The following is a 283583-nucleotide window of genomic DNA, read 5'->3' as shown; positions in this document are numbered from 1 at the left end:
CAACGTGACTCAACAGCAATTTTGACGTTTGAATTGTTCTTGTTGCTGATACTTGCTGCTTATTATTGACAATTGTTGTTGTTGTTGCGGCTTCTTCTTTCTTTCTTCGCTCGGGGAGAGCTTTAATTTATGCGCACGCTGCACGCTGCACGTTGCATGCCCCAAAACGGATGTGACATTGAATTTTGCAATGCTTCGCTGCATGTTTATTTGCTTGATTTTTTGTTAGATTTGTATCTGTTGTTGCTGCTGCTGTTGTTGTTGTTGTTCTTCTTGTTGTTGTTGTTCAGGCTGTCGTTGTCATTGTGGTTTTGCGGCACTGCTTTCTAGTCACCTCTTCATTCTGCACTTCCGCTCTTCCGTTTGTATGTATTTAGCGGCGTCCCTGTCACTGTCCCGGTTTCCTAACCACCCCCCTCCTCCCTCCCACAAGCGATCATTCTTTATTAAAGTTGCATAGGCAATTTTGGTCTAGCAGATACCCTCCAACATTGCTACATAGTTTCTTAGGCAACCAATATTGTATATATTTTTTCTATCTCAGATTAATTTGTTCAACAAGAAACAAGCCTTGATCTGAGAACCTTTCTCAAATCACCTACCAAAGTATGTCTTAATATTCCAGCTCTGCTCGTCGTTGTAGTATCCTACTACCCAACTACCTGTTTGCTTACCCATTTGAAATCGGAAGCACGTATTTGCAGCTTCTTTAGTTTCGTGGACGATTAATAATCAATGTTTTATGATGCATAATTAAATGCACTATAAAAAACCACTTGCACCATTCATAAGAAAATTGAATTTAACTTGAACACTTTGCGTCTGGTATTTTCTAATTGCTTTTTACGAAGCATTTACATATATTTATTCATCTATATATCTATGTAATATATATATATATATATATATATATATATTATTATTATTATTGGACTTCACACTCTCTTGTTTTGAGTGTGTGTGTTTGTGTTTTTTGCCGTCGTTACTTTTTGTACTTAATACTTATGCACTGGCTTCTCGCTAGCTTTGGCATTTCCGATCTGCGCGCATTTACAGTGTGTGCAAATTAAACAACAATCGAGAATTGGCATGCGTAAATAATGCACCGAACGACAGAGTGGGAGGGTGGCCATATGTTGTCGTATAAGAGTTGTATTCGCCACACGAGTCAAGTCGAGTTGAATCGAGTTAAATCGACTCTTCTACTAAATGCAGCCTGAAATCACTCATACGTCCAGCTGGAGAATATGTGGCCCACCAGAAGAGTTCCATGCAAAGTGAGGCAATTGAATGCAGCGGCTAACATGAGCAGCATAATAAATAGATAAACAAAAACAAATATATACGACACTTAATAAAATCTATATTCTCACTAAACTCACAAGTTATGAGTTCTATTATGCTGCTGAAATTTTGGCAAGAACCAACAACATCGGAGTACTATATCAGATATATATATATATCAGGGAAGAATTATAATTGAATTAAGAAGTGCTTGGTTTGGCAATATGATTATATTCATACATCACCTTTCAATTAGCCTAATCCCCACATATACATCAACAATTTGCTTATGAGATACAAATAATGTATGTCATAAACTTTCCCAAATGTAAATGATTTTACTAATTTTTTTTAGGTCCGCCTGCCTACCAAGAGCTGGCGCCCCTACATCCCACTCCGCTTCCATTCCACACAGTCTCTCCTCCTGTTGTGGCGATGACATCGCACTAAATTTATCTGCTAATTTTCGCACATGAGGTGCGAAGCGGCAACGATATCAACTTATCTGTGTCTCTGGTCTCTGTGTATCTGCAGATGTACATATGTTTCCATGGAACATACACGCACACACATACATATATAGCAATAGTTGTTGTTGGGATTGTTATTGTGCTCATTTATTGACAGAAAGAAGTTGGCAGCGTCATTTGAAGCTCGTTAAGGGTACTCTTTATAGAGTGTTACTTATTTAGAAATGACGAGCACATTGCATGGTGACGTCCTCGATATACGTATTTCACATCCGCTGCCGCCTCTGTTGCAGTCACAGTCACAGTCGCAATCACAGTCGCAATCACAGTCGCAGTTTCATTCGTTGTTGGGATGACCATAAGCAAAATATGAATGAATCGTTGGAATCGCAGCGTTCATTATTTATTGAGCAAATAGTATCAACAAGTACGAGGAATTCATTCATTAATTAAGCGCCTGAGGGCAATATCTATCAACTACCCGTTCCGGCTTCCATTCTTGATAATGAATTTTAGTTTGTTTTGATGCTTTATTTTTTTATTTTATTTTTTCCCATTATTTTTGTTTGTGCATTAGTCAGACGCGATGCGTGCGTAAGTCAGACTTGCCAAACTTGCTTAAAGTGCTCGCCACATTAATATTAATATGGCCACAACAATTTTAAGTGCATATATAATGTATGTCTTATTTTTAAAAAAGATTTTTAAGAAAGATACACATATACCCACATATATGATCTATATTTATCAGCTGACTTGCTTGCTCAGAAAGCAATTATTGTATCTGCCGGCAAATCTTCTTAATGGAATTAAACATATCAATATAAAATGCAACCTCATCAGAGTGTTTAATTGTATTTCCGTTGCATTTATTTGCATATAATTTGTTGCCCCTTTCTTTATGGAGAGGAAGGCAATAAATTATATTTCTTATCAGTAGCACTTGACGGTGTGTCAACGACAGAGTGTCACTGCGATAAGAACACGATAATGTCTATGTGTATGTGTATGTGTGTGTGTGTGTGTGTGTGTGTGTGTATGTATGTGTATGTATGTACAGTGTGTGTGTATTATAATAAGGTGAAGTTCAAGTGTGCTTGCGGCTCACAGGCGGATGCTGCGCTCGATGATCAATCAGGCATTTCAAATAGCTAACTCAGCAATAGTTAACCAGCCCCTGCGGTTTTCGCTAAACGCTCAGTTGGCTTTTAGCACAAGTAACGGCCCCAAAAAACTACAACGAGCAGACGAGTAGTCGGGCACGGAGTTTGCTACATCATCGTTTAAATTCATGGCACGAAAAAAAAGTCAATTCAATTGCGAGGGCAGCCAATTGCCAGCTTGGAAATCCCCCAAAAGCAAAGCACCTGCTTAGTCCGGTCTATTGATTTTCACTCGCTCTCGCTAGCTCTCTCTCTCTCTCTCTCTCGCTCTCTCGCCCTCTTTGTCGCTCTCTGCCTCTGTCTCCCACTCGTCTATGTATCGAGCAATCTGACGAGCTAACTGACCACAGACAAGCATAGCGACACAGCTCCTATCTGACAGCTGACAGCTGATAGATAGCTAGCGGTCGACAGCCGACAGCGGACAGCCGACAACCGACAGTCGACAGCCGACAGCTTCCAGCAGGTAAATCACCGAGCGAGAAACCCAACACTCAATATTTATTTTTATGTTTAGTTGCTGTACCCTGTATTGGACTAGGTCCGCAAGCGGTATATACAATTCTGCATATTTTTATATGCATTATTTATGTTGTAAAAGATATTTTCGATTTCTATGACAAATCGAGAGCAGCATAAAAAGCAACTTAATTGCAATATATGACTTCGAAATTGTACGAGTAATACTCTAGATTGATATTCTGCTAAGGCCAAGCCAATCTGATGAATCAGGCGGCGTGAATCATGGACTTTACAACTGAGCAATGTCTACAAACATATATTACTAATAAGACCATCTTGAAGTTGAAGTTGATTTACATTTCACATATATTTCTTACAATTTTTTCTTTTTTTTCGTAATGGGTATTGGATAGTGTAAGCTTACCTTGGACTTTGTTCAGAGAGGGCACGGGCGGCTGTTCGTCATCAAAATCATAAGTAGTGAGCACAATCATCATCACTAACTGGCACACTCAATTGTTTTGCTTTGGCATTAGGAATGGGGCTTGGGAAGTACTTTGCCAAGTGTGACGTTGCCAAAAGTAAGCAAGTCAAACGCAAACAATTGTCAAGTGGCAACTAAGAGACAATACGAAGAAAGACTACATTAACAATGAAAAGAGCACATCAACTTCAGAAGTCGAGCCCATATCTGGCTGTATGAAGACAGCTTTTATTTTTGGAGCTGGCGCTCTTCTCAATTACATTGAACAATGATCGGGTACATTCTTCGTCACACATCGATTTTCTGCCCAACCGTGGGGAATCCGAGTTGTTTGGTGAATTGATGGGTTGAGAGCAAATCTAACGCCATTTTATTTGTTTTGGTCGGTTTTTTTCCTATGTGACACATTATTCTAAATACATGTTTTTGTTCGCCATTGTAATACTAACTTATTATGTCACATTACGCATACGTCACGCTGTAAGCACGTTCAAGCTGTAAACTGGAAAATTACAGGTGTACTTTTACAAGGCGGCAAGGGTTCGGGGCTCAGGTTAGGCTTGAGATGTGCTGGAGAACTGGGCAAGTAAACAGGTACAGATAGGAAATTTAAATCGCTACTCAAGTAAGTTAACAATAGTTAATTAAAAACTAAAACGCTGACAGACTCGTTCATAAAAAATCGAACGCTTTGCTTTTTATGTATATTTTACATGTAGGAATTTGTAATTCGATTTTTCCATGCAACATTTTCATTAAGAACTAATTTTAAACAAAAACAAAAAAAAAAAAAGACCCTGGACGCAAGACAAAAAGTAATGAAAAAAGTATCAAACATATCATTTAATCATCAAAGATATCATTTAATAATATAATGTAATATTAATTAATCCCGAGCAATGTTTATATATTCACAATGAAGTTCAAACTACTTGACTTAACAGTGGATAACGGGTTTTTAATACGCCGATAGACTCTGATGTCGCAAAAAGTCTGTGCTGCATACTTTTGGGCAATAACACAATTCAAATAATTTAGTGAGCTTTGGTGCAAACCTTTGATAAACTAAAAAAATAAATATTTTACAGGTTTTCTGATTGTACCTTAAACTATTTAAGCAAACTATTTCGAACTATTGAAATAGGCGGCTGGTTGTCATTGCGTATGCTGATGGCATTGCCCTTGCCTTCTCGTGCTGATTTCCGCAGATCCTCTGCGATCGCCTAACCAACAGGATATTTGGATATTATGCGATTGTTCTGTTCAAACTCCGCGGGGACCTCTTCATTCATTAATGATGCAAAATATCTGGGTGCTATTTTAGACAGGAATGCACTCTAAACCTACAGGAGATCCATAGAATATAAATTCACCAAATTTATTTATTTTTTGTTGGTGGCCAAAAGTGTACAGCAAACACTTCTAACGACATTTTAATTCGAACTTAAGCTTCAAGTCGATTTTATATTATTAAAGAAAAAAATATAGGAATTTTCCTTACACGTCTAATATATTTGAATTCACATACACATTTAGTTGCCAGGAAATATTTTGAAAGACAACAAACTACATGGCAAGCTGATGTGTTCAATGGCATCGACCGTCCACGAATCAGACCCGTGCTTTGAAAATTGTGTTATGAAGTTGTGTTTAAAGTTTCCATTCTTTATAATTTGTTTTTATTTTCACACCCTCTGTTTGCAGGCGGTCTATATGGCATGCACAGGTGTTTGTCCATGTTCAAAGCTTTCAGCGGGTTGTGTCTCGACTAAACATTGTAGCAAAAAGTAACTTCTAGTGGAGAACTTTTTACGCACATTTCATGTACATACTTTATGTAGGTGTTATTACGTAAACACAAAGGAAATATATAAAACAACCCATTTTAAGTGGGCGGGAATATGATAATAATAAGAATTATAATAATAATAACAGTAATAATCACAATATTAGTAATAATAATTTGTAAGAATTTTTGATATGTGTATTATATATCCAAAAATCTTTACTTTTTGGAAAAGTTGACCCCATAAAGTATATGTATCTTGATTAGCATCCACAGCCGAGTCAATCTATCTCCGTCCGTCCGCCTGTATGGACGCCCTGACCTCAGAACATGTTATTCCAACATTGCTTAAAATACTTACTTAATTGCTTAGATATAATTTTATATTTTTGATCATCTTTATTATTTCTGATTTTTAACTTTGTCTAAAGTGGGCACAGCTTCGGTTTCTGTACCCAGATAGGGAATTGTTTACGCCAAACACTAAAATGTCTTTATTGCATATGCAGGATGTTTTCTCAAAATAGTGTTAATTTGTGAACAGAAACTTTAAGGGCCACAGACTTGAAGTTAAAGTTTAATATTTTCGTATACCATGCGCATATCTAGCGTATTATATTTTATCGATAATTACCTCAGTTGCGGAATTTATACGTAGAGCATTTCACAAACTCTTTGACACAATATTGGGCATTCGGGCAGCTATAAAAACTTCATCCAGACCAGAACCAGGAAGCAGCAGAGTTATTACCCAAAACGTATGCTCATATTGATTGTCACATCACTCAGCAAGCGCAAGCATTTTCTGTATTCGTCAACCTGCGCATCCATCTCCGAGAAGGGGGAACAGCACAATAATCGAAGCGAGTGTAAATATGTGTAAATGTGTGTGTGTTCTGCAAAGCTGCGATATTGACGAATACGTGTATACATACGCACATATGTATGTATGTATATATGTGTGAATTTACATGCGGTAATTTCAGTTCGGGCTGGTGAATAAAAAATATTTCATATAAATGAGAGCACCTCCACGTCCCTTTATATTTGAATGTGTGCAAAACTGTTTAAAGGGAAATTGGTAATAAAACTATAATATAATATTTAACAATTGGGTTCAGAGTAGACTCTTAGTCAAGCTCACTCGATTATAGCAGTCTTAGTTGGTAAATTGTAAATTGTTGTGAATTGGCTATTTATGAACAATAGAAATAAATAAAATCAAGTTGATACTATTATATTAGCCGACTCTGGACGGGATTAGAATCAATTCGGTAGTCTTCATTGTGGCTATAAAATGTTGAGGATTGACCTCTGACAGATTTGAAGTTAACATGAAAACAGAGAGAAAACAGGAATGTGTAAAAATGTGTATACTATGTACCCAGTGGCTTAATGGCTTACATTTGATTTTCACTTTTGGTTTGTGTGTTGCCAGTCGTATTTTGTCTGTTGCGGCGATTTGGGCCATACCAGGACTTAACCCACTAGCCACTAGCATTTGCGTGCCCCGCCCACAAGTATGGTGCAGCATGTGGCACAGCTGGGCAGCAGCACCGGACCATGCAACCAAACTTCGGCCAGTGTGTTGGCCATTTTCAATCACCTGACCAAATGCTCGCAGCTGGTTGCCTAATGCGACCACCGCTGCTAATGCTGCTGGAGGTGCTCTCCGATGCGAAATGCGTTTGCCAGTTTATCCAGTCGAGTGCCGCATGAAGCGTATTCCGATTTGATGCTGGGTACGGGTCACTGTCTCTCTTTCTCTCTCTCTCTCTCCCACTCTCTCCCTCTGTCTCTGTCTGTTAACTCCGGCTTTTTCCTGTTACTTTCTCTCCCACTCTCACTTAATGACTTCTGATTGCCCGGTACCACATTTACGTTGCATACAACGTGGCCTGCTTGATTTATGACCCACTGCCACTCACACACACACTCACACACACGCACACACGCACACACAAGCACATCTAAATCCAAGCAAGTGCAGCAAACGCTGCCAGTTCCATAAGCTGTGCCACCTGCTGTTGCTGCAATCTCGACCTTCGTTGCTCACTGTAGACTATCATTAATCATGCACACAAATGGCAACAAACCGCAACCGAAAGCTGGGGCACAACCAAAATAGCTCATCTGATTATTGGCTATTTTTCAACTATATATACAAACTTAAATCGTCATCCGAGATATAAATAATCTGTAATATGGCTGCACATTTTTTTGTCTGGGCATTCGAATCAATTTTATGGAAATATCATTTGTTGATTGTCCTTAAGCCTTATGTTAACTCCAAAATAATATTTGAGTCGACTAAATTTTGGATCGTAAGCTTACCTGCTGTTTCCCCTTCGCGCCTTCTGCACCCGCTTCAAAATAAAAAGACAGACACATACACAGAACTATTTATTTGGTAATATATATGTGTGAGTATATGTATGTATGTAAATACAGCATATGTAAGTGTGTGTATGTAAATGGGGCAGCTAAAGAACTGCTCCTCACAGGACACTAGTTCGTATGCAACAAATGTAGACCTCAAATCCACACAAACAGATGCATATGCTATCTGTATTTGGGTATACGTATGTACGTGGGGTCTTGGGGGAACTTCTCATATATATACATGTATATATATGTAAATATATAGTGCTTACATATATAATTATGTGTATACATTTCATTTATAGGTATGTATTTGTATATAGTATATATATATATATATACATATATATTAATATATAGTTGTAGCTTTTGTATTGTTTATTATGTGTCATCATATGATTGTTACATTCAGTTGCATTTTCATTTTGAATTTGTTTCTTATATTTTTTTCTGATTTTGTGTTTTCGAAACATGTTTATCGACTTATACATTTTGCATATCTCCTATGCTCTCCCTATCTCCCTAACTCCGACTCCATTTCTACGCATATTTTTACTGCTCTCTCTTTCTCTCTCTCTCTCTCTCTCTCTGACTTTTTCTCTTATTCGCGAGAAACTTTCAACATTATTTACATCGTTATATAAGTATTTGGAGAAACATATACATATATATATATATACATTTTATATACGCACTTGCTTAAATACGACAACTGTTGTCCTTGATTCCTCTTTGTCTACTCATTGTATTCTAAATTATGCGTAGTTTGCCCACTTTTCCCCCGGGTGCCAACACCTTAGCCAACGAAAGAAATCAATGGAACTACTCAACGAGTAGCATTTCCATTTGCTCTTACCTCTTAACAATTTACATACTTGACATGTTCTTGCTTGGTTTATTTTTAGAGTGTACATTTAACATATTTTTCATTTATTTTTGTTTTTATTTTTCGTTTGGCTGATTTTCGGCCATTTTTCCTTGGCTGCGCACCAAACAAATGCAAAAAAAAGAGGATTTAAATAATAAATAAAAATTATTAATTAAATAAATTGATAAAATGATATTTAATTATTTATTTATTGTAGACTAAATGCATTCCACAAACCTTAATATTTATTTTTAACAAAATAAAATTGTAAAGCTAAAAAAATTAGAAATATATTCTTTACAGCCAGAAGGAATAGTTAAGTTCAAGTTTAAAATATATGAATGTAGAAATGAAACTTATTTACTACAAATAAACAAGAACTCTTATGCCAAATCTCAACTTATAATCAATTAATTTCAGGGATAAACATTTAAAATCAATCTTAATACAATTTCCTACTCTAAATAATTTATACCTAATGACTAGTTCCATATAAAATTGGCTTTAGCTTGTAGCATTATGAAAAAAACAAACAAAAAAAACCAAAAAAAATCAAAAACCACCAATCGGAAATTAAATTTGATTGAGTTTCGTTAATTTTCCATTCCGATCACGTGCACCGCTTACAATTATTGCTTTCACAGTGTGTCAAAATATTTGCAAACCCAAATATATTCATTTTTGGCTTGACTCATTGTTTATATTGTAGCATGTGAATACATACATACATACACACGTACGTGAATGTATGTATGTATGCACTATTTATGCAATTTGTTAAGATGCATTTGTGTTTATTGAGCAGCTATGCAAAAACGACGAAAATTGTAAAGTAATTGTCATTAATTTGCATTTTGCTATTGCATTGCCACAAAGCGGAAAAAACACAGAGCAACACACAAATTTATAGTTCGGCTCCGCAATGCAGCTCAGGGATTATGTGGTATGTTTAGTTAACACTACTAAAGTATTTTTAGTCGGTGGTAACCGCTTGCTTTCTGTAGTCTTAGCATTAGTCACAGCTTACAACAACAACAGCAACAACAACAAAACAGGGAACAATTAGATTCGATAATAGCAACAGCATTAGCAACAATTCTATTTGACAAAGTGTCAGAAAGAGATATCTGATTCATTTTCATCTTTGACAAGTCTTTCATTTCTGTCTGTCTGATTGTGCAGGCAAAAACAAAAGCCATGGAAAAAAAAGAAAAGAAAATTGCTTTGCCTCATTTGCATTTTAAAATCACATGGACAACATTTGCATAGCATTAGGTTAACAACTGTTAACTCTTTAGAATCAGTAGTTTATTATCTGTACTTGTATACTCTGTAATCATCAAACGAGTTGAAAAGTGGTTGAATAAACTAAAGGCCTTTTATGTATCAGGTGGATGGCGGTATCATCACCAACCCTGCAAAGCACTCAAATTCTTCCTCAGCCAAGCCTGTCTATTCGTCAATATGATTCAGATATCACACAGAGTAGAACAGACAGAAACACCAAATTTAGTGTGAATATTGTATACACTCAGAGAAAAAATGACCAGAAGTGGAAATGCCAAACCCCAGTTAAATATATTATTTTCACTTAATCAAAAAAAAAAAAAAAAACACACACACACAAAAATAAATATAGAAATATAACGTTATTTTTTCAATGATAAAATAAGGTAAAGTAAGGCGATTTATTGAACTTAAGGCCAAGTTTTTTTTGAGTGTATCAACAGCATACAAAGTCATTTTACTTCTGGATACCTCCACCCACAACAGCATTCTAAAAAAAAGAATGAAAGTAAATAAATGCAAACCGAAGGCAAAAATTGGTGGTAATCGCTTTAAAAATTGTTAGTTGTTGTTTTCTTCTTTCTTTTTTTTGCTGCTGATCTTAAGTTTATTGTGGTTTACATGCACTTTTCTTAGAACAATGAGAATATCATATTAGTGTCTAGGTTAAGAATTATCCTGCAAATAGCATGTATATAAATATATAAATCAAACAATTGTTGGCATCGTAAAATTGTAATATAAATTAAATGATATTGTCGCATAGTAAGGTTTTATTTCAGACTTGAACTTAAAAAAAAATAGACGTTTATTTTTTAAGCATAGCTGTATTTTCAGGCCCTTTCTTTGGACACTTGTCAATTTGTAAATAATTGTAGCTATAGTTATTATTTTCATTGGATAGTTAGGAGTTGCACGTTTAGAGTCTAGAGTTAACATTTTATATATCGATGCACAGTGATTGCATATCATGGTGGGCATCGGAAAATACATTTATTGTTGGGCATTAGTATTTTTGAAGTACATATTTACGTTATGTTTCGAATATAGAATACTACTATCAAAAATAGAACAAAGGAAACTTCACGTTTAGATTTTGTTAGTTTATTTACTATTTTGTTTACTAATTTTTACAAATATCTTGTAAATGTTTTTTCTTTTTTTTAATTTATTTGTATTGTATATTTATTTTTATTAGGATTTTTTTTTTCTTGTACACATTCATTGTATATAAATAGTTCTGCATGTTGTTGCTGCGGTGGGAAGAGAGAAAAAAAATGGGGCACAACAACAACATGAGCAACAACTTGAACAACGACAACAATGACAACAACAGTTGTAACTAACACGAGCAAAAAATGGACATGTAAAAAACTAGAACAACATTTAATCACTAAATAAGTTTCTTTTATATATTAGGACCAATAACGGTCGCATTGACTTGTAAATAGTTAAAATACCATTCAAATGTATACATATATATAATGTTTTATATGTATTATTATTATACTAGAATATTTTGATATGGGAATAGTTATGTTTGAATGTATATATTTAGCATTGAAAGTGAAAGTTAACTTTGGGTTACCGCACAGATTTCAAGTATTGTTCAAAAACACACATGGAAATCTAGATACGTTAATTGGGCACATTGATATAGAAGTACATTCGGTACATGCATACATATATATTTATATTCATTCATATAAAACATATATACACTTGTGTATAAGTGCGTAGTTCTTGCAAAAATACATACACAAGTAAATAAGAACATTTGTAAGCGAGTAGATACAGATACAGATACAGATACAGACACAGGTATGTGGTATACAACTTTTCACCTGCATCTCTTCCGCAGAGTGTAGATTATTCGATTCGTACAAATTTGTCAATAGAACCAACCATATATATATGTATATATATATATACGTATTTATGTGTCTCAGTGTGTATATATATATATGTGTATGTATGCATATAGAAGTGCAAGAATATTGTATACCTATAAGAATGATTGAAGCATACTTGATTGATTGCAATATTGACTGATTGTTTGTTGTTTGTCTTTTCCATGCGTTTCTACCAAAAATTGCCAGTTCCTTAAAGCTCTCAAATTTTGTATTTTTCCTTTGCGTTTGCCTTTGCCTTTGCATAATTCAATAAACAAAGTTATCCATGCAATTTGCTATCATTATGAATGCCACACAGCCCACTTCGACTCAACACAGCCCTAAACTTGAGTTCGAATTTGAGTTGGATGACATGCATATTGATGTATTGATACATATGTACAAGTAGTAAATGCATGTATATTTCATATACATACAACATTTAACATCAATAAAAACTTACGATTGCATATTCATTTAATTTGATATTAATTAGCATTTTGGTTATTAATGTGTTTCTTTTAGTAAGCTCAAATTGCACATAGTTACAGTTAAATCATTCAATTCGTAAGTATTACATGCAAATTACAATTGCTGTACGACCTACAATTCTCTGGCCAAATGCCCAATGATACACTATTCTACACACATGTATGTATGTATGTCTCAATGTACATATGTGTATTAAATATACTTGAATATTATTCAAGTTAGTATTATTATTATTAATATTATAATGGAACCTTACGACCGTCTCTCAGTTTCTCTGTTTATGGATTCTGCATTTAAGATTTACACGCATCTCAAGTGCGAAAAACCAAGAAAAAAAAAATAATAAAACGTCTACAATATATCCCATTAGGAACCGCTACACAGGGTCATTGCACACTTATAACATTTATATTCATTATTCAATTGTACTCAATATATTTATTTAGCTTAAGCTGAACCCAACGTATTCGATTGTATTCTTGCTGTATATTTTCGTATTTGTATATTTATATATATGCATATAGATATTTTATTTTGTTACTTTGTATATGTATCGGTTTCTGTATATGCATAGCTGGATATGGGAAACTTTATATATTTTGTTTGTTTCGCATTATTCATTATCTAAAAAAAATTGATTTATAACCATATACATATGTTGTTATATATTTTATAGTTAGTTGACACATTTATATTGGCTGATATTCTCAAAAATTGCTCCACATCTAAAAAATAGTGATATTTATATAAATATATATACATATACATATACATATATATATATTTATATATATACATTTGCCATTTATCTATGCTGTCTTTTATTTACTCTACTTGACTGTTATATTCCTTTCTGCGGATTTTATTTAATTTATAATGTTTTCATTCTGTTATATTATGTATGAGAGATAAAAATGTAAATGTATGTAAATACATGTATATCTATCGAAATACATTTGTATGTATATGTTTTTGGTTGTATGTATATTGTTCACAATATGAAGGTAATATGTCAATCGGCTCTCATTCGCCACGTTTCCCTGCCCTGCGATAATCACAAAACTCACCTGCAATGTTGCAATACAAATTTGTATCGTTATCGTTTCTCTGCTATCGTTAAAAAACTTATCTAAAATGTTCGCCCCACAATTCACCGGTATTTGTATTTTCAAATGTACGCGTTTATCCAATTTGTGTTTGCCGTGACAATTGTGAAAAGTGTTGAAAATGTTGCTATCAGAAATGCAAGTAGCCCACTGCAAATATACAAAACGAAACGAAACGATAATTAATGGTAAAAATGGATAAGAATTATGGAAAATTTATAGCTACATCTATATACTTTAGATTCACAATAATGGAAAAATGGCAAACAAGGAATTACCTGTTGTTCCGTCAGTCGCAGCCCGATTCCATCATCCACCACTGTCCGTCTACTTGCTTTTCTTAATTGAAAACTCACTTAACAAAGAGATCCTTAAGTGTGGCACACAAAGAGGCGTCACACGTATCCTTGGAATCATCCTCGTCGCCCTTGCTGAACCAGTTGAGCGTGGAGCGCATCGCACGTCCGGCCTGCGACTGAGCAGAGCTGGCAGCTGAGCTGACAGCTGACTGGCGAGAGCGTCGCCCACCACCGGAGCTGCCACTGGCGCCCGACTCCTTGGGCACGGCGCCCTTGCTGCTATCCTTGCCACCACCCGAACGGATGCCAGTTGATGTGGTGGCGCCGGCGGTATTGCCGCTGCTGCCAGCCATGCTGGCATTGGAGCTCTTCCGCAAAAAACCCTCGATGGCGGTGCCCAAAATGTTGGCATCCACAATATTCGCTTTGGTGGCATCAGCCCAGCTCTTCTTCTTGCTGCGCGGCTTTAGCTTCGGCTTGCCGGAATCGCCACCAAGTGGATCCTTCTTCTGCAGACGCTCTAACATATCCTTAGACAATGCCATGGCGCTGCTCTTGCTGCGCACGCTCTTCTTGCGAGGAGTAACTGGAGTCGTTTTCATCCCAAACCAACCCGAAATTGCGGCCGAGCTGTTGTCCTGGGCCTCGGTGACCAGCTGCTTGGCATTGTTCAATATGGACACATCAAAACTGTTCGAGCGTGTGGAGCGGCCAGCGTTCGGATCAAGCAGCATGCTCGATCCACCCTGCCCAGCACAAGGAGTGGGTGCGGCGCTGGTGGTGCGCCCACGTGCCGCCTGCTGGAATGTCTGGCTCAAAAACGGACTTGTTGCACTGTTGCCAGTGGCTGCCGACGAATGGCTGCTAGATGACCCACCATCTGGATCTGGACGGTGGCCAGGATCTGTGCCACCGCTCGTACCTGTCAGCGAGCTAAAAATGCCAGCCAAATCCGTGCGACTGCCAAGCAAACCCAATCCACTGCCGGACTTCTTGCGTCGCGTCGATGCACGTGCCGATGCCGGCATCTGTGGCGAGACACTCGGCGGATGCGGATACTCCGAGGCGCGACGATATACGTTGGCGCCACCAGCACCGGCCGGTGGGCACTCGGAGTATCGGCGATTGGTGTAGCGTTTGCCCGGTGCACCAGCTCCTGCCTCATCCACCGTCTGCACCTCGCACACCTTCTCATTGCTCGATGTCCAGAGCTTCAAGCGCGCCTTGCGCGACTGCAAATATATGTCATCCATAATGTCCAGCTGCAGATTATGAATGCTGCCAATGGGGTCTGTCGATGGCGGTCCTGTGTTGCTCTCTCGTCGCGAATTCAGCACTCGGCTGCTGCTGCAATATTCAATTGAAAAGGTCAACACAAAATAATAATTACAACAAATTCTATGTTTTGGGCTGTGTAAATGTAAAATTAACAAAATATACAATTTACAATACAAGCTTAAGCTAATTAAAGTCTTGACTTACCCATTGTTTGACGGATATGCGGCGACAGATTCGCGGCGAGAGCGTCCAAAAAATGTAGTTGGCACCTTCGAAATGGTGACCACCGAGTGCCGACGGCCCGACGGAGCTGGCGACTGCGAAAGCGTGGCCAAGAATGCGGCCTCTTTGGGCGTCGGACCGGAGCCCTCGCCGCCGCGCTCGGATAGACGACGCACCTGGCTAGCGGTGATGCCATCGGTCACCTGCTGTGAGGGCAACGAGTGTTTGCGGGCCTCGCGCGGATCACGCCACGGCGACAACAAATACGGATTAACTGGCGAATCAATATCCAAACTGGCGCGATTCGAAAAAGTGTCCGAACTCTCCGGCTCTAGTTCTTCCGGCAAATTGGATTCCTCCACAACAATGAGCGGCTCCTGCTGCAATCCGTGCCCGACATATCCCGGTGCATGTGGCTGTTGCTGTTGCTGCTGCTGTGGATGGGGATGGGGATGGGGATGGGGATGTGGTTGTGGTTGGCCCGGGCCACCATTGAAACGTACAAAGGTCGGACCACGCAAGCGAAGCGCATCTGTGCCAGAAACACACAAAAAAGAAAAGAATCAACAAAAAAATGAAGCACTTATAATTGGCGAAACGGAGGTAAAACATTTTCCCCCATGGACGTTCATTAGTGTTGTTGTCAACGTGCGTTGGCATTTCGCACACTTACCCATTTCAACAATTGCTCAATTGCTAGCCAGTTGGGAATTCGCTCGTCCTCTGTGCGTGTCCTTGCTGCAAAAGCCGAAAGGAAACCACGCATCAAATAAACAGTCAGTCAATGCATGGATATGTGGGGTGTGTGTGCGTGTGTGTGTGTGTGTGTGTGTGAGGCAGGTTAAATAAAGCCAGCTCGTATTCATCTCAGTCTGCTCATTATACTCGTTACAAATTGCAAATGGCAGGAAAATCATGCATCAAAGTAATTAAAGCTTTTGCGATGCCATCGACTGTCTTGGGATTTGATGGTTCGGCAGATCTGCTCCTGCTTTCGTATTGAATTCAAACTTGCACCCCCTTAGCTAGGTCCATGTATATATTTATAAATATACCTATATATATATACATATATATATATGTGTGTGTGTGTGTGTACAGAACGCTGGAGCCGTGCACACGCAGTCGCCATAATAAGCATAAAATTATGCAAAAGTTGAAATTACATTTTACCATTACTCAAATACCGCAAGGGTCGGTACCTGTAGCCATGGAGAGCTGCTGTGGCCCGGCCATTTCCATACCTCATACCTGAATTCCTTTAGTCAACTAACTAACCAGCTAACCAACCAGTTGCCCAGGGAACGACACTTCTTGCAACACGCCCGCTCATCACCAGAAGCAAGTTGTGCTTTGACGTCAGTTTTGAACATTAAATTGAGGCATGTTAGTTGGCACCAGTAGATGGACTTTGTTAGCGGCACACGGAATAGGGAATGGTTGGGGCATGCTACGCAGCAGGTGTAAATATTACAGCGTGCTTTGATAATTATAAAGTTTTTTAGTATTATCGCGAGCACTCTTGCTTATGTGTTTATCGTTAACAGAATTCAACAAATTAGCGTCTCAGCTAACAGCAAATTTCTGGCTTATGGAATCAGTTCGAAAGGTAAAACATAACAATATATATACATATATATATATATATATACATATAATCACTAATTAAAATTTGGTTTTCAGAATAAAGAAGAAGAAGCGTCAGCATTATGTTTCCAGAGCGGGAAAAATGTTGAATTTCTGTTATATATACTAACAATCCCAAATGTACATTAAATACCCAGAAAGAATGCTATTTGGTACTCGAATCAATTATATGCGGGACTCTCGGAGGATTCTGACACCGCTTTATACATTAATGCTGCATTCATTGTTTGGGAAAAATATCAAGTAGGTCAGCTGACCAAATTGGTTGCCTTTGTCAAGTTGGGCTGTAGTCGCGGTCCCATTAGGCTTCATAATTGGCAATCAACGGCAAAGTTACCGCTTTGTGTTAAGGTTAATTATACCGTCAATGCCCCAACAAAATGTTGCGGCCGGATGCAAGCACGCCCACAACAATGCCGCCGGCCAGGGCGACCTTTTGACATCTGTCACTTCCCTGCCCTGCCATGCGTGCCACAAATAAATGCATGTCCTCATTGTTCTGTCATGGGAGAATCACTGGTTTATGCTCATTCAAAATTGTGCGTCAACCTTTTTTTTTGCTCGGTCTTGTTTTTGGTACTTTACAAGGCAAAAGGGCAGCCAATTGAATTGCCTTAACTTGAGCATGCCAGGACGGATGCCTGATACACTCTCTCTGTATCTTTCTATCTCTTTGGCTATATTAAAAGTCACCCAGTTTCCCCATTCCGATTCCCCAGTCGTTGCACGCTCCATTTGCATATGCCTTTATTCTGTTGCGTCGTTTTGCATTGTGATTGATTGATCCTCTGAATCACTGACCAGATGTCAGATAAAACTATTTAAAATTATTGAGCGATGGACAGTTCTGTTGGTATATTGACAGATTGAAGCCGCGTTGACAGTTACTAGTTACTTGCCGTGGCCTCATTTGTTCAGTCCTCTCCTCTCCTGTCCTTTCCTGTTTCGTTCTTTCGTTCTTAGCTTATCCTCCCGATTCTATTGACCTGCATCCTGTTTGCCTACTCAATATAGATTCAATTAATGGACTGGCACAAAATACTTTTACAAATCACATTGACAACTACTATAAGTGAATACAAGCTTTGCGGAGCTTTATTTATATGTAAATACAATATATACATATTTATAGGTAAGTGTTTGGTGGCAAGTACTGTTCCCAAGTCCGTAAAATGAATTTGAATTTCCATAACTTGGTCAACACTGAATCAACTTCTTACCTCGAGGCCTGAGCTTGTTAGATAATGTAATAATTAAATGCAGTAATTGTTGCCCTAATAATACTCATGCATCTCATGTCATATGTCCATCACCATCAGGAACACGCAACAACAGACATAAATGCGGACAGGCACGCACCGAGATTCAGTTACGGACTTCAATTCTGCAATTCCGCAAAGCCATGACAACTGAAATGCAGAAGGGAAAAACTGGGAAAATGGCATATGTTCGGCACGCCGAATATAAAATACCCTTGTCGACCGGAAACAAATTGAGTCAAATTAAAAAACGGATCGACTGTTATTTTGAAAGATATTTGATGTACGAAATACATTCAAAGTTGAAATATATTTTTTAAATTGAAGGTTTTGGCTCTTAAAAAAAAAGGGCTTGCATTTCCTAATTTGGGCTGCCTTTTCTAAAATATAGGAAATAAATTTAAATATATTCCTTAATAATAGAGAAAAAATTACGATTTTTCTCTGAGTACAATATTCACAATACTATATTCTATACGTATTCCGAGTGTGATGATTTGTTCTCCACATTTGGGAAATATCATAATACGCATATTAATAAGATCTTTACTATGACAGCTATATGATATTGAGGGATTACTGATAGTGAGGGATTAGTTTGCACAGAAACAGACATGATGCTGATCAAGAATATATATTGTTTAATGCATTACACACTGCACGGCAAAAGCATTAGACCCACCACAAGGGCATAAAAAATTGCACAAGCAGAATGCGTTAGTGGTTTGATTGTTGTTGCCATCGTCCAGAGAGCCTGGACCCATCGACATGGGTATTGGGCAAGTAAAGACGGAAGATAGAAAAATAAAATTTGAAGTACAACAGTTCTTAAATTGTCGCTAACTGATTTCTCTATTTTTGCTCTCAGGTAGCCCATTTGGCTGTGGCTTCAACTTGTGCCATTTTATGAACAATTTGCCAAGAGGCTTTTCCTGGTAAGTGTCTGTATGTAATGTATGTATGTATGTATGTATGTATGTGTGTATGTATGTATGTATGTATGTATGTATGTATGTATGTACTATGTCTAACTGATATCAGCCAGCTGCTCGACTAGATGATTGTGCACAGAAATTGTGTCTGCTTGGCTCGACAACATTTTGCATCTATGTGTGTACAAGTACATAACTTCCAAACACAACTTTGAAAATACTTTCAAAATTTAAATCCAGTTTGAGTGCATTTGTGAGTGTGTGTGTGTGTGCGTGTGTGTGTTTATGGCTGTGAGTAGAAGGGTGTGGCCACTAAGCTTACCTAATTGCGGCTTTCCACACTGACTTTGCCATGCAATTTGGATTTTGGAGTACTCCACATGGTTGCATGGAGCAACGGTGCTCTGACATTTTCTACAATCTTGCGTCAACAAGCATGCTCATACTGCATACCGCAAAGCCTTAAAGCCGCTGCCTCCGTGCACAATCATTTTGCAAAACACTCAGCAGCAACAAGAATGAGAGTTTTTATGAGCAAACGCACACGCAGACTGAGATTTGGGGCTTGTGGATTATAAATCTGTAGTTACCGCATTGTATAAATGTATATATATATTTATATATATATGTATAAAATAAACCTTAAGTCGATTGCGTAACTACACATCTTAGCATAATATCAAATTCTGATACATTTCTCACAATGAACTTAAATATTAAACAAATAGTTTGATTCAATTAATACTTACAAATTCTTCAAATGTATACGTTGCGTATACGTAATGTGTATTAAGTTATGCTTTACCCTAACTCTACTTTGTTTTATACATTTATCTTACCTAACAAACCAATGTCCAATTTTGTAAGAAGCTTTAAATGCAATAATCAAATTATGTATACGTATGTTGGGGGCGCAAGGACATGCTGAGTGCAGCTGATGTGTGCAAAAAGCAATGTCAATGGAACTATTTGTTAGCTACGCACAGCTGGATGCTGGCTGCTGACTGCTGGCTGCTGATTGCTGGATGGTAGATGGTGAATGGTGAATGGTGGTGACCTTGGCTTTGAGCTGCCTTAGAGGAAGCTGGCCAGCACGTTGCCTTTTCAGCCAGCTGGCGCCCCTGTTGCGTTTGACACACAAAGGGAACTCAATAAAGCCACATGTCAAAGCAAGATAAAGCAAAACCAAATACTTTCAGGCCATTCCAGAGCTTGGTCCAACCGTGGGCAGTCAGCCCCACGGAATGGGCCACTATGTTGCAGGCCGCCCTTCTTTCGTTTGAACAACAATGCTATCGTTGCATAAAGCACAAATCGACTGTGCAACAGTGTCTCACATCACATTTATATTTTATGCTTTCTGTCAGTTGCATTGTTTTCACACAAAATACAAAGCAGCGCCAATTTAAAAAAACAAAAACAAAAAAGTAGCTGTAAATAGTTGCCACTGCTTTGTCTGCATTTGTTTGTGTGATATTGCTGGAAGGCATCCACATGCGTATGCGTGTGTGTGTGTGTGTGTGCTGCCATAATACATTAACGCGGCAAGCGGAAACGGATATGTCACACATTTGCTGCTGTTGGCAACATTGTGCATTGTGCCGAGGCAGTGGCTGCGGCCACGTGGACTCGAATGGGGAATGGGACGGAGACAGCCGCTGGCAGGAAGCGAAGCGAAAATAGCAATCAAAACTTAACTGAATTGCAGCACATGGCACAGCAGCAAACAGCACACACACACAGACACACACACACACATACACACACACACACACACACACACACACACATACACACTTTAACTCTTAAACGAATTAGCACGTAAATGCATTTGGCACTGCCAACACCAACAAGTGCAACAGCAGCATCACACAGCAACAGCAACAGCACACAGCAACACACAGCTAGGCACAATAACGAAGCAGAAAAAGGGACAGAAAGGGAAATGAAAAAAATAGAAAGTTATAAAAGTCGTAAGAAAGCTAAAATGCCCTTGGCATTGAACCATTGACCATGCCCATCCAGGGACTTATCAACCATCTACCGATTTCTTTCATTTTTCACGTCTCATTTTTGTATCTAATTATCAAAAAATCCCATTAGCAGTATTGCATTTTAATAAGCGTGATAACACTTACTAGGAAATGTTCTAGAAAGCATTTGATTCAATTTAAAACTCAATTTCATTTTAGAGTGCTGTTCGAACTCTTTTACTGTGATATGTTTTTCATATATTGTTTTGGATTATAATAAAAAGTTCATGTCAAAATTTGAAGCGCACAGATATTAGAGAAATAAACTCCCCGAACTTTTTTCAAATATGCTTAGTACACACACACACACACACACGAAGACACATTGTTCACCATTATGCGAACTGCAGTCGCCGTAATTAATGAAATGGGCAGTGGCAATGGCCAAGGAAACACATTGTTCATAATCCATCTGCATAATAATCAAGTTGCGCTAATACCATGCACCATCGAGAGCCAAAGCCAAAGCATTTTGTAAAGTCATCAATCTGAGCCCGAGTATCTGGCCAGCTGCAATTTTGCCATCTAACTGCCCTAATTTGCACTCTTCTTTTCTACCACTCACTGGCACACTCAGCCTATGTCTTTCTTTTGCCCTGTAATGCGCCCACAGTGTCATTCAGAGACTTGCACTATGGCTCTGACTGCGAATCATTTATGGCTCAGATCCAAAACTCGACCGGTCCAGAGCAGAGCAAACCATATAAATTCGAATTGGCATTGAGTTGATGTTGGCATTGGTTTGGCATTTAGATTGGCATTGGTCCTTCTTCTTTGAATCTCTGGCTTTTCTCGGGGTCTGCTTCCAATTTAATCAAATTGAATTCAATTGAATTCGCAAGTTGTTCATTGAATTGTACGGATTATGGATAAAACAAATTTTAATTTCACAGAGACCCGTGTCTAGTACAGAGTCGGAAAAGAATAAAGAGAACAAGAGCCCATCAATTGTCGGACAATCTCATTTCTCATTTGTCCTAGTCCTATATATATATATATATATATAAATTTACTTTTTTCTGATGCTTCTTTTTTTTTGTGATTAAATCTGGCTGGTAATTAAAATTCAGCAGGCCACACGACCTGCCAACCTGTCCAGTGCCTTCTGTGTGTGTGTGTGTGTGTGTATGTGTGGGCGGAAGCAGAAAAAACATCAACTGAGCAAACGTCAGCAGAGCTAACGGCACAGTATGTAAGCGGCTTATGGGTTAAACAATGGCTGCCACAAAGGTGCAGAGTGTGCAGAGTGTGTGGAGTGTGCTGAGAAAACAGGTGGTCTGCCTTTGAGGCATATTTTGTGATCCATTGCCTAGGCAGAGACCAGGCATAGTTTTAAAGCCAAGCTGCCAATAAGCAATGGCATTTGGTATTTGCTGCCATCTACTGTTAACTGCATGCAGTACAATTTATCAGCACTTTTTATTACTATTTCAATATCCCCATCCACAATTGTGTATTTATGGTTTAATTAAACTTGCATTGCCTTCAGGCGAAGCCGAAAAAAATACATATTTGAGTATATATACATATTACATGAGCACGTGCCATCAGATTTCTATGTGGACGTGTTGCAATCGCAATGCTGCAAGCGTGCCAACCACATTATTATAACCACTGTTAGAGGGAAGATGCATGTTAAATAATAGCTGGATGGCTGCTTGATTGTGGGAGTAGAAGGGATGGCCTTGAAATTACAGTTATCGAGTGTCGCAAAACATATATCCGAGTAGTAATACATTTTTCTGTGCAGCAACCAGCTCTTATAGTCTCTGATTATAGAAAGTATGACGGACATTGCGCAAAACCAATATGCTCTTGTATCAGAGTACAAACACGATTGGATGTTATGAATAAGAATGAAGAGAAAAGTTGGACTAATTAATAGAAACTACGCGTAATTCGTTCGAATTTGTAATTGCAATTGTAGTTATTGATTTTTGTATTTGTTCTCTATTCTTTATTCTTTCGAGAGTTCAAGTAAATCAACAAAAAATGCATTTAATAATGTGGCATGTGTAAAGCAGAAAACACCAAATTAACCATAAGTAAACCGCAAAAATAACGCGTATAGCTAAATAAACATTTGATATATTAGATGTATTTGTTTATTTATTGAACGTCGACTAAGGTCAGTCGACAATTATCGAAAGTAAATGCATAATTTACCAATTAATTATCTGAAGTATTATATTATTAATTATTTATGATTATGCGCATGTTTTAGCGATCAAATTGTGAGCATTATTTAATCCATTGTTGAATGCTTATAATTGATTGCAATTCGGGCAGTAGTCGCATCTGTTCGCTCGCTTGTTGGTTGCTTTGCGACATTTTTGTGGTCGGCAAGCCTTATGGCAAATTACCAGTACAAATTCCAAACTAACTAACTTCCTTCGATATTCGCAATTCGCAATTCGCTCGACTGCGACACGCAAGCCGCAAACACATCCGCCGGTTGCTGCGGCGGCTGCTGCGGATGTGGTTGCCTTTTTGGTCTTGGAGCAGTGCTTTCGCATCGCATCGCATCGCATGGCATCGATTAGATTCCTGACTGCTTTCATTTAATTAAAAATTTATTATGTATCCATGAACTGCCAAGCAGCTTGTCTTCGCCCTCCCCGATCCCGAATCCCCCATTCCTCATTCCCATTCCCATTCCCATTCCCATTGACGTACAGACATTTTGAGTGAAAGCTGAAAAAGAGAAAAGTCAACATTACTTGGTGCTCCTTGCTCCGAAGCGATAGCGCAATAGCAAAACAAATACATAATAACAGAAATTTTCTAGCTCAACACCAAACATTCATCCACATTCCCGTCGCCATCCACACCCAAGTCCCTTTCGCTCCTGCAGGGACGATGGCATGTGTAAGTCAAAGTTTTTCAGTATTTCTCTTTTTTCTTTTTTCTTTTTACTTTTTTGTTTTTTGCTTTTTGTTTTTTGTGTGTTTTTCTGTAAAGCGTTCGCAGCACAAATTCGGTCGCTGAAGCAGTTGGCAATCATTTGAAATTGTTTTCAATAGTTACTCAGTTAAAAGCTGCAATCAATTTAATCCAAATTGCAGTTTTCAAAGAATTACAGAGAAACCATGGCACACTTTGTCGCGCATTATTCTTGTATTGTATATCATATATTGCAATATATTTTCGCTTAAGAACCGTCCACAAATGTTGTTGCATTTTCCAAAGTTTGGCGAAAAATCGCAGCAAAACGGCAATTAATAACACTTAATTATTTGATGCTTTCATCGAGAGAACACAAAACTCGCACAAGCCATGTGTAAATCAATAAGTTTCGATTTGTTTGAAATTCAATTCGAGTTGGGAAATTCATGGTGATGAGATTTCCAACTCGCATACAAGAATGTGTGAGCATAAAAGAAATAAATTGTTGAATATTTGAGCAGAGCTAGTCCCTGGAGTTGGCCCTCGGCCCTCGGCCCATTTCCTTTTCCCTTTGCACCCCCCACACCCACAAAATCCCCCCTTTTTTTTGGTGGCCATGACCAATATAGCCCCTCATACCGTTGCCCTATTCAACTTTCAACTTTGTATCCCATTCCGCATATGCTGTTTTACTTTTAAAGATTTATGGCAGAATGCAAACAAATAAAGCCAAGACCAAAATAAAAATTGAAAATGAGAAGGAAAATGAAAATGGAAATGGAAATGGTAATGGTAATGGAGTTGTGGGGGGACGGGGGACTGGGACTGGGCCGGCATGGCATGGCATGGCATCTACAATTTGCGGCATACGCTTTCGAATTGACCAAAAGTTTAAAGATGCGGCCACGACTCATTCAGTTTTATTTTATTTGCTGCAATCTCGCAATCATTTTTTATTAATTTTTGAAAGAATTCGGGTTTGGCGGCGCAATCAATATGAAATGGCTGCCAGAAGCCATAAACTTAGTTAGCAGTCTGCCTTGTCGATTTGGGGCCAATAACCAAAGTTTATTTTGCACATACCGCAAATATTTTGCAAATTAATCTTTCGTCGATGCAAAAATGAAAGACTGGCCAAAGGCCAAAGCCATAGCCGAGGCACATTTACAATTACTTAAGCAGCATCCCAACCACATCCACATCCACATCGAGCCAACTCTTGCCGAAATACTCCCCAAATAATATTTGTGGCTCTACATGGAATTAATAAATAAACAAACTCTCTTGCAGAACTCTGTCTGGGAAATAATTTGCTAATAACCGTTCTAAAGGAATGTTACAGCTAATAACTACGTACACATTAGTCTTCCAGTCCAACTTGCTGAGAATGTGTGTGAAAAACGGCCTTGAATCAATATATTCATGTGGCTGGCTGCCTTCAGTTTGGCAACTGAAATGTAAATGTCACGTTTTTGGCAAAATACAAATGCAATCTATAATTGGCCATTGTAAGCAATACACTATCAAATTAATTGATGACTTTCAAAGTGATTAACTTGTCATTTGCCCACTTAATGTCAGCCATACTTAGTCATATTGTCCCTTTGAAAAGACATCAATGCCGATTCCGATTCACTGCGAGGCAATCGATTAGTTGTGCTGGACTGAATATTTTAATATCAGGTTACGTTTACAAATGCTCGATTGAAGCTAATATCGAATGTGTGTGTGGTGAATGCATGTGCTACATGGGGGTAAGTGCAACATATTATATTTCAAGCCCTTCAGCTGTCTGAGCTATCTCAACCCAATGTCCACAATCAGTTTCATTTGCTTGATAGCCCCCAACCGCAACACAATCCCAATATAGAATCTATGTCCCTTAGGCTCTTTGGTCTCCGTCCTTCTCCATACCTTTCCTGCTGGTGCTTTATCTCGTTCGCACTTACTTGGCTGAGTGGCACTTGTCGCAAGGCAAACACTTGAATGGCAAAATGAAACATTATGACGACAGTCGAAAGCAAAGAGCAGAGCTACAATTGAAATTGAGAGTGTATATTGTGAATGATAAAATAATAAATACAAAACTGAAGCAGCAACTTCCTACGCCATTTAATATGCTCCTTAGATTATACCTAGATTCAAGAAGTTTTAGACCCAACTTCCATCCAATTAGGAATTTAACTTCTCTTATACAAGGCCATAACTAACCAAAGATATCAAGTAAACTGCTATGAACTTAAGATGCCTAACAAAGTTATCAGACTATCAGATCCGCAAATGAAATATTTTTATGTTTTGTACGTTTTAAATAAAGTGAATTTATTTGTTTTTATCTCACGATAGTATGAACTGAATGTTTAACTGTTGACCCGTATTATTTCTATATATATATACACACACATATGAATATTACTTTTAGATTGTGCTGCGCAAATAAAATCAAGAAAAGTCAGTCGTGCCTCGTGCATTTGCCACACATGCGGCTACTGCCATTGCTTGGTGCGCGGCGGGTGGCAACAAAAATTGAAAACTAAAATCAATTTCCGCTTGACAAATAACTTAAGTGGCAGTTCGTATACAAGCACACGAACTTTTGAACATACTCGCACTCGTATTCACAATCGCAATCGCACAACAGATTGACCCAACTTTATACACATAACTATGGGCAAATTTCATGCATGCATTCAGATGGAGAGCCACAGAGAGATAACGAGAGAAAGAGATAGAGAGAGAGTGAGAGAGAGGGAGAGAGGGAGAGAGAGGGTGGAATAATATTAAGGGATTTTTGATTTTTGCTTCCAAATATATTCCACACGATTAATTTTTGCGATCCATTAAAAAGATTTACTCAAATTGACAGAATCATCGAGTGCCGATGCCAGCCATCGCGACGCGTCACATCTCGCCTCGCCTCGCCTCATCTGGTCTGGTCTGGTCTGGTCTGGTCTTGTCGCGTCGTTGTCCTCGATGCGTTGTCCTCGAACCTGGCCATGGTCCCATGAAAAATGTAATCCCCCTAGGCGTGTGTCAGCAGACTCCACATCCACCAACATACACACACACACACACACACACAAACACACACACACACACTCGCCATGGCGCCCCTCTCCATCTTGTTTGGCTGGTTTGCTGCACACACAAGTGTCTCAATTTGCATGCGTTAAGCTAAGCTGCGAATCGAGGACTTGTGTGCCAGCAGCACAGTTAGGAGGCTGGTTGTTTGGTTGGGCGCATGCTTTGCTGGGTGTGCCCCATTAAATGCATGTACATAATCATAAATTTACACTCATTATCAGATTAGCGGGCAGCATTTTCCCCGAGGCTCCTCGCTGTCCAACTGATGCTGTCTCTTACTGCAACAACAAGAGCAACAACAGCAGTAGCACAAAAAAAAAGCTGTAAATTGAATTTTTGAAGTAGAATTGATGTGATTTATTCTGTGTGTGTGTGTGTGTGTGAGTATATTTCGGGTGTATAGGCTATATATAGATGCTGTCATGATTCAATAAGCGACGCAAATGTACCAAAATCGGAATTTATTTCCACAATTATGATGTCGAAGTGTAAATGGAGAGCAATTAGGTAATTTTATGCTACTTCATCTTAAAACATTATGTTCTATTTTGTAATATTGTTTCATACTACTCCTAATCGGAGTGTTGCAGTGGCAGAGACCAACGAATATGAAATGTAATCAAAGCTTGAACTCAAAGAATATGAAAATTGTTATTTATTTGTAGGGTATTTAGTAGCAGGCACTTGCCAAAGTGTATACTGGATTTTCATATATTTCTGCTGAATATGCTTTTGAAAATACACAAGCTCCAATGCACACACACGCTCACCGAAAGGACGGAAAAATTCATGACCATACACACACACGCGCAGCAGACAGAGCCACACACACACACACAGACACACACACACACACAGAGACACTTGCTGATACATGAATGAGACCCTTTACCCTTTTCACGTTTGTCACTTCACTCGCGCCTCATTTGTATAAAATGTAAATAAAGTTAATGGTAATAAAGTGTCTATTATGTAATCACACACACACAGATACACACATATATACACACACACAGGCAGACAGTCACACTCATTTACATATGTATTTTCGTAATAGGATGCATTAAGTGATTTCTAATTGGCAGTGGGCAGCTTGCCAATTCGCGGATTGCCATTGGAACGCCCTCTTTTGATGTCCTTTTTATTGTTGTTGCCTTGCTGTTATTGTCGCCAAAAATTGTATTTCAATCAATTTCGAATGGTAAATGCGAAAATGACAAGGCTGAAATGGAAATATAATCAGAATCAGAAAGCAAAGAACACACAACACGCAACACACGCGGACAAATGGAAATTGTGTGTGTCGCTGGGATTGAGTACGAGGATGAGGATGAGGATGAGGATGGACATGGTCTGGGTGATGAATGCTTGTAAAGGTATTAGTACTTATGGCATGGAAATGCCCATAATTAACGTTTCATTTAGCAATTTGAATATTTTGGGCATTTGATTGGCGTGGCAACTTCACCAGCTGGCAGCAAAGAATTGTGTGCGAGCGCGCAAACAGAAGCGGATAAGAGGACACGATATGTGGAACAGGTTGAGGGCAAATAAACACAAATACAAATATAATAGAATGGCAACCAAAGGGAACACCGTCATCAGAGAGAAGCAACTGCTAAGGACTTCCTGGAAATTCGAATAGGAACTCAAGTAACCGAGCGGTAAATTAAAAATAAAATTCAAGAAAATGAAGAAACGGTTCCAAGAAAATCAAATTTCTTGCATTCATCGGAGAAAATAAAATGTTAATGGGGATTTATTGAAAATGGGGTAGTTAATTGTAAGGTAAGTGAAGTGTGAGACAACAAAGAAATCATTAAATTAAGCAACTAGAGGAAATTCGAGAAATTTCAAGAATATTACACAGAAATCGCTTCATTGATTAACTACACTGAACAAAAACAAAAGAAGACAATGCAGTAAAGTTGAATAACAAAATAATAGTTAAAGAAGCACTTACATAACATGTTCCTATACCATGCCCATATCGGGCTTATTTCATCTTATCGATAACAGCAATTCAAGCCACAATGCTAAGGAATCAGCCTTTCCCAAGATATCTGCGTGTATACACACATATATACATGAACATATACATACATACATATGTATATGGTATATGGTCTCTCGACTAGAGCTTGCTGTCTTGTTGCAAATAAATTCATTGAAACCCAATTGCTATGCAAATTTAATACCACAACCCATTTATTTGGCTGTACGCCGATGATAGTATTTTACACAAGCAATCTGATAAATAAAATGACAACTGTATTTGAATTTTCTCTCTTAAATATAATCAGCTCAGTGGCATTATGAGTTTTGGTATAAATTTAATTTTTTTAATTGTACATTCATAAACATAATTGCAACCATAATTTGTCCCTGTGCGAAAACCTTTTAAACATCATCCCCTCCTAAATCACATAGAGCACAGAGCACCAAGTTATATGTCATGGCTGGAAGACCCATAGGGGCGCATTATAAATATGTCAGACGCTGCATGCCAGCTTCAATCCCCGCATTTACCCAATCCACTCCAGTCCACTACAATCCAGTGCCGTCCAGTGCCGCCCATTGTGGCTGCGGACAGTTCATCTTGGCCCCCCTTGACACTGTATGGATATAAATCAAGTTATGCGACGCGCCCTCGGCACAGAAGCTCTCGTGTAGGCACACCACAGTAAAAAAAAAAGTAAATAAATAAATAAATAAAATGACGTTAGCCAGTGGCCGTAATGGGCAGGCAGTGAAAGGACCAAGAAGCTGAAGCTGAAGCTGAAGCCAAAGCCGAAACTGAACCTGAAGCTGAAGCTGAGGCTAGATAGAGGCATAACTTTTAGAGCCGCACAAACACGGCCATTACATGTGAAAGCTTGAAGCTTAGCTGCCATAAAGCCATCAATAAAGCACAGAGCAATTGCGGGCTCTGGCTCTGGCTCTGGCTAAGCAACAACAACAAACAACAACAACAGTTGGGCCAACGAGTGTGGTGGCCCATTAAAAAGCACTGGGAAAATAACTGGGCCAAGAATCGCATAATTAACAGAACATGGATGGGCCATTAAATGAGCATTAGCGTGCCCAGCCAAGGGGAAGATGAATGCTGAATGATCATTAAGCGCCACTAGCAGTGGCAATGGGACTGAGTCTGTGCCACAGCTGATAAGCTCACAGTCACGCCCATTCAGGGACAACGACAACAGCAACAGCAACAGCAACAACAACAAGCAACAACAACAACAACAAACAGACAAACAAACAAACTGATGATGCTCTAAGCCGTTGAAACGAATTGAATGCGGCGGCGTGTACAAATTGCCATGGCCTGAACTTGAAATTGGACTTAGACCAGGGATTTGTTTGAGTTTGAGTGTGTCTCTGTGTACACCACGCCCATCGTCTTAGTGTGGGACGTCCTCTTAGACAAAGCAGAAGTAATTTAACTTGTTAATCCACACAGCTGTAAAGTATGCTATACTTTTTGCACTTCACCATGACAAGGAAATGCAATAAAAAGAATTGCTGTCCCCAGTTGGCCGTGATCTTGATGTCAATTTGATGCTGGCATTGGCCACTCTTTTGCATGTACTATCAAACTTTTCAGGCACAGCAGGCGAAGGGCGAAGCGGAGCAGGAGCAGGAGCAGCAGCCATAAAGAGCCGGCCAACAGCAACAGAAGCGAGAAGCAGCCTTGACCCAAATGCAATGCACGCAAGCCGTACAAAAACGGGGGCATAGCCCCCAAACAAGCAGCAGCTGAGAAATCATGCCAAGAGCAAGGAAACGGTAAGTAAGGGCAACAAGAAAATGTGTTGGGGAGTGCAGCTGTAATGACTTGGGGGAATTCGCAGCAGGCTCTGACTGGCTACTTGGCTACTTGGCTGCTTGGCTCATTTCCCATTTCCGCTTGCATTTCTCAATCGCATTCGCATTTTAGATTCGCATTTTCACATTTTACTCGCGCAACCTTATTCACATTGCCCTCCATCCGCTTTCATTAAAAGTAACTGCGAAAATCAGTTCGCCATTTCGATAAGGCAACAACAGCATGCTTTCTGCTTGTTCCCCATGACGATTTCGAAATAATATCAAGAAATTTTTGCCAATTTAGAGCGATCAATGACCTTGATGACCTTCAACCTGAAGTTCGGTTCAGTTTTGAAAGCTTACAGTGCCTGAAAAAGTATTGGAAGCCATTCGATTTCGAGTATTTATCATATCTTTAAATCATTAGCAATGTCAAAGAGAAACCCAGTTAATTGGCAACACTCAGCAGAGCTCAGGCACATTCTCCAACTGTCGGTAACATAAGAGTTAAACAAACTCCAGTCCGCACACATAATTACAACGAACGCCACAGGGATATCATATATTGGGCAACTGGATAACTGGACAACTGGCAACGAGTGGCACAGTCTGCACGCGAGGCGGGTATTTAATGAAGGTTAGATAGATGGCATCCAGACAGTTGGCATTGTTCTGTTCTTGGGACTGCAATTGCATGCTGAAGTGATTTTTTGCAGAATGCCAAAGAGGTGGCAAATCGCAATTACTTCGAGTGCAACAGCAACACAACCAACCTGATTAATTGAATTCCAACTATTGGACAATCAGTGAACCTTCCACATTGCCTATTCAACTAAAAATAGATAGTAGAACAAAATACACTCAAACTAAAAATGGTTGCCTTGGAAGATTTGAATTATAATCACAATGTGTGTGGTATAAGCCATAATTCGATAGCCGGATAAAATGTTCACAACTCCGGGGTAAAGCAGTAAGCTTAAACCTGTTCTTGTCTATATTGCACATACGCCGAGTAGTTTTCCTTTCGAGGTGCTGTGTGTGTGCGGCAAACATAAATGTTTGCTGTGCCAACAACTCTATTTTAATATGTTTACTTGAGTGCTTGCATTGGCTTGTGCTCATACATCAGCAAACAGGTGTTTGTTCTATCCGCTCAGTCATATTGTATGTATTATTTATGTATATCTATTTATCCATATTGTATATAAATATAAATATAAATATATATATGAAATACGACTGCTCTGCTCTGTTGCTGGCTCCATTTGAGTCGTAAAAGTTACTTTCTGTTTTCATTACTGGCATTTGGCGCATTAAAACTTGGTCTTATATCACTTAATGTTACTTTTTGCTTTCTTTCGCTACCTGCTTATTGATATTGCAATTTAGCCAGCATAAATTCAAGCTGACTCTCATCCAGTGCCCAGCGCCCCCCGCCCAGTGCCCAGCGCCCAGTGCCGAATGCTTAATGCCCAATGCTCAATGCCCAAAGCCAAGTGGCACTTATACGCGCTGTCGGGCAGACAGTCGACTAACCAGCCAACCAACAAACCAAATAACCAACAGGTCGGCTACGCATTGTGGCGCCTCACAATAAGAATTGGCGCTGCTTTGTGCTCTCAGCTCTGTGGCTGTGGCCATGTTTATCTTGCGTGTGTTTTGTTGATTTTACCGATTTCTCTGGCTCGTTCACCTACATCCCTGGCTCTGCTGCTCCTAATTCTCCAGCCGCTCCTGTCGCTCCCTTTGCAGTTGCCGTTGCCGTTGCCGTTGCCGTTGCTGTGGGCAACTTTTTGGCTTTGTTAACTTTTTACTTCATGGGCATGGAAAATTTTATTTTACATTATTGCAGAGGCAGCTCAACTGAAAATAAAAGTTAATTTTCGCTTGTCGCTCTAAGCCAATTAGTGTGGTAGTTGCCCCAACCGCTACCTTCCTGCTTGCCCCTTTCTTCGTCTGGCAGGTCATCAAGCTGCCTTAACGAAGCCAGCGAACCAGCAAATAATAAAAACAACTAATTGAGTAAACAAAGTTGCCTAAACTTGATTTTTCTTTAGCTGCCTGCTGATTTTTGTGACTGACAACGGCAACAACAATCTTTTCATCTCTCTCTCTCTCTCTCTCTCCCACTCTCTTTCTTTCTATATATATATATATATATATATATATATATATTTGTCTTTCTTTCTCTCTCTCCTTCTCACTCTTTCTTTCTCTCTGTTTGAATCACACACCCTGCCTTGCTGTGTTGCGTACAGTTAGCTATTTATAAACTTATTTTATTGATCCCTAAAAATAATTGCAACAACCAAAAAAGAGAAGAAAAAAAAATGAAAGAAAATCTCTTGAAAATTTTATCAAATATTTTGTAGTTCGACAGACGACGTCGCCAATAAAGTTGTCCACCATCATGCTCATGATTACCATTGTCATAGTCATCATCATCATCATCGTCATCATCAAGGTCAGACTTTGCTTTTAGGGTTTTAGCAATAATGAAGCAACCGCAACGCAGGCCGCAACCCAACCCAACCCAATCCAGCCCAACCCAACCTTATTCAACCCAAGCGAAGTGAACCCATCGACTGGTTTTAAGTTGATTTAGTTTGCAGTTTGCGAGACGCGAAATGAACGCGGGCAACTTTGAAAAATATTTGCCTTTGCACTGCTTAACTTTACTTATAAATTTTGATGATTGTATGCGTAAGAAGGAAACACAAAAGGCTGCATTTAAGTATAGTACAAACACACACAAATATATACACACAGTCTAATGGTACATTGAAGTGAAAGTAATATTAAATATTTAACAGCGCCACCCAATTCAATGGAAGCAGAAACTGACTAAATGCGAAAATATATACACAAAACAAAGAGTGCACATAATTAGATCGTATATCAGATTTGGATTTACAACAAAAATCGACGAAAGACAACGAAATTGTGTAATAATTCAATTGTTAATTCCATTTATTTTGTTTACTACCACTGAATTGAATTTAATGTGATGGATTGTGTGCATTTCAACTGCACACCACAGCTCTTCAGTTGTCCGACAACTGAAATACTAATGGAATACATCAATTTACATTTTTCGATTTGTCAAATAATTAACGACCGACCGGCTGACAGCTGACTGCTGATTCCTGACTACAGAGTGAAATGAGAAAAGTGAAAAGTGAAAAAGTGAAAACCAGACATTGAATTCAAAATTGTAAATAAATTACAGTAAAATGCGTATATACGAAAAGTGCAGCTCAAAATGATTGGAAACACTAATCACAGAAGCCCGTTCAAGTCCACTTAATTAATTAGCAACAAAACCTGAAAAGCGTTAAAGATATTTTCGAGTTAAAAATTATAATATGTTTTATTTGGTTTTATTTTCGACAAATGAATATTTAAAGGCTGCCTTTAAGAAGTAAACACAATAAAAAGATGAGGAGATTATTTTACAAATTCCAAGGAGAATTCATTGAAAACTGTAATTGATCAACATTATGATGATGATGATGATGATGCCCCCCCAATGATTATATATATATATATATATGGTATATATTAACTTAACTTATTGCATACACTCGTGAGCGTTATTCCCCCGATGCACACAATCACACAATTGTCCCCATTCAATTGGCCAGCACTGTGCGCCACTATGTAAGTGAGTATATCTAAATGTATGCAAACTTCTCAAACAACGACGCAGTCGACCTCGCAACGTGGAATGTTACTTAAGTCGAAACACAGCTGAGCGCTGGGCCAGTGATAATGGGCTACACACAAAAACCCCATCCACACGCACACACACACACAGAGACGCACACACACACACACACACACACACACCCCTTGGGAAGGCAGCGTGTTGTATTACACTGGCGTTTCTTACAATTTTCAGCTCGTCGCTCGTGTATTGCTTACACACTCAGTTAAGTTAAGTTTGTGTATCTGTTACGCCATGGCGCCCAATGCTATTGGAATTGCTCCCCATTGGTATTAGTGTGCAACACCATGTTTGTGTATGTGTGTGTGTGTATATATATATATATTTTTTTTTTTTCGGGCGAGGAGGTCGCAAAAGTTTCGCGCTGGCATTGCCGGAGTTATTTCTCAAATTGTTGCCACAGCAGCAAGGAGCACAAGGAGACAACGATGAGGCGATAGAAGAGACGTCAGTTGAACAACTAGGCAGACATTCAAGTAGAATTCCTTCTTTTATTCTCTGTCTCTCTCTTCCTCCCTCTATATATATATATATATATATATATATATATATATATATATCTGTCTTAATACTCTTGCCTTGGGTATTCGAAGTGTTGGTTGAGAAGTGTTGCCATAAGGTATAAACATACAAACACAGCCCTTAACAGCCGAGTCGAGTTTGCCGATGCAAAGTAGTCTCTTGGATTTCAAACAATCTGCTTGAAATTTGCCGCAGCTAATGCTTATTAGTTACTTAGGCAAATCATATAGCTGCCATAGTAACATTATGTCAAAGCTGACGTCATTAGGTGCTCTCCAACATATTAAAAACAAATCTAGTTCTCATTGTTATGCTCTTAAAACAAATTCGATTTGTTAGGGTATGCTATTATCGCCACATAGTTGGCATTTTTTGTGTGTTTTTTTTAATGGGGGAATGGGGGAATGGGGGAATGTATTGACAAAGTGTGCGCTCCTGAAGCTGGTAACGGGTCTTGTTATAAAAGGCAGAACGAGACATTTTGGCATGCCCCATTGTTATACTTGGCTGCCAAACTGGCAAACTGGCAGACTGGCAGACTGGCAAACTGACGGGCTGGCTAAAGTAACTGTAAGCAACTGAGCCGCACAAAGTGACACGCAAAAGGCGCAACAGGCAGCAACACAACTGAGACGCGACACATGCACACAAAAAAGACAGAAAGAGACAGACAGACAGGCCCGGAAAGAGACAGTAAGAGAGAGAGAGAGAGAGAGAGAGGGAAATAGAGAGACAGAGCACAAGCCAGGCAACTGTGACCATGTAAAACCATTGCCGCTACCCACAAATTTCTATCATTCTCATCATCGTCACCAACGCAGCTTGTTGCTTTGCCAACTTTTCGATTTTCCTTCATTTTTTTCTCTTCTGTTTCCCATTGCTTCTTGTGGGTGGGTGGGTTTGGTGTCTCGGCTTGTTGCCGTGTCACACCTAAAGCAAATCCGAGTCAGAGCAAACACACTCATACACTGCACGAAAGGCGGCTAAGAAATTGCCCTTTAAGAAACTGAGCGAATGTACAAGAAAATGCGAGTTGTTAAAGTACGCACTCAAAAAACAACTGCAATTGACAGCTGTAGATGTGTATATATATATATATATATATATATGTGTGTGTGTGTGTGTATCTATGTGTATGTATGGGCGCTGTTCGCTTTTGTCAGGCTTGAGAGTTACCAACTTTATTGTATTGTTATAATCCTCAATTTGACAACGAACAATCCATGTTAAATTGCGCGAGCAGCGGAATGAAATTAACAATATGACCACGCATAAATCGATAACGTTTTATGACGTTAGCTAGCTCCTCATACATATATAAATATATAGATATATATATATATCGTTTTTGTATTCCGCAGTTTAAAATGTGCCATTATTTTCACAATAAGCACTGCCCTTTCGGGCGCAAGCAGACAAAAACTAAACAAAAAACAAAAGTAATAAAAAAGTAAAAATAACCTCATTGAATCCGAAATTAATCTCGGTTTGGATTGTCCCAACACGACGCAAGCGATAAATTTGAAAGCATGTACTGAACTGAGGCAAACAGGCTTAGTCGGCATGAACGCGTTCAATTAATTGAATTCTCCGAAATTATTTCAAATGCAACTAATCTGTCAAATTTAACTCGGCTTAATCGTATTGAAAATTAATAACTATTTTCACATCGAAAATGAAATGAATAAATATCGAAATCAAGCAAGATGAATGAACAGTATTTAATTGTTGCAATCCCTTTTTAGAAATTCCTAAGCAGAATATATAAATATTATCTGATTGATTTATATGTATATATGATTTTTATGTGTTAGCTTAAGGCATTCTGCGATATATTTGTAATCGAAGGATATATGATTGTTTTTAGAAATTCGCATATTGCTTATCTTAATGAATCATACAAGTTTTGTCGTCGATTGGCCAGGTTGAGGCTTGTTTTACACCTGCTTTCGCCCCACTGTCGACTGGAGGCCGCTGTTGACAGCTTTTGGCAGGACTCTAAGTGCGCATCCTTGTCGCAGCCCGTCGCCGCCCGTCGCTGTCCGTCGACACCCATCGCTGCTCGCAAAGCCTCAAAACTGCAGCCACAAGCCCTGATGCCAGCTAGAATGTTCGGTGCCTCGTTCGCCTGTCCAATAGCTGTCAAATTTGAGCTCAAATTAAACGGTTTTGCGGTTTGGGAGTTACCCGTGGGCAATGGGGAATGGGGGATGGGGGATGGGAACTGTGGATATGGGCTTACGACAAAACTCAAGCAACGCAAAGCAGGTTCTCCATTTTACTGGCGCGCTTTATGCTGCGTATACGCAACGCACAAATAAAACCGCTCGGCCAGCAATTCGCCATTAATTGCTTTTAAACATCGTTTCGGGCCACAGCTGCAGCATTGCAGGCAACGCATGTGTGGCGGTGCTTCCTTAATTAATTGTGCCTCAAATCTGTGCCCCACAAAATGGTCGCCAACAGAAATGAAAATGCCAGATGGCCAACTAACTGGTGTTAACTTAACTTGTCACGCATCCCAATCCCAGCCTTGGTTTTATTACCATCCACAAACGTACATGCACATTTATAGACCGCTATATTTATATGCTGATATGTGTGTGTGTGCCAGCTGGGAAATCGCTTGAATATTTCTTTAAGTGCACGTCGGCGTCGCAACGTCTGCGAGCTAAAAGGAACGCGCAACAAGTCGACGACGACGACGACGATGACGACGACGGTGGCAATAATGGATTCGCCTGGCTACCAACTGTGTGTAACTGTGTGTGTGTGTCTAGGCACACCCCATATATATATATATATATATATATATACATGTGTATACACTTGTGCGCTTTAGTGGCTGCTGTCCAGCGTTTAAAGCGTTACTTGAACGCCCCAACACAGGATATGCTGCCTGAACTAAGTCAATAAGAGTCATGCGTGCGATTTCCGGTCAGATTGCGACTCAAGACACAAAAAGCATTTCATTAGTCAACGGTATGACGTACAGTCAGTCAGTGGAAATGAGAAAATCACATCATAGTAAAAGTTCACATTCGCAAACTAATTAAAACTAATTGAAAGCTGCTTTAATTGCCTTACAATCAGTCAATCTAAGCGTGGCATACTCTTCTACGCTGAACCCATTAAAAATGATTAAGACGGCGGATAAGGCCGATGGGCAAAAGTGTGTAAGAGGAGCAAACAGAAGAAAGCTTGTTCGACCTGCCGAATATATATATATATATATTTATACATATATATTCTTGATCACGACCAAGACAGCAGAGTCGACTTGAGCATGTTAGTTAGTTCGTCTGTGTTCTCTTTTATCAAACTCTTAACAAGTATATTTTATTTTATCGATAACAAATCGATTAAAATCGATTTTAAATATATCATTCGAATCGAGAATTTATATAACTTGACGCATCGTGGATTATCTTTAAAAAATGAAATGAAAATGTTTACATTTTCTGCAGTAGTCCAGCTGTAGCCATGAATAAAATATGAGGGCGACTGGTAAATACTTCCGCCTGTATCCACTCGTAGGTAAACATTGGTACCCAATCGCTAACCACTTATAGGTACCCGTTTAGGTACCCGATTAGGTACCCTCTGGGTAAAGCCAAAAACTGTTAGGATTTCAATGAATTGATAGTATCAATTTGTAGCCCTTTAACCACTCACACATCCCACTTTTTTTGTCTTTGTATATATATATATATATATTTTTTTTTTTGGCCAAACCCCGGAAAATAATCGACGATTCGCGACGCCCCGAAAGGCCACGACTCTTGCCCGGTCGCAGAGGATGTGGCAATGGGTGCCAAAACAAATAATTGCATCGTGTTTGTATTTGTCTATTAGTGTTTGTGGCCAGCCCCACTGCCTCGGCTGAGTTGTGTTTACTACTTGCGATTCAGGCGAGTTAATAGCCCATAAGAAGCAGAACAACAACAACAACAACAAGAAGAACGACGGCTTAATAAATCGCTAGTAATTTAGCAAATTCCCAGCGCAAGCCAAAGACAAAGCGAATGCCAAAGCCAATGAGAACAAAACCCGAACATCAGCAGCAACACCCTGCGAACCCCCAATCCGCTCCTGGCACGGCCCCTGCCCAGCCGAGTGAGCTGCTCGCTTAAGTTTAATATGAGCTTATTGGCTTATGGAAGGAACGCCAAAATGGCAAAGAAAATAACAACAACAACGGCAACAACAACAACAACAACTACATCAAAAACCAACGACTAATAATAATAAAATAAAAATAAAGAAATGGAAGGGAATACAGAATAGAAAATAGAGACTGGAGACTGGAGAATTGTGGGTGGGCGCTGGAGGTTAAAAAAGGAGTAGCAGAAAAGTGGCTTGGAACAATTTTGACGAGCTCAGCAATCTGAACACGCATGTGAGAGACGACGAGGACGTAGATGAGGACGAGGACGAGGACGAGGACGAGGATGACGACGGCATTGGTAGACACCGTCAACATTGTTGGCCAACACGTAGCACACACACCTGACTTGACGTGATGTGACATGACGTGACGTTGCGTAACGTAATGAGATTTTTGTGTCAGCTTTGTGCTGTGCTGGATTCCCATACCTCTAAGCACTGCTCGACATGCAACGGTCAGTTTGCGAATTGCAAAATTGCTTAGTGCATGCCGCATGCTGCATGCTGCATGCTGCGTGTTGCGTGTTGCAGTCTGAGATCTGAGAGATTAAGGGATTAAGAGTGCTTGATATTGTCACCGGTTGCCAACTTGATTAAAATTCCATCCATGTAGTATGGGAAAGGACGCCGCCTCAAGGCCAACACTGCATCGAACCGATAAGGTGCGAAACTCTCCCTCCCCACACCCCTCCTCGTGGACAGCACACACATATCAACTTAAGCCTTTTGCCAGTGACCTTAAAAACTCTACGGCAAATAATTGAGAATTGTTTTCAACACGGCACAGAAAGAAAATCCTCATATGCAATTACTTAGGTAATTGTGCGTTTATTGGGAATGCTGGCAAATGCATGTTTGATTAGTTGACATCCAGTTTTATTTAAATATATATGGGACACATTTCGATTCACTCACTCACACATTCACCCACTCACTCATCCAGTTGTCAACAAAGTGTGAAAATGATGTGCGACTCTGTCAACAAGTTGACAACAGCTTGTCAACGAACGGGTCGCAAAAATTCAACTTTTATCTAAGTGTCAATAACAAGCTGGCTTTTATTTTCAGCCACCTTTTGGTAGGCGAAAAGTCAAGAAAAATGTGCACGAGAAAAACGAATTTCAGTTTGAGAAAACTTTAAAGTTTGTCATTCTCGTTGACAAACCTGACAGAAACATTCGAAACTTATTAATTTATTAATCAATATAAGATATATAAAATTTATATAAATCTAAATATATTCAATAATTATTTATTGTTCAGTTTTTTACTGTATATAAATACATAATTAGAGTTCTCATTAAATCAAAATGCATAGCTCAATCAGTCATTTCGATTACTTTGCTAGTTGCAAAGTGAATACTTTGAATAATTCAATTGCAATTACCAGCAATCATATATCAAATATTTAAATGCTCTCAATTAATGGGCTAATAGTTTTGTCTTGCATTATTAATTGGAAAATTTGACGTGGACGCTAATGGTAAGGCCGCTGCTAAAGAGCCTGGCATATAAGTTGCCACATATCTTGCCACAGACCGCACAATTGTTGCTACCCCGTTGGCCCTGACTTGGCTTGGCCACAACTGACAGGTAGTCAGACAGACAGATAGACAGACAAAAGCAGAGCAAAGCATAACTGAATGGAAACGTAGAGCATAGAATAGAACAATAGAGAGAAGTGGCATGGAGAGGACACGATAAGAGAAGAGAGGAAGCGAGGCAGCAAGCAGCCCCAGCAGCAGTTGCCACACTTCATAAATGCCTTAACTTTTGCTGCATCGTTAGTAAAACTACAACAAAATTCAATGTTTCATTGTTTATCCCGCTGTTGTTGTTCTTCTTGTTGCTGTTGTTGGTGTACGTTGTTGATGTACCTTGTTATTCTTGCTGCTGCTGCTGTTGCTGTTGCTGTTGCTGCACTGCCATTGTTATTTACTTGTAGCAGTTGGTGCTGCTGCTGCTGCTGCTGCTGCTGCTGCTGCTGATGATGTTTGTGTTGCTGCTGCTTCTGTTTCTGTTTCTGTTTCTGCTATCGCCTTGGCTTTTATGCCATCGCCTTTAATTGTTTCACGTTTAAATTGTCTGCGCTTGTTCTGTAGCCAGTCGGGCCAATCGGCTCTCTGTTGTCGCTTGACTCTATTAGTTTTAATTAAACACCTGAGCGTCCATCGGACTAATTATTGTGAATGTTCCGTTCGTCGCATTTCGTTTCGTTTTTAATCATAGTAATTAATGCGCGCTTGTTAATAACAATTAAATGTTGGCTTTTGCTTCCATTTTGTTATTGTTCTTGGCCTTTTTTATTTTATTTCCCTTTTTGCTTTTTTTTTCTTTTTTTTTGTTGTCTATGTGTGTGTGTGTGTGTTTTTCTCATTTTTTGTTTCGTCCGCATCACAATTAAGCATTTAATCAATACAATTAAAGCCTTAGATCTAGACAGCGAACATCATTAAAAGTAATGCCAAAGACAAAGACAAAGACAAAGTCATAGACAAAGAGAATGACAACGACAACAACAACAACAGCAACAACGACGACAAAGACGATAACAAAAATAAACATAAAACAAAAAGGCAACAGCGATAAAAGGCAGCCAGGCAGGAGGCGAAACTTGTTGGGCGAGTCGCTACAGCTGTCCGTCGAACACACACACACAGAAAGAGAGAGCGAGAGCGAGAGAGAGATAGAGATAGAGAAAGAGATACAAAAGCGGGATTAAAACAATTTTTGTTTTGTTTTATTTTTGTTTCTTACAACCAAAAATTTAAGCCAGCACACACACATACACACACACAGTGAGATACAAAGAGCAAGCGAGATGGGCAGCAGATCAAGTGCCCCGTACCCCCTTCCCCTTCCCCTTCCCCTAACACAACAAATCGAGTACGAGTGGAGTGCGGAGCAGGTGGGCTGGGGAGGTATGGGGAGGCATGGCAAGTTTTTACGCAAATAAACGCACGTTTTTGCACAACTTTGCGCCACTTTTGCCATTTTGCCTCTTTCTTCTCGTTGCCCCTTTTTGTATGCTACACTTTTTGTCGCTCTGTTTGAGTGTGTCTCGCTGTGTGTGTGTGTGTGTGTTAAATGCTTTTGGTTGCGTTTCCTGTTCTTTGGCCAACAAACTCTCAAGTAATGGAAAACAGTAATTACAATAATTTGGCGTGTGCTGTTAACGGTATTAAAACACCTTTATTTTGGCCTTTTTACCAAAAGCAAAAGAAAAAATATACATAAAAATAATCAAATAAAAAAACACAAAAAAATTACGAAAAAAAAAACATAAAGCAAACAAAGAACAAAAAGCTAAGAGCGAACCAAACAAAATAAACATAAAGCTATTACGGTTTTAAACGCAGTCAGTGCCAAAGAGGGGTCTGAGTGGGTGAAGCGAGGGGTGTGGGGGGAGGGGCTGGTTGCTGCGCTGTGTTTGGGTTTGGGCTTGTCTATTTGTGTGCGTGCTGCGTGAAAATTAATAATAAATCAAAATTAAATGTTTGCTTACTTGACACTTTGGCTTCCCCACGCTATCGTTAGCTGTGTGCCACACACACACACACACACACACACACTCGGAATCCCCTCTTTGTTTCGCTTCTTTCTTTCTTATATTTTATTTTTATTACCTGACGCTGCTTTTATTTCACTTTATTATTATTTATATGCGGTACTGATGCTAATGCTGATGCTGCTCTTGCCGTTGTTGCTTCTGATGTTGGACTTCTGTTTGTTTGGTTCTCTTTTTTTTGTTTGTTCGTCTTGTTGCTTGTTTTTTTGCATGGCTTGTAAAATTTATTTGTCACGGCCCGGCACACAATCATTTGGCATGTGGTACTTGAAAAATGTTACAAAATGGTTAACAGGCAATTAATTTTGTGTGGAAAATCGCAGCAGTAAGAGCAACGGCAGCAGCAGCAGCAGCAGCAACAGCAGCAACAACAACAAATGCAACAGCTGTCAACAGAACAACAGCAACAATAATGGAAACGACAGCAGCAGAATCGGCAGCAGAAACGCATTAAATCGTATATAAATCACTTTCGACAACTTGCACAATACACACACAAACACGGTCAAACATACACTCACAGATACATTTATATATATATATACATTTATATATATATGTATATATATATACATATATGAGTTTCATACTTTTTGGCGGCGCAATAAAATGGATTTTATTGTGCATGCTGCAGACCTGAGGCAATAAGTTTCGATTCGTTTATGTTGATAATCGCGACGAAGACAGCAAACAATTAAGCTGCAATTCCATTACAACCAACAAATAAATGGTATGCAAAGAGAGGCATTTCCACCAAACCAATTGCACAATGCATTCCAATTGTGTTTCAATTTAAAAACCAATACAAAAAAAATAAATAAATAAATAAAATAATTTACTTTCTGTGCAGCAGAAAGCATAAATATCATTCCGAATTCATTAAGAGCATTTATATTTATAAATATTTGCCGAGTGTTAATCAACTTTACCCAAGTAATACAGAAAACCACAATAATGTATTTATGCCCTGATTACGACTGGCAAAGAAAACACTGAAACTCCAAAAACGCTGCCAGCTAAATAGTTGAATAAGTTATGTTTTGGCAACCTAAGCCGAATAACTTTTCGTATTTGCAGATTTCTGCTAAATTAAACATTCTTTTGCCAGCTCAAAACTTTAAAAAATCGATTTCCATGTAAATATTAAGCATCCAAATATATATATATGTATATATATTGTCAACCTATGGAATTCATGAAAATCCATTTGCAAATAACTTAGGTGAATATTTTGTATTTTATCGAATATTTGCTACAATTTAATGCAAATTGATTTCTTGTCAAAAGTTGTCAGTACTCATTCATTGAATACCGGACTGATTGTTAAGCTGGAAAATAAATTAATCAAAGCAATGCAATACAAATTCACATCCCTAATTGAAACAGAATTCCAATAAATTCATGTATGTGCATAGTACACAAATATCTGCATTACTCGGCGTATGCGTTATCTAAGGCATTTGGAAGAAAGAGTGTCCCCATTGGGATCACTGGTAGGAGGATGGATGTAGTCAAAGACGGCACTAGTACTGAATTTCTGTACTATAAAATTACTGGTAAAAGAAATCTTAGAAGCAGCACACAAAATTAAATACGTTCTTAAAAGGTCACACCTATACACACGAGAAAAACATATTCACATCAGATTGAGAGCATTAAGCTGCTTAAAATAAGTATTCACGTAATAATTCATTTTTAATATGAGCTTAAAAAGTGTGTGCTTTAATACTTCGCGAAGGGATGAAGGCTGATAAATCAAATGCTTACAAAATATATATATAGATATATTCGTATCATTAAAAAAAATATGCGTATATAAAATGTTGGTTATGAGTAAAATTCACAGCATTACAAATCGAATAAAAAATGTTTGTAATATAATTTTTGGGGATAAAAAGGGACAACGAACAATATCCCTAAATGCAATGCAAATACGTGTTTTATTTATAATTTCAACTTTATTTATATATTATCATAATTAATAATTTTTTTTTTTTTGTATTTTTGTATTTACGAATTAGTTTTTCTTGTCACTCGTCATTTTATTAAGCGTTTGCTGAATTTATGCCCTGAACAACATTAAAAAAAATGCAAAAAAATTGTAACTTTGATGTCATGTAAGTATTTAATGCCATGGGCAAACTCATATGAGAAATGACATTTGAAATTTTTGCGCTCACCGTTAGAACCAATTCACAGCGAGATTAACCGTTAAACTCAAATTACACACTTGAATAAATACTTGTTTTGTTTGATTCTCTTTGTTTTTTGTTTTTTTGTTTTTGGTTTTGTTTTGTTTAATTTCGAATTTGTGCGGCCAATTGGATTAGGTAAAATTGTTAAATTAACGTTCAATTAAAGTGAATTAATTTGGATTAGTATTCGAATTTGATTTAAACTTGAACTGGAAGATTTGGCGTCAAGGTAGCTGCTCAATAGAGAACTTCAACTGGTTGTCGCGAGGCTGCCCAGAGCGGAGTGAAGTTTAGGATGCGGCGCACGGCAGCGCCAACTCTGAGTTCTGTTGCCAGCGACGACGACGATGAGAACGAGAATGACGCGCCTAACGATGGCCACTGCGAGACGAACCGACGACACAGCCAACGATGGCAAGGACAATGCCAAACGACGACTACAACAACGACAATGAGTACGACGAGGACGACGAAGATGTGAACGAGGAAGGCATTTCGAACTCAAATCGCTTCAATTTCTATTTGATGATGGGGCCGGTTTTGGTGGGCCTTGACTCTCATTGTTGCTGTTTCGGCTGCTGCAGCCTCGTCAGCATGCTGGTGTTGGTGTTAAGGACATGGCCTTTTCCTATCCGTGTGTATCTACCAGCAGAGACGCAACAGTGTCGACAACAACGCCGAGCCCTCTGCAGCAGCGCCGCCAGCAACAACAAGTGGAACTTCATTTGCCATTCGGCTCTAGGCTTATGCATTCGGGAAAGCACGCACACACACACAGAGACACACACATGCAAGCGGAGCGACGTGTTCGTGTTTTGTGTATTCGCTCGATGCGATTCGTTTTCGGTTTCGGTTTCGGTTTCATTTTCGTTTTCGTTTTGATGCTTTGCCTTCCAATTTTTACAGCTCAACTGCAAACAAGCAGCAGAAACAAACCAACAATAACAAAAAAGCACAATTTAAAGAAACAAGCGAAAAGCTTCCGCTGGGTAGCGCCACCAAATGCTCGCCAAATTAGAACACGCATCCAAACAAAAGCACAACAAATTCAAGCAAAAAAAAAAGGGAAAACTAAAAAAACATAGTAAGTGTCCAGCACTCAGTAAAAAAGTTAGCTTCGGACAGGCAGATACACATGTATATATCAATACACACACACACACACACACACTTGAGATTTGATTTGGTCGAATTTTGGCCGCAATTAAATTATTGTTGTATCTTCTCTGTTTGCCGACTGTAAAGCTTTAAAAGTTCGCCATCCTATTTAATGCAATCGAGATGGATGTCAAGAGAGTGCGAGAGAGAGAGAGAGAGAGAGACAATCTTGATCTCTTTATTTCGCACAGAAATAGCCAAGTAATTTTCCGAATTTTCAGTCTTCTCTTGGTTACCGATTCGAAAAGATCGCCTTAATGGATTTGCTGTTCCTCAGCAGGCGCATTTATCTGGGCGATGGCAGCCACGAGGCGCCCCTCCACGGTGGCATTGTTGTGGACACCCAAGGAATCGTTCGACGCGGTAAGCGAAACTTATTATTTATTTATTACGTATGTGTTTGTATATATATATATATATATATAAATATATATATATATATATTGATGTGTGATGTATGCTATCTTCTGATGAGCATATGTTTGACACTTGTTTGGTTTTATTAGTTTTACGTTGCTCTTCGCTAGATATATAAATATAGAAAGAGAACGAGAGCAAAAGAGACAGAGAGAGAGAGAGAGACGGAGGTGTATTATTATCTAAACAGCTGTGCAATTAAAAATCTCTTAACCACAATTGAACTTAGTAGTTGTGCTCTTCTTTTGAGACATCTTCTGATAAAGTGCTATAATTCTTCGCATATATCCCAATAGTTCATAACTAACAATGTAGATTAAAAACAAATGCTGCTTGTTGAACTTGCAACGAATTCTAAAGAGTGTGAGACACGCCCACCAAAGGGGGGAATTTCAATTCTTTTATTATGCACGAACGTTGTCAACGTTGACTAAATTCTAGAAGCATCATTTAATGTGCAAAGCATTAGGCTCATATTGAGCATGGCTCTTATCAGAATCTCCTCCGAGGCATGTACCCATTAAACTTCTTCTAATAAATGTTAACATAGAGCTGCAGATAGATGTTAAGGGCTATAGAAAGAGTGACGGAGGCACAAAGATATGGGCATTTAAAGATATAGAAAAAGACAGAGTTGGGCTACAGAAAGCGTACGAGATAGACAGAGAGAGAGATAGATGGTCACATGTCTATTTGCTTATTATCATTTGATGTCTCTCTCTCTCTCTCTCTCACTCTCTCTCTCTCTGTCTCCCTCTCAGTCCTACGCACATCGCAGGAAGTGAACAGCTACCTGTACAACACGGAATCGGAGGCTGTTTATGATTTTGGGGATCTGGTGCTGATGCCGGGACTAATCGATGCGAATGTGCATATTAATGAGCCCGGCCGCAAGGACTGGGAGGGATTTGTGTCGGCTACTAAGGCGGCTGCTGCCGGCGGCTTCACCACAATCATCGATCGACCCACGTGAGTAACAGTCTATGCTGTTTGGCGTTCACACCCCACACACACACACACACCTTTCTACAGTGTAACGCCCGCAGCAATGCCACGCCAACCACTTGTAGCGTGCAGGCGCTAAAAGCAAAGACGTCAACTGCCCGTGGCAAGATTTACATAGATGTTGGCTTCTGGGGCGGCCTGGTGCCCGGCAATGGGGATCAGCTGGCGCCGCTGCTCGCCGCCGGCGTAATCGGACTCCAGTGTACACTCTGTGGCAGCGCCCCGCCCGTCAGCGATGAGTTTGCGGCCATCAGCGAGCCGCAGCTAACAGATGCGCTCAAGCAGCTCAATGATCAAGAAATCGAGGCAGTTATAGCGGTAACTATATAAAAATATATAGAAACTCGATCTTAAATTGTATTGTATTTAACTCAATCCATTGTCGCTGCAGTTTCACGCAGAGTTGCCAGAGTTGCGGCAGGTGACAGTGTTGCCGGATGAGTCCTCATCGAAATGTTATGCCAATTTTCTGGGCACCCGACCCGCCACCATGGAATTGGCAGCGGTGCAGTTAATCTGCCGACTGGCCACACAGAATCAACAGCGCCGCTTCCACATTATGAATCTGAGCTGCGCGGAGGCACTGCCTCTGCTGGCGGATTGCCGCCGACGGGGAGCGGGTGCTCAGCTGAGCGCCGAGACGTGTCCACATTATCTGGCACTCTGTGCCGAAGAAGTGCCCGATTGTGGCACCGAGTTCAAGACCTGGCCGCCCATACGAGAGCGCTCCAACCAGACAGGCCTGTGGCAGGCACTGCACCAGCCGGACGATGGACTGCTGATGATCGCCAGCGATCACTCCGCGGCCACGCCGGGCGCCCGCTGTCTAACCTATGGTCGTGGACGTGGCAACTTTATGAACGCCTGGCCGGGCATCAGTTCGCTGCAGCTGAGTCTGCCCATTGTGTGGACGCGCAGCAGACAGTACGAGGAGAACAAGGAGCAGAAGCCGCTGAGTCTGGCGGATGTGCACCGTCTGATGTGCTGGCAACCGGCGGAGCTATGTGGTTTGTCCAGATTTAAGGGACGCATTGCCGAAGGCTATGATGCCGACTTCTGCATCTGGAATCCGGATGAACAGTTTACCGTTACGGCCGAAGAGCTGTACACGGCCAGCAAAACGACAGCCACACCCTACGCGGGCCAAAGGCTGAACGGTGTGGTGCATGCAACGGTGGTGCGCGGGCTCCATGTCTATCAGCAATACGAAGGATTCGGCCAACCGCTGGGCAAGGTCCTCTTGCGCAAGAGCAGCCGCAAGGTGGTCAAGTTTGTTCGGCTCTGAGACACAAAACTTTCTTAATTAAACAAATTGTGACTTCAAGATATGTATATATATACATATATATATATCTATGCGTATATACCCTGTAACCATGCCAATTGGCTGGCAAGGTTGCTCAAAAGAATACCCCTTTCGAGCTAAACTATATAGAAGTACTTGAACAGAACGAAGAGCTCAATTCGGAATAAATGTTCTCATTTTGTTCATAAATTTTGGAAAATTTAATATATGTATATTTATATATATATATATGTATGTGTGTGTGTGTATTTGAGCTTTTCTTTGAGCTGAGTGCAGCTGGCAAGATAACTCTAGGTTACAGCACACCTCTCCCACTATCGTGATCTTGGAGATGAGTGTGGGCGTTCGAGTGCATCTGTGTGTGTGTTTGCACAAATCCTGTTCCTGTATGTGTACTTGTGAGGGGCTCACGTCTCATGCACGCCTCCTTCACGTTTGCCGCTCCAAGTGCAAATACTCCATTCCCAACTTAAGTCGAGCTTCGTTTCGACATTGTCGTTTATCGCCTTTATGAGACGTGCAACAAGTTGTCGCGTAGCAACACTAAGCAAACAAACAAACACACACACACACACACTCACACTTATTCAGAATATTTTCTATGTAAGTCCAATATATGAATATAACATAAAGTGACTAATAAAAAAATAAAATGAAAAATAAGAGAACAAAATTGATTAGTTTTCGATTGAAAAATGCAGTATAAAAAAGCAGATGAAAGAGTGAATGAAATATTTTCGATGTTCGCATTTGTGTTCTTTGTGCAATTGCCATAAAAGCTTATTGCATGTTTGCCTAGCAACAGCAAATATGGGATGCGCTCAAAGAGGTTATCAATGAATTCGTTTGCCAGCTATTCAGCTAAACAGCTGGATAGCGATGGCGATGGCGATGGGGATGGGGAGTGCTTGGTTTGAGGGTCGCTTTGACTTCTTACCAAGTCCGGGCTCTGATTGTTGGCTGTTGGCCTTTGGCAAATACACGTACACCTACCCTCTCTGACCTGACCTCACCATTCCCACCATTTTCTATTGACATACCACACTTCCTGCACGTGAACACACTCACAAACATTAACACACACCCACACACCCACACACACCCACACACACACAGTCAGTGCAGTTGATCCTTTTGTTGTTGCTTCTTTCAGCATCTCTGCATACTCTGCTCTGAATTGAAATTAGAGTAAATGGATTTTGTGCAGTATTTGCTTTAAATTTCATCTCAAGTCTGTTATTGCCTTGGGAACATTCTTTCAAGTACAACATCAAATTAGAAATTCAATTGTTTAGTTTAATCTTTAAAGTAAAGAGAGCTTTGTAAAATCTGCTTATATTTTTCGATTCTTAATAAATAGTTTTCAATTACAAATTATTGTATTTAAAGTAAAAATAAAATCATCAATTTCTGCATTTATCTATCAATTGCTAATTATTTTCCTTAAAGTAACGCATAAAATCATCAAAATCTGCCTATATCTTTCAAATGGTAATCATTACCTTAAAAGCAAAAAAATAAAGTCATGAAAATCTGCATACAGCTGCGGTCAAAATAATAGTAGTATTCTCATCCAAATTATCATAGAGATTTTGTTGCATGGTTTCAATCGAGATCCTTGGCCACAACTCAAATCAAAGGTTCGTAAACGAACTCAAGCTTCTGTATTTCTTCTAGAAAGCGTCCTTTTGCTCAACTTGAACATCTGATTGAATTTCCTTGACAACAATTTCAACAATCATCAGTAGAATGCAAGAATGTCTGCATTGGGTTTCGAGGCGCAAGTAATCGAAGAGACCATGAAAAGGAGTTATACAAAATTGAAGAAGCAGCAAAACTATTATTTATTTTTTATTATTTTATTTATAAATATATATTAAAGCTATGCCAATTTGCTCAACTGCAAACAGTAATACACTGGGAACAGAGTATTGCGCTGCGGGTAGATTTTGACAGCATTATTATAATTCGTACTTATTCCTGTCGCTCTCTGAGCTGTACTCATTTTTTTGTTTTTGCTATGGTTGGTGCCCGCGTTCGCATTCTGGTTGTGGCCGTGACTGTTGTCTAGTCTGGGTGGAAAGTTTGTTTGCCTACCTGTGGACGTCATGGCAGCGGGCATGGATTTCCTAGCGCCTCAGAATGATGGCTGATGGCTGACGGGCGCGTGTGGGCGAATGGAATCGCTTTGCTTAGGTGGCAGCTTTTGGCCTTAAATGTATTAGGTACGCCGCTTTACGCTTCCCTGCGTATTTTCTCTTAAATAAATGCCAGCAGCAGCTCACTTTCAAATCACATTACTGCCGCAGCTTGGCTATAACAACAAAAAAAAAAAACAGAAAAGGGTTGCTTCGCAGAAATCGACTTAGCTGCTGCCGGTGACATTAGTTTTTTTTTAGCAGAAGCTGTCGTTGTCAGTTGCACACGCAAAGCAAGCTGATACGCAATAGTACGCTGCGTATGCGTAATTTATGCAATGCCTATGAAGCATACGTCATGTATGCCGGGCCAACATACCAGCAAAAACACATACGAAAAATGCTCAATATATCTGCGTCAACTGTATCAACAACCAAGTTTATATTTGGGCAGGTGTGGGTGTGTGTGTGTGTGTGGGTGTGGGTGTGGGTGAGGGTGAGGGTGCCTGCGCTAGCATTGATTGTTACATTACGCATACGCCTAGCAGGCCAAATTGAAATGTTAGCTCTGTTTGCCGACTGGTCTTGACTGTTTTGCAAATTCGTTACAATTGCCTGAATTTTGCTCATGGCATTTCCACTACATTTTATGCGTTGCATTGTATTGTGTTCGTTTTTCCGTTTTTAGCTACATGCGAACAAGAAATTACAGTTAACTCACAGCTGCAATGTGCTGAAAAACAAAGCGTTGACCTGATTAACAGCAATTGATTAGCGGCAATTTGAATGCCGCACTAATTAAATGCTAAGGGCAATATGCAATATTAATATTATAGCATTTTCAATAATGAAAAACACAAATTGCTTGATTTATTTAATGTTGTCGTATGCCTGAAAGTATGCAACATTAATTTGTTCGCCAATCAGCTGGAATTGCTCACACGCATGTGCGAGCGAGTTAGTGTTCACACTGCGTGTGTGTGTGTGTGTGTGCAAGCGAGTCAGCAGGCTGCGTCACAGTCGCCGTCGCGCCTCTGCTACGTCGTACGCCATAACTGTGCGCTAAACAGCAACAAGAGACACAGGGAACACAACACAAGCAGCAGAAAGCGATAACGGGACACAACACACATGTCGTCGTCAGCTGTGCATGCGCCTCTCTTTCTTTGTGTGGTGAGCAATACACGTATGTATGTATGTTGTATCTTTCTCTCTGTGTATGTAGATATATATGCAAATAATATGCATATGTACATAAGTATGCACACATACGTACGTACATACATACATATGTTGAATTAGACTTTTGCGTTAGGTATTTAAAAATATTTCGACCGTGTGTGCTTATCGACGCTCTGCATGAGTAAGTGCCCACCACAGCAATAGTGAGCGCAAGCGAGATAGATGCACAGACAAGAGCAAAATAGCGAGAGATTCAGATTGGGAAAGGTGAGTGTGGAAACGCCGACATAGACATCGACGTCAGCGTGAAGCGTCGTGACTTTGACGTGGCCACGATAACGTTTAACGCTCATGCTTTGCCATTATTATTGTTTGTTGTCGTTGTTGTTGTTGTTCTTCTTCTTGATGTTGTTTCGCTTGATTTTTTTATTTATTGCTGCTGCTGCGGCTGCAGCTTATACATATGTATGTATGTATGTATGTATGTATGTACATATGTATATATGTGTGTAAATACTACATAACAAAGTACGCCAATTACGAAACAGCCAAAGAACCACACAATCGCATACTTATTTATGTGTACATATGTATGTAAACATGCTTATGCATATACAAATATATATATATATATATAGAGAGAGAGAAATATTTAAATATACATATGAATGTAGTCAAATACGCATCTGCAGCTGAAATGAACGCGTGACAAGTATTTTAATCACGACTCGGAGACATTATTGAAACACGCTCATTGCTTGCTAACCACAAATGAATTAAAGTTAGAAAGAAATAAACGTCAACTCCTTGTAGATTGTTTGTTGTTTTTCGTGCGTACCGCAACACAATAATCGAATGCACGAGCACGCGCTCAGCACTAATAGTGGCGCTGCTAGCTGCTAGTTGGCTAGCTGTTGCTGTTGGCTGCCTGGCTGGTGACGTGTGCGGCTGCGACGACTTCGACTTCGACGTCGACGTAGCGTGTATGTTTGTATGTTTGTCTACATGGTCGTCGTAGTCGTAGTCGTAGTCGTGGTCGTGTCGTTGCCGCTTAGTCAGTCGACGGCGTCAGTATTGCTTTTCAGTTTGACTACGTAAAGAGGCGTCAGAGGCAGCAGCGGTGACGAGCAGCAGCAGTAGCAGCAGCAGCAGCAGCAGCCCCCCAAACCAGCAACAACAATTATAATCGCAACAATACATAAGCTATATATGTATGTACACATAACAGGACCAGCAGCAACAACAACAATAACAATAACAACACTCAGTTGTCGGTCGCGCAGTCGTCGCGTCATCGAGCGCCGGTAGCAGCAACGTTTACAACTACAAATATCGAGAGAGAAACAACAACAACATAAGGTGACGAGTGCTGCCCATTAAAGAATAAGAAGAAGCAGTGCTCACAAATTTGAGCGCCAAAAAAATATAACAGTACCACAACAGCAACAGCAGCAGCAGCAGCAACAACAACAACAACAGCTCATTTGATAGTGTGCGAGTGCGTGAGTGCTTGTGTGTATGTGTCTGTGTCTGTGCATATGTGTGTCTATGTGTATGTGCATGTGCTTTTTTTCAATGTGTTGTTAAATATTTTCGCGTATAAAAAATTAAGCAAGTAATAATTATAGCTGCTTTCTCGCTCACGCTTTCGCGCTCAGCTAAAGTGCGAGAGCACCAAACGGTTAACGAGAACAATTGTTGTTGTCCGCATACATACATACACACATACAAACAAATATATATATAAATGTATATATATATTTATGCATATATATTTAAATATACACACTATATTATATAGCTGAACATATAATGTATTGTAATCAAATACAAATCGGCAATACAACAAAAATCTTGACGTAATCGCAACGCAATGCAAAGCAAAGAAAACGAAACACAACAAAAACAACAACAGAAACAAAAATAACAACAACAACAAGCAAAACGACAGCGCAAAACGCTTATGAAAGGCAACAGCAACAGCAGCAGCAGCAACAACAGCAAAAACAACAACAAAAGCAGTTTATTTTTTTTCACGCTCTTTATTTGTTTTTTTTTTTTTGTTTTTGTTGTCTTGGTGTGTATTTTTGATTTATGTACATATATATTGCTGTTAAAACATCTCATTAAGCGGCTTGCAAAAATTACAAATTTGTAGCCGTTACGCAAAATTTGTTTTTTCTTCGTGGAGAATTTCATTGTTATTAGTCAGCAATAGCAGCAACGGCAACACCAACAACACCAGCACCAACATCAACAACAACAACAGCAGCAGGAGCAGCAGCAGCAACACCGAATACAACAGGTAAAATATGATTTGGGGGCGGGTTGGGTTGGTGTTTGGTCTTTTAGTGTGGCACGACCACTACACAGAAGTGTGCCTTTATGACTCTCTTATCAAGGTGCTTACTCTCTTTTGCACCCCTCAACAACAACAACAACAGCAACAACACGACAATGAAAACCAATTTATTTACATATAAAATGCAGACTTGTCTCACCAATCGTTGCACATCTTTCTCTGACTACTCTAAAAAACTACGTTTTTTATAGATGAACTTTCTATTTCAATATATATATGTATATATATATTTATATACTTGACTTTACTACTCATCTATATATTGTCGATATTCTGTTCTTGGTTTTGCTGTTGTACAAGAACCATTTCTGGGGTGGTAAAGCAAATTATGAACATATTTTGATGTTGGCGCTTCATTTATTTTGTCAAGAAATACTGGAGGTATATGATATCATAAGATATCTGACGTACCAGTTTAAGACCAAAAGTCGAACTTTTGAATTGGATGAACCGGATCAAAAAGCTGACACACTTCACATTTCTTATCTTGTTTATTTGTTATGATCATTGCGTAAAACTATAATGATATCATATACACTAATATAAATATATATATATTTTATATATATATATATATATACATATATATATAGCATATTTTGTTTGTGTTTGTTAACCAATTGAATGCTATCAATGGTAATAAATTCAATGCGAGGAGTTCCCTCAAACGTGCCCTGTTTAAACAGAGATAATTGCCATTTCGGTATTTGTGATAAGTGTATAATGTAGACTGATATTTATTTATGAGCCACACACACAGCGCAAATTAGTCATGCCTAGGATTGGAGTCCAATCGACTCAAAACCCTAAAGCGTCTTTATCATCATAATTATTTCGTTAGGTGACGGCCAAAAACCTACAAAATATTCTAGCCATTCATCCACCTAATGAAGTAATTGTGATGACAAAGAGGTTTATTTTTTAATAATTGTCCGACTTTAAATAACAATTACAGTGCGTGCTATAATTGATGGCGTCTCTTTCTGGCGTGACTTAATGTCTGAATAATTAACGAACAGATTTAGCTAGATGGTATTGGATCAAATAGATAGAGGAATTCGACTTCTTAATTATTCCATTAAATCAGCTTTGCAAAATGATTAATAATACAACAACCAATAATTAAAAAATAAATTCACAAAATTAAAAATTATTGCAAATCTGTTTGCCATCAACATTAAATTACATTAAATAAATTATAATTGTATTCCTTGACAAATCAGCTATTTTTGACACACTTTTCCTAATATTGATTCGAAATTTGATAAATCATTGCAAAAAAAAGCTCTCGATTTAAATTTCGGAAAATCGCAACATAATTTGGGATTTTTGAAAGTACACAATGTTGTCCCAAACGGGAAAATCTACAGGCAACAACTTCACATTCTGTAGAAATTCGAGAATGTGCGAAATATTGCTCATTCGCATGAAACCAATGTAAAGTCTCTGAAAAAATAAACATAACTATAGAAAAATGTCAATAATATCAAAGTGTCAAGTTTGTAATACATAGCAAATTAGAATTCGAATTTCTGAACGTTATAATTGCATCACTCTGTACTGTAAAATTGACATATTTTATTTAGCTGCAACTGGCTAATCGTCCAATTTGGCCATCTAATCAATCAGTCAGCTCTTGATGTGGTCACTTCTTGACTCATAAGGTTTCTCATCCGCATCCTAGATCTTATCTAGCTGCTATCTATTTCTGTATATATATATGTTCACTTACATATAAATGCTTTGCATGTAAATATTTAACATGCCATTCGCAACCCACAACTGAGCTACAACGAAGCTGAACAGCACTGTTCATGCATACAAACATACATACAACAACACTGATAACCGGCCCCCCAAACTGATAACACATCTGTATGTATGTATGTTAGTATGTAAGTATGTATGTGTGTATATTCGTGTACAAACGTTTGTATTATCAAATTACTGGTAGCTGATAATCCACACAAAGCTGTTAAAAATGGAGCGGGAAGCGGGATGGGTGTAGGTGAATGGTATTGATGAGAATAGCTAAGTAAATTCATTTGATCATTTACAACACTGGCAAGGCTGTGCAACAGCAAGTGTATATGCATATGCATATATACATAATTATATATACACACACACTACACGCACACACACATACATATATACATACATACATAAGTTTGACAGCTTCACCTGTCGAGTCAGTCTCCCACTCCCTCATTCCGTCTCTCCCTCCCACTCACATACATATTTATTCACTCTCATTCGCATTCGCACTCACATTCTCAATTCCATCTCCAATCCCTTCCATTCTCATGGCATATATTAACTGTTTTCACTGCTGATGCTGATGCTGAAGCTGATGCTGATGCTATTGTTGCTGCTGTTTGCGCACTCATTTTGCTTTAATTCGTACAGACAAAAGCAGAAGAGGCACTCACGTAAAATGCAACGCATGAGATGGGTTAAAAATAAATAATGCTGACGTCACATTTTGCGTACGAGCGAAAACGAAACACACAACACACTCGAGCACACACACACATACCCACACTAAGAAGAAAACGGTGCCCACAGCCGCCAAAGCCAAAGCTCAAAAGCGAAATGCGACTGATTGGAATTGATTAAAATGCAGCAGGCAAATGTTACTGTTGCTGTTTGTTGCGACTTGCTGTTTATATCAAACAAACAAAAACAACAACACTACCAAGAACAACAATAACAACAATAATCAAACGACATTTATGTGGCGCGTGTTTTGGTTTTTGACTTCGCGTAACCAATAAGCCTCGATGATGTCAATGACGTTGATGACGTTGCCAGATTTGTATTTATGCTTTCAGCTTTTTCACTTTGCGCTTTCGATTCGCTCTCGTCATTCTCCCAAGCTCTCCATCTCTATCTCCCTCTCTCTCACTCTCACACGCAATCTGCGTTTCTCTCTGTCCAGCTGTAGCTTTGCTCGGCTTTATGGTGTCAATTACCTTTTTCATTGGACACCACAAATATTTTAAAGTTACGCTTACGCACTGATGATAAGCACAACACTAAATAATGGCTAGTAGAGTGATTGTTGTGTGGGTGGGTTGGTGTGCCGGGTGCGGGGGGCTGGTAAATTCACTTTGAAAATATGTAGTTAGTGATGAGTGCGTGACTATTGCAACAGTGCTCACGGCAACCACAGCATATCTTTAACAACTATTTACCGGCTGAATCAACAAGGACACATGCACACTATCTATATATATACATACCTATATATATGTAAGGCGAAGCAAAGAAGGAAAAGAGAAAGGCGCGATGATTCACGCTTTAGTTGTTGTGTAGCTGGAGATGAGCGCGTGATGTTAATGCTGATTTTAAATTAAGTTGAATATTTCCCCCGAAAAGACACAATAAAGTCACTTGTACAGATTGTCAAGAACATAGAAAGAAAGCCCTCCACAAAATATAATATATATATATATCGAAAAAAGTTAAGTGTAAATTAAAAAGGTATAATTATTAGCAATTGGGTCAGACAATTGGAAAAGTAAAAAACCAACTTAATTGAAAACTTTCAAATGTATATCACAAGCTTTGCACACTCTTCATCTCTCTCTCTCTCTCTCTCACACACATACTCACGCACACAGTCACGCACTCATCTCAACTCGAGCAGTGTCAACGAACACAATCATTTTGGCGAGAGCTTACGCACCCCTCTCCCTGCCACGCATCGCTCCTCGCTCTCATCTCGCAACTGAGCATCGTTAAATTCGCCATAATTTTTTAATGCAGCGTCACTATGCTTAATGTTTTATGCTGTCTATGTCACTCTCTCTCTCTCTATCCCTCCCTCTCTCTCTGCCACGATGCTGCGCAGTGCTTGACATTATCTGCAGCGCAACAAATACAATTTAAGAGCAACAACAATGCAATTTCAATCAGCTGCGGAAACGGGTAAAAGCTTTCTTTTCTTGAAACACGGCTTGACGCCAAGCGTAGAAAAACAGCAGCAAAATTATTAAGCATCGATTTGCATCGTCACATTGTAATTACCAATCAAAAAATAATTAATTTTGTTCTTAAATCAAATACAAACATTGTCAATTTTAGTAATCTCGATATTCCGAAACGTAAGATATTTTCGGAACAGATATGGCCAAATATTTCTTCATTTAATACCTTAAACGTTACATTACATTTCTTCAAGTCAAAGTCTGCAATTAATAAGGTTTATTCAAATAAAACTAATTCAGCTAGAAACATGAGCCTAATTTCTTAAATTCAACATGAGATGCACAATTAATTGATTGAAAAATATCGATTATATCTATAGACTCAGGAAGTTAAATCTCATTTATAATGTTTTTTATTTAATTTGGAAAATATTTGCTTTTTACTTTGAGTATATAATGCTTTCACGTGTACTTTAAACATATACTATAAAATCGTCATTGGTTTTGTTAATTTGAGTGTGAATAGTTTTTTATTTAATGGGATTGCGATTGATTCATCTAATTGGAAATGAGTGATATATTCACCTACAAATTAAAAGTCGAATCGCTAAATTTGATTGAGCCCAACTAATGAGATCATTTGGGCAACTGCAAAACGGAGAGAGAACAGCCAGTTAAATCGCGAGTATCATTTAAATGAATAGTGTGCAACTGCAACTGCATTAAATAATAATAATGCGAACTTTAGTTTGTTGTTGACCAGTTGCTGTTCGCCTTAAAATGATAACAACAACAAAAACAACAATCAAATTCACCGTTCACTGAGTGAGTCAGTCGGTCAGATGACTCTCTCTCTCTCCCTCTCTGATTCTGATTCGCACAGACAGCACGGCGTTTTGGGGGGCTGAGAGCGAGCGAGTGGGAGAGATACAGGTGGAGTTTGCGTGCTTTGCGCCAATTACGGATCGTAGCGTTCAGAGACAGAGTCCAGTTAGCCCATTGTTAGTGGTCGTAAGGATTTTTGCACGTCTGTGGCATTAATTTTGCAGTTTACTTCTAATTATATGCCAGGAAATGAGTCATTTTTCAAACAATGGCAAGCTGTGCTTAGCAATAATAACAATAAAACAACTTTCTAACATTAACTTTGGTAATTACAAAAATATATATTTATTAATTTACTAGCAGCTGTTACATTCGACCATTTGCTTCATTCATCCATTCAAAACAACAAATCGAGCGCGAGAACTGCATGATGTTTCAGCCCTCGCATCAGCAGTGTCGCACGACCAAACAGCTGATGCTGGTGCTGCCAGCTCTGGTGACAGCCCTCGCGCGCTTTTTTTTATTCTTATTTGACTGTTCATTCTTTGAAAATACCACATGAATTTGCCAAAATATATGTTTTATTATTTTTGTTGTTTGGCTTATGTTGATTCCCTTAAGCAAATCAAACGAATATCATTGCCGGATTTGTGTATAAACTATCTGGCAACGCTCGACTGTGAGACGGGTTGTCGTCGTCTCTGCGTGCGCATGCATATGTGTGTTTTAGAGTGCGTGTTCTCGCTCTGTGCTTGTGTGTGCGAGAGTGTATGAGTATGTGTGAGTGTTTTGAATGCCTGTATGTGTTTGCGCCAGTGCTAAGGCAGTGAAGCAGCGCGAGCGAGCGAGCGAGCAATACAAAATAAAATTTTGCGCAAAAAGGTCCAAAAATCTGATCAATAAATTGTAGTTAAAATTGACTGTGACCTGAAACGCGTGTGCGAGACTAGAAATAAACAATTGTGCCTTCATATTTTGCCATTAGCCAAGGCAACTGACAAACAAAATCGGTCTCGAAATCGCTGCTCCCAAAAAAAAAAGCAGAACGTAAGCAACGATAACAGCAGAAAATTTTTGTACGCTGCTCGCGCGTCGTGCTGCCAACTGCGTGAAAAGTGTTTTGGCTTTTTTTGTTTTTTTTTTTTAACCGCCTGCCAGGCAGCCACCGCCACCGCCACCCAATCGAAAGCACCAACAAAAACAACAAGTAGGACCAAAAATCGCGGGCATAAATATTGAGAAACAAATCAGAGCTCTCATCTCAGCTCCAACTCTGCTGTTCTCACTTGTCTCGTCTTGTCTTGTGTGTGTGTGGTGTGCGTACAGTTGAATTTTTCAACAAGTTGCCAGCACAGCGCGCAACGCGACACAAACACACTCAAACACACACACACACACACATGCATATATATATACAAATACAAGCGCGCGCATAGTGGAGAGAAACAGAAAACAGCAAAAACATCAGCAGCAACAACAACAAGAGGAGCAGCAACGTTTTTTAGTGATGTCATCAGAAAGTAAGTTTGCCTTTTTTTCTTTTTTTTTTTGTTTGCTTATAACACAACGTCGTCATGACGTCATTTCATAAAAATACACACAACAGTTGAGACAGTATGGTCGTTAATGTTGTTGTTGTTGTTTTGTCGTTGTCATCATTGTCGTCGTCATTTTTGTAGCAAGCAAACAAAACAAACCAAACAACAGTTGAAGGTAGAGGCAACAGCAGCAGCAGCATTGGTGACAGTGACAGTCAGCGGGTGTGTGTGTGTGTGTGTGTGTGTGCGCGCGCGTGTGTGTGTGTTGGTGTGTGCATTTGTTTTTGTTGTTGCTGGTGTTGTTGGTGTTGTTGTTGCTTTCACGAACAATTACCAATTGGCAATAAACAATCGAACAATATTGTTGCAACTTGAAACCAATTTAGTGCACATCTCTCTCTCTCCCCCCTCTCTCTCTCTTTGTCTCTCTCCCTCTCTCTATATATATATATATATATATATGTGAATTGCAACTACAACAAATATTACTACTATTTCTCTTTCTGTGCCTCTGTCTCGATTCTGTGGCGCCTCCTTCCATCTCTTTCATTGCTTGGCCAACCGTCAATTGTTAACCATCATCATTCGCCATCGCCACCGACTCGCCTCGCATCGCTTCGCGTCTTCGCATCTCCGTCGTTGTTGCAGTCGTCGTCCAGCATTCAAGTTCAACTTCAAACTGGCAAAATTGAAACGGAAAAGACGCCAAACTGAAGCACTTATCGGAGAGCGTAACGGTGCTGCTGAAAATCGCTAAAATGGATAGCATCGTCGAGGAGAACGGCAACTCGGCCTCCAGCGGTAATGTCAACGATGTTGATGTCACAGCAGCCGTAGCCGCCGCCGCCGCAGCAGCAGCAGCGGCAGCAACAGGCGGCCAACAGCAACAACAGCAGCAGCAGCAACAACAACAGCAGCAGCAGCAGCAACAACAGCAGCAGCAATCACAAAACAACCAGCAAAGTACAACGGGCGGCGTTCCGGCGACGGCCAACACAAACAATGCCAGCGGCGCGGCCTCCGTGCTGACAACAACCGCCAATTGCAATATACAATACCCAATACAGGGTCTAACGCACGGCCTACAGGTAAGCACCATCCCTTTTCCCCAATCCCCAATCCCAATCCCCATTCGCATTCCTCAAACACGTCCGAAGATCACTTTGAAACACTGCAGTTAATAGGCATTGAAGTTTGCTTTCGAATATCAATATACATATATATATATATATATTCAGTAGGTATTTCTCGATTCGAAAACTGTAATTTTCGCTGCAAAAATAATTGGCAAAGCAACTGCTTTTATATATGTATATAAAAATATTAAAAATGATTAAATTAAAAAACATTATAATTCTTGTGGTTATCGAACTGATTTTCTGTTTCCTTCAATTTTGATTTCCTATTTTCTGTTATTAAAAATGTTTTTCGCAATAATTTATAGATTTTCTTTGAATATTTATTCATTATATTTTGTCCTTAAAATTCCTTTTACAAATCACCTCTGAAACCGAAAAGTTTGAATCTTTTATTGATCACAATACCCAATTGTCAAAAATCTTTACCAAACTGGTCGATAAATAAAAGTTAAAGCAGCTTTTCAAGCAACCCATTCAAAAACAATATTGATTATTTGAAGAGTACTCCCAGCATTATTCAGTCTGTCCGATTTATATTGATCTATATGTGCTTTCGTAGGTACAATCCGTGATACAGGCGGCCAATCACTCAGGTGTCATACAAACCGCTGCGGGAACACAACAGCAACAACATCAGCAGCAACAGCAGCAGCAGCAGCAACAACAGCAGCAGCAGCAGCAGCAACAACAACAGCAGGCGCTGGTCGCCGCATCGACGATGCACAAGGGCGGAAGTGGAGTCGTCTATGTGACCAAGCCGGCGAACACGACGGTCATCCACACGGCCACGGGCAACGCAGTGCAAGTGCGTAACAAAGTGCGTAGCATTCGCCAACAGCAATCTAACTACAAGCACATCGAGCACATCGATTCCTATTGTTTTATATTATTATTGTTGTAGTTATTATTACTGTTGCTAATCGATTTCACATTCGCAGATCCCTCCAAATTTTCAATGTAAGATCAAACCCGAACCGAATACCCAGCATCCGGAGGATAGCGATGAGAGTTTATCGGACGAGGATTCACAGCATATGCGCAGTAATCTGACACGAAGGCCATCGTACAATAAAATCTTCACCGAGATCAGTGGACCCGACATTAGCGGTAATAATATATATACACTTATATATATCTATATATATATATCATTTTTGTTGTTTTTTTTTTTGTCGTAAACAAAGCTGAACGCCATAACTGCCCCACCCCACCCCACCCACCACCACACCCGCCCCAGTTTCTGTATATCTGTCTCTCTCTCTCTCTTTATCTCTATCCCTGTCTCTCGCTCTTAATCTCTTATCTGTTTCTGTGTCCTGTGCATCTAAGCTCTACCATCTGACAACAAGCATAGTTTCAATTTGACTCCTCCGTTGTGGGAGACCGGATGCACTTGCTCCTAGATGCCCAGATTGTGGGGGAAACGACGAGTGGGCGTGACCAGACCGGGACAGGTGCGTTAGGATAAATTGCAAGCATAATAGGAAATTAAGGCACCTACCGTATGGAGAAAGGATAAGGGCATATATGATAGCTAGGAATACGATTTTTGAGGAACGGAAGCTTGATGGGATGCGTTTAGTGACGCATAGGGTAAAGAAGGCGGGCGAACGATTCACGAAGCGACGCTTAGTGAAAAGACAAGTTGTGGAATCGGCCAAGAGAGGAGATAGTCGAGGTTCGAGGTGTTTGCCGAGGTCAGCATTGAAGGTAAACAAATTGCGGGACTTTTGGATACCGGTGCCTCAGTGAATATTTTGGGGCGTGGCTCTCGTGAGTTTCTGGTCGAGATCAAAGTTCACGTGGAGCGTTATGTGTCTAGCGTGAGAACCGCTTCTGGGGAGGACCGATCCATTATAGGCCGGGTACGCACAAGAGTCACATACGAAGAAAAGGAGGAGGACATGACGCTATTCCGGTGAAGGACCGACACTATCCGCTGGCCCCGGCGATGGAGAAAGTAGTTTGGGGCGAGGTGGACAAGATGTTGGCCCTGGGAAATCCAAATCGAACACCGAAAAGGGGCTGACAACGTCGTCGCTGACACTCTCTCTCGCAGCGTAGCTGAACTAGCGCTTGACTTGAACCAAATGCTAGGTTTCTAGACAGTCGAGTTCGAGTCTGCAGAATACAAAGAGATTGTGGCGGAGGTCATTAGAAATCAGGATCGATTGCCGTATTTGTGCGCTGAGGACGGACTGTTGTACAACCGAACCGGGCTTACAAGAATGGAAGACGAAGTCGAGGGTACTTTGTGGAAGTTATGGGTGCCTGAATCTCTTACTTCAACGCTCATAGAACAAGCTCACGTGGACGCGAAGGCTTCCCATGGAGGCGTAACGAAAACTCTCCACCGGTTACGGAGACAATTCTACTGGCCCAACATGGCGGTTCAAGTTCGTGAATACGTTAGGGAATGCGTGGTGTGCAAAGAAACGAAGGCCTCGAACCAAAGGATGCAAGTGTCCATAGGGCAGGAGGTTAAGACAGAACGACCGTTCCAGAAATTGTACATCGACGGGAAATTTAAGGGCGATGGGAAAATCAAATCCGTGCAGGCCCATTACAGGAAGGGCGGGTACGTCGTGGCCATAAACACCACGCCCGTCAGCTGTTTCGTTTGTTTTGTGTGTGCATGTAGGTCTTTAGGTAGTGTTGTGTAGGTCGAGTTGTTTTTGGAGTCTGTACCGTCCACGGGCAGGGTTGGAGTTACCCAGTTACCCACCTCTGGGAATACTGAGCTAGCCGAGGTTGCCCACTGTGAAACACTGGACGTGTTACAATATCCAATCTGACTATATTCATATTAGGCAGGACGAAATTGTTGTAGCGGGGGGCCACAGATCTAATATCATTCTAGAATAATATATTTCAAACATAGAAGAGAAGTTGTTCAAGTAAAAAAGAAAACAAATGAAAATCTATTTGTCAACCGAATAGCTTTAAAAATGAGAGACAAGCTTGGGCAGCAGAACACGGCTATAAACTAATTATAAAAAATACAAATATAAATAATAACTATACCTTTATAGATATAAATAATAATTTGTATAGATTCTTAAACAGTAAAGTACGGTTAGTCTTTTGGTAGAGCTTGGCAACAACTCCTGCAAAACTTGAACGGGGAGTTTCTTGCACTCAGTCATCATATCTTATAAGCCATTTTCGTATGTGTAACCGTTACATGTCCCCTCATGTTTCCCTCCGCTCCCCTCACGTTCCCATAAGTACATACATACATGCATACATACAAACATGCGTCACCCGAGAGACTTGCAAACATTTCAACATATTTCGCTATTCACCTTCACCATGCTAACAATGTTGTTGCTGTAGTTGTTGTTTCTTTTATAGTTGTCATTTTCAAACACACACACACACACACACACAAAAAGCCAAAGCATTACTGTTGTAGAGCTGTACAGTTATTTCTCTTGTTATGCGTGTCCTATCTCTCTCTCTCTTTCTTTCTCATGTGCACTTGCCATTTGTTATTATTTATTGATGTCCTCGTTGTTGTTGTTGTGTTGCGGTTGTAGTCTAAACTTCTTCAAATGTCGCCAAGAGTGACTAGGATAACGCGCAGCATTTATCTCAGCTCGTCATTTAATTCTTGTAAATACAACAGTATATAATATTCACTCACACACAGACAACACACACACACAACACTCATACACAACAAATGTTTATACATAATTCGTTTTCTTTTGTTTTTATCGCGCGTCTTTGTTTCTCTTGGCTTTCTTGTTGTTGCTGCTGCTGTTGCTGTTGCTGTTGTTGATGTTGTTGTTGTTGTTGCCGTTGTTGTTGCTGCCCGTGCTACTACTGCTGCTGTTGATGCCACACACATAAACACACACACACACACACACAGGCCACCACAGTTAAAACAAAAACAAAACAAACGCACCACCACCCAACCAACCAACCAACCAGCCAGCCACCCACATCGCTCATACATCAAATACATCATGCATAAGCATATATACATACACACATATATATATATATATATATACATATATATATAGTATACATAAATACATATGTACTTATAACAAACGTGGACCGTTGCCGTCGCCGTTGCTGTTGTTCTCAAACTAACCAACCAACATTTGCCTCTCGCTCTCGTTCTCGTTCGATCGTTTCGCTCACTCGCACTCACACCAGACACCACCTCACAAATGAAGAAAAAAAAGAAAAAACAAAAACATGTCGAACAATATGTTTTCTTATAATTTTTATTGTTGTTTTTTTTTTTTGATTTCTTTTTGACTGCTCGCGAAAAATCAAAAACAAAAATCCAATCAATATTGCATCAAATATCCAATGACAACAACAACAACTACTACTACGACAACAACAACAACAACAACCCTCCAACCATCTCCCAAAAATATCAATGTAACAAAAAACAAAAAAAATACCGAACCAAAAACCTCAATGGTGGTGCAGCGGGCGGAACACTCCAAATGCCCGACGGCATCGTTCTCAGCTCACAGCTGGGTAGCGGGACGGGGGGCGGCGGCAGCGGCGGCGGCAGCAACAACAACACACCAGGCAGTCCATTGCTGCACATGGCGCCAGACCCGGCCTTCTATTTGCCATCCAATCGGATAGCATACAATACCAGTAAATGCCAAAAACATCAGCTACAAATAGCAAAAAAAAAAAAAAAGAAAGAAAATAAAATAAAATCAAAATCAAAATAATAATAATAATACACAAAAATAAAATGAATAGAAATGAAAACTAATTCTTGTTCTTCTCTTGCAACGCATTCTATTTGTGCAACACAGATAACAGCGGCATTGCGGAGGATCAGACGCTCAAGCGGCAAATACGATTGCAAAAGAATCGGGAGGCGGCGCGCGAGTGCCGGCGCAAAAAGAAGGAGTACATCAAGTGCCTGGAGAATCGTGTGGCGGTGCTAGAGAACCAAAACAAAGCGCTCATCGAGGAGCTCAAGTCGCTGAAGGAGCTCTACTGTCAGACCAAGAACGATTGAACGTGGTGCCGATGCTGGGATGGGCAGCGGCGCTTCGTTCTGGCAGAAGCAGCAACAGCAACAGAAATATCAGCAGCAACAGCAACAACGGCGACAACAGCAGCAGCAACAGCAGATGCAGCAGCAGCAGCGGCAGCGTCGTCAAATGTGGCAACAACAGCGGCAGCAGCTGCAGCAGCAGCTTCAGCTTTAAGTCAACACACAAGCGGCCTGGCAACAACCAACAAGACGATAATTACGATGACGATGACGATGACGACGACGCTGACAATGACGAGAATGATGATGTTCATGTTGTTCAGGACGCTTACAAGGATGTGGACGAGTACAAGGACAATGACAATGATGACGCTGACGATGACGATGACTTTTACGGTAACGACTGCAGCCGGCCGCATATCATGGTTAACATACATATAAAGCGCTATATGTAGTTTAATTTATTTAATATGAGCATGTTGTTGTTGCCATACAAAAAAACACACACACAGAGACACACACACACACACACACACACAGAGAGAGACACACACACACACACTGGTTGTGTGTGCTGCTGGCTTGTTGGCCAAATGTTGCCATCAACATTTGCGTGACGAACATGCAGCAGCAGCAAACAGACAGACACACACACACACACACACATGCACACACACACACACACACACATGCACACACACACACACACACACATGCACACACACACACACACACACATGCACACACACACACACACATGCACACACTATACAGAGACACAACACACGGACACAGACGAAACACAATGTAATTATGTTTATAATTTAAATGTGTAATATTATTTTAAAGCTTATGTTTATGCGTTAGTTGTATTTGCTAATTAAATTATGCTACACAGTAAATTTTACTGTTGATTAATTATTATGATTATCATTAATTTTCCTCTCTTTATATTAATTTTATTTTTTTGTTTTTTTTTTGTGTGTGTTTTACCCATTATTCGCGACATTGTTATGCATTAAGCATTGTGCGAAAACAGCAAAAGTAAAACAAAAAAAGAAAAGTTTTTAGCTAAATTTATAAGCAGCGTCTAGCAAAATTCTCTCATCAGGCTCCAAACTTGTACGAAAAGCAAACAAAAACTAAAACTAAAACAAAACAAAAGAAACGAAAAAGAAAAAACATCTTTGAAACATTTGTTTATCCATTTTTAATGGGTGTACAAAATAAACAAACATAATTAAAATTAAGTTTTAAAATTTGTAATTTATAATTTGTAGAAAGCGGAACAATATGCATATATATCTATATATATATATATATATGTCTTGAATTGCATGTATTGAATTGCAAAGACATAGAAGACCTCAACCCAACAAAGATCCTTAAGTTCGTACGGGAGTTGGGGCTGATGGAGGAGCAATAAGCTCAGAAGAGGGCACAATAGATCAAATAGGTCGCGGTGCAGCTTCCCCAATAATAATATATATATGTATGTATGTATGTATGTATGTGTAATGCTATACGTATGTATGTATATACGATTGTGTATGTATTTAATGAAATTATTTAAATTTTTGTTACATAATTTTAGATATGGCAGTTTCTTTCAACAAAAAACAAAATACAAAAACAAACAGCAAACAGCAAAGCAAAACGTCTCCAAACCAAACCCCCTCTCCACCTTAGCATAGGTTACACAATTTGCGCACGCCACAAAAACAATAAATGTATAAATCTCTATGCATATTTATACATTTATATATATAAAATATATGTAGTTAGCGAATATTTGTACACTATTTGTATTTTTAGCTGATGCGATAAGAGCGATGAGGAACATTAAACAAATATGAAAATGCAATTCTAAAAACAAAAAACAATTGTTCAATAACTTTTTTTTTGACAGCTACGGATAGCCAGGAGCAGCAAAAGAAAAACACACAGAACAAACAAACAAACAATAACAACTGCAATAAAAAAATCAACGAAAGCTTCGTCATATTTTGTAAATGTTAACAGAAAAAGAAAGTGCAAAAGAAGCAACTATGAAACAAAACAAAACAAAACAAAACAAAAAACATACATATAAAGCAAAAACTCTCGTTATCTCTTGTGATCAACTCAGTTGTTGTTATAAATGAAAAACAAAAAACGATTTAAAAAAACCCAAGGCAAAGAAAGAATGTTTAAGAACAAATAAAGAAAAAGCAAACATAGTATATGTAAATGCAGGCAAACCCAATTGTTGCATGCAACTTTTTTTTATATGAATTAAAACTATGTAGAGATGCAAGCGAAATGGATAACGGATATGGAAACAATGTCAAGAACAGAAAGAATATATATATAAACATGTATATACAAATATATATATATATATATACATAAAAACAAAACACTTTATATAAATCGATATACAAAAATACATGCATACACACACAATATAAATGTGTATATATATGTATATATATATATATATGTATATGTATATATCTATCTATTTTTGATGTCGAAATCAAATGAGCAAAAAACACTTTCGGATTATAAAACAAAAAGGAAAACTTGAAAAGAAAACACAAAAAAAGAAGAAGAAAACGAAAAACGGAGCGAAACTTTTTTAGCTGTTCAGAAATGCGGCATAACAACCAGGCAAGAGTTGTATAAACAAATAAACAAATATTTTTATTGTCATTGCATAATTTTTAAGGTAGTAATTTTAATATTTAAAACATAAGCAACAAAACAAACAAAACTGACAACCGAAAACAAACGCAAAATGAGTATAGAAAAAATCAACAAAAAAAAAAAACAAAACAAAACAAAAACAAAAGTGAAAAAAACAAAGCAGTAGAACTTACAATATTGTTATAAATATTTGTCTCAATGAGAAAAACAACAAAAAGAAACAAAATATAAAAAAAAACAATAAAAAATTTTAAAAAAATATATTTTTTTATCTTTTTTTTTTAGTTACCATCACTTTAGATATTTGGGCTTTAAACTAATTTTCACATCCGAATTGACATCCTGAGTATAAATAATACCAGCAGTGATTGCTGTATGATCCTGGCGATTGCTTCCCTTCTTGAAAATTCAAATCCGAATTCAATTACATTTAAAAAGAGCAATATACATTTATTAAGTACAAAACTAGGACGCAGTAGTATAATAATTACAAATATATTCCAAGGGCGTATCCAGCTTGTTGCACCCTTGTTTATGCATGTGTATAAATAAAAGCCAAATTGGACACAGACAACTACGGATACATAGTACACATATAGTACGTAACACAAAAAATACAAATACAGTTAATATAGAGATTCACAGTTGTTAAATCAGTTCCGTTATTGGTCGCCGTCTCCAATGGATTTGCGGCTCGTTGCTTTCGAATGCTCCACGCATCATTATATATCATATCCATATATCACATATGTATGCAGGCGGAAGGACGACGAAAATGGAAAATGGGGATGGGGATGGAGATGGGGATGGGCAGGCGGGGAGGAGCACAGTCTCTCAGGCAGTCTTTTTGAGATGGCTTACGATATGATCAGATATAGGACAAACATGCCAATGCCGACGTAGTGACTGAGATAGCCGGCTGCTGACCAGTGGTACATGAAGGGCAGCTCATTCTCCGCGATGAGCGTCTCGTTCATCAGCACAACGCCCAAATAGGCCAGATGGCAAATGGCGAGCAGTGTAAAGATCAAATTGGTCAGCGTCACCAGCACAGAGCTGACAGTGAAGCGGCCACGTCGTTGCGGGCAGTTCGCATAGCGACATCGTTCGGCGCCCGGGCACGGAATTGGCGGCGACACAGGCATTGAAGAGCGTGGCCAGATGCCGGCGCAGCATTGACTCGCCCTCGGCAAAGGTGGCCAGCGACAACAGCACCAGATAGATGCGAAAGTCCATGCCGTGCAGCAGCGATGACACCAGATACGTGGACAAAACAGCCACAACGGTGTTGTGGCGAATACTTGACTGTTGCTGCTGCTGCTGGTGCTGCTTCGATGTGGAGTATACGTAGCGCTTGAGCCACTCATGCATGGGTATGTTCCAGCAGCGCACCAGAGCGCTCAGCGATCGCGGCCACTCAATGTGGAAGGGACGCACGACAAGCTCGCCAACATCCAGCTGCTGGCCGGCGGCAGCCAGTTGGGCCTGGCTGAGCAGGCTCACAAAATAGTGGCTGGTGCGCACGCTCATCGCTCCGGTGTACATGAGCAGCCAATGCGAGAGGCTGCCGTTGTGCGTCGAGGGGTGCTCTTCCATCGGCAGATACAGTTCACCCAGCGCTGGCGCAATGCAATTCGAGATGGCCAGCGCCACCAGGCTGAGCACCACATTGAGCAGCATCTGGCAGAGGCTGCCGCCAGTGCGGCTTCTGGTGCAGCGAGTCCAAGTAGCGGCCATAGCTTATCCACGGTCCCAGCGCACAGCTGGCCGGATTTAGCACATAGCCCAGATAAGCGAGAATGTTGGGCATGCGCAGAGCCGACGAACCCGGCGTCGCCATCAAATCGTAGCCCAGCGATATGATCTTCATGTTGGTCACCATTTGCAAGCCGCGCAACTGCGGCCAATCGTCCCGCTTCTGCCAGATGGCCAGCTCGTAGATGAATTGGCTGCCAATGCTGAGCACGGCAATTGCTGTTGCGCCACGTTGTCCACGGCCCATGCGCACCAGCTGCAGTAGCAGATAGCTTATGCCGCTGAGCAGTAGGAGGATCAGCATACGCTGGCCAAGCGTTGCGTAGAGGACTCCCAAGCCGCAGAGCGCATTGATCAAGTGGAGCGGTGCCAGCTTCAAACTGTTTGCTTCCGCCCAGCTGCAACTGGTGCCCCTGGTGCTGCTGGCCACCAGTCGCCTCCTGCTGGCATAGATCGAACTGAGCAGCCGGCAGAGCAGGCAGCCCAGCATCAGTGGCATTATGTAGCCCAACACTTGATGCAGCGATGGCAGAATGCAGTGCTCATAGCTGTCCCACAAGCGATCCGTGACGTCAGCATATGTCACGTAGTGACCCTCAGAGGTGCCCTGCTCCTCCTGATCGGTGTACGCATCCTCGCTGAGGCTGCTGTCAGCATCATCATCTCCGTAGTCAGGCTCTTCGTCGTAGTACTGATAATCCATCCTATCAGCCACATATATACATATATATATATATATATATATATATGTATATAGACTGAGCCACGTACTTGAGAAAGTGCACCTGCTGGCTGGCTTGCTTGCTTGCGTGCTTGCAGCAGCTGAAAGACCAACTACCAAGCAGCTCTCTTTCGATTCTTCTCAATTCAACGTTTAAAATGTAGTTTCATCTTTCGAGCTCTCAATTGCTATGGCAACCGCAGCGATATTCCTTAGTTCTTTAGGATATTGCGAGCCAGTCGTTCCGATAGCCGGCGATAGTTCAAGCGTTAGTGATGCCAACTGCTGAAAAACGATAGATTAACAAAAGATGGCCGAGATTCATTTGTAAAGGAATACGACTGGAATGATTCAAAGAAGAATATATATATATATATATATATATATATATATATATATATATATATATATGTAACTAGCAATTTAAAGTTGGCCAGACCTAATTTTAACGAGCAATTCCAAGCTCATATCTAAATCTCGTTAAATATGTAGATGAATGCAAATTCATTTTCTTGCCTTTTTTGCCATGTATTTTTGTGATTTCTGTAGGTAAGGGGTACAGAGAAAAAACGAGTCCAAATTCCAAATAAAGTTTAAAATAATTGAATTGATTAATTAAATGGCCGACATCTAATATAGCATAAGGAACTTTATTGAACTATAATTTTGCGGTTACAGTCTTTTCTATTATCTATTATTGTAAATATCTAATGAGATTGTTAAGTTAATTCTTATTATTATTGGGCCCGCTTCTGAAGTTCCTATAGCTCTTCCGAGGATTCCTCCTCGTTTTCTATTCGCCACCAAATGTGCGTAAATAAGTCTCATAGCGGCTGCCATCGATGGGCTTTAAGTCCTTCTCCAAATCCGTGCGGAACTCCTTTATATCGTTTGCATCGTCCTTTATCTTCTCAATCTCCGAGCTAAGGCATTTGAGCAGTGCTTCTTCTTTGGCAGTCCCTGTCTCCTTCGCCATCGAGTGGTCCAAACGCTGTGTCAGTTCATTGCGTATGTTTCTCGTTTCGTAGCTGACGATTTTGGCCAAGGCCTTGGCTGGCGTTCGTCTGGGATTGGGAGACATTTTTGGGAGCACAATGAGTGCTGGCTCCTTAAACCCATCCGGAACCGGACCCGGATTGGTTGGTGTGTTCGGCAGTACAATTGTTGCCGGTGCTGGTGCGATTGGCTGCAACTTTGGCTTCGGCTTTGGTGGCGACTTTGCTGGCGACTTTGGCTGCGTTTTTGATTGCTTTTGGGTCTTTACCAACTTGGTCAATGCACGTACCGGTGTCCCCTGCAGGTTAACAGATATCGGGGATGCGGTTGCGGAACCATTTGTGTATGCAGTCGATGGATGGCCATTCTCGATTGCTGTCTCCGATGTTGAAGGCTGATTAATGAAATGCTCTAGCGAGGCTTCCTCCGGGTGAACATCAATTGGCAATGGTTGTTGGAAATTCATCAAGTGAAATTCGCCATTCGGATCGTAAAACTTGTAGCCAAGCATTTCCAGTGCAATTTCGGTAAGTAAGTACGACATTTTAATAGAGCAACTCGGACTAACTCATTAAGTTTGAAGCTGGAAGCCGAATAGGCGAATTATAGAGATGAGCTACGTGGCTGAACCGATTAATGATACAATCGAACCAGAAGAAAACAATGAGCAGTTGAGTGTTGCCAGTATTGCCACTTTGAGTATTTATCGGACAGATCAGCTGTTTTTTATTTTGACTTTGTTATGCCTTGCATGTCGAAAGCACCAATATATCGCTCAGCCGGCTAGCTATCGGCTCAGGGGTAGTTCGACCGCGATATATTGGGAGCAAGTTAACAAAAAAAAATTGTATTCTTTTATAAATAAAAAATAACAAATATTTCCATCAAACCAGTCCGCTCGCTGCTGTGTTGGCTGTGTGGATGTTGTACAGCCTGCGTGTCCCTCCCTTCCTTGTGATTCCTTCTCTAAATTTCCTGGAGAAATTCCCTTTCATAATTATTTCTTGCTCGTTTGCTTCTTATGCCCTCATCTCACCCAATCACATTATTTACCACATCATGTTCCTTTTTTTAGACTATTTAATTTACAATTCATATGATACATGTAACATCGTGATCCCTAACCTTTTTGCTGGCCAACACTAAATTCTCTTATATACAGTGTCTCACAGTTCAAAAGACCCAGTGTCTAGCAAAAAATTTAAAGTGCTATAAAGTTTAAACAAAGAAACAAACGCAAAATGTTTAAATGCCAATTTGTTTTATGTTATATCACGTTTGAAAAATAAACTTTAGTTTTTATTAAAATATTAATTAATTAATTAAAATTAGTCAAAAACTGAAAACATATCCAAAATACATGTCAAAGCTCATTTGGCCCAGTCGAAGAAAAGTAACATATTTGGCGTATAAAAACTTAAATAAGGATCTTAATACTTAGTATGATACCCCTTAGCCTTAATAACCTCCCTTAACCTATTATTCATGGAAGATACCAGCTTCCGGGTGGTTTCTGGACTGACTTTGCTCCACTCATCCAGCAGAGCATTCTTAAGATCCTGTTTGCTGGATATGTTGTGATTCCGGATGTTATTTTCCAGCAGAGCCCACAAATTTTCAATGACATTTAAGTCTGGAGACTGGGCCGGTGGAATTATCATGTGGGGGCAGTTCCAGATAATCCAGGACTGTACTATTCCGGACTTATGCTTCGGGTCGTTGTCCTGGTAGAACCGGAAAGTACGTCGGATTCCTAGCTTCTCGGCACTTTGGAGTAAATTTTCCTTCAGTATATTGAGGTAAACATATTTGTCCATAGTTGGTTCAATAAACACCAAATTCCCGACGCCGGCTGCCGAGATACATGCCCATACCATGACACTTCCTCCGCCGTGCTTCACTGTTGCCCTTAGGTGTTTGGGATTCAGCTCAGTATTGGGCTGTCGCCACACATAATTCCGTCCGTCTAAGCCAAAAATGTTGAATTTGGGCTCATCTTCAAATATTAATGTGTTCCAGAACTCCAAATCCTTGTCCAAGTGGGTTTTGGCGAACGTCATCCTAGTCCCTTTATTTTTTGCGCTTATAAAGGGCTTCTTCCGTGGTACTCGGGCATTAAAGTCATGGTTGCGCAGAACCCGGCGCACAGTTTCCACACTGCACTTTTTCCCCATTTCATCCTGCACCTGTTGAGTCAGTTGAGAAAGTGCACCTGCTGGCTGGCTTGCTTGCTTGCGTGCTTGCAGCAGCTGAAAGACCAACTACCAAGCAGCTCTCTTTCGATTCTTCTCAATTCAACGTTTAAAATGTAGTTTCATCTTTCGAGCTCTCAATTGCTATGGCAACCGCAGCGATATTCCTTAGTTCTTTAGGATATTGCGAGCCAGTCGTTCCGATAGCCGGCGATAGTTCAAGCGTTAGTGATGCCAACTGCTGAAAAACGATAGATTAACAAAAGATGGCCGAGATTCATTTGTAAAGAAATACGACTGGAATGATTCAAATAAGAATATATATATATATATATATGTAACTAGCAATTTAAAGTTGGCCAAACCTAATTTTAACGAGCAATTCCAAGCTCATATCTAAGTCTCGTTAAATATGTAGATTAATGCAAATTCATTTTCTTGCCTTTTTTGCCATGTATTTTTGTGATTTCTGTAGGTAAGGGGTATAGAGAAAAAACAAGTCCAAATTCCAAATAAAGTTTAAAATAATTGAATTGATTAATTAAATGGCCGACATCTAATATAGCATAAGGAACTTTATTGAACTATAATTTTGCGGTTACAGTCTTTTCTATTATCTATTATTGTAAATATCTAATGAGATTGTTAAGTTAATTCTTATTATTATTGGGCCCGCTTCTGAAGTTCCTATAGCTCTTTCGAGGATTCCTCCTCGTTATCTATTCGCCACCAAATGTGCGTAAATAAGTCTCATAGCGGCTGCCATCGATGGGCTTTTAGTCCTTCTCCAAATCCGTGCGGAACTCCTTTATATCGTATTGGTTGGTGTGTTCGGCAGTACAATTGTTGCCGGTGCTGGTGCGATTGGCTGCAACTTTGGCTTCGGCTTTGGTGGCGACTTTGGCTGCGTTTTTGATTGCTTTTGGGTCTTTACCAACTTGGTCAATGCACGTACCGCTGTCCCCTGCAGGTTAACAGATATCGGGGATGCGGTTGCGGAACCATTTGTGTATGCAGTCGATGGATGGCCATTTTCGATTGCTGTCTCCGATGTTGAAGGCTGATTAATGAAATGCTCTAGCGAGGCTTCCTCCGGGTGAACATCAATTGGCAATGGTTGTTCGAAATTCATCAAGTGAAATTCGCCATTCGGATCGTAAAACTTGTAGCCAAGCAATTCCAGTGCAATTTCGGTAAGTAAGTACGACATTTTAATAGACTAACTCGTTAAGTTTGAATCTGGAAGCCGAATAGGCGAATTATAGAGATGAGCTACGTGGCTGAACCGATTAATGATACAATCGAACCAGAAGAAAACAATAAGCAGTTGAGTGTTGCCAGTATTGCCACTTTGAGTATTTATCGGACAGATCAGCTGTTTTTTATTTTGACTTAACCGGAAAAATCGGCAAAGCAAGCGATGACAACTGACTATTTATGGTATTAAACTATTAATGAATTAATCTTACAGAACTTCAATTTAAAATGTATCCTTTTTTTCCGTCGATTTTTCTATTTTCGTTCGATTTGTCCGAATTGTGTAGTCGAATATTAGCAACCCTGTATGTAAACGTTATATCGATATATCGATGTATATGGCTTAATGCTTCTTAGTGAATTCGCTTCCAAATGAATGCAAACGAAGCGTGTTAATTGGCATTTAATAATTTTCAGGAAACTAGAAAAAATGTCACCAACTATGTCGAAACTATCTTGATGTTCTTGGATCAGACAATATCCTTATAGATCTTTAATTTTGTTTTGACCAACAGCTGGCTAAACACTGTTCAAATCGTATAGATAATTTTCAAGAAAACAAGGATTTAATAAATTCGACTCATTACCTGTCGCTCTGCGAGTGCCATTTTTACAAATGGTTGGGTTCCTTGATGGAAATCAATAAAGTTCATTCTTGATGTCCCCTTTTGAACCATCCCAAAAGTATGCTTAATTTTTGTTGGTGTATCTGGAAGAGTGCACTTAATATTTTATTATGCACCAAAGAAATATGCTTCATTAAAAATGATTATCAGCCTAAGAATGTGCTAGTTATTTGGCTTATTTTCAATCAAATAACCGCACGGATTAAAAAAGTAATATGTTTGTGTCTTAACTTCACTGTTATTTATATACATATTTATTTATGTTATATACATGCATATATGTTTATTAATAATCAGTTTCGTGATTATCAGAATGTCTTGTGAAATATTTGTTAAAGGGCTTGGCACACATATCGCAGCAATTTAATTAGGGTAACAGTTATCAACTTCTAAAGCATATAAAATCAACTATTTATTAAGATAGGACGGTAAACATCTGCACGGCCGACACACCGATCACACTTTGTATTTTGTTCACCCACCTATAAGATAAGACTTAAATGAAGTACCTGTATTCGATGTCTTTCGGATGTCTCTCTTTGTATGATGCCGGAGAAATAGTTATGTACATAGTTCTCCGCTAGGAGTTTACAACTATGAGCATGTGGTAGTATCTAATTTTTGCGAGAGCGGAGAGTGCGTATTTATTTTTGCACTTGAGCAGTTTGTTGAACTTTGTCCTCCATCCGACAATTCGCTTGCAATGACTGCATTTGCAGCAAAGCAGCAAGTAGCAAGCAGCAAGCAGCAGGTTGGCACTTAACCGATGGCTGCCCCACCCGAAAGGGGGGAAGAAGCGAACAGCGAAAGAGAGACTCAATTGAAAATCGAAACTTCTGGATTAATTAGCAGCAGTTTTGGCTTCTTCTTTTTTCATGCTTATCGCGTCCGTATGTTCGAAATTTAATTATTCTCGATGTTGTTCTTGCTGTTCCGTTTGTGTGAGTGCTGGGTCTGTTTACTGACCTTGAAAACTGATAAAAAGCAACGCACGATCCAAAATAACAACAACAACAATCACAATTCAGCAGCAGCAACAGCAGGCAGCAGGCAGGCAAACAAGTCCCAAAATGTGTGCCGCTCAAGAAAAACAAATCACACACACACAACACACGCACACAACACGCGCACACACGCACACACACACACACACACACATGCACATAAATGTATTCATGTACGCATTCGGAGACAGAAAATGTATGTGTGTTTGTGAAACAAACTCGTTTTTTAAATGCGTTGTGTATTTTTTAGTGTTCTGTTTGTTTACCTATTTAACTTTCAATACCAAATATAGATTTGCAGTCTAGAAAATATGTATTTAGTTCAAAAAAAAAACTTAGCTTAAGCTTATAAAATATATATATATATATATATATATATATATATATATATATAGAGACACATAATATGTGTATATGTATATAGCTTCACTTCGATTGACAATTGAATCACTTGAAACAAAATGGGAAAACAAATGAAGTGCAGATGGCGAAAACATATAAAACATGAAAAAGACTTTCATTAAACTTATATTTATTTCCAAATCGCACTCAGTGCGGACCCCATTTCCGATGGGGAGCGAACCCAGCGCGTTCCATTGTCATTTTCGATTTGGGTTTGGTGTGCTCTGATGAGGTGGGGGTTGGCATGGGTGGTAAGTGGTGAGTGATGGCGATATGCGGAAATGTCACAGCTTCAATTTCCATATTACTCTTTCTCAGCGCTGTTCACATCCTTGCCAGCTGTCTTGCATTGGACACAGTAGCGATAGGAGACCGGCTCCGGTGGCTTATTCACAGCGACGCTGGCATCATTGTTGTTGCTAGTGCCAAATGGTGACGGTTTGCTATCCACCGGACTAATGGGAAAGTGCTGCCAGTGCGGGCAGGGCATCTGCTTGGGCGGATGTATGGGGAACGGCATCCTGGCGCTTTGTTCAGCTCACTTGCAAAATAGCTTGTACTGGATTCACCGCTGCTGTCGCTGCTGCTGCACCAGACGCCTCCGACTCGCTTGAGAACTCACTGGCAACTGTGTGGCTTGCTAGAATCGACGACGCAAACGCGCCGTCAACGACCAAAACAAAAACACAAAAGAGCTGCTTGAGCGGAAGTCAACGACTGAATACCCTAAATGCTTGACCACTTTTGGCAGAAGGCATAAGGCAGCGTTATCCAACTGAATGGCGTATTTATGTGCGCATAATGTAATTATATTATTCTCTCGTATTCTCGAATGTATATCATAAATATAACTTTTTTATTTCTTTTCAACTTGAACTTTATCATTATCATTTTTTATTTATTTATTATTCTTGCTTCATACAGAACATATCAATTACATACGGAAGTCGAAGCTGGTCGAAGCAAGTCGTTCAAACGACATGCCCAAATCATAGGAGTTGCATGGGGTTAGGGTATGACATCAACAAAAAGCAATAATCGCACTCGCTGCGACCGGCAACAAGCAACTCTCAGCCGGTCTGGCGGGCTTGTCTAGTCAACAAATAGGTAGAAGAAGAAGAAGCAGCAACAGCAGGAGCAGCAGAACAAAGAGCACGAACACAAAAGAGCGAAAAAGCCACCCGGTGAGCGAATGGCAAATGCTGAGCAGAGAGTTGTCTTTGTTTGCTGCACCCTGTGGGTGGAATGACTTTTAAATCTGCATTCGTTTTTACAGTTTTTCACTTCTTGTGAGTGGGTTGCGGGTGACGACAGAGTCTACTCGTTTTGTTCGTTTCATTGCCTATGCTTTATGTATGCTCTGTCTGTCGTTCCGTTCCAGTTTTATGTTGTGCTTTGGACTTGAACAGTTCGCACAGCAAACTGAAATTGGCGCTCTCGTTCCGGGTTGCTCGGCCAGTCCGAGTCTACGTCTGGGTGGGAAATGTTGATAACCTCAGAGCGCTTTGTTCGCCTTGATCAAATTGCTTACGCTTCTTTTTTTTCTTCACTCTTTTTTACATATTGCTGTTTAATTGTAAATCATGTCTGAGCAATTCATACATACATACATAAGTACTTTGCCGAGCAGTAGTACATTTAAATTGATAAGTGTACACACATATGCATCACAATCATATTGGTTTTCGTATTATATATATGCTATCTTGATTTCGGCACTTGCTAGCAGATTTCAGATAAGAAATTTAAAAATAACTCATACACATAAGACATTTAAGTATTTGACATACAAGCAAATGAGATAAAACAAACAAAGTCTCTTATAATTTATTACTAATGTTGATACAAACCAGAAAGCACATCAAAATTCACCTAAAAAACATAAGGATCGAGCTGGAAACGACAAAGAAAATGTTCATTACCAAATTTAGAACACATTGAACAGCATTATCATTAGCATTAGCATTAGCATTAGCTAGCATTTGTATACCAATATTTGTTGTTTTTAATTATTCATTAAATTTTTATTAAACTTATGGGTTAGTTCAATACAATTATGTTATAGCATTTCTTTCGCTTTCCGTCCGGAGAGCTTCGTCGTCTTTCATCTATAATGCATTTACAATTTGTTAAGATTCGCAATTATACAATATTCACGTTCTTAAATATGATTCAATATAACAAAAAAAAAAAAAAAAAAAAAATCACACATAACGATAAAACTACTTTATCAGCTTAGAAAATTGTTATTTTTTATTGTAAGTTTTCGTATTCTTTTTTTTTTTTTTTTTTTTTTTTTGTATGTATGTACGTATATTTCTAAAATTACTTCTTACAGCTTCCCATAGCTGATGCAAAGGGCTGAAAATTACAAAAATTAAACGTTCTTGATTTAATCTTATTATTTTTTTCCGGTTTATATAATTAATATTATTATCATTATTATCATCATATCCTACGCTTAGGGTTACACAAAAAAAAAACCTTTACATTGTTAAAAATTAAATTATTTCGCCTTGTGTATAATTGTATAAATATTTTGTTTAAACAATTGCCTACATATTTTTTGTTTTTGTTTTTGTTTTGTTTTGTTTTCATTTGTAATATATATTTAATATATTTAATTTCGTTTCGTTTCGCTTGATGCTGATGTAAAGTAATATGCGTTACATTTGTTTAAAGTAAGCTAGGTGCTATTACAATAATTACTTTAAAATATTTAGGCTACAACGTAAACAATAACTTGACAATTATTTGATTTGTAAACCTTCTCATATAGATATCTTCATTTTGTCGCTAGGGAAATATTTACAAAACAAAGCTCTTAAATATTTCGAACCCAGAATGTGCAACTGAATGTTGACAGTTGTGTGTCATATTCATATTCAAAATGCTAGTCAATTGGTTATAGAGGGTGCTGCTCTACACAAATACAATATGTAGGTAGCTATATTTAGTGCTAGAAAGATTCATAGATAGATAGATAGGCAGATAAATATGTATATGTTCAGATTGCAAGTTGAAGTAAATATCTGCAAGCCGAGTCTTTACACGGAAACACAACAAGATACATACCATAATACGAACACATGAGATAACTTATATAAACCAGCTATGCGTGCTGTATATATATATATATATATATATACCTGTATATATATATATATATATATATAATTGAATTGGGATTTATTCTGTGTGTGTGTGTGTTTTTAACTCTTCAAAATGGAAGTGAGCCAGAAGTGGGCGGCTCATATTAATTATTATTTAATGTTTGGAAAACTTGTGCCGAGCTTGTGTATTATGTGAGTAAATACGAGCTAGAGGATGGTTGGTAGACAAACATATAAGTATTAGTATAGTACCTAGGGCTCGCTAACGTTAAGTTTATTAAGTTTTATAAATATGTTACATAGAAAGTGGTCGTCGCACGATCATCATTGGCTCGGCGAACTAAAGATCAGATTACATATATTGCCTTATGTAGTTGTTGTATACAATTAAAAAAAAAGAAAAAGAATCATAATTATAGTAAAAGTATCAAATTATACACCTATATATATATATATATATATATATATAGTATATGTATAGTTAATTAGAATGACACGGGCATCCAAATGCGCTCAGTTGCTTATGACGCATTCGATGCTGGCAGCGGCGAAGCCGCCTTGCGATAATAAATGTTGGCGCCCTTGATGGGCAACGGATGCGCCTCGGTGTTGAACACCCATTCATCCAGTGGCAGAAGGGAGTCATCTGAGAATAGTAAGTACAGGTACTATATGGGAACAGAGACGGACAGAATATCAATTTAGTTATGCATGTTTCTCAGTCAGTTTGTCAAGTTTAGAGTGTACTCACCTTGAGCGTCTCAGCTAGGAAGAAGCTCTGCTGCACATCGTCCTTTTGCGGCTCCTGCTGATAAACGTTGCGCAGGCCGCAGTAGCCGTGCGCGGTACGGCAGTGCTTCTCCAGTGCCTGGACTGCCTCCCAGCCCCAGTCGCGATACTTCTGGTCGTGCGTGAGGCGCCACAGCACGAAATAGCTCTCGAATGTTTCCGGCCTAAGAATGTAGTATTTCTCCTGCGAACGCAGCGCACGCGCCTCTGCCGCATCGCTGAAACTAAACCAGCAATTCAAGTGTGGAAACGATTAATAAATCTCAAGTGCAACTGCAAGTGGAATTGGAATTGCAATTGAAATTGCCGTTTGCTGTTTGCTGTTTGCCGTTTGCAATTGCAATTGTATATTGTGTATTGTGTATTGAGACGAGACTAACCGGAATGCCTCGGGTCCCAGCTGGGTGGGTGTGCGTATGTAGCTCTCGTGGCAAGTGTTGGTTAGCCCCTTGCCCACCTCCATGTACTTGTCAGTGAGCTCGTTTTGGCGCGTTGTGGCGCCGAGCGCAAAAAGTCCGCCTGAAAAGTTTCAAAATCGAAAATACGTTTTTTTATGCGCTTCAACAGAAAGCAATTAATCTATTGACTTGGTATAAAAATGAATGCTCTTCAAAATTACGTTAGTTTTGTACATACTCAATGAGCTTAGATTATAAGTGAAATGCTTTTTGATTCAATTGAATCATGCACATATCAATGGAACATGGATGGCTGTCCAAATTGTGCTCCCAACTTGAATCTATATCCATGAGAAATATTGATTAGAATCGAGTTGGGCAAAACGTACCCGAGAAACAGGCAAGATGATCCATTTTGTGCTCCAATCGATCAAACTTTAGATCAGACACATAGGTCAGTCCATTGGGGCTGGTGCGAACCATTCTGTCGATGATCGCCAGCATTGCGTCATCGTACATTTCGCGGGCCTCCTCGTCCGTTTGGCCGGACTGGAGCCAGGCCTTCAGCAGATACTCGTAGAAGCTGTCGCCCAAGGCGCCCAGAGACATGTGCACTGCCCAAAACAAGACAAAAAGACAAAGGCAAGATAAGTTTAATGTGGATTGAAGTTGGGCAAAGGCATAGTTTGTCGTTACTTACGCTGACCCCATTTGCCCGTCTTGGGATTGAGGAAGTTGGGATAGAGACCCTTGGGCTTCTCAATTTCCTTGAGCACCTGGCGTATAGTTTGGACCCGCTCCCGATACAACGGATTGCCCGTTATGTCACTCAAATAGGCAAACTCCAGATGCAGTGTGCCAAACTCGGAGAGAATTGAGCTGCTGCCGGATGCCCAGCCATAGTTCTTGGCATTGCCCGTTTTGGTGTTGACCAGCGCATAGGGTATGCCCGTCGGTGTCTGGAAGGCGGGCAGCAGCTTATCGGCAATGTTCTGTGCCTTCTCCTTGTACATTGGATCCCCGGTAAAGGCGTACAGTGTCAGCATGCCGCCCACAAACCGAATGTTCGTCTCAAAAACAGACAGCTCGGCACTGATATTATCCAGCGAGAACTTGCGCTCAATCCAGTCGCGTCCCTCCTTGTATTCCTTCTCCATGCCCATAATGTACAGCGTGTCCAGTCCGTCCACAATTGTGGCGCCCAAATCGTATGATCCGAATATGCTGCCCGAGTGCGGGCGCTGCGACAAGGGACGCAGCTCGTTCTTGCCCCAAGCGTACAATTTATAGTTGTGCCAAGCGTGCTCCATCATCTGCAAAAGTCAATGATTCCAATCAATAACGTATCAAAATATAAATGTATCTATAAAAATGTTTATATATAATACAATTCTAGAACGAGGGTATTCAAATTTCACCAAGATATATAAACATATTCCTATTCTCAAATTATATTCCACTTTTGCATATTTCTTTTAGATATTTGTATTCGATTCTTAGTAGATTCTGGATGATTTCGAGGATGCAGCTATGCATATTCAAGCCATGAATTATCTTTGAATTGAATTGGATTATTCAGATGCTCAACACTTGTAGTGGACTCAGCGCAGAATATTGGTGACTATTGTTGCACTCTGTACAACTGGTGCAAAGAATTAATAAAAATGTAAAAAGCCTAAATTAAGCATGCAATTATCTTTCGTATGGTGGTCTGTCTGTATCCTGTTTGCACACCTGCCCAAGGTCCTACTCGCCTCCCAAACACACCGACGCAATTCAAGGACATTGCTTGTGGTTACAGCACGGATTCAAAACGGCTGCATGAAGGTTTCATAATTTGAATCGAAATTGGACACACAAACACACACACAAACACAAACACAAACACAGAGAGAAGGCAGAAGCAGCGTTGGAAAATGTTAATAGAATGGACAATGCGAAATGTTTTTGGCCATCGCATTTAGCTTAAGCCCCAAACAGGGTTTGCTACCTTTGGCATGGTTGGTATTGCATTACATATTGGCTTTTCTACAACCGGACCCAGACACAATCCACGAGCTTACCCATGCGGCACCACTAAGCACAGAGAGAGAGAGAGAGAGAGAGTGTGTGAGAGAGAGGGAGATGTGCACTTGCAGCAGTGTGCGGTGCGGCACCAGCATAATATAATTTGGCATTGCATACTTTCGAGCGCCTTTTTTGAGAAATTAAATTACGAGCAAAACACACAAAATATAAGGTGAAACAAAAACAAAAAGCAGAGAATACAAACAGCATAATTATGCTGCGAATGCTCAGCTAATAGATATCCTAACATTTTTGTAAAGACACCTTATAGAAACCACATAAAAGTAGAAAGATAATTCCCTAAAATACTTTCTATACGCTTAAACCTGATTTGACATGCACTTGGTACATATAATTTAGAGAGATTAATATATATACCTTCTATGAATATTGGATCTTGGAATTACTTTTAAGTTAGTCTCTTATCTAAAGGAATGTAACATTCGTTATAAAGTTCACCAAACAGATAGACAACATATTCAAATATTTATCTGCAACGATTTTTCCATAATTTAGTTGTTTCGGAGTTTGCTCAATTTAGACAAGCAAAAAGATTTGGAAATATTTGGGTCACAGTTTCTTTCAGCTGAATAGGACATTAATTTGTGCAACTTTATGATGTCCTTGACGAGATGTTTTCTCTTCCTTTTTTTTTTTTGTTTATATGGCTACAGGGTATAACGAAAAAAAAAAGATAAAAATCTATACACGCCTGCCGGCCTATGGCCCCCGCGGGTGTTTGTGCTGATAGAGGGGTTGGTAGGGGAGGGGTTGGGGGCATGCTTGTGGGTTGTTGGAACTATGCGTCGCTTTGAGCCTCGTTGCGCTCTTTGTGTTTGCCCAGCAGCTCTCTTTTGCCCGTCGGTTAAGGGCTGTGGGCCTTGAAGGCAATGCAAATATTAACAGTTTTCCGGTAATTAATTAAAGTCGGACACGTTCGCATACCTCGCGTTCCGGTTTGTTGGCTGCTCCCAAAAAGGAGACCGCGTCCCAACATCCATTGTCCTCCCCTCACAATGACTGTGACTGTGACACTTTCTTGCCTGTTAATATTATTATTGTTTTTATTGCTTTTGTCGTCGTTATCCTTGTTTCCACAATTCTTAAGATTTAGATACACAGCTACAGCGACAGCGTCGGAGTCGTAGATTAGATGCTGTAAGATATGCTGCAATCCTTTTGCTACTCAGCCAAAATTAAATTCACGGACAGGACAATTTAAATAGTACACAGCGCGGGGATTTGCTCTATATCCATGCATATACAATTAACGACAGACATTAAAGGACCTCAATGGAGGGGTCCCGTCCGCTGCGTGACTGTGCAAGTTTTAAGTCGTTACACTTACGCGACACAATCCCAATCCCAATCCCAATCACAATCACAATCAACACTGAGCGTATATTTGCTTTGTTGCTTGCCAGTTTCAAATCTGCCCTCGAATTATGCTGACTGATTCCAAAAAACGCATAAGTCTCAAGCCCAACATTTTATTGGTAGCCAGTTTTGATTGCTGTTTACATAATTTTGTGATATCAAGCAGAACTGAAACACACTTTGGCTCAGTGTATTTTGTTTTTTTTTTTTGTTGTGTCGCTTGGACGCTTAATGAGCCGCATCTGATTGCAAGTCAACAGGAACGAATTTAAGCCGCAGTGTTCATTGTTTATTGAACCAATTCGGCCATTTCACTAGCCACAATTGTTGGCTACAATTGAGGAGGGCTGGGGGGGATATGGGGGGGGGGCGGCGGCGGCGGTGGAGTAGGGTAGGATGTGTGTGCAACCTTAACGTGACGTGCCACATGTGGGCAGCAGTAAATCATCAGCTTGACTAATTTAACGGAAATTGCTTGATGGATTTGACTGATTGATTGAATATTTTTGTACAGTGGCAGGCACAAATGGGGTAAAAGCATACACAACACACACACACACACGCATACACAAAGAGAAATGTGTGTGTATGCAGCTGTACTTTCAGTTTGCACGTCTTCATTACGAATTAAGCTACATCCTTGAAATGTGCAAACGTCGCACGAAACGTGCCCCGCCAAATGTGTGTGTGTGTGTGTGTGTGTGTGTGTGTGTGTGTGTGTGTGTGTTGTGTTGTGCCTGAACATCATTTCCGCAACGGAACGTGGAAACGTGCAGACCAACGAGGCGCCCTTCGTCGTATGTCACACATTTCCCCAAATGCCAAAGCGCCGCATACACTGTAAACAATTTTGTGCTTAACTTGCAGAGCTCATTAATGTTGTTTGTTTATTTAAATTACTATTGTTTAATTATCTGCTTAAAGGTTTGCATTTTGTGCTTTGAAGTTTGCTTGAACTGATTGAAAATTGTTAAGATTTTCATTACAATTCAATGGCAATTTTTTGTATAGTTCAAACTGAAGATTTGTCACGGTGCAGCTGCATCCTTCCGCTTCCTGTAGCCGGAGCGGCTATTGAGGGCTTTGGGAATTGGTTTTGTCTTCTTTTGGGCTGATTTTGCACTTGAGCTGGCACACCACAGCTCCACACAGCACCACACAGCACCACGGAAGCACAGAGCAGGTCCCCAAAGCCTACGCGAATGTGTGCCGCATTTGTGGCACGTGACACGTGGTCGTGTTATTCATTTTGTCAGCCTTTTATTGCCACTTGGAAGAAATCGTTTGGCTGTTTCCAGTTAAACGCAAAGTTGGAATTGCTTCAAAAGTGCACTATGAATGGGCTCCCCGGCCAGGATGAGGCACAGGGAAGAGCTGGGGAGGTGCTCTTCTTCTTTATTGAATGCAAATTTCAAATGCAACTTTAGCAGCAATGCGCAAGTTGTTGTCCAAAAACTTTGACGCTTTGTGCCGCTGGGCCGCAAAACAATGCAAATGCCAGCGACGCAAATAAAAGGCAAGGCAAGGCAATGGCAAGGCAATGGCAAGGGGCAGGGAAGCAAGACGGAAGCAAGAAGGGGCTTCATTGCAAAGGAGTAACTTTAAAATAGTTGTAAAAATATGCATTACCCAACACTAACGTACACACACACACACACACGCACACAACCAAGCTCGAATTCGCCAAAAGTTTTCGGCAAACTCTTTGGTCGAAAGCCAAGGGAAAATAATTGGCTTGAGGCCATAAAATAATGCGAAAGCGTCGCTGCTTTTGAATATTCTGACAAAAAAAAATGGAAAAGGAAAAAAAATAATACACACACACACACACAAACACACACACACATTGAAGAGAAAGTATTTGTGGGTGTTTTGCGTGCACGCCACGAAATGAAGTCAAATTTAACTGGCAAAGAAAAATGAACAGCTTCAAAAATTACAATGGGAAATATTTGCCTTTGTGTCTGTGTGTGTGTGGCAGAAAGCTGAGAAAAACAAGCAAACTATTAAGAAAATATGCGGCAAAGTTATCTGCTAACGGAATGCCAGCTATGCAGGTAGAAGCAGAAGACGTGATTTGCAGTGTCCTAAACATAAATTGCACAGGAAGGCAGGAAATTCAACTGCCAAGATTCAACAATTGTTTAGCCAAGATTACTTTTACAGCTTGCCCCTGTCAAAAATGATTGTATTGCAATTTTACAGCATACTTTTACATGTTGAACTAAAGTAGAACGACTGCGAGGCGTTTTCTCATGCGACTTGAAATTGCAATTATTATTAAATTGTTTACAAATAAGAACTGTAAACTGCACTCAAAACAGCTGATGCATCTTTAAATTGTTGCACGTTGCGTGGAATGCTTTCAGCTGTCCGTTTCGTAGTCTTACGTAGTACGCATGCACTGCGTTATTATTGCGCATTGACGCACTGACGCATTCCCAATCCTGTAACAATGCCAATCCATCAATAGCCGCATCGATGGCCATTTTGAAATGGAATCGCCTCTGCGCACGGGCTTCCATTGACAATGAAACGGGTGCAAACGGTCAGAAAACGGTTAGCCCAACAACAACAACAACAACAACAGCAACAAGAACAAGAACAACAATGAAACCAAGCAAAGTGGGTTAGTGTCAGCAGCGACGTCAGCGTCATCGTCAACGTCATTGGCAGCCTCAGTCTCGGCGTCAACATCAACATCAGCGTCTGCTCTGCTCTGCTCTGCTCTGCTCTGTTCTGCTGCTGTAGTTCTTTGTTGTTGTTCGCTTTTGTTTTGCTTATTTTGTTTTTGCTTTTTTGCGTTTTTGCCTTTTTTGTTTTTCTTGCTTTTGTTTTTGTTTTTGTTTTGACGTTGTATGGGGGATTGCATTGATAGTCAACTTTGTGCAGCTAAAGTTCGAATTAAGCTGAGTCAACTGTTCCAATACACTTGGGCAAAAGCATTATTTAAGAAATACATTTCTGGCCTGAGTAGGTCATTTAAAAACGTTATTTATTTATGCTCTTTGGAAAATCATTTCAACAGTCAAACATAAAAAGCCCAGTTCAGAATTTTAGTTTTTTTTTTTTTTTACAGTGTATAAAGTGTATACCTCCTCCACCACATGTAAAAAATATGGCTAATTCTACGCAACCCTTCAATTTCTTTGGCTCTCTTCGCATTTTGTCCCACCTCTGTTCAAATTGCTGTTGTTGTTGATGATGGTGGTGGTGGTGGTGCTGCTGCTGTTGCTGCTGCTGCTGTTGCTGGTGCACTTTTTGGCGGCCAGTTGAAGTGGTTTACCTTGGATTTGGCTAGCGGCTGCAAACTATTGCACAGCATTGAGTAAAACATGATATCAGCTGTTGTAAGCGAGTATGCCAAGGGTGTAAACTGTCCATGGATATATATATATATATAGACAGATATATTTATCAACAAAGATTGAATAAATGAACTTCGAACGAAGCCTCAATTCAAACCCATTTCAACACTGAGCCCAACCCTCCACCCACTACTCGAATGCTCTGATTAACTGAATACCTTTCTCAGGTTCTAAAAGGGAATGGGGCAGTTCCTAAGTGTTTGGCAATGTGTAGCTTGCGTTTACCATTTGAGCTGGCCATTTGAGTGCCCATACAATATATATATATATTAAGTGCCTGCAGACTGAACACAAAACTGAACCGGAAGCAGCAAGAAAGTTAGACAGGTACTACATAAAATGAGCCAAAAACTGACAAACCTATATACATATATATATATATGTGTGTGTGGCACATCCCTTGCTGCTTCACTATGCAGCTGGTTAGCCAGGCAAGTGAAATCTGAGTTTGAGTTCATGTCATGAATTTCATACGCATTCGCAATTGAGTAAACAAATGAATATATTCACACGCTAAAGCTACACACATACATATCTCAATTTCTGTGTACATGTGCGTGTGTGTGTGGGTGTGTGTGGGTGTGTATGGGTATGTGTCTGTGTGGGTGTGTATGCATTTGATTTGAATTTATGTTTATTTTTGACTTTCATGCTTTAAATCACCACTGGATCAAAGTTCAACGAACCCTCTTTTAGGACTATTAACTTTCTCTTTATTCCAAGTTAATGAAACAAATTTCAATACAGAATAAATGAATTGTGAGGCACGCCAAGGACTACATATCCTTACTGTTTTTATGCAGGAGCTCATCGTGCGCCCGATCGTTCCTATGGCAAGTTGCATAAAGACACCTTCAATGCTGAGGGACGTGACTACATCGACTCGACTAGTGATGCTGATCAAGAATATATAAATATATACATATATATAATATATATAGATAGACAAACTTCTCGGCAAATGTGATGAGGCCCCACGGCAATGGTATAGGAATGATTTGGATGGGATGTGGGATTCCATTGCATGGCAAATTGAGTTGAGTGCATTTTTCTGACATTGAGTATGAAATTGCCTCAGCTCAAGCATTATTTCCGGAACGGAAATGAAAATCAATTGTAATTGTTGGCATGCATTTAATAATATAAATACACACATGCCTGATAATCAATTGCGGCCAGCCACTGACGAGTGTGCTGGAAAAGGGGGCGGGGCGGGGCGGAGGCGGTGTAGGGGAAAGGGAAAACTTTGAAATTGTTTGCTGCGAACTGCGAACTGCGAGCATAGACAGCAAATGAAATGCTTCGCATATTCTGGCAAATGCGGTTATTTAGTGTTGCAGTTGCAGTTGCAGTTGCACATTGTTGCTGCTTGTTGCAAGTGCAAAGTTGGAATTTGTTTAGTACCAAGTTAGTTTGCCAAGGTCTCGACATGGCCACTTGAGCCGTGAAAGCGTAAAGCAATTGACGCCCATCCACATCCCGGTGGCATCAACCTCCTTTTCCTCCTCCTGCTTCTCCTTCTCGACCACCTCCTCCTCGGCTATGTGAATTGCAATTGCATTGAGTGGAGCCAACCAAAGGCAGCAGATCTTTGCCGGTTAGCGTTCACCGGTTACCGGTTACCGGTTACAGCCAGCCAGCCAGCCAGCCAGCCAGCCAGCCAGCCAGTCAGCCAGCCAGCTAGCACCCGTTAGCCAAGTGAGCGTAATAAACGTCAAGACTTCGACCGCAAACTGAGAATGCAGGCACTTTGCCAGCTACAGCTAATGTTGCTGCTGCTGCTGCAGCTGTTGTCACGTGCGTGTTCTTCTTAGCCAACCCGCTATCCCCTACCCCCGGTCCCCATGCCCGTGCCCAACATGTACGGCCAAGGCTAATGTGAGTGTGGCCCCCAAACAGGAACTCTTTGCTGCGAGCCAAGCCCTCAGCAATGCCAAGGCAACACTTTTGCACTAAATAGAGCAATAACGATAACGATAACGATAACAGCAACTGCAAGCAATGACAATCACATTGAATGAATATAATATATATATATATATATATATAATCATATATACTATATATATGTACATGCAAGTGCGATACTGAAATACTGATAAAGATCTACAGTTTGTCATCTTATAAGTGACTAAGTCAGCGCGGCTACGGTGTACAGTGAAACCTGCCTAAGCTGATTGTTGCCGTTTTTGTGACCTGTATAATATTTGTACACATGGATTGCAGCATTCCTTTTTCTCTCTTCTTATCACATTTGGAGATATGCATATTGAAATGCCCTGTAAAATGCAGACAAAGACACCTTCTCTTGGCACCCTTCATTCTTATGCACAGCTCCAAGAGGTGTGCTTAGTTTCAATATACCAATTAAATCTAAATCAAAACAGTTGAGAGTTGAGAGTATTCTTTGGTACAGTATTGATTCTATATACATGATTCCGAACATTTTTCAATTGGATTCGTTTCTTCTGCTGTTATTTCGAGAGGCGGTTCTCATTTAAATCGATGCCGAGTTAATTATTGTTATTATTGTGTTTGTATTTGTAGTTGTGCTCTGATGGCGTGCCTTCGGAGAGGCATGCCACATGTTGTGCTGGCATGCCCGTCCGTGTGGCATCAACAGCTGCCACACTGTCTTGTGGGGCCGTGACAGGCCCCCCCAAAAGGTCAGACATTTGAAATTGATACGCAATTTTCGCACAGACTGCCCCGCCCCCTCACCACCCACTCACCTCTACAATTTGGGCGCGCTTTTCGTAATCAATCAAGCTGTCGCCTGCCCCGCTGGCAACCGAGTTGTGCGTAGCTGCACCGCCGCCGCCCAAGGGCATTGCTGCAACTGCTGCTGGTGGCAAGTTCAAGGGCTTGCTGCCGTTTGCTGGAGACGACCCGTGAGCGGCTCGCCCGATAACTGGCGAGACTTTCGGCTCCAGCACCATGGAGGACATCTCCTTGCGAATTTGCTCCAAACTGCGTGCGTCGCCCTCGCTAGTGGGCGTGGCATTCAATTGCTTGGCATTCAAGTTCTTTGGATGATTGTTGACATAGTTGAGCTCCTTGATCTGATTGTCGTTGGCACTGACGCTATCGCTGGCCACCTTCTCATTCAGCCGTATTATGTTGGACAGGTTAATGTTGTTGATCAACGTGACGCCAGTGATGGCCACCAGTATGATGACGAACACAATGCCGCCGATCAGCAGCACTGGCGTCGTCTTTGACGTCTTCGGGCACATCTCCCTGTCTCCCTGTCACTTTTCCAATTTATCCAATTTCTTTTTTGCGCGATTTATATATATTTATATATATATATATAAGTATATATATATTTTTGACAGTTTTTACAGCTTGCGCTCTGTGTTGATTTTGGTTTTTGGCACTGCGGTTAACACATGGTCACAACTTGTATTCATTTATTTTGATGTTCCCCTATTTCAGCACACACGCACACACACACACATATACAAACACACACACATGCAAACAATTAGTATCCGGCAACAGTTCAATGAGATTGATCTTAATGAATTTGGCTCTGTTTGTTTTGACAGCTGTCTCACCTTGACCCATTTGATCAGTTAGCTAGCAAAAGCTGTATGCAAATTCATATTCAAATTTCTGTTCTGTGCTCAATAACGGATTGCAGTTGGCTATAATTGAGTCAACTTGCAACCCTAACATTTGGGCTGATACCTATGACTATCTGAGCTAACTGCTTGCGATTGTATAACAATATATATATCTATATATATTTATTTGGGTGTATAACTCATGATAACTGCTTATCATGTTGTCGGCCCTCACATTAACCGTAAAATTTCATGTTCATGTTTTTAGCAACAATCAAATGTTTAATAGTTGTGTTTTTGGAAATTACATGGAGCAAAGCAAATAATTTGCCGCTGTGCTTGCCTGTGCCTGTGTTCTGGTTGGGCTGGCTCACAATGCATGCCATTTTATTGGAAGTCGAGTGTACAGCTAACAGTCATTAGGCAAATAATAAGCATTCCACACATGATCAATGATGAACACACAATCTGTGCTGGTAAACACGACGATTATAAATTAATAGAAGGTGTAAAATGCCTCCTATCAACTGCTCTGCGACTAGTTGAAAGTTCAACTTTGACTATATAATTGAAAAATTAGCATTTTAAGACTAGGATTTAGCTGTTTCTATCAATTTGAGCATATTGATAACTTCGCTTCCACCTGGTAGCAGGTGCCCTTTAGCTGAATATAAGGCTGGCATTCATTGTCTGCCGCTGGTGAAACGATTCCGTGTAAACGATGACACTTGAAGGCCGCAGATGCGCCACAACTGGCTGACGATAACGGCATCAAGTCTGACAGGTTAACACGCCCACGCCCATACCCACGCCCACGCCCAGACCCACCAGCCAGGCAAAGCGCCAGTCTTAACTTTCAACGACAGGGAGTGCAGAGGGGGAGTACGATTTGGGAGCTGTCTTGAATTTCAGCACATTGAATTTTCTTTTCTGTGTAAAATCAGCATCGATTTAAGAACTGGCTGTGAAATGAAGTAAGTAAGTAAATAATAATAAGGAGAAGAGTCTAATCAAGTTCTTTCTTCGATTTATGTATTTTCTTATTTGATTTAAGGCACATGAATTTCTCCTATATATATATATTTTTTTTTTTTTGCTTTTGTCACTCACTCCACGTACAAAATAGAAAGTCTTAAGTATGCATGTGGCGGCATCGGGCGGCTGCTTGAGTGCACTTTGAATACACACAATCAATAGCAAGCCAGACGCTGTTCAACACTGCGCCGTCTGTGCATTATTTGATGTTACAACATTCCAATGCCCCATCTTCGGCTGCATTTAATTGGTATTGGGCGAGCACAAATATTGGCAGACCTTGCGTATACGCAACATTTGAGCATTCGCTGCCAATTGAGAGTTGAAAGGCTCCATCTGGGAGCTTACTGCTGCCCAGTTTATTTGTTGTGTCAGAGACTTATTGCATTGCCTACTTATGGGGCAAGATCTTTGGCCATGTGACTCATCGACTCAGTAGATAACGGATAGAGAGAGGGAGGTCGAGAGAGAGAGAGAGAGAGAGAGAGAGAGAGAGAGAGAGAGAGCGCAACAACTGTCTGGGCCATGTAAGAAGTTCTCTTCTTGCTTAATACATAATACAACAAATGTAATAAGGACCCATTGTGTAGTGAAATGCATTTTCATTTGCTGGCGAATGGCAATCGGCAAGCGGCAATCGGCATGCGGCAATCGACAAACGCCAACCGTTTGCTTTAATTCAATTCACATCAATTCATATCAAATAGTGGCACGCAACTTGTGGACAAGCCAGACGGCTTCGAGGTGCTTTTGTGGTGTGTTGTCAGCGTCAGTTTTGCACAAGCAATGTGAAATTCAAAGTAAATATGTGAAATGTATTCTGCTACTCATGAGTATTTTCTCATGTTTGCTTCGTTTTTATTTTACTTATTTTTTTTAAATATTTTTTTGTACAACTCTCGAGAGATGCGTTTAAATATAAACATTGGGCGAGAGCACAAATGCTGGCGACATGAGATGAGATGCGACGCGACGAGGCGAGATGGGGCGAGACGGAGCGAGGCGTGAGGCTCAAGGACATGACTATGCGGCAATTAAAAGAAGCAACACAAACACAAAATGTACATATACAAAATAACGAAACGAAAATAAAATATAAACAGACATAACACACACAAACACACACATGGGTAGAAGCTACTTGCCCAGGAGGCTGTGCGTCAACAAGAAAATACTTTGGGAAGAAACGTGTCAAGCGGTGCCATGTACTTTTAAATACCAAAGTTATGGCAACACAACCTACCCTCCCCCCGCCCCCCATTCCAACCCCTTAAAAGGCCACAACGTAGCACTACCTGTGCCAACTAGCACCTTGGGGGCTGCTGGATGCAAGTTATGAGTTTACTGTTCTTGCTACGGTTGATTAGTTTGAGTTGAGCATAGTAGAAATTTGTGTGTGGAATTCACATGCCGCTTTGTTGAACTGTTGCGCAGAAACATATACATATTCATACACACACACACACACACACACACACATAAATACAACACCAACACGAACACACACATAGTTGATGATTGCTTTGGAGGCAAACTTTAATAACAAAAATTTGTTGCTAATATTGGATTTTTGTTTTTTTTCTTTTCACATATGTTTCGAGACAATGAAAAATTGCTAAGAAAATGACACTAGTCGCGTTTTTGTTTACTTTTATTTTTGATGTGTGTGTTGAATTAAATTGTTTTTATTATTTTCTATTTTTTTTATTATTGTTTCACTTTGCGAGTGGTTGTTGCTGCTGATGTTGTTGTTGTTGTTGCGAGAGCAACGCGTGGCCGCAGCTGAGCAGACAACAGGCGAGTGCGGCAAGTGGACCGAACTGCCCAAAACTGAGACTGAGACAACGGCAATGGCATCTAGCAAATGGGGGAGGCACCAGAACCATAAAGCCTCAGCGAAAACGAAACGAAATGAAAAGGAACGAGAGCGAATGAAATGAGTGTGCGAGCAAAAAGCGCGCGCGCTTGGAATGTAACGGCAACAGGCGGAACATGAAAACAAGAGCAGCAACAAATTGGTAAACGAAACGACAGCCACTGTAAAAAGCTTTCTGCAATGCATGCAGACCGCCATGGCGAGGAGAACGAAGAGAGAACGAAATGTGTAAAAGTTGCACTTTCAAATAGCCTTGGTGAAATTTGACTGTTTAATGGAACAACACAACAGGATCAGAACATTGCGATCGAGAGAGAGAGAGAGAGAGAGTCGGCATTGCAATGGCAAGCGCAATTTAAATGAAAACGAAATAGAAAGAAACAAATGAGATTCAATTAATTATAGCTCTACAAGCGAATAACACAGAAATGCAAGTCAAGCAGCCACTCTAAAATAACAACAACAATTGCAGTATATATATATATATATATGTGTGTATGTGTGTGTGTGTGTGTGTTCGTGTATTTCGGCTGCTCCATTTACATTTTAATTATGTTTAATTTATGGCAGCAAAGGGCGACTTAAAAGGTAACGGTAAATGCGGTATTAAGTATACGCCGTGTGCGGCAATGAAGAAACGAAGTTCGCCAGCATTTAAGGGTTGTGGCCCGCAAATTTTTAACTGCATCAAGTTACGCTTTGGAAAGCTGCTGCTCTCATTAATGTGCCCAACATTTCCGGTAATTAAATACTTTGAATTAGCGACAATTAAAATGCATAACAGTGAAAAGCAAACAAGTTCTTGTACATTGTAATTCTTACAAATGGGTCTTAATAAACAATGATTACAATTAATTAATTAATAATTTAATTGTAATTCCACTTTACTTTCAGCATTATTGACTTATTATTGATTGTGTAAAATACTTGAAGTACTTGCTTACAACAAAAATCGCTTTCTGAAAAACAGATTGCTTTTACACGTGCTTCCTTCATATCTGACATGGTTGAACCCCCCCGCTCCCAGGCAACTTTACTAATACAACTCGCTTTGCATTTCGTTAGGCCCCGAGACTCTAGCGAAAGCCTTCCGCAAAACAAACCTTTTGGCATTATTTTCATATTAATTTTTTTTCTTTTGTGCACGAGCAACTCGAGACAAGACGAAGGCACAAAAGATGCCAACAGTTATTATTGTTCTTGTTGTTATTATTGCTCTTGCTGTTATTATTGTTGTTGTTGTTGCTGTTGTTATGCTGAAAATAAGCCTGGGCCGTTAAGTAAGTAAGTAAGTAAGTTAGTAAGTAAGTACGAAGGATTCTTGCACTTGTCACTTGTCTTGCCGTTTCGGTGCCTTTGAGCTGACAGCGCACGAAGACATGACAAAGGCAAAAACGGCACAAAGTAAGACAATAAACAACCATAACAATGGTACCAACAGCGACGAAAAACAGACAAGAAAAAAAAGAATAAAGAAGAAAACACAAGTGAAGCTGCTTGCTTGCCCAGATAATATGCGAATCGTTATTGTTGTTCCTACATGTTGATATATACACACACACATACACACATACACACATACACTCATACCTACCTATTACTAACGGCAATATACAGGCTGTGGCAGCCCAGACAGAATTTATAACACCACACGGCTAACAACACAACACCAACAAAAGCAATATATTTCTTTTATTTTTCTCTTTCTTATAACCTGCAATCATTAAATTGCTAAAATGAACATTTTGTAACAGCAGAGATGTTCAACAAATAAAAAGTGCAACAGAATGAATTTGTTGATTTTAGACTGGCCTCTCCTTGTGCTGTTTAAGGCGTGAAGGCATCAGGCAGGCATCAGGAAGGCATCAGAATATTTAAATCATTTGGAAAAGAGTGCTCGTCTTCTATTTCTTTGAGTGCCATTTTTTTGTGGTCTTTAATGTTGTCGGAAAGTTGCTTGAGTTTGTGTTCAAACTCACTTTCATGTATTTCTAATTAGTATATCTATTTTATGCATATTTGCAAAATACTAATTAGTGTATATAGTTTAGGTGTATGTTGTATTTTTAATATATAATCAAAACAATAATAATATATGTATACCAATGCATATATACTTGTAGAACAGGGTAAAATACCGTTGAGCACGCACAACAAGAGCATTTTAACATGGTTTTTGTTTTGGGTTTTCCTCCTTTTTGTTGCTTTTAGCCACTCTTGAGTTGTTGTCTCAGCTTTTTTAATAAAAAGGTAACGATGACAAAAGCAACAACGACAGCGACAACAGCAACAACAGCAACAACAGCAGTGACAGCAACAACAACACGCACAACAACAAGTGTTTTATACAGTGAGAAGAAAAGAACACAACACAACACAACATAACACAACACACAACAACTGAACGGAGGAGGACACAGCCTGAGATATTTGAGGGCGTAACGTGGCTAACGACAATACAAGGCTCAACCAGACACGGGAGGCGTGGGTTGCTTTGCTACAGCATGTTCACATCCTTTTGCCAGTCATTGTTGCTGTTTGCTATCAGTGCCAACAATGGCGCCATAATAAAAAACAAAAAAAAACTGTTAATTAGCTGGCGAAGACAGAGGCGATTATGAAAAGGAAATGGCAATTTGTTGCTTTGTGTAAGCGGGCCACAAAATAAAATGAAATGCAGTCGCCCAACGTCCACTCAAAGGACTATTTTTATATGCCTTAGAGTCAAGCAAGAGAAGCAAGCGTGGCATTTACAAAAGCTGCAACAGCTTTCTTTTTTTTCTTTTTTTTTTTAGCATATACCAGAGGAATACAATTTATTTTTATATAAGTTTGCCGTGGACGGTATGAAAAGTTATATTCTGTGTTTTTACATAATGGAAAACACGTGAATTTTACAGGTCAGTGAGCTGACAGGACTTCAATTATCTAAGAACAACAAGCACGCCAAACATGAACAAACTTTCAAAACGAAAACTTTTAGCAAAGTGCATTTTGTAAGTAAGGCAAAAAACAATAAAATGCACACCGAAGAGCAAAGCATGTATATATAAATATAGTGCATTGAAAGATTCAACTGATTGTGATTTTAGCATCGAAAGAAAAGAAAACATAAACAATCTCACAGTGGACTTCTTGAAAATCTAATCAGCGTTAGTTTATGCAATAGAAACTAAAAACAAAAATGCTAAAACTGTCTAAGATATTATGTATCTAGTATTAGTGATAGATATTTATGAAAAGATACTCAACTTGGTTCAGATAACCACTGGCTATTTACTATAAGATAGTTAGGCAGATGTAAGGGACATGTTCGTGTAATTCAAGTAATTGCTGAGAAAATTGTATCCCGCCGTGTGCTATTGCCATGGGCAAACCATTTTCGAAACGCTTATGGGGAAAACTGCTGGAAAAATGTCGGCGACTGGCGACTGGCGACTGCAATTAAATGCTGGCCATTGTGGGCATGAATACGCCCTGAGAATAAACAGTTGGCCAACACTGGGCAACAGTGCAGTTCAATTAAGTGTGGCATCCACTAGGGACACGCCTATATGCGGTCACGCCCAATGCCAATTCCAAGGTTCGCTTACTTGAGCAAATGCTTATAGTTAGTTTCAGGATGAACACGTGTCGTATACGCAATATTGCAAAAGGGCAACCGGGCGGCCGGGCGGCCGGGAATAGAATTATGAAGGGCGGCATCCTTAAGTGATTCCCGGGCTAGCAAATAAATTTCCCGCTTTTTATTAGGTCACATTTTGCTGCAGCAACAACAACAGCAACAGCAACGGCAACGGCAACTTGCAGGAGGCACGCGTGTGTTGAAAGCATTTATGAATATTTAAAATTGTACATTATGGACTTCATTGATTTCTGCCACCCAGCAGCACTGGTTAAAAAAAAAAAGGCTGACGCAGGAAGGAGCAGTGACAGTGACAGTGCTGTGTGTGTGTGAAATAATAAGTAATAATGAATGCCTCGTATTAAATAGTATTAGGGCCGTGACTATTTAAATTTATTTCAATGGGCCAGTGTGTAAAGGACTTTTGAAATTGTGTGTGTGTGTGTGTGTGTGTGTGGCAGGCAGAGGAGGTTCTCTGGGAATTTCCTATGGCTCACAAGTTGTTCAATTTATGCGACTTAAAAGTATATCAGAAATTGTTCTAGTTGACGACAAAAAGCTCGTCATAAGTTTCAAAATAATATTTGGATTTTCATTATGCTGCTAAATGAATAAATAATGTGTGCTTGTGTGTTGCCAACAACTATTGTTATTATACGTAATTAATTACATGTATTATTAATGACGAAGGCATCTCGAAGCTGTGCTACGAGACCCAATTTCACAACTAGTTAATGGGCCAGTTGAGAGTCCGTTGAGAGCCACTGCAAAGGTCAATGCTGCATTACGGTACTCTCTCCCTCTCCGCATCATCTCCTCTTCCCCATCTCTGTGTGTGTGTGTGTGTGTGTGTGTCTGCTGCAGCACATTACACGCACATTAAAATTTATGTGGCACGAGCAAAAAACTCTTTACAACAAAAAGCACTAAACATTATGCCCACTTCAGGCGCCATTTCGACCAGCCCTTCAATGCCACGCCTCAGCCACATGGTTGTGTGTGCGTGTGTGTGTTGGTATGGGATAAATGGCAACTGCAGTTCCTGGTTACAACTGAAAGACGAGCGTCAAGTCCAAAATAAAAGGAAAAATCTGATTTTAACGGTTGAAGTTGAAAAACGAAGCTGACTGAAACTGCACACTGTGTCCCTCAATCGCATTATATTGTGCAAATAACACATAATATATAACAAGTGCGGCTAATGGGCTGCAGCATGTCCTGCACCCAGGATGTGATGTGATACGGGATCAGCCGGAGGTGGCCAATCGACAAAGTCAGCCAATAAAAATCAATTATTATGCAATAAGCTCATTAAAAACCAGCAATTGTAATAGCAATGCCAGAGAATACGCAGTTGTTGGCCAAGGAGGGGGGCAACCGAGGCAACATCCAGCATCCACTTTATCAGCCTCATTAAACGCACAGTCCTCGAAACTGGGGAAAAGTTGGAAAAGCAGGCAAGCAAGCAAAACTCTCGAATGAAATTGTGCTCATGATTGCGATTATGGTTATGACTGCTGAGAAATATTGCCAAGCGGATTTGGATTATGCCAGATGGCGAGTGCTGCTTAGTGTGTGTGTGTGTGTGTGGGGGGAGTGCGGTGTGGGTTGGTGGGGCTCGGTGTATTGGTTAAAGTTTTTCCTTTTGCAGCATCAAAGTTCGTTAGACGCGACCAAATCTAATTACCCAGCCAGGCCAAATATCGCATGCCATGAATGCATAGGGTGTCAACTCTGGGTAGCTACCAAGAGCCAGCCGCAATGCCGAAATGCCGCATACACTTACAGCAGCAGATGAAATCATAGCATCTACTGTACATTGTCCAAGGTCTACTAGGCACTCTTCTTTCCCCCACCAACCCCCGCTCCCCCCTCCACAAAACTGGTCAAATCATGGCACAGATAACCGCCGGCAAGCGCACAGAGCACATTCAGTGAACGCTGCTAATTGCGACGCTTATTGATGCAATCCGGTATAGAATCTACACCGTTCTGATTTCTCGCTATTCGCTAATTGCAACCGCCAACACAAACTTACTGTGCACAAATAAGTGTCTACTTTAAATACACACACAATTTATCAAATTTGAATAACACAATTCTCAAAATTAGAACAGCAAAACAAAATTCCCAATTAACTGGAAATATTTGAAGTTCTTAGTAAAGTTGAATTATTATTATTGGTTAGATCTGAACATAGAGCTCTATTTTAATTCCGGATTGAGGGTTTCTAAGTTGCCAGCGCTTAAAGCATGTTTGCCTGGCATACTACATATTTAGCCGGCTAAGCCGGTATAATCTGTTATGATGTGCTTTGAAGACTCCATCTCATTCGCACAGAGTTCGTTACTGGCAATTAGGTGACTACTTAGTCTGCCATGTCCTGTCAAGAGACAGGTAAATATTTTAAGTCTGGTCACCTCCATGGCTATTACTTGCTTAATCGTTTTTGATTATAGCCCCAGCACAAAAGGCATTTGGCTTGTCTGAGGCCGGGTGCCAAACCAAAAGCAGATTGTAAATAAAAATACTTTCGAGACGTTTTTCTCTATCAATATGCAGAGTATGGATATCTTGTAATCCTGCCTAATGGCATTTGCAGCACGGAATTGCCATTAGCATTAATTTAATAAGCACTCGTAACTATTCAATTGAAGCACTCACATACCACCATTGAGTGCGTGTCGTTCTATCGGCTATCGTCTATCGATTGGATGGCCATTTACATGTGTGCGACATTATCGCTGCGGCCAGGCGGCCAGCCGGCCATAATTCATGGCCGACTGGGCATTGTCGTGCAGCTTCCGGCTAAACTGCTCCCGCACATACATATACATTATATACAAATACATGCATACATGCATAGATGCTGGGCGGCATTATCATTTGAATCGTCATCATCATCATCATTATCTGGTTTATTATCATCTTCATCTTTATCATTATTGTTATTGCAGTGGTTCTTGTTATTGTTGTGGCGTGGCCGCGTGTAAAACCAATTTTTCATTTTGTGCCCGGCTAGCCATAAACTTTTGCGTATTATTTTTTATGCGCTGTCATAAATAAAAATATGTTTTATTCTATGTGTGCAGACTGTTGTCTCGCTCTTGGGTAAGTATGAGCGGTGGGCGGGTCAACGGGGGATCGGGTGCAGCCAGCCCATTAAAGCGTGCTAATATGCGATTTAAAATAAATTGCCAAAAGAAAACAGATTTCACGCCCAGCGATTTTACAGATTCCGGGCTGTCCGACCTGTCCACCGACCGACCGACCTCAAAATGCCCAATGCATACACATATATTCATGCATATGCTGCGTATACGTAATTTGCACTCTGGCCTTTGAGCAGCAGCCCCTAATGCTGTCTATCTACTGGTCGTATGCGTAATGTCTTTTATGCTGGCATCAAACTCAAAGTCAAAGTTAATTTATGAGTTTATGTGTGGTGGGAGGGAGAGGTGCGCTGTGCCTGTGGAAATTCAATAAACTTATGAAGTTAGCGCGCATTAAATGCGCTCATTTCACAGACGACAAGTCCTGTCAGCCAGTCACCCAGTCAGCAAGTCAGGGAGGCCGCTACCCGGGTGAGTCACATCATTGTCCTTGGCATGAGCAGGACGTGCACATGGCAGGCGGACAACTTGTTGCAGCCCCTACCCCACCTCCCCTTCCCGCTACTGTTTCACTTGATTGGGGCAAATGTGAAAGGTTGCCGCCGCAGGCGAACAGTTCTCAAACTAAACTAATTGTTGGAATTGTAAAATGCTTTGATCTCATCTTACCATAAACACAAATATATATAAATATATATATATATATATAATTAAATGCAAAATGCGGACAACAAAGGGTTAACTAATTAACTTTATAATAATTAGCAAGCACATTTCATACTTTTTTTGATAGTGCTGGTCGAGTTTCTGCTGCTGGTTGCCCGATTTCATATTAATGGCATCTGCATTTGTGCATAGTGTACATCGAACATAAAAACTGATTTATTGTGACATTTTATGCACATGCCATTCCTCACTCGCCGTCGACCTTTTGGTGTGTGTGTGTGTGTGTATGTGGCAAGTGTTTCCTATGGCTAAAAATAGCGCAGAAATGTTAACAATGCAGTTGGGTGCTGGCATCCACCAGAAAAGGGTGGCTCTTATAAATAAAAAATATATGTATCTATCCAAAATGTCAGTCATTCATATTTACGATTGAGCCGTTGGCTCCATCTGCTATTCATTGCTGCGCTCACTTTATATGTTGCATTCAAATATAAACACAAAATTTTAATGCTTTAGTCGGGAATATAGAACAAATTTGGTTTTTCGAAGAAATTTAAGAAATTTTTATGTCCTATATGTAGTAATTATTTTATTAAATCCTGGCCAGTTTTAAACTTTCTCTTTGAAATTATAAAGTATTTTATGACTTGTTTTTACTCGCATTTATTCAAAATAAAAAAATTCAATTCAAGAGGCTGAGAGCAACATAAAAACAAAAATCGAATTGTCGAGTTCAGCACCGAAAGTGAGTCCATTGGAGGTTAAATGAAAAGTGCTCAACCGAGTTGAAAAGTTGACTGCCTCATTATTAAAATTTCATCTGGTGGCCTAGGAGGCGTCCAAAATTCAATAGAAGAGGAATTTGCGGAATCTGCTTTGGAATGTAGTCAAATGCAATTTCGCTTGGCATAGTCCATTTAAATTGAATGCTTGCTGAACTGAAAAGCTATGAATATGATTTATTACTGCAGCTTCCTTTGCACCGCACACAAAATTTACATTTTGACTCTCTAATTGCCGACGAGCAGAAGCTCTGGACACAACAGCAACTGCCCAAGGCAAAACATTAATGAATAAATATCATATGTTATTGTGCTCATTAAAGCACACAAGAGAACTGGAGACCTGAATCTGAGCAAGCCGAGTGTCTCATCTGTTTCAGGCAGCCATCCGGCACCACTATGCAGCTCCACAGCGCACTCCGCACCACTCCGGATTCCCCATTTACCATTTACCATTTACCATTCACCGGCATTCGCATTCAGTGTGCATATCCCCCTTCAACCAGGCGGCGGCATTATGAATGTTGCCCCCATACGTTTTATAGCAGCAACCGCAACGGCAACAGCAACAGCAACAGTAGCAACATGCAACACAAGTTGCAAGTTAATGCAGGAGACCATTGATTGCAATGTTTAAGACGTCAATTAGGGAATTACTTTATTTAAAAGTGAAGAATAGGAAACAAATTATGCACCAATTATTGTGTATTTACTTAATGACAATTTCAACCAGACTTGAACTGATTTTCAAATAGAGTAAAATAATGCGGAAATTGATTTAAAATAAAACGGTGTCAAATTACCTAGATGTTGATAATTTTACAAATAAAATGTATAAAACAGATCGATTCTTCCCTTAAAAGCTATTTTAATGACTGACGCTGATAGTTTGTTCCTCAAATGTTAAAAGGATTGCAATATGTATATAGGGCAAGTTCGGCTTAGGCAACTTGCTAAATAAAAGTTGTCCATCCCAAAAACTCAGCTTCCGTGCGATCGTTCCTATGGCAACTATATAATATAGTGATTCGATCCGGCCGGCTACGATATTATTACGAATCGCAGACAGATTTATGCAAAATTTAAACAATATAAACCCTTAAAAACCGAGGGACTCCTTTGCATAGAAACAGACATGGCTATATCAACTCGGCTTGTGATACTGATTAAGAATATATATGTATATACTTTATGGGGCCGCAGAAGTCTTCTGCAATGTGTTGTAACGTTTTTACCACGTTTATAAAAATACGAAAATCGCCGCTGCCTGTTTTATTTTTGTCAATATTACGACCTCAATCGCAGGGCCAAACTTAAATGGCGGAATTGGCAGCAATGCAGGCGAATGGCAGCAGAACACTGTGAGTTGCTGCGACAGGATATGTAATTGAATTCATTTCATTGCCATTGCTGTTGCCGCTGCTGTTGCTGCTGCTGTCGACTGTCAGCAATTACATTTGGTATTACATGGAAAACCGTCCACCCGACCCCATATTGCTGGCCGCCTAACGCAAATTAGGCCAAAATGGCGGTTGCCCAACCACCACGGACAACTACCTACACACACACACACACACACACACACACATATATATATATATAGAGATGGACATAATGGCAGATTGCAGGTGTAAGCGGTTTCTCCGAATAACATCAATGCATATTACTTATGGTCAGCAAATGAATTGCGGCTTGTGCCAGCGATTATGTCATCAATAATCTGTGTGATTTGATTTCGTGTACACTCAGAGAAATATATGCACAGCATTTATAGAAACTACTATTATTTGCAAGGAAAGAAGTAGAAAAAATGTATGAATAGAAGAAGTAATTAACATGTTCTTAGAATTGTGTAAATTATGTTTATATTTATGTCACAAATTCAAATTCGAAAACAGTTCTGTGAAAGGTTTTGAGTTCTAGAGCGATATATTTAGCAGAGTGTACGAGTCACTCATAATGCAATGTGTGTGTGTGTGTGTGTGTGGATGTGTGTGTGTGTGTGTGTGTGTGTGTGTGTGTGTGTGTGTGTGTGTGTGTGTGTGTGTGTGTGTGTATGTGTATAAGTATAAGGACGCCTAACGAACTCAATTCGTTATGTATTCAAATATTTCTCTTGTGTTCCGAACATATTCCCATTCCAAAGATAAACAAAGTGTATGTGTGTGTGTGTGAGAGAGTTTGTTTGGGTGTGTGTGTGGGTGTGTGTGTGTGTGTTGTTAATAATATCGTCAAGCCCAAATGTTTGTCAGCTAGTTTCTAGCTGTCTGTTGTCCTGTCAATCAAGTGATTGAGCATCCAACCCCACCTCACCTCAGACAACACGCCTCCCCATCGTCGTTGGCACTACACTAACCACCGACCCAATCGGATGTGCTCATCATCTTCATGTGGAGAACTGGTGCTGTTACTGTTGCTGCTCCTCCTGCTGCTGCTGCTGCTGCTGCTACTGCTGCGCTTCCTTCCGCTCATTGATTTAGCCGCAATGGGAGCACAGCTATACGTGTGAGCGAACGTAAGCAAAGAGATTCCCAGATAACACGCATCATCGTCCTTAGCCGCAGAATGTCCTGGTAAGCGCTTTCAACGATGCTGTCAGCACAAAAATTTCAAAGCGGTAACCTTTTACGAGTTGCTTGGCACATCCTTTTTGGCAATAGTCTTCCCCTCTTCTGCCATCCCCACCCTTATGTGGTCCATGATTATCATTCCTGCTTATCATGCGGCAGCTGACCCTCGCAGCCGAGAATTATGCAACATAAACTAAAAATTAAACAGCCCCTCAACACAACACAACAAAACAAAACAAATATATTTGCTTGGCTCGGCTGGATGTGCGAGTGGGTTGGCGGGAGGGGAGTGGGGGGGGGGGAGGAAGTGCGGGGTTTGTTATTTCATTGACATGCGGGTGCCCCAATGCTGTTCCAGTCGAGGATATGCTTGTTGCTGTTGCTGTTGCAGCGGGCAACCACAAAACCGTACATAAACACTTCACGACCAGAACTTTCTCCGGCACCAGTCAACAGCAAGAACAACTCAATTGTTTGAAATGCGTGGCATTTCAGTTAAAACTTCAAAGTTCTCAGTTTAACAATTGTTATTGTTGTTGTCTCCAAGTTTTGAAGAGACCAAAAGAGAGAATGAGAAATATTCTTGGTGAAAAGCAGCAGCTGTTCAGAAGAGCGGACAAATTTCAAGGCAATCAGCATGAATCAGGCTAAAGTCTACTGTCTGTGAGTGCTCGACTGGCAGTTACCCTGTAACTGGATCACCATCAGAGATACATGCATACATAGTACTCGACCATGGATACCCTGTACAATACTAATAATAGCATATTCACTCGCTTGTTAAGTCAAATCACAAACCAAGTACTAAATGTATTTCAGCTAGATTCCAGATGGAGATGCCTGCTGGACAGCTTTATTGCATGACCTTTTTTTATCCATTTTGATGAGGTAAAGAAAATAAATAGTTTACTCAACTTGTCAGCTTTCACGACTCCACTTGACCCGCGCACACACACACACAGACACACACACACACACTCAACCACACACTCAGTGAGTTGTTAAATCAGACAAAATGGATTCGAATTGCTGTGTAGATGCTGTGGTCGCCGACACCAGTCCCCCCCTCCCCCTTCCCCTTCCCTATACTGCCGCCATCACCACCCAGAGTGCTGAGTCGCTTCCTCTCCATCCCCGTCTCGCCTTTAGAAGTCTCATCACATATTTATGAAGGCGACACGCTTGTTATTTTACGAGCATCCAGAGATGCCTATGACAATGACTTCGAAACACATTTATGCGGCAGCACTTTTATACTTTTTATTCGCTTCGACTTGCGTAATATATACACAGTTATATACAAAAAAATAATATATATATATATATATATATACATATATATATGTGTGTGTATATATGGCGAGTATAACGATGCGTTAGCGAAATCCTAAAATCGCAGCTGCAGCTGCTCAGTGTTGGGATTTAATTGGAAATTTTTGCTAGGCAATCTACTTGGCCTACGAAGTACTTGCCGCCGTTGCTCAGCTGGTGCTCAAATTATATATATATATATATACATACATATACATATATGTATATATATATATCTACATAAACATTTTTAGCATCGACTTTGAAGTAAAGTTTCACCGCAGTAGCGTGTGACGAAATCATTTTAGGTTCTGCAGTTGCAAATTGAGTGGAATATGGAGGGAGTTGGGGGAAGTTGGGGGGAGGGGCACTTAACATACACTTTTGCTTTTGAATTGAAATTGTGGCAAGGCGACATATTCAACGTTTCGCATAAGCACAAAGCTGCTGTCAAAGAAACCCAATTGATTAGCTTCTCGTTGACTTTAAGCGTGTGTGGCAAGCTTGCCTTTAAGAAACTGTCCGCTTTTATGCCCATTTCATAGGCATTTCTCACATGCCTAAGCGGTTCGCATCGCATCGTTTCCTATTCCCTGCTCGAGAGCCCATAAAACATTTCTTTTTATCGATGGCAATTTCCTTGTGCCCAAACACGGAACAGAATAGAACTCAACTCAAACTGTCCGATTCTATGCCGGACCAATAATTTAAGTACGAGCTGAAGGGCTTACAAAAACTAGAGCTGGCCTTATATCGTGTCGTGCCATGTCGTGTCGTGTTTTTAGCTTGCCTGAGCGAAGGTTATCCCTGAGTGCTTTAAAAATATCTTTGTTGAAAAGAGTTTCTTCAAATCAAATATAATCTTGTCAAATCTTTGAAATACCCAAAATACATGCTTAAACCAAAAAGAGATTCAAGTGCACAATTTGGCTAGTTACCCAAAATGAAAGTGTTTTCACAATTGCTAGTTTGGGCCATTTTATCTCGGAAAAGTGTTTTGGGCCCGCACTACGATGTTATGCGCACTTTCGACCAGCAACTAGCAATTAGAAATAGTCGTAAAACAAACGACTGCCAAATGTTGACTGGCCTCCTCCGCCTCCGCCTCCGCCTCCGCCTCCGCCTCCACCTCCTCCTACTCCTACTCCTACATCTCGCCCCAACTTTACCATTTCGGAGGCAATCAATTGCAGAGCAACTTGTGTGTAAAAGTCATAGGAAAGATTCGCATTCTGGCTGAATGATGCATCATATAATGTGTAGAGCTCGTCTTGGTTGGTTGATCTATCAGCTTGAAGTGCTCTGGGCAGCGAATTGAGAAAGTGAACGAGATTGCACTTGAGTGGTGCGACAAAGTGGGTGGTAGAGTGGGAGAGGTGTGGTCAACCTATTAGTTAGCTAATTGAATGGCAGCAAGTTCTTATGATTTTTTCGTCAAGTTGCTCAGAGATTGGGGGCATGGCATTCATGGGGCATACCATACCAGACAGACACTCGTCGCACACACATTCCACTGGCTGGGGACTGCACTAAACAATTGAAAGTGCGCGGGGCGGGGGGAGGGGGGCAGAAGCAGTAGCAGTTGATTGATAGCCAAAAGCTTTTTGTGCCATCAAATAGTTAACGAAGCGTAACAGGTAAGAAATACCAGCAGTAGCCGTATATCCTTTCCACATGTGTGGCAGAGGCGAGCTGTATGTATGTGTGTGTGTGTGTGTGTGTGTGTGCCGAGCTCAGTCACAACAATTGCAAGGAGGACCGACCTTAAGAATGTTGGAACAACAACAACTACACACAGTTGGATTAGAGTGGCTTGGTTTGCTGCACTTTATCTACCTGAGCAAGGAAGCTATCCCTAAGCAGCAGCAGCACCAAGAATTGCGGATTTCTTTGCGCTTTACAGCTTCTGTGCGCAACAGAAAATTGAGCAGTGGATAACGAGTAAGCATCCTCTACAAGAGCAAGCTCGACTGGGCGACACCCTGAACACAGAGACAGCTGTTAAGTATATCAAGTCGACTAAACGATCTTGATGAACTTTGTACAGTTAATCAATAAGAAAATCGATTTCTATCGATAATTGTGAAACGGGACATCCATCGTTAAAAGTAAATAAATAAATAACTTGATCAGCGCGTGAAATACGTGATTTACATTCCAAATTGTGTCTAATCCCTGAGACGGATATGGCTAGGTTGACTCGTCTGTACTTGTTGAGCAAGCGTATGAATACTCTAAGAGATCGCAGATGCTTTCTGCTGTACAACTTCAATATACCCCTTTTTAAACATTTTTTACTGGGTTCAAAGTATAAAAATTATTGAGCCAAATCTGACCTAAGCTGCAGCTCGAGCGATTGCAAAAGTGGGTCTCAAATTTAAGTTTTTCATCTAGTTGATGCCAAGAACTTTCAGAGAGAGAAAGATTGAGAGAGAGAGAGAGAGAGAGAGAGAGAGAGAGAGAGGGAGAGGCGAGAGAAGGTGGTAAGTGACGATGAATAAACAGTGGTAATTGAAAACTTTGGTTCATTTATAATTTGCGTTTTGAGGCATAATTTCCCTCATGCAGAGCACAGCTCAAGCAAGAAATTTGCATTCGAGATTTTGAGTATTGCATTTGCAGTTCGAATGTTTTGTTCTGTTTTGTTTTTTTTCCAGAACAATGCAATTTCCAACCCAATGCTGTCAACTAAGCCAAATCCATTATAAATTGCGTGCAGCAAGAACAAGTCGCAATCAGAAGCCGCAGACAGAGCCAGAAACACTGCTGCCTGTGTTTGCCTCAAACCTGCCTCAAAAAATCGGAATGGGAATGGTTGTGTTTTGAAGGGGGGCAAAGGTGGGAAGGGGGGTGTTTATGATTTGGTTATGTCAGCATTGGAGACAGCTGCTTTTAGTGTGGTCTCTGGCCCTACTCTACTCTATCTTTCCAACTCGTCGTCACACTCACTCTCTCATTACTCTATCTACATCTGTCTCTTTCTGTGTGTGTGTGTGTGTGTTTGTCATCAACGCCCAACGTGCCGTGTCCTTGGTCTCTTTCCATGTCCTTGTCTTCGCTGCCATTTGCTGTGTTTCTATGTTTTGTGCTCTCTGGCCTGTTTTGTACACGCTTCATGTAATACGGAAATTGAATAGTTTCCGGTATCGAACAATGATTACTTTCGGCTCCCAAAATGTCAACCCACCAACTGAGACAAGAAATAAGAAATAAGCCTCGTTTTTGGCAGCCAAATCAATGCGCTACTTTTTCTTCTTGTCTGCCCTTTACTATTTTTATATTTTATACAGAGTGTATTATAATTTTGTCGTAAAGCTTGTCACGCATTGAAGGAAAAGTCTTTGAAGCCACTAAGTATATATGTATTTCTGATCAACGATTTTAGCCGAGACGATATATATATATATATATATATATAGTCTAAATATGGCATTGCAATAATTAGACATAAGATATTTATCAAGATATATGGGTAAATAAGTGAAATGGCAACTAGATCAACATAATGGTTAAGATTAATTAGGCCAGTGTTGAGCAGCGTGCAAGAGAAAAGAGTGTTAATACTTTGCAAGCCCCAACAGCACTTCCAGCACTTGTTTGTTTGGTTCATCACTCACCACTTGGAATCTGATCCGATATTTGTGTGAATCCTAGTTTTAGTTTTTGCCATCAATTTGCAAAAAAGTTTTTGCTAAGCGTATATGCCAAATTCCTGCCGAAGGACTTTGCAATGTACATGCTATGCATGTATGTAGATATGATGTGTGGTGTGTATTTGTGTTGGTGTAAATAGAAACTGGGCAACATAAGTGGCGTAACATTACGCATTAGCCGGTAGAAGAGGAGAGAAAAGTTTTTGCTTGCCTTCAGTTGATGCCTCTCTGGTTAACATTAGACCCTCGATGGCCTTGCAATATCCGCTTTGCGTCAAATTAATACCTACTGTGCCCCGTGCACCGCACCGTTGGCAATGGTTGCCACTTATTCACACACCAAGCTGATACCATCATATCGCACTTAAGTGTGGCACACTTTGGCAGAGTATAGCCATTGCCTCTGTGTGTGCAGCCTGGGTGAAAAGATACAGTTGCAACTCACCTGCAAGAAAAAAGAAAAAAGAAAAAAGAGAATGCAATAAGTAAAAGTAAATAAGGATTTAAGTTCGGTTCGGTTCGGTTGGGTTCGGTTTGCCGGGCGGAACAGAAGCGCGTGTTTATCATTTAAAGAGGCTGCTTTGCATTGCAATTTGTATTATAAATTGTGGCCCGGCATGACGGATGCGGATGAGTTCGAAGCTGAAAAATGAAAATGAAATGAAACAGGAAACAGGAAACAGAAACACAGCAAACAGTAAACAGACCGGTTGTCCAATTGCCGGCATCTATCTAAAGAAAAAATTTATGATTTGGTACTTTGAAGTTGACAGTTCCTTGCCCAAATGTTTTGATCATAATTACGCTCAGAACTGTTCAGTTTAGTTGGCATATTTTTGTATACAAAAGGTTGTTCATACAATAACTGATCTTTCGACCGATTGTTCCTATGGCGGCTAAACGATAAAGTGTTCTCCTCCGACATATATTTCTAGTTTTTTTTTTTTGATACCAAAGAGCACCTGGTATGTTTCTTAAAGTTATATTTCGGTGTCTTTGGTATTTTGATGTGAGAGGTTCTTGTCTTGGACGACTGCCTTGTAAAGCCGTTCTTTATTTGCGAGCTTGAATTGCGAAATTGATTTAAATTTGAAGTAGATGGCTCGGAGCTGATGAAGGCGCTTCGTTAATGCCAAAACCAATTATGACAAGTACTTGGATGATACTTGAAAGGGAAAGCTAAAACGGAACGGTCAGCCAAAGAAGATGCTCGCCAAACAATTATTGCTGGCAATAATTTTAATTTTAATTTAAATAACAGGATCATCGTTTAGTTCATTTCCCCCTAGACTGAAGCACGTGTCGAGCCGACGGCGTGTTGAGAGCGTCCTGGAGTGCTCAGTCAAGCTTCGCACTGAAACACAACCCCCCAGGGGAGGAGGGGGTACGGGGGTACGGGGGTAAGAACACAATGTGATTTTGTTTACCTAAAAGTTAAGCAATTTATTATTAAGAAACTTTAACAGGCCCTCGGCCCTCGGCCGCTCCCCCACATATCCAAATGTGGGGCTAGGCCAAAATACATACAAAATACAAAATACTTAAGCGGGTCGACCTGTGTATGATAAACGAGCATATTAAATAAAACATAACAAGAAACTCAGCACAAGTATGACCCATAGCCAGGGAGCTAGGGGCCAGAATCTGAATTTGAAGGCTGCCCGAGGAGCAGCTCGTTAACAGAGAGTACGAATTATGTTCCAAATGGAACATTGCCAAGAAAACTCTGTAGACCTATAAAAGACAAGTAACAATTTCCGTTTCGCCATGCGAATTGCGACGAGGCAGTCGAGAGACTGGAATGAATGGCTTTAACTGTTCAGGAACGAAAAAAAATAATATGTTAGGGGACAGATAGCTGGGAAAAACAAATGTTATAGAACAAACACTAGGAACTAGATATTGAAATTCGAATACATGCAAGTATAATTCTCTATGACAGAAGAGTTGCCTATTCTTAGTTTACACAGCCCCAACCCGTTTTCAATGCAAATATATATATGTATATATATACTCTAATCTGTAAGATATTTAGCATATATGCATATTTATATCTTAGATTGGTTATCGAGATTTGCGCACGTGTCATGTGCTAGCCTCTAAGGGGCTCCATTGTGTTTACAATAAATAGCATTACAATTGAGATGTGGGGCATCTAAGTAAATAATAAGAAGAAAGGAAAAATAAGAAATTGAAAAAAGGGAGGTCATAAATTACTGTTATGCATTAATCAATAACGCATCAAAATTATTCATGAGCTTAATTTGTTTGTGTGTCTTCCACTCAAAAACAACAACAACAACAGCAAATAACAATAACAGCAAACAGCAAACAGCCGCGTTGCCATACATTAAAACAAAAATTCAAGTAATTAATTTCACACGGAATAAGTTTGCAAAGTTAATTGGCTTAGCGTTGGCTTTTGACTGACTGACTGGCTGGCTGACGGACTGACGGACTGACTGGCCGCCTGGCTGATTGACTGTCTGGCGGCAGTCGGATCACCCAGCACCCAGCAGCTCGTGGGCAGCGGAGGGTAGGACGAACGAAGCGCTGAGCTTTCAGCATTAAACATTCAACAACATTCACTCACTGCTTGCACTCCACATTGCTTGCTCCTCCCCCTCCGTGAAATCCTCTCCCCCTATCTGTGCTCTGCTTTTCTCTCGCTACTTACAACTATTTCTATTCACTTTGCAGTTTGCAATTGCAATCGCGTTGCGAACAACAAGCAGAAGCAGCGAACGCTCGAAAAGCTTTAATCTGAACTTTGGCATGACCTCAAGCAAGAGCAGCAGAGAGATTGAGAGAAAGGGAGAGAGAGTGACAGTGAGAGTGAGAGTGAGAGAGACGTAACTCTCGCTCTCTCGTCGCAGCAATCGCATCAGGGCTTTGGTAAAGTATGCGATTTATGGTTGACCGCCCAACCCATTAAATAGAGACAAGAAGACAACGCGAGGGGCGGACAGGGAAATCAGTATTCAACTTTACTTTTTTGTTACTTGAAGTGTCATTAAAACTATGTTAATTATTGTAATCAGGCAAAAGCTAGGGCAACCAGCGATATAAAAACAGCGCATACAGCGAGTTAGTTTACTTTTTTTTTATTGTTTATTATTTATTTCCTTTTGGTTCAGGCTGCGTTCGATGCAATTGCGCTGTTTTCAGAGCGAGTTTCGTAGAGCGACTGCCGTGAACTAGTTCTGATGGCGACGGAGGAGGGGTCAATATGTAACTGTTTTGATCGGTGATCGACGCGCTTTACCTTTTGCTGCTAATAAATATTATATTTCTATAGTTGTAAGCAAACAGTATTGAACAGTTATCTAAGCACACCTGTGATGTAATATTGCAAATTAGTTTTAGCTTGTTTCTTTGCTCGCTATGCACATGTGTAACAGACATGCAATTTGATCGCAGTATCCCGCCGAGTTCTGTATCTGTTTTACTAGGAGCATGGAGTACTTGTTTTATACCAACAACAGTACAAACTAAAGTTCAAATTCAATATACATATGTTTGATGACTATCTATCAAAGTTAAACGAGTCGATAAGCGATGCCTCGCAGAAACTCCAATAACTTGTTTAACTGTTGGCTGGACTTAATTACCCGATAATAACAGTACAATGCCGTTGCCATATCGTATATCGCACATGCATTCGTCAATTTTCTAAATGTTCATGGCTGGTCAAATGGGGCGTATGAGTTATTTGGTTGTGTGGAATTATATAGTGTGCTACGCTTCACGATTGTTTTTGTAGCTTATTATTAATTTTTGTTGCTGCTGTTCCTGTTGTTGTTGTTGTTGTCAATACACTGCATTGCTGATGATTAGCAGCGGTGGTCCCACAAAATAGCAACAAACAAACAACAAACAAACAACGCCAACAACACAATCGAGAGAGAAACAAAAGGCGCATCGCACAAAATGGAAATTGCATTTTGCGAATATTGAATTGAATTGGCAAGCGAGAGCGAACAATGCTAAATGGAGCCGAGATTGATGAAATTTTAGCGGAGTTGTCAGCGCGTGTCGCGTGGCAAGCTCTTCCCTTAGGGAAAAAACGCTACTTTAAATGTGACTACAATTTTTTGTTGTCTAAACAATAATAACAAAATCGAATTCCAAAGAAGTCTCTTTAAACACATTTTTAAATGAGAAAAATAACTGTAGTTCATTATCAATTATTGATTTATTGCAGACAAATTATTGACTCTGGATTTAGTAATTACGTACTAAATGTAAATGAAAACTAAATGTCAAGCCTTGCGGTAAAACTGAGCATGAGTTGCTTTTCAAATAAGAGCGCTGCTGCTTAACTGATCCCGGAAACGGCCTTATATTTAAAGCTTAAGGGATGACAAAAGAAAAAACTTATTGAATTAAGAGTTGCGTTTGTATGCGTAAGATGGGCACAATATTTCGTGTTGTTGTTTTTTTTTGGGGGGTTTTTTGTTTTTTTTTCTGACGGTGCATGTAAGTTTACCTGTTTAACGTGGGCTCGGCGCTCGAATTGAATGCCCGCTGGATTATGGTCGGTAATGTCAAAAACGATTGCCGCCGATCCAGAAGTCAGTGAATCCGATGTGTTGGCAGCTGTTGCTGCTGCTACTGTTGTTATTGTAGCTGGTTCTATTGTTGTTGTCGTAGTTGTTGTTGCTGTTGTTGATGTTGATGTTGTTGTTGGAGCTGCGCCTGCGGCTGGCACAGATATGGAATCAATATTGCCATCCATCAAAGCATCTGCCGCCTGCAACATGTGCGGCATGGGCAACAAGTTGATGCCGCCAACGGATCTGGGACCACTTTCATTGTTGCTATTGCTGTTGCTATTGTTGTCGCTGTTGCTGCTGCGACTACTGCTCGTGCTGCTCCTTAACCCAATCTCGATAACAATCTTGTTGGGCTGCTGCTGCTGTTGCATTTGATTTGGCTGCTGTGTGGAAATGAAACGCTGTAAGTTCTTCGGATGTGTTGCCGCCGATATGTAATTTAGATCGCTTTTCGATAAATGATGCTGATGCAGCGTTGAATACTGTTGCTCAACGAGGGCGGCACGCGTCTGTGCCGCCTGATGGCCCCCATTGGCAGCCGCCGAATCGCTGGCGACCTTCTCGCGCAACTTCACAATGTTCGATATGTTGATGCTGTTGGTCAGGGTGATGCCCGTGATGCAGACTAGGACGATGGTCACTAAAACGCCGCAGATGACTAACGTGGGCATGCGGAAACATTTTCGGCTGCACATTTTGCCTAAATTGGCCAAAAATCGTCAATCGATTAATCGTTATATGCTGCTATCGCTATCGTTATCGCTGTGTCGCTTTCCGTTTTGTGAGTCTCACGCACACACACACAGACACACACACAAAGACACGCAATTTGTTTTGTTCGCCGCACGCTGTGCACTTTGGCTCAGTCGCCAGCGATCTCGTTCAGCTCGGCTCGGCTCGGCTGAGTCTTGAGTTAGATTTAGTTTAAGTTTCAGTTTAAGTTTAAGTTTGCTTCGCTTTAATTTAATTTGCTTTCGCTCTCTGCCGCCCGCCAGTCGCATTCGACGTCTGTTGCGTTGGGCTGCTGAAACTCGAATGCAGCTGCTGCAGCGACGCTAATGCACTCTGCACATTTGCTTTGACACCGTTCTCGCTCTCTCCGCTCTCCGCTCTCCACTCTCCACTCTTCACTCTCCGATCTTCGCTCTCCACTCACCGTTTCGCTCTCTTGCTCTGCCCTTGTGTCTCCGCCTCAGCTGCGACAGCTTCAGCTGCTCGTTCACCTTGGCGCCGGCGCCGCTGCTCCCGGTCGCGTTGGCGGCGAAGACGTCGCAGCTGCGCGCTGCTCCAAGCGAATTTGCATGATGTTTAATACTGTTGTTGTTGTTGTTGCTGCTGCTGCTGCTGCTGCTGCTGCTGATGTTTTAGTTTATATTAAGCTGGTTGATATTATTACTGTTTTTGCTTATTGACTTTGTTGTTTGTTTTGCGTTTTCATTGCTGCTCCTCTGCTGAAAATACGCGCACATAAAAAGATAAAAGGCACCAAAAAATGTCGCTTGGCTCCTGCTAATTGCTTTCCCAATTTCAGGGAGCGCCAAGCGCCAAAAATAATGACGAACACATTCCGATGTGAATGCACTGCAATAAGGTTATTCTCATCTTTAGTGACCGCCGATTGAGCTATTAATGAGTGATATTTGAGTCAATCAGATGAATCTTTGCGTCGCGCGTTTTGCGCAGCAATCGCCTGAATGAATGCAAACCAATTTGTCACCGATTACCACTAATTGAAATGTCTTTAGCATGTTTAATTGAAAACGTAATCCGTTAATTCCCAAAACGCGCAGTTCGTTGACACAAGCCTACCTTCCCCCTTGCTCCCCGTGCACCACACCTCACACATGCAAAGCTGCGCAGTAAATTTACGAAATCGTAGCCAAGGAAGCGAATGCATATAAAATAACCCAAGTCAGCGGTCAGCTCGACTGCAAAGTACCCTGTCATGGAACTCCATATATATGCATAGCATTCAAACGTATGCCCAAAATCAATAAATCATCAACAAATTTTGGAAAGAAAACTTTGGCGCTTTGCTATATGAGCAAAAATAAGAAATACAAAATACAACAACATGCTACACAATGTCTCAATCAAATTATGGCCAATTGTGCATCTATTTTTATTTTTCTGTACAGGGTATAGAAATATACTCAGGCCATGTTTTGTCACTGTTAAAGGGCTCTTTCATCCAAATTAATTAAACAAGAAAGACGCAGCTTCATTAATTGAAACAAATAGAAAAAAAGAGGCAAAAAACTAAAGCTTGCGTCACAAACCGACCGAGTTTGGAGCGTGAGAAAGATGGGTGGAATGGGTGCGACGATGGTGGTTCGACGTGGGAGGGGAGCAACCATTTTATTCGTCGATGTCATTTGCCCAAAAATATTTCGTCTAGCCAATAGGCGTTAATATTCAATTAAGCGAATTTCTTTGCCTTGGGGGGGGGTATGTGTTTTCTTTCGTGTGTATGTTGGTGAGTGTGTGTGTGTGTGTGTCTTGTGGTGTGTGAATGATACACACATGCGTGTGCAAGAGTGTCAAAGCTCTCGCATGCCGCTCAATTAAATCCGCATGTGTGCCACAACCGCAATAGTGCTCAGAGCAAGTCGAACCCAACTTTGAATTCCGAAACTTATACTGAGATGGAGATGTCGAGTGAGACTAAGACTGAGACGGAAACGAAGCGAAAGGGCATGCTTAAGTTCGTGTGCTGATTCCATGAAAAATAAATAAACACTCAACCAGAACAGAATAATAACAATAATAATAATAGAAACATGCTGAAGTCCGATATGTTGAAATGGTATTAAAAGATCAGCCGATTGAACACAATTGCATAACCATACTATCTAAGTTTGTTCTCAAACTTCATATAGAGGCTCAGCGATTATTTTGATAACGGCTTTAAATTTGGCAAGGACAGCGGAAAATGTATACCTTATTGTTGCAAACAGAAAGTTATCTTTCGACCGAAATGACAGATATATGATGGCTGATAAGTGACAGCATTGCAGTCGGGCGTAACCGACTAAACAATGCTCTGATAACCAGCTGATAGCAGGTGGCAAAAAAACTGATTGGGTAAATCAGTTTTTGGTTTTCTCCAACCTATTTAAGGCGGTTATCGATAATATGACACTCAAATTTCGTTGACTCCAGCTCTTAAAGTGTGAAAGATATAGACAGTTCGAATTGTTGGGGCATGACCGGGAAAAGACATCAGCAGCAATATACCCCAGAGTGTCAGTGACAGCAGAGCATGAAAATGCCATTAATACTTAGAGCTTTTAATTGCTTTTAATATTTATTTGAATTTATTGTTATTGTCATATATAGATAAGTACTAGGACCAGCACTTAGCCGAAATTCGGCAAACGACAATGCATGCCACAACTAAAAGGTATTATTTAAGCACACACACTCACAGACACACACATTTGCCTCCTGTTCGTGCCTCTTCAGTAGAGTGTCGGCTTTGCGCATCAGGCATGAAAATTGCGCTCGACTTTCGAGTAATTATTTTGAACAGCTTTCAGCTGCAGCACAGCTGAAGGCGGCAGCCGAGACGAAACAGATGCGGCCACATGCAACAAGCGGCAAGCAGTAAACGAATAAGAATAAGATAGCATTGTGCATTTAGGCCAGCCAGGCTGCCACTGGGGAAGCACCGACGATTGCTGCAACAGTATGAGTTGGCAAGTTTATTAAATTGCCGCAAGAAAATTGCAATTTCGCATAGCACAGTTTTGTGCGCCAGCCACAAAAATAACAACAAAAAAAAAACGAGAAAAAAAGACAAACACTGCACATTCATAATAAACGAATGAAGAGCAATTTTCAGCGAAAATCCGCAAGAGTGCCACTCCCTCGCAACTGGCACCTTGCACCTCGCCTAAGCAGCACAAGTGTCTGCTGAAGCCTGCCGTAGACTGTCAGACTGCCTGTCATTTCGTCTGCCGGTCCGTCAATGCACCTGACAGCTTGTCAGATGGACGCCCAGCGCCCATGCTGTGTCCGCAGTCTCTCATGCATCATTCCGCTTGCTTTATTTTTGACGCACTTGCATTTGAAGCATTTTTCCGGATTGGTTACACACATGCACAACACACACACACACACACACACACACACACAATGTATGAGTGGCAGGATAACGCCAACGGGACATTCAAAATTAATTTGCATGAAAACATATCGATTAGCACTGTTTCTCCCAAAGTAATCGAAAAGAATGGTCAACAGTCGAGTCGAGTCAATTCCAGAGACTCCAAATTTTGATTACAAATTCTCATATAACTCGTACATTTCGAAACTATTCGATTTGATCGATAACTTTTGAACAAAAGCCACCGCTTTACATATATCTAATTGAAAATATATATACCTATCCATAATATGGATCATATGTGAGTATTTTCTTTATATATATATATATATTAAATAACTTAACTCTGCAATTTGCTATTTTACCTATTAAAGTATCAAGATTAGTGTAATTGGGATTTGTTTAAACAACTTCATATTGTCAACTTGTTGTTGTACTGTTAATTTTGTTGGTCGCAATACATAAAAAAGGAAAAGAAACTTAAACTTTAGTCATGAATAAACTGTGCTCTTGCTCAAAAAGGCAACAAAGCAAATAAGGCGAAGAGCAATTCTGGTTGTTACTGTTGGCCTACTGTCAACAGGACTGACATCTCCACATGCGCCGCAGATTATTATTAATTATTAAATAATTAACTAGCTGATGTCTTTTTCACTGGCGGCCACAAAACAAACAAACAAACAAACAAACAGATGTGCACAACACGAACAACAACAGCAACAATGAGAATCTAACACAAAAAAAATGTTGCCAATAAATATTTATTAATCTTGTCCACAAGCAAAATGTCATTAATTATACGAAGAAGCCAAAAGAGACCGCAAAGAGGAAATTAAAGTAGGCCAACAATAACAGAAACAGAAACAGAAACAGCGAAGAGCACAAGCCGTGCAAAAGGCTCGATTCACACTCTTTTCGCTTATATAACTCGGTGAATTTGTGATATATTTTTACTTAACTCAACTTAAAGGTAAACAAGTGCGAAATAATTAACTAACTGCCAGAGATCAAATGTGATTTTCGAACCAAATACAAATATAATACACTAAATTGCTGAGTTTTAGAAAGTTGGAAAAGTAACAGAAAGGAACCAAATATCCAAATATCAAACCAATCCATAAACTGGAAAAGGCAGCACATTTAAGAAATTATATGCATTGAATAACTATTTATCAATTTGTCTGTCGCTCGTCAATTTACGACGAAATCGCTAAGAAGTGAGATGAAAATGTGTTTATTGAATTTACGATTATAAATTGAGTGTTGTAATGAGAGGTTAATGGCTAAATGAAATTGCATTCAAGTATCGAGAAACGATTTACAGCTGCGTAAATAAAATATTAATGCGATGCTAAGAATATGGCTGCAATGTGAAGTGAATTTTAATGAAAATTCATGTATGTGCTGGGTATTTAACATTTAGTTACATATACATACACATATATATATATATTGACAGCAACTTAAGGCTCATTATAATTATCGCACTTGGAGATGTGCAGAGCGGCTTGAGAAAGTGTGCCAACCTAAGATACAGACCCAAAGAGGCTTTACCAGAGGCCAGGGGCCACAAGACGCTCGACTAATTAGAGATTCGTTCCAAGGATGAAGCGCTCTTTCAGTTGCTGTTTCTGTTGCTGTTTCTGTTTCTGTTTCCATTGCTTTGCTACGGCTGTCTCAGCTTTGTTGATTTTAGTTGGCTTTAGTTGAAATTGAATCGTGAAACGAAGTCACATTTGTATTCTCAGTTGGATTCGCACAAATACACACCCCGACTGCAAAATAGCCAAGGACGCGCCGTGCGAGAAAGAGAGTGCAGCCTTGGATGTAAATCTGGAGATGTGACACAAAAACGACACCAAAATAGACACATCTACTACAAAAATAAGCCAAAAAAGAAAAAAAAAACGAAAAAACACTTTGCAAGGCCGCCAAGAGATATATGTGTGCCCAGATAATACAGGAGCCACAATTGGGCGAGTCAGAAAATATAATGCACCGAAAAGTGCCTGCCAAAAATTCGAAGACCTCTGTCAATGGTCCCCAATATCACTAATGGGACATATGATAGCATATAAAAATGATGAATTCCAGAGTAGCTCCAACTTGAAGGAACTTGAGTTAAGTCTGTGTTGCCAAGCATTTAATACCCTTTGCATATTGCTTAATTTGATCGTGTGGCAGTCTTTTTGCTGGCTTTCTTATGCGACTGCTATTTATGCCGAACTTGTTCACAACTTATGAACAATAAATGTGTTCAGACTCTGGTAAAACTTTGCCGGCATATTGGAAGCATTGTTGCTATTCAAAATAGGAATCGGAAACGAAGTTTAACATTTTATGGCACTGTCACAAACAGAATCATGATGAGAAACACAAACAACTGCATAACTATGTAAGTATCCCTATTATAATAATCTATATATGACATAGAACTGCAATTACACTTGGCAAATGTCAGCAGGACTCGCCTGTCAATATTATGCAAGAATTGCTGCCATAACACATACGAGTATACCCAATATACCCACACAGTAATGACATGGTATGCAAAGCAAAGACACATGTGAAATAGAAATATTCTCATGTTTTTGAGACCGTTAAAGCGCGCTGCGACTGCTGTGATAATGGTATTGCGTTGCATTACGTATACGCATTGAGTGCAATCGGTACACAGGCTCAAGTAAAAGAACATTAAGTGCGACAAGCAGCTGTTTGGCAGTGCAGCAGCAGCAGCAGCAGCAGCAGCAGCAGCAGCAGCAGTTGTAAGCTAACTAACTGCTAACAGCACTTTGAATTATTAAAACGACGACGAAGAAGCTGCAGCAATACGAGAGAAGAGCAACAACAAGCTACAAAAACAATGGAAAAATAATCCAAACACAAGTCACAATTGTGTGGCATGGCACATGGCATGTGTGTGTGTGTGTGTGTGTGTGTGTGTGTACAACTGCTTTCAAGTGTCCTGTTGCCGCTGCTGTCCGGCTGTGCGATGTGCCATGTGTATTGCATTTGAGTTGTTAAGCAGAAGCAAACACGATATGTTCGTTCAATCTAATTCGGCATGCAGTCATCCGATCTGCTCCTCGACCTCCTCCTCCTCCTCCTCCTCCTCCTGCTGCTGCCACTGCAACTACTGCTCTTATGCCTCCCTGCTGCAAGTCTTCCCCCAAAGGTCACTGTTGTCGAATCAAAATCAATACAAGAGCACAAAACACGACCAAAACTTACTAAAAAAAAAAAAAAAAATGAAACAGAAACAGAAACCAAAGACAAAAATACAAAAAAAAAAGAAAAAACTTGAAGCAAAAGTAACCTTTAATTAGTCAATGTCAGGGACAAAGCTCAATAGCGATTGTTGACAGCCCGAAAAAGACAACTCGAAAATTAGCTGCTGCAAACTGCAGTCGTCAGCTACGCGGCTCGTTTTTTTTGGCAGCCAGCCAGACATGTCTGACAACTCAGTTTGTCTTCTCGTGTGCGTCTGTCCCTGTCCCTGTCCCTCTCCCTCTCCGCTTCCGTCTCCCCTCCCCCAACCGTAGCTCTCCCTTTGGTTGCAATTCTATTTCGCTTATCTCGCAGCCGCACCCCATTGGAGTGCCGCATTTGCATTTCAATTCAGGGAAACAGGTGCCTCCTGTTGATACAAGATACAAGTTGCACAATGTTTTCATCCAAACACGCTGGGCGCCTTCTTTTGCATGCATGTGTGTTTTTGAGAAGGAAACATGTAAAAGCGGCTACACCGACGATTACATACCCTTGCAGACCACGATCAAATTGCTGACAACTTAATTTCACGAGCACATTCAAGAACCGAGCTATGGTTCCTACGAAAGTTAATGTTATATATATATTATGTATCCAAATCTTAGGAGCACTCATAATAGTCATTACTTAATGATATTGCAGTCAATTCATAATGATTTAATAGTCATAATAATACGCATATTGGGTGAGTTTAACAATTGGAATGGTTGATGGGGTCGAAGACGTCTCCTACAAGCCGGACAACATTATAATACCCTTACCAAGTTGGATACCCAAACAATTGTTGGTTGAAAATATTGTGTTTTTAGTTTGAGATTCAAGGCTAAATAGCATCGAGGTCGCAACTGCTGTTAGTGCAATGGATAACATCGGGGATAATATGCTATTTCGATTTGTTTTATGAGCCGGGTCAAGTTCGATAAATGCAATTTTAGTAATACGGTATTTACACAGCATTCCAATGAGATTATTGCATATTGTTTGCTGTGGTCTCAGCTCGTTTGCAATTTCATCTGGGAGGGGTGGGTGTTTGGCGAATGGCAAAACGACAACCACATGCGAATCAAAATTGAATTACTGACGCTGAACCAGGTGAAACAAACACATAGATCATAGATGTGTAGGTATGTGTGCACTTGTAAACGCTTTTGCAAGTGGTAAAGATATGAATTGATATTGATTTAAAGGAATTGATGGCATGACTCCAGGCATATGATAAGCATATGGTCGGACAGAGATAAGCTACGCTTATTAGCCATGTTCATTTCCAAGCATGACGATTTGCATTTATTCATTGATTATCTTTTTTTTACAATGCGATATTTTATGTTTGGTATATGTTAATAATATATGTGCATCATGTCAATGTTTTCCATTGAATTGTCAAAAATCAGATGCGTTCTCTGTTTTTATATATTTGCTGTTTGTGATTCTAATTGCCATTGGTTGACATGCTTGCAATTTCCATTCAATTATCCAGCAAAAGAATTGGTTTATTGCTTTGGTTGCAGACCGCATCTGGCTGACAGGCATCAGCTGACTATCGGCAAAGGACAACTGCGTGCACATGCCACAAAATGGAATCGAACTTGACAATTCAAATGCAACGATACACACACACACACGCACACACGTATTGTCAATAAAATAAAAATATACAAATACAACCAATATGGAAACGAGATACGATGCCTGGCCAAAAAGTCAGCAAATTATTTTTACAATTTGCTATCCATTGCTGCAGTTGCAGTTGCAGTCGCAAATAGACAAATGGCTGGGCAAACAGCAGGGCCAACAAAAATTGGCAAGGCATAGAAACAACAAACACACACACACACACACACACACACACTGCAGTTTGCGCAAAAAGTTAGCAAGGCTGCTGCTGCGAAAAAAATACATACAATAGAATATAAAAAGGAAAACGTAAAATAAAAACACTCAAAACAAGAACCATTATGTACCGAGGTGGCAAGCCTAAATACCCTCAGTGTACATGCATGCTGGATTAGGATATATATCGATAAATAAGTGACTCAATCTGGCGATAGATAAAGGACTCTGTCGGTCTGGCGATTGATAAAGCAGATGTCGATGCAGAATAAGAAGGATCTTTAAATTGAAATCTGGCGTACAAACGGACGGATATAGTCTTATATACCCTTTGCAATGGTATACACAAAATAAAAAACAGAAGAGTGAATAACAAGCCTGACATCATGTGCTGATAAATTGCGGATTTTAATTTTTCCCCCTTGCTGTTGGCCTGCTTTCAGTGCATACTTTGAGGCGGAGCAGCAAGAGTTATGGCCTGGCGACAAAAAGCCGTGGAAAGCGAAATGAATTATTAATAATGTGAGCAAAGTCGCTGTCGCAGTGGCAATAGCAGTCACAGTCACAGTCACAAAAAAGAAAAGAAAAAGAAAAAAAAAGAAATAAAAAGAAAAAAAGAGAAAAAAAAAACAACAAAAGCTGCTCTGAGCCGATGACCAGAAAACCCAAAGTCAATAAAATGCAAAAGGCTTGTAAAGTAAACCACAGAATAACCAAAACCAAAAAACCAAAAACCAAAAACCATACAACAACAGCAGCAACAACAACAGCAACAACAAACAGCGATAAATGTATATTTGTCTTGACATCAAATCAGACGTGTCAAACTGGAGTCCTGGGCACGGAAAACAAGTGGCCAAGAGAGCAGTTCACATATGCCTCGTCCCCATTCTCGGCCTCGTCCTGTGGATGCGAATGCTTTTCCCTTGCCTACATATTTTCGATTCGATTGGAGAACAGGTCAACGGAAGGCAGGCAGGCAGCAGGCAGGCAGGCAGACAGACAGAGAGACAGACACCAGTCGGCAGTTAGATAAGGGGACATGTGTGTTCATAGATGGGTTGTCTTCAAAGTTTCAGCGAAAGCAATTTCAAATTTATAAATATATATAAATATATATATATATATATATATACTAGACTACTTTTCAAAGTTTAACATGCAAAAGCGATTTGTATGGGGCTTATGAAACACAACAAGACAAGGACTGCTTAAGGACTTTATAATTGGGCAGGGGGGGCGGCGGACGGGTTTGTCAAGAGAAAACTTTTTTCTCTTTGGGCCTTTTGTTAAAATGAGCTCAAACTTATGGCAATTCATGTGCTCGTGGCTCCTTTGAGATGCTTAAAGCACAATCCCATAAATATATGCAAAACAATCATAAGAACTTGGCAGTAGATTAAGCCAAAGCGGAAGCCATTGTAATCGAATCGAAAAAAGAATCTCAATGTAGAAAAGCTACAAGCTGAAAGGATACTGAATGTTTATAAATATACCCAAATTGTGAATGAAAAAGCTGCTAGCAGACAGGAAGGAAGGATTGTGAATAAAATGAATTTAAATACCATGTGAAATGTGTTGTCTTAAGACAATTGGTTATTTTTGTAAAGCTGTTGTTATTTTTAAGCGATTTCAGAGATTGTTTCAATTTACATATTCACTTCTGAACAGACACCAAAATTGTTTAAAGACAAAACTGGTCAGACACAAGTCATTTAACAGAGCCTGTTTCACAGGTGATATCGATTACAATGCAATCAATGCTGTAAGAAATCAAACTGCCCTCGTCTGGTTTTGACTATGCTGTTCATGTTGGTGTCGCTGTTAGCTGATAGCCCACGTAGCGACACTGAGCAGACGAGGCCTGCATTTGTTGCACACCACTATCAAAAGAAAAAAAAACAAAAAACACAAGCAACGAACAAACAAACAAACAACAACAAACAAGCAACGACAACATCGGCTTAGCCTGGCTTTTATGCCAGCGCTTAAGTGCACTCGAGTTGCCTGTAAACACACACGCGCCTCTAAGCGCGAGGTAGTCATATAAAATTACACTCACTGGCAATGTGGCAATGTGGGCGCAACCGCAAGTGGGGTGGGCGGTGCACATGGCAGACATGATATGCTTTTGTCTAGGCTCAACAGGATGCGGCATTGGGAGGATGTGTTGCCTGTATGTGTGTGCGTGTGTGTGTGTGTGTATGTGTGATTGTGTATGATGCGAGGCCATAAAACTGTTTGTTTCAGTTGTTCAACTTTGGCTTTGCCTTTTGAGCTTTGGTTTAAGCTTCAAATTCAGTATCAGCATCAAATTTAGCTGCAGTAGCATCAGCATCAACATCGGCATCAGCATCAGCATCAGCATCAGCATAAGCATAAGCATCAGCATAAGCATTAACAGCAGCAGAAGAGCCATCTGTCCGTGTTACCTACAATTTCGCATGTTCGTTTGTATTTTGTTGTTATTATGTTGCTCAAGTGAAAAATGACGCATTTTGCGCTACTCTTTTACAGCTCGCACTGTTTGCGTGTGCGTCTTTTCCGTCTGTCTGTCTCTCTATCTGTCTGTGTGTGTCTGTCTGTGTGTGTGTGTTTGTGCATTTGTTTGTATTTAGACAAATGTATAGTCCTTGTAATCATACACACACACACACACACACCTTAGAGTTGTGTCTATGGCACAGATTTTCATGTGCAATTTGCAACGTTATTTTTGTGGTTTGAATACCCTATGCCAATTAAAAATGCCTAAGGGCATAATCAATATGCGGTAATGTGTGTAACACACACACACACACACACACACGATAGTTAAGCTCAATGTTTAGTAGTGTTTGCTCTGTTATAGTTATTTGATTAGAATCTGTAGTGTTTTAACGAGAAATCTATTATTATTCGCATTTTAATTAATAGTCGATTTTATCGTATCATAATTATTAAATTTGCTTCGATTTATTTGAAAAACCAAAAATCACGGATATTTTGTGCTAGAGATAATTGAACCGTAGTGTGAAACTAGAACCGGAATCACAATTTAAACAATTGAAATTCAGAAGCGTAAGAGCCAAGAGGAGAATATATATATATATATATATATATATCGAAAAATGCACCTCTGATTGTGAAGAGAACTTCACGGGCATATATTTTGAATATACATATGTATATTAAAAACTGCAAGTTTATTTAAGATTTGATTTAGGATAGCTCCTAGTCGGACACTATTAGCCAGGGTTACTTTGTTTTCTTTTTTATGTATACTCACACATACATATATATATAATATATATCTGTGTATATTTAAAATAAAAATTCGAGTGAAGCATTTTTCAAGCATGCTGAGCGCGAATATAAATTTTGTTGATATCTCAACTTGTGTCCCTGAGGGGGCGGCACCATGCGGTGGAGGATTTTGTGGTCGTGGGCGTAATTTTGAAATTGTTGCATGAGTTTTTTCATCTCTCCGTTATTTTTATTTAATTTTTTTTCTTTCATTTATTTAATTATGCAAAGCGTATTATATTTTATTTCTGATTATTATGCATTTATTAAGGCTGACAATTTAAATGCTTAAATAAAAAACTGTCTAACTAAAAGGATAAAAGGCAGCATTCTTCGTATATTAAACAAGTGTATTCAAAGGAGAAATTACATAGACTATTTTTGACTTGCAATTTCGATGCAGATGAACACTTTCTTTCATTCAGGTAGCCGATTAGGTAATTGTATAAAAGAGTACACAAATAACTGAATAAATCAGAAACGAAGATCCTGTTTCGAGAACAGTTCGCATTTCTGGAAGAATATTTTGAATGTAAATTTGAATAATTAAGGACCATTTACGGATTACGCTGTTTCAATACAGAATGCATATGTATATCGCATATATATCGCATTTAAATCCACTTTAATATGCTGGGCACATTTTGATGTTCACTGCTGGTTGCTTTGTGTCATTCACTCATTAAAATGTAAACACCAAAAGCAAACAACGCACAACACAAACACTCGCACACAGACACACAGACACACACACACACACGCACACACAGCAACAAAAAGGTGTAAAAGAATGCAAAGAGTGCCCAAAATGGCGTCAAGAACACATTGCACATCCGCTGATGCCCGCAGCCTGCAGCGGCCAGCATCCTGTGCATCCTGCAGCTTGCAGCTTGCAACGTGCAACGTGCAACGTGTAGTGCTATAACCATAATTAATACCAGCACAAAACAATGCGAGCCCGTGTTCTGCCAACCGCGGGCCTTCGAGCTGGACTCAATGCTCCACCAGCCTCAGCGCCAGCCTCGTTGCATTGTTTATTGTTTATTAACGGTGCTGTTGGCGCGTTAAGACTACTGACGGCAGACGACAGACCGACCAGGGTTTTGGGACGCGGTAACGTAAACAAACGCGTCAACCACAGAATGTTCGGCTGGGGTTTTCCTGGTTCCCGATTCTTGCCGCTTGCCACTGTTTCGGTTTAATTGTTTTCTGTTTGTTTCCTTCTTTTTTTTTTGGTGTTTGGTGTTTTTCTTTTCTTTGTTGGGTTCATGTGCTGTGCAGAAAGCTGCTGCTGCTGCTGCTGCTGCAGGTAGCCTTGAACATAACACTGGTGCACACAGAGCGACAGCCGACTGTGGCAAAAAGATAACAACGTTGACGAAGTGGCACAAGAGTTCAGTTAGTTGCCCGATTGACACTGAGTCGCGAGCGTGCGAATGTTGCGTGATGGAGTTGACGCTTCCAGCGCAGACGACACATTAAACGCGCCAGAGCAAAACATCAACACAAGCAACGAGCAGCGAGGCAGACCGACGGACAGGCGGGACAGACGGATCGGACAGCCCGACGAACAGCCGCAGCGACCAAACAAATGGCACAGTTGGGTCCAACGCAGAACGGACGTCCCAAAACAGTGCCAGCCGAGCGAGCCACGACCGCCGAACGAGCCGAACAGCATTCGGCATTCATACGAACGGCATCGAGTCGAGAGGCGAGTCTCAACGAGTTGCTCGCTGTCGAATGGGAGACAAGCAGCGTATGCGCAACGCATCTCAAATACCCTTTTCCAAATGCATCCACATGCAAAACAATGACAAAACTTTCTGATTTCAACGAATATATTGTGATTTCTACAATTTTGCACAAGTCACAAGAGATTTAAGTAAAATTAAGATTAAATAAAAATCGAAATAAATATAAATAATAAGAATACACTTTCTCTGAAAATTGATAACATCGAGTGACATGTAAACCAAATATAAATTAATATTATAGGACCCTAAATAGAATCCACTAATTGTACAAGTAAAGTACTTCTAAAATGCAATATTATTACAATTAATTACACGAGTAGCGAATAGACATCCACCTCTGATAATAGTGATTTCAGTTTTTTTATGTGTTGCACTAAATAACAGTTTATATCAATGTGATATGGTCTGTATTTCAACTTCTTCGGAAAATGCACATTCTAAGTTATTTTAGAGATATACCCGCAAGTGTACATTGCTAATGAACGAACCCCTTTTCAAGTTGTCTTGAGCTTTCCCCAAACCAGCGAAGCTGAGTGTGGCGGCGCGCGTGTTTTTGGCGCCAAAAAAATGTGTGTTCATTTTGAAAGCTGGTGCAAAGAGCTTTTCACAAAAGCTCCTACGTTGCGCACATTGAACGACCGAACGACTTGGCAACGGAACGAGCAAACAAACATTGCTCTGCTCAATGCAGCAGAAGCTTCTTCTTCTTCAGTTGCCTTGATACCTCACAGCAGAACGGTTAAAGGTGCTGGTGCGGACAAGATTTCTGACCGATAGATGGGTCTGTGGATCCGAGTCTGGCTGTGCGAAATTAGCATGGCAGCCATGGGTAAAGTGGGACAGCCAAATGCCCAAAGGATCAGATGTCACTGGGGGTTATCTGCAATAGGAATGAATTAGATTTGACCTGGCCAACCGACAAGAAAACTGCTAATTGCGACCAGCAAATTGTCTAAGCCGAGTTAATAAACTAACTCTTCTCTGTACCTAGCTTGTTGTTTTTCTATTGACCGAATGTTAAGCATGGCGAAAACAATGTCTGACTCTATAACACATTCCAGATGATCTCAAATTAATTATTAGATTCACTTAAATCACGCTTAGTGTCATCTGTAAATCGATTATAAATCATCTATACAGAGTATTGGGCAGCTAAATAGCGCATAACACAAATTTTGCACATATATTTCTGAAAATGATCCCTTAATAAGTTTCTTATTTACTTTCTTAGTTTAATAAGTAAATAGGCTAAGCAATGCCTCCAAATTTTCCTTATGAGTTCCTTATACAAATTCTTAATAATATCATAAATTTTATGTTAGTTAATTTGCACTACTTATATCACTAATTTTGCATAGATTTTGTTATCAAAAATTTCGTATAAGATATATAAAAAAATCCCCAAAAAACGATCAGTTCAACTTTTGTAGACACTTCCAATGAACATTCAACAAATACATGTATATATGCTTGTATGTGAAAATAGTACAATGCAATTGTTTGTGGCAAGTGATGTTGTTCAATGATGTTGCCGTTGCTGCCGCTGGTTATTGACACAAATCGGTAGACTATGTCGGACAGTGTTTGTTGTTGTTCTCGCTTGTTGTTTTTCATTTATCTGCATGCACAGCACGAAAAGCACACACACATATACAAACACACACACACACACACACACATACACGCACACACACGAAATTGTCATTTGTGAAAGCCAAGCCCGCGCACTTGGCCAATTAAATGTCACCAAGAGTCCAAAATCAAGCAATTTTCATGAATCCCAAACAAATGTGTGTGTGTTTGTGTGTGTTTCTGTGTGTGTGTGTGGGCGCATTTAAGTTGTGGGTGTATTTGTGAAAATATACGCAATAACAAAATGAACTGTGGAAAGCAGTCCAAATGAGTCTGATGAGTTGCAATAATAGATTCGCTGTTTGAATGCTTTAGCCCTGCTATGAGCTATAATCCCTGATCGCAATCTAAATATATTAAATACACATATATATAGATACTCTGACTTCTACAATAGAAACTGCTACATCAACCTCTGCAGCCCCCCAAACCCAAATAAAAAGATATAATCAATTTTTAATGAGCAGTCACGAACATTTTATGCTCAGCTTGGCCTGACAAATTTTGCTTCCGATTCAAATTAGGGGCACTCATGTAGTGCTAATGGCGTCAACACAGGTAGCAGGTACTCTAAGAGCATAATACTACAATATTTGGCCAACATTCGAGTAATCGTTGCTTGGCATCTATTGTTTATCTCAAAGGTTCGTTAACCGATCACCTGCTGCTGCTGCCATCAATTATCCGCTACCTATCAGAGAGTTGAGAAGAGCATCGATATATATATAAGCAACAGACTTGCCCAAACGCCTTAGGGTATATGCTAATTTGATCAGAATATACCAAAAGCAAGAGAAAAAACAAGAAGGAACAGTTAGCTTTGGCACGCCGACGTTTGCATACTCTTTTAGCACGGACATCTACATTCCAGTCCGAAATATTAATATATACTTGTATATATGTCTTAAGCAAATTTGATTCATATGTTTTCGGTTTCACGAATGCCTGTGAACTGAACATTTCACATTTGTATAGTCGGAAAGAGAAACTCATCTATCGATTGATTGTTCCTATGGCCGCTATATCATAAATGCTAAGATTATGATAATTTTTGAATTGATACAGATATTTCTTGAGACTTGATACAGATATTTCCTCATTGCCATAAACTAATTAGAACTAAACCGATTTTCAATTTGAATCTATCAAAGTTTTGTAAATGGAATGGAATTTGCTACTAAAACAAATTAAGCGCTGTAATATCGATCGTAAAAACTATCTAAGGCCTACAAAAAAACCTAAATTTGTTATTCAAATAAACGTTATCGAATGAATATTCAATGAAATTGATGTTTTTGTACAAAACACTTAAAATAGCTGTCAAGTTCAAAGATTGGCAAAAATTGAAGAATGCAAACAATAATCTCTTAACTTAACTCATTAAAAAAAACGAACTTAACTCATTTAAATGAATCTACTCCAATACAAATTCCACATATACATAGTATATATGCATTCCATGCAAGCAAATCTCTGGCACGATTTTAATAAAATAATTGTTTTGACAATACATTTCCTGATCGTGATCAAAAGCCGGCAAACAGGTTTATCTTAATCTCTCACACTCAAATACAAGAGAGCGACAAATTAAGCCAATTGAGTGTTTTTATACCCTTGTATTGGGTATTTTAAGTTTGTCACCAAGTTAAGCTAATACATACATGCTTCATCAGCACTAATAAGCCGATGGGCAATGATGATGAAAGGACCAGATCGGACCACTATATAATATAGCTGTCATAGAAACAATCGCTCGAAAGGGTTGTTCTCGTAATTAAGATGTATTAATTATTATTTTGATTCTATAAAACATACAAATTTTATGCTAATAATATTTCGGACTATAATTAAAATGTCAGCAATAAGGGTATATAATTGTCATTGTGTTGGTTTTATGTTTTGTATTTTGTATTTTGTTTTAGTCGCGTTTCGCATTTCTTGAAAATTGTGACGTGACAAGACCGAGACAAAATCGACTTCAATCTGAAAGTGGGAAACACTTCTGGCTGACCCATGCTAAATTTAAATCGCTTACAAACATATATATGTGACACACATCTGTGCATACAAATGTGAGCCACACAGTGGAGCCAAACACAATGAATACTTGGGATCAAATGAATGTTTAACTTTGATATTTCCTAATGTGATTCGCAAGATCATAAGAAGAATCTCACAACTGAGAGAGACAGAGAGAGAGAGAGAGAGAGAAAGTGAAAGCGACACCAATTAACTGGATCCAGGCATAGTTTTTGCGTGTAAAAACTGATAAAAACTGATAAGCAGCGTTTTTGGGAAACACAAGTTGTTCCACGTGCCATAGCGGCGATAAAAGCAACAACATTTCGGAAAGCAAAAGCAAAAACTTGAAAAGGTGGAAGAGGAGGAGGAAGAAGAAGAAACGAGTGAACACAAAGGCCACGTCAACGTTCTTCTGTTGATATGATCGATTGTTGTTGTTGCTTTGATTACTGAATTGGTTGATTCATTCATTCTCTCTTACTTAACGACATTCTGGGTCAGTAGAATACATAAGAAGTATAAAAAAATATTTTAAAAAACTGAATAGTAATAATAATAATAAACCAAAAGACGTCAGCAACAATAGTAATGAAATGAGCAACAAAGTGAAAGCAGTATTAATTGGCAACTCGGCAACAGGAAGCACAACATGTCCAAAACGAATACCCCTGCCTCCTCGCCCCTCCCCACCCCTTTCCTGCCTTGCATGTTGTTTTACGGGCAACAAAATTGTTTCGATACTGTTACACTTTAATTGCCAACATATGTAGCAATTTAGTATATAGTGTTTCTACACAGACATTATTTAATGTACAAGCGGTGTAATAATAAGGCACAAGTACAACTGAAAGGTGATCCCAAGAGCAAATTTAGAAAACAACGACGTTGTTTAAGTATCGAACATAGACAGCTATCGCATTGCTCCGGCAGGTTTATTGAAAACTTCTAAATTATCTTACGGCTATATACAATTATTTTTATCCAACTTAGGGCATTATCTAGGTACACAATTACTGCTGCAAATGCGTCTAAATTCACTATGCTATCAGTTCGGAGAACTTTTATCGCAGGAGGTTTTATTACGGCCACGACTGGTGTCTTATCTTCCCGATAAGAATCCTCCTTGGTTATCTTACTATTGGAAGATTGAACAGACATGTTCAATCAAACATGCTCAACACAATTAGCACTTTGGCATTTCATCAATATCAATCGTAATCAGCACTAATACAAAAATGTAAGCTCTGATTTAAAATAAAAATAATTAATTAACCAATTTTCGAAAAGTTTTCAAAGATCATAAAAAAAACTAAACTCCACCCCAAAAGCGATAGCAAAGATTGCACATCTATCGAGTGCATATAGATAAACGGACCAATCAAATGACAGCTTCCCGAAGTAAGTAGATAAGCACGACACGCATCCGAGTCGCTTCTTAAGAGCGTATGTGTGTGTGTGTGTGATAAACAGCAGAAGCAGAAATAGAAGCAGAGGAAGAAGCAGATGTTTTTGCACCTTACTGTTCTTCTCAATGCTGCTGAATTTATTCATAGAAACTTTTTCGCAGTATTCTTCCGAAGTCAACCGAAGTCAGCCCAACACAACCGAAGCCAAACGAAGTCAACCGAACTCAGGGATGGGTGGAATGTGTGTCGGCAATGTTAAAGATGTCATCGCGAGCACAGCCATCCATTGTGGGCCGCAGTGGCAAAAAATAGATTTGTAATTGGAATGAAAAAAAAAAACGAGTTATCAGCGTTAGCGTCTACGTCGGCGTCACAGCATCCGTCAACGTCACTGTTGCCGAGCCGTGACGAAGAGGAAGCACAGGGCACGAGGTCGCCGGCTTTGATGCTGATAGAATAAAATAATACAAGCTTTGCAACGAGCCACAAAAGAATCGCCGATCAAAGAGTGTTGCCAATTTCAATTTTAATTTTTTCCCACTGAGCCTCATTTGATACTCTCAAATAAAATGATGGCCTCGCCCACTCCACCTCCCCAAACTAGTAACACCCATGAAAAATGAGGAAATACCCATAAAAACAATAAAGGCTTCTATCTCCCACAACTTAAGTGCTTTAGATAGCACACTTGGAAGGTTACTAAGAATGTTTTCTAATATTTTCTCTGCCACGGCCAGGCCCGTGTCCAAAATTTCCCATATGCATATACATATATATGGGGGAGAAGGGAGATAGCACACGTCCACGTACATAAACACATTTAAAATCCATATATACACATATAGTAGTGATACCGCTGTATTTTATAGCTCATATAAAAATATGGCTCATTTCCCACGTCAGCCCACTTCAAAATCTTTGCAGAACAAAGAACAAATGTTTAATGTCTTCTCTGAAATGATTTAAAATACGATTATTTTACTTAGTACATCCACCCATCATATTTAGTTTTTCGCAATATTATTTAGCCGCGGCGAAAGCCTCACTATTTCTCCACTACTATTATTAATCAGTTTAAAGTCGGTAATCCTTCTTTTTTTATTACTTATTTGTTAACAATTTGATAGCTTATCACCTTTTCATATTTACTTATTTCTTCAGTATTTTGACTGTATTGCCTGTTTTGAGTAATTGCAATTGTAATGTGTGCACTATTATTTTTCCCGCAGCTGCACATATACACACATATATATATATATACATATATATATATATATATAAATATATATATATATATATATATATATATGCATATATGTATGTGTGTATGAGTACGTTCTTATTGGGAAATTAGCTCACCTCTTTGACTTTTAGACGCTTTTCCTCTACTGCGGCATCCGCATGCTCCCCCGTCGCCCGTTCCTTGTCCACACCCATGGGTAGCTTTAACGGCTGCCCATTGTTGTTGTTATTGTTATGGGTGGTGTGATCCGCCAGTGGCACGGAATCTCGATTCTGCTGCTCTGCTCCCACATCCTGCTCAACAGGCTGCTCCTGCTGCGCAGCCGGTGCCGGCGCCTGGGCATCGGCATCGCCTGCTGCTGCTGCGGGTGCCACCTGCGGCTCCTCATCCAAAATGTCACCCAGTTCAGCGATGATCTTCTGCTGAAGACGCTGGCGATCGCCCATAAAATGGGGATCCTCGTTGCGGGACGCGTGAGCGGCCAGCGGTGGAGCGGGTATGAAGATTTCGGGACCGGCCTTCTGGAAGTGCTTGTAGACGCGCAGGACACGCTCACTGCCAAAATTATCCGGCAGAAGGAAGATGCCGCCAAAGCAGAGGAAGCACAGCGTTATCAGCACGAGTCCAATCAGACACTTCTCGCGCGAATGGAAGTTCGACTTCCGTCCAATTGGACCGATTCGATACATTTTTTGCACTTGTTTCCACCTCTTGCGTCTTGTGTCTCAGCTGTTTTACGTTTCCGTTGAAGTGCCGTTATATGCCGGCTTAACAACACATACACACACACACGCACAGGCAACGACGCAGGCGCAAGCAGAGCCTGTTTTTTTTTTTTCTCTGTTTTAGTCGAGCAGCTGTTGGCTCTGCATTGTTGAATTTTTTATTGTTGCTATTATTTTTGGTAAATCGGTAACATATATGTAGCAAGTAAGCGAAATGCTACAACATCGACTACTGTTAATAAAAAGAAAACAAATCAAAATTGGCAAGCAACTATTTTTATCAGCGTGTTAAGTTTAAACTTTAAAGGCAACGGCAACATTGGCGCGCTCTCTGAGCGAGAGAGAGGCGTAGACAGGTTGCCAGGCAGACATACAGACAGACAGACAGAAACACGCAATTTGCAATCAGCAACGACAACAATAGCGGCTCTAGTTATTACGGAATACCGTTAGCACAGACGAATGACTGGCTGAGCGAGTGAGAGAGGGAGAGCGAGCGCCAAAGATGAGAGTTTCTTTCCCCCTCCTCTGCAGACGACAATTATTACAGCTGTGCCGAATGCGAATGTGAATGTGATTGCGAATGAGGGTGGCTGCTGCTGCTTCAGCTGCGTTTTCAACGCCTACGCCAGCGTCGCTGCTGCCGCCAGCAGCGTTGACGTTTGCTTTGAGTTTTTTTACTTTTCTTAATTTTTTGCAAATGTCTTTCACTGCTGCCGCCGCAGTTATTGTTACACTTTCTATTTGGATAACGGCAAAAAAAAAAAACAAAAAAAGGAAAGAGAAAAAGAAATTGTTTACAACAAATTGTACATACACAACACAATTAAACAAACACAGCGCGTCTCGGACTTAAAATACAATTTAACGCACACCCGCACGATATTTCATTTATCATTAGTTGTTATACGTTGAATCAGTTGTGGCAGCAACATCACACGAACGGGAGCGGTGAAGCATTTAAAATGTTTCCATTCCTTGCACGAGCATTTATTGTATTTTGTTTTAACTTGTATTTCGTATATTTTTGTTGTCGCGGCGTTGCCAGACTTTACATTGCTGCAATATCTGGCTCTGTGCGTTATTCAGCACTGCCTGCCAGCTCTGTCATTTTAAAGCAAGCACATTTTACAGAATTCATATCGGCTTATTTATTTATATTATTAATATTGGTTTCAAAGAAGTCAGTTTTTGACATCGATATTCAATTACTATGGGTGCAAATTGTACAATTTGTTATTATGAAAAATTAACAATTTTGAAAATGTTCTTACTATGCTATGAGTTTTTGTATCAGCTGAAAAATAACGATATGTCTGTCCACGATATACCTTTGCATCGATTTTGTTCAAAATATATTGCTAAGTACAATATATTTATGGTATCAAATGCCGTAGATATTTGATTTTGAGCTACTTTAAGATCTAACAGATCACGATATATACAAATTTCGGTTGTGGGACCTAAAAACAAGATGGTCTGCTGAGAGCCAATAATTAATAAATTAATTTCTCCCTTCCACGGCCTTTATAAGAATACTTTTTTTCTCCACGATTAAAGTAATTGTTCTCTCATCATTTATTATTTCCATTTCGATGCACTTGTCGATTTTATGTGGTTATGTGGTGGTTTGCCGATAACAGCCGTCAAAATATATCAACTTTATTATTTTAACATCATGTCGACAGTGAATTAACAGTGTGGATTTCAGTTTTGTCATAAAAACGTCCCTCTTGTTTTATAGCGTTTCATTATCGATAACTTTTTGACATGAAAACATGGCTTGCTGTAACAAATGAAATTCGTCGATATTGCCGCTAAAAATATCGATATGCATAAGAGTTTACCCATTTTGTTTTGAACTAGTTTTATTTCGCAAAGTTATTTATTTGTTTTATTAGAAAGAGGAGTGACAGGTAGTAACATTTTAATTTAGATTTTTAACCAAAGAGAGACTTCATCGTGCGCAGACAGACAGACACAGAAATCATCACCAATAATGGAAAAGTGGCTAAGCGAAACATTATCCAAGTGCCTGGACTGCGTCGTCACCGACAAAATGATGGCGTGAGTTCCATGATGAAAATAGTGAATGCAATGCAAGTTTTACAAATTCCCCCTTGACCCGCAGCACCATATTGGCCATCCAGGATGATCGGGCGTTCGACGACTACTTTGGCAATCTGCTGTGCGAGGAGGATGAGGAGCATCGCATGTTTCTCCAGAACTGTCGTCGCATGCTGCTCAGCGGCAAACAGCCGCGCAGTCAAAATTTCAAAAAGAAATCGCCACCCATTGGCGGCGAGAGCGCCAGCGCTGGCGGAGCGGGCAAAAAACAGGGAAAATCTGTGAACTTATATGGCGGCGATGGGAAGATGATGGGCGATCAAATTCTGCTGAAGGGTCGTCGCATCTGCAATTGCCAGGCGGCGCAGCACAAGCTGATTAACAATTGCCTACGCTGCGGCCGCATTGTCTGCGAGCAGGAGGGAAGTGGTCCCTGTCTCTACTGCACCCAGCCCGTTTACACCGACGAGGAGGAGCAGCTAATGGCCAAGGCGGCGGCGTTGTCGTTGGCAGACGCCTCCACCAAAGGCCAAACGAAGGCGCAAAAGAAGCAGCAAAAACAAAAACAGCTGTCGGAGAAGTCGCGCAAGGATTCGGACAAGTTGCAAGAGGCGCTGGCACAGCGTGATCGTCTGCTGGAATACGATCGGAACAGCGAAAAGCGCACGACGGTAATCGACGATGAGCTGGACTACTTCCAGGAGAACTCCGTTTGGCTAACGGACACAGAGCGTGCCAAGTACGAGCAGCTGAAGAGCGAGATGCACGAAATGAAGCACGGCAGTCGGCTGAAGCGCAAGATCAAGGTGGACTTTGCCGGCAGGGAGTTGCCCGACGAGCCGCCGGTCACCAGAGAATACGAGGAGAAGGTGCTTGGCCAGCTGGCTGCTGTTACCAAGGCGACTGCCGCTTCCACGCTGATTGGTCATTCTTCAATGGGGCTGGCGCCCAATCTGGATGTGGCCAAGCCACCCATCTTTAAGGCGAGCGAGAAGCAGGCAACGAGTGCATCCATTCACGATGGGCTCGAGCGCATCTACAATCGGGTGCAGGACAAGGAGCTGCTCGAAATGCAGGACATGCGCCAGTGCCTCTCCATGCACCAGCCCTGGGCATCTCTCCTTGTGGCGGGCCTCAAAAAGTAAGCCAAATTTTGGATATCATCTCAAATTGAATGACTTATCTCTCTCTCGCGCTCTCTCTCTCTCTCTCGCTCTCTCCCTCTCTCTCTCTCTCTCCCTCTCTCTCTCTCTCTCTCCCTCTCTCGCTCTCTCTCCCTCGCTCTCTCTCTCTGAATGAAATGTAGGCACGAGGGTCGCGTTTGGTACACTGAGCATCGCGGACGCTTGTGGATTGCCTCAACGGCCAAGGAGCCGCATGCCGATGACATTGCCCAAATGGAGGATTTCTATCGGTCGCTTTACAATGGTAAGCAGTTTCATGTATTGCGATGATGTCTCTTATTGCAATTGCTTTTTACAGACAAGGATTTGAAATTTCCAACACATTATCCAACTGGCAGCCTGCTGGGCTGTGTGCACGTGGAGCACTGCCTGCCCCAGGAGGAGTATCGGGATATGTATCCGCAAGGTGAGTCGGACAGTCCATATGTGTTGGTGTGCAGCAGGCCGGAACAGTTGCCCGTGCTCCTGCCGGTGCAGGGCGAGCACAAGATCTGTAAGCAACACCCATCGACAACATATTGATCCAATAATAATCCTCTCCTGCCTTGCAGATGAGCTGCCGCTGAAGACCCACAATGCCGCGTGCAAAACATTGCTACGAGCCCGAGCGAACAAAGGTTGAATTTCTTTTACAAAGTGTTTTTTCTTTTCCTTTGAAAAACATTGTTCTTTCAATTGTATATATTTAAATTAAATCGTACAACATTTAACATTTTTGCAACGGAAATTATCGATAGGCGCCAAGCGAAATGCCAAATTGCATTAACGGTGATCCCGCAAACGTTAATTGTTTGCGTTTCAATTTATATATAGTTATCTGAATTCAAATGTGTTGCGACATAAATTAAACTGATTGCCTCTGGAGACACTGCAAATATTAATCGTGATAATATACGATATTCATCCTGCTGCAATTTGCACGTGAATTATTTTAAGGGAATACCAATAATATTTAGTTTGGGTGTTTTTGTCTTGTTTTTTTTTAATATTTATGCAATGGTCAATGTGGACATAGAATACTGGCAAGTTGGTCAATTATCAGCACTTGCAGCTTACTTTAATAATGTGGCCTCATTTGACACAGCGGCACTTGCAACTTTTCGATGCAATGCCAGATGTTGCGGCAGTTTCTGGTGGATGCGGCGCCAGGGGTACAGGTTGCGTGTCACCAGGGACGACGCGGATCGTTTGAGGTGACCATTGACGATCAGCTGGTGCACTCGAAACTGGCCAGCCTCGCCTTTCCCCAGCATCAGAGCGTGCTCGACCAGGTGCAGCGGGCAGAGGCTGGCCAGGCCCTGGAAACAGTTCAAGCGGCGCCCATCAAGGACTGCAGCATCATGTAACGGATATAATTAATAAATGTATATATACTATGTAGAAAGAAAACTAAATATAGGAATTGAATATCAAACAATTTTTTCCAAGTGTAAAATGCGGCTTCAAAAAGTCATTTCAGAAAAATTGCTCAAAACACAATTGAATTATTTGTCAATTTTTTTAATAATAATAGAATAGCAATTGTTGTTGGTTGCTCCAGGTGGAGCCTGGTCAGCAATTTTAGCGCCTGTAGCGATAGCGCTTGAAGTGGAACCAGAGCTGGAAGATGTTGTTGTGGAACTGACAGCGGAAGCCGCGCTTATAGCTGAACTCCCACTCGCGATTGACGATCTTGAAGGCGATGTCCTCGTAGGGTGGACCAGTGTGGAAGCGGAGCACCGCAAAGTCGCCATTGTCGGCACAAGGCGTGAGGAAATATTGTGGCGTCTGCGATTTGTCCATGAGATCCGGATAAAATATGTTGAACTTGTAGCCCTGCACGATCTTTGGCGGCGGATTGTCCATGTCGTAGTGCGTCTGATTGTATTTGTTCCACTCGAAGCCGGTGTGGACGCGATTGAAGTAGCGCGGCTTGCGAGGCCGATACTTATCGGTGGCCAGCTGAGGCACTGCATCCAGCGTTGTCTCCACACTGAACTCGGCCTCATCGCCCTGCATCCCCTTGCGTGCCTCGCCCCGCATCCGTTGCTCCTGTGGGGTTAGCGGCGCCGCATCCGACATTCGTTCCGGATGTATGAGCTGCAAACGCTGGCGCTGCACACGACGCTCATCATCGCTGTCGGCGTACAGGCCACCATCGATGTCCTCATCGGCAGCGGTCAGACGACGTCCACTGAAGTCATCCTCGCGTATGTATGTGGGACTGTAGTTGCCCAGCTGATACATTCGCACCGCATTCTGTAGTTCCCGCAGCGGGCTATCGATCTCCGGCTGCTCCATTTCCATCTCCAACTCCGTCTCCTCCGCCTCCGTCTTCGCCGTCTGTTGTTGATCATTGGGCTCATCGTGGTCGTCGTCCTCCTGCTTGATTGCTGCCAATGGGCATGTGCTTGTCATTGGCTGATCTGTGCCAACAACTGTGGCTCCTCCTTCGGCGCCCGTTTCGTTCTCACACTTGAGCAATTGCAGCTTCTCGCGTAGCAGCGCCTGATGGCGATCCCGGAGTCGGGCACGCGCCATGTGCGCCTTCAGCTGCGACAAGAGGCTCTCCCAGTAGCTAATGTCAACGCCATCGGCACGTCCACTGATTTTGGCCTCGATGCGTGAACGCATCTCCTCCAGCTGCTTGGCGTTCTTGCCGCGAAAGATGTCCGCCACATCCTTGACGACGCTTTGATGGATGCCGTCGCGTCGCTGATTCAATGCGTTCGCCTCACTCTGCTGGATCTTTAGCAGCTTCTGTAGCTCATCCTGCACAATGGTGATCATGTCGTTCCAGAAGTCAATGTGCCTGCCCTGCTCCAGCTCTTCGTATACCTTGATGTCAACGAGTAGATCCTCCAGTTCCTCCATATGCAGACCCTGCAGCAGCATATACGGTTCATGCATTTGCATCTCGAGTGCATCCTCCAGCGCCGTCTCCGTGCTCCCAGCGGCCACATACTGGGCCAGCAGATCGATGGGCTTTGCGCGACCATCCCTTATTCGAATCTCGCTGCGCAGCCGGGCCTGCTCCAGATGGAATTGATCCTCTTGGCGCTGCCATACGCGAAATTGAACCGCTTCCTTGGCACGCTGCTGCTGCATGGCATCATCCTCACGTGCCTGTCGCTCCAGTTCGCGTTCCTGGCGTCGCTTCTTCACCTTCTCCAGTTCGCGACGATTCTCCAGTTGCTTTTGCAGCGAAAGCACCTCGACCGTTTTTGTGGACAGATTGGAGAGGCCTTCGACCTCCAGTTTCTTGCCCCAGTGGAACGTGGACGTCAAATTGGAGTCACCGAAGGGATTATCCTCATTCGAGTACGTTTGGTATTCATTGTCCCAGCCCATGCGCTGGCGACGTCTCTGCTCCTTGGCCTGCTTCTCGCGCAGGCGACGCGATCGCTTCTCCTCGGGCGTCTCCTTAGCCTTTAGCTGCTCCTTGATGCGCTGGCGCTCTTGTTGCTCCCGCAACCGTCGCTCCTCCAGCGTTTGCAGCAGCTTTATCGAGTTCATTTCGGGACTGCGTCGACTACGCCGAGCTGTCGCTGCTGCCGCGAACGATGATGAGCCGGATGATGATGATGAGGAGGAGGAGGACGAGGTGGAGGATGGGGAGCGTTTCCGATGATGATCTTTGCGTCGCGACTGCTCCTTCACCGCGTGCCTCTGCTTCTGCCTGCTCCTGCTTCGGCTTCTGCTCCTACTTCGCTGCTCCCGACGCTTCTGCTGATGTCTATCGCGATCTGGTTCCCGCTCTCGATGCAACTGAGCTGTGGACTCCTCCCGCTGTTTGTCGCGGCTGCGTTTCTGCTTCTGCTCCGAACTGTGCCCACTTGAAGTTTTCCTGTCCCTGCTCCGACTGCGTCGTCGCGATTTCTCTTTGGGCATTGTGATGCAAATTTATTCAAATGTTAAACGTTTGCACGAATTTGCAAAAAGGAACAAAAAAAAAAACAAAATGCGTTTAATGTTGCGATTGCAAATGGTTCGCGAGCAGCTGCTTGTTATCGATAGTTGTGCTTTCTTTCGTTTTTGTATTTGTCCAACACTAATTGAGTTTGATAACGATAGATGTAAAAATGCACTAGGCTTTAATCTCTGATTATTGGCTTCAATTATAAAAACTATCTAACAAGAAATGCCACTGTTGTTAGTCCAATTCATGTTTACAGTTTAAAAATATGTTAATGCGCACTGTGCTACCATCTCTAGCTATAAATATATCGATTGATCGTAGAACATATCGAAATCGGTAATTAAAAAAAAACATATCTAAGTGGCGGTTGCTTTTTGCTGAATGTCGCCTAAGTCGCGTCAGCTCTAAAGTTATTTATTACCGGAGTGTAATAATGGGCGACTACACGGCGGAGTTCACACCGGACGAACAGGCGCTCATCGATGCAGAGTTCGCACGCCTATCGGGTAACTGGCGAAATATTGCACTTAATTTCACCATATAGATAAGAACCCAATGTCAAATTCACCCATACAGATAGCACCTACCTCGACCATGCGGGCACTACACTCTATGCCCACAATCAAGTGTCTGACGCAGCGCAGCAGTTGCAACGTGATGTGATTTGTAATCCGCACACCTGTCGAGTCACCGGCGACTACGTGGATCAGGTGCGCTACAAGTAAGTGATTTGCATTAAATCGAAAGAATTGGTGCTAATCGTCTTGTCGACAGAATCTTGGAGTTCTTCAATACGAATGCGGATGAGTATCATGTTGTGTTCACGGCGAATGCATCGGCTGCACTGCGTCTAGTGGCGGATCACTTTGATTTCGGGACCAATGGCAACTTTCACTATTGCCAAGAGAATCATACCTCGGTGCTGGGCATGCGTCAGCTGGTTAGTGCCAATCGCATCTATATGCTCACTAAAGATCAAATTTTGCTCAACAATGGTACTCCAGCTGGTGCAACCGCGGCCGCTGCAACAGCTCACTCCGACAACTCTCTGGTCGTCTTCTCGGCTCAGTGTAATTTTAGTGGCTACAAAATGCCACTGACTGTCATCGAGAAGATACAGCAAGATGGCCTACGGGAGCCCGGCAAGTGCATCGATTGCAAGTTGCAATCAGATCCCGGTCAAAGCAATTATTATGTCTGTCTCGATGCAGCCTCGTATGCGGCGAGCAGTCCATTGGATTTGAGGCGACATCGCCCGGATTATGTCTGCCTCAGCTTCTACAAGATTTTTGGCTATCCCACTGGCGTGGGTGCTTTATTGGTTAGCAAGCGGGGTGCGGAGTTGCTGAAGAAGCGTTTCTATGGCGGCGGCACCGTCAACTTTGCCTATCCACACACAATGGAGCATCAGTTGCGCTCGACGTTCCACGAACGCTTCGAGGATGGCACGCTGCCCTTTCTATCTATAGTGGAGCTGCTGCAGGGCTTTCAGACGCTGCAGCGTCTGGTGCCCGGCCGAAGCATGGAGCGCATATCGCGACACGTGCACAGCTTGGCACGCTACTGTGAGCAGCAGCTGCTGCAGATGCAGTATCCGAATGGTGCTCCACTTGTCACACTTTATAACCATGCCGGCTACGAGGATCGCATGCAGCAGGGTGGAATTGTGGCATTCAATGTGCGCACCGCTGCCGGCGATTATGTGGGCTTTGGTGAGATCGCCTCTGTGGCTGCACTGCATCGTATTCTGTTGCGCACCGGCTGCTTTTGCAATGTAGGCGCCTGTCAGCATTTTATGAACCTCAACGGTGATGCCATGGATGCGATCTACAAGCTTGCCGGCCGCATCTGTGGCGACTATTATGATCTGCTCGATGGGAGGCCGACGGGCGCGGTGCGTGTCTCCTTTGGCTATATGACGCGACTGCAGGACGTCGATCGTCTGCTGCAAATGCTGCGCGACAGCTACTTGAGCGTGAAGTGGCATCAGCGTCTAGACTTCATTGAGCAACGGGTCCAGCAGCTGCCCAAGCTGCTGCAGCAGCGAGCCCAGCAGTTGCGGCCGCAACTCCTCCAGTTGGCCATCTATCCGGTGAAGTCGTGTGCCGCCCTCAAGATGCCGGCGTCTGCGTTAACGGATCAGGGTCTGCAGTATGATCGCGAGTGGATGATCGTTGATCTAAATGGCATGGCATTGACGCAGAAGCGCTGCACGGATCTGTGCCTCATCCAGCCACGCATTGTTGCCGATCAGCTGCAGCTGCATTTCAATGGCGATGGCTCCACAACGTTTGTCAGTGTTCCGCTCTCGCTAACGGATCAGGCCACGAATTCGGCTCGTTGCCAGAGCAAGGTGTGCCGCCAGTCGGTCGAGGGCTACGATTGTGGCGATGAGGTGGCTAATTGGCTGTGCCAGCAGCTGGGGTTAGACGGATTACGGCTGTTGCGTCAATCGGCCCAGCGACGTGCACCAGGCGACCGGCAGCAGCTCAGTCTAGTGAATCAGGCGCAATTTCTACTTGTGAATCGCGCCTCGGTGCGTTCGCTGGGGTTTGAGGAGCCGTTGGACGAGACTGTGGATCGGTTTCGGTCGAACATTGTCATCGACACTGGTGTGCCCTTCGAGGAGCTGGAGTTCGGCCAGCTGCGCATCGGTGAAGTCCTCTTCCAGGTGGAAGGTCCTTGCCAGCGCTGTGATATGATCTGCATCAATCAGCGCACCGGACAGCGTTCCCCTGACACCCTAACCACCATTGCCCGCATCCAGAGCGGCAAGATGCGTTTCGGCATCTACATTTCACGTCTGCCCAACGAAAACCGGATGCAGCCCCAACTGGCTTGTGGCGATCCCATTACTGTTCTTCGTTAGTCACACACATACGTTTATATATATATATATATGTCACAGACATTCCTTACGTGGTTATGGAACTTTAAATCTAATCTTAGAAACCCAACATAATTATTCTGTAAATATAAATGATTTAATACGTATGTGTTTGTAATTTGATACCTTTTACAAAACCTTTTCTAACTGATAATTGTTAATTGCTGACATTCGGAAATGTTTACAATTGAATAAATAAATTTAAATTTAAGAGAATTTAGCTTTTAATTGCTCAAGAGTTCACCCTTATTGGTGAGTGTAATATATACAAATTTCACTGCACTTAGTAAATCAATAGATATTGAACTAGTTTTATGCTTTTTAAATCAGAGAGCTTAAGACCAACTTTTTAATTTAGATATGTTTCCAGCAGAACTTTAATTTAATATTTGTTTAGTTTTTCGTTTTAGGGCGTATTATAATAATGTCGCAAAGTTTGTAACGCATTGACGGAGACGTCTCCGACCTCATGATCAGCATCGCCTAGTCGATATAGTCGTGTCCGTCGGGTCGTATTTCTGAATTATGTATCCCAAAACTTCCATAGGATCGGTTGTATAAAAATCACTTTTGCTTAACAAGATATCCAAACTTATTCAATATTATGTTTGGACCGAAGCTACTATTTCAAATCAGTAGATAACATTTGTTTATTGGAATTATAGGAATTGCGTTCTTAAACTTGTTCATCATTAATAAATAAATCAAGTTTGTCTTTTGTATTTTGATGCCAGTAAAGTGGTAATACTCATGCAACGAGCAGTGATGAGCCAAAGATGTTTTTAGTTCACAATAATACACAATGAGTTTACATAAATGAAATATTTGTAAACATAGAGATCGATTTAAACGCTATGATTTTCTTGAATACTTGTTGCACATGCTTTTTTTTAGTAGTTAAATTGAAACGCAAGCTGAACAACGCAAAGCCGCCATTTTCGAGAAGTCTATCGTTATTTATCGATAAGCAGGCGAATAAAATTCGAGTGATGCGGCTGGCAGCGGCTTTGGGCTCTGTGTGTGTCAATAAAGTTCCGTTAGTACACAAACGAAGCTGCTGGCGAACGGACTAGAAACGACAACGACAGCAACTGAAAGCAAACGAATACCGACACACACACACACACAGTGTGGAGCTAAAATGGTGTGAGAGAGAGCCCCTGAAAGTTTGCTACACAATGAACTGAGCACAACGGGACAGTCAGCAAAATATTCGTCCGTTCATTTGGCAACAACAACAAAAACATCACTCAAAGAGCAGCAGCAGCAGCAACAGCAGCAGCAACAACTAAAACAACAACAAAGCAGCTGAAATGTGAAGCATCCGTTAATCGTTGTGTATATATATGCATGCACATATACACATATACACGTATACGTATATGTATGTGTATAAATGCATATGTGTGCACTCTGCTTAATTACTCGCATTCTCGTGCGAACAAATGCGTAATTGTTTTTTGACTACGCTTTTAACGCAACCACAACAACAAGAAGAAGAAAGAGGCAGACGAAGACGAAGAAGGAGAAGGAGACGAACTACAGAAAGTGAAACAGCAACAAAAACAACACACAGCAGCCGCAGCAATTTGTTGCCAGTGCGGAAAACACACACACACACACACTCACACATATGTGCATGCAATTGTGCGCCTCTGTGTGTGTTTGTGTGCGTTGTACTGTTATTAATACCACAGCCAACAAATGGAGTTCGTGTCACAAAAAAAAAATTAAATAAATAAATACAACGAATATACACTTTTATACAAATTGATTTTCTGCATAGCAAACGAAAATAAAAAAATATCACAGTAAATACCCCCAACACACCAAAAAAAAAGACAAAAAAGGCAACCAGCAGCTGGGACAAAGCCAGAGAGGAGCAGCCGAGCAACAGAAAGAGAAAGTGAGAGTAGCAACAGAGAATGCGTATCAGAGAGAAGAGCAACTAACAACGGCGACGCATAAACAAAACTGAAACTGAAAATATTTGCCCAAAGAATTACATACAAACATATACATATACATATGCATACATATATAATCCCCAAATATTGAGCCGCAAAACGAACACCAACAAAATAGCGGCAAAGAAGACGAACAGACGGCAGCAGCAGCAGCAGCAAAAATCGGGAGCCTGGTGGTTAGCAGCGAGGCACGTCCAACGTACAACGAGTAAAATGAATATGCTACATAGTTTCAGCAGCGGTGGCACCTCCAACGCCAACAGCGATGCCAACAACGGTAAGTGAGAAACATTTTTGCAGGTTTTCCTTTCTTTTTTTCTTTTCCACGCTATAAACCAAACACACCACAAAAGTAACAACAACATAAACAACAACAAGAATGGCAACAAAAGAGATAGCAATGTCAATTATCATACATATCTACGCATAATATATACTTATTTATATATTTACACTCGGAAAAACAAGCTGTTCTAAAGTCAAGTACAGTTGGTCTTCAAACTTCAGACTTCAGGGTAAAATCGTGCTTTAATTATCCTTAAAAGATATTTACAATTTTTAAATTTTTAAATTCGGCTTTTATCGGCATTGAATAAATAACAAGCATTTTGTTCCGTTGACAATTTGAGTTCTTGATTCAAGCTGATATTGTTTTATTTTAAGATTATATCACCATTATAAAATCATAAGAGCCCAGCAACTTACTCCAAGCTTACAAGATCTTGATTTAAGAAATATTTATCTGTTCAAGTTATTCAATGATGTGAAATCGTGATTAACTTATCATCGAAACAGTTTTACACTTCGGTATTCCAAAAAGCGGCTCATCAAATTTGAATTGAAACCAGACTACGAATTTGGTTTCCTTTATTTTTTCGAGTGTATACATTGTCTGTGTTGTCTGAGTTGAAGGTGAGCAAACGGAATGATTTTACTTTATGCAAGACAAATGCCGAGTCTATCGAAAGTTTCCAAGAACACAACTTTTGTAATTTACGGTGTGTGTGTGTGTGTGTGTATGTGTGAAAATATGTGTATGTGCGTACATGTATATATTGTTAATACGCATGTGCATGTATGTGTCTGATGTGTGTGATGTATGCATGTGTGTGTGGCCAAGCTCCGATGTCGCCGTAATACCAATACGCTTTTTGTAGCATACTTTGAGGCGACTGGCGAATGGCGAATGGCGAATGTTGTTGGTAAATCAAAGCAATGTACACTGATTATTGATAATGACTTTTTGGTGATTGTTTCGCCGCTATAAATATATATATATAAAACAGAATTAAATGTTCGTTTAAAATTCATGTTGAAAGTTGACCGTTTTATCATCACTGATTCATTTCTTATATCAATATATGTACTTATCCAGACAATAAACAAATATAGTTATATCAACAAATATCACAGTAAAAACAATAAATAGACATGCACAGACAGGCTGTGTGCAAATCGAACCCTGAATTTCTACTAACTCTAATATGCCAATTGTATACTTATTTATACCTTTTAAAGTGGAAAACCCGTGTCAATTTAATGATAGGACAAACTTTGGTTGAGTGAAGTAATAATTAACAATCAATATTTCACGATGTGTATCAATTTAGTGTTAGTAGTGCTGTAAATATTGAAACTTTAACTATATGTTTGGATAAGCTGCAATAATTGCCCATATTCATAGTCCCACTTTCGAAATGTATACATATATATGCATATATATAGGTTAGGTTATATCGGCTGTCAGCCCGGTAGGCTGACACACTTAGGCCATATTTGGCCCGTTGTGTTATATATATATGGATATACTTTAAGTCAGTCCCCTTCCAAGTGCAAGTAAATATATTATGCTCTTGGAATAAGTGATTGCCTGCACTTTGCAATCAGCTAATTGGCTGCACATTACCACTAATGGGCATCAATTGGGCTTGAGTTCACTCCACTTACAAAGCGATGCTCCATCTGCTCATCTCCCTGTACCTGTACAGAATACACCACCCACATAGACTGGGTTGCAACCCAGTCCTTCAGTCGACTGCCTACGCACCCTTTTAATGTTGATGCCAATTAAGTAGCGCATTCTTAAAGTGTGTATTGGTGGCATTGCAGCTTGTTGCATTCACTCAACGCACAAATGCAAAAGTTCAGGGCCAAGCAAATTTGCATTCATCAATTTCCGTCGTTTGCCGTTGTGTGGTTGTGTTGTGGTTGTGTACAAGGATTGCTTAGACAGCGGCCAGTCCAGACCAGACCAGACCAAACCCGACCAGACCGAAGCCACAGCCTTTGTCAGGCTAATTGAGCAGATATCGGTGTTTAATGATAGTTTCGCTGACCGGTAATAGCATTCGCGCAACGCACCTGTGTCTGTTTACAAAATTTATTATGTCGTTTAACAAATTGGTTGGCTATTGAAGTAATCTGAAGCTCGTTCCCCATTGTGTTCATGGCCAAGGTGCATCAGTCTATCTCTCTCTCACTTTATGCGCGCGCGCGTGTGTGTGTGTGTGTGTGTGTCTGTTTATCAGATTCTGTTCAGGGTGGCAAACATATGTTTGGGTCCAGCTTCCATTTACAATATGGCGTTGGCCAAAGGCAACACACGGCACAAAAGAGTGCTGGGATATGTGTGTAGCACGGACATCAAATTAAAAGGCAAGGAAACCCATAAGCAGTGCTCACATTCGCCATCCCTCTTGCACGCCCTCTCTCTCTCGCACTCAGTGACTGAGCGACTGTTATGCGTAAGCAAACGCCATCTTTCTCGCGCACAGCGCGAACACTCGGCGAGCTTTGCCTGTCATCAGCTGTTTTATGTTGTTCAGGGTCAAGAGAGTGCGTCGCAGGTGTAGCTTACACCATGCTCACCCTCATCCAGCCAACCAACACACCCTACAATAGGTATACACATGCACGCACACACACACAAAACACACACACACACACACACACACATACGCACACGCACAATGGTTTTCTTCGTTCTCATTTTTAATTATGTCTTTGCCATTATTTTATTATTTTCCTTGCACCGAGTCAAGGTTATTCGTATCCTGCCCCGTTTTTGTAGTTTCTTTGTTACCCGATAATTAAAGCCAAAATGCTGCATAATTCAAATGTGTGCTGGCAATTTCAAAAGCACATATTGCCAGTTGTTTAATTGGTAAACACTATGCTATCGATCAGCAAATTGACACAATCTACGAGTCCACTTCAATCTCACTTCAAAGTGCATCAATAGCAATGCAAGAGTCTTATAATTGGCATTTAATTTGCACACTCGCACTTCAGTCTCTATTTGATATTCTCTTATTTGATAATTGATAAATAAATATTCAATTGGTGTTTTGAAGAGCTAACCAACTTGGGGTTCTTAGTCTACACTAAAATATTGTGAAGTTATATCTACATTAAATTAATAAGTGAATAGATAGGCAATGAAAAAAGGATATCGATAGTCATTGGAAATATTTGATACACGTTGTATCAAATCTTTTCCATCCTGTTTCCTTTTTTCTGCATAATTGGGCTCTGTCTTTCTTTGCGATGCATGGTTGGCATATCTGCGATTACATCCATGAACTGTACAGCATAGCAAGTAAGGATGAATTGTGCATAGAACAGCGCAGCAACTAAATTGACACTGATGACAAAATGATTGACATCAGCCTGGACTACAGCTTATACGCAATTCCCACTAAGATGGGTTGAGGCGGGTTCGCCGAGCCATCAATCAAGCCCGACCCAGGGGCGGAACAGAGCCGTAATTGCAGTGGGGGGATGGACGGAAGTTGTCCATGTATATGGAGTTGCTGTTGCCAACTTTTGAGCAGCTTATAAACTAGTTATAAGGCTTTAAAGATATTTATTTAATCGCATTTGTTTATAATATTACCACTATTATTTACGCAGAGTGCGAGCTGAAAGAGCGTCTGATTGCTAGCGTTAAGAAGGAGGTGAAGCAACTGATGGAGGAAGCTGTCACCAAGAAGTATATCCACGAGGAGAGCAGCTCGGTGACCTCGCTCTGCGGCGCCGTCGAAGCCTGTCTCAGTCACGGCCTGCGCCGTCGTGCATTGGGCTTGTTCAAGACGTCCTCGACGACAGCGCTCATACAGAAGATAGCCAAGATTTGTCCAGAGGCAGACTATGTCAGCCGTCGCCTATTGGAGCTGGAGCTGGCCCAGGAGAGTCATGTGGTTACCGGCAAGCGCTCGTCCTCCAGCAGCGACAGCATCATCAAGCCCAAGCTACTCAGCAAGGGCAGCAACAGCAGCAGCAACTCCGTGACGACTATCAATACGGTCGTCCCGCTGTCGGGCGCCAATGGTGCTGCCACAGCGCTGGGCAAGTATCTGTGGATACGTCTGGCTCTCTACGAGAAGCGGCTGGCCAAGATTATTGAGCATCTGGTGAGCAATGCGCAAAGCTACTACGATCGCGAAGCCCTCGTCGCCGATCCCGATTATGGTTCCATACTCAGCTCCCTGCTGGTCGGCCCCTGTGCCCTGGAGTTCACGCGTGCTAAGACTGCCGACCACTACTGGTCTGATCCCTGCGCAGATGAGCTGGTAACTACACAAAATGAATAAGCGCAAAAGATTACTCATCAGTTATATTCATGTTATGATCATTCCTCTCTCTCTCTCTCTGTCCCTCTGTCTCTCTGTCTCCTCGTCTCCCTGTCCCTCTCAGGTGCAGCGTCATCGCATCAGTTCAGGCAATCGCACGCCACCCACCTGTCATCGGCCCATCATCAATTTCAAGCGGAGCCTGCACACCAGCTCGGAGGATACGAGCAGCGGCAGCTTCAAGGCCTGCTCGCCGGCAAGCGTGGCCAAGGATTATGTGGAGTCGTTGCACCAAAATTCGCGTACAACCCTGCTCTATGGCAAAAACAATGTGCTGGTCTTACCCAAGGATGTCGCCGAACCGATGCCGGGCTATCTCAGTTTGCACCAGAGCATCCAATCCCTAACGATTAAATGGACGCCCAATCAATTGATGAACGGCTACAACGATGGCGATGGCAGCGACAAGAGCTTCTACTGGGGCTATGCGCTCAACATCAATGTGGATGAGATTGTCTATGTGCATTGCCACCAGAATCGTGGCGGCGACACTGGCGGCACCATCATATTGGTTGGCCAGGATGGCGTACAGCGTCCGCCCATACATTTCCCAGAAGGCGGACATCTGCAGGCGTTCCTCAGCTGTCTGGAGACGGGTCTGCTGCCACATGGCCAACTGGATCCGCCACTCTGGTCGCAGCGCGGCGTTGGCAAGCTCTTCCCCTGGCCCAAGAGCGTGCGACGGCATATTCTGCCCTCGGTAATGGAGTCATCCAGCGATGAGACGCCCATCGATTATGTGTTTCGCGTGGTCAGCAAGAGTCAGCACGAGGAGTTCCGTAAGTAATTTGGCCATCATCCACAAAACAAATGTAATTGTGATTTTTGTTTTTGTTTTGTTAGTGGCAACACATCCCATACTGGAGCTGGGTCGTTCCAGTCCACGACGCAGGCATCTTGGCAGCTGCTCAACCACAGGCAGCAGCGATTGCTCCAGCAAGAGCTTGTCCATTGACCAGAGCAGCAATCCGGATCCACCATTGATTCAGGCCAGCCAAACGGCCAGCATCGAGCTCGTCTGCTCCACGATGCGTCGCCAGATCATCTCGCGCGCCTTCTACGGCTGGCTGGCCTACTGTCGCCATCTATCCACGGTGCGCACGCATCTTTCTGGCCTGGTCAATGGTCGCATCACACCAGATTGTAAGTGAATGTTATTCAAGTTAAGCTGAGTGTTTAACGAACTTTTCCATCGATTTTTGAAAATGTATTTGAAACTAGTTTCATTCATTTTTCCAATCGGGAGTGGATTGTGCAATATCAGACGGCTTATCTTTATTAACATAGAATAGACATATAGAACTATAAATTCTGCTCACTCTTGCAGTGGCGGCGGATGAGGAGGGTCTAACTAGACAGAAATGGCAGGCGATGCATGTGGATGGTGTCGTTGCTGGTGAACTGGAGCTGTATCGTCTGGTCTACTTTGGCGGAGTGGAGCACGAGCTGCGCAAGGAGGTGTGGCCCTATTTGCTTGGACACTATGCGTTCGGCTCGACGCCGGCAGAGCGGGAGAGGCAGGACGAGACCTGCAAACACTACTATGAGACCACAATGAGCGAATGGCTCGCCGTGGAGGCAATTGTACGCCAGCGGGAGAAAGAGAAGACGGCACTGGCGGTGGCCAAATTGAGTGCGGAGCAGGCACGACTGGCGGCCAATGCAAATGATAATGCTTCGGATAAGCGTTTACCCAATGGCAATAGCCAGCGACTGGTGCTGCAGATGGAGTTGACCGGCGTGCTGGTCGAGGGCGAGAACGATGTATTTGATGACGATAACGATTTCTCGGATATATCTGATCCGGGTGATGAGTACGATGATCAGAGCCCAGATGGAGAGCAGGAGCAGCAGGAGCAAGAGCAGTTACAGCAAGTCGTTATGGAAGTGGAAGCGGAAGTGCAACTGGAAGTGGAAGTGGAGGAGGAAGAGGACGTGGGAGTGGAAGAGGAAGGGGAAGAGGAAGAGGCGACAACTGAAATGAAACAGCTCAGTGAACAGGTGGTGCTAGAGTTCCAGAATATTGATGACATGGAGCCGCTGCGTTTGCAGGAGAACTGTTTTGGGGACTCGGAAACTGAGGGTGATCTTGGCTTGACCCTAGACTGCAGTGGCAATATCCTGATGCTAAGTATTAAGAGCTCACCGTCCACCAGCAGCTACGAGACAGTGGGCAATGAGTTCGCCGATCTTGCCGATGCCAAGGCTTTAGACGAGGAGGAAGTGGACCCAGCCGCAGAGCCAGAATCGAATGCAGAAACAGATGCAGAGCGCTACGGTCAGCTAAGTAAATTTCACAGCGCCGACGATCTGCGTCACGACGAGGAACATCCAGCAACGGCGGTAATTATCACGGAAGCTGCCTCGCTGGATGATCTCGACGTGCAGTGCAATGACGACGAGCCCACCGAAGAGTTTACATCACGGAAAACGAGCCTGATGTCGCCTCTTAACGAAGACATCACAGTCGTCGCCTCTTTGGATGCCCTCCAGGAGCCCAAGTCCGCCTGCGTCTCACCAGCCAGCTCCAATGGTGGCGTCTACAGCGTGGAGCTGCTGGAGCAGTTTGGCCTGAATCTGCATCGGATCGAGAAGGATGTGCAGCGCTGCGATCGCAACTATTGGTACTTTGCCAACGAGAATCTGGACAAGCTGCGCAATGTGATATCCACGTATGTGTGGGAGCATCTGGACGTTGGCTACATGCAGGGCATGTGCGATCTGGTCGCTCCGCTGCTGGTCATCTTCGATGATGAGTCGCTCAGCTACAGCTGCTTCTGCAAGCTCATGGAGCGCATGATCGAGAACTTTCCCAGTGGTGGTGCCATGGACATGCATTTTGCCAATATGCGGTGAGTGGAACTCATCTATCTATCTATCTATCTACCTATCTATCTATCTATCTATCAATCTTTCTATCTATCTATCTATCTATCTGTCTATCTATCTACCTATCTATCTATCTATCTATCTACCTGTCTATCTATCTACCTATCTATCTGTCTATTTATGGATCTATCTATCTATCTGTCTATTTATGGATCTATCAATGTGTATTCATAATCATAATCGATTTGATTGCTCATAGCTCACTCATTCAAATACTCGACTCGGAGATGTACGATTTGATGGACTCGAATGGCGATTATACGCACTTCTATTTCTGTTACCGCTGGTTCCTCTTGGACTTTAAGCGCGAGCTCATCTATGACGATGTCTTTGCCACCTGGGAGGTCATCTGGGCGGCCAAGCACATTGCCTCCGGTCATTTTGTGCTCTTCCTGGCGCTGGCTCTGCTCGAAACCTATCGCGACATCATTCTGTCCAACAGTATGGACTTTACGGATGTCATCAAATTCTTCAATGGTAATAGCAACCCACCATAAATACCTCCCCATCCACCATAAATACTATATCTGCATATATATCTTTATGATTTCAGAAATGGCCGAACGACATAATGCCCAATCGATTTTGCAGCTATCACGCAGTCTCGTCCTGCAATTGCAGACAATAATTGAGAATAAATAGGTTGCTAGGGAAACACAAAGTTGACGCGATTCGATACTAGATCTGGCTTTAGCTTCTTAGCTTATCTGGTTGCATACGTGCGTGTGTGTGTGTTGGTGCGTGTGTCTGTGTGTGTGTGAGAGTATGAATGTGTAGTAGAGTGTAGAGTGTAGAATGTGTATTAGAAAGTAGAGTGTGATTCACAGCAGTTATAAACTAGCACATTGTAGGCTCAACAAATCGGTTAGCGCTCGGTTCTCAATCACATGCAATAAAATAGCATTCGTACTTCCTAATCAGTATTGGCGTTGTAGTAGAGAGCACCTAAGAATTGCATACTAGTTATACGAGAGTGCCACTTGGTGCTGCATGAATCGAACATACACAAATACATAATAAGAGATATAATTGCTGTTTCAAACACGGTTTAGAATGTTTTATATACAAATGGTTACTCCATTGGGGAGTATGAAATGCACAGTTCGCACACCGATCGCTCTTGGGGCAGTTGTTAGTTAGTTATCAGTTATCAGTTATCTGTAATCAGTTATCGATCCAATTTAGATAACCGGCTGAGTATCGTTTTAGAAGCGCATCAACTCAGCACGTTGTTGAACAATGAATGAATACCAAATTACAATTACAATGAACAACATTTTATTAAGTCAAAGACAAATGCATAACGAAACTAAGCCATCAAAAAAATGTAGTGACCTGAAAACAAAAACACAAAAACACGCAGTAAAAACAAAAAACATATATATATATATATACATAAATATAAAATTTATACGTATAAAATATACATAAATAATACATATACATATATATATATATATATACAAAAATATATATATATATACATAACTATTTAGAGGCAGTTACATTGCGAATGCATAATATTTATACCGTTTTGTATGTGCAGAGATGAGAATATTGTATTATATAAGCATATACAAACTTATACATATACATATATAAAAACATAGGCATTATTATACACAAACAAAACAAAAACAAAAAACACTAACTAAAAGTACTAACTGCAATGCTGTGCGGGTTTTAAAGGCGGGTTTTAGACGAAACAGTTACTGTTTCCATAATTGTTGATGCCATGTTATGATTTATCACAGATCCACTACATATATATATATATATATATATATATATATATATATATATATACATACATATATATATATATATACATACGTATACACACATACATTATATGACGAGAACACAGTTGTTACAATTATGGGGCAAGGCTACTAATTAATTGGTTTTGGTGCTGATTTGTGTTATTGGAAACGGACCGCCATAGGTACATTATACACACATACTATATATATATAGACATACATATATATATATAATATAATCGTAATTGAGCAAATCTGGAAGCACTGCGCCCAATTTGAATTTGATTTAGATAATGCAGCAGTTCTGTGTAGAATGTTTAAATGTTGTTTGCTAGTTACAATAATGGATGATAATGAAACAAGATGAGTGAATGGTTAATAGTTAATGGTTAATGCATATATATTGTTATGGCCGCCGATTTCGATGGAATTACTCTCAGGCATTTGTATACCCTGTACCTATCAACTGTATATAACTGGCCATAAAAAACCAAAGACCAAGGGTTTCATATTTATTGAAATTTCTATTTCAAATACTCAATAACTAATACACAAAACTAATGATTTTCTCAACGGTTAAAACGGTTCAAATATATAACTTTAAAATATGGTTGAAGTAAGTGCGAAATATTGCTTATATATACATGACGGTAACGACGGAAACTGGGTACAGGGTATCTGCTAGTCGAGCATACACGACTAGAGCACACATTGATTTATTATTATTATTACTGTTTTCTGGCAAGTGCAGGCTCTCCAAAAACTCCCTCCACTGGGCTAATGGTTTGTTGTTTACACACACACACACATGTAGTGCAGATACAAACACATATAGCATACATATATACATATATACAAGCAAGCATACATATGTAGGTATATTCCTAAATAGATAAACGCGAGTAGCACGCTTTTTGTGTATAGAAACACCCACACTTTCATACCCCCAAAACAAACACCCATAAAAACAAAAAAAGGGAAAAACAAAAAAACGAAAGAAAAAAACTTAATGTGATTTCTTGTTGCTTCTTTGAATATTGATATTTTTGTAAGCGCTAAAGAAATTTTACATAAGCAAACTAACAACTATAAATTTATACAAAACTTAAACATCACACACAATGCTAAGAGTTTGAGCTATGTCTGAAAATAAATGATGAAAAGATTTGAACTTTTGATACACATATTCGACGAGCGGAAATATCAAACCGACATCAAAACAACAACAACAACAACAACAAAACAACAACAACTCTCAACTCTCGCTTTATATTATTGTAATACTGTAGAACGTTAACACGCATGTAAGCACACATACATATGTAAACAGACAAAAGGTATATGCCTACATTTAAGACACTATATACAAAATACATATATATATATATTATGTTATGGCTTTAAAGCTGGAGTATAACCCAAAAATCTCTGAGCATTTACTCGTAAACACATGCATTCAATATACATATATATACATATATATATATACCAATACATGCATAGAATAAAGAAGCAGTTACAATTGTCATTATACATAGCTGGAGTGAAATAAATGTACGAAATGAATACATCTATTTACAAAATGTCTACACACATCACACACACACACACCATACACATACATATATATCTATATAAATATATATATATATATAAACAATTGAAAAATTATACAAATAAATGTAAAATATGCTAAATTGTTTACAACACCACAAAAAAAAAAAAAAAAAAAAAGATTGAAGTTATTTGTGTTAATTACGAACCGTAAAATATCTCGAATATTTTGCACTTTTTCAAGCGGCGGAATTCAATAACTTTTGCGAAATCAAACAACATTTTTCTCATGCTTTTTATTGAACATTTTATAGAAAGTATTCACAAAGCAAGCAAAGGTATATTTCAACCAAATCAGAATGCTATGTCAGGGCTTTAAAGCCTTTGACAACCCTTTTTGGTTTTCTAAGACAATTATTTATCTGAATATATACGAAATACAAGTCCTTAGCGATAAAATTGAATTTACGGTTTTAGGCGGAATTGGCGCAAAAACTATATCCTCGATGTAAATTTGTGATTTTGCTTTTGGCATCCACTTTTGTCGGTCAGTTCAGAGCCAAAGCAATTCAATGTTCTTAATAGAATTAGGCCCACAACACAACCGCTGCTCAAGCTCAAGTCAGTGTCAAAATGTTGTATTTTGGACGCAGTAAATCGATAAGAGAAAGCAACGTGAAGCGCTGCTTGAATAAAGATTATGATTATGCTACATCTGATGAGGGTTGTACCAAAGAATTCGTACAACTTTCGAAATCAGCTTGATGACAATTTTGGCCTTTTCGTTTCGTTTCGTTTGGTTTGGTTTCGTATTTTTGTTTTGCTTTTGCTTTTGCTTTGGGTTTTGGGCAGGCAGACTCCCATGTGCCATATTTTATATTTGGCACAAATGAATCTAAAGTGTGCAGGTTAGGCATCCGGGGACAGTGACGCGACACGCCGAGCAACAGGAGCCGGAGCCGGAACCGGAGTGGGAGTGGCAGCCGAAGTGGGAGTGAGAGTGGGGATGGTGGGGTAAGCGTAACGCGCAAACTCGCAAATGTGAAGCAACAGTAGCTGCCAAATTTGGGGCAGGCTACGAACGGAGCCGAAGCCGGGTAGCTTGTGTCCTGTTGCTTGTGGCAAGATGTGTTAAACAGCAGCAGCGCTCGACGTCAGCATCGCACATACTAATATGTACATACACACAGACAGACACACACCTAACTGTATATTCACAGATACAGATACACAAAGAAAGTATGCCAAGCGTGCAAGCGAGAGAGCAACAGTCAAAGGGCAGCGCAAAAAGCTCCTGAACAACGCTTGAATGTGACAGAAGGGCTTTGGCGCCGCAGCCGTGCCTCGACTTCGATCCATTTGGCAAGCTAGTTCGCCAAGCGGCTAGGTGCAAACGGGCAGCAGCAACAACAGCAGGAGCAGCAGCAACAGCAGCAGCAGCAACAGCAACAGCAGCAGCAGCAGCAGCAGCAGCAGCAGCAGCAGGAACAGCTTTGTCGTCGCTTGTGTGGAACGCAACGAATGCTTGCTTTCAGTCATACTCTCGAGCTGCTGGCGTGCGGACGTAACGCCTTTGCTTAAATTGTGACAATACACACGCGCACGCACACATACACACACACACACACAGAGACACACAGACACACACACACACACACACAGAGAAAGAGAAAGAGAGAGAAACACACACATTAGAAATGAGCCATACATAAAAAGCACACATACAAAAAATAAGTATTCGGGAAATTTGTTCATCCACAGTATTAGTCGTCATTTAGTAAGCTTCCCGCCGCCGCACGCCTCCTTGCTGCTCTATGCTCTAAGGCATTGGTTTTGGCAATGGCAGCAGCAGCAGCAGCAGCAACAGCAGCAGCAGCAGAAGCAACAACAGCAACAGCAGGGAAAGTTGCTCCGCAGCGGCAGCATGCCAAATTATTTATAAAGCGCAGTCAGCCAGCAACTAGTAAATAAGACAGGACAGGACAGCCAGACCAGGCCAGGCCAGGACAGAGTGGGAGACAGGAGAGGACAGGCAGTGTTGGCCAAGTGAAAGTGAAAAGTGAAAGCAAAGCACTCGCAATATTATTGTAAACAGGACACAGTTACCCAGAAGCCAAAACGCTAAGTAAGCCAAAACGGAAACCGCAACCGCACAGTAGCAACGGCAACGACAACAGCAACAACAACAGCAACAGTAATCAAAAACCAGACAGACTACATAGAATACATACTATATACACACTTAAACCTATACATATACATATATATATATATATATATGTATATATCTATTTTTTTTTACGCGCGCGTGTGTAAAAGTTAAAAGCTTCACAGCTTTGTTGCTGACAAAATGGTGCTAACAACTACAGGTACTTAAACTCCATATATATATATATATACATACTCATAATCATAGACATATATATGTATATACATAGCGTATATATATTGTGTGGTTTTGTTGCGTTTAGTAGTATAACACCTTGAAATTATGTGGAGTGTGTTGAGCTTACCCATTGTGGCAGCAGCAGCATCAGCATCAGCAGCAGGTGCACAAATCTGAGCAGATTTGCTACACATTTTCTCTATGTAATTTATTTTTGAAATTGCTTTAAGCTGGCAGCAGCATCTCGCTAATAGTGGCGATAATCAAAACGTATTTCAGATGCAAGATTCGAGTTGATTTGAGATTCTTTTTTGTAGTAGATATGCCACTTTGTTGACTTAGTCCAGCTACAATAGTAAGCAGAATATGAGTTTGAAACTCGGCTGTTTGCCTTTGAATGGTTCAATTAATGGTGTCCCCCAGTTTCAGCTGATAAATTTGTATACGTTATAAGGTGACAGCTCACCAGGCGTATGTGTAATTAGTTTGCGGTTGGTTTTAATTCATCGTTACCAGAGTCCTCTCACAGGTACAGGCACAGGTGACGCATCATAAATGTCATCAGAGGCATTAAGCAAGGAAGTCAACTTTGACCTACGCTAGTTGCTAGCGAAGTACTGATTGCAACTTGTGGGCAGAGTGCAGCTTACAGCTCACAGCTCACAGCTGTATAAACTAAGATGGTTTAAGTGCGCGAATAAATGTGGAGCGCGTAAACGTTTTATGAATGAAATGCGAATAGTCTGCATAATTTCGCAATAATAGCACGCCTGTGTTGTATTGAGCCAGACTGCAAAGTGAATAGTGGGCGTTTGTTTATGTTTCTGCTGAGCTTCAGCTCGTGGGCGTTTCTGTACTGAAGTAATGAAGGAGCGTATAACAAAGCAGCAGCAAAGCCGGCGAAACGCACAGCAGGTGAACAGAGCTAAGCAGCTGAGTTCAGATGCACAAAGTTCGTTGTGGGTTCTCCAGCTTAATGAGCAGGATACAAATGCAACCCAACTAATTGCTAATTGCTAATTGCTAATTGCTTATTGTGCAGCCAGGCATTTGTTGTATTAGTAATTGTGACATTTATTTTTAGCAAATATCAACTGCCAAGCCCATCCCACATGAAAGTAAGTTACTGAATTGCAAATTTCCTGGAATTGCGCAAAGCACAATAAAGAAAAGAAGTGAAAAAGCAATCGTGAATCATGCTCAGTCGAAGAAACTTCATAAATAGCATCATATAGAGATGTGTTATATATACATAGATATCTTGTATAATTTCATCAGTACATGTCGTTCTCTCACCCCAACATACGCCACACATCATCTAGTATTTATGACATCGAAGGGGAACGCACGGAGTCAACCAGTTGACATTTACAGAGCACCGAACCAAGTGTCTGTCACATGAACACACATTGCATACTTTTTGGGGCAAGTGCAAAGCACTCGAGAGGCGTTCGAGGCACGTTTGGTGGCGCGTGTTTGCCTAACAGCCCATAAAACAGCCAGCTTCCAAGATATGTAAGGTCTTAACGTTAACGACAGTCCCCGTAATTCTTTCTTGCGTGTCGTTGCCGAGGCACATGTCCTGTCAGCACCACTCTTGACACCGATGATATTTCAAATGCTGCCCGCCATTTGAAATTGCAAAAATCCACTGTCGTCTGGCCATCATTAATACTACTATACTACTGCTCAGTCGACAGTTTTCTTCCAGCACAAGCAGCAGAACAACACTTAAGTGCTCGACTGGTTGATAATCAAATACTCAACAATACATTTCGATACAATTTACAAAAAAAGCGTCTACCTCAAAGTTAACAATAGAAAAAGCGGCTGATATCACGCGGTGCAAATACAAATTTTTTACAAAAAAAAAGTGATAAACTAATTCAATCAAGAAAGAAAAAATCAATTGCTTTATCTATCAAATTTCATTACGATTCAAATGAAATTTGTTTTCTCTTTTTATACAGAAAACTGTAATATATATCTAGATACACACATAAATATATAAGTAGATATTTTTTACATATTTATATTTCTTTGTGGTATTTAGATTATGATTGTAGAAAGTTGTTAATGTTGCTATGTATACTTGTGGTATTTAACTAAATCTATTATGATTGCTCAAAGTTGATCGTGTAACTAAGCATTTCTTTATTAAATAATCGCAGATTTTTTCTTTCATGCATTATTTTTTTGTATACCCTAAGCCCATTGAAAACCGCTAATGAAGTTGTGCCCCCCAATATGATTACGCCAATCTCAGAGACTATGATGAAAGAGATAGAGATGAAATTTTGAGAAATCAGATCAGATAACTTTCGTAGTTTCGTGAATATTGACATAAATCGCCTTTCGATAGCAAAATAAATGTTAAGTACATATCTTTCCATTCGAGAATGTATATGACTTGATTTTATTTTTATAAATTTTATAGATGATTGATTTGAATGGGTATTGCCCAGTCGACCTCCCTCCTCAACGTGAGCATTCTTACTGGTTCTTTTTTTATTAAATACTGCAAGAAATGTTGTATGTTATTTTTTGCATGTGGTTTCGTATATTGAAGACAATACATTAACCGTTTAGTATTAAGTAAGTCGCTTTAGTAGCCCAGCTAGCCCAGAACTTGCCTCTAAGTGGCGCCTTAAGATGTTTACCGATATGACTTGAATTTGATGGAAAGAACACTGTCGTCAGGTGCAGCTACTAAGAATGGCAAGTTCTTAGAAATTCAATTCCGATGGCATATCATATTGCAAATTGGCAAAAGTTGTGTAAGTCAGTTTTGGAAGACATACAACATATATTGCTTTCTGAAACTTGTGCTTGCAACTTAAACTTTTTCGCTGTAGTGCAGCCTGCACTTTGACCTATGAACTTCAGCTGAACTAAATGTCCAGAGCTGATTGTGCATCAAGCGAAATTAAATTGGAATTGCAGCCTGCCCACGCATATCCAAAGGCACAGGGACACACACACACACACACACACACACACACACACACACACACATACACAGCAAGGAAGTGGATTTGTAATTAGTTGAAAATGGAAATGAGCCAGAAAATCAGTGCCCCAAGTGCACTCTGGGAAACATGCGCCGGCAGCTGTTGTTGCTGTTAAGGATGAGCAGCAATTTAATTAAATTCACTCGCTGACATTTCCAAAAAGCTGACCTTACGCTACAAACAGGTGTCGCCCTGATATTTTCCAAAAAATATGTACATATATACATAAAAATGTCCAAAAATGTAGGCAACATTTTTCGTGAGTGATGCAGTTTGTGTGCCGCACACATATACACATATATGAAATGGAAGCATATATACATACATTCATGCTATATGTACAAATACATTTATATACATGTGTATATAATATACACACACACACACATACTTTTGGCTCTAATTAATGTACGCACACACTCGCATTTCGTAAACGCATGTAGTGGTGTGCGTGTGTGTGTGTGTATGTGTGTGTGTGTGTGTGTATGTGTGTGTGTGGGGTCTTTGTTAGGACATTTTCATGCGGGCTTTGTCTCCATTATTTTTGTTGCTCGTGTTGTTGTTAGGGTTGTTTGTTAGTGTTGCTGATAGTAGATGAAGCTCATTTAGCAACGCACAACTGAAACAAAGTCACGAACAATAGCGATAACAACAACAACAACAACAACAAAAATAGCAAAAATAACACATCTGTTGTGTGATCCCAAGAGCTGGAACACGCACCCAAATCTAGCTCACAACCTTGGGTCTCTATGCCGGGGCTTGCGCCTCTGCTTGCGCCTCTGCTCGCGCCTCAGCTTGTGCGTCTGCCTCTGTCTCTGCCTGTGCCTCTGCCTGTGCCTGTTTGTGTCTAATTAAGTGTTTATCTTCATTCCATGAAAATAGTTGTCAGCTTAATAAAACTCATGAGGCAAATAAACAGATATTGCAATTCACGTTTGCTAAACGAGAAATTCATGGACTTTATACCTAGACATGCTCCATATAGATATGTTTACACTGTCTATGTGTACGCATACACTGCAAAAATACAGTATGTGTACTATTTACTTTTTGTATTCGCGCAGTGATTAGGATTTGGATTGGTCACAAAAATGAGTAATTGATTTGCAGATAATTTGATTTATATCAGAACTATATTTGTATTTTATAAAGGTAATTGTGAAAACTTAAAACAATGACTGTCAGCGTCAATTGGTGTCATTTTTGTTAAGAGCAACGCAATTGATGTGTTCACCTGGCAGCCGTATCGAAATCCACAGCGAACTCGTGCTGAGTCATGACATTCAAGGGTCAAATCATTTGCGGCCACAGCGAGCAGCAGCCCAAAATACATAACCAATCGAGTTTCCGGTCCCTTGATGCACAACAACAAAAAAATAAAATATAAAAATAATAAATAATAAAATTAAAATAGAGCTAAAATAGACTTATGCAGGTTTATTTTCAAATTTGGCGTGCTTGTGACCGTGTGCCAGGTAAAATCCTTACCGCAGGGGCTGATACAATGCTAATCCCTTTAAGTCATCAATTTGCCATGTTGGTTTTGTGGCCTAATGAATTTACAATGGCCGCTAGTTAAATTGATATTTAGCCTCGGTTTGCAATTGAAATGCGCAGATTTCAAATTTCGAATTAAATAAATTTTGATTAAAGCTGTAGCTTTTATACACAGACATCTCATGTTCAGTGCAAGATTGTAACTTTAAGAAACTTGCCTTAAACACAAAGTTTTCCAACATTACACATACGCCACATGTTGCCCATGGGTATTCGAACTTGTACATAGAAGACGGCTCACTGACTACCCCTCGACACCAGCTGAGGGACCGTGGACCGTTGTTTGTCCTCGTGCCAATGTCATTGCAAAAAGTTTTGTGCTCATGACATTGGCAGTAACCGACAATTATCTATGTGTTATTTACACTCATTTTATGCGTAAACAGGCAGGCAAATAGACAAACAAACCAAAGAATCATACGGCACAACAAATATAGACGAAAAATAAATATTTAAAATGCAAAAAGTAGCAAAAGTACGCATGATCTATCTCTCCTCATCTTTCTCCTCAATCTCGCTCGCAGAATGGACAAATAACAAAATAAATGTATACAAAATATATACGAGATATAAATATTTCAAATGCAAAAAGTAGCATCTCTCTCCATCTCAATATGTACACACCCGTACATATATTATACGCATATTATTATTGACATCTCACTGAAAATGAGTTTATTAAAACTTTGTCCTCTGCTGCGGCTGTATAACTTTGTCTTTTCTTGACTTTTCTCGCCGCTGATGTACACCTCACATTTAAATACTAATTACGAGCCATAGAAAACTGTGGCAAATGTGCATATGATAAAAGAGCAGTTAACTTATATTGTTCAGCCCACAATAAATAATACACAATACACAATACACATACACATACACACACACACACCCCACCCACTTTTCCCACTCCAATCACCATTGTGTTTGGTGGAGCAAGTGACGCCAGCCAGCTATCCAGCAGCGAGTTGCACTCGTTACGCATTCCCTGCCCGCTGTTTAATGCATGCCAGACAGCGTATTGTCGCCAGACCGGCACATAATGGCCACAGCACCCTGCTGGCTGTGTCCGCTGAACTGGCGGCAACAACAGCTGCGTCTTCACACACACACACACAGATGTCTGGCACAAGCACAGTGTGTGTGCTTTCGTTCTTGCAACCTGCCTGCATAAATATGGGAATGTGTAAATATGTTTAACAAATGTGTGCTTCATGTTGCGCGCTTCGCATTTCTTGTGATGATTAAGTTAAAGACTTGCCATAATCACAGCTTTACTTGCACATTTGTCCCATTTGCTGTCTGCTCGAATTTCAGAGACATTTCATTTTCCAGTCGTGGAATCTTTTCATTAAACACAGCCTTTTATCTTAAGCCACAATCTGAAGCAGTAAGCCACGAAAACTAGATGGCACATGGCAATATATATATATATAATTACAGCTGTTTATCTTGACTTGGCATTAGTAGTCAGCTTCACCTGCCGCAGGATGCTTTCTTTTGATTAAGCCGATTTAGCTGCTATCTTCGTTTCACAGTTACAACGAAATGATTATAAGGCGATGAAAAAACGCTGTGAGTCTCTCCTCCAATTTTAAATTCAATTATGAACAGAGATCTTCAAGTAATAAAAAATATATGTATTTACTTAGATAGATAATTGTATGAAATCATATAGTCATTTTATATTTATTTTTTTGCTCAGCTCCACTTGAATTTCCTTCTAAAGGAGGAGGAGGGGTGCGGAAGATGTGGAAAACAATTAATGAAAATTAAATTATAAGTAGCCGGAGGCCATCAAGAACTTTGAGTGCAAATGCCATTAGCATTCGTAGCTGAAGTTAAGTAAGGCTGTACCCTGGTCAGCGACTGGGCACACGGGGCGCCTGTTTTAATTTCCTTGGTTTGTTGGGGTAGGTGGAAGATGGCCAACAAGACGGAGGGGCACATGTTGAGCATATTGACTTTCAGTGCGTAATGGCGGCATGTCGAGAGAGCGGAAAAGGGGGAAAAGAGGAGCTGGTAGTGTAGCAAACGGGCGTCATTACTGTGATTTTGTTTTAAGACCCCGCGGGGGTTTTGCTTTTATGAGATTCGCGTAGCGTGCACCGTTGGAAGCCGAACGTTAATGTTGACTCTTTTCTTTCATTTTCATTTTCATTTTCATTTTTTTTTTTTTACTTTTCGGTGTGTTTGCCCGCTGGCATTTACAGATGTCGCCGACTTTAAGGAACGGCTTATTGCCAGCGTTAAGAAGGAGGTTAAGCAACTGATGGAGGAGGCGGTCACCAAGAAGTACGTGCACGAGGAGAGCAGCTCGGTGACTTCGCTCTGCGCCGCCGTCGAGACTTGCCTCAGCCAGGGATTACGACGACGTGCTCTCGGCCTGTTCAAGACCTCGTCGACGACAGCACTGTTGCACAAGATAGCCAAGACATGTGCCGAGGCGGAGCATATAAGCAAAATGGTGCAGGCAATTGAGGCCAGCGATCCCAATAAGCGTTCGTCTTCGAGCAGCGACAGTTTCAATCGACCGCCCATGCTCAAGAAGGGCAGCAACAGCTCCATGTCCACCACGAACGCAACAACATCATCCGCTTCCGGTTCCACATCCGTTACGGCCTCATCAGTCTCCGTTAGCGCCAGTAACTCCAGCATGTCGCTGGCAACCATGAAGTGAGGAGCAGCCCATCTTAGTCCATTTTGTCCATTGTGGTAATATCATCATTGCTTTCAGATATCTTTGGATACGCTTGGCCCTGTTTGAGAAGCGTCTGAACAAGATCATTGAGTATCTGGTGACCAATGCTCAGAGCTATTATGATCGCGACTCCCTGGTGGCCGATCCCGATTATGGCTCCATACTCAGCTCCCTGCTGGTCGGCCCCTGTGCCCTGGACTTTACACGGGCCAAAACTGCAGATCACTACTGGACAGATCCGCATGCCGATGAGCTGGTAAGCCTTCTGAGCAACCCAGCTACATATATATAGCAAAAAGAAATCTACACCTTGAAAATCATTCTTAAGATATGCCATGGTTTTAGTTACTTGAAAAACAAAACATTTTTGCCTTAGCATTTTCACAATCCTTTCCAGATAATCTGTTGTTCTTTCTGCACATGGACATGTTGGCTTAAGGCCTTATTTATTTAATTGCGATTACATGTTTAAATTGAGTTAAGAAACCATTAATTTTTTTCAGGTGCAACGTCATCGGATCAGCTGTCGTCGTTCCTCGTCCACCTGTTCGAGACCACCGATTATTAACTTCAAGCGTAGTCTGAACACCAGCTCGGATGATGCCAGCAGCTGTTCGTTCAAATCGATGTCCTCGTGCTCTGTGGCCAAGGACTATGTGGAGTCACTGCATCAGAATGCTAAGGCCACACTGCTCTATGGCAAGAACAATGTGCACGTGTTGCCCAAGGATGTAGTAGAGCTGATGGCAGGCTATTTGAGTCTGCATCAGCATATCCAAACTTTGACCATTAAGTGGACGCCCAATCAGCTAATGAACGGCTACAACGATACCGAAGAGGATGAAATCGATAAGGAGGCCTACTGGGCATATGCGCTCAATATAAATGTGGACGAGATTGTATATGTGCATTGTCACCAGAGTCGCGGTGAGGACAGCGGTGGCATCGTTATCCTCGTTGGCCAGGATGGCGTACAGCGTCCGCCCATACACTTCCCAGAGGGCGGGCATATGCAGCAGTTTCTCAGCTGCCTGGAGACGGGTCTGTTGCCACATGGACAGCTCGATCCGCCACTCTGGTCGCAACGCGGCATTGGTAAAATGTTTCTCTGGCCCAAAAGTATGCGCCGTCGAATTCTGCCCTCCGTCATGGAGTCGGTGGATGAAACGCCAATCGATTATGTCTTTCGCATTGTCAGCAAGAGTCGCCACGAAGAGTTTGGTAGGACTCCCAATAGATTATAGCCCGATTTCTTTCGATCTACTTCTATATGGATGTGATTATGTTTATATTTCAGCTGCCACACATTCGATACTCGACTTTGTCCGTAGCACTCCGAGGCGTGCTCAATTGAGTAGCTGCTCGACCACTGGCAGCAGCGACTGCTCCAACAAGAGCCTGTCCATCGATCAGCATCCGCTGGAGTCGCCTCTGTTGCAGCAACAGAGCCAGAACACCAGCATCGAGATGGTCTGCTCCACGATGCGTCGCCAGATCATCTCGCGCGCCTTCTACGGCTGGCTGGCCTACTGTCGCCATCTATCCACTGTGCGTACGCACTTATCCGGACTTGTTCACGGCCGCATAACTCCGGAAAGTAAGTTTCTAAAAAATTGAATTGTAAATGATGGAATATCTTTGAAAGAGTATTATTAGTATTAAATATATGATAAATACATATTAATGATTGCAATCTGCTCTGCTTCTCCCATTCAAAAGTGAAAGCAGACGAGGAGGGGCTGACTAAGGAGCGCTGGGAACTGCTTCATGCGGATGGGCTGCTGCAGAATCCCGTTGAGTTCTATCGTCTCATCTATTTTGGTGGCATACAACCGGAGTTGCGCAAAGAGGTGTGGCCATATTTGTTGGGGCATTATGCCTTTGGCACCACACGGGAGGAGCGACAGAAACAGGACGAGACATGCAAGCACTACTACGAGACCACAATGAGCGAATGGCTGGCCGTGGATGCCATTGTGCAGCAGCGGGAGAAAGAGAAGACGGCACGGGCTGTGGCCAAACTAAGCTCGGGTAGCAACAGTGGCAATGAGCGAACGGTTCGCGCTGCGGACCTGGATGCTGGCGGTGAGCTCGAGAACGAGGTGTTTGAGGACATATCGGATATTTCCGATCCGGGCGATCTAGAGTTTGACGATGAGCAGCGACAGCAGCAGCAGCAGCTGCTGCAGCAGGAGGCATCGGTTGTTAGTGCCTCGCATCTGAGCGTAAAGCCCATTCCACGTGCAATGAAAACTAGCACTGATTCCGGTCATGTTGACGAAAACCTAGACGACTTAGATGAGGAGGAGGCTGAGGAGGAGGAGCAGCGCGCAGAGCTGGAGCAGAAGCACCACCAGCCGCCAAAACAAATAGATGCAAATGCAGCCAAGGTGCAGGAAAAAGAGAGACAGACAAGCTGCTCAACTTCCACCACATCCTCCTATGAGACAGTCGGAGGTGCACCACAACCCGGCAGCGTACTCAGTCCGGAATTTCTCAGCGCCGATGATCTGCAGGCACAGCTGCCCGACGACGAGGAGGCTGCCAAATTGCCGGCGCAACAACAGCAACAGCAGCAACAGGCAGCTGTCATCATTACGAATGCTTCGGTGGATATTGCCAACTGGGAGCGCAGTCCCAAGTCTGGTGCCAATAGCGAGATGCCACCGCTGACCGAACAGCTGGAGAACGGCGCCAATGCGCCCAATCTGGATGCGCTGCAGCAGCCAAAATCTGCCTGCGCCTCCCCAGCCAGCTCCAATGGTGGCATCTACAGTGTAAGTATTTCTAAATATGCCACAAATTCCCTAACAGAAAGAGATGGGCTAAGGCACATGAGAATGAAAGGGCTCATCTACCTTTCTTACTTTGTCACACATCCGAATAAGAAGCACATATATATATATATATATATATATGTACAGAGGCAAGATTCTATCAAATATTGTCATTGATCCATCTTTCCAATTCATATTTATCGATTTTATCCTTGATTCGAATCAAAAAGTGAAATGTTGTTTCAAATATTATTTATTATAATTTGGTAGAATTGAATAACATATTTTGTAGACGAAAAGCATTCTTCATATGATAAATCTGATATTACTCTAAAACTCCCTCACCAAATCGACAGAGCGAGCTGCTGGAGCAGTTTGGCCTGAATCTGCATCGGATCGAGAAGGATGTGCAGCGCTGCGATCGCAACTATTGGTACTTTGCCAACGAGAATCTGGACAAGCTGCGCAATGTGATATCCACGTATGTGTGGGAGCATCTGGACGTTGGCTACATGCAGGGCATGTGCGATCTGGTCGCTCCGCTGCTGGTCATCTTCGATGATGAGTCGCTCAGCTACAGCTGCTTCTGCAAGCTCATGGAGCGCATGATCGAGAACTTTCCCAGCGGTGGTGCCATGGACATGCATTTTGCCAATATGCGGTGAGTGGAACTCATCTATCTATCTACCTATCTATCTATCTATCTATCTATCTATCTATCTATCTATCTATCTATCTATCTGTCTATCTATCTACCTATCTATCTGTCTATTTATGGATCTATCTATCTATCTGTCTATTTATGGATCTATCAATGTGTATTCATAATCATAATCGATTTGATTGCTCACAGCTCACTCATTCAAATACTCGACTCGGAGATGTACGACTTGATGGACTCGAATGGCGATTATACGCACTTCTATTTCTGTTACCGCTGGTTCCTCTTGGACTTTAAGCGCGAGCTCATCTATGACGATGTCTTTGCCACCTGGGAGGTCATCTGGGCGGCCAAGCACATTGCCTCCGGTCATTTTGTGCTCTTCCTGGCGCTGGCTCTGCTCGAAACCTATCGCGACATCATTCTGTCCAACAGTATGGACTTTACGGATGTCATCAAATTCTTCAATGGTAATAGCAACCCACCATAAATACCTCCCCATCCACCATAAATATATATCTTTATGATTTCAGAAATGGCCGAACGACATAATGCCCAAGCTGTGCTCCAGCTGGCTCGCAGTTTGGTTTTACAGCTGCAGATGATCATTGAGAACAAATAAGTCAATAATCGTTTAATTTATAAGCAGAATCACGAATATAAAGTGTTTAAATAGAAGTTGTAGCTGTTTTATCTATGTTTTGCCAAAAAAGAAAAGAAAAAAGATAAGTAAATGCCACATATTCTCCCAAGAGGCACAAAAAATGAAACATAAATACCTTATTTATATATATATATATATATATATATATATATATCATATATGCATATTTATGTGTATATATCTATACATACATTTCAATGTACTAAGATGTAATCCAAAACTTTAATTCTAACTGTAACTGTAACTGTAACTGTAACTATGACTGTTATTATGTATATTTTATGAAAATGTTCGTAGATGTTCTCTCCATATCCCCAACTATTGAGCGAAGGGGCCGATGACGCAAAAGACTACAAAGTGAAACTGATACACTGTTCTAACACAAATCAGCATTTCAGACTTCAGATCGTAAATATTATTAGAAAGAAGTGTAATTTTTTTTTTGCCGAGCTGGTAACTATAAATGAAACCAATAAATTATTCAATGTTTGTAGTCAAGTAGAGTGCAATTATTTAAAAAATAAATTATATATCAAGTGAAAAATACAAAATATATTATGTATACAACATGTATGTACAACCCTATACATATACATACATACATTTACAAATATAAAAATATAAATATATATATATATGTATATATATATATATGTCTGTATGTAAAACAAATAATCAAAATCAATCGCATTTGTAGCCATTGCCTGCAAAATTCAATAAGATCTGTACCAATCGTAACTTATCGATCAATAAATGAAAATAATCAATAAACAATCAGTTAAAAGTAAGCGCTAGAATTGATACCATAATCGTGCAGATTATGCAGTAATTACCAATTGAATTATTGAGTAATTAATTATTTTATCAAATATTACGTAAAGTCAACAATTATTAACCAATTAATAGTTTTTGTGGTCTTATTTTGTTTCGATTTTGCATTTTGAAGAATAATTTACAATTTGATTGTGCTTCGCATACACATACCTTAGTTTGTATAATATATTAATTATTTATATCTTAAAAATTTCGGCTAAAATTATAAAATATTTAATTGTGCACCATTGTTGTATATCTATTTTGCATATATAGTTGGGCGACCGGAAACGTTTTTAACGACATCGCAATGTGGAATGTAGTCAGTTCTTTAGTCAGTTCCAAGGTTAATCTATCGTTGATTGTTGGGTGGTATGCCAATCAATGCATTGTTAAGAGTTCTCAACAACAAGATCAACAAAAGTATTTATCGATACATCAACCGATTCTAAATGATCAGTCAAGTTTGACTTACTTAAGATACAGTGCACAGGTACTTGACATAGATACTCGATACACTTCAATAAAATGGGAGCGCGAATAATTCAAAGAAATTGTAAAAAACCTAAAATCTAAACCATAATCAATAATCAATTCGCAGTCCCGGCACATAAGATAACAAGAAGCCAATCCATAATACAAGCCGGTGCGGTTGCCAACGCAAAATCCGTAAATACTTACCGTATAATCTTTCGAGGTGGCACCCCATATCTGCACAACATATGCGCTTTGTTTATCTGCGAGATACTCTCATTTCGTATTTGTATTGTGCCTGATCAATGAATCGTATAAAAGAATGCAGCTACAATCGATTTGTGCAGTTCTTAATTTTCAGCTAGTGAAGAACATGTCGCTACAATTAGCCAGTTTAATTGGTCTCTCCAACGATGATGGTCCAGCATATAATCCGCGACGTAAGTGAAACTTATGATAAACACTACTAAGATTATTCAAAGTTAAAGTTACATAGAAATATATGGAAATACATATTACATTAAAAGACAAGCCATGACCAAACTGGCTATAGAAGTTCGAAGTCTTCTAGGTAACTTGCAACGTTACTGTGACTTGTGGCAGACAATTCGAAGAAATCATCAATTTAAGATATATTATTGATTTAGAGGAAGCATTTTTTCTCTCATGGCTTAACATCGGTTCAGTTTTATCAATGTAAAATGAGTTTGAAGTGCAAGAAAACATATGTACCAAAAACATCAAGGTTTATATACTCTGCTACCATTTGCAAAAAAGAGTTGTAGTAATTTAATATAAAGTAACAACAATGCACTTTCAAAAGAGTGTGAGAAATGCTTCATTTGAAATACAAGCTTTCATAAAGAGCACAAGGCATGCAAAGTTTTATTTTTCAGCAGTGAAGAGGGAGAGAGAGAAAGAGAAAATGTGGGAGGCCAAAGCTCACTCCATAAGCGCTGACAGAGCTTAAGCTTTTGTGCTTTCGCATATGCGAATAGTTGTCGAGTGTGGTGGTTTGGTTTAGTAACCAACTGTGCTTCAGGCGAGTAGGTCTTGTTCCGACAGTTGGTCGCACGTTCATTCTTGGACTCCATCTCTCTGTCTCTTTCTCTCTGGTCAAAGGTGCGTAGAGTGCGAAGTGATCTTTGCACCGGCCTATTTGGATTAAGTATCGCTTTCCGTTTGTTTTGTTTATAAACAATTAATGTTACGCATATTCTTGTTCCACAGTTACGCAGAGAAATCGGACTAGCAATAATAAAACGATGTCTTCGCTGCGCTTCTATTATGATCTGATGTCGCAGCCCTCGCGGTCGCTGTTCATCATCTTTCGGCTGAGTGGCATGCAGTATGAGGATTGTGTTGTGGCACTCCGAAACGGTTGGTGGTCAATACACCTTATCTATTCTGTGTTATCTTATAATAATGCCTGTGACTTTGCACTTTACACTTTGGCAGGCGAACATCTGACCGATGAGTTTAAGCAGAACATCAATCGCTTTCAGCGTGTGCCCTGCATCAATGACAATGGCTATAAGCTGGGAGAGAGCATTGCCATCTTGCGTTACCTGAGCGCCAAGGGCAAGATTCCGGAGCACTTGTATCCCAAGTATTTTGTGGAACAGGCGCGCGTCGATGAGTTCCTCGAATGGCATCATATCACGCTTCGCGTGACTTGTGCTCTCTATTTCCGCACCATCTGGCTGGATCCGCTGCTGACGGGACGTACGCCGTCCGAGGCAAAGATCGAGACGCTGCGCATGCATATGGAGCGTAATCTGGACATTGTCGAGGAGGTGTGGCTGAACAAGAAAGAGTTCCTTACCGGACCCACGCTCACTGTCGCCGACATATTTGCAGCCTGTGAAATTGAACAGACGCGTAAGTAGTAATACCCAGTAATACTATTCCGCTTGTTATCCAACTCAGTGCGACCTTTCATCCTTTCCCGCAATAGGCATGGCCGATTATGATGTGCGCATTAAGTATCCCAAGATACGCGCCTGGCTGAAGCGAGTGCGACAGAGTTGTAATCCCCATTACGATGCTGCTCACCATATAGTTTACAAGATATCAGGCACGGGACCACAAGCCAAGCTTTAAGAGCATTCCATATATGTTTGAACAGATTCTGTAACCCTATATGTATATACAAAATCTTGTATCTTTATCTTTCATGTTTAGTTGTCTTAGATTAAGTATTATTAATATAAAAATGTATAAAATATGTAACTAAATAATCTTTTTGATGCATTTAATGAGATTTTTTAAATATATAAATTTATTTGTGTAAGTTTATTATAAAGATATTTTTTGTTGCAGAAAATAGAGATGCGCTACAGATACGAAAAAATATATTGAACAAATCGAACATATTATAATAAGTGGAAATTGTGTATTATTGGGGGCTATAAATATATACATTTTTAGGGTGAGCATTACAATTTTAATAGCATATTTTTAAGATGAATAATAATTGCAGAAAAATTACACTTTCAGAAATATAGGCCCACATCTGCCAAATCCTTACAGATTTTTAAAGGACCAGATGGGCTAGCATCGCAAGGACATCTTCCATCAAACTGCATACGGAGGTCATCTAAAACACAAAATACATTGTGTAAATCGATTCTTACCTCCCACAAGTTCAGATATGTAAGTCCCGTCAAATGCCATAGAGATATGGCTTGACTAATCTTTCCCAGCAGTGCCCAGTGTACATCGAAAAATGCTTATTATTATCGCATTACAAGTATTCTTACGATTTCTTTTATTGTGTCGTCATTGTAGCTTTTATAAATTCACATTTATTAAAAAAAATACAATTTTAAAAAATAACTACCTAAAACTAATAAAAAATATTAATAATATGTAATATAATATAATATATATAGCAACGTTACGCGCTTGGTTCTCTAACATTTTGCAACAATTTTTTTTTCTGTTTTTGCGATAACAAAACATAATAAGTATAAGTAAAAGTAGAGTTACAAAAAAAATATATAGGAGAAATCATTTAATTAATCAAAATAATAAAATTAAAATGGTATATACAAAAAAAAAAAAAAGGAATCTATACAATATGCATGCGTGTTTATATACACATATAAAATGATTTATCCTGTATAAGAACAAATATTCAATTGTGTGTGTATATATACATATGCATGTATGTGTGTGCGTGTGTGTGTGTGTGTGTGTTTGTGTATATATAAAACTACATACAACTCTAGGCTATATATGTACTTAACTCTAATTGCATATATTTCTGTGTTGCATTCAACTTAAAATAATACAAAAAATATACAACTACACAAGAATATGTATGTATGCATTGTATTGTATATTGTATATTGTATATAGGTATGTATGCTTGTAAGTATGCTAATTATTATGGATTCTTGTATGCGTTTCGAACTTTCTTCTCTCACTTCTGTCACACATTCAAAAAAATATATATGTTATGCTCTTCACACTTATGCAGCAATTGCTGAAATATTTAAATACATTTATGTATATGCTTGCCGAAGGGATTATATTTGAACGAAATGTTGTAGATTGTTGCGTATCTTAGCGTATTTGCACCGTTTTTTTTTCTTCCGTTTTTTTCTTTTTTGTGTCGCCTGTGAACAACAAAACGGCTGCACGTCTTCTGATGATTGCCCAGCCAACTAACGGTTAATATATGACAAAAACGTGGTGGATTCTTAAATTCTAATGACACGCGAGCACCAAATAGCATATACGTCTGTCTATATATATATATATATATATATATATATATATATATGTACAATACATATACGTGCTGTCCATTGCCAATTGAGCACCGATTTGGCCAGTGTTCCCTAAATCATGTCACTAACGAAATTTTAAAGCAAATCAATTAAGGCACCAAAAATAATACAGAAAAAAAAAACGAGAAAACAACAAAAAAACTGTTGCATCTATGCATTATGCATCGCATAGACAGGTACAGGTACAAATTACATACATGACCGCTGAAATATGTTGCAGTTGCATATACACAAGCAGTTGCATGTCGCCAGAAGACGTAGCCATCTATTTATCTCTTCATCTATATATGTGTGTGTGTGTCTCATTTAAGCACTGTACAGGCGACATGGTTTGGTTATACGTGTAAATAAATATATATATGTATATGTGTGTATATATATATATATATATATATATATATATATGCTATAAACTATTATGTATGGCTATCAAGTATGTTGCGCCAACTTTAGCTTATATACGTATGTATATACGTATCAAATTGTTTGTATATGTGTGTATGCGTGTGTGTGTGTATGATTATATTACAATTATAAGTATGTATGTATATGGGTTAAGCATATTTCGTACTCTGTATACGTTTTACAAAATAGTTATGTATATATTTCTCTCTCTCTCTCTCTATCGCTCTCTCTCTATCTATCCGTCTCTTTCTACGACTCTATCCGACTCTATCTGCTGCATGAAAACTTTTGCTTTTTCTTTGTTCCCTCGTATGTGTGGTGAATGTGGTGTGTGCGCTTGAGCCACAATATGTTGATATAAATACTTTTGCCTGAACATAATTATATTGCATACAACTATGCTGTTATGTATATATATATATACATATATATATATATATATATATAACTCGGTTTAATACTACGATTTTTCCAATATATGTTTGCATCTCCATCTCTCACACATTCGCTCGCTCGCTCGATTCCTTTCCTCCTGTCTCTCTCTCTCTCTCTCTCTCTCGCGCGCATGTCTCGCTCTCTTCCTTACAACAGATTATACTTTCGCTGTGATTTTGATTATTTCTGCAAGAGTTGAAAATTCACAAGTTAGCTTTAGGATAGTAATTAAGATAATTGTTGTATGTTGACGCACCTGATTCGCTGCCAATTTATTAAAGTTATTTTTAGTACCGCGCACGATTTATGTTCTTGATCCTGATGCCAACTTCGAGCACCTGATCACCGCCAGCAGCACCGCCCCCGCCGACACTGCTACTGCTGTTATTTGATGAGCTGCTATTGCTGCCTGCGCTGCCGACACCACCACCACCAGCACCAGCAACACCACCACCAGAGCTGTTGCCATTGCTGCCATCGCTAAGTGGTGAAATGTTGTTGTTATTGTTGTTGTTGGTTGTGCTATTGTTGGCCACAGTGCTTGCAGAAACGGGCAACGCGACATTGGCATCGGTGACAACGCCAGCACCACTGACATTCGCACTAACACTTGCACTGGCACTGGCCGGCGGTGCGCCCAGTCTGCGCAACACTGTCGTTGTTGTTGTCGTTGTGGTTGTCGTTTCGGCAGCTGCGCCACTGCCGCCACCGCCACTGCCACCGCCCAATTTCAGCAGCTGCTGCTGATGGTGTCGATTGTGATGATTATAGTTAATGGCAGTCAAATCGTGCCCGGCTGAACCACCACCACCACCAGCACCACCACCGCCCCCGCCACTGTTGGCCGCATAATCGTGCGGTCCGCCAACCGTGTGACGTCGCTTAATCGAGCGATTCTGTTTGTTTTGTATCTGCCGCTTCTTGGTCAGATTCATGTCAGTCTTTTCGTCCTTGGTCAGCGCAGCGGCGGCATGTGCCCAAGACGATGACGATGACGTTGGGGAGCAGCAGGCGGCTGCAGCGGCAGCGGCAGCAGCTGCCGCACTCGAATTGCTGCTGCTCATGTGTCGTGTGGAGTAGTTGCGACAGTTGAAGCTGGCGCTCCGAAAGAGTCGATGATCGCGCCGCTTTTTATTGTAGCGCTCGAGAAAAAACGACGGCGATGGTGCGGCCATTAGTAGCTTCTCCTTTGGATCGCTCGTCGTGGAGCCCTCCGAGTCATCCTCAGAACCGGCGCCAACGCCACCCCGCTCATATGCCAGGGAGCTGCTAAATCGCAGATTCTTGCTGCCGTATGAATTGCGCTGGGCGACGGAGCCACCAATTTGCGAGCTGGGCGTACCGGCTAGTGGCGTTGAGGCGCTGCTCGAACCGGTACCAGTGCCGGCGGTGGGTGTGGCAGCGCCACTAGCCGGCGCCGTTGAGCTGCCCTGATGGATGGGCGCCGTTGCCGAATGTTGCAATTTGTGTGCCGCCTTTAGCAGGCTGGCAGGGAGCGGTGCCACCGTTGGCTTCATCATTAGCTGCTGCAGTTGCTGCTGCTGATTGTGGTGTTTATCTTCTTTGGGCTCACCCAAACTGTTGGTGGCCGTGCACGAGCGGCTTAAGAGCAGCGAATGTGGTGCGTCCAATGGACAAAAGTTGTGGAACAGTCGCTCCGGCGACTCATCCGCATACGGAATGTTTTCGGAGTGCAAGTGCAGCGGCTGACCCAACGTATGCCGACGATTCTTGGGAAATTCAGGTGAACCGTTCTCATCGTTTGACTCCGAGCCGCTACGTAAATTACGCAGCTTGCTGTCCAACGTGTCCGTAATGGTGGTCAGCGACATGGAACCTGAAAATTACCAAAAACATAAAACGAAGCATTTGAATTTGTGTTATTATTATTTTTAGATTATTATCTGGCAGTAATATGAGCATGCTTTGTAGTCTTAAATATTCTTGGATGCCATTGGTTTGTGCTGTGTCTGTGTCTGTGTTTACCTGTGTCGCTGAGACGACTGCTGGAATCATCGTCCGTAAGCAGTACGGAGATATCAACGCTGCTCCGCTGCTGCTGCTCATGTTTGCCAATGCTGCCGGTCGAGTCCACGCTGCCCGAGTCCTTCTCATCGAGGCTGGCCTTGCGTGTTTGGGCGCTGCGCGAACTGGAGCTGGACAAGAAACCGGCCGTGGTGCGCTTCTTGGTGCTCGTCGTGGCCGCCTTGGCTGTGGTGGATGCCGTCGCGGAGGATTGATTGGTGCTGGTATGGCTGGATGAGCCCATCGCTGAGTAGAGCAGCTTGCTTGTGGTGCTTATCTTGCTGCTGTGCAGCGTGGAGCTGCTGCTGGTGCTGGTCGTGCTGCTCGCTGATACCTTGGCGTAGTCCAGCGACTGAAAGTGAACAGCGGGCAGGATTAAACCAAAATCGCAAATGCTTTGCACAGCCTTGCGCTGCATTCGTCTTTGGTTGTTGGTGCGAATGGTTGTGGTTGTGGTGGTGGTGGTGTTGGTTGTGGTTGTGGTGGTAATGGTGGTGGTGATGTTGGTGTTGGTGCATTGGGAATTGGCTTGACTAGTGCCGCTTACCAGAACACTCTCGCCAGAGTAGGTGTCGGAGCTAACGGCGCTGCGCTTGCCGTGGGTGCGTCTACGTAGCTGCGGAATGAATCGTGAGGAGCGCGTCTCGCGCTCTGTGATGCGCTCAATCTTGGACAGATTGTGCAGCAGCATGCTCGTTTGATCTTCCTGTGTCTGCTGTGGTTGCGCGGGACAAGGCGCCGCTGCACCGCCGCTCAAATCGGCCAGATCCGGCAGACTGCCGCCCTCGAAGAAATACTCGTACTGTGAACAGAACAGAGATAAAAAAACAGTGGATTAGGGATTGGTGGAAGGGGGGTATTGAGTGACTCACCTGCGTGACAAGCAGCTCGACAATGCGACACTGATGCTTCATATCCTTGACGGCCGTTTCCAGAGTATCGTTCGGTGTGCGAATAATGGAAGGCCCAAAGATAATGGCCAGATTCTTTGGCTCCATGCGATTAACCTCGCAGTTGTCGCTGACGCGGCACAGATGCCGTATCAAATGCTTCATTGTCTCGTACGGATGACGCGGCAGCGATTCGACAATGTCCTTGAGCAGCACAATGCGCTCCATACCAGTTTTCTTGTCCGCTTCAATGAAGTTGATATAGAAACTGGCCGGCATCAGTGCATCCGGCAGGCTGCGTATAAATAGCTTAAGCAGACTGCTAACCACATTCACATCCTCCCATCGGACGTCGGTGGCACAACTCTCGAACTGGAATTCCTTTGTGTTGACCAGCTCAGATAGCTCGGAAATTGCTGCCTTGTTACCGGGTATACGATAAATACCCACCACGCCCAAGCCCTTTGTTTCCACAATGTTGGTGCAGACCTCAACGAGATGCGGCACGTATGCGTTATTCTTGCCCATTGGACAGGCGCGCAGTGGCAGCCCAATGGAGCCACCCGTCTTGTTCACACAGCCAGAGGGTGAGGCTAGGTCGCCATGGGAGACGCCGCCGCCGCTGCCACCACCACGTCGGAATAGCAAATCTTTCCAGTTCTTTGACTTTGGTGAGCCCAAATCCTTATCCGGTACATGCTTGTTGGAGGGCTTGCGCAACTTCATCACCGGCGATATCGACTCACTGGTGACAGCCACCGCCGTAGCGGATGCAGCCGTTGGTCCTTCCAGCATGCCACCGCCACTGCCCGAGTGCGAGCTGAGCGGTGAACTGTCCGCAGCGCCAGCGACATCGTCTAGATAACTGCTCGTGGCAGCTGTTTTCTGGGGCTCAGCCAGCTGCTTGCCTGCTGCCGGCTGTTCCTGCGAAAAGAACGAAATCATGTATGAGAATCAAATCATCAAGGGAGCGACTTTATTTTGTAATTACTTACATTATCATCATAGTTGAGACTATCCTTCCATTGGAGCAAGCCAAAGAGGCGCTTCATCTCATTGCTGCTCTTGGTCTTGAAGAGGATTTCGGTGTAGGGGCCGCAGGATGGTGCCGTTGTCGCCGGCGTCTGCGGCTCGGCGGCGCTGCTGCTGCCCGATGAGGTCAGCTTCTCATGGGCATCGTCCAAATTGAGCTCATTGCCCAATGTGGCCAAGTGGGCGCCACTGACGCTGGGCTTCGACTGCATGCGTATCAAGTATTTCTTTTTGTCCTGTGACTCGTCGAAAAACTTAAAATTTCTAATATCAAGCTCTATCACCTGTTTGATTATGGAGTGGATATATATCGAAGTAGTATTGCACACTATTGTATTGTATTGTATGTATTTAATTGCCAATCGTTACTTACATTCTGGTCCGACTTGGCATGGCGGCCAGAGTATATGCGCAACACATCGCCCTTAATCTCCAGTTTGACCTGACGCCACGAGCGATACTCGGACATGCGCTGCAGCAGACAAATGTCAAAAAATGTGGTCAAATGTGAATTCAATTTTCAAGTGGGTGTGTGGCTTACCTTGCCATTGATGCAGGAGGACTTAATCTCGATTTCTGTCTCAAAGGCCTCCAGCTCATTGGGCACATACTTGCCATTAAGCTCGGCATCAATATGAATGCTATGCGATGATGATGCGAATGATTGCAATTAGTCCAGGATCTGTGTTGGGAAATGAGTCGCACTTGCGACTAGTGGGACTCACCTGCTGCGCATTTCGCTGTTGATTGAGGCACGCCGACTGCCATGGAGAGCGGAGAGGCGCACATCTTCCAAGCCGTTGGGTGTCTCAATAAATTCATGGCCACCGCCGGTGGCAGCGATCACATCGTATGTGGGATCTGGATGCTCTTCCACCAGCACTTTCGTCTTGTGCGGCTCCACAATGGATGCAACAGCAGCAGCAGCAGCAGCAGCCGCTACACTGCTTGCTGCAACACCATCTGCCGTTGGCGGCTCGCCGTGATACTCTGCCTCGTTGTTGGTGGCACGCAGATATGAGATCCGTCGCACCGGCTTGCCCTCGTCAAAGGAGCTGGAGGCCAGCGGCTTATACCGGCGCACCACATTGCCCGAAACAGACGCAGCATCCACAATGGCAGCGGCTGCAAAATGCAATCTTAGTATTATTCTACATATATATGTGTGTGTATGTAAAAATGCGCACTTACCGCTGCTCTCGGCAATGTCAGCCAATGTGGCCACAGTATGGGAGGAGGAACTGTTGGCGGCCGGTGGGTGCTCCGACACATTGCTATACTCTGAAAGCAACAATTGATTAGTGATTAGTGTTGGCTGGCTATGTGCTATGTGCTTACTACTCGATGGCACCGACGACTCAATGGTGGCATTCGCTAGCGTTGCCTTGTGCAGCTCCATGCGACTTGTAATCTGGCCATCGACGGCGCTGGTATTGCTGCTGCTGCTCTGCTGATACTTGACCTGCATCTGATGCAGTGGATGCTGCTGCAGTGACTCGTATAGAACGCCCTGTTTCTTGGACAGCGCAACGGACGCACTTGTCGATTCGGAGGCGGCATTTGTGTTGATTGACAACGGCTTGAATGGATCAAATCCCTTGGCCATGTGCGAGACCAGTTTGCTCTCAAATCTAAGAGGAGTACATCAACAAAGGATTAACGACCTTTTTGTTTTGTTAGAGGATATGGTATATTCGGGGCTGAACTTACACTTTGTTGGTGACGCCCGTCTCCTGCAGCGTCTCAAAGTAGTCCAACTCCTTGGCGTACTTGCCACTGTTGCTGGCAACACTGACAACCACCTGTCGCTGCTGTGACGGCACCGCTCCCAAGGAGCGTGACGCCAACTTACTGCCCGTATAGCTATTGTACATATCGTAGCCGAGAACAACTTGCTGCTGATGATGGTGGTGATGGTGGTGCTGCTGCTGCTGATGGTGCTGCTGTTTGATCAGCACTTGCTGGCGTACACGCGGTACTGGGACAACGGCGCCTCCACCTCCACCTCCACCCCCACCTCCTCCTCCACCTGCACCAGGTGGCGTGTGCGATGGGAAAAAGTGCTGTACCGGCTGTTGCTGCTGGTGTTGCTGTGGCGATGATTGCGATGTGTTGCCGTTGGATGCTGAGGCTGCTGAGGCGGACAGCACACCGGAGGGCAGCGGGGATTTGAGGAACTCCTCCTTCTGTTTAATCGACTCGCGCAGTCGGATCATCAGGTCGCTGTTTTCGCCGCCGACGCCGCAGCTGCTGCCGCTGGCATTCACTGCATACAATGCTTGACTCAATGCCGCTGCCGATTTGGGTTGGCGCGTGGTGGGCGTGGTTGGTGTTGTGCTTGCTAATACTGTTAGATTTGGCGGCTGATTGGCGCTGTAAGTAGCAACAAACAGAGTACAGCAAATGCAATTGATTACCATTTTTGATCAGAAACAGGCGGACGCAATTAGCTATTATTAAACAAGGCTAAATCCAAGTCAAGTTTATAGCCATTAACTATTTTGAGGGCGCAGTTTTCACCAAGCAGTTTTCAATTCTTGCAGAAGTCAATTCTAAAGCCAAGCAGAGGATTCTTTCTGAGTGTGTTTTTATTCGCATTAAGTATCAATGCATCAATTTATAACCTTATATGGTTTAATCGACTTCATTTATCAATGATATATTCTAACTATATTATTGCACGTACATATCTTCTATAACATTTAGCATTTATTTCAATTGTAGTTTTCTTTTTGCTTATTGCTTGATTTATTATTTGGGATTCATTACAGCAATGGGCAGTAGACATCTGGAACCTATGCCACAGGCGTAAGTAATCTAAGATATTGAAATACTTATTCCAAGCATTTTTTTAAAGCAACCGCACCTGATTGCCATACGAAAAAGTTCGCGTTCGGCTAAAAGACGCTTAGGCGCGTGCCGTAAACGTCGACTGCGACGGCGGCGGCGGCGGCGACTGCGGTTGAGGCACGTGAAGAGATCGGAGTGAATCCGATTTGACGTTGCCAGTTGTTTTGGGTACGCTGGTCACGATAACTGATGACTGAGTGGCTGACTGACTAACCGACGACGACATCGACGTCGTTTGCCAAATACGCGTAAGCTGCGCAATTTGCGTAAACAGCAATGAGCCACGCCCCATGCCTCACGCCCCACACCCCCAACTGCTGAATATTTGTGAATTGTGAATGTGTTATTGTTTGTGCTGTTTGTTTATAAACGAAACGTATTTGTTTAAGAATATTTCGTGCTGTCATTTCAAGCATTTCAAGACTGCAACGGATCAGTTCGAGATCTTTTATGTCGTCGCCTCGGGGCACAGGTGCGCTTAGCCATGTCCATAAATAGTAACAATAACAATAACTATAACAATAACAATAACAAAGTGAGACGGCTTCACTCGAGATAGAGATAGAGAGAGAAAGACAGATGCCCTGTAACCTGTATTATCTAATATCATAGATATATATATACACATATTGAAGCTTAAACCTAAACTTAATTTACTTTAGACACACGAGAACATCCGTTTTGTTGCTGTAGTCGGTGTCGGTGTCGGTGTCTGTGTCTGTGTCTGTGTGTAGCTCTTATGGGCTGTGAGATAAGAGAGTGTTCATACAAATTGACTGCAAAAACGAAACAAAGCGAATACTTGCAGTTTGTTCGCGGGAACAGCGGAGAGGCAGTGGGGCATGGTGGGGGGTTGGGTGGAGTGGCGCAAGCGTCAGTGCATGACGAGAACGAACTCGACGTTGTCCCGACAATGCAGCCAGCCAAGTCAGCCGGCAGTAGTTGCTGTCAGGCAGACTGACTAATGGCCATGACCGTGACATGAGCATGAGCACATGCTCCCCCAACGGCAACTGGGGCTGGCTAAATGGAATATTGCAGAATGTGTGTGTCTGTGTGTGTGTAGGTGTGTGTGTAGGTGTGTGTGTAGGTGCGTGTATATGTGTGTGGAAAGTGCGTGCTTTCATTTGCAATTGCAGCCACAGAAACCCAGACGCACTCTACACTTGATTGAATTAGATTTCAGAAAGAACAGCAGAAGAATCGCATTTGATGGCATTTAAGTTAACTCAATTTGATGCAAGAGGATGCTTCACGGACAGGATATACAGAGAGCACATCCTGCTTGCTTTCTGCTTCATTGTTGCTGTTGCTGATGATGATGATGATGATGATGATGATGAGACTGCTGCTGTTGCATGGCTGCAGGATAAAACAATTTTGCCTCCCCTTAGTGCTCTCGACCGTTGCTAGGATGCAATTTCAGCGCAGATCCAGGAATAGTTGCTTTGAAGTTTACACAATAGTAAATTGATATACATCAAAACGCCAGTGCAGGTGCAGCTCTTAATTGAAATGCTTTTAATAGCGAACAAGCATAATTGATTGAGTTTTATGTTTTCCCAATTAGACTGAGAGTGATTCTAGGTAATTGAATAATGCTAATTTGATAAAGTTTCCATTAAAATCCAGTTGAAAAATCTGCATTGCTCACTAACCGAGTGGTTTCGACGTTCAACAAATAACGTTAATTAAACTAAATAACTCAATTTGTGAATTGTGTCGCAAGTAGATTGAGTAGATTGAGATTACACATTTCCTGAAGTAATGTTAATAGCCGCTGCTCGAGAATGAGTTTCTCTATATTGGGGGTAGTTGCCTAAAGGTTTGAAGTCAACACTATTTAAAAGAAATGTCAGATATTAAAACTCGTTTATGAACCGTGTGAGAAATTCTAAGAAATGCTATAGTGAAATAATGCCAAAGTGAATGCAAATTGCAAATGTGCAAAAGGTTTATCTTTTATGTATGTATGAATGTGTGTAGGAGAATATTATCTTTACATAAGCCTAGTACACAAGCGAACAAAAATAAATAAATAGATATATAGATAGATAGACAAGTGACTCGATACGCCATGAATCGCGGACTCTATTGTGCTGATTTGTTGTTGTTGTTGTTGTGGTTGTTGTTGTTGTGGTTGTTGCTGTTTCTGCTTATCAGTAAAAAGTCAGAGCCAAACAAATGAGCTGTATTTATCAGCCATACAGATAGTAGATACAGATACAGATACAAACTGCCTGTGGGTGTGTGTGTCTATGTATGTGTATTGTGTGGAATTTCGCGCTTTATTGTCTGCTTGTTGTTCATTCACTGACTGGTCATTGTTGTTGCCATTGTTGTTGTTGATATTATTATTGCCGGCTATTGTCCGATTTGCGTATTGGCAACTCTTTCGCCTCTCTTTGCAATTAACAAGTCATAAATAAAAATATGTTGACATATTTGATAAGCCACAATGTTACACTCCGAAACCGGTCAAAAGTCCCCCCCCCCCCAAACCCCCCACCATTCCCACGCGGCTTTCCGAACCCATCGAACAAAAACAGTAAACAGCTTCCCTTCCGCCCACCATCCCATTGGTGGCTCTATCTCCATTTTTGTGGAATTCGCATTGCATTTATTTGTTGGCTGTTTTTGGTATCGATTTCGCCGCTGGTGGCGACGGCGCCCAGCGGTGTCGATGGCGACTATGGCGACACCCATTGGCGTTGACGTCGACGTCATCGTTGCTCTGTCAGCGCCAACGGCAGCGCTGCTGTTCATTGTTTAGGCAGCATACGCAACGGAAACAAAACAGAAAACATCAAACAAATAACTACTAAGAAATTGAGACAATCGCGCATTGTTGTTTTCTTGCTGCTGCTGCTGCTGCTGCTGTTGTTGCTCAAGAAAATCTGAACGCAACATTTGCTCGTGGACATGTTTGTTGCAGCAGTCACTCGATTTGATTTAGTTGTTGTTTTAGCTTTTGTTGGTTGTTGTTGCTAGCAGCTCTGTGCTTTTTATCATTAAAGGCACTTGAACTTTGTGATCTAATAGATCTAATGTATTTCAAGGTCTCTGCAATTATGACAAAACTTTGCGGTGCGAGTGTTTTCGATACAAACCACTCACCCACCCGCCACCACTTTGTCACATTTGTGCTTTTATCAAAGGCAATCACAATAACCACACGATATCAATGATAAGTGCATTTCGAATTCAACGCCAAAATTCAAATTCAACCCACACACTCGAAACGAAACAACAAAAAAAAAAAAGCTCACTGAGTTCAAGATTTAATATATATATATATATATATATATATATTTTTGTTGTGATGCGAAATCTACGCGCTCCACTCGGCATCAGCAACTAAACTAAAGTACAACCCAAAGTCCATACGACTAAGCTGAAATACAAAAAAATAAAATAATAATAATAATAAATAAATAAAAAAAAAAGATTCAAGCGACGAAAAAAAAATCCACTTTGTATGCATGTATGAAATTCATATTAAGCTTGCGACAGCAGCAACGAGACAGACGACAGACAGACGGGCAGGGCCAATTGAAAAGAGCCCCCAGCTATTGAGTGGGCAATCGTCGAACAACCCACCGTCAAGCCAACGACGAACGGAACGACCCATCGACCCACCCAACCACCGAACGACAACAGAACTGAACGCTCTTTCTTTTATTTTATAACCAATTGCGCCACGCGCATAGCGCAAAAATATTTCATTGTGCACATACAGAAGGCACATAATACTCTGTAAATGGATGCGTTGCATATGTGTATGTTTATCGTATATACATATACATATGTATGTATAAGAGTATAGGTATTCAAGTACACAAGTAGTTAGATTTATTGTAATCGCAACGCGAAACAAACAGATTGGATTGTGGGCCTAGTCGAAAGTGATAAACAGGCGATGCTATTTTTGATTCGAGCGAAAAACTCATCGATAATGTCCATGAGGGTAATCTGGATACCTTTCCGAGAACATAGCTATTGCATTTGGATGTTAGTCTGTCAATCAGTACTTCACAAGCGAGAAATAGTACGCTAAACTCTAAGGTTTATAAGCTAAGATTAAGGATCTTCGAAGTGTCTCACAAGGAGTGTCACTCAAAGCTTTCCTTTTTCTTCTCTTTAGTGGGTATCAGGAAAATATAATTCAATTATAAATATAATTATGTTTCTAGAACAATAAATGTTATTCTTTACGTATGAAGTAGTGAGATGCTCAAATCCATATCCATTAAGGTTATCGAATTGCTGGTTGCATTTTGCACCACTGTGCACAGTTTGCATATTATTTGAGTGTGTGTCAAACGTGTCAACTTTGTCATCCATCAAGCATGTTAGTTAAATTCAATATTACACAAAACTCAGGTTGAAAGAATCAAAGGTCAAACAGACAGCGTTCGTTCTTGTATCCTCTATATATATGTATATTTCTACATACATATACATATAGGTGTATTTATGTACAACTATATCTGTCCGTCGGTATGTTCAATTGTCATCATCATGGATCCAACAGCGCATTATACAATTACAGACTTTGCAATGGCTCAAGTAGCCAATTATTTACATAGCCAAGTATTTTTACATAAATCTTTATCTGCATCTTGATCTGCATTGCCATCATCATCATGTCATTTCAGACTCTTGAGCTCCGTCACAATCTCATCTTCAGATATCATATATAGTACATCTCAATCTCAATCTGTGTCTCAACTGGAGGCGTGGTCAGTTGAGGCGGACGATATCCAGTCGGGCGAACGAATTCAAATGCCATTCACAGCGGTTGAACTTATTTCTTTCTCACTTTTTATTTATTTCATTTTTTTTTTTGTTATTATTATTGTGGTGTGTGTTTGCGAGTGTGTTGTACAAAATTCAATTAAATTTGTCGTAATCATTTAACAATGGCGCGTTAACAAATATTCGTTATTCGTGTGCAGTTGCTTTTTGCTTTTTGTTGTTGTCCATTTACGCTCAGCTTATGCATTCACTTACCCATATATATATATATATATATATATATATATATATATAATGTATACGTATAATAATATATATTTATCTATATATATAACTTTATAAATATAGATATGTAAGTATATTTAAGGCTTTGGCGATTTTGCATATGCGGTTTAGTAGTTGTTCTTCTTAATGGCGTTGTTGTTGTGCGATTAGTCAATGAGTTGACGTTGACGTTCCTCTGGTGACATATACACATATAATAATTGATTGCAAACACACACACACAGAGATACACATATAGATATAGGTGTACATGTGCATACTGAAATATGATTTACATCGCATATAGCGACAGACAACGAATGCGACGACAACCGTTGCGTATACGCAATTGTTTGTTTGTCTCCATGTCGAAATGTGGGCGTTATAATGTCCAAAATACACTGAAAAATTCGAAATGTGATTTGAATTTCAACAATTCTCGACACTGAGCATATTTAATATATATTTTTTGCACTTTTCGGTTTTTTTTTTTTTGTTTGTTATTTTTGCTTGTTATTTTAATGGCTTGCAAAGCGAAGCAGACATTAAATATTAAACAAGCATGCTCAGCGCGCAGACACCCTGTACCCTGAATTATATGGAATACAATTTGGGAAAAAGTCAGTTATTATAAGAATAAATAAATAAACAATTGACAGTTGCTTACAGCTGAGATATGCATGTATGGAAGTGGCTGATGCCTCAAATGTCTTCCTAACCACTTTTTATCTACGAGCAAGTGCGCCGCAACTTGCCAGCACGTAATTAGAAACGATAAACACTAAAAACAAAATATAAAGAAAGAATAAAGAATAGAAAAAGCAATTTAACATGGCATCCGAAACACGTGCCAAACACAGTTAACATGGAATCATCCACTCGGCAGAAACTTCCGATGATGTTAAAGAGCTCTCGACTCGAACATTGTTTTTTTAGTATGCGGCTCACAATTAACCAAATAATTCATTAGCAAAGCTTTAGCTCAATTTACATCCAATCAAAATGAGCACAATTCCCAAATGATGTATATTTAAATTAATTTCTTCTACAAATAAATTTATTGATATCCGTTGTTCGATTGTGAGGCACATTATTAATATAGCAAAAGATGCAAATATATTAACAAAATTCTATTAGCAAAGTTACTTTCATAGATTTCTGCTATTGTACAACTCCATATGCTATGCAGAGCAACATATTGAGAAAAAAAATAAATCAGTGAAAATGGACTACTTTCTAAAAAAAAAAAATATATATATATATATATATATATTTATTACTTTTCAAAGTTCAATTGCAGTGCCCACGATGGCTCAAAAGCTTCGCATTCCAACGTTTTGGTCAAATCTGAAGAGGACTGTCTATTACCCTATCCATAAAGATATGCACACACACACACACACACACACATTGAGAGAGAGAGAAAGAGAGAGAGATAGAGTGAAAAGAGGAAGTTCGCCTAGTGGCCGGCCAATGGCATTTTTATGCATTTGCCTATTTTTGTTTTGAAAAACACGAGAAATATGAATAAATGCATTTGTCGTCATTGCCAAATCCAGACGCAGTCGTAAAGTCAACACTGAGTAGACAAATTTTGATGATCAGGGAATATTACGAGTGAAACAAACGCATATCCCAAAGATCGCATTTCAAACAGAATATCGAGTGGAGAAATCAATGCAATATTAATTCGCAATCAACTTTGAGGACTACAATTGATCTGCAGCTTGATAATCCATCAATTATCGATACATATCATGAAGTCATTGATAAACGGCAGACAAATTTGTCGAAATATATGATGTAGAAGCGATGATCAACTACAAAACAAAAGTAATGCTTTAAAAAACACAAAACAATTAACTGAATTAAATGACAATAAGGCAATTTCAAACTACAGATCATCGTGTAATTATCAAGAGCTGAAAATGTGACTCGATAGCAATCAGCTGTTGATAACAACATTTGGAATAAATACTTATCATATATACTTAATGTATGAATACATAAACGATTTTCATTCAACACAACATTGATCAAATGTAGGGGGGCGAAGAATAACAAATAATATATATATATATATATATATATATATATATATATATATGTATGTATGTATGTATGTATGTACATATATGATGAAATCATCAGAGTCAGTCACATTTGGCTGCTGTGTGGTGTTCTATAATTTTATAGGCCGTGGCCGGTCAATGTATGGACTCATCATAATTATAATGCGCCTATATAGATAGATACATATGCATACATACATATGTACATATGTGCATATATGTATATTTTAACTTACATATTTACAAGCATGTACAAATTAATGACTGTGAAAAGTGTGGTAAAGAATGTGCGAAATTGTGCTGGACATTAGATATGGAGACCAGGGATGGGTTAATGGATTGGCCAGAGGGGTGGATAGGGAGAGGCCACACTTTGGGCACAAGGTTCACTTTACAATTGTTTTTAATTATGGTTTTTGCAGCTATTGTTTGTTGGTGCAATTTCTGTGCTTAGCAAATGTCATTTAGAGCATGAACTTAATTTTTAACACACACACATAGAATGACAATTGTATTTGCGTATTTTGTGTTTCAGGCTATTCGATTACTCAATGAAAATCATCTTCCGCTCTGCTGACGTTTAATATTATTTTTATGAACCTTATTTGTTTGTTTGTTTCTTGAATGAAATTCAAATAATGCACAATATGCGTATGCAAACACATAATACAAATCTGTGTGCGAGTGTGTGTGTGCGTGTGTGTGTGTATTGAAAGGATGGGGAGCTAAAAGTAAGCAGTCTCTCCATGCCACCATAAATCAACCATGGCGCACAGTGTGATCAAGTTCATTGAAACCGCTAACGGCGACGGCGCCAAAGGCTGTTGGCCAGTAAACTGTCAATTTGTCTCACTGAATGAATGTGAATGTGTGTGTATTTTTGTGTATGCCTTTGCAAATAAATATTAACGAAACATTCGAATACATACAAATATATATATATATATATATATATATATACCCATGTGTATGTATATGTCGATTAGCATTGGCAGTGGTTCACATCAGTGTCAAAAATCTTATCGATCAACGAACATAAACAAATTAAATTTATTCAAATATATATATATATATAAATTTAATTTATTATATTGTAACAATGATCATCTGTTGGCGAAATTAATTCGACAATAGTTTTGTTTTCAGCAAGAATGTCGAAATTATCAAATAAATATCTGCATATGCATTTGAATCGGATAATGATTAATGTCTTATTATTCAATTAAGGAAGATTGATGGGTTTACTTTCCCCACAAAAATGTAGTGTATTAACTCTCTTTACTCGACGCTGTTTAAGTTTTTAGTTCAACTGTTATAAGTAACGAAAGCTCGTGAATACCTTTTCAAATGTAATTGAAAACTGCTGTTGAAGGTTTTCTCAATAGTTTTTGCCCCACTGTGGCATTTTGGCCAACGGTCGCTGGCCCGTCTAATTGCACTAAACACTGTCATTTTGGCTGCATGGCAAAAGAGAAACGCCAGTGGGCAGAGCGTCGTCACAACCTGCCGACTGTCAGACTGATAAGATTAACAGCCGTTCCTGCCATTGATCCCTGAACGCCCCCCTCCCCCCACCTCATGCTGACGTCAATGGCCCAGGTGGGGCGGGCAGTCGTTGCCATACTCATAGTCGTAGTAGTTTACACTTACCGCATAAAGCTGCTCGACAGCAGCTGCTGCTGCTGCTGATGATGATGATGATGTTGCTGCTGCTGCTGCTGGTAGAGCTGTTGTTGCTGCTGCTGTTGATGCTGATGCTGACGCAGTCCATGGGCCATGTCACCAAAGTCGATGCTGCTGCTGCCACCAGTTAGCGCCGGATGACGTTGCGGATGTAGCTGCTGCTGCTGTTGCTGCTGCTGATATTGGTGCTGGTGGAGCTGATGGTGACTATTGTTGCCACTGCCGCTGGCATTGCTTGTGATGCTGCCAGAACGACTGCCGCCATGAAGCGGCGAGGATGCTGGCGATGACGACGAATTGGCAACAGCGGGATATGAGATCAACTGTTGCTGTGGAAATGTCGGCTTAGCGCCATTTGAGAGCAGCGCGGGCGATCCTTGTGCGGACATCGTTAAACGATTCGATTCTGGCGTATGGGCAATAGACGTATAGTGCTGAGAGCAAAGGGAAATTAAGTGGACAACACACAGATTAGACTGGATAATAATGCAATGACTTTCGATTCGATTCGATTCGATTGGAGCCGATATGTTAAGATCAGTTTATAATTATACAATGTACACGAATCTAAATATGTATAAAGATGTATGTTATTATGTCTTTTGGACTCACCATCTGGAGCACATCGCACTCCTTGGGCACAACGTGCAGAGTTAGCACCGCTGGCGTCTGCTTGATCATCGACACAATGGTGCTGTAGGCAATGCCAGCGATCGGCGTGTTGTTCACCATTAGCACCCGATCGCCCGTCTGTAGATTGGCGTAGTTAGCCGGTCCGTTCGCTTGCACCTCTTTGATGAAAATGGTCTCCATCGCTTTCACTTGGTATGGCGGCAGCGACGTTGGTGACGTTGGCTCCAAGCCGACGACACCGCCGCTGCCGCCGCCGCTGTTGCCACTGTTGCCGACAACGTTTGTCGCTTCCTACACAAAACGTACAAAGCAACAATAAAAATAAAAAGCATTCACAAAAACGTGAAACGACAACAACATAGCAATAAAATAAATGGCAACAAGGAGAGTGGCTCAGAGAGACAGGCAGACAGAGCGAGAGTGAGAGAGAGAGAAACTGAGAGAGATTGGCAGGCCCCAAACAGTAAGAGATCGTCGAAGAGAGTGCAAAACCAAAACTTCGGATGTAATAAAAGTAAAGTGAGCAAAACGCAAATTAGTGCAAAAAAAAGAAGAAAAAACTCCCAAGAGAGTGAGAGAGTGAGAAAAGACTCTTGGAATTTCAAATACCCTATCTGATAAGTAACCCACATTCACATATTATCTTTTTCAAGAAGTCACTAAATAAAGATTTCAATTTGAATATAAGCTACAAACAATCTAAATATTGCTAGGCATTACAAAATTATTAAAATGGTCAATTATTTATAAAAAGCCTTCTTTTTTTAACTGGAAAGACTAGTTTTGATATTTTTTAAATTCGCAACATTTATTGCAGACTTTTTTGTGTACATTAAATTTATATTTGTTGTAATTGTGTTTGACTGGCAGGGAGCTGAGATTCGAACACGATTTTTTTTTTGGCTGTTTTTTTTATCTAAAAGTCAAACGAAAACACATTGTTGCCGTTGCTTCCAAATGGTCAACTTGACGTTGTAGCGAACCATTCAACGTACTCGGTATACTTTGGCCAGCACTGTCAAGAGCAAAAGAAAGCAGCAACGGCCATTTGAATAAGCGGCGCGTGCGTTTCGCTCACGTAACGGCAGCGACTGCGATCGATACAGAGACAGTGACAGTGCCAGCGACTGAGGCAGACGCAGAGGCAGAGGCAGAGGCAGTGGCAGAGACTTGCCGAAGCGCAAAAAGCAAAAGTGCCAAAGCGATCGATGACTAATTGGAGATGCAGGCAACCAGGCTAGCTACTCTCACAGACACAGACACACACACACATGTAAGAGCACACATACATGCATATACGTAAGTATGTATGCCTGTGTGTATGCCTGTATGGATGTATGTCTGTATGTATGTCTGTATGTATGTATGTATGTATGTATGTATGTATGTATGTATGTATGCATGTATGTATGTAGGTAGGTGCTGACCGGTGCGCTTGCGCACTGTCTTGGCCTGCTCTCTACATTCGAAGAAATATAGACAATAATTTAGAATTTGTAGTTTTAAAAATATTTTCTTGATTTAAGAAATCAATTTAGCAGCGCCCATCTTATTGTGTCTTCTTTTTTAAATGTATACATTAAGGATATAGTGAAGTATGTAAAAGACAGAAGGAAGCATCTCCAACCCGGTATATAATATATATATTCTTGATCTCGTATACACCGGGCATATCAAGTTTATGTAATTTTATTGATAACTGCCCCCGTTTCTCGAAAATTGATACGTTTCGATTGTCGTTAGCAATAAAAGCCAACATTTAAAGGATGTAAAATTTACATTGACATTTTAATATTCAAGTCGATAAGAAACACTTTGGTTATAACCAGAAACCTATTCTCATGATGATCTTATTTCTATAGGAGCGTGAATGTGTGCAAAAGGGACGGCATGAAATCGACGTGCGTGTAAATATATTGGTGTGATTGCTGCAGAAATGAGTGCACTTTGAGGCATGCTTATATTTGAATGTGCAAATCCTTGAAAGGGAAATCTGGAAACTAGAATAGGTTCAGGGTTTATCGTAGTCGAGTTTACTCGACTAAAATGTCCTACAATGCAACCAGAATTTAGATATTGTATTTGATTTTATTTTCATAGAAATTAAGCACGGCTTAAGAAAAGTGAAGCTCTATGGCATATTTTGTTTCGAGTGTACTCTCAAAGCTCTCACTGTACCCCATCGCACCTCACCCCACCGCTGCCAATTGGCTGCGACTGTGATGCTTACCTGAGGCCAGCTGGCAGCATCATCTTCCGGTGGATAGGCAATAAAGTGACGCAGCGTAAAACCGAAGCCCTGATTCGGACGCCTCCGTATGACAACCAGCTTTGGCTGTATGGATGACGCAGCAATCGCCGCATTATTGGCCGCCGCTGCCGCAGCGGCTGCTGTGCTGGGAGTCGCTGCTGCTGCTGCAACCGCTGCGACTGCATTCGAGTTTTGTAACATTTTGGAGTTGGCTTTTTTTCTTGTTTTTTTTTTTTTTATGTTTGCTTATCGTTTCTTGTGCGACTATCGCCTGTTTGGCTGCTCCGGCTGCTGTTGCTGTCTTCTGGGCGAGGAGATGCTCTGCTGTTGAAGATGTTGGCTGCTGGTTTCGCTTAGTTGGTCAACCTGCTGCTGCTGCTGCTGATGCTGTTGGCGGCGTCTGCTGCTGCTGCTTCGGCTGCTGCTGCTTGGCTAGTTACGTGTTGCACCCTCATTTGTTTGTTGGCGTACGTTGCGCTCAGCACCGAGCGAAAAACTCGTCAAATTGTTGTTGTTGTTGTGTTTTTTCTTTGCTCCTTCTTTTCGTTTGATCGTCACCTAGCTCGTGTTTCCACTTTTTTCTCTGCTTAAAGTCGTAGTTGTGTGGCCCGAGCTAGGGGCGTCAGGACGCCCATTGTATAGCTCGTGGGGAGCATAGCACTCGAGTGTTGTGGGTTGCCTATCGCATCGGTGGTGTTGTTATGGGCTGCGACCTAAAAGCAAAGCGAAATACAATTCTTATTATTATTAATGTGATACAAGTTCTAAACAAGAAAGTTGACACTATTACGCTATAACAGATACTCTGTAAATAGATCGGAATTAAGTCGATAGATATTCATATTTACTTCATATTCATGCACACTCACAGCGAATAGTCAAAACCCATGCTTAGATTCTTTATTCACTTAATTAGAGAGCAATTGTGACACAGAGAAGATTGGATTGGAATTGGATAAGGTGAAGGATCTACGAGGAGAGGGAGGGAGTTGGACAATATTTTATAATATGATTCCATTTTCATATTTGGGCTATTACAGAAGGTAAATACTAGACAAATTTTACTTTTTTATTATAAGCGCTCAGTTAATATTTATAAATTTCAATCTTAGATATTAGATCTTGTATGCACAATGTATTTATATACTTTATGGGTTCGCAATTATCTGCATCAGTTTGGATTCTTAAGAATTTCTAATAAATATCTCACTTGAACTTCAAAGTTTAATATACAGCTACTTTTTTTTATAATTTTATAATTGGTAGTGCATAAGTGCAAAGGGTATTAACCCTTAGTAGTCTTTTTTATTAGAATTTTGACATCTTCTAGCTTTTATTACCACACAGTCTGAACCTCATTCTCTGTGTGTGTGTGTGTGTGTGTGTTTTGACTGACCATGTTTTTTGTAATAGGTCCCCGTATATATGGTAGTTTTATATAACCACTAAGCAGTGATATAACTCTCCGTTTCTATATATGTACATTCATACATAACATACAGTTACTTAAGTGCTTTTTACTATTTAATCCAAGAAGCTTAAAGACTACCAACACTTTACGACTTTAATTACAAGCGTCATAAAACAGCAACAACAAAAAACAAAGCAAAACAAAGGAAAATGAGAAAGAAAAAAATAATAAATAGCCGAAACTAACTGTGTGCGTGTGTGAATATGTTGTGTGTGTGTGGACATTGACCGTCAAAATGTTGGCAGTTGAAAAGTGTAACACGCCCAGTCGCATTTTTCTTCGTCTGTCCCCCATCCTCCCAACACAGACTGAAGGTCTGACTTAACGTAAGTTGGTAATTAACATAACGTAATTTTTTGTAGTTGTATTTTTTGGTTTTTAACTTCATCATAATAAAAACGAAAAGGAACAGTTATCTTTAAGGTCACCGAATACTAAATACACTTCCATAGGCATAACCTTCAATATGGAGTCGGGATATTTATGCTTCGTGGCATTTGGACACCCTTCCAATAAGTCGTAATCCAAGTGTATCCAGTAGTAGCAGTGGGTCATTTTCGTTGACTTGCTTTGGAAAAATGCTTGTAAATTTACATAATTATATAAGTATTGTATTAGTTGCCAGCTTACGTTGCAAACCGAACAAAGTAAACATATTAAACAGGGTATAATGCAGTTGGGCAAAAGTTGGAATAAAGTATATACATATATTCTTGATCAGCATCAAGAACCGAACAGCTGGATTCAGGGTATCTTTTAATCGAACTCTTCCGACTACAGCATTCTTACTATGTTTTCTTTTTTTGAAGGCTGAACTGTGTGCTAATGTTAACCCCCACGCGGGGGGAGGAGCCACCCGTTGAGTTGGATACCATTAATACCATGGGGGCTGCCGCTTGCACTACATGGTTCAAAAGCAGAGCTGTTAAGCTGTGAACTACATATACACATCGAGTCGAGTCGTGGCTGGAGTCGGGAAGTATTTTGTATTTTCGGTAAGATTTGCATTATAGCCATTGTCCGATCAACGCCCTTCCTTTGGGTCAGGACCTTGAATACAATTTGATGGGGAGTTTTTTATTTTGTTTTTGTTTTGTTTTGTTTTTTTTTCCTGGAGAAAGATTATGGATTAGTCGCGTTTATGTGTTGGTGTATGTGTGTTTTTATTGTTTTTATCGTAACTCGACGTAATTAAACAACAATAGCGACAACAATGTCAACTCGTGCATTAATACACGTGTAATTGCCAACAGACAACTAAAAAATCGTTCAGATACTGCGACTATAATTGTCTCATTGTCATTGCGAAAGTGCCGCCGTGAACGTGAACGTTTTTATAGGGTACCTGTCAGACGGTGGGTTGGGCGGACAAGTAAAAAATAAAAACACTTCACTTTTAATTGTAGCCGCTTGCTTAAACAACGACAAAAATACTAGCAATGAAAACAGCTCAAGTGTGTCAACATTCAAGGAAAACCGAATCGCTCATTGCCTTACATACTTATATTTAGATCTATCTAGTCTTATCTTTAAACTATTACTCTTTCAAGATACGACAATCGTACCCGGCCTATAGCTATCGATAATATTACAGACACTTTGGCAGCTGTTTAATTTGAAATTTAAAAATATGAGAAAACAAAAAGAAAATTATTCAATAATCATTATCAATTAGGCAACGAGCTATTAGATGTTTGGAAAAGTTCGACATCAATTAGAGTTAAATAATAACAAAAAATTACATGAATTTGAGATCGCAAATCGAAATAGGTGTGCTGATAATAAAAACACGACTGATAGCTGTATTTCAAAGTGCAAAATATGTACTCTTTCGATTCTGTTTGGCTAGCTTGGGTACCCCTACCAGTATGTAACGAAGTGGGTAATGGGCCTACATGATAATAAATAATTGAACACAAATATTTTATAATTGTTAAATTAATTATTTTGAAAGTTAAACTTCAATCACATTTGAAATTCAGGCGTTGATCAGTAGCATATATGCCTGTTTGCATAACATCGTAATACCCCTTTTAATCATTAACAGCACAGGGTATGCGAGCCCGTTGATATCAAGAGGTACAACGACGTACGAATAAGTAGCTTTATTTACTATACTTAACGTTTGTACTTTTTTCTGTTCTGGTCGGTTCGGTTCCTTTTGGTATTTTCTTCTCCATACCTCGTGATAACAATTAAATTGATTGTTTTGCACTACGAGTCAGAAATCATAGCTGAGCACGTGGAAAAGCGACCACAATATTAAGACCCCAAAATGAGAGAACATGCGTGTAATGAGCAAACAAACGGTAAAAGTATAAGAGAGTATCAAACGTATTCTGGTATAACTGGAGTCCCACATTGGACGCACAGCACATTACATCAATCAAAGCTTCGAGGGGGCGGTGACCAGTCAAGAAAATAAAAACCCAAAACCAAAAACAATAAACACCAAACAACATTAGCCTCAAACCAAGTAAAATGTATAATCCGAATCACGCAAAAGCGGATAACTGATGAGCACATCGAAAGCAAGTATGCCCCACCCCATCCCCAATCACGTTCTTCTCAGCAATGGTTCTTAAACGGATCAAACAGATTGGATAAATATCGTGTAACAATCTATTGAGTGTGTTGCAATTGCTGCGGCAGAGTCAGTATATTTGGGGTTAGGCAAATTAATCACAAGAACTCTGACCGTTACACGAATCACTCAGTGATCAAACCGGACTCCAAAGCTATGACAATGCAGTTGCAGCTGCATTCAAAGAAAATTGAAACCAAATATCTTACAGTTGAGACAGAGACTTAACAACCATTTAAAAAAAAAAGAGCAATCGTATTTAGTTGATCAGAACACTGCAGGGTGTTATACAGGAAATGGGACCGTTAGCCGATTTAATTACCCGAAAATGTACTAACATTATTATTAACCAACACATCATTGCGAACGAAAAATATTTAAAATCTTCACAGTTTACGAACCGAGAATCCTTTCAGCTTGAAACCTTGCCAAACAGTCGAGAACTAACCAACTTAGAAATTACGGAAATGGGCTTAAAATTTGCAATTTTTTCCTGCAGGTATGGCAAACTAAAAGCCAGAGTAAGTGTGTGCGTGTATGTATGTATGGGCTGGCGATGGGTTCATCCTTGACTGGTTTAGATTAGCTTTTATCTGGCCTGTCGGGCCTCTGACAATATCGTTAGTTTGTTTTCGATTATTATTGTTGTTTAGACCATAAGCCGATGGCCTAATCATATCGAGTTCGATTTCACTTCGAATATTTACAATATCACTTATCGTAGCGCAATTGCGATTGCGATTACATGTGATGTCGCATGTTATGCTTCAAATTTCCCATATACGTAATAGTTGATGCATAGCATTGCAGCCACAGTAAACGAGGCGTTGAAACACAATTACGTGCAATAATATTCATTTGTTGGAGTGGTTTGCTTAAAACAAAAGAAATACAACAATTAATTTATCATCTGTATCTTGTATCTGCCTTATGAGCGCTTTTGTGTTTTGTTCTTTGTCTATCGCAGATAATGAAAAATAAATTAAATAAATTCCCCCAGAACAGAGCTGATATGTATTATGAAAAAACTGCTACCTTTTATAAATCATGTGATGTGTGATCTCAATAATAAAAAAAAAACAGTAGCCAAAGGCTTTGTACAGCAACTGATAACAAATATATATTTATATTTATATAGAAAAGTAGGGTTTGTAAAAACCACATAAAAATGTAAAGAAGTTTGTGATTTATATGTTGTAGAGGATCTCATTAAAATCTTGACATGTGAGATTGGTAGCTAAGCGTTTTTTTGTTGATTAGATTGTTTTTTGTCTTCGAAAACACCTGCAGATTGCAGGCGAAGGTTAACTTTTCAGTTTCGGATGGTGATAGTATGTACGAATATATAGAAATTGCCATTGCCGCCTTGGCACTTGGTAAATTAAACACACACATTATTGAAATGTTCGTACGCACATCAAAGCATTCGCCGGCACAGCCCGAGTTTCGAGTATTTATCGACAACTCAAACAGTCAAACAGTCGATCGGTCGATCGGTCAGTTCTTTCGCTCTCTCTGTCCGTTTGCGGGTATACAGCATATACATAGATATATGTATATATGTGTACGCTATATGTGTAGCTATATAAATGAATATATGTGTTTGTTGCCAGGAGCGGCACTAGAAGTGTGGCTGCAACATTGCCTATGGTGGTGTTGTATGCGATGGGATGGTATGGGTTGGGTTGGGTTGAGTTGAGATGTTCTGGGCCCCGTTCCTCAGTTGCCATTCAACTTGTTGCCAAGTGAGATACGCAAAGATACAGAATACACTTAGATACACTCAGATACAACGCGAGGCAAGGCAATGTACGGTCTGGCTCGACTCCCAGGCGGTTCACATTTTCAATTTGTTTCGTTGTTACGTTTATTTTCGAATTGTTTATTTAATGTTCTCGTGTTCGCGTCGTGTTTTCATTTTCTTTTTTCCTCTCTGTAAAGGAAGGAGCAGTGCGTATAGTTGAAGATTTGGACATGGGTGTGGGGCAGGAAAGCAGCATGGGAAATACCGCAGAAAGAAGCCGCACAAAGCTTGCAGGGGGGAGGGGGTGGGGGGAAGAGAGAGAGAGAGAGAGAGAGAGAGTCAACGAGCATAAAACTTGGTCCAGCCGAGCCTTAATAATCAAATTTCAGACAATTGACGGCAAATCAATAAGTCAAGTGTTAAAATTTTGTGCCACCCAAATATGTATGTATGTAGCTAGAGAGATAGTAAGAGATAGAGAGAGACAGAGAGAGAGACATGCATATCAATAAAAGCCCACAAGGAGTGAGGGAGCGAGAAAAATACCTTGACCTCGTTTGACGACCTTTTTAATCGCAGAGGAGGTGAAGAATGTATGTGTGTGTGTGCGTGTGTGTGTGTGTGTGTGGGGGGGTTGGGGGGGGGGGATAGGTAGGTTTATTGCGCATGTATTGCTTGCGTGCTTCCATCTGTGTGTATGTGTATGTGTGTGTGTGTGTGTGTGTGTGTGTATGTGTGAAAGTGCAAGTAGTATAACTAGGTTCATCTTCGCAGACAATGCGAACTATTCCCATCAAATTCTACTCTTTATACATTATATCATCAGCAACATCTAAAGGTCTCGACATTTACCGTCAAAACAGCCCATGCCAAAGCGAAAAGATATTTGTGCCATATATACATATATAGATATATATATATATATAAGCGACTGATGATCGGGAGTGCATGACTAGACCTAGCTCAACATGCACACATACTTATAGTTTTTTGCATTTACGTTAATTGTAAATAAATTTCAGTTTTTATTTTTAGCAATTTATGCAAAAATGATTAGATTATTTATCTTAAAAGATACAAGAAACAGATAGCCCGAATATTCTTATTAAATTTGTTTGAACAACTTTATGCTACCCTATTGAGCAGTTTCTATAGGGTGTAGATAGCCCCGTCCATAGACAAGCGCCAAGGAAGCAATTAGAAATTCGCTATTGTTTTTTCGTTTTATTTTTTTTTTTCATCTTTTTGTTTCTGCTGTTTTTTTTTCACTTTTTACTTATGTGTGAGTAAATGGGTGTGTGTGCGTGAGTTTGGGGTGCTTGTGTATGTGTCAATTGTCGATATTTATGAAAACGTATTCCATAAGCAAATAAAACACAGCGAATGGCCACAAAATAATCAAACTTTTGCAATGCGAACTGTGAAGAACTGTGGCAACTGAGAGGAGATAGGAGGGAAGGAGGCTGCCACATCGAAATGACACAGTATTCAGATAGATAGAGAAAGAGAGTGTGTGAATGAGATGGGGATTTGGGAATGGAGAGTGTTATCATCATTTGGGATTATAGTCGGTAATAAATCACAAATGCGCAAAATGCTGACAAATGAATTGCGACTCTTAAAGTATAGATAAAAATGAATACTGTGTGTGTAAACAATGTGAATAACTCAAACTGTGAACAATTTTGCTAAATACACACTATGAATAGTGTGCCTAATAATACGATATACCCTCAAAGGGTTGTCGCCGACATCTATGTATAGATGAATAAACTAACTTATTTAAAATGTATATTTGCTTATCTCGTTATATTTTGAGGATAGCCTTCATTTATGCAACCATCCCATCTTGTGTGTATCAAGAAACAATTATATAGAACAGTTTCGAATTTATAAAAAATCGAAAACAATTGAATGGTCTCGTTTAATTGAATTGTAATTTGGAAAATTCTTCTTTCTTTCGCTGATCTCTACGATTGAAAGATAAATAAAACACTGCCTTTATGTGATGACGATCATAGTCCGTCCGTAATACAACAAAAAATAAAGTGAAACTAAAGCAAAACCGAAGCAGAAGGCGACACAAACATAAAAAATATATAATCGACCAACAAATACCTAGTGCAACACAATTAACAATACAAAATCAGGTCGCTCTATGTGTATGACAAATTTCTAGAATCAACGCTTTGGTATATTCAAAAAAATAAAAAAACAAAAAAGAAATACAGGCCTTCCATCAGAGTTGACTCCTGTCGTCTGTTACACCTTTTGATGTTAGCTTATGGTAACAGGGTATATATAAAAAAAAGAAATGCACGACACCAAACGCAAAATAAACAACGTGTTTTATAAGTAAACAAAAATGATATTGTACGCGCGCTGTCTGAGCTGATATAAAACAAAAAAACAGAAAGAAGAAAACAAATTGAAATCAAGGGGCGGGACGCGAGTATGGGCGGTTTGAGCTGGTTGCTGCTTGCTGCCGCTTGCCGTGCAGCAATTGAACGTGCCGCATGCCTCGCGTACGAAAGCAATACCAAGGCCCTGGCACGACCCCGGCGCAAGTTCGAAGCGTGCGAGGGAATTGGAACTGACCGAAAAGAGCACGAAAAAAAAAAATTGCAAATAATAATGCTGCCAAAAAGACCTGCCCCAAAAGTGTGCAAGAAAAAAAAAGAGAAAAAAAAAACAGAATGATAACCCCAGAGAAATCTCTTTCGCTCTTGTTAAAGCATTTAATTTGCAATTATTCAGGCCTTTGACCAATTTATTATAGAGAAAACCGAGAAATAGAGAAAAAAACTAAAGTCGTGTCCAGACTTTACAGACAACAACTTTGTTGTTTGTTATTATGTCGGCTGTTGTTATTGTTGTAATTGTTGTTGTGCCCATTGACATGATTTCGAGTTCAATTGAAGTGAACTGCGAAAATGGCGAGAAACAAATGCCATACAAATAGTCATTGCACACAACAACAGATAAATACCTATTATTATATAGGGAAATATGTACACACTTAAATAGGGAAAATATTTGGAATCTTCGTGTTGAAGAAGACCTGTCCATCAATGCCACCAATAATCCATAATTTTCTGCATAACGTCCAATCAAATTGACCCATCTAATCAAATTTCTTATTCAATATTGATTAAGTAATTACAAAATTTGCGTTATTTTGTATGGCTAATGTCTGTGTTCAAATGGACACAACTCAATTGTAGTCCTGCACTTGCTGATTGCATTGTGTTCGTTGGGCTGCAACAAGCAGCTCGAACAGAACAGCAAGAAGCCGATTTTCCTTGAGGTGGGTGGTGGGTGATGGGTGATTGGCTTATTGCTCAGTGCAAAATGAATCATTCGCCGTGATTTGCATTGTCATGAGAGAAACAAAAAATAAATAAAGTGGGCAATAGTTTACGTATACTTTCCAATTTGAATAGAATTTTTCTTTCTTTTTTTCTTTATACAAATAATTGTCGAATCATAAATGAAGGGAACATTGAAGGACATGACAATCTTGAGCCTTTAGCTTAGCACTTACAAATATTTGATTTCTTTTTTAAGATTATTAATATCAAGTTGGAGGTGAAAAATTATTACGTCATCAATTATATTATATATAAATAGTTTAAAGATGCGCCATATTTATTTGCTTATATACATTTCAAAGATTGTCCCCAAAGATGTGTTTTATTAATAGTCATCAAATGGTATTAAGAGCTTAGTTCACTTGGGAATTACTTTGTTAGACAGATAATTGCTTGATTAATGTGCACAAAGTAATAAGGATTGCAACTTGGGGTTGAATCGTTGCTAATCACAAATGGAAAAGATGTCTATATATATCGAATATTTTAGGGTTCAGCATTCAGACGCAGAGAAGTCATTCGAAAGCTGCTTAGTGGGACATCTCATTAAACGGTTGAATTTATGTGCCTTGCAAAAATTCCAAAGGTTTCGATTTCAACGCTGTTATAAAATGTGTTCACAGTTAATTCACAGTATGCTTTTTTTATGGTATTTAACCCTGCGCAAGGGTCTGTCTCAAGAGTTAACTGTATACTAGACGATGTAGCACATATGTAAATGTGTGTGTGTGTGTACACATACATATGTATATTTAATCTCATAATGAAGACCCTGAGTGCATGCATATACGAGTACTCCTGCCAATTGAATAGCTAACAACCCCCTAGTTGGGCGGGCGGGCGCTGCGCCGGCTGGGAGTGGGATGGGGAGAAGTGTTGGGGGTTCCGAACCAACAAAGCTTAACTATCCATAACGAAAAACTCCATGCTGGCCAGGATTGCATCCACTTTAAAATCCATTTATGAGTGAAAGCACAGCTGCCAGCTGCAGGGTGGCTTATTTTCTTTTGGCTGCGGGAGGGGGGGTTAAAAGGGGGTGTTGGGTATGGGGTCATGCTTTTAGGGGTGGCTTAGCGCAGTAACGTCGCCAGGTTGGTGGTGGTCTTATGGGTGGTGGGATGGTGGGTGCCCAAATCCCTGGGCTTTGCGTTCGGGGCCTATGCAAAGTACATTAATAATGAGTGTTAAAATGCAATCGAGACTTATTTTGCTGAGTGAATTGCGGGGTGTGGGGGTGTTGGAGATTGCAGTCACAAGGGTTGTTGCAGTTGCCAAATGGATCAAACACGCAACAAAAGTGACGCAAGGGGAATGCTTAAACTCATGGATATGCATAATAAAGCGGCGCCACAAGCAGTACCAACTGAAAAACTGTTAATAGATAAGCATTTGCCTAGACTAGAAAACTGAAAGAGGCTGGCAGGCTGGAAGAGATGCTCAAGTCTCTTCTCCTCTCTCTCTCTCTGTCTCTCTCCCTCTTTAAGTGGGGTACAGTCTCTGTTGCGGCTGCGAGGCTCGCAGGTATTGATAAATTGGATGCGAACTAAGCGAGGCGAACTCTCATCTCCCACTTCTCATCTCTCTCTCTCACTCACTCTTCCGCTCTCTCTCCCTTTCGCTGTCTGCGTCGAGGCCATGTTATTGGCGCTGCTGTATTCAGTGCAATTTGCAATTGCAGCAGAGAGAGGCGAGAGAGAAGCTGCACTGCCACATAATGATGTTACGCAGCATAAGACAAAGAAAATGAAGAAGACGGCAACAACATCAACGACTACGATGATAATGAAGAAGAAGAAGCTATTGCTGCTGCTGTTGTTGCAATTGTATTTAGCAACTTTGGCATTGGGGGTTCTTAGAGCCACAGAGATTGAGGCTAAGTCTGAATCAGAGTCTTCTTGCCCCAGCTGTGACGACGACTGAGCGAAGCGGTTCAAGGACCAGGCCAGCCTGCCTAGCCAGGCCACAGTGTTCGCAAAACAGGCCGAGGCCGAGGCCGACTCTGATGGCAAGACTGTGCAGCAGCAACAGCAGCAGCAGCAGCAATAATAAACCGGCTCCAAACTGGAGAGCTGTATTGAGCTGAACTGAGCTGAGTTGAGCACTGAGCGCATTGTTAGGACGCAGGCGCATCAAGACACACACACACAACAACAAAAACTGCACAATGCATATTTCATAAAGACGTTACAAAGAAAGAAAAAGATGAAGAAGAAGAAGAAAGAAACAGCAACGTAGATGCTGCAACTGCAACTGCAACTTGCATGCAACTTGCAACAGACAACCAGCAACTGCAAAAACGGCAGCTTGACAGCAAACCTAGCAGCTTTAGTTTTTATATTTCGGATCTAGGGTTCAGCATCTCGTAGCTCCAGTGGCCCGCCGTTGATTGCCTCATTGCATCCTCCTGACCATGCCACACTTTGTTGTCGTTGCTGTTGTTGTAGTTGTTGTTAACTGGCAGAAGTCGTTACATTGTCAGACGAGCGGAAATTGCGCACATAAAACGCAAAGTCACAGTCAAAGTCAGAGTCGAATCGTATCGCATTGCATCGCATCGAATCGAATCGAATTGAAACGAATCAAATTGAATCGATGATAGTTGTTGTTGGTGGTGTTGCTGCTGGGAAACGCGCACTTTGCGCCAAGTCATTTAGTTGCGGGAAAAGCCCTGAAAAGCGCGCCCAGGCAATAGATGCGAGTGCAATTGGCAAGCAATTTCCTGTGCAGCTTGGCTTTCAATATAAATGGAAAGTGGATGAGGATACATACTTATATATATATATATATATATATATATATATATATATATATATATATATATATATATATATATATATATATATATATATATATATATATATATATATATATATATGTGCGTGAGGATGCCCATGTAGATGTAGGATGTGGATGTAATTGTAAATGGGCTAAGCGAATCAGCTGCAGATTGTGAATAGTGTAGTCAAGGGAACTTCTAATCAGACAATCGCACTTTATCCAACTGATTTCCTTCATCATTTCGCAAAACCAGTTGGCTTCGGTTCGTATCTTGTAAGTCGGATCAACAAGGAATGTTAAATTGTTAAATAACGAATGAGCCACCAAGCTGATATCAATTAAAGAACTTTTTATAATTTTTAGACATTTTATGCAAATGGAGGCAATCTTTTAGGGAAAGTCTTATGCAGAACCTGATTGGCCCCAAACACCTTTTAACCCTTATGTGTGTGGCTTTGCTACGATATCCTTTTCATGTTGTATGCTCTTTATCTCTGTCTCCCTCTCTCTCTCTCTCTCTCTCTTGGCACTTTAGTTTCGACAATATCGATCGATATTTGACTGCGTACTCTAGAGGGACAACATTTTCTGCCTACTGGTTAATATGACGTTCTTACTGTTGTTGTTTTTGTTGCTGTTGTTGTTGTCAGCGTCACCGGCAGTAACAACCGTTAACAGTAGCAAATGCCTTTTTGTTGTTGTTGTAATGGTTTTGTCGAGTGTTTTCCTGCAACGCATTTACATTCGCTGATATCGCTCAGACCTACAGTTGATAGCCCCCAACAACCACCCCTACCATCCCTTTCCAATCATCCCCCCCCCCCCCCCCGGCCACCTCCTCCACTCGCTCCCAGAACATTTTCACCCCATACCACAGATCCCACCCCTCACACGCCATCTCCATATCTCTGTTTGTCAAGTTCGTGTGGTTTTTGTTTTTTTGTTCTTATACCCTGATCCCATTAAAAAAGGGGAGAAAGGGTATAATGGTTTTGTGCACCAATATGTGAAAGGCAGAAGGAAGCAACGTGGATGACATACAAAATATATTTACTTGGTCAGGATTAATAGCCAAGTCGATCTAGCCTTATCTGTCCGTTAAGCTCTGCTTTGCTCTGCCATTTACAAGAGCCAAAGCAGTAGCAAGACCCAAACAACATCCATAGTGCTCTCTATAGTTGTAGCAATAGCAGAAAGAACCAGAGCAGAGCGAGAGCTACAATTTCTGCTACTGGAATTATTCTTTTGCTCCGCATAGCTTCTACGGGAACTGCTACTGAATATAATATATTTAACACTTAGGTTTAGGGGTATATCGTAGTCGACTTTTCTCGACTACAGCATGCTTACTTGTTTCGTTTGTAATTTTTCCGTCTCTACATCAATGCTATAGAAGAAAGTCGGAGCGATCGGTCGGATATTAAGTTGCTGAAGTGAAAATCGTTTTTATTTTGCCAGCTAAGATATCAAAATCAATCTCCGTAACTACCAGAAATTTACCAGCACATCAAAACCCCGAACATAATCTCCACTATTGAGTTATTTGAATATTCAAGTTTATGGATGATAAAGTTGGCCAGATTGGGTTACTATATGACATGACGTTGACAGTTTGAAGAATGGAAAACTTTTTGGCTTTTTTCGGACTCTGTAAGAGTAGGGTATCTAATCTTCGGCGTTTCGAAGATAACTGTTCTTTCTGGTATTGTTTTTCGTTCACCTTTGTTTGGCTTACACACTCATGTACATATGTTTTTTTTTCAGGTTTCCACTCCATCCACTTGTGGCCAGCCAGTTGGACTGCGCACGTGTCTCACCCAGCACTGAGCACCAAGCACCCAACACCCAGCATAATGGGAAATCCACCCACCCACCAACGCTGGTTTCACGTTGCTGGCATTGCTTCCCACAGACAATCGTCAGATAATCACAGCGCTTGAGTTTATAATGGCGACGTTGATGAGTTTGAACCGGAGCTGCAGCAGCGCTCCAAGAACCAGCAAAGACATTCAGATAACATCAAGAGAGAAAGAGCAAGAGCAATAAAGAGTACACTTGAAAATCGCACTGAAAACCACAAATTTCTTCATATTTTCTAAGATATATGAGAAATGCAAATTAGACGAAAACAGGGTTCCGGTAAACGTTGTGAATTGGTTCCAATTTTGTGGATTTTACGGTAGGCTAGCGGTACCTGTGCAATACTAAAGTCTTAAGTTTGGTAATAAAATTGACATTTAATTTATGTAATTTTGGAAAAATCCGAACTAGAAAATTGTACTTTCGAACAAAATGAGTGTTGTGTATGGTGCTCTTTTTGCTGAGTGTATACAGAAGAACAGTAATAGTGTGAGCAGGTGCATTTCCTTTGGATTCTTCCGGCGCGCCATGAAATGTAATCACGTGGACAAAGCCTCGACTTGGGACTTGACTCAGCGCCCGGATATCTGTGCATGTGTCCGTCTGTCCGTCCGTTCGTCCCTTCGTCCAGTTACTGCTCAGGTGTCGGATTGCAAGCCACATTTGCCCCTGCTCCCCGCTCCCCTACCAAGCCCTCATGTTTATATGTATATGCTCCCTCCTTTTCCTCTGTTCTCTTTCCCCTTTTCACTCTCTCTCTCTCTCTCTCTCTTTCACACATTTTCTTTTTTTTGCAATTGCCTTTGTTTGGGCAACCGATAAGCTAGCTGAGCTGATTACTTATTTGCTTGGCCAGTGTCACTTTTATCAGTCGACACAGCGCTCTTTGTCTCTTGTCTCTTGTCTGTTATCCCTGGCCATGAAACAGCGTCGTTAGGACAGGAAGCTGCATTGCTGTATTGTATCTTACACAATAGACGAATGATTATATCAGTGAACAGGTTTCACAGTAGCACTTTCCCATTAAGTTGGGACACGCTCCAAGTGGGAAATCGTAGGGTGAATTGCCTAAATGAACTAACTATCAGTTATCAGTTATGGGTATGTTCCCTTGAAAAGTGAAAAAGGCATTGCCTATGAAAATCGGTTCAGAATTGGCAAAGTGTTATGGTAGCAAGAAACTTTTGATACGATCCCAAATCCCATTTGGGTGGACAGTTTGTACTCCATTTGCACAGCCCTAATCGAAGCAATATTGGTTCCGGTTCGGGTTTTACAGTGTAAAGGTTCCGGTAAAGATTACCAAATGAGCTCATTTTTTTCGATATTCGGTCCCATTAAAATATAGTGCTTAAAAATATGTGTTGCATTTCGAAAGGCTTCTGAATTTGAATTCTGAATGTCTGCTGTACCGGCTCCGTTTTCACAGCATGCATCAAAACAGAAATATATCTTATTATATTTGATATTGAAAGCAGATTTTGTTTGGTTATTAAATGAGGAGCAAGTTAAGTAAATTTACTTCAATTAGGTTTTGTGTTCAGTGTCTGCCTATTCACATTCCGATGTTTTTCATGTTGTTTGTACTACTGTTGTTGTTTTTGTTGCAGTTGTTGTTCTGCTTTTGGCGATAAGATGAAATTCTAATGAAATGACAAACTTTGGTTAACTTTGGACTCGGAACTGCGGCAAGTGGAAGACGACAAGACATCAAGACATGACAAGTGCTTGGAAAAGCAATCGAGCTATTTGGCAAGAACAGACACAGACCGACAGACACACACACGCAAGCAACTGACGATCGCCGGAAATGTGCCAGAAACAACAACAAAAACAACAATAGTAGTAGCAAAAAATATATATCTACATATATAATCTATGTATAATACAAAATATATTTCACTTTTTTTGCGCGTTATATCGTAATACTTTTTATCGGAGCCTAAGCCCTATACACACATATGTGTGCGCGTGTGTGTGTGTGTATTGTGTTTGTGGCATAAAGCGCATGTGAGGTTATGTCATCACACCTTTATCGTGTTATTCAGTCATGCAACAACAAGCAGCGCAAACAACGCAAACACAAACAGAAATAGAATCAGCAAAAGCAGCAGCAGCAGCAGCAGCAGCAGCAACAGCAACAGCATCAGCAACAACAATCGCATCAACCGCAGCAATAATAAATTCTTAATTCTAGTATTTAAATTGTATAACGTTGTAAATTTCACGCGATTCACAGACGGTTGACAAATGGCCAGCAAATGCAACAAAAACAACAGCAATTAAGTTCTGAGTAATCAGCAAATGGATTGATCGAGTGTTCCACATGCAGCCGCTAGAGGACGCTGATAGCTGAACTTGATCAGTTCGCGTTTGGATCCAAAATTTCGATATAGATTTTTTAAATCAAAGCTTGAACTTGAGTATGAAATCTTTTTATCGATAGACACCAAATGTAGTATTATATATTTTAATGCCATAATGCCCCTTGATCTGTGAACTCATTTTAAGGGATTATTGTAGCATGTGGCATGTGGCATGTTGTCGTACAAGAAAGGCTCTAAATCAGAAATCAAATAAGTTGACTTACAAATTATGCTAATAATTCAAGTACGATCAAATAATGCTGTATGATAATATCAAATGCTGCCGATAATTGAAACGGTTAATATAATCTCGAAATGCCTAGTTATACAATATTAAAAGTTTTCCGAATCTGGCTCGGTTCGTTGACGAACTCGAGTTGGAATTCGTATTGTGTACGTAGTGTAAAAGCCAATAGATAATTACAAATAATGAGCAAAGAATTACAATTATTGCAACAATGGGTCGAATGTAACGGGCTAATACTTAATAATAACGGACAGTCTCAGCTGGCAACAACAACAACAACGAATGTAGCCAAATCACGATTGTAAGAAATCACCTTTTCTTTTATTACTGTTGTTATTGTTGTTTTCGACTCGACCAACACACAACACGCAAGAAGCACAAATGAAGCCCAATAACAACAAGAATGCAACCGGCCAACATGCCTGATTAATGGATACCCTGTACAAAGAGCTGTGCTTGCACTTGCAAATTTGGTGAAAAGAATTTGAAAAAAAAAAAATGTTCTCAAAAACTACCTTAAAACTGTATTGCAAAACTCTACATAGGAAATTATTAAAAATCTGATATATCGATTTTGAAAAAGATATAAGCCTGAAAATTTGTTTTCTATCCGATTATTCTGATTTCCTGATTCATTTCCAAAGATCGCAGTGAAAATTGATAATATAAAAAATATCAGTCCGAGGCACAGTTCTCATCAAATTTACTTTCAAAGAAATAGTTGTTTCTCGAGTAGCATTTGTATCTATTTGAATCTTAGTATACCCATTAGAGGAGCATGCATTTAATGAGTATACGATACAATAAACGAAAACGAAATCGACGGCAACAAAATAAGTAAAATTAACAATTACATAAAACCTTGGGGCAGAGCTGGTACACATATACATATGTAAATACATACATTTGTACATACAGTCTCGTACATACATAGTATTGCCTGCCTGGGTTAACTGGCTTGGGACTTGGAAACTGTCTTCGCCTTTTGATGCAATAAACAACGACGAACCGAAAAACTGCTCCGAGAAACCAACAGACGATCGACTGAACATCATCAACAACAACAACAACGAGCCCGCCTAGTTGCTTGATTAACCTTCTTTTTAACAACAATATTGTTGTTGTTTATTACTTTTTTTTCGTGTAGTGTGGGTTCAAGGTGCTCTGCATAGGAAATGAACTCGCTGGCAATTACTGCACCCAAACGAAAAAAAAAAAAAACTGTGTGTTGCAAATGCATTGCAATAGCTGCTGAAAGAAAGAAACACTGACTTTCCATCCAAAAGTACAAAATGTATAGCAAATAAGTAGTATAACCATTCTTTCTGCTCAGATTAAAGTTGCTTTCATACATTTTGAACTCCTAATTACGTATAAGTGTATGCAGAAGCATGAAATGAGAAGGCACGTTTTCATGCCATTGTTATTGTTTTTTTTTTTTTTTGTTATTTATGACTCTTGTGACTCCCATGCAAAGCAGAACTTGTGAATTCTGTGAATCAAGACCCGCTTAGTACATATAGCACATATCCTTATACATTTATAAAGCATTTTCATAATTAACGTGATCTGTTGAAAGAATTGTTATTCGGCTTAAAGTGATGTTCAAATTGAAATAATTGGGTTTAGTGAAAAAACGCGGGTTTCAGCTTGAGAAACAAAATTTAAACAAAAATTATGTTGCGTCAGTCTCACTCATCCTGTAAGCACTGTATAAAAATATATAGCCCGTAATCGAACTGAAATGAGCTCAATTCGAATTCTGATGTCTTGAAACCAGTATTTCTTCGTTTTTCCTTTGCATGTTGTTCAAGTTGACTTTTATTGCTATAGTTAGATACATTATTCAGTCGCATTTCACGCTTACACAGAAACTGAAACGTCGATGCGCTTAATTTTGCATATTCGAAATCATGATTTACACAAAAGAGGATTTTTTACATTCCTGAAATGTACTTCCTTCAGTGCATTCTGCTGATGCTGCTTCATAATGAGGAGCTCGAGAGCAGAGAATGCTTTTTTGCATTTGCATTTGCACGTCTTCCAATGATCTGCAAAAGAGTGAGCGAGATGGACGACGAAAAGGGGGTAGAGAGAGCGAAAGAGAGGGACGAAAGAGTGGGGAAGAGAAGGTCGCAAAACCGAAATTTGCATATGCCCTTGCTGCTAACAGGAATTGTGAGCTTGGGCTCGGAGGAGCACTCAAGAGAGCGCAAGAGCGAGAGCGAAACAACAAATTGGGTGGGGGGGATTGGCAGTGGAACGAATGGGAAAAAAAGCAGGAAGACAACTTTCGCTGTTTATGCACAACGGGAAATAAGTGTGTGTGAGTGTGTGTCCATATGAGTGTGGGTGCAAGTACAAGATACAAAAAGCAGCTCAAGAGCATGGGAGGGGGAGTCGTGGTGAACTAAATAATTCGTTTTCGTTTGCTGATTGTTTATGTTTTAACATCAACACGAGAATTCATTTAAATAGTACACAAAAATAAACAAAAGTTCAACATAATTTCAAAAACAGACTTACCAACAGACAACAACAACAAAACAGACGTCGGCTTCAATTGTGCACACACACACTCACACACACACATATATATATATATATATATATATATGCACGCAGAGAGAGCAAATTGGAGCCAGTTGTTGTCGTTGTTTTGGCTGAGGATTAAAAAGCCGATAACTAGATTAAGATAAAGATTAGTGCGAATTCTTAGCCAGTAGCAGCCAATGAAAATTCCCACACACACACACACACGCAATTGAAGAGAGATGGAGAAGAATGCGGCGCAGAGTAGTTTTTTGGGTAGCGCTTCCTCTTCTTCATGTGGCGCGCACGCATAAAAAAACATACACACACACACATCCTAAACAAAGAAGAGAATGTGGAGGAGATGAAGATGATGATGTTCACAATGCTAATGATGATGATGATGACGAGCTTGGCTCTCTTTGCAGCAGCAGCAGCAGCAGTTTCTTCTTCTTCTTCATCATCTTCTGCTCTTGGTAACTATGCATTTTGGTTAAACTTGTTCATTTTCAATGAAATGCACAAGAGAAAGACAAAAAAAAAAATAATAAAAAACATACAGCAACAGCCAAAACAAAAACACAAAAAAAAAGTTTAAAAAAAAAGAAGTGAACTTAAAGTGCGTCTTTCTCAATATGCAAAGTTTGCAAAACTTTGACATTTCATTTCTTTCACGTTGCAGCATTTGTTGTTGTTGTTGCCGCGGTGACACTAGCGTCGGCATCAATGGCTACGACAACGACGACGTCAACGAGCATTAATTGGCGGCGTCGCCTCCAACAACACTTTGGCAAAATTGTGAGCAAATGTTGCCTGCCGCTAGTGTTGCCCCTGTTACCACCCCCTCCCTCCAACCACACACACACGCACACACATACAACCATCACAATTTCAGCATGTTTCATATATTTAGACGCACTTTTTTACTCGCCTTTTTTTCTTGTTGCTTTTTTTTGTTTTTGCTACAAAAGCAAATTTATTTCACACACGCACAACAAATTTCCGATTCCGATTCGGATTCACGCGGGTCGCGGACAGCACACTTGTTTTTGTTGCTGTTGTAAATTAATGCTTTCGTTTTGTGTTATCACATTTGTGTTGAAGCACAGTTAACTTATTTGTTTGCATTTCTGGTGAGTAGTACGAGCGTAAAAAAAAAAAATAACAGAGTATGATTCTTTTTTGTCCGAAATTGCATCCGCTTGGCGAGCGAGCGCTTGAACGTATGAGTTAGGGATGGATACAAATATCGATACAGGAAGACCTGGTAATTACATTGAAACGACGACATACGCCTTCAAGCGATACTTCAAGTTATATCGATATTTAGTTCGGAATAAAAGCAGGGTACGATATATTAATTAGGAGCAATCGGATGTAATCGGATGACCACCTCGCCAATTTTAAAGTTCTTGTGGTACAGTGGGGTAATTTCAACATTTTTCTGGGAAAATCTGACAACAAGTGGTCTTCTCCAGAATAAATATTAAGACCTATTTTCTTTGGATTCAGTGGTATTAATATAATAAATGTATTAAATCGAACTAATTTTTCATAATGTTCTTTGGTTATAATATTACAAGGTTATATTAACACAAGCGTTAAGGCAGTTACAATCGTCACCTGTAAAACGATGTAATCAACAAAACAATGCAAAATATTTCGTGAGTGCTTCTTCTGTTTTGCCCATGTCTTATCGATATATCATTTTTGGATAATCGATGATTGGCAGCACTGTCCAAGAATTCATTTGCTACAATCGATAGCTAGTTAATAGAGAAGGCACCTGCATTCGCATGAATTGATAATTTGACATTATATATGCGTTGCAGAACTGCATATAAACATATAATGTAGCTTTAATTAAGAATCGTAATCGAATCAATATTTGTATGTATGTTATGTGCCTAGGCGAATACTTTATTTTTGAAAGGAAAACAAACTTGTGTAAAATGCACGATATATTGTTATACTATCGATAACAGCGATATTAATTGTACAAATCTCAACCACTAGCTAGACAGCGACATACGAACAGGCCAAAAAAAAACGAAAAGAAAGATGAGAAATATTTGTTGAACAAATTAAGAAAGCATTTGGTCAGCGCAAAATAACCCCTCAAGTGCACGAAATTTGGTCCGGCCGCCAATGGTAGCGTTGAGGTCAACGCCAGTAACAGCATTAAGCCGTTTTGGAAGATGTGCGCAGCGTTCGCATTCGCAGCGATTCATTGCTGGTCGATATAAGCAAACAGCAGGCTGCAAAACATACCCAGGCTAGGCCCAAAACAACAACCGTACGAAACTGAACAGGACATTCGCAACAGTAACAGCGACAGCAGAAGCAACAGCGACCAGAAAGAGGAGCAGCAGGCGATGGCAGCCGCCGTCTCGTCGCCCGATGCACTGCAAGCTTTCAATGTGGCCTTTAGCGAAATTACGCTCGGCGAGGTGAACCCTTTTTTGTTGTTGTTGTTTTTGTGTACCAACAAAAGATAACCACACAGTTTACTTAAACACAATTCTTTCATTGCCACATGTAGAAAGTCGGCCATGGCTCGTTTGGTGTTGTGTCCAAGGCAATGTGGAGCAACAAGCTGGTGGCCGTCAAGGAGTTCTTCGCCAGCGCCGAGCAGAAGGACATTGACAAGGAGGTGAAGCAGTTGTCGCGCGTCAAGCATGACAACATTATTGCACTATACGGCATCTGTTATGCCCAGCAGGCCACATATTTAATCATGGAGTACGCCGAGGGCGGATCCCTGCACAATTTTCTGCATGGCAAAGTGAAGCCCGCGTATAGCTTGGCGCATGCCATGAGCTGGGCGCTCCAGTGTGCCGAGGTGATTCCTTATTCTTCCTTGTCCTTTATCTGAAATGTATAAACTGTTTGAAATGTGCATCATCTCGTGCATAGGGTGTCGCCTACCTGCATGGAATGTCGCCCAAGCCGCTGATCCATCGCGATCTGAAGCCGCTCAATTTGCTGCTGACCAACAAGGGACGCAATTTGAAGATATGTGATTTTGGCACCGTCGCCGATAAGTCAACCATGATGACAAACAATCGCGGCAGCGCTGCCTGGATGGCGCCCGAGGTGAGTACAAAACCAAATGCAAACCCAGTTGAAGTTCTTCAATGTGAGAAACTTTTGTTTAGCTAGATAATTGCAATATATAATTAATGGAAAAGCTGGCAAGTGGTGAACGATATTTGCTTCGAGATAATTGTTAAATCATTATTGGAAACAATCTTCCTTTTGTGCGTAGAACGTTCAGACAGTTAAGGACAGAAGTCCTAAGGCGAAGCTTCACTGTATTTTTGTATTTTAAAATATAAACCGAATCTGGGAAACTAGTCAAAATAATTACACTTTTAGATTCAACAGGTTGGTATGTGGTAGATTAACCCATAACCATAAAAGATTTTTCAATACTTTCAAATATTCTGAATCCATGAAAAATGTGTAGAGACTATGTATCCAGAAGAAGGAAGCATCTTCGATCCCATAAAGTATATATATATGTATATCAGAAGACGAATCGATGTGATGCATGTTCGCCGGTATGAACAGCTTGGTTCAGGTTATATTTCTTGCTTGATTCGAGCATTGAAACTATTTGTTGTAATACTTTCTGCGTTCAACAGGTTTTCGAGGGCTCCAAATACACGGAGAAGTGTGACATTTTCAGCTGGGCGATTGTTCTGTGGGAGGTGCTATCGCGCAAGCCACCATTTATGGATATCGACAATGCGTACACCATTCAGTGGAAGATACACAAGGGTAAGTGATAATATTAGGTGCTGATGATATATTAAAATGGTTATTAATATGGGTGAATTGCAGGTGAGCGACCGCCTTTGCTGGACAATTGTCCCAAGCACATTGAGCAACTGATGACTGCCTGCTGGATGACGGCGCCTGAAGATCGACCCTCAATGCAGTATATTGTTAGCGTGATGAATGAGATTATCAAAGACTATGTTGGCGCCGACAAGCCGCTAGAATATGCGTTTATCAACCAACAAGTGAGGGGCCCACATCAAATACCATTAGCTGAAATACACAATTTCATCCCATATCCAATACAGATTGTGACCAAAGAGAGCGACGGCACGGTGGCCGCGCAATATGATAGTCTAAGTCACAGCTCCAGTGACATGAGCCTTGCGTCCACACAGCTAACACCCACAAATGTGCGTGGAACAGCGACTGAGATTGGCACTGGAACTGGAGTTGGAGCTGGAGCTGGAGTTGGATCTGTGACTGGAACTGGGTCGACCGATACCGAATATACCTCATCAGAGCGAACACCCACCAATTCGGGCCAATTAGACAATAATGGACTGTTCCATATGAGCAGCAGTAATCGGTGGGATGCCATACCCGAAGAGGACAGCGGCGAGAGTCAAAACGCTAGCTTCAATTTGACATCGTCTGCAGAGGCAAGCAAGCGTTTGGAAACCATACGCAACGGAATGATACAAATGGCCAGCAGGCCAATGGAGCAGCTTACCCTCGATGTTGAACCGGTATATACAAATCAAATTTGATTATATATATGTATGTATAACCATACTTACATCTTGTGTGTTTATTGCAGAACGGTTTTGAACTGAATCGCAGCGAGAGCAGCCGCAGCAGTTTGCATGGTGAGTGCCTGTTCGCAACTATTGTCAGCAATGTGGATGATCTCGTTGTCTTCATCTAATTGTCTCTTGTCTGTTGTTGTGCTTATTGAGTGATTCACACGCACATTAGCACACTCTTTTGGATGATCACGATTGTGGCATGGTAATTGTTGTCGTTGTCGTTGTTGTTGTTGTTGTTGCAAATAGCTCTGCGCATTGTCAGCGTTTGTATTCTGTTCGAGTCTCGTCTACCATGTGGCAGCTGTGTGTGGTCGATATGAAGGCATGACGCACCAGCAACAACAGCAACAACAACAGCAACAGCACGCAATAGTTTATTGTATATAAACAATGCGGTTTGCCATCTCGCGCTAACTCGAGTGTTCGTTCCGTTTAATTGCTCGATTCTTTGGTTAATTAGTTGCTGCGTTGTTTTGTATTATTATGCAAAAAGCATTTTGAAAACATTTGCGCCTCAGGCCGCCAAAAACGATATAAATATGCGATGCGCTCATGCAATATGCAGCTAAATAGCAAAAGTCGCCGCATCGCCGAATCGCAGCATCAACAAAATGCCATCTCAACAATGCACACTTGCCAACAAATACCCGCAGCTGATATGCATATGCTGTTGCATACAACAAAATTGCATCCAAATGCTGCGAATATTCTTCTCACCAGCTCGACAAAGGCAGGGCTTGAACGAGACAAGGGACCAGCATAATGTTACTCAGATTGATATTGTTAAAATACATGTGGACATGTTTGCTGTGATTGCATTGATGCATTTCCAACTTGATAAGCTAAAGGCTAAGGCTGTTCAACTGATTTTTCATTTGTAGATTCAAAAGATTCTGAAAAACTTGTGAAACATTTGACCCGTTAGGATCTTTGATAACTGTTTTCAATTCGGGTAAAATCGACATTTCCCCTTTTTACAATTAAGAGTGCAATTGCTGTTTTTCACTTGCTACTACAAATGCTATTTAATTATTTTGTAGATTTTCATTATAATTATCTCAAACTGAGATAAGATCAGCCAGCATTTTGTGTGGCCAAATTGAAGAGGAAAGCGTGTGACTCGACTAAAAAGAGAGTGTATATTGTAGTCAGTTCACTCTTTTCACTAGTTGCACATTGTGCTGCACAATTAACGTATTGTGTACATTGACTGACTGACCAAATGGCTGGCTGTTTGCCTGGCTGGCAATTTCGTTCAGATTTATAGCCATGACATGCACCGTCACCACAGTCGCCTCTTTCGGTCGCATCAGCATAAACACAACACAAAAATATAAGAAATTCATAAAAAAAAAAAAAGAAAGAAAAAAAAATCATCTAATGGCTGCGGCACGCCAGAATAACGCACACACAATTGACGAGGCCGACAGTCGGGTGGCCAAAATCTTTTTTGCCGCCACCACCCCCTCTCTCCCACATCTCGCACCGGCCATCCATGATTCTGCCGTCTCCCGCGCAACCGCATTGACCAATGAGTCATTCAGCAATAATCTCGCTTTTATTTTGATTTCGTACATATATAGTACACATGTATCTCATGCATAGTATACACAAACATATATATATATATATATATATATATATATACCTATATATATATAAATATATATGTAGTACCTTTATATATAGACACATGTACAATACAGCAAAATGAAAAGCCAAAAGAGCTATTTCATTTTAATGGGCACGGGGACAAGAAAAAAGCAAAAAAAAAATACAAAAAAGATTTCAAGCAAAAGATCGTTTTAAAAATTCGCTGCAAAACGACGGAGACGATTCATTTTTGCCATGGCTTGGACACAGACACAGTGTCACATCCTCTAGCCTAAAATTATATTGTGATATACTTGTATGTATTCGTGTGTGTGTGTGTGTGTGTGTGTTAGCCATTGAATGCAGCAGCATCAGCGACCTAGTCACACTGCAATCTTGTCTAAAAGTAAATATTTCTATTTTTTGGGTGGAGGGTTGCGGGCAGCATTGGCATTTATCGCAGGGGAGATTTCCCAACCGCATGCCACCAGCATTATTCATCCCCACATGTGTGCATGTATGTGTGTATGTTTGTATGTATGTATGTATGTATGTATGTATGTATGTTTGTATGTATGTATGTGCGATCAGCAAATGCTCATCAGCAGCTCGATATGGTAATGTTTTTGGGGTCGTCGTCGTAGGGAGCCAACACTTCTATATTGATGATGATATACAAATACACATACATACATAGATGAATTTTCTATGTGCCTGTGCCTGTACTTATGTGTGTGTGTGTGAGTATGCCCCACTCTCCTAGTTTTTGTGCTCGTCATCTCGACGAATTTGCTGCGACTGTGGTGTGGTTGCTGTTGCCGCCGCTGCTTCTGCTGCTGTTGCTGTTGCTGCTGCTGCTGCTGTTGCTTCCTCTTGCCACTGCTCTTCGACAGCGGCACGATGTGATCCCAAAATTTGCTCAGTCTACGTTTGAGAGCCGTGCCGTCCTGAGTGCCGCAATGTTACTGCAATTTCTGACAACGCAACGCGCCAAAGATCGTCGTCAATTGTTGTCAACGCCGGCTGTTTAATCTAACCACGTCCCGCCCCCTAACGCCTCCCGACCACGCCCGATCCCCCAACCCCATATTCAATTTTTACACATTCAAAATTCTCTGAAACGTCCATTTGTGCTGTGAAATTTAAAAAAAAAAAAAAGCGCAAAGAAAAGAAAGAAGAAAAGCAAACAACAAATAAACATTGGGGCAGCAAAAAAACAAAAAAAAGAAGGAAAGAAAAGTGGGAGGGAGAGAGGGAGGAAGACAAAAAGACAAAATTCGTTTGAAAATGTTTGCTTTGCGTCTCTGTTGATAGTTGATAGTTTGTTTTTCCAACATTTCCCCCAAGCAAGAAAATACCTACGTCATCAGAGCAAGGGTGGAAAATAGAGAGAGAGAGAGAGAGAGAATCATTTGCTTGCTCATCGCATTCTCTCTTTTAATACATATATATATATATATTCACCCAACCCTTACTGAACTCAACTGATGAACCCATTGAAAATGATCCCGTCTCACACATAACTGGTTGGCGTGCATCGATTATCAGCTCAAATAGTGCAAAGCGAATCCAAGCAGCACTCGATCAACATGTGCGACACACGCGCCTTGATCACCACAAAGCAGACCAGCGATCTCCACAGTTGCTGGATCATCTATAGTATGTGTCATAAATCACCGGGCATTTTTTTGCTCCCATTTCCACCTGCCCGAAAAAGAAAAAAGCATTAACATAAATTGCATTTGTTTTCTGTCTAATGTTTTGTTGCAGCCAAAACTGATGGCCGGGAACGTTTGACAGTGACGGACACGAAGCCGGTGATCATGACCAGTGGCAGCTGTGCCACCAACAACAGCAACAACACCACAGACCTCACTAACAACAATAACAATTATAATATTAACAGTAATAACAATGAACTCAATACAAATGGACTGCTTAGCCAAGCCCCCAATGCCAATGAAACGAACGATTGCATCGATGCACGCATCGATGAGGACACGGATGCGGATGTGGATGCTAACTGTGGCTGCACCGAGCAATCACTGGCAGAGATATTAGATCCAGAGCTGCAGCCAGAGCCGCCCATACCAAACAATGCGGAATCGCAGGCGATTTATCGGGATCATCGGCACATGGCCAAGGAGTATCTCAGCGTCGACACAAACCTCTACTACGCGCAGGACTTCAAGGAGAAGCTAATACTGCAAATGGATCGCATCGAGCGCGATCAAAAACAGGAGCTCTTGCGCAAAATTAAAGACAAGGTGCGAATGTTTAAACATGATCTGGATTCTGATCGACGAACTAAGTCGATTGATCGATCATGCTTTTAACTGATTCTGTTGTTGTTTTACTGTTTATACGAAAGTTTCTCACTTCTCATCCATCTCCATCTCTTCTGTACAGGAGGGCCTGCAAAGCCTCTACAATAATCTGCAGCAGCAGTGGGAGAAGCTGCCGGCTGCCCGCCAGCCAAATCTTCATGGTGGTCGCCTGCAGCCATCGGTTGGGGTTGTTGGCAATAATAGTCACCACAGCAGTAGTCAGGAGCTGACTGGTGGCATCAGCAGCGGTGACTCTGTGGAGAATGATGGCTGGGTCGTTATAGCACCGCATCACAATACGTAGCTCGGATTTGAGGCAGTTTCTGTGGAATCAATGTGTAACCAACCAACCAGTAGCTGTGTATTTCTATCTGTATTTGTTTAACTTATAATCGTAATTTGTAATTATTAATTTTTAGCTATACTCTGTAATTGTTTAAGTTAAGGTTCATTGCGTTTTGACATTTAGAATGGATCTAGATGTTTTAGCGTGTAGTTTTAGCCATGTTGCTTGTTTCTGTGTACCTTATAAGCATTCTGACACTTGACACTTAAGATTTTATTGCTACGTGCTATGTATTTAATATGAACATAGTGTATGTGTATGTATATGTGCATCGATATTGAGAGGTATTGATGTGACAACAAACGTTTACCAAAAATATATAAAAGTATCTGCCATCGATTCGTGTCCGCAACGAATCCATGGCAAATCTCGAACAAATACAAACGGTGTTTTTATCTATTTATACAATCGGAGGCCCAGTTTTCTTCAAATTGTAACTATAGGAAAATAATAACATGCAACACGCATTGATATTTTATCTCTTTTTTATTTGTATTATGTTTTCTACACATGGACATCTGTATTAATTAGGTGTGAAAACGCTTGTATGAAGTTTAATTTGATGGTGGCTGGTTGTGTTTACCTTTGTAGCTGCTGTGTTCAGTCAGTCAGCTCAAATTGTCTTATACATACATGGTATACCAAGATCATATCTTATACTTTATAGATATAGACATCTAATAGTAGTTTACTAAAACAAAAAATTTGTTTAATTTTTATTGTAAATCGTTTTCTAAGTATTTTTGCTAAGTGTTACATATTCGAACGTTTGACCGGCTTTTAACAATTGTTTGCTGTTGGCCTTGCTTGGCACGTTTATTCACTGTACAATAGTAACATGGGGGCAGGGGACAGCACTTTAAGGCTAATCACAAGCATAGATGGGGGGACATTTCTATAAATATATCTTTTTTTTGCATTGCATTTTTTTTCTTTGTTTTTTGTATTGTTTTTATCTATGTAAATGATATGAGAGAGTTCGCTTAAATTCGTTGGAGAAGCCGAACTTTTTGGGCCTTTTTTCGTTGCTAGGGATCAAAGCTGGGCACATAGATGGCGGCACAGGTGGACTCCCAGACATCGTTGGGCGTATCCCACGAGTCCTTGCGATGCCACCAGTCGCCCGTGTCCAGATCATACGCCATCGTCTCCGAACTGGCACGATCAATCGATTCGGTTGAATCAAGGCCACCCACAAAAAAAATGGTTCGTCGCATTGAGGTGACGCCCGAATAGAATTTGGGCGCTGGTATTTTTGTTTCCACACTCCACGTATTCGTCTTAATGTCATACGCATAGATGTGCTCCACGAGCACACGAGATTCCCTAAGTGTCTCATGCCAGCCACCGCATGCATAGATGTGATTGTCAATGGACACCAGGACATGGTCACAGCATGGAGTCGGCATCGGCGCCAGTTCCAGCCAGCGTTCGCTCTTTGTATCGAAACACCACATGCTGGACAATATGTTTGCCAGGTGTATGCCACCTGTTGGATGAGCCGAGAGAGAAAGTGTTTTAATAATCATTCACAATAAATAATAAATGGAGAAGCGTCACCATATATCTCTGCTTTTATCAATATTATTTTTGTTACAGCATTTAAATTGATTAAAATTCATGCACAGGCTTTTTACGATCAACAGCTTTAAAACCTTTCATATAAAATCTCTTTTTTAACAGATTGCTTGGCTAAGTGAAACTACGGCGATCAATAATTACGTAAAGCTTCATTTCGGCCATGCTTTAGTTTAGCGAGCTAATCGCTTAATTGATATTCATTAAAAAATCTAATTATAATATTAAAGAAAGTCAAGAGCGGTTCGACATGCAGTGATTTGTGTGACACATCACAAAATGTTAATTTACCGGATATGTAGAGCTTGTCGCCGACAACGACGCCGGCATGCTGGCTGCGATTCTCCTGCAGGCTTGGCATATAGGTCCACGAATTGTTGGCCAGATCGTAGCGCTCCACATTGGAGATGCGACGTAGTGCCTCCTCGGAGTTATCGTCATGCTCAACGATGCCACCGACGGCATACAAATGTTTCTTGCCAACCGCATTGAGTGAGAAGCGGCAGCGATCTAGCTGTATGCGTGCAATGGTCACCCAGGAGTCACGCAGCGGGCAATAACGAAAACCAAATGGATGAATGTACTCCTTGAGGCAGACATCGTAAGCACCTCCCACAATGAACAGCTCATTATTGAGAACGGCCGTACCGAAATTGCCTGCAAGCAACGTACAATTAAATTAGGAACAGGCAAAGATTGTATTCTGTTGTTGTTGCTTACATTGATCTATGTGCGGTATGGAGGTCAACTCGTACCACTTCATTTTGGTGGGAGAGAAGCACATAATCTCATTGGTCAGACCTTTCCATTCGAAGCCACCGATTTTTAATAGACTCAGCTCCATGCCGCGCATATTGGTGGGTCCTTGGTCCTGTACGCCCTGCTCGAGCGCCACTAAGCTGGTGCCATCACCCTTGGTGTTCTTCTGAAGCTTGGCCAGGCACTCCTCGACCAGCGAGTAGTTGAGATGACGCAATGACTTCAGATCCTCACAGCTAACATACTGCCATTTAATTAGGCGTAACAGTTCGCGCAATGAACCATCCTCGAGCTGCTGATCGTTGCCATACGTGCAGAGCAGGCTCACCAGCTCCAGTTCGCTGACATCGATCGGATAATTGCTGGACAGAATATAGTGCAGTTGCTCCAGCTTAACGTCCTTGAAATCACCGCTGGCGGCAAACTCCTTGAAATGTGCGCATATATACCGATATGCACGCTCCGCCAACGCCAGCTGGCCATAAATTTCCGCCATGCTGGCAATGGCCAAACAGTTTTCCATACTAATCTTTTGCTCGAGAAACACGGTGCAGCGTTCGATTACCTCTTTGACCTGGACATGCGTGGCCGCCGCTAGCGTCTCCTCGACATTATCGATATTCAGCTCCAGCAGCGATGTGTATATATAGATGATAATGCGGCTCATCGCTCGCGCCGTAACGCCATATAGTGTGATCTCCTCCTTGCGTGACTCGATCATGGCACAATCCGCGAACATGGCGCAAAAATAATCGCTACTCGCCGCCAGCACAACCCGATGGGCCTGTTGTCCGCATATGTAAATACATAATTGGCAATTATAATTTATTGATTTGGGGGACTGTTGTACGCACCTTGAAGCGATGCTCGTCCACGATGAGCGTCACGTCTGTCAGTTTGCCCTGGGAGCGCAGCTTGTTCAGGCCACGCAACAGATTCTTCTCACCAGCACCAGATGGCACTGCCACGGCCGCAGACATATCGACGGACAGCTTTCGCGTTATCAGTGCAAAGGCGCTTATGCCCACTGTGTCAGCAACTGTTGTCCCACTGTCAAAGACCTTACCCTTACTCAATGTGTGATGTTGATGATGATGATGTTGATGACGCTCTGGCTACGAAATCATGCCCGCCCCCCGCTTTGGTTAAGCGATAACGAAAACAGTGCTTTGAGCGCATACACACACGCACTCAAACACGACACACACGCACACACACACTCAAACACGACACACACGCTCACACACACTCAAACACGACACACACGCGCAAGCGATAAATCAATGAATTACTTGTTGATAGCTGATTGTAGTTGAATTTTAGTGTTTACAATATGCGCGAACAGCTGTTGCCTTAAGTATATTTCTGTAAATTGTGGCCACACAAACACAGATGAATGTGAATGTTATTTATATGCATATATATATATATTTATGTATATATTATATATATATATATATAATATAATATAATAATATATAATGTATATTACAAATGTACAATTAAAAAAAGCAGCACTTTGATATAACTAACCACATTTGAATATATTTGAATTGAAGCAATTCGCTTTTCTCTCTGTTTGCAACAATTTTGTGTGTGGTTACAATGTCTTCATGTTGAAAGAAAGTGTGCGTATGTTTGTGTGTGTGTGTATGTCAGCTTGTATGTGTGCATGGCTAACTGTGTATATATCAATAGTTTTTCGGTGCTGGATAACGCTTTGCAGCTGCGGTGAATTGTAAACACCTGTACGTGTTGTGCACTGCGTGTCGTTATCCAACACATCATACATTTTCGTTATTATTTGAACTGAAACCGATAAAGACGATAAAAAAAGCTCTACGGTTGATTTTGTCACTGTTAAGCTTTCCATTTCATTCCGTTGGCTTGCGCTTTTACTTATCATGAACACATAAGTGAAAATAAAGCTTATTTCATCAATACATTAATAGATATCGCTTCTAACATAAGTCAAAACTGAAGCTATTTGTAAGCTTTCGTAGTAGCGCAGGGTTGAGTGATTCAAAAAGAACATCCTCTAGCGATCCTTTCATAAAAGATAGTGGACATGCTTTTCCTCATATTGGGCATACTGTTTGTTGCAGTCAGTATTTTTCCGATAATTTTCGGTCCATCACTAATTTGTCCATTTGACATTCACTGCGAAAACTGCAAGCTATCCAAATTGAATTTGTAAATTTGGCCGACAAACAGGCAAGTAGGCTTAAATGTTTTTACTATTATTTATGTAGCTTGTCTTCTGATTGTTCATTGGGCTCTACACTTAAACTAGACTCAAAGCTTAAAGCGCATATTGTGCTAAAGCTTTTCCTATTGACTTGGGTGAAACAACAGCAAGAAGCTGGTTTTTACCGTTTTTATATTTTTTTTTTTGTTAGCAGGCTCTGCGATTTAAATGATGAAATTCTTCAAACACATATATTTCATCATATTTTAAACATAGTTCATCGCAGAATTGTGAATATTATATTATCCAAGTACAAATTTTCAGAAATATAGCAAGAGAGAGATTTTTGTTTGGGTCACTAGCCCGCCACGAGGGAAGTCAAGAATCAAAACTTCATTCTAAAGCACAACGAAGCAATACTCAAAGAACAAAGAACAAGGAACAATGATGACACACCCTTTAATTACCTGGGCATCGGTGGTTGCCCACGAACTGCCATCAAATGAATCTCGACCGAAACCAGTCTTGACACAAGCACCAATTGCGTCACCAGTACCAACACCAATTGCAACACCATCGGTATCTCCAATGGATAATGCTGTGCCGACTGTGTTTCAGGAACCAAATCCTCAACCTAAAAATCGACAACGAAGCTATCGACCAAATCGCTCTAGTGTCTACCGGTTGTACCAACAATTTCCGCCCCCAATGGGCTGGCAGACACTAGGTCGCCCACCACCACCATTATTAGCTGGACCTGTTTACAACTTACCGTCGCAACGGACAATCGAACTCCAGAATATGATTTGGGATAGGGAACAGCAACAGCGGCGACTATTTAGGCCACCATTGTTGGCTTACCAGGATGCAACAGTCGGGCAGGAGGAACCAAAGTACGATACGGGCATCCAACAGGAGCGCGATGCTTACGCTGAGACACAGTGGCAGCCACTGAAATACTCTCGTCAAGTGTGGGATCCACTGGACATGAGCCAACGCAGCCAAGATCCTACCCGTCTGATTGGTGAGTAGACGAAAATACTCTTTTAATATTTCTTCGAAATTTCAATTGCAGGACCACCGCCTCCGGGCTTTGATCATGTGTTCTGCGGCAAGCGATCCTTGTCGATTCGCTCTCGCCATCTGCTCGGCGAGCAGGTGAAAAGTGGTCCACCCACCGCATATCCAACACCACAACCAATGTTGACCACAGAGGAGGATCTGCGTGAACAGCATCATTTCTTAGGTGAGAGGCGTCATCCGATGATCCGCTTGCTTAACTTTTATACTATCTTGATCTTATTTGCCATTTTGTCGTACATATATATATATATATATTCTTGAACAACATCGATAGATCCATCTGTCTGTCTGTCTAAAGCTAATGAAATATATATAGTTTATCTAGTTTGTTGATATATCACTTTCGACTAGAAAATCACTCTTAACTGTTTCAATCACTCACGATTCCGCAGCTGACAAAGACACACATTTAGTTAATCTTCTGGGCCAAGTGAGGGTCAGCAACGGTGGCACCGGAGATGGCCATTATGTTCGCGCAGTGCGCAAGTTGTTGCCAATGGCTGAGAGTATGTCACCAACTGGTTGTAGTATCAACTTTTTGGAAATGATGCGTCGCAATCAAAACAATCAAGCAAGACCATGTATTCAAAATCAGAATCAAAATCAAAATGAGAATACTCTCGTGACGGACAAAGACCAGGTACCAAATATGACAATGGATGATACTCCATGTCCAAAAGGTTCGCTAGACTAAAGCTAAGCCTATTCATATTAACAAATCAAAAGAAAATTAATTCTTAATAAATTTAGAGAATGTTGTCAAACAAATGTTTGACAATATTTTTACTACACCTATTGCATTTCATTTTCACAGATTAAACATTTTTCATACACAATTATGCATTAATATTCAATGTAGAGTTAAAGTGTAGGTAAAACCAGAAAACGAACTCGGTCCATTTCACAGTAATGAAAGTTTATTAAATACTTATGTATTGTTGTCAAAGTGTAAGTGAAGATGCCCGTGATGGTGTCGAGTTTTTTTTACATTCATTTAAATGCACAATTAAAATAAAAGCTTGTAGAAAACAAAAACTTAGTTTTTGTATCTGTACTGAAAGTCACTTGAAATACTGTTTTTATTTCAAAACGCAGACATTTTCAAGTGCAGAGCGACAAAGTAAGACAGTGAAATAAAATAAATTAAAATAAGTGTCGAAGCTAAGGCAGCAAAAAAAAACCAAAGGACTACAAATAGGAAAAACAGAAACATAAAATAGAAAACAGTCATATGTGGAGTTCATATGTGTATGTCGGCTTGTGTGTGTGCTTGGCTAACTGTGTATATATCAATAGTTTTTCGGTGCTAGATAACGCTTTGCAGCTGCGGTGAATTGTAAACACCTGTACGTGTTGTGCACTGCGTGTCGTTATCCAACACATCATACATTTTCGTTATTATTTGAACTGAAACCGATAAAGACGATAAAAAAAAGCTCTACGGTTGATTTTGTCACTGTTAAGCTTTCCATTTCATTCCGTTGGCTTGCGCTTTTACTTATCATGAACACATAAGTGAAAATAAAGCTTATTTCATCAATACATTAATAGATATCGCTTCTAACATAAGTCAAAACTGAAGCTATTTGTAAGCTTTCGTAGTAGCGCAGGGTTGAGTGATTCAAAAAGAACATCCTCTAGCGATCCTTTCATAAAAGATAGTGGACATGCTTTTCCTCATATTGGGCATACTGTTTGTTGCAGTCAGTATTTTTCCGATAATTTTCGGTCCATCACTAATTTGTCCATTTGACATTCACTGCGAAAACTGCAAGCTATCCAAATTGAATTTGTAAATTTGGCCGACAAACAGGCAAGTAGGCTTAAATGTTTTTACTATTATTTATGTAGCTTGTCTTCTGATTGTTCATTGGGCTCTACACTTAAACTAGACTCAAAGCTTAAAGCGCATATTGTGCTAAAGCTTTTCCTATTGACTTGGGTGAAACAACAGCAAGAAGCTGGTTTTTACCGTTTTTATATTTTTTTTTTTGTTGTTAGCAGGCTCTGCGATTTAAATGATGAAATTCTTCAAACACATATATTTCATCATATTTTAAACATAGTTCATCGCAGAATTGTGAATATTATATTATCCAAGTACAAATTTTCAGAAATATAGCAAGAGAGAGATTTTTGTTTGGGTCACTAGCCCGCCACGAGGGAAGTCAAGAATCAAAACTTCATTCTAAAGCACAACGAAGCAATACTCAAAGAACAAAGAACAAGGAACAATGATGACACACCCTTTAATTACCTGGGCATCGGTGGTTGCCCACGAACTGCCATCAAATGAATCTCGACCGAAACCAGTCTTGACACAAGCACCAATTGCGTCACCAGTACCAACACCAATTGCAACACCATCGGTATCTCCAATGGATAATGCTGTGCCGACTGTGTTTCAGGAACCAAATCCTCAACCTAAAAATCGACAACGAAGCTATCGACCAAATCGCTCTAGTGTCTACCGGTTGTACCAACAATTTCCGCCCCCAATGGGCTGGCAGACACTTGGTCCACCACCACCACCATTATTAGCTGGACCTGTTTACAACTTACCGTCGCAACGGACAATCGAACTCCAGAATATGATTTGGGATAGGGAACAGCAACAGCGGCGACTATTTAGGCCACCATTGTTGGCTTACCAGGATGCAACAGTCGGGCAGGAGGAACCAAAGTACGATACGGGCATCCAACAGGAGCGCGATGCTTACGCTCAGACACAGTGGCAGCCACTGAAATACTCCCGTCAAGTGTGGGATCCACTGGACATGAGCCAACGCAGCCAAGATCCTACCCGTCTGATCGGTGAGTAGACGAAAATACTCTTTTAATATTTCTTCGAAATTTCAATTGCAGGACCACCGCCTCCGGGCTTTGATCATGTGTTCTGCGGCAAGCGATCCTTGTCGATTCGCTCTCGCCAGCTGCTCGGCGAGCAGGTGAAAAGTGGTCCACCCACCGCATATCCAACACCACAACCAATGTTGACCACAGAGGAGGATCTGCGTGAACAGCATCATTTCTTAGGTGAGAGGCGTCATCCGATGATCCGCTTGCTTAACATTTATACTATCTTGATCTTATTTGCCATTTTGTCGTACATTTATATATATATATAATTTATATTTATATTTTATATACATATATACTCGTATATATATATATATATTCACATATATTCTTGAACAACATCGATAGAGCCATCTGTCTGTCTGTCTAAAGCTAATGAAACTTGGTAGACATTTGACTCTCAGCTGTCGGCAGTACATATTTTGGAGTCGGCCGGATCGGATACCTACATCATATAGCTGTTTTAGCAACCATCGATCGAAACATGAGTTTCTGTATTCTTTTCTCACTTGTTTAGCTTTGAATGCATTGCTGCCCATAGTTGATGGACAGAATGGAGTTGTGAATTATACAAATTCTTGATCAGATCGACGAGCTCAGTTGATTTGAACACATAGGTCCAAGCCCATCCGTCCGTCGACGTAATCTCAATTATCGAATGCAAATTTATAGCGTAAAAATACACCAGACATAAAAAGATAGTTTGTTGATAGATCACTTTCGACTAGAAAATCACTCTTAACTGTTTCAATCACTCACGATTCCGCAGCTGACAAAGACACACATTTAGTTAATCTTCTGGGCCAAGTGAGGGTCAGCAACGGTGGCACCGGAGATGGCCATTATGTTCGCGCAGTGCGCAAGTTGTTGCCAATGGCTGAGAGTATGTCACCAACTGGTTGTAGTATCAACTTTTTGGAAATGATGCGTCGCAATCAAAACAATCAAGCAAGACCATGTATTCAAAATCAGAATCAAAATCAAAATGAGAATACTCTCGTGACGGACAAAGACCAGGTACCAAATATGACAATGGATGATACTCCATGTCCAAAAGGTTCGCTAGACTAAAGCTAAGCCTATTCATATTAACAAATCAAAAGAAAATTAATTCTTAATAAATTTAGAGAATGTTGTCAAACAAATGTTTGACAATATTTTTACTACACCTATTGCATTTCATTTTCACAGATTAAACATTTTTCATACACAATTATGCATTAATATTCAATGTAGAGTTAAAGTGTAGGTAAAACCAGAAAACGAACTCGGTCCATTTCACAGTAATGAAAGTTTATTAAATACTTATGTATTGTTGTCAAAGTGTAAGTGAAGATGCCCGTGATGGTGTCGAGTTTTTTTTACATTCATTTAAATGCACAATTAAAATAAAAGCTTGTAGAAAACAAAAACTTAGTTTTTGTATCTGTACTGAAAGTCACTTGAAATACTGTTTTTATTTCAAAACGCAGACATTTTCAAGTGCAGAGCGACAAAGTAAGACAGTGGATGGAAGAGGGTTGGGGGGGTGGGGGGGGGGATAAAGGGACTAACGCACAAAGGACATTTGAAGCATATATAAATGAAATGAAATAAATTAAAATAAGTGTCGAAGCTAAGGCAGCCAAAAAGGACCAAAGGACTACAAATAGGAAAAACAGAAACAGAAAATAGAAAACAGTCATATGTGGAGTTCACATGGTACGCATAAGATTACTTACCACACACACACACGCATATGTAAATCGGTTGGGTTGGCGCTCTAATGTGTATGCATTTGTAAAGTTCGAGTATCCTTTATTTTTAATTTTTGCTGTTGTTGCTGCTGCTGTGTTTTTTGTTTATTTTTTTTGTTTTGTGCCTAGCAACCCGAAGAAAAAACAGCAGCATCAAGAGTAGAACAAAATTGCTGAGTGCGGAATAAGTGGGCGGAGCCGGGCAGCCATACTCGGACCTGAATCTCGAACCCCCGGACCCGGACTTGGTCTCGGGTCGAGCAAAGACAAATTCATGTTGCATTTGTAGCTTAAGGATATTATCGTAGCATCCTTTGTGCCCGAAGCTTTTTGTTTTACTTTTTGCATACTTTATTTTTTATATCCCGCGCCTGGTTTCAAAGTCTTTTGCAACAAAAACAAAACAAAAAAATGAGTACAAAAAAAACACAACTAGAGAGAAAGGGACCGAAACTGAACAGTAGGGAAAACTAAAAAGTAACACAAGAAATTACGAAATGCGAATGAACTTTCCACTGTGCTTTATCTCGAAATTTGAATACGCTGCTTTGGCAAAGCAGGTTAAAGAATTTCAGTTGAAAAAGTCATTCAGCAGTTCAGTTTATAATTTGTAAATTTTAAATAAGATATTACGGTAAACAGATAAACTAATTAACACACAAACTGATGGTTTTCTAGCTAAGAAACTATGAATTTATTTTTGTAGTTTGTTTTAACTCGATTTGTACAATTTTAATTCTGCTTGTATACAAATATTTTCTAAGTAATAATCAATTCTATTAATCATAATTATTATATACAAAATGGTTACGTTTTTAAAAATCAGTCAATACTTATAATGTTTCTAAATAAATAAATAAATGTAGTACCAAGATATATTGGAATACTGTAAAGGCTTCAAATTTTCTACGCTGATGTGCGTTGTTAGAGCAATGAATGGGTACAAGTGTACACACACACACACGCACACACACAGACATTGAAACGTATGCATAATGCATGTGGGCATGTAAATGCAAAATAAAACTGCGTTGCCCAACTGTGGCCGACCCGTATCCTGCCATATCCTGCCGTATGCTGCGCGCTCTGTCCAACCATCTATCTGTGTGCTGGCCATATCCATCAGTGACGTCGAGTCGAGGCTTTTAGTAATGTGCGAGCTTTAGATTTATTTGTAGTTAAGCACACAAAACAAAAAAAAAAATAGTCGAAAAACTCGAAAAACTCGAAAATCCGTCCCGTCCAGATCGCCCGTAGAAAGAAGAACTTTATTTTAATTTCGCTGCGGACGCTTGTAATGCAAAGTAGTCGAGTTTGTAGCCCAAAAAAGGATACGCGCCAACAAGTTGACGAGTTGCCACAGTCTGTCTATCTGTCTGTCTGTCTGTCTGTCTGTCTGTCGGTTAGACACATCGACATCGACTATGCTGCCTTAGAACATAATGGGCGCAGGTGCTGTTGTGCTGTAGTTCGATTGGCAGCACTGGTCACAGTCCTGTAACGAGCGAGTAGTTGCCTCGTTGGCCCCTCGTTGCCCCAGCTCGTTAATGGGCTTGCCGCACTTTACAAATTGGCTCAATTGCAAGTTTATGCAACGCCGGACGCAGGGCGTTCAACCAAAACCTCTCCCCGCGTTTGCTATTGTTGCTAAAACTAATACCGCCATATGTGACCAGGACGACGCCGGCTCGTTATCCTTTCTGATTGTGTCGGCATGGCGTTTTCATTTTATTTTTTTGTATTTTTTTATTTGTTTTCTTTTTTTCCATTCGGCATTGTTATGGGTATCATGGAAAAAATTGTATTACACCTCAATAACAACACCAGGACATGACAATAAGTGAGTTCTTTTGGGCGCGTTATTGGGTAGCTGCCTCGCTTTCTGTCTATGTCAGTCGCTTGGGCTGCTGGACTGCTGGACAGCTGGACAGCTAAGTATGTGTGACAAGTGATGCGTGTTTTGTTGCGGGCAGCGCCCATCGCTGGCTCCTTAAGTGTTGCTGCTACTCGTCCTCATCTCCTCATCTGCTCGTTTTTGGTTTTCGCATGTGATGTCCTTTTTTTTACGAACAGTCGGACTATCATGGCACGTAGGCTGCCTTGCTGCCCCCGCGTTCAGCTCATTTTTTTTCATGCTTAATTGAATGGGTCAGTCATGGAGATGCCAATAGGCTGTGTGTGTGTGTGTGTGTGTGTGTGTGTGTGTCTGTGTGCTCAGTGTGTCCTGTCATTGTCCTTGCCCACATGGTTGCCATCAGCGTCGGCCCGGAAATGTTCAATTCAATTTCCCCCGCCCTCCATCTGCAATATTCCTTCGGCAGTTCTGAGTGTTCGGTGCGGTTATTGAATATCGAGCACGTTCTTCCTTCTACTTTCCTCTTGCCATCGTTTGTTTTTTATCTCCTTGCTGAGGGTATTCTAATTTTGTTGCATAGTTTGTAACGCATTGAAGGAGTCGTCTCCGACCCCATAAAGCATATATATTTTTGATGAGCAGTCGATATAGACATACTCGTCTGATTGTCTGTTTCTATGCGAACAATTTCTTACACTCTGAAAAAATATTGCTCTAAAATGTAGAAAATTGCTATACATTTTTCGGCAATGTTATTCCACGCATTTTAAAGTTGTGTCTACTTCTTAAGTGCATATAATTTCATTCAAAAAAACCTTCGAATGTTGAAAGAATTTGTTCAAAAATATTTCTATATTTAAAAAGATAGCTTTGAAAATATATTTCTTAATTATTCAAATAAAGTAGTCTTTCAATGTAAGAAATTTTGTTTGTTTGTGTAAATTTATAAATTATTTTATTATTGATTGTATTTCTGAGTGCACTAGTAATGAGTATTATTCCAAAAACCTTATTCTTAAATGTGATCCACATTAACCCACTAAGGACTACAAAAATGAATTTTTAATTTTAGGAAAATATTTCTTAATTATTGCAAATATTGCTGAAAAAATATAAAAGTGACTTTAGCAATATTGTTTCTTATTATATTAAGAATTTATTTAAAAAAACGAGAGCAACTTTTTAATTTTCAAGCTGATTCTCATTTTATGGCTTATGAGTGTTATTCAAAAAACATATTATTAAAAATGAGTAACAACGGACTACAATATCATTAAGTTTGGTTTCTCTTCAATTCATATTGAAAATTTGACGTTGACAGGTTGATTCCCGTCTGCAAGTGTGTGTAATATTCGGTGTGCCCAAGATAGCCGTACTTTCTTGTTTTTCTTGTTTTTTTTTTTATTTCTTTTGCTTGCTTGGTGCTTGGTCATTATTTACGTTATCGTTATCTGGCGCCGTGTTCACTCACTTACTCACTCACTTAGTCACTTATTATTATCCTTATTCTTACGATTATTGTTGCCATTGGCTGCGTGTGTGCGCACGCGTGTGTGTGTATGTGTGTATGTGCGCATATCTGTGACCATTAAAACAAATATGGATTTTAACTATGCGATGCACGCAACAATCGAATCTAAAAACTTTGTACTTTTTGCACTTAAGTTGTGCTTTCTTTATGGATTTTCATTTGGCTGTTTTTTTTTTTGCTATTGCTTTTGGATTACTAAGGCTAGTAAAATTGTTGTTCCTTAATTTATGTTTGAGCCAAGTTGATATTTATAATTTTGATTGTATTTGATTGAGCTTTAAAACATTGTAGATGATATCAAAAAATTATAGATTTCATTCCGATAGTTTTAGTTTGTACAAATGGAGCCAGACAATTGTCTGCCAGAAGCCCTAACTTTGAATAGCTGTGAATTTGGACTGCTAAGATAAAATCGCATGTAAATTTGAGGATTTCATAATCTGTCAGTTCCAAGGGATTCAATTGAAAAACGATTAGGAAGCCATTTGGCTTTTAAAAGATTTCCGAAATCAAAACAAAGGCTCAATTTGTTAAACATTTTTCAAATTTTTAACTTTCTTAAATACAAATTCCCCCAGCGCATGTTACATGTCCATGACTCGTATTCTTTGTCTCTGTTTTCTGTTTTATCGGTTGTTGTTGTTGTTGTTTTTTGCATGGTTCTGTTTTTTGTTATTGAATCAACCCTCACGTGCCAGTCATAAGCCTTAAAGAAGGCCGAACGTTAAATGTCAGCGATTACACACATGGGAGCTGTAAACCGCGTTTTATGATTTGCTTTCATTGATCAAAGGCAATTTAGTCTTTTTTGCTTTTTGTTTTCGTTTTTTTTTATTGTAGTCGTATAAGTAATTTGCGAAATACTTGAAGCCACCCTCATAAGTAGTTCCAAATCGTGACAGGGCAAACTTAACGGCTCTTATCGGGCTTACGAGTCTTATTTAATCCATTAAACGGTTTGTACTTTATGACACTGCAGCTACTACCTAATTGAATACAATTCTCTTTTACATGTGTAAAATTGATTGACTAGAAATTCTTGGATACCATCGTTCTGGGTTAAATAACACTGTCAGCTTCTTTTTTGTGAATAAAGTCTTAAGATTCACAACATATTCTTACCAAAAAAGCTCTTCATACTAAATGAAACAATATGTATTTTTGCCAGGTTCGGAAAATCCATCACAGCGGTCGGAAAATGAAAGGAAAGGAACTAAAAAGCACTTAAGTGAAGGCATTAAGTACTTAAAATGTGTATATAGGTCTGTTTAGCAAACACGCATCTACTTGAATCTACAATCTGCCAGTGTCACCAGAATTTCCGCATTTATATTCATATGTATATACATATATATATATATATATACTAATTATATATATATATATATATATGTATATATATATATATACAAAATGTTCAGCTCCACTCGTTTTGTGCAACCGACTGTCAGTTAGATGATCCCCTACCCGTTTGGACTTAATACACAAATGCCACCCGCACTCTTTGCCCAATAAGAACACGTGCTTTCTCGAGGAGTGTTTTGTTGCACTTGAAACGCGCTGACAAGGGTATTTGACACAAATTCGCGTAGTTTTTCAGTTTTGACACATGTCACTCAAAACACACTTGCACACACACACACGCACCGTTTGCTTGTAGGTGTTGTTGTCGAGTCTCTCTCTGACAAATGACTTGGCCCTGGCGTTTATTATTATCCCAGCGGGCTTAACTCACCTCCTGTCACACACATACACATAGACATGCCAGCTAATAAATAATAAACGTTGCTCATACAAACCTGTACAAACGAGGTTTGCAATAAATGTGCCATGCTCTGCCCCTTCCTCCCGCTCGTCCACATCCCACAGCCCACATCTCAGACCCTCAGTCAGGTTTGTAGGCAACCCTTTTGTGTTTTCGTGTAGCCAGCGTCGCTGGCTCGTTGGTTGGTTGGTTGGTTGGTTGGCTGGTTGGCTGACTGGCTGGTTGCGCGTCTCTGAGGCCGGCGCTGAGGTTGAGGTTGACAAATGTGTCAGAATGCAAATCCGCAACAATTAAAAGAAAAATCAACACACAAAAGCTGCTAGAAGAGCCGTCAACAGCCGACAGCTTTTGTCGCTTGTCATCGCATTGCTGGCGATTAAAGTGTGTGTGCGTGTGTGTGTGTGTGTTTGTGTGTGTGTGTGCCTGTGTGTATAAGTGTGTGGCACGACACCACCCACCACCGTACCACCTGCCTGACACACCCAAAGCGTCGTTTACTTTTTACTGCCTCTTGAATTATTTGCACAAAATCTTTCAGGCTTGAGTTTCGCTTTTGTTTCTCTTGTTCTTGTTGTTGTTTTTTTTTTTAACTGCTTGCCCCAGCCGACACGTTAAGTGCAACAATAGTCAACAGTTTCTGCTCTCCTTCTTCTGCCTGAACTTCTTCTTTGCACATAATTGTCGGCCGTCTCCATTTGTCGGGGTGTCGCTTCGCGGTCGTCGTCTCGCGACCCTTCTCCAATCCTTGTCGCTCTCGCACTTGAGCATCCTTTTATTTGCACTGTTTGGTCCTCGCATTTGGGCTATGCCTTAATTGGCCCGCTTCAAGGCGCTGATAACGAGCCACGCAGTAGGTTTCCGGCATACCAAGTAGCCCTTCCACTTACCGATCGCTTTGTGGGCGGCTAACGATAAACATACAATGACTTCCATACCAACAAAGGTAAATATTTGTGAATGCCCGTTAGACGCTACAAGTCACAAGTGGCAATGGTTTGCCCATTTGAATTTTGCACACGTTATTCTTGTTTTATTAAGATCATCTATACCAGTGTAGACATAATTTTGTCGTGAAGTATGTAAGCCATTGAAAGAGTTGTCTCTAAGTCCATAAAGCTTATATATTTTAGATCGGTATCACTAGCCGAGATAATATGGTCATGTCCGTTTGACCTTCTGTGTGTCTATCCTCGTTTTGACACATATTTCTTGAATAACTTGAACTCCCTCAGTTCCAATGTTATCTTGTTGAAGCTTGGCATATATAAGCCTTTATACTAAAGTCAGGCGACCGGATCGCTCCACTGATTAGCTATAGATGCTATAGCAACAATCGGACGAAAGTCGAATTTTTGTGTAAAAAACATTTTTGTTTAACAAGTATCATGGCCAAATTCACCAAATTTCTAAAATTTTGAGTAAAACTATCCACATAGGACTACTATATCATAGAGGATTCATGGGCACAATCGGTCGGTTTTTTAAATTTACACAAGGGTGTGTAAAATGGAACCTTTTCTCCTTCTTACACTAAAAAAATGTCAAATCTATATTGGGAAAGAGAAATTCATTTAAATACTCGGCAACAACAATATCATTTAGGGACTGCTGTAAATTTTCTACGTCCACAACTTTCTGAAAAGTTGAGATTTTGAGAAACAATCCCTTTGTATACCCTGAACCCATTGAAAATGTGTAAAAATGATGAGCAAATGTACATTATACCATAAAGTGTATACATTCTTGCGCATGACCGTGTCGATCCACGAAAGATTTGAAAGATAGGTTCTCCAATACCATACACAGATCAAATGCATTTTCGATTGATCGATAACTCCCACGACTCGAGAATATCGATGCAAATTGATTACCGATAGCAGTGCGTAGATTTCAGTATCACTATCTTGGACGTGTTCGGATTTGGGCCGATAAATACTTGGGTTAAGGGTATCTATTAGTCGAGCTCACTCGGCTAGGGCATGCTTAATCGTTGATCACAGTTTAGTCTGTAGCTTGATATTGCTGATTTATAATTGGAAACGTAACTTTTGATCAAAATTCATGTTCATTCATGATTGTACAGCATAAGAGAATTGCGTTCGAGCCTCAAGAAATATGCTTTGCCAGTAGGCCACCATTTTAAGTGGTATTTTAAGGGATTCTCGCGCTTAATCGCTCATTGGCTCATGTTGTACGCAGTTTGGTTGGCTACTGTTTTAGCTGTTTTGCCCCGGCAGCTGGATTAGAATTTTGATATAGTAATCGACCGCAGCGTATAATAATTCTTGCGGTTTCATTATGCCAACCACACACCCTTCGACATGCTCGGTGCGCAACCGCCGACTGACAACACATACCACCACCATCACCTCTATTACCATCAGCAGCAGCAGCAGCACCACCACCACCAGTCCTTTCCCTTGCTAGTCGCGCTCGAAAACCGCAAAATGTAGGAGGGTTGAACGTTAATATGCTGAAACACGCCGAAACTGAAAGAAAAGAAAACTCCGCCCTGGTGACAAAAAAGAAATCAACGAATCCATCTCCTCATCCGTATGTGTGTGTGTGTATTAGTGAGGGGACGTCTTACGCTCATGTGGTTAGGCATTGCAATTTTTCACTCAACTTAACCAATTCGAAGGCGCTCCAGCAGGCCTCCAGATGGAGAAGCACCTAGCTTCAAAATATTGCCTCGTCTTTGGCCGCAAATGGCAGCCGCAAGATTTTACCGTACTACTATCGTAGTCTATCGTTCTCTTTTCCGCCTGTACGCATTCACACACGCTATCTCACGTCGTCCCTCTCTCTCTCTCTCTCTCTCTCTCTCTCTCTCGCGCGCTCTTTGAAACTCACTCTCTTTCTCTCTCTCTCTCTTTGACTGCAGCTAGCTGGTACTTGCTGTCGCAGTTGCTCTCGACTCGTTTGGGTGGCAGACACATTCTCTGGTTAGCAGAGGCTCGCCGCAAAGCCGCGCGCCGGTTTCATTTTTTGGCCACCGTCTCGGACTTGCAATCTTGAGGTCTGAGCGTTGCCTGTGTGGTGCCTTTTGTGGGGAGTCTTGGGCATGGTCGCAAGTCGCCTTAGCTACCACCAAACGCGAAATGTTGAGATTTTTTCTTTTCGCTTGAGTCAAAGTCCAAGAACTTCCAAGACATCTTAGGGGTTGCTGGCGCCAAAGAGAAGCAAAAAAAAAGAAGAAATTTAAGAAAAAGAAGACCTTGCATAGACAAAACGAGTAGAGAAGCAGGTCGGCAGCAGCTTCCAGCAGCGAAATTCAACTCAATTTCTTTCGTTTCGTTTCGTATTTTTTTTTGGATTTCACTCCCTGCACCCCCTGTGACCCACTCGTATTTCCAGCGGCACCCTGTTCTCTAAGCAGCTCGCGAAGGTGTTGCGAGTGCCAAAATTGAGCGCTTTTTTCTTCCCGTTTCCAGGGGTTGGAGGGAGCACGGGCATCTTGGCTGACTTAAGTAGTTGGGGTACCAACTTGAAGACATCGTTGCGGCCTTTCTGGCTTGTGGTGTAGTTGACGTTTTTGGTTTCGGTTTCGGTTTTTGGCTTGGCTTTCCGTTCGTCAGCGCTGCTTACGCTGTTGCTGCAGCGTCGATGCCGATGCCGATGCCGATGTTGGCGTCGACGTTGACGTCGCCATCGTTGGCGACGCTGCAGTCGCTGCTGGCGTCGCTGCTGGGACACCACAAGTAAAAACCACTGCTACTGGTTCTCGTGGTAAATGTTAAGCCAAGAAAAAGAATTATATACCCAACGCGGTTGCTTCAAAAACGCAAAAAGAGGCGGCACTCGCACTCCAAATGGCGGTTGGGCTGCGTCGTCGCCATTGACTACAACTCTGACTCCGACTCCGACTCCGACTACGACACTGAGTCCGAGTCCTAGTCCACCTCCGTCTCCGTCTCCGTCTCCACAACTCCGCATCTGCAGCATCTACAACCACATCTACATCCACATTGCCATCGCCATCGACATCGACGTCGCTGCTGCTTCGTCTCGTCCTCGTCCTCGCACTCGTTTTCGTCCTTGTCCACGTCGTGATTATGATGACGCGCCGTTGACTTCGCTGTCGGCGTCGCCAACCGCTCGTAGTGGTCGCGTTCATGGTTACCGCAAAAAAATAGTTTAATATCTCCGTGTCGTTTGATTCGATCGCCAGCCCCAGAGCCCGAAACAGAACCCACAAGTTGCTAAGTGCGACAATCTCAATCTCAATCGCAATCGCATTCTCCAGTTTTATTCGCGGTCCAACCAATCCCGTGTGTGCTCGCGCGTGTGTGTGTGTGTGTGTGTGTATATGTGCGTGTCTGTGTGCTCAACAAATTGTTACATATTAAGTATAATATTTAAATAAATATCACATTTTATAATCCAAATTTTTTTACTGTGCACATTTGTGATATTATTAAAATTGTTATGATACTTCTATTTTTTTTTTGGTGAGCAAAATATAAAAACACAAATTGCAAAAATTACTCTTTAAAATCCCGATATAGCTCGCCTTGTAATAACTGATAACATTGCAATACAAATGTAAGTTAACCCAAGTTGCAGATACAAATTGCTCCTTAAAATATCTTTTACTATAATCAACAGTTACTTTAAGAAACTTGACGGGATTTTTTGAATATGATATGATCAACACTGATCTATGTTTTGCCTTAATCCACTATGAAAGTTATTCTCCAAGCTCCAAGCTGATCAATTGTATATGTTAGTGTTGTATTTTCAAGTATTTCCACATTACAGTTATTTTGTTTTACCGTTAAACAAATATCGAGCAATATAAAAAGGAAACCATTTCATTATGAATTAGGAATTATGTTTTACTAATCAGAATAGTTTATTGATACCTTATTAGGAATGAAAATCGATACAAGAAACAAGCAATCGATTCATTTACATGTTTAATCAGTCTCATATACTGAAGCTGAGGATCATTGGTTGAGGAAATGATTCAGGCCTTAGACTAAAGAATTCAGGTATGACAAGTCTCAGAAAATCCACATAACTACTCATTACGAAAAGTTTAGGTATTTAATACAGAAACCAAACTGGGTATATAATAAAATGATTTATGGTGATTACAAAATTGCAGTATAAACAGGCATCCTTGAAGGCGGTAATTTAATATAAAGGAATTTTCATAAATCTGATCTTTCATTATGCTTAAACGGGAAATTAAACATATTTATTATTAATGGAAATATTTACACTACCACAAGCAAATTTCTGAGGATTGAGCACACGATTTGTGTTGGGGATCTGTCCCAATATGCAGCACTCATGCCAAATTTCTTTTTGTATTGTCTGTTTATCCTTATCCTGTGTGCTGACCTGTGTCCCGTGTCCCGTCTCTGTGGCCACATATGTCGCCACATAGCTACTGGGCGAGCTCATTTGTTGTCCAGCTGCGCCCTGGTTGTCCTGTATGTCCTGCATGCAAAAATCAAAACGGAAGTTGTAAAAAAACGAGTACACATACTACCCTGTAGGTAATATTATTTCAGTATATATACAATCGCATACACACACACCCGGACACTTATATTCGTACAACAAAAAAGTAGTTGTTGAGAGGCACAAAATGCGATGGGATATCCAAGCGCATTGCGGGAGTCGAATTCAATATTATTTATACAGGAAAACTCAGGCAATCTGCTTGGAAAGGTGTGTGTGGCTGTGTGTGTGTGTGTGTGTGTGTGTGTGAATGCACATTGTTGATTTTTTGGCGACCAAACACAAACGGGAAACAGATGGCGCTTTATTATTATTATTTTTTTTATATCATTTTGTTGCGTTATTTTTCAGTGCATTTTTATTTTGTTTATGTTGTTTATTTTTTGTATGTGCCTGTCCGAGTCCGTTTGTACATATCGCAGCTGCAGTTTGTCAGTTCATCATCCATCTTGGTTCCGCAGCGTATTGAATATGATTTTTTAATATTTAATTGAGCTGCACTCGTCGGCGCCGGCTTAAATGCAAATTGTGCGCAAAGGTGTGTGGTTGTCCTGCGAGCACAAAAAAAATTGATAAAAGTCCTCGCTGCAAAATGAAAGAGTTGCGTCACAGAAGTGTTGCATACTTTTGCGGGCAACGGCTTAGAAACGATCGTGTCAAGTTCCAGCTGTTATTTTCAACACGAAATCACCAGAAATACTACTTACATCCTTAGGTGTGTGAAACGTGCCAATAGACTTTATTAAAGTTCAGAAAATAAGAAGAAGTGCCAACAGAAATTCATTTATTATATGTGGGAAACAAATTTGAATTATCTTATTATATGTAAATAATAATTTACGAATGTATGTATTTAATATACTGCATATACCATTTTTTTGCGGTCCCAAGTCTAGTTGCTTGAGCGACAAAGTGATTTCTAAAGGTTTTTTCTCTTCTAAAAGTTAGCTATGTTATTTGTTCCTGTGGCAGACATTTTGTCAGCTGGCAGCCTCGTTTTAATATTAAGCACACTGTAACTGAACTGAGTTCAATTATTTCGAAAGTTAAATTTAAACAAAATATGTTTTGCATTGACGACTTTCTTTTGAGAGAAGCTGAAGTGCTTAAAATAACTAAATTATATTATATATTAAATGAGATTCGACAAATTTCCACAAATCGAATTCTTAGCCCATGTCGCAAATTGGTTAAACACAACGAAATGATCGTAAGCCCAGTCGTATTTTCAAAATCATTAACTCTATTTGCAGATGATCAAGTGTGCGACTTTTTAGATTAGCTAAAACCAAAACAAAGAGGGAAAAGAAACAAAATCAAAGAAGAGAAAGGAGATTAACCATATCGGAATTAGCAGTAATAATGCACATTTCGGCTGAGGTCAGTTCGACCACCTCAAATCAAACACACCAGCAGCAGCAGCAACAACACCAGCAGCTACAACAGCAGCAACATCAGCAGCAGCAACAGGTGACACAGCAGCAGCATACAACTGCTACAACAACAATAACAACAACCAGCAGCACAACGAAGCGACGCAATGTGGAGTCAAATAACAACAACAACAGCACCACCAACAATAACAATAACAACAACAACAACAATAATAATAACAATAGCAGCAAAAGCAAACCCGTGGATACAAGCCCGTATCTGACGCCCGAAAATCTGATCGAACGCACCGTCGATGTCCTGCTTGCCGAACATCCTGGCGAACTTGTCAAAACGGGCTCACCGCACGTGGTAAGTGAGAGGAGAGATGCAATCGATGTACATTTCACAGTCACTCACTCTCTCTCTCTCTCCCTCTCTCTCTGTCGTCTCCTCTCTCTTTAGGTGTGCACAACGCTGCCCACGCACTGGCGCTCCAATAAGACGCTGCCCATTGCCTTTAAGGTGCTGGCCCTGGGCGAGGTCATGGATGGCACCATTGTCACCATACGTGCCGGCAACGATGAGAACTTTTGTGGTGAGCTGCGCAACTGTACCGCCGTGATGAAGAATCAGGTGGCCAAATTCAACGATCTTCGATTTGTGGGTCGCAGCGGCCGAGGTAAGTCTACAATCCAGCAATAACATGGGTTAGAGAAGTGTTCAATTGAAATGAAATTGATTTTTTATTTGTGGTTTAGTAATGACATAGTTAAGTTTGACCCCGTAAATACATACGATTCTTAAGCTCAGAAAAGTATGCTTAAAAGATGATATCGCAGAAGAGGAAGCATCTGTTTGAATTGAATCAGTCGCTCTTTGATGAACACCTTGTTCATTAAATGTTCTTTCTAAAGACAATCCTAATTACATCGATTTACAAAGCTGTGAGTGAAGTTATCGAGAAAAAGATATAAGCTTGGTGTTCGGAATATATATTTTAGCTTCGATTTCAAATTTGAAGTGTCTACATCTTTTAGTCCATTCGATACAGCCATGGCAGTCAGTCCGCCTGTATGAGCAAGTCTGAGATATTTATATCTGATCGGGGATGCTTTCTTATGTCTGTTACATACTTTTGCACAACTTCATTATACCCACTTAGACATAATTAATGGGTTTCTTCATAATCACTGATGCGCTAGAATCGTTTTAAATAGTAAGTAAATTGCACAGTTCTGACCAGAACATCATAAATCTGCGCTGACCTGAACTGAAAAATACGCCAGGGCACAAGTAATTTAAATATTGTCGAGATATTCTGACAAATGGCATCAATTGAACTTGAAGCAAGTTCATAATGTTGAACGTCTGATTGTCCAATTGTGTAAAGCGTAAAGAGCACCTGGCAAGTAGCGCTCATTAAGAGAAATTTGAAATTTGTAGTGCTGAAATGAAATGTTGAGCTGAGCAGAAGTGAAGTGAGATGGCGAAGGACACATAGCGCACTGATAATACCATTCAACGTATCATTTGGCTTGATTGTCTGCTTCCTGTCTACGCCCCCCGGATACTTGTAGCATATTGCATAGCATTCATATCGCAGCACACCACGCACCACGCACCACCGCATACATCATCAAAAAGCGGCGGGCAAACTTTTTAGCTTGGCTTCCGCTCATATTGCAATGAATGCCGTTTACTTATCGACTTGGCTTTCGACTTGGCTTCGGCTTCGGCTTTGGCGTCTGTCTGGGCTTTAGCTCCTGGCTTTTTTTTTTCTTTTACTGCGTCAACAAATAAGATAAGTAGTCTGTAGTTAATTTTTATATGTCTATTCAGGGGGCGCCGCCTTGACAGTTGTCAATTTTCTTTGCTTTTCGCAGTGTGTGTGGGTGTGCTTTTTCGCGTTTTTTTTTGTGTGTGGCGTTATTGCTGTTCATTTCGTCAATTTATCACGAACGCAATTTAAAAATCAAATCGAGGGTGACAGACGACATACTGTGATAGAATTTTTTTTGCCTCGATGTGCGTGGGCCTGTGCCCTGTGTCCTGACCCAGGGCCACGGCGAACCAAATTAAATCAGCGTAACTGTTTATTCAAATCCCCAAACATGGCTAACAACAGTGGCGGCAACTTTTGCATTTTTTTTCTTTTTGCTGCCTTTTCGCTTGCCTTCTTTATCATTTTTGTTGCTGCTTTCGTCAAGTTATTTTTCTTTTTCGGGGCGCGTCATTTTCCAGATCCCGGCATGTTTAAGTGCGCGCTTTGCCGCGGCATTTGACAATTTGCTCATTAAGTTTGTCTGACCCCAACCATGCAGACGCTCTTGGTTTGGGGTTGCTACGCTTTGGTTTTGGCCTTTTCCTCTATCTCTGTGAGTGTTGTGTGTGTTTTCTTTTTTTTTTGTTTACTTGCCGCTTGCACCCTCATCAGCATCGACAGATTCTTGTTGGCATTTTTAAACGTTTCAAGTGGCAAATAATTCCTTGGGATTTACTTGCAAATCTTTTTTTAAACATTTGATTATGGGTCCCGGTTACGGTTACGGTTCGCTCGTTTTCCCTACCCTCTCCACCACTACCCTTCTGCACCGGCCTATCACTTTTTACTAATTATCAGAAAAAAATATAAAAAAAATTGTGCTCGCAATTGCAATTGAAAGCAGCGGCAAATGTTGTACAAATGGATTTAAATTATCTGGCGACGCTTTTCGTCCTTTTTGCTGCGACTCATTCCACGTATTTGTAATGCGCTACAAAAGGATTACGTGGGTCAAGTCCCCACCTCTATCGGTCCTGCACCTCACACTAGTCCCCATGTTTGTAAATATTTGCTTAATTTCAATTAGCAAACAAATGCAAATCCCTTGTACTAGAAAAAGTACAATTATTGTTGCTTTTGTTGTAGTTGTTGTTGTTGTTGCTGATGTTGTTACAACTAATACCACTTGCAGTCGTCAAGGTTGCAGACGACAAATGCCCTGGATCTGATACATATATATGTGCAGCCTACGGTTCAACGGACATTCAAGCGCCTAGCGGGGGCTGCTCATAAAATAATTTTAAATGCAAATCAAGCTATCAATAAATGATCAGTAGTAAGATATAAGATCCTAAAAGGAATGTTGCAGTGGGAATCTGCAAGTTTAGTTAAACTCCTGTAAATATTAATTTACTTTATTTATTATTTGACAACAAAGAAGATGCTTTAGAAACATAAACAACAAAATCAATCAGGGATATTAAATTGATTAAAATTATTTAGCCATAGAAGACATTTTTGTTTTTTTAATTTTAAAGAGTTAGTTATCTGTAGCAGACATTACTATTTCTTTTACCTCTTAAATATAATCAAATTTTGAATTTTTTTCTGCAATTTAATTTTATACGAAGGTGCGTAGCATCCCTCGCCGCTTAGGACTTGAAGTTTGGGGGATGAGCTAGCATTTTTGTGCACTTGTAATTTTAATGATGTGTACTATGCTGCGTATGCGTAATGTGGGCGCAATTAGATAAAATGGCGGCGGCATCGACAGTTGCAACTGCAACAACAGCAGCAGCAGAAGCAGCAGCAGCAGCGGCATCAGCAGCTGCAGTTGCATTCAAGCGGAAACTGCATAATCCACACACATGGGAAATGCATTTGTCCGCTGTCTACTAATGAATTAAAATCTTCTGGACGGCAACGGAAATGGGGCAGCCCGAGAGCACATGTAATTATTGTTGCTTTATATGTATGCGCAGATGTAGATGTGTTTGTGTAAATGCAATGTAAATGAGATATGCGTTGCATGTTGCACATTGATGTGTAAGCACTTTGAAGTGCATTACCAAAGTGCATTAGCAGCAGCAGAAGCAGCAGATGCAGCAGATGCAGCAAAACAGCAGCTAAGTTTCTTATCATTGTCGTTGTTGTTGTTGTTGTTATTGTTGTTGCTGTTGTTGCTGCATTTACGATAATATGTTAATTAACTGCACGTTGGCATTCGCTGTGATTATGGCATGCTTATCGTGCAGTTGATTCTGACGCCTGCCACCAGAGACTTGAGTTTTGATGATGTGTCTCTTGTTGCGCGGCAACAAGCATTGCTTGTTCACAGTTCGTGTTTAGCGGATAGGGACCGTTAAAGTCCTGAATATCTGCATGTCTCAATCAAACGGATACTGCAATTCATTAGTTAAATGCACTTGAGTCCATTGCAATATGTGAAATTATTTGGTAATTGTGCCTACATCAAATAGATTATGAATGGGTGCTTCAACCTGTGCTTTGGTCTTGGCTAAATAGCTATCAAGCCGCAGCCAAAGTGCTACGCACTTATTAAAATCTTAAATCATTGGAATAATTAATTAAATTTTCAATGTGCCTTGCATGAAACGGTGTCTTAAGTGCATTAAATACTAATTAAAATATTTGCATTTGACACACATCTACGATATGGAGAATAAGACTTCAACACAAGGATGCTCTTCTGGCTGTGAGATATCATGTAACCACATTCTTACCTTGAAAGCTATGCGTCTACTAAAAAAAGGAAAGAATTGTAATTTGAAAACCGCTCCTTAAGCGAATTTTTAGCATACTCGTAAATCATGTTTTCAAATTTAAATACAGCAAAGAGACAATGCTTTCGAAAATCGGTTTACCATTGTCAAAGTTATGCAAGTGGGTAGTTTTTAGCCATTCTTTAATGCGACTTTGCAGGGTAGAATCAATGCATTGTTTACCAAGCTAATAAATATCATAATTTTCTAGCTGGATTTTAATATGTTCAAATATATTTCGAATATATTGTATGTATTGTAATTGCTTCTCATGTGGAAGGTACAATAAGTCAAAGCTAATGTAATCACTTGTATCCAAAATGCACGAGCAGTGGAAGTGGGTTTTAGCCCCCCAAACAAGTTAACAAGGGCTCTTTCATGGAGTGAATAAACCTAAGGATGATTTAAGGTACTGTGCGGGCAGCAGGCAGCAGGCAGCTGGAAGCTGGCGAGTAAATAATATGTTAGCATACTTATTTTGGGGCGTATTATTTTACTTTGGCACTGGGGCCTTTGCATCTCCATCTTAAAGCTTCCGGCATCCATTAAACTTCATTAAAAATTAAATATGCGCCACAGCGTTGACTGCTGCCATCTGGCAACTGCCAACTGGCAACTACCTTTTTTTTTTGGTTTCTTAGTGCTGCTGCTGCTGCTGCAAAGCTGTTTGACTGCGTGGCTGGGCGTGGCAGTTTGATCTTCTGCTGATCCTAGGCGCCCGCCTCTTGCCCATGGAACCCTTTTCTGGCATAGCTAGCATCAATTTGCTGCCTGAAAATGCTTAAGACTTTTAATGAGATGAGGGCGAAATTTCATTATGAAGTTGCCTGGGGATTTGCACGGCAACAGCATCTGCAGCAGTCCAAGATGCTTTAGCTTACCCCTACCACTATTACCCGTTTCCCAGCACTCAGTCCATCCCCGCTCTCGCACTCAGTTACTCACTCACTCACTCAGTCAGTCAGTCAGTCACTCACTCATTTGCTGTGCTTGGCTTGACTGGGTGTGGTTGCGAACGGTAACCTCGTTAAGCTTAATTAATAGCAGCAATGTGATAAACACCCGGCCAAAATGCTTCCACAGAGGCCGACGTCGCCATTTTGTGCGCCCAGTGCGACTGGCTAAAGTTTTTGCCAGGTGTCAGCTACAGCAAAAGCAAAAGCAACAGCAACAGCAACAGCAACATTAACAGCTACGGCTACAGCCAAGCAGAAGAACGCTGACGACGAGCAGCCAACTGCGGCAATTGGGGCAGAGTTTGCTCTTCTTCCTCTTCTTTTCTTTGTTGTTGTTGTTGGTGTTGTTGTTTTTTTTTTAATGAGCCAACGCCAACGCGAATCCAAAGCCGGCGTCGCCGTCGCTGCTGGCGCTGACATTTGACAGATTTGCAACGCAGCCGCTTAGATACCCATCGCCAGCAGTTTTCTACTTATTTGGGCATTAGTCGGGCCCAAGGTTGGCCCCCATCCCATTCATAGCTTAATGAACGAGTGCCTTAAGGCTCTTTAATAGTTAATGCCCGTCTTGTGCACAATAGTGATGTATAGAAACAGTTAATTTTTGATTTCGATAGAAATCAATAAGGCGACGTTTCCAAGCAAATACATTTTAATAATATGCATTAATAATTAAATAAATCAGTTGGCTCATAATAGGACTTAACGTCACTCATAATGCTTGATGTCTAGTGTCGCTTGCTAAAAATAACTTCCTAAAATAAGAAATCGCCGTTGTCAGTCGTAAAAGTTGTTAAAAATAGCTTGTTAATATTTGAGTTCTCGAGATATTTGATTCATCTTTGTTAGTTTCTAATAAGAATTCAATATTTATTTTCGGTATTATTTGCTTTTTACACCTATGTATTCTAATTTTGTTTTGGAATTTGTAACACATTGAGGTAGACGTCTCTGGTCCCATAAATTATATCTGTATTCTTGATTAGCATCTTAAGTCTAGCCATGTCCGTCTATCTGTATGTTTCTATGCAAACTAGTTCTTCAGTTTTGAAGATCTTTTGATGAGACAAGTCTTATATATTTGTGATTTTGCATATATCTGAGCGAGCCGGACTGGATTATTATATCAAATAGCTGGCGACGATCGGTTTATATAAGGTCTTTTATATAAAACATATTTTTTTTGCTTACCAAGGCTTTCTAAACCATTTCATCGGTTATATTTTGTATTATTCTCTAAGCATTTGGTCAAAAACTTCTCAGCATCGGACTGCTATATTATATGGATTTCCAATGATCAAACAGTAGGTTTTTAAAATTCATAGTGAAATTCGATGACGGCAATTTACTCTGGTCTACAAGATCTTTTTTGTTTCAAATATATTTTTAGAATATAGACTTTCGACCATTCTATGAAATTGATCTTTGGAAATAAGAATCGTTTTTGAACCGAATAGCTATTTTTTTTAGAGACAGTGGTCTGCCTATATATATAATAAACTGTAATTTAACTGCATAACTAAGTCAACTCAAAATTTTAAGATAAATTTGAATTTTAAAAATGAAAAATGGAACTTAAAATTTTCGAATATAATTCTCATTATCGATTGAGGAGCATTGCTGGAAGCATTGGGTAAAAATGAAAATAAATGTTGAACCGGTTCAGTGACCTTATGCAAAGATTTCGTTAGCTTAACTCTCGGCTTATACAACATTTGAATGTAATATTTTGGAATTAATTGTTCCTACCATGCAAATGCAAATGCATTTGGTTGCCTTTTTTTTAGATAATGCATGGTCAGGGTATTATATTATAGTCTTTGCTTGGTAAATTAAAATTCCCGTTTTGTTTGTCTGTTTGCTCATAATGTTTGTTTGCAAAGCTATGGTGACTGACTGTGTGTGTGTGTGCTGGTGTTTGTCTGTGTATGTGTGTGTTTTGTTGGTTGGTTGGTTGGTTGGGTGGCTGTTGCCTTAAATTCCTTGTCGCTAAAGCATTTTGGCTAGCAGAGCAGCAGGCGAGTCAAAGGCGGCGAGCTCGCTGCAAATATTTGCCGAGGGACAAGTATGCGCAATTAAAATTTGATTTAATACAAAAGTACACACACACACACACACGAACACACACACATACTGACTGGCATTTGCATGTGTATTTGTTTGTTTGTTTGTTTGCTTGTTTGCAGTTGGCATACAGTATCCAATTTCCGAAATTACTTGCGCATCATCAGTTGAAAATTCCTTGAGTATCGAATGGAATTTAATTGAAGTCACGATTTCCACAAATTCAAGCAATTTACAAGCACACACACACACACATACACACAACACACACACTTTCGCACACATGAGCTTAACATAAATAAATCAGATAACACATTAACACTTCTTTCTAGAGAAACCTTACGGTCTACCCCACCTTCTACTCCATTCTCATTCCCATTCGCAACACTCGAAGTATATTTGGGTTCTTTGGTACGTCACAGCAGCTCCGTTTGATGTCGACGAATCCTGTGTTCGTCCTTCGTCGCTCAGTTTGATGTTGAATTTTTAATTTTCATTAACATTTGCAGCCTTGAGCCAGCCCTTATGCCATGTATGTATTCGTATGCCATCATGGGAGGTGGAGGGGGAGGTAAGGCTTGGCGGGTGTCTCTGTGTCTTGTTGCTGCTGCTGTTGCTGTTGCTATTTTTAATGGTGGTGGTGGTTCGCTGGTGGTAGCAAATGTCCTTCGACAACACTTACAATTAGTATTTGCAGTTGGCTTAATTGATATTTGTATAATGAAATGTGTCATAGGCTTTCCTTGCCCGCATCGGGTCACAGGTGGCGAGGCGTGCTGAAAGTTACACAAGGAGCAAGAAATGGAGACTGATACACACTGAGATGGATAGAGACAGAGAGAGAGAGAGAGAGAGAGAGAGAGAGAGAGAGAGAGAGATAGAGAGAGATAGTTACCTTGCTGGAGTGAATAGTAAAGGATCTCAAGCCTACATAAACTAGCTCAAGTCTAACTCTACTCTGCAGAAAATTTACAAAATTAAGCAATTGAGAACGTTGCAGTCAAGTGTAACCGACTGCGAAATACTCTGATTCCAAGGCAATGAAACATGGTTGGCGTGGCCAAAGCATATTCTACCAATTTGTAGAGAAGGTTTCTAGTAATCCAAGTTTGGTAACTTGCGGTATATATTTGGCCTAGTTTTTTGGTGGAGGGCGTGTCCGATGGCGATCTTTGAAGGACGTCGCCAGTCAATCTACAAACCCAAATCTTATAACTGTAGCTTACAAAATGGGAGAGATATGGTTTTCATCGATTTAATCGATATCACGGCTCCCTATTCGACGTAACATCCGATTCTTAACACTTTGTCTGACGCGACAATAGAAGAAATAAGCTTTAAATGTGCCGAATTTGTGCTCATGCAGACGGACTGACGGACATTGCACAAAACCAATACAATCTTGAGCCTTCGATATCAGAGTACGTTCCATTAGATATCGGTCTGAAACAGTCCGAAAGCGTGTTCTAAGTCACGGATGAAGTGTAAACTGAATCAGTTTTGTACCAGTTATTGAACTGTTATGGAAAATTCAGTTTGGCTCTGAACCGATTTCTGAACCACGATTAAACCGAATGCTGCCACACTCAAAATTTGTGCCATAATCCACTTTTAAGTCTCATGTTTTTTTTTTTAATCTTGAGTAAATAAAGGTTCTGAGCTGCGATAAGTCCGCTTGCCAAACCATTTCCAGTAGCATGCTAGAATGTTAAGGCACATTTGTGGACTGGTTTAGGGCTTATTCCACAATATACAAAGTATTCTTTTAATTATATCCGACTGCTTTCGAGCCTAAAATCGAACTTTAAGAAAAATTCTTATAAAAATCAGATAATATTCAAACAATTTAAATTATACTATATATGTATATTTATCATCAGCCAGTTTGTTTCACATGGCTACTATGCCTTATCATGTGAAGCGTTTACAAATTGCGATTGCACCGACAGATTTATAGGGCAAGTAACTCTCCCACTGCTCCTTTCTGCCCAATGGGCTGAATAATTTAAAAGACAAAGCCGCAATCAATATGCCAGGCCTACAAAAGCGACCAAAGGAAACAACAAATAAATTTGTTATATTATTTTGTTGTAGCTTTCGCTTTGTTTATTGTTTGTCGCCTGTTTAAAATGCGATAAATTAAATTAAATAGCTGGCGGGCGAAACGATTTCGAATAGGACCAGGAACAGGACGAGGACCAAGACAAGCGCCTGACTGGAGTCACTTGGCTGTGGGCGCTTTTATTTAGCTACTTACAGATTATGTGACATTTATTGTTCACGCTTAAATCTTGAAAATTGCAATTTAGCGGCCTGTGTGCCCGTTGGTCATTTTGAAGGCTTTTCGGTGGCGTTGGTGTTGCTTTTTTCTTCCTTTTTTTTTTTATCTCTCCAACTGCGAATCCACATTTTCGGTGAAGAAAATCGCTTTGTTAGTGGTGGGACAGGGACGGGGGTTGTTGGGTTTGCGCTTGGCTTATCAGTCAGGCAGCATCAGTCCAGCCCTCACCCAAGGACATTGTTTGCCTCTGGCAAGCAGCGACAGAATTATGTTCTTGCTATCGCCTTTGCCTTTGCGTTTGCCTTTGCCCGTGTCGGCGTCTGCATCGTCGTCTTCATCTTCATCTTCATCTTCATCTTTGCTGTTGCCTTTATCGTTTTAGTCGCGTTTTTCTTTTCTTTTCTTTTTTTTTGTTGGTCTTTTTTGTTGCTACTCCGCCGCACAGTTGTCTCGAGTTTCCGTTTTAATAAACGGCGATTCCGGCTTCCTGTTTTGGCGTCGCATGCTCGCTATATACTCGCATATTTAGAGGAAAAATCCACCACCAAACGCTGATTTTGGCAAACGTAATTGCAGAACGCTTCTCTTTTCATCGCATCGCATTGCGTCGGCTACGTCTTCATTTATTGGCAATATAATTTTTGACTTAGCTGGAAATTTAATTTCCTTTTCGGCTGCTGTGCCGCGGCTCCTGTTGCAGTTCGTCTGCTCAACTGTGTTGGCATTTTAGGAAAGTTTTGCTCGCACATCATTGGTAGCTCAGTTACAGCAGCCCCAAACAACAATAACAGCAATCGCAACAACAATAACAACAACAGCAGCAAGCATAAAGTCAACGTCACTGACACTGCCCTTGGGCCATGTATTACAAATCGGGTTAAACGGCTGCCAAAGAACAAAACGGATGTCAACACAGCAACAACAAGGACAAAAACGGCAAATGTCGCGCTAAAAAGGGTTAAAATTTATGATTATTAAACCATGCCCTGAACCCCTGAAACCCCACAACTCCAAACACCCACCCCACCAACCCCCCACCTAACCAACTACCCCTCAGTCATGATGCCCGCACCAGTGAAAGCCAACGCCAGCAAAGCAAAGCGTCGACAAATGCCAAAAACTGAACACAACAAATGTATCATGTGCAAAACCCAAAAAAAAAAAACAGAAAGAACAATCTACAATGTGTCGAAGATTGAACACCCTTTCAGGTGTGCTATATAGAAATTGAAACTATATATAAAGTATATTTCTAATGATAATGTTGAAAAGATATTGCCGACATAATAAGTGAGTCTTAGATATTACAATGGAAGTTAATATATATATTATTTGGTGGCTCAGTATCTTTATCTAAGATATCTGAAAATAAAATAAAAAACACATCCTATAACAATCCAAATTTTCTGAGATTTTTGTTGTGATAGTTATTGACTTATTCTATCTGACATTTTAAATAGATTTCTATAGATGGATCTATATATTTTTGTAATTAATGGAGAATATCTGTGCTCTTATGTGTTGTAATTTTCGTCTTAAGATTATGAACCCTTTGCAAGAGCAACTGTGTAGTGGAAATGGAAAACTGAAAACTGAGTAATAAGAACTGTGTTCAGGGAGTGAGGAGGCCAGAAAGAAAGTGCAGCGTTTTTGTTTCCAAAACGTATACAATAAACATATGAATATTTATGGCAGACAGAGACGCTGCTTGGTTAGAGGCAGGGTACGTGGCAGCAAAAAGGGGCACTGAAGTAGGATAACCCACTAGCAGACGCGACTTTTGGTGCGAGCGATTTTTAAAGCGGTTTAAATCGCACACAAATTAAAGTGTTTTCTACAATTTTTGGTAAAACTATATAGATATATACATATATATATATATATATATATATATATATATATTTACCATCTAATTTCAATCAGTTATATATATATATATATGTATATATATATATATATTATAAAATTACTATCTTCGGTTTGAAGATAAGTATGAAAATATGTATAAGTTTTGATGGGTCTAAAAATGGTTTTAACTAACAAGTCACTCGGCCATATAACTGTTATATAGTGTTCTTTATAAGAGATCTTAAAATATACTCAGTTTCAACAATGACACAAATTATTCATTTGTGAATATTCAATACAGAACTCAGAAGGTTCCGCACATCAATGAAATGGTAAAGTCTTTTAGGCTCTTCGCCATAGAGAAACGAAACGCTCCAAGGGCATTAGGCAAAGTGTTAAAATTATGATCAGTTAAGTGTCTAAATACGCACAGCGAAAGCCCGATGAGCGGCTGCTTAATAGCTGCTGGGTCGGTGGGTGGGCTGGGTAAGTGGGGCCGGGGTGACGGGGGTGAGGGTTTGGTTGGTTTAACTACTGGAGGGTTGCAACACACTTTGGTCCATTCATTTGCCGAGTCCTGTGAAGGCAGCCCAGCCTTTGGAGTGTGTATTTAAAATGTCATTTTGTTGTCAACCTCAGACTTCTTGTCTTATGTCAAATTATAATTATGGCGCCATGCTACTAACGACATTAACACACAGAACTCACAGGCTACACTCGTCGTTGGGGGGTGGTTGATTGGCGGATAGGGAGGGATGGGAGGAAGTGTGGAAGGGGGGGGGGAAGGGGTAGTGGTGTGTGTAGACGTTGCTATTAAATTGCCTATGCGCACAAAGCGAACCCTCTTTCAGAGTCCTGTTCCTGTTCCTTTGCTTCATTATCAACATCGAAAGTTAAAACGCAGACGAGCCAAGCTAACGGTACATTTTCTATTACACTCGGCAAAATTGTAACGTTAAACGTTTGAAAAACTTTGTTTTAAAATCACTTAGCGTCTGCTGCACACACACACACACACACACACACACACACACATATATACACACACTCTCGCACACATGCATAGTTGAAAAGGGTGCAGAGTTTTCTCGTCGTCGTTGTCGCCTTTTCCAAAGTGGTGATAATTTTTGCTTTGTTGCGAAAATGACAACATTTTAACCCAGCTCCCAGCTGCCTTTTAGCCCTGGCCTGCCCCGCACTGCACTGCTCTGGCCTTCTCTACGCTGTGCTGCTACCTGCCACCAGCACCACTACTCTTCATTTAGCTTGCAACGGACGCGACTTGTGTCGACTTTTAATGGTTTTCATCTTATTAGCAGCAAAGTTCTTTGTCGCCTTTGTCGTTGTTGTTGTTGTTGATTTTGCTGCCACGCCCACTCCTACTCCCCCCTTCCCCCACCCATTGCCATTGAGACGACTGTGCGCTTTTTTTGGTCGACACTGCACAAAATGGCTAACAGCAACAGATTTATTTGCAATTTTTGCTCATTTGGCAAAACGGCGACGTCGACATCGACTCAACATTCGAGCCTTGTCTTTTGTCTTAGCCACTTTGTGCCCCGTCAGTTTGCTTAACATCCTCTCAACCCCGTCCTTCTCACAATCTCTTTACCATCTCGTTAGTTTGTTGACGTTTGCTCGACGTCCATATAGCTCCACCTCCTCCTCTTCCCTGTTGTCGGTAGCCCGAGTTCGCTTGTTGCTCTGAGTCTGAGTTGGGTGCTGAGGGCGCATAATTAAAAAAGTTTCATTTCATTTTGTTGGTTTTCTTGGTTCGTTTCGCCTGTTTATGTTCATTTGTTTTCTTGTGTAGTTTTCTCGGGTTTTCTTCTTCACTGGCGCTGCTGCTGCTGCTGCTGCTGCTACTGCTTCTGCTACTGAGGATGCCAGTAGCTGGCTATATTTTTTACGGGTTGGGGGGTGGCAAGCTGTTAGCTGTTGTTGCCGCCCTTGTAGTAGTGATTCCCGCCTTCTTGCGTTTTTTGCATGCTTCGTTTAATTTAATATTAATCTAAGAAGTTTGTTTGCTCTTCACGTGTTTTTCTTGTTCTCATTGTTGCCATTGTTGTTGTTGCAGTTGTTGTTGTTACTGTTGTTGTTGTTGCTAACTCGCTATGGGCCAACAAAATGACGTTGATTTAGACCAAAAACTTGCAAATGAGTTATGGTTTTGCATGTCAGTGTGTATCTGTATCTGTGTCTGTGTCTGTGTGAAAGACACTCACATCATGTGATGTTATGAGATACTTCTGAGCCATATCGTGATAAGTGGTTAACTAAAGTTTGCCCCACAAACAGAGCCATGTATCATCGATAACGTATCGACATATTGCGACATATTGCCAACACAGAAAACCATATGTTTAAGATTTAGTTATTGAAAGTATGTGTATATTCCGATCCGTTCAGAATGTTGGGTTTGATTTAATTGGATTCCATGTAGATAACAATTCAATAGTGGGAAATGTTAAAAGTTTAATTGGATTCACACGGTAGCCTACCTTTTTAAATATAAATTAAATTATATATTTTGTGGCATTGATTGAAAATAAAATTGTGTTAATTAAAGAATTAAAATTAAGAATACCGATTAAAGTCCATCAAATTCAATAAATTGGCTTATAGTTAAATGCAACTTTACTAATGAACTCTATTTTTATCACGAAATTAAAACGAAATGGAGTGAGACTTGTAGGGCGTCATTTAGTTAGTGATTGGCAAGTGAAGTCTGTTTCCAAGAGATCAATCAGAAAGTATTATCTGAAAATGGAAACATTTACTCACTAGCTTAGCTTCTGAACTGGTCACGATATGATACGGTTGGGATATGTTCTCAGTAATTTATAGCCCATAACAATACAGTCAAATTTGCTGAATAAGTCAAGTCGCCTGACCCCTTACCCATGTCCATACCCATATCCAAACCCATTGCAGTTCACATACAGGGTTGCGATGCCTTATGAATATTCGAAATATTCATAGCTGTAGACTTCGCTAGGAGTCCATTGACGTTGGTGCCATGGCAACACTGGATTTGTGATAGTTGCTACGCCAAAGTCGCCACATTCTACTTAATATTGTTCTGTGTGTGTAAGCATTGCATTTTTGCCAATGCTGCGTGAGTATCCCAGACAAACACCCACACACACACACACACACACACACACACACACACACACACACACACACACACACACACACACACACACACACACACACACACACACACACACACACACACACACATACACACACACACACACACACACACACACCCATTTATTTTTCCTAATGGTCATGCATTCATTCATTCGGTGTCTGCGTGCCAGCTTCATTTTTAATGATTGCGCGCAAATTTGGTGTAACTTTGCCAATTCTGCTGGGGTTAATTTTGCATTGGGGCTTGCCGCATGCGGAGCATGGTCCGATTCGCGAGTTGCGTACTTTAATTTCGGTTTCCGCCTGACAGCATCCATGGTAGCCATGGCAAACAGGCGGGGCTTGCGGGCTTCGTCCATAGCAAATCTATAAATTTATGCTATATTTTCGCTGGCTTGAGTGTGGATCTGCTACCTGCACCCATCACCCATCATTCACCTGCCATCACCCACCGCATCCACAGCGTTGCACACCTTTAGGTGATTTGTACACAGAGAGAAGTATTTCGTACTCAAAACGTTGATAGTCTTTTGCTAAGTCAACTCTTGCGATGTAAATTGAAATACGAGTTAAAAGTCCGATTTTCTGCGTATTCTTTTTTAATAATTTAGCTATCGGGTAGGAAACGATTAAGCTATCCTTATCCAAATGCATTGAACTGAATTGAAATTGTATGCGATGCGTCGGTTTCCCTTGCGGGGTCTTGTAAATAGTAGACCGTAAACGCCAATGTGGTCTAATTAAACTCTGAAATTCACTGTCTCTCCTCTCGTTTTGTAGGTAAGAGCTTCACGCTGACAATTGTCATCTCAACGAACCCCATACAGATCGCCACCTACACGAAGGCAATCAAGGTGACGGTGGATGGGCCAAGGGAGCCGCGCTCCAAGGTGCGTCATCAGGGCTTTCATCCGTTCGCATTTGGACCACAACGCTTTGGGCCGGATCCACTTATGGCCGGATTGCCATTTAAGTTGCCAGGTACGTAAGCCTCTATCTAACCACCCCCTTACCACGGCTAAAGCCAATCCAAACAAATATGCTGCCTCAAGCGTTTTGTTGCTCATTAGAGCAGATATTGATGTCGAGGCCAGTTTGGGTTAAATTGGCGGATAGACACGATTAGCTGTCATTTGTAAATTAATATGTCTATTAGAAGGGCTTAATGAGCTAATGCCGCACTTACGGTGTCTGCCCAGAGGCACAAGCTTTAATAATAAAATATGTGAAGCTTTTGATTGGGCTGTTTTCTAGCAGTCAAATATTGTTGGCTATAAGCTTTGTACCTTTATGAGACTTTTGCTTTGAGTTAACCTTGCTTAAATGTGAGTCTATTTGTAATGTAAAGATCCTTCAAACACTATTAATTTCTGTTAAAACCATCTTAATATAAACCTAAATACGTATATACTTATTTGATTAAGTTTTTAGGCTTCTGAGAAAACTTTTTAAATACTTAACTGTTTTGATAGTGAACCGATTTTCATATTTGAGGATTGGATAAATTCTAATATGAAATGAGGTTGAATAAACTGTAGGTGCTTTAACCAAACCCCTTCGGATCGGCTGATGGAAAATATAAGAAACCGTGGTTCCACTTGTTTGTACCATTCAACCTCTGGCTCACATTTGCAATTGAGAACAGGATTCCTGCTATCATTAACAGCCCGAGGACATTAACATAAGGATGATGATAAATGAGCAGGCAGTCAGGCGCAGAGTCCTTTCGACAGCCGTGCAAATAGATTCGCGCTGCCTTTTTGTCAACTCCCAGTGCAAGTGTGTGCCCTATTTATGCGCCCATAATGCACATACACACACACACACACACACACACACACACACACACACACACACACACACACACACACATACACACACATACAGGCACATGTGCACACACAGATACACTAATACAATAGAGGCGACAATTATGTAACAAAACAACAGCTTGAAAAATCCATTAAAATGATTTTAATCCTTTAACGAGTCACAAAACGGCAGCGACGTCGCATCGGCTGCGACTCGCGCCTTTCTAAGGATGAACACATTGAGCCTCAGTGGTAAGGGTGCAACCCCTAAACAGAATATAACAGTACAGAGCAGCGAGCACCCCGCACCCCTGATTGACAGCAGCAGGCGTAGCCTTAAATTATTTTAAAGCGCTCGGCGCGACTGTTGCAACAATAAACACGCGATATAACCAGGCTGCGAACAAGGACAACGATGGCAAGGACGACAACGCAGATGACTGCGAGAAGCCGTTGCCGTCGGCATCGTCGCCTGGTGAACAAATCTCGTTTGATACGCTTTGATTTTATTAAAATTTAACAATTTCACTATGAAATTTATGAGGCGGCAAGTGAGTAAATTTCTTAGTGGTGCGATGTCGATTCCGATGCCACTGTCACTGTCACTGCCATTCTTACTGGCAACAGCCACAGTAACGGTCTCTATCACTTTCTCTTTTGTGTCAATTTCTTGCGAACTGAGCCACTTGCAAATTGCTCTCGTACGAGTATATTTTCAATATCAATCTACCGAACTTCTTCGAGTACTCAAATCAATATTAACACTAGTTCTTCTTCAGTCATTGCATTTTCAGCGCATTTATTTGATAGTATTATTTTATTAGTATTTTCGGCTTGGCTTAGTTTTTGGTTTTTGGTTGATAAAAAAAAGGTATTTGTTTATTTCTCATTCGATTTCATTTCTGACAAAGGTAGCCCCAGCCCCAGTATATTCGTAGTCTGAATCGTGGTATTTAAACTTTCAATAGCAAAGTATAGCAACGAAAAACATTATTTAAACTTAAGTGTACAATATAAATAAAAACCAATAATTACTATTTTTACTGTGAATAATAAAAATTTAACAGATTCTATTATATGTGAATTATTTTGTATTTTTATTAATTAATTTATTTATTGTAGCTTTATAATATATTATAAATAACACTTAAATATATATATATTTTCTTTTTGATAAGTTTCTAAATGAGTTTAGTTTTGTTGGAGATTATTGCAAAGCCCGTGGGGGGAAATAATTTTTTTACCCAAAAACTTTGACTACCAAAGTTTTTTGCACTTGTGAGCCGAAACTGCAAAGTGACATAGCAGCAAAAAAGTGTCTCAAAATTACATTAAAAACTAAAAGGCAGCCAAAAGTCTCAGGCTTCTATTTGGGCGTGCGTGTGTGTGTGTGTCTGTGTGTGTGTGTGTGTGTGTGAGTGCTGACTAGTTTTTGGCATACACAAAATGTAGTTGACACTGAAGTGCTGCGTGTCACAGAAAGTTTGCCAAATGATTAAAAGGACTCTGCGCTGGTGCCTGCTGCCTGCAAAATAGTTGAGCAGGCTGTGAAAAAGCAAGTCAAGTGATTTTCTTGATGGAACGAAATAAATATAAAATGGCGTCGTAAGCAGGGCACATTAGTGCCACGCCTCTAGCCCCCATACCCTATACCCCATTCCCCCTCGTCTGCCCAACCCTCTCCGGACTAGAGCGCAAGGTGCCCCGAGGCAGTGCCATGAGTGCCTGGAAAGTGGAAAATTTGTAACTTCCGCAACGGATATCCTGTTTCACACACGCGCGCCTCCCTCTCCAGCGAGTATGTGTGCGTGTGTGTGCGTTGTTGCCTAGCCTTTTGAAGTTGCCTTCAGCAGCAGCAGCAGCAGCAGCAGCAACAGAAGCAACTAAAAAAGTTTCGCGCGCGTTTTTAGTGAAAATTATATTAAAATTTTGTGCTTGATGTAATTTATGTCATAAAACCCATTGGCAAGTAGACGCATATGTGCATAATTACACAGTGGCTCAGTGTGCGTGAGTGTGTTGTGTGTGTGTGAGTGTGCGGGCGCCAATGTTTTAAATGAATTTTCAGCTTGAATTCATGTTACATTGTCTTGAGCCGCGCGCCCACATCAGCCCATATACTACATTACATATGAAAAACAGCTTATTTGATTTAAGATCTCGTCCACTCGAATTTATTTAAAACCCTTTTTTGGCGTCTGCCGTTTTATGTTGTTTGGTTTACAGGACCTTAATGCCGGCGGTACGTTAGAAGCAAGGCAAAAGGCAAAGATCAAAGTGCGCACTACTCACACCATCATTACACACACACACACACACACACACACACACACACACACACACACACACACACACACACACTCGCACATGCTTTCGTGTTCTTTTTTTACTTATGAGCTCGCTTGGGGCATTAGTCCTTATGCCTATATTAGTCCAATATTAGCGTGCGGGTACTTAAGAGTATTTTGTTAATCAGCAGTTGGTACTTAAACTGATTACAAGTCAATGTAATCCAAAAATAAAATGATTAATTCTTATAAATCTAGAAAATGTATATTTTGTAATGATAGCGTTAAGTTTTTTTTAATATTTTAATGATAGTATACTTTTGAATATCGATCTTGTTTATCAACAAATAAAGTCAATTTATTTAATAAATTTATTAAATCCAAAGAAACTGAAGTCGAATATATAATTTTAGTTAAAAAAAAAAAACAAAAAACAATTAAGTGTTCACGTTTAGTTTTATCTATTTTTTAATCTATCGATTAACTGCAACAGTGTCGAGAGTTTCCAATATTTTCCATATCTGTAATTAAGTAGTTATTACTTTAATTCGATAAGAAAATCAAATAAATAACTGAGGCAGGCGTTTGAGTTGCATTTTAAGTTAATTTCCCTTTTATGTGTAATTCACTCGATTGGGGTTGGTTACGTTTTCGTTTTTTTTTACTTTTTAATACGGCCCTCTAAGCGATACACTCGTATGTAGATGTAGACGGCCAAAAGGGTTAGGCTTTGCGTCTTTAAACAACTTGATAAACTCTCTACCTTCCCATTGTGCATTTCTTGCGAAAACGAAATGATTTAGTACATATAATCAAACATGCAGACAGACAGACAAATTTGCACAGTCACAGTCATGGTTGGGGGAGGGGGCAGAGGCCTACAGCTCAATTTGGCTCGTAAAAGGAAATTTTAAAGTCATCGTCCTTGCTTGTCCCTGACACCGACTGTGAAGGCTGTGGGCTGTGGGATGCTGGGTGTGTGTCGCTGCCCCCCAAGGACATATTACAGCATTGATTCAATTTCATGTCAATTTACGTGTCAATGCGACACTAATACGCCAAGGGTCGTGGCTGTTGCGCAAAGCTGCCCTGACCCCTGACCCCTGAGCCGTGACATGTGCCACAACTCGAGTTGTTGGCGGTGGGCGTGGGATGCGTCAGTTGGTTGGCTGGCTGGCTTGGGCAAGGTGTGCGTTTAAAATTATTTATAACATTTGCCAAAATATGTTTGCCAAATGCCAACAAGTCCGTCGTCTGCCTCGCTTTGCAATTTCTTTTTAGCGCGCCCTAAAATGTATGCTATTATTTTTCCTTCCTCTACTTTTTTTTATTTTATTTTTTTTTGCAATAACTTGCGGCCTGTTACGCAGCAACCATATGTGTGTGTGTGCGTCAAATGAGGAGGGGAGGTGGTGGGCTGGAATGTGTGTTACGCCAACCCCGCCAATTCCCCAACCAGCAGCAACACTCGCATGTGTTGACAACACTTGTGTAACGGTAAATTTGTGCGTATTGTGCGTGTGGGGGAGTCAGGGACTTGGGAAGGTTTTGGGTTGTGTTTTGGATTTAAAAATGGGGTCTTGTCAACCTCTTGGCATGCCTTACAAAATAGCAGCAAATTTGCCAAAACAATTTGCAAATCTACAGCAAATACTTATGTGTAAATACTGATATGACAGGCACTTGACAACAACTGACTGCGAAATTGATAAAGACAGACAGACAGACAGACAGACAGACGCTCAGACAGGCAGAAACACGCAGAAACTGAAACAGTAACAGAAAGAAAGAGACAAGCTCTGAGCTCACCTGTAGCAGTGTGGAAAGAAAGAATGAAATTGACTGGCTGCTTAGCAGCCACAGCTGGTTGGAAGTCTTTATTAAGTGCTACCCATTTGGAAATTGGCGGAATGTGTTAGGGATATGAAAGCTGGGTGGTTGTGATATATTGATACCAAATCAATTGAGTTATTACCCGCAACGAAATAGCTTATACCTTTTAATAAGTGAATTAATAGAGCAGTACTGTAAATGATCAATGTAAAATGTATAATGGAAAGATGATCAAAAACTTCTCAATGGATAAACAAAATGATTTAATAATGATTTCTAACATGAATGATGTTTGGAAATTATTGTTGTTCCTGCTGTTGCTTTATATGAAACAAAGAAACTTAACAAATTACTTTATTGGTAATATGAGTTGCTTGAGAAGAATGCATTGAAATTAGTGATGCAAATACTGTTATAAATAAAATGATTGTTCTTAAATGTTTAGAAAAAATAATATAATATTTTTGGCAATTTAACGCTTAATATGATCTGCAACTGAAAATAGTAAAGCCAAAACCAGCATAAGGCACAAAATCAATAAGCTTAGGTCCGCGGTCCGTGAGGACACACACACTAGAAGTTGTACGAAACAGATGTTGCCACGCACTTGCACACAATCACACACACACATACACACGGTCATCAGAATCATCATTATTATATTGAACTTTAAGATGCAGTTGCCTTCCCAACCGCCTTTCTCGTTCGCACTCGCCTTCGTTAATATTTTCGTGTCCCTTCCCCATTGTCCGCCTCAGCAGCAGCCACAATACAAGCACTTTTGCCTGATGGCTCAATAACAGCTCGGAAAAACGACTAAACACAGAAAAAAACCATGCGGATTAATAAACAAAAAAGAGAAAAAGAAACATTTACCGCAAAGTGCGCACCCAAGCAACCAGCGGCAGGCAGCATTCGAGCATTGAAATATCCGAGCGTCCGCGCTGAAAAGTAGGCAACAGAAATGCTCGAGGCTCGGTGCTGGCGTTGCTGCTGCTATTGCTGCTGCTGTTGCTGTCGACGTCAACAGTAGGCGCAGGCGTCAACGCTCTCTCGCTCTCTCACTCGCTTTCTCTCTCTGAGTTGAGTTGCGTTGAGTTGAGTGAAATGACAGCGACTGGCGAAATTGAGTCGAGTGATTTGAAAGCCATATACTTAAGCGATTTCCCCTGATTCGCTGGCTGGCTCAAAATGTCTCTGTGTGTATGTGTGTGTGTGTGTGTGCGCGTGTGTGTGCGTGGGGGTTGCTGTTGCTGTCGCTGCTAGCCTCACTCAAGTTGACTACCCCCAATCCGCCCAACCACCCACCACACATTGTGGTGAGTTAGAAGCCGACTTGCTTGCGCCACGCCAACGCTGACGACGACTTGCGTCGCATTTTTATTTTTCCAAGACAGCGTCTTGTGGTGAGAAATTGTTGCGCGCTGTTCTGAGCACTTTTTTTGTGCTGCTTTCGCCGCTGCTTTCGCTGAGCGCCTTTCGTTTTTATTGCGGGCACTTTTTGGGTGGGGACAACAAATGCTCGCGCCGAGCCAAAATGCCGTCGGTAAAACATCACAACTCTTGTTGGACCGGCGGCAAATGCGTAATACGGCAAATATTCTTCACATTTTTTTGCTGTTTATATAGCTTATGAATGAATCCGATGAAAATAAATATGAAACATTTCCTTACTGAAACGCATAATATTTAATACATATATTATTGCTCTATTCCTAGTACTCTAATGTTGATATGTCACATGGCTGCGGACTGCAACCCTCTCTCACACACACACGCACATGCATTGCACTTTAGACTATTTTACTATTTTACCCCGCCCCCAGCTGCAGATTCGTTCCGCAATGCGGTGCCCAAAAAAAAAAAAAAATAAATAAAAAAAAAACAAAACAAAAAGCAAAAGAAACAAAGCATAATGCAAAAAAGCGTGGGAAGTTGGACTCATGAAAGCTTTTTGTGGCGCACCAATGGCACCGCGTTATGCCCCGCTACACACACACACATACACACACACACACAGAGACTCAGACATATATATAGAGAATTTGCTCACTCATGTATGGGGGCTGGGCTATGGACGATACCACGCCATGCCACCGCCACCTGTCCCCAACGGCCCAGACGAGAACGCCCGACTCCGACGAATACCGTTACGTGGTGTGCCGAAGAAAGCCCGACCCCAAACTGACACCAAGCGCGGCTAACCCTTTATCGCACATAGGGTTTCCTTACAGGACCGCATATTTAGGTTTTTGTTATGGGGTTTCACTGTCGCCATCCTTGGTACGCCTTCATGCGGTCTCTCTCTCTATGCACATGTGTATGAGACTCTTTGTGTGTCTGTGTTTGTGTGTGTGTGTGTGAAGGCTTGGCCACTGCCCGCTCACACACACACATTCATACACACACTCCCACGAAATTCTCTTGAGTTTGGGTTACCAAAATCGACGTGATGTTATATTGTATGGAAACACAATTTGCTCAATGCCTGCCGCCGTATCCGCCGCATCGAAGCCGTAGTCGCCGTCGCCGTTGCCATCGCTGCTGCTTTACCGTCGGGTGCCGCTGCCAGCTTCAAGTGGCTCGCTAGAGTGTGGGCGTGTCTGTGTGTGTGTGATCGTTGTAGTTTTGTGGGCTGTTACTGCTGCCATTTTGTGTGACAAAACCCAACTATGCACCCAATACCCCAGTTGGCAAAGTATATAGCCGTCTCACACACACAAGTACATATACGTAGGTATATGCACATAAATTAGTATATAAAAAGGATATGCTGAAAATGCTAATGGCACGAGCACAACAAGAACTTTGTAATGATATAAAAATAAAATAAAATAAAATAAAATAAAGTAAAATAAATACCATAATGAGTGCTAATGCATGTTGAAGGAGTTAGTTGCACACAAGCAGAATAAGACAATAAAACAAGGACGGAGAACTAACAGCAATATAGATGCCTTCAAATCTCGAATGTATTCCACATACATATAGAAAGTACCTTACATGCCTAAGCTGGCTTCTACGTTAAGGATTAGTGGCATTAAAAACGTTCCTAGCAATAACAATTAAGAAAAAACAATTTTCTAAGTCAAACTATAATAGAACTTAGTATATTCTTATTATAAAACGAAATATTATAAGCCTGGTACTTAGATCGATGAAAAGTTTGGGCGAACGAATCGTATAGAAAAAATAAAATATAATATTTATTTTTTCTATGTTATTATATTATATAAAAAATATCCGATAAGTAAGTTCTCATAGTAAGTAAGAGAAATATGTAAGAAACAAATCTTTATGTTCCATATTCAAGATTTTGTTTATTCAAGATGAACGAGTCTAAAATCAGATTCGGGAAAGTTGGACTTAAAACTCTTTCTTTCTCCGAGCCAGCGTGAATCACATTTGATTAAATATTTAAATCAGCCCCAGGACTTAAGCAGAGTTATAATAGTTCACATACACAAGCACATTATAATTCGGTATGGCATATTAAGCGAGTGAATGTGGTATGTCCTTAATTCGTACCATCTCATTTCCGCTGGAGACTAGAGCTGAAATCTAAAGTCAAATAATAGATATTTTGTTTATTGAAAAGAGAGAATTGGGAAAAAAATAGATTAACAATTATAGAATTTATTCTGAAAGCCTGGACATATTTTACACTCATTCTTGAATATTTGTTTGCTTTTAAAAATATTCTAATATTCCGCTCGATTAGGAGATATCGTGAACTCAGCTCCGCATTTGGTGCTTCTATCTAAATTCGACTTTTGATGCTGATCGTTATATAAAGCCATTTTATGATTCTATCCAGGTAATTTGATTTTATTACCTATTTGTTTTAATTAAATATTTAAGTATTTAATAAAATAACCTTTATAATTAATATGTAGTATGCGCAATATGTGTATTAATCTATTCGAGACTCAGCTCATGCTAGGATTGTCATAATACATTTAATTTATTGAATGCATTCATAAGTGTTTTTCCTTTTGAGAGAAATCGACATCCTGGCATCGTCAATGGAGCATGAGTTGCATCGATTTCTCTGAATTATTTTGTCTGCTGCACAAATGGCAACTTAATACCAAGATCCTAGACAGAATGACCACCCATCCACCCAGCGTCAATCGCAGCAAACTGTTTGACCTACATACAGGCACTTGTTCTACGAAGCAATATGAAGTGTCTTACGCGCTTCTGATTGTAGTTGTAGTTGTTTTTGTTGTTATTGTTGTTTTTGTAGTTGTAGCTCTAGTGATACTTATACTTATATAAGTATGCCAGAGGATACAGAGGATAATGCAGCATGCCAATCAAGTAATGCAGCAAAGTGGTTCCAGTCTGTGTCTAAGAATATGCCCCATCTTGGATTCTGGTTGTGCCCTCACAACCAGTGTCGCAGCCGTTTTTCTCACATACGCATACTTATTCCATACACTATCTTCTCCCAATTGACCCCCCCCCCCCCAAGCTCCCTTCCAACCCATCAACTGTAACACCTCTGGCCCCATGTCTGACTGGCTGGTCTGGTTGGTTCGTTGGTTGGTTGTTGGTGTCACATTTTCGGTGAAATTTTGGTTGCAAACTTTGGCAAAACTTGGCCAAGTATTTGGCCTCAAGTGCGACAGAGCGGGACAGAGACAGCCAAACTGAGAACGATAGCCAGGCTGCGTGTGAGAGAGAGACGGAGAGAGCCAAAGCGATTGAAATTGAGAGCGCGCATGTGGGCGGCATATGTGTGTGTGTGTGTGTGTGTGTGTGTGTGTGTGAGTGTGTGTGAGTGTGAGTGTGTTGTGGTCGGTCTTCGTTTTCGACTATGCGAGCAGAAGCGAGAGAAGCTTAGCAAGACGAGATTTTCTCAATGTTTGCTGCCTTGGAATTTTCTTAAGTGCGACTAACTCATACACACACATACATACACGCACACACACATACAACGATAACAATGAGTCAACTTTAGCAGCAGCATCTTCAGCGCCAGCGTCGAAGTCGACCGCGTAGTATGTGCGACTGCGGCCTGGCATTTGAGGCATTTAAGACTAGTTGCAAGTTGCCACCCCTCCCCATCGACTTCCCCCTCCCCTATCGACTTCTCCCTCCCCCATCTCCCTACACTCCCTCTCTTGGCAGTCCACAACTACCTTCCACAGCATCAGCAGCTTCCTTGACTTGCCCACAAATGTGGGCTGCCACTTGATGGCGGGGAATGCCGTAGGAGTTCAGCTCTTACGAGAGAGGGATGCAGGGATGGCGGATGAGGAGATTGAGGGGAGTGGTGCGGGGAAGGGGGGGGAGGGGGGGGGGACACAGGCTCGTCCAGACGGAGCAACGACATCGGCGACTGGGATAATTTTAATGAATTTATTTAGGAGTTTGCCTTGGAGCTCGCTTCGTTTCTCTGGTTCTTGTTCTGGCTTTGCTCTCGTTTCTTGTTCTCGTTCTCGCTGCCAGATTTTGCCTTGACTAGCATCCAGGCGATTGTCTGCCAAAGTCTTGTCCCTCGACTGTCTTGCCGTCCCCATGCCGAAGGTGGAGCTCTCATTGGGCGTGTACATACAAAGTAAAAGCGGGATGGAGAGACGGGGGACCTTGAGGGTTGCCAAAGATGCATTTACATAAGCAGCAATATGGCAGCTTGTTGATCTGATGATGGCAGAAGGAATAGGGAAGCAGTTGGAGCTGGAGCTGGGTGTGAAGCTGGAGGGGGAGCGAAGGAAAGTAGGCGGGATTGTTGCCCAATGTTGTTTTGCAGCAACCGAAATGTGCGGCAACGTTTTTGGTCTTGCACAGTGGGCTATATGTGGTCTGGCGGGCCTTCGCCTCAGTTTGGGTTTGGCATTGGACTTGCTATTGCTGCTCCTGTTCCTCTTCTGCCTGTTCTTCTGCGTCTTCTAGTTGTTCTTGTTCTTGGTTCTTGGACACATAGTTGGTCGTGGCTTATGATGTCTGTTTCCATATTTGAGTAGCCTTGAGCCCAATAAATGTAGCTCTCCAGCTTTCAGTTCAGTTCTCTTAGCAATGAATTCTAATATTAAATATTATCTATATTTGGAACTCTCGTGTTCAAGCTCTCCTTGATGTCTCGAGAGAAATATTTGCATATCGTGTAATTAACCAGAATTTTCATTACTGATTTGCACTCCATGCGGTTTTTACGGTTAAGTTGTTCGGAATCTAATTCAGTTATTTTATATAACGGCAGCTAACTGATTAACTTGACTCGCAATATTTTCCAGTTGAATGCACTTTCACATTGAAATTAATACACTAATTGAAACATTGTGAGGTTTCTTTGCAACCGCAAGTTTTAACAAAGTACCAATAAATGAAAAATATCACTTTAAAGTTGCAGGACTTACATATGAATTAAGTTAAAATGTGAATTATTGTTAATGCAAGGGTCAATTATTTATCAATGAGCATTCGTTTTTAATTAATCATAAAATTCAGATGTTAATTAGAACGGGAAATTCGATTAACAGGCTGTATGACAAAATTGCCTTGCTTATGCATTTATATACATATATATATTTATACACTTTGGTGATTTTGGTCTTTTCAGGATTCGCACATCATCTGGTCGGAATGCACAGCCATCTGCATGCACCCGATTGGCGAGCTCACATGGCACTGGGTGGTCGTCCCGGCTTTCCCGCTGGCCCCTTCTTTGCGCACCACCATGGAGCTGCCTTTCCGGCAACTGCAGCGAGCGGCATACGTGGATTGAGCGGTAACTGATCTCAATTTTGTCATTCTCCGCTCTTTTGCTTTATTAACAAAAATATTTGTGCTTTCTTCAGAGAATCAGCAGCCGCTGGCGACGGTTGGAGCGGCGCATAGCACCACCAGTCCGGAGGGCTCACCCACAACAACGACGAGTGCGACGCTGAGCGCTTTTGTGCAGCCGGCGGCGTGTAATGCCAGTGTGGGCAGCTCGCCACCATTGACGCTGAGTAGCATGCAGCACCACGACAATAACAACAACAATAGCAGCAGCAATATCGATGCGGGATTCGAGAGCGATAGCATCTCGGTGACGGGATCGCCGCGCAAGAGCATCAGCTCACTGACGCACGACGACGAGGAGTCGCAACCGAACCTGGATCCGGAGGCCGAGACGGATGCAGAAGCGGAGGCGGGTCGCAGTCGCAGCCCCACGCTGCTCAGTGCAGATGCCAGCAGCGTGGCAACGCCAACAGAGCCTGCACCTGGCAGCGGCGGCGCATTCACAGCACTCATCCAACGAAGCAAGAATCCCACAGAGCTATTTGGCGGCTTTGCGGCCGCCGGTGCCGCTAGTCATTTTGCACCGGCGGCGCACAGTTTTAATCCTGCTCTGGCGGCACAGCTTTTCCTGCAGAGCCCACTGCTGCCCCAGTCCAGTCAATGGCTCTACACTCAGCTCTATGGCAGCTACAGCGATCTACCTTGGCTACGCAGTGCGGCGGCAGCAGCGGCAGCCAGCACAACACCGCAACAGCAGCAACAGCAACAGCAGCAGCAGCAGCAGCAGCAACAGCTGCAGGATTCGGTGGTTCCCCTAGTGGCATCTGGTGATGCTGATGGTGTCAATCTAGTTAAGCGTTGCGTCACACTGATTACGCATAATCCACCGGATGCAGAGAATGCCAATCCGAATGCATCGCCGCCAGTTAGCTCCACACGCCGCTCACCCTCGCCGGTGGAGACAATTGATCTGGACGATGTTAGCACCACATCGAGATCGGCCAGCGGATCCAGTGGCGCCGGTGGACCTATACGCACTCGTACGCCAAAGCCGACATCGGATGTCTGGCGTCCCTACTAGCGACTGGCTGCCGCCTTGCTGGGCAATTGTCTGGCGGCACAGGGACAGGGACAGGGACTGGCACTGGGACAAGGATTGAGTCAGGGTCAGGGGGCGCAGCAGTAGGCTGAGGTTTATTATGAATTTAGGTCATATCTGTAACGTGCGAGGGTTGATCTAGAGTTGATCATTGATTGAGATTGAGTTTCTCACACTTATCACATTCAGAATTTTGCATATTCCAACTAAAATTCAAACCCAGATATTGATTTAGAAAAAGAAGACTGGCGAGGATTTATGTTACGTTATTGTTTGAATGTTTTCTAAAAATATACTGTTTAATTTTAGAGCATATAAATGGGATTCAGGTTCTGTGGGAACGTTTTGAAAAAGGTTTTACTTTGGATTCGAATTTTGTAATTAAGCAGGGATTCTGAATTCAAATTAATAAGCTTTATAAAAATATATTTAGTTAATCTCTTTTTATGTTTTCTGAACTTTATTTATGGAGTATGAATTGTTGCAAAACTCAAGCCTCAAAACTCTGTCGGCAATCCTCGCACAGGCTTTATGTTTTTTTAATTGTATTTTTTTGTAGAGTTATAAGTTTTAGCGGATCACATATCGAATTTAAATCAATTATCATTGCCCAAAGTAAAACTCAATTGTATTAAAGAGTGCCCGTTGTTGGGTACGCAGAGGGGAAGGAAAAGGTAGAAGTTGGGCAATAATTATATATGTAGGTTATAGAGATACCATCTGTGTAAATTGAAATATTGAACATATTTTGCTCCAAAAAATATTGCAAAACTACGTTAAGTCGATAAGAAACTAATTTTTTTTGCAAAAGGAACCCAAATTAATATTAATCAAATAAAATATCAAATACAGAAATTTAAAAATTTATTGAAAATAAATATAAGCACAGTGAAAACTTGTATATAGTTTCTTAAGTAGCGTGCCATGTTTCGTTAATAAAACTTCAACTTAAAATAATAAAAATAAGTTGTGAAAATAAAACAGAATATTCAGCTTCTGGCACAAGCACAGAAAATGAGAAAGAGATGGGGAGACTGTGAGAGAGAGCGAGAAAGATAGAGAGAGAGAGAGAGAGAGTGAGACGGTCAGATAATCAGCGCCGCCAAGAAAAGCTTTTAAGAAAATTAATTCGCATTTCTTTTGCACTGCATTCGCCCCGCACCGCTCCACCACACCCCTCATTTAAGGGGTTAAAAAGGCCGGCCGAATTTATAGCCGGGTCTTGGATGTTGGCGTAAATAGAAAGCTGGCAAATAAAAAGTTTAAATTAATGGCCAAACTTGAAAGCGAAAAATGCCAAACAGCTAGCTACTGAAAGACATCCACTAACCAACCGGGCTGATGCGACCGGTACCGGTACCGGTAACGAGGTATATAAACACACAAACACACACCAAGGATTAAACGGGTATGGGTCCATCTCCGTTTTTCTAAGCAATTCCATGCACTTTAGCTTATTCGGTTCGGTTTGCTCAAGGCGGATAAGGTGAATAAGGCGAATAAGGCGAAAAATAAATGGCTCTTAAGCTCATATTAAATGACGCCGTCAGATTTGAATAAATAACATAATTAGCGCAACATCCCAGAAAGTATAATCTTAAATCTACAATTTAAACAGAAATACATACATACAGTTCCATGTCCTGTCGTCGTTCTTAAGTACTTCGTGAGGTGTATTCCGGATGATTGTTGGATCTGGTTTTTTTGGTGACTCCTAGTTACCTTCACGTGAGTATTTTTTAAAATTACAAATACGAGTTTTGCTTATAGGAAATATATATACATATATATATTGGGTCATATATATAAAAAAAAAAACAATTATGGGTCGCGTGGAATATTAAATTAAAAATATATAATACAAATAAGAAAAAAGTGCCCCATATGGAGGAGATATGGAGATGTATAAAAATATGTAAATGCTATAAATGCTTTTTGCCTACAAAAACGGAACAATATTTTTGATTTTGAGTGTTATTAACTAATAGATATGGAATATATATATTCTTTACATAGCTTATAAATAATCGTAAGCTTTTTAATTCAGGGCTTTAAGCTTAAATTCAAAACATAATTGAAAACACAAATGTTAAAATATTAAACTATTTATTAGTCATTTTAATCGGGTAGCAATATTTTAATTGCGTCCAATTGGAATAATAATTTGCTGCAATTAGAAGCGAACATGATTTAATAGATAGGCAAATTTCTGAGAGCTGTAGATGAACACACATTCGCACACACACACACACGCGCACACACAACACACATGTGTGTACATACTCGTACATGTTATGCTTGACAGCGGAATCATAATAAAGAGCAAGCAATTTGCAATAAACAGAGTTAGGGAACTTCGGTAAGTGCTACCACATTTAAATTTATTGCATGCCTATGTGCAAGCATGTGTGTGTGTGTGTGTGTGTGCTAAAATGTGTCTCTAATGATGGCATAATTAGCAAGGCGCCAACGGTCGTAAGATACTCGAGATAGCTAAATTTGTGGTTGGAGATTCGAACTCACATTGTGCGACAACAGCTGAAGGCGTTGATAATGACATCAAGTCAACTTTGCAAAACGTGTCGTGTGCTATGCCTGTCTGTGTATGTGTGTGTGTGTTGCGTGTGGCGTGTGTGTGCCGTAGGGAGGTGTGTCAGTGTGATAATTGAAAGCCCACTTATTGCAATGAGTACCCGATGAATGCGCTGAGGCGTATGCCTGCATGTGCTATCTGTCTGTTCTCTATGTCTGTCGCTCTGTGGGTGTGGGCCAATTGATGTTGACATGGGGATTGAGGAGGGTGCGGGGTGCGGGGAGGTAAGTGTTGCCCAGGTTACCGAGTAGCTATAAAGTTTTCTATTTAACGCTTGAGCGAAAGTCACTCAGTTTTTGGGCAATGTCTCCGTGTTGGTGTGTGTGTGTGTGTGTGTGTTTACTTCAATTTCCATGCTTTTTAAGCCTCAAACCCAATGTTGAAAGTATTGCTGCCTTTGTTCGCCGCTGTCGTCCGGGGCAACAGTTTGTGTCATTATCGTTTCTTAAGATGGCCTTGCCAGCCAAAAACAGTCTGTCGTCATTGCTGGATCTGTAGCTTGAGATTCTGCTTCAACTAAATGGCCGTCGCCAGGACAACTGATGCTTGTTGTCACTGTCGATGCTTACAGCCACACAGACCAGCCACCGTTGCATGCAATCCAATTTCAATGGTTTTGCTAAGGCAGCTTGGATGCTTCGTCATGCCAATGACCAGCCGGTGTCAAAGGTGACATAAAGACGACGACGACGACGACGACGACGACCAATTTAAAGTGAAACAACCCCAAGAAACAACACTAAAATTCACTCTCTGACTGAGATGGAGTACATTGTCGAGACACACCAAGCTCATTGCTCGGACCGAGACGTGTTGATTTGCTTCCGACAGCCTGTTAACATTTTGGGCCAACCGGTCGTGACTCAAACCCCATTGAACCCAATTCCAATTCCATTCACAACACAAGCTCGCCTTATTTTGTGTTATTCATTTTTAATTTGTGCCTCTACGTTTTTTTATACTTTGTGCCCAAATTGCTGTGCTACATGTGTGTGAGGGTTGGCGGGGTACATAATTTACTTTAGTATGTTAATTTCGTATTTTAATGACAGACGCACTAGGATATCTTTGCTGACGATTTATCAGTTCCAACTCATAAGCCAAATTTAATTTCGTGTCATTTGTTAGTGATTTTTACACGCTAGATAAAATCCTCATCGTGTATCCCTTGCAATGGTCCTGTGCGTCCTTTTTGCTTGGGGTTGCGCGTCACATGTGGCGATGATTTGAGTGGCGTCATGGGAAACGAATGACAATGGAGCTTCCAGTATTTAAAATTATGATATTAGTTAACCCTGAGGCTCTGGGCCTTATTTAGGCAGTTAGCTTACTTCAAGGATTATGGGGTCATCAAAGAACTCTAACAAAAAAATGGGCATACATGCCCTTAGCATACAGGTGATTAGAAAAAGGCCCTAATCTGGACAAATCATAGACATTCGGTAGACGTGATATTAAATTTATTGAAAATTCGAAAACGGACTGATTCTAATCTGATTTTTTGTCATATCTTGTTCATTAGTTCAACCATATTCAAATGTATTTATTATTTAGCTGGGGTCATCAGGGAATGTAAACACAATATCGATTTCTTTTATTTATAATTATATATATATTATATATATACATTTATAAAGTGCGCTACGAGTTATGCTTATTAGATATACGAGTATGTTACAGCCAAGACTGAACTTGTGCACCCCTCACATACTTAACTGTGATTTCTTATTAAAGTCTCATTTTGGCTATGAGTCCCCGTTGCACTTCCGAACCTGAAATAAACAACCAGCCGGAGGCACAAACTTTGCAACGGGAACCACAAAACATTTTGTTGGACAGCAAATGGCCGGCAAAGGACAGCAACATCAACAACAATAACAACAACATCAACAACAACAACAACAGCAACAGTAACAACGACGACAACGACAACGTCGCCCGGGTACCCGTCCCTTTGCCCATAATATGACAGGTGGCCACCGACCCAAACCCACTTTCCTGGGCTACCCAGGCGGAGCTGCGAGGAGGAATGGCCAGAAAAGCCAGCGCCCAGTTCCCAGTGCCGGTTGTAGCTGTGCTGCTCTAGCAGTCCGTAGCGGCGCTTTGTCACAGGAACTGTTAATAATGTGTAACCCGGGAGAGAGGCACAAAATCAGCGTCATTGGCGCACCTACAACATGCGATGTTGCGGTCAGGGACAACTTCGTGCCGTATCAGCGCGTCGCGAATAAAATGACTGAAAATAAAAATGCAGCGGCAGGAGCCATAGCAGCAACAGTAGCGTGTCCATTTCGAGGATATTTTTCGGGGCAGCAGTCGAAGGGGATGGTTGAAATAACCGAGCAGCCCCATCATGAGTGACGGCGCCGCTGCGTCAGCGGCATGTAATTTTCACGATTTTTCGCAAATACGGAAAACGAGAAAATACGTAAACGAAAACTCGCTGCCAAAAACTAAACAAGATGCAAAATCAGTTGACAATGAAGCGCACTTGAAATACCCTTACCAAAAGTCATAATTCATAAATAACATATTGTTTTAGGAAGAAGCACAAGTAACTATATAGGCACTATTAACTATACAGTTAATAGATAACAGTGCTGAGTAGATGATTGCACAATCGAATTGAATTCCAACATTTCTCGGGACCTGTTTAGCTTGTGGAATTAGCTGAATGACTTTACCCTCTCAGAAGCATAACAAGAACAGTATATAGCTGAACCTATTCCATAAAAAGGGGCAAAGGTGTGTGCGGGGTGTGTGTGTGTGTGCCTAAAACAAAAGCCAGCTTTGCGCTCTGCGTATGACAAGCAATAGAAATAGTACGGAATGTGGGGTTAGAGAGAGAGAGACAGTCGCTGCTGGGTGGTTCATGTGGGAGAGTTGCTATGCCGTGGCTGCTCGTCAACTACGATGGCGCAACTAGAATTATGCAACGCCACGCCCCTTATTACCACTCCCCCAACACTAACACACACACACAGACACACATGCGAGTTGTGTGTGCATTATAGCTTGCAATTTCTGGCCGCCTTGCTGTGAGTGTCATTTAATGAGCGCAACGCTGAAGCTGTCCGCACAGACAGCTAGAGCAAAGCGTGGGGGAGGGGGAGAAAAAGCGTGGGGGGGGCGAGGGTGGGAGGGTGGTAGGGTGTACTGCTCTAGTTCAGGATGTGGAAGAACAACGCATTACAATTTCCATAGGCATTCCATGCATTTTGGTCAGTTTGATGTGGGTTTCGTTTTGGGTATCGTTTTGGACTCGAGCATGCGATTTACAAGCGCACCGTCAAAACAAAA

General features: G+C 40.7%; 20 protein-coding genes and 1 long non-coding RNA gene across 32 annotated transcripts; 12 read left to right on the top strand and 9 right to left on the bottom strand.

The window, feature by feature from the left end:
* Positions 1–13551: 13551 nt before the first annotated feature.
* Positions 13552–45346, bottom strand: LOC6569541. Its single transcript, XM_001995471.2, has 5 exons — positions 45291–45346; positions 16149–16213; positions 15458–16007; positions 13955–15322; positions 13552–13826 (listed from the first exon to the last, which is right to left on the bottom strand). The coding sequence occupies exons 2-4, from the start codon at positions 16150–16152 to the stop codon at positions 14029–14031; spliced, it is 1848 nt and encodes a 615-aa protein (XP_001995507.1). The 5' UTR covers positions 16153–16213; positions 45291–45346; the 3' UTR covers positions 13552–13826; positions 13955–14028.
* Positions 45347–46687: 1341 nt separating this feature from the next.
* LOC6569540 (allantoinase) lies at positions 46688–49209 on the top strand. Its single transcript, XM_032741317.1, has 4 exons — positions 46688–46826; positions 47642–47849; positions 47927–48203; positions 48277–49209. The coding sequence occupies exons 1-4, from the start codon at positions 46721–46723 to the stop codon at positions 49168–49170; spliced, it is 1485 nt and encodes a 494-aa protein (XP_032597208.1). The 5' UTR covers positions 46688–46720; the 3' UTR covers positions 49171–49209.
* A 5415-nt stretch (positions 49210–54624) lies between these two features.
* On the top strand, positions 54625–68216 carry LOC6569539 (cyclic AMP response element-binding protein B). 6 transcript variants are annotated; one of them, XM_032741335.1, is made up of 6 exons: positions 54784–54816; positions 61817–62256; positions 62867–63124; positions 63246–63414; positions 66766–66942; positions 67110–68216. In XM_032741335.1, exons 2-6 carry the CDS (start codon positions 61927–61929, stop codon positions 67316–67318), a joined length of 1143 nt encoding a protein of 380 aa, XP_032597226.1. In that variant the 5' UTR covers positions 54784–54816; positions 61817–61926; the 3' UTR covers positions 67319–68216. The 6 variants fall into 6 exon arrangements, with proteins under 6 accessions (XP_032597229.1, XP_032597226.1, XP_032597225.1 ...); XM_032741334.1 differs by lacking the exon at positions 54784–54816 and adding an exon at positions 60450–61150; XM_001995469.3 differs by lacking the exon at positions 54784–54816 and adding an exon at positions 60452–61150 and having other exon boundaries at positions 62867–63112.
* Positions 68217–70409: 2193 nt separating this feature from the next.
* LOC6569466 (protein-serine O-palmitoleoyltransferase porcupine) lies at positions 70410–72665 on the bottom strand. The gene is given in 3 exon segments (XM_032741402.1): positions 70410–71106; positions 71108–71678; positions 71680–72665. Coding segments are annotated over 3 exon segments (1599 nt in total). The 5' UTR covers positions 72444–72665; the 3' UTR covers positions 70410–70842.
* Positions 72666–73092: 427 nt separating this feature from the next.
* LOC6569465 lies at positions 73093–74049 on the bottom strand. The gene has a single exon (XM_001995467.2). It carries the CDS (start codon positions 73999–74001, stop codon positions 73255–73257), a length of 747 nt encoding a protein of 248 aa, XP_001995503.1. The 5' UTR covers positions 74002–74049; the 3' UTR covers positions 73093–73254.
* A 4901-nt stretch (positions 74050–78950) lies between these two features.
* Positions 78951–79543, bottom strand: LOC6569463. The gene has a single exon (XM_001995465.2). The coding sequence runs from the start codon at positions 79456–79458 to the stop codon at positions 79243–79245; it is 216 nt and encodes a 71-aa protein (XP_001995501.1). The 5' UTR covers positions 79459–79543; the 3' UTR covers positions 78951–79242.
* A 2559-nt stretch (positions 79544–82102) lies between these two features.
* LOC6569462 (mannosyl-oligosaccharide alpha-1,2-mannosidase IA) lies at positions 82103–139024 on the bottom strand. Of its 3 annotated transcripts, XM_032741269.2 has the most exons (7): positions 138902–139024; positions 137476–138316; positions 83939–84551; positions 83628–83852; positions 83221–83359; positions 82803–83064; positions 82103–82719 (listed from the first exon to the last, which is right to left on the bottom strand). In XM_032741269.2, the coding sequence occupies exons 2-7, from the start codon at positions 138046–138048 to the stop codon at positions 82573–82575; spliced, it is 1959 nt and encodes a 652-aa protein (XP_032597160.1). In that variant the 5' UTR covers positions 138049–138316; positions 138902–139024; the 3' UTR covers positions 82103–82572. The 3 variants fall into 3 exon arrangements, with proteins under 3 accessions (XP_032597160.1, XP_032597159.1, XP_001995500.1); XM_032741268.2 differs by lacking the exons at positions 137476–138316; positions 138902–139024 and adding an exon at positions 116740–117820; XM_001995464.2 differs by lacking the exons at positions 137476–138316; positions 138902–139024 and adding an exon at positions 92783–93301.
* Positions 139025–139781: 757 nt separating this feature from the next.
* On the top strand, positions 139782–142188 carry LOC6569459 (activating signal cointegrator 1). Of its 2 annotated transcripts, none has more exons than XM_001995461.2 (5): positions 139782–140151; positions 140216–141292; positions 141458–141579; positions 141634–141828; positions 141887–142188. In XM_001995461.2, the coding sequence occupies exons 1-5, from the start codon at positions 140084–140086 to the stop codon at positions 141955–141957; spliced, it is 1533 nt and encodes a 510-aa protein (XP_001995497.1). In that variant the 5' UTR covers positions 139782–140083; the 3' UTR covers positions 141958–142188. The 2 variants fall into 2 exon arrangements, with proteins under 2 accessions (XP_001995497.1, XP_032597186.1); XM_032741295.1 differs by having other exon boundaries at positions 139918–140151; positions 141634–141741.
* Positions 142189–142312: 124 nt separating this feature from the next.
* On the top strand, positions 142313–142752 carry LOC6569458 (migration and invasion enhancer 1). The gene is made up of 2 exons (XM_001995460.2): positions 142313–142357; positions 142420–142752. The coding sequence occupies exons 1-2, from the start codon at positions 142332–142334 to the stop codon at positions 142679–142681; spliced, it is 288 nt and encodes a 95-aa protein (XP_001995496.1). The 5' UTR covers positions 142313–142331; the 3' UTR covers positions 142682–142752.
* A 143-nt stretch (positions 142753–142895) lies between these two features.
* On the bottom strand, positions 142896–145306 carry LOC6569473 (cactin). The gene has a single exon (XM_001995459.3). The coding sequence runs from the start codon at positions 145203–145205 to the stop codon at positions 142896–142898; it is 2310 nt and encodes a 769-aa protein (XP_001995495.1). The 5' UTR covers positions 145206–145306.
* Positions 145307–145612: 306 nt separating this feature from the next.
* LOC6569472 (molybdenum cofactor sulfurase) lies at positions 145613–148333 on the top strand. The gene is made up of 3 exons (XM_001995458.2): positions 145613–145739; positions 145810–145954; positions 146008–148333. Exons 1-3 carry the CDS (start codon positions 145667–145669, stop codon positions 148100–148102), a joined length of 2313 nt encoding a protein of 770 aa, XP_001995494.1. The 5' UTR covers positions 145613–145666; the 3' UTR covers positions 148103–148333.
* Positions 148334–150122: 1789 nt separating this feature from the next.
* On the top strand, positions 150123–158974 carry LOC6569471 (small G protein signaling modulator 2). The gene is made up of 7 exons (XM_001995457.2): positions 150123–150364; positions 154000–154658; positions 154783–155497; positions 155562–155861; positions 156046–157570; positions 157807–158084; positions 158161–158974. The coding sequence occupies exons 1-7, from the start codon at positions 150301–150303 to the stop codon at positions 158247–158249; spliced, it is 3630 nt and encodes a 1209-aa protein (XP_001995493.1). The 5' UTR covers positions 150123–150300; the 3' UTR covers positions 158250–158974.
* A 4239-nt stretch (positions 158975–163213) lies between these two features.
* LOC6569470 (small G protein signaling modulator 1) lies at positions 163214–174790 on the top strand. Its single transcript, XM_032741451.2, has 9 exons — positions 163214–163293; positions 170092–170554; positions 170616–170835; positions 171083–171800; positions 171877–172176; positions 172299–173356; positions 173713–174017; positions 174210–174487; positions 174551–174790. The coding sequence occupies exons 1-9, from the start codon at positions 163275–163277 to the stop codon at positions 174637–174639; spliced, it is 3450 nt and encodes a 1149-aa protein (XP_032597342.2). The 5' UTR covers positions 163214–163274; the 3' UTR covers positions 174640–174790.
* Positions 174791–176996: 2206 nt separating this feature from the next.
* On the top strand, positions 176997–178266 carry LOC6569469 (glutathione S-transferase theta-1). The gene is made up of 4 exons (XM_032741314.1): positions 176997–177090; positions 177199–177348; positions 177427–177849; positions 177926–178266. The coding sequence occupies exons 2-4, from the start codon at positions 177234–177236 to the stop codon at positions 178069–178071; spliced, it is 684 nt and encodes a 227-aa protein (XP_032597205.1). The 5' UTR covers positions 176997–177090; positions 177199–177233; the 3' UTR covers positions 178072–178266.
* Positions 178267–180265: 1999 nt separating this feature from the next.
* LOC6569468 (serine-rich adhesin for platelets) lies at positions 180266–199475 on the bottom strand. Of its 3 annotated transcripts, XM_032741260.2 has the most exons (15): positions 199043–199475; positions 196792–197103; positions 196147–196613; positions 186263–186925; positions 185891–186183; positions 185744–185833; positions 185278–185677; positions 185094–185193; positions 184926–185024; positions 184516–184836; positions 183503–184444; positions 183178–183432; positions 182592–182982; positions 180862–182442; positions 180266–180791 (listed from the first exon to the last, which is right to left on the bottom strand). In XM_032741260.2, the coding sequence occupies exons 1-14, from the start codon at positions 199262–199264 to the stop codon at positions 180893–180895; spliced, it is 6105 nt and encodes a 2034-aa protein (XP_032597151.1). In that variant the 5' UTR covers positions 199265–199475; the 3' UTR covers positions 180266–180791; positions 180862–180892. The 3 variants fall into 3 exon arrangements, with proteins under 3 accessions (XP_032597151.1, XP_001995490.1, XP_043071853.1); XM_001995454.3 differs by having other exon boundaries at positions 182592–183432; XM_043215918.1 differs by lacking the exons at positions 196147–196613; positions 196792–197103; positions 199043–199475 and adding an exon at positions 187419–187444 and having other exon boundaries at positions 182592–183432.
* A 20538-nt stretch (positions 199476–220013) lies between these two features.
* LOC6569467 (mitogen-activated protein kinase kinase kinase 7) lies at positions 220014–227258 on the top strand. Its single transcript, XM_001995453.3, has 9 exons — positions 220014–220466; positions 220559–220858; positions 220933–221112; positions 221664–221799; positions 221863–222044; positions 222108–222548; positions 222620–222668; positions 225972–226468; positions 226611–227258. Exons 1-9 carry the CDS (start codon positions 220392–220394, stop codon positions 226830–226832), a joined length of 2082 nt encoding a protein of 693 aa, XP_001995489.1. The 5' UTR covers positions 220014–220391; the 3' UTR covers positions 226833–227258.
* Positions 220523–223974, bottom strand: LOC116805957. 2 transcript variants are annotated; one of them, XR_004365465.1, is made up of 3 exons: positions 222600–223974; positions 220945–221174; positions 220523–220887 (listed from the first exon to the last, which is right to left on the bottom strand). It is a non-coding gene; the product is annotated as an uncharacterized LOC116805957 (long non-coding RNA). The 2 variants fall into 2 exon arrangements; XR_004365466.1 differs by having other exon boundaries at positions 220945–221148.
* Positions 227259–227341: 83 nt separating the features above from the next.
* On the bottom strand, positions 227342–230841 carry LOC6569211 (kelch-like protein 22). Its single transcript, XM_001995452.2, has 5 exons — positions 230745–230841; positions 230066–230576; positions 229173–229995; positions 228744–229109; positions 227342–228363 (listed from the first exon to the last, which is right to left on the bottom strand). The coding sequence occupies exons 2-5, from the start codon at positions 230189–230191 to the stop codon at positions 227903–227905; spliced, it is 1776 nt and encodes a 591-aa protein (XP_001995488.1). The 5' UTR covers positions 230192–230576; positions 230745–230841; the 3' UTR covers positions 227342–227902.
* Positions 230842–231699: 858 nt separating this feature from the next.
* Positions 231700–233311, top strand: LOC6569210. Its single transcript, XM_001995451.2, has 3 exons — positions 231700–232423; positions 232475–232645; positions 232875–233311. Exons 1-3 carry the CDS (start codon positions 231844–231846, stop codon positions 233174–233176), a joined length of 1053 nt encoding a protein of 350 aa, XP_001995487.1. The 5' UTR covers positions 231700–231843; the 3' UTR covers positions 233177–233311.
* Positions 233312–234573: 1262 nt separating this feature from the next.
* LOC116806438 lies at positions 234574–236546 on the top strand. Its single transcript, XM_043216111.1, has 3 exons — positions 234574–235296; positions 235348–235518; positions 236111–236546. The coding sequence occupies exons 1-3, from the start codon at positions 234717–234719 to the stop codon at positions 236410–236412; spliced, it is 1053 nt and encodes a 350-aa protein (XP_043072046.1). The 5' UTR covers positions 234574–234716; the 3' UTR covers positions 236413–236546.
* A 12413-nt stretch (positions 236547–248959) lies between these two features.
* LOC6569209 lies at positions 248960–277936 on the top strand. The gene is made up of 5 exons (XM_043216118.1): positions 248960–249443; positions 249537–249753; positions 264708–264908; positions 276428–276595; positions 276666–277936. Exons 1-5 carry the CDS (start codon positions 249063–249065, stop codon positions 277670–277672), a joined length of 1974 nt encoding a protein of 657 aa, XP_043072053.1. The 5' UTR covers positions 248960–249062; the 3' UTR covers positions 277673–277936.
* The last annotated feature ends 5647 nt before the right edge of the window (positions 277937–283583 follow it).

This window comes from Drosophila grimshawi, unplaced genomic scaffold (genome assembly GCF_018153295.1).
Source record: "Drosophila grimshawi isolate 15287-2541.00 unplaced genomic scaffold, ASM1815329v1 contig_848, whole genome shotgun sequence".
NCBI classification, from domain to species: domain Eukaryota; kingdom Metazoa; phylum Arthropoda; class Insecta; order Diptera; family Drosophilidae; genus Drosophila; species Drosophila grimshawi.
Note: the sequence above shows the minus strand (reverse complement) of the source record. Positions and strands in the feature narration are given on the sequence as shown.

Bases quoted from the DNA above. Each gene is read 5' to 3' on its own strand.
- LOC6569541 (XM_001995471.2), bottom strand. The intron at 15,323-15,457 runs GTAAGTCAAGAC...TGAATATTGCAG, and splicing joins GCATATCCGTCAAACAATGG to CAGCAGCCGAGTGCTGAATT.
- LOC6569540 (XM_032741317.1), top strand. From the start codon at position 46,721: ATGGATTTGCTGTTCCTCAGCAGGCGCATTTATCTGGGCGATGGCAGC. The intron at 46,827-47,641 runs GTAAGCGAAACT...TCTCCCTCTCAG, and splicing joins CCAAGGAATCGTTCGACGCG to TCCTACGCACATCGCAGGAA. The intron at 48,204-48,276 runs GTAACTATATAA...TTGTCGCTGCAG, and splicing joins AAATCGAGGCAGTTATAGCG to TTTCACGCAGAGTTGCCAGA.
- LOC6569539 (XM_032741335.1), top strand. From the start codon at position 61,927: ATGGATAGCATCGTCGAGGAGAACGGCAACTCGGCCTCCAGCGGTAAT. The intron at 63,125-63,245 runs GTGCGTAGCATT...TCACATTCGCAG, and splicing joins CAGTGCAAGTGCGTAACAAA to ATCCCTCCAAATTTTCAATG. The intron at 66,943-67,109 runs GTAAATGCCAAA...TGTGCAACACAG, and splicing joins TCGGATAGCATACAATACCA to ATAACAGCGGCATTGCGGAG.
- LOC6569465 (XM_001995467.2), bottom strand. From the start codon at position 74,001: ATGTCGTACTTACTTACCGAAATTGCACTGGAAATGCTTGGCTACAAG.
- LOC6569463 (XM_001995465.2), bottom strand. From the start codon at position 79,458: ATGCCGTTCCCCATACATCCGCCCAAGCAGATGCCCTGCCCGCACTGG.
- LOC6569462 (XM_032741268.2), bottom strand. From the start codon at position 117,501: ATGTGCAGCCGAAAATGTTTCCGCATGCCCACGTTAGTCATCTGCGGC. The intron at 83,360-83,627 runs GTACGTTTTGCC...GAAACTTTTCAG, and splicing joins TCATCTTGCCTGTTTCTCGG to GCGGACTTTTTGCGCTCGGC. The intron at 83,065-83,220 runs GTTAGTCTCGTC...TTGCTGGTTTAG, and splicing joins CTGGGACCCGAGGCATTCCG to TTTCAGCGATGCGGCAGAGG.
- LOC6569459 (XM_001995461.2), top strand. From the start codon at position 140,084: ATGGAAAAGTGGCTAAGCGAAACATTATCCAAGTGCCTGGACTGCGTC. The intron at 140,152-140,215 runs GTGAGTTCCATG...CTTGACCCGCAG, and splicing joins GTCACCGACAAAATGATGGC to CACCATATTGGCCATCCAGG. The intron at 141,829-141,886 runs GTAAGCAACACC...CCTGCCTTGCAG, and splicing joins GCAGGGCGAGCACAAGATCT to ATGAGCTGCCGCTGAAGACC.
- LOC6569458 (XM_001995460.2), top strand. From the start codon at position 142,332: ATGGTCAATGTGGACATAGAATACTG. The intron at 142,358-142,419 runs GCAAGTTGGTCA...CATTTGACACAG, and splicing joins AATGTGGACATAGAATACTG to CGGCACTTGCAACTTTTCGA.
- LOC6569473 (XM_001995459.3), bottom strand. From the start codon at position 145,205: ATGCCCAAAGAGAAATCGCGACGACGCAGTCGGAGCAGGGACAGGAAA.
- LOC6569472 (XM_001995458.2), top strand. From the start codon at position 145,667: ATGGGCGACTACACGGCGGAGTTCACACCGGACGAACAGGCGCTCATC. The intron at 145,740-145,809 runs GTAACTGGCGAA...TCACCCATACAG, and splicing joins AGAGTTCGCACGCCTATCGG to ATAGCACCTACCTCGACCAT. The intron at 145,955-146,007 runs GTAAGTGATTTG...TCTTGTCGACAG, and splicing joins GTGGATCAGGTGCGCTACAA to AATCTTGGAGTTCTTCAATA.
- LOC6569471 (XM_001995457.2), top strand. From the start codon at position 150,301: ATGAATATGCTACATAGTTTCAGCAGCGGTGGCACCTCCAACGCCAAC. The intron at 154,659-154,782 runs GTAACTACACAA...TGTCCCTCTCAG, and splicing joins ATCCCTGCGCAGATGAGCTG to GTGCAGCGTCATCGCATCAG. The intron at 158,085-158,160 runs GTAATAGCAACC...TTATGATTTCAG, and splicing joins TGTCATCAAATTCTTCAATG to AAATGGCCGAACGACATAAT.
- LOC6569470 (XM_032741451.2), top strand. The intron at 170,555-170,615 runs GTGAGGAGCAGC...CATTGCTTTCAG, and splicing joins ATGTCGCTGGCAACCATGAA to ATATCTTTGGATACGCTTGG. The intron at 170,836-171,082 runs GTAAGCCTTCTG...AATTTTTTTCAG, and splicing joins ATCCGCATGCCGATGAGCTG to GTGCAACGTCATCGGATCAG.
- LOC6569469 (XM_032741314.1), top strand. From the start codon at position 177,234: ATGTCTTCGCTGCGCTTCTATTATGATCTGATGTCGCAGCCCTCGCGG. The intron at 177,349-177,426 runs GTTGGTGGTCAA...ACACTTTGGCAG, and splicing joins TGTTGTGGCACTCCGAAACG to GCGAACATCTGACCGATGAG. The intron at 177,850-177,925 runs GTAAGTAGTAAT...TTCCCGCAATAG, and splicing joins CTGTGAAATTGAACAGACGC to GCATGGCCGATTATGATGTG.
- LOC6569468 (XM_001995454.3), bottom strand. From the start codon at position 199,264: ATGTTACAAAACTCGAATGCAGTCGCAGCGGTTGCAGCAGCAGCAGCG. The intron at 186,184-186,262 runs GTAAGTTCAGCC...TACTCCTCTTAG, and splicing joins ACGGGCGTCACCAACAAAGT to ATTTGAGAGCAAACTGGTCT. The intron at 185,678-185,743 runs GTAAGTGCGCAT...TGCATTTTGCAG, and splicing joins TGACATTGCCGAGAGCAGCG to CCGCTGCCATTGTGGATGCT.
- LOC6569467 (XM_001995453.3), top strand. From the start codon at position 220,392: ATGGCAGCCGCCGTCTCGTCGCCCGATGCACTGCAAGCTTTCAATGTG. The intron at 220,859-220,932 runs GTGATTCCTTAT...TCTCGTGCATAG, and splicing joins GGGCGCTCCAGTGTGCCGAG to GGTGTCGCCTACCTGCATGG. The intron at 222,549-222,619 runs GTATATACAAAT...TGTTTATTGCAG, and splicing joins TTACCCTCGATGTTGAACCG to AACGGTTTTGAACTGAATCG.
- LOC6569211 (XM_001995452.2), bottom strand. From the start codon at position 230,191: ATGTCTGCGGCCGTGGCAGTGCCATCTGGTGCTGGTGAGAAGAATCTG. The intron at 229,110-229,172 runs GTAAGCAACAAC...CGTTGCTTGCAG, and splicing joins CATACCGCACATAGATCAAT to GCAATTTCGGTACGGCCGTT. The intron at 228,364-228,743 runs GTAAATTAACAT...CTCATCCAACAG, and splicing joins CGACAAGCTCTACATATCCG to GTGGCATACACCTGGCAAAC.
- LOC6569210 (XM_001995451.2), top strand. From the start codon at position 231,844: ATGATGACACACCCTTTAATTACCTGGGCATCGGTGGTTGCCCACGAA. The intron at 232,424-232,474 runs GTGAGTAGACGA...TTTCAATTGCAG, and splicing joins AGATCCTACCCGTCTGATTG to GACCACCGCCTCCGGGCTTT. The intron at 232,646-232,874 runs GTGAGAGGCGTC...ACGATTCCGCAG, and splicing joins TGAACAGCATCATTTCTTAG to CTGACAAAGACACACATTTA.
- LOC116806438 (XM_043216111.1), top strand. From the start codon at position 234,717: ATGATGACACACCCTTTAATTACCTGGGCATCGGTGGTTGCCCACGAA. The intron at 235,297-235,347 runs GTGAGTAGACGA...TTTCAATTGCAG, and splicing joins AGATCCTACCCGTCTGATCG to GACCACCGCCTCCGGGCTTT. The intron at 235,519-236,110 runs GTGAGAGGCGTC...ACGATTCCGCAG, and splicing joins TGAACAGCATCATTTCTTAG to CTGACAAAGACACACATTTA.
- LOC6569209 (XM_043216118.1), top strand. From the start codon at position 249,063: ATGCACATTTCGGCTGAGGTCAGTTCGACCACCTCAAATCAAACACAC. The intron at 249,754-264,707 runs GTAAGTCTACAA...CTCGTTTTGTAG, and splicing joins TGTGGGTCGCAGCGGCCGAG to GTAAGAGCTTCACGCTGACA. The intron at 276,596-276,665 runs GTAACTGATCTC...TGCTTTCTTCAG, and splicing joins CGGCATACGTGGATTGAGCG to AGAATCAGCAGCCGCTGGCG.